The 231,813-nt window shown below is 39.9% G+C and overlaps 5 protein-coding genes and 2 long non-coding RNA genes across 8 annotated transcripts; 4 read left to right on the forward strand and 3 right to left on the reverse strand.

Annotated features, from left to right (window-relative positions):
- Positions 1–545: 545 nt before the first annotated feature.
- Positions 546–1,336, forward strand: LOC134535247 (ice-structuring protein 4-like). The gene is made up of 2 exons (XM_063374318.1): positions 546–574; positions 1,036–1,336. The coding sequence occupies exons 1-2, from the start codon at positions 546–548 to the stop codon at positions 1,334–1,336; spliced, it is 330 nt and encodes a 109-aa protein (XP_063230388.1).
- Positions 1,337–4,524: 3,188 nt separating this feature from the next.
- LOC134535491 (uncharacterized) lies at positions 4,525–76,782 on the forward strand. Its single transcript, XM_063374623.1, has 27 exons — positions 4,525–4,708; positions 8,303–8,449; positions 10,881–11,044; positions 14,786–14,874; positions 20,137–20,222; positions 23,855–24,094; positions 27,159–27,345; positions 29,173–29,331; positions 29,417–29,563; positions 32,266–32,390; positions 35,360–35,532; positions 41,773–42,000; positions 43,486–43,679; positions 47,017–47,190; positions 49,308–49,408; positions 49,950–50,044; positions 51,950–52,554; positions 57,058–57,161; positions 62,802–62,994; positions 64,184–64,359; positions 64,573–64,735; positions 67,825–68,018; positions 71,264–71,365; positions 73,367–73,529; positions 73,802–74,098; positions 74,283–74,405; positions 76,471–76,782. The coding sequence occupies exons 2-27, from the start codon at positions 8,330–8,332 to the stop codon at positions 76,527–76,529; spliced, it is 4,461 nt and encodes a 1,486-aa protein (XP_063230693.1). The 5' UTR covers positions 4,525–4,708; positions 8,303–8,329; the 3' UTR covers positions 76,530–76,782.
- Positions 46,006–104,936, reverse strand: LOC134535493 (protein phosphatase inhibitor 2-like). Of its 2 annotated transcripts, none has more exons than XM_063374625.1 (5): positions 104,778–104,923; positions 104,499–104,666; positions 102,150–102,238; positions 101,447–101,660; positions 46,006–46,298 (listed from the first exon to the last, which is right to left on the reverse strand). In XM_063374625.1, the coding sequence occupies exons 1-4, from the start codon at positions 104,861–104,863 to the stop codon at positions 101,482–101,484; spliced, it is 522 nt and encodes a 173-aa protein (XP_063230695.1). In that variant the 5' UTR covers positions 104,864–104,923; the 3' UTR covers positions 46,006–46,298; positions 101,447–101,481. The 2 variants fall into 2 exon arrangements, with proteins under 2 accessions (XP_063230695.1, XP_063230697.1); XM_063374627.1 differs by lacking the exon at positions 46,006–46,298 and adding an exon at positions 89,817–94,263 and having other exon boundaries at positions 104,778–104,936.
- A 1,540-nt stretch (positions 104,937–106,476) lies between these two features.
- LOC134535492 (deubiquitinating protein VCPIP1-like) lies at positions 106,477–150,185 on the forward strand. Its single transcript, XM_063374624.1, has 15 exons — positions 106,477–107,354; positions 111,585–111,700; positions 113,997–114,146; positions 116,184–116,331; positions 117,165–117,363; positions 120,610–120,741; positions 121,471–121,578; positions 124,242–124,373; positions 126,060–126,274; positions 133,271–133,356; positions 139,528–139,678; positions 141,984–142,116; positions 145,391–145,527; positions 147,230–147,407; positions 148,392–150,185. The coding sequence occupies exons 1-15, from the start codon at positions 107,124–107,126 to the stop codon at positions 148,673–148,675; spliced, it is 2,400 nt and encodes a 799-aa protein (XP_063230694.1). The 5' UTR covers positions 106,477–107,123; the 3' UTR covers positions 148,676–150,185.
- Positions 150,186–173,637: 23,452 nt separating this feature from the next.
- LOC134535272 (uncharacterized) lies at positions 173,638–176,366 on the reverse strand. Its single transcript, XM_063374343.1, has 4 exons — positions 176,243–176,366; positions 175,340–175,438; positions 174,515–174,666; positions 173,638–173,847 (listed from the first exon to the last, which is right to left on the reverse strand). Exons 1-4 carry the CDS (start codon positions 176,307–176,309, stop codon positions 173,749–173,751), a joined length of 417 nt encoding a protein of 138 aa, XP_063230413.1. The 5' UTR covers positions 176,310–176,366; the 3' UTR covers positions 173,638–173,748.
- Positions 176,367–211,124: 34,758 nt separating this feature from the next.
- On the forward strand, positions 211,125–217,606 carry LOC134535273 (uncharacterized). The gene is made up of 4 exons (XR_010075597.1): positions 211,125–211,252; positions 213,065–213,163; positions 214,404–214,555; positions 217,334–217,606. It is a non-coding gene; the product is annotated as an uncharacterized LOC134535273 (long non-coding RNA).
- Positions 217,607–220,994: 3,388 nt separating this feature from the next.
- On the reverse strand, positions 220,995–228,051 carry LOC134535494 (uncharacterized). The gene is made up of 3 exons (XR_010075627.1): positions 226,963–228,051; positions 221,133–226,846; positions 220,995–221,016 (listed from the first exon to the last, which is right to left on the reverse strand). It is a non-coding gene; the product is annotated as an uncharacterized LOC134535494 (long non-coding RNA).
- Between the last annotated feature and the right edge of the window lie 3,762 nt (positions 228,052–231,813).

Genomic DNA, 231,813 nt, shown 5'->3' on the forward strand with positions numbered 1-231,813 from the left:
TTTATTAGAGTTGTTCTCATTTACTCTCTGGAGACTAAGTTCCTCGGCCACGCGGCCTGAACCCCCTCTCTACCGAACCCTGAGTAGCCGGCAGTACAGCAGCATTGTCAGGAACTAGTCGACCAGACCACGACATGTGGCGCCCTAACTAGTGTGGCCTAGACAAAATACGTTTTCGAACTTTGTCTATGTTAAAAGACTACGCATGCGGAACATTTAACAGTGGCAAAAGTCGTAGTGCGCGGGACTTTGGACATAGTTTTTCGGACATTGTGTGCGTGGCGAGACGAGACGCGGAGACAGTCGTGAGACGTGGGAGCAGCTGCGCAGGAAACGGGCGCGACACAGCGGCGCGGGAGCGAGATAACGCGGGGCGTCTCACGCCGGCGTCGTATTTCGCGCGGCGGAGCAGCGCGGCTTATCGCTGGCCGCGCGGATCAGGTATCTCGCGACGGGAAGACATCGCCGACCTGGGGGAGATAAAGTCGCGGGAAGATACGAGATAATGCGGAGATTGAATACGCCGGGAATACGAGTAACGGATAATGGCAGATAACTACCAGCAGGGCGAGTGGTGTGGATGACGAGACAAGACGTGCACGAGTCGAGAGTGGAACGGGAACCTGCTGGCTCCTGAGCAAAGCGCCTCTAGACGTTACTGAGATTGAGCGATCGCGACTACGACACAGAGGCTACACGTCGTGACAATCATGAACGACTTCCAGGAAGCATATGAGTCGTGGGCCGACGCAGACTTTTCAGAGTCAGGCGATAGTTGCGAGCACTTTACCAATTATGAATGTGGATTTTGTTTCGAACACCGGATGTACGGCATGACGAAATGCGGTGCGCATTCATGCCCCGGCGGGTCTCCTGATGGTTGGTTCTGCGAGGAGTGCGGGAATCTGAGGCACGAGGAATGTTTACATACGATCGCTCGAGAAGAGGCGTGGATGTTTGGCTTTACATGTGAACCGTGCCGAATGAAGCTGTACTGTGCGGACGCTGACACATTGCCATTGCGTGAGACGACAGTTCACCAGACGCCCCCGCAAGAGACGCCGCCGAAACAGACGCCACCACACCAGACGCCGCCGCAACAGCCGCCACAACAGACGCCGCCGCCACCACACCAGACGACGCCGAAACAGATGCCACCACACCAGATGCCGCCGAAACAGACACAACCACACCAGACGCCGCCGCAACAGATGCCGCCGCCACCACACCAGACGCCGCCGCAGCAGACGCCACCACACCAGACACCGCCGCAAAAGCCGCCACAACAGATGCTGCCACTCCAGACGCCGCCTCCGACGTCGCCGCCCCCAGCTGACCAGTGGATTGCTGGTGCGATGCCGGGCAGCATCGTCAGCGAGACAATGCACTTCAAGACTGCTGATGCAACACCATTGCATGTCGCGGCCGAGATGCCGCCCCCGACGCCGTCCGAGATGCCGATGCCACCGCCTGCTGGTAAAGCTACCGGTGCGGTGCTGCGTCTCACCTGGACAACATCACCATGTTTTCCGGACAGCCAACAGGTAGCCGAAGCAGTCACATACCATGACTTGACCATCATGCCGCCGTCACCATGGCAACAGGAGCGGCCCATGAAGGCGCTGCGCCACCACCCACCACGGAGAGTGCGCCACTGCCGCATGCCACACACGCCGATGAAGGCGCAGACACACCACCGCCGCCTGCTACGCGCACCACCTTGGGCACGCCGCCGCCTGACGCAGAAGGCGCCGACACATCACCGCCACCTGCCACGCGCACCACCTGGGGCACGACGCTGCCTGCCACACGCACCACCTGGGGCATGCCGCCGCCTGATGCAAAAGGCGCCGACACACCACCGCCACCTTCCACGTGCACCACCTGGAGCACGACGCCGCCTGCCACGCGCACCACCTGGGGCATGCCGCCGCCTGATGCAGAAGGTGCGGACACACCACCGCCACCTGCCAAGCGCACCACCTGGGGCACGACGTCGCCTGTCGCAGAAGGCACCGCCACACAACTGTTGCCGCCGCCTTCCTCGGCTGCCCCCATCGCAGCAGGTATGGTCAGCACGGACACCACGACAACGCCGGACACACCAGGTCAGTGTTCCAGTACAGCGACCCAGTGCATCACGTCCATGCGGGTAAATGAGTGGCGCTGCCGGACATAACGGCCTCGTCGGAGGGGTGGCATTTGACGACGACCCAAGTGTCTCCCCGGCTCCTTCAGGCCGTTATGCCTCGCCAGCGCCATCTCTTGCGTGTGTGGTGCGACGCAAGTGACGGTGACGTGTGACCTTGTGTTTCTTTACAGGATATGACTTATTATTTTATTATAAATATATTTTTGCTTTACTTTTTTGTATATTTTTATTATAATTAATTTTGTATTGAAGGATTGTATTTTATAAGTTTTAATTGTTCACCGGGCGCCAAGGCCGCGGCTTCCGCCTGTGACCAATCAGCGTGTTCCGCGGGCTCGCGGAGAAGGGGGGCAGACGCGGGCGCTCAGGCGCGGCAGGGGAGTGGGAGGCAGTCGTCGCCAGGACTCGGCAGACAGCGGTCACGCGAGTGTCATCGCTCCGCCCTAGCGGGAGGGTGACGTGGACCCGGCACGAGAGGCGACGGACGTCTTGGTGATGCCGCTCCGGGACGGTGAGACAAGCGGGCGCGGTATTAGCACAGGTTCTGGACTTTTGCTGTGCGGAGACGTTTTCTCAACTTTGCAGTCGAGCTTGTTGATTTGCAGTTACGGTCGCGAGTTTTCTTTTTATTATTCGCACACGAGTGTTCTGCTTTCAATTCGGGCGAGTCGCGATTAATTTTTTCAAACTGGTCATTCGCAGTCATAGGTTCTGTGTTTTTTCATTTCTTTCTGGCCAGTGTGGTGTACAGTCAGACAGACATCCTATCACGCGCGGGTCATAAGAATTATATTCCTTACCGTGGGAGTGATAGTCATCACGGGCGGGACGTCCGGTAATTTTCTTAACCTGAACAGTGCGCGGAACCGGGTTTCGACCCACCTAGAAATAGTCACAGGCGGAAACGTGGCAGCCCCATGTAAAGTGTTCGGAGTCTTGAGCATAAAGGACCATCAAACTTTATTAGAGTTGTTCTCATTTAATCTCTGGAGACTAAGTTCCTCGGCCACGCGGCCTGAACCCCCTCTCTACCGAACCCTGAGTAGCCGGCAGCATAGGCGTGCGCACGGTAGGTGCCACAGGTGCCTTGGCACCACCATTAGTGTTAACGTTATTTTGTTTTTTACAAGCAGAAATAATACATACTTACAAAAATCCGTATTATTTCCAAAAAAAACTATGTTTTCCAATCGTGTCGAGTTACAGATATGTGCTCATAACACTATCAGTATATCAATTATCAATCGAACCAACTATACACACGGAAACAAGCCAGTTGCAATTACTTGTGTTGTGCATGCGGGCCGCGGCTACGAAACTTCTGAAATGAAATATGTACTTCTCTTAGTTCTCCTCGAATTACATAGAATGCGCGCTCGGTGTCCACTGTTCACTCCACTCGGCAGGCGCACGGAATAATAGCAGCCGTCCACCAGGGTTTAAAAAGAGAGAGAGTTTAGTTAGTTAAAAAGATAGGCTTACTCGATGACTTATATGCAGTCGCCGACAAAACATTTTTGTTGTATTCCAAAAATTAAAACTTTTGCCCACTCTTATTTGTGTATTTTTATTATTTTAATATTTTACATATTTAAGGTATGTTACAAAAACTCCCTTGATTTGTTGATTTTAAAACTTAACATTTGAGAATGTTTTTTTCTAGCATTTATTTGTCATCTTCAGAAAACATGTAAGTACGGGTTTTCAAAGCCACCAGCATGAATTCCGTGCAAACAATTTGTGCAATTTACTTTATGGCTCAACAAAGCTTAAAACTGTAAATAGTTTAGTAGTTTTTCTGGTGATTATAATGTTCAAAGCCATAATTTGTCATAAAAAAAAATTAAAATTTTTACATCTGTGTATTTAATGTTTTTGTACGAAACACCTTAAATAGCACCATTTTGCGCTTTCAAATCCAAATTTTTCCGGGGGAGGACCCCCCCCCCCCCCCCCCCGGCTTTATGCTCCGGGTCCGTGAATGACAGGGCTGTTGTGTAATCTGGCACCACCAATACTGAAGTCCTGCGCACGCCTATGGCCGGCAGTACAGCAGCATTGTCAGGAACTAGTCGACCAGATCATGCCATAAGATGCACATAAAGTTCTGCCATTCCCGATTACACTCGAACAATTCACCTTCGGCCAACTTTGGGTTTATTTATATATATTTATATTTCTCTGTTTATTTTAATGTAGCTATACTAACCTAACTAACTGACAATAGTGTTTTAAAGTGTTTTAATGTAGCTAACCTAGACGACCACTTCTAATATTTGAATTAATTTTTCTTGCGCAAAAATAAAACAAATCCCGAAGTTGGCCGAAGGTGAATTGTTCGGGTTTAATCGGGAATGGGAGAACGTTATGTGCATTTTAGGTTTCCATCATTGTCCGACTCCGACTGTACCTTCTTTTCCTCAAATAATTACACTCCGTCAATGTTTTGGTTGCACTGCTGGTAACCACATGTTTGTCACCTCCCTCCTTTTTCTTTGTTTGTATGTAACACAGCCGTCAGGTTTGAATGAAAGGGTACTGCAGGTGAAGTAGTAGGTATGTGCGGAAACGCTGTCCTCTTTGAATTATGAACAAATAATTTATTTTTTAAAATGTGAAGTTTGTCACGTTGTTGCATTTATTAAATATTTCTGAACGTATTGAAATTATAAACTGCGGTTAGGAGTTGTACTGTGTGATACACCACGTGTCGTATAAGCATGTTTATTGGCTTTGGAGTATGCTAGGAACTGGGAATGAGCAAGATACATTTGTGTGGCAACACAGGTGGATTATATTGACTATACCACCGCACGGATAATCGGGTGCATAGCATCATATGCTTATTGGGGCGTTATAAACGTTGGTAGTTTGCATTTTTGTAAGTGCAGATTTTGCCGTGTCATTAGCTGTGTCAGGATTAGATTATTTGATTAGTACCACTTTTTTTTTTCACATCTGGTGTATAAAACTAATGATGGGTCATTTTGTTATTTAAGATGTGTTTTTTAGGGGGAAAAAATCCTGAGTTGGTGATTTCAGTAGCTAATGTCTGTAGTTAATTATGAGGTAAAAACAAATTTTTAAATTCTGTCTTCATTTTAAATGCTGCATAACTGTGCTTTTAAACAAACAGAGCTCCTGTGAAGGGCACACCAGTCTACCTGCAGTGTAAAATGTCGAAGGTTGGGGAGTTATAAAAATATCTGAAGATACTACAGTGAAAAGTTTTTAATTCGGGCAGTTTCAGGTCTATGACCGTACCGGTCCATGACCCTGTCGGATTACAGATTTTCTTGTTCCATCGTACATAAGTGTAGGCTCCTTTTAATGGGAATAAGTATTGTGAAATGTAACCCACTAGAAAACAGGAACACTGAACTGAAATGGAAACTGACATGGATTAAGCTGAGTGAAGTAAAAATGCTGACAGCGCACAGATGCATCCCGCAGCCTGCGTCAACGTCCGGAATGCACCTGAAACCTTGAGCGGTTCGACTGCTGTTGGATTACAGAACGTGTTGAACCATAGAATGCTGGATCATCCTGCAGATGCCATTCCCCGCATGATGCAATCATGATCATTTCAACAGAAATGGCTGACTTTCTTTATGAAGCTCATTTAAAGAATCCTTTTAGGCTAAAGGGTCTCTTTAACCCGTCATTGGTTGTGCTATAAGCATTTCTCTCACACTTAAAAAATAACATGATTTCATTTTTGAAGACAAGTCGGAGCAGCCTTGTGCTCTCGTCTGAGTTTTCAACTTGCGTTGGCCAGCGCTCAAGTGGGACTCGGCGTTCCTGGAGTCAACATCAAGTGGACTTGATGTAGTTGAAAGTTATTATAAAATGCTCCAGTGCTTGTCTATTTCATAATTACATGGTCAAGTCTGACTGCTTTATCCACGTGCCTGTTATGGGGTCATAACACCCAAATTAACCTATGGTCAAAATATGTCATCATATCTTCATGATTGTTTTTATATGAGATAGTATTAGCTTAGCAGATTATAAATAAAAAGTTGGAATTTTTTAATCACCTTTGGTTTTTGAGTTATAAATGTTTGTAAAATTAAAAAAAACTTTTTGTAGGAATGTTTTGTTATTTAAAAACATGTAACTGTAAAAATGTTTGTCCTAGAAAACTAATTTGTATGATTCTCTTTAGAATGACAAGGGCTTTAATTTGACATAAAATTTGAGTGTATTACATCACACACTATTTTTCCCAAAAAAAAAAAAAAGTGTTTTTATAAAAAATTTTTTTTTTTAATTTGATGTAAAAATATGTATTTTATACCAAACCTCTGTAGTAAGTTGTTTACAAAGTTTCAAGATGGTATTTCAACGTTATCAATTTAAAATGAGTTTTTATGTTAATTACCGTCAGTTGGGGTAACATTGGCCCTTTGAGGGTAACTTTGGCCCAAGACAAAAAAAATGTTAAACCATGTTACAACTCTTCCAAATATTTATTAGATGTTATGACACATATGTAACATATGTATCATCACATCTAATAAATATTTTGAAAAGTTGTAACATGGTTTAACATTTTTTTTGTCTTGGGCCAAAGTTACCCTCAAAGGGCCAAAGTTACCCCAACTGACGGTAATGCTTATGGAAATTCTGTTATTTCGTTACTAGTTAGCTGAAATAAAAATTAATCTTTTAAAAAACATTTAATTTTATTTAAATTTAAATTTAATTTTACTACTTTATCTCAACAAAAAATTCAACTTACTTTCCACTCAAGGAACAGTTTTTTCCCCTTCTTTATCACTTCTAACTTACATGCTGCTTCGGCCATCTCTTCCGCTGGAACTTGGTAGGTTCCACCTGTGCTGTGGTTGGATGTAGTTTGCACAAAATACAGCTAATGGGCAGTGCCTAGGTATCTGCTCTCCCAGGATATGTGAATGATGGCGAAGGTCTTTTTGGGCGAAGAAAGGAAACACACACACTTCTTTTTCAACATCATCTTTTGAGTCAACATGCGTCAACCACCACTCCTTATCGTAAGCACACGCGAGAAAACCCACACTTTCTTCAAACGGAATGTCTTCATCACCAGAGCTGATCTGTACCTCACTTGTTTCTGAATCATCAGAAAATTAGGAAAATTTGGTTGTGACCCTATTTAGGCCTGGAGGGATGAAGGCATGGCATTTTTGGTTCCTATGGACTGCCACAGCTTTTTCAAACCTTGGTTTTAGAATCTTTTCTTCATTTATTTACTCTTCATTGGTTACATAAAAAAATGTAATGCATGGAAAATTTTTCATACCCCACTGAAAAAACTGAAAAGGTGTCATAATTTGGTTTTATAATGGAGTTTGGCAGCAAGCCTTTTTACCGTGTTCCAACTCCATCACAAACTCCCTTCCCATGTGATGTGGCATAAATTGCCACTCAGCCTCAAGTCCATCAAAGTCCTCTTTGTGAAAGCAAAGGTTCAGAAAATTCTTAAGATTTTTTGTACTGTGCAGCTGAGCCATCTGAAAAATAGTACAGGTTTTTTAAAATTTGGCAAATAATTGTTTAGTGAAGGTTAGAGAAAAGTTCAAGGTAACCTTGGCAGTTGCTCCGACCCACCAGACGACTCAAGCTGGGAAAGTGTTTTGTCATCCTGATTATTTTATTTTTGACAAAATTTATGTGCATTCAGTCATCTTTTAAATGTTTTTTTTTTTATTTTGCATTTATTAAATGGTTCACAATCAACTTTGAAATTTATACAACCCAAAAAAAGTTGCAAGTAAAGAGAGAGGCTATTAACGTGAAAGATGGAGGTAAAGTTTTTCATTACGTATTTTGTTTGTATGAGACGGACAGGTAACCAGACCTGTATTGCAGCAGTGAAAAGTGTTGTCTGAAATCAAAAATGTTTATATCAGAGCAGGGGCGCAACAACTTAATTTAATTAGTATTTCAAGGTGGAAAAGAGTGCTATTTAAGCAGTTTTACTATCTAAAAATTGATTACACAGCACTTTCTTTGCCCCCGTTTGCCCCCACTTCAAGGTTTCGGAAGGGGGGGGGGGAATACCTTTGCCCCCCCCTGTTGTTGCGCCACTGTATCAGAGGTGCTCTCACAGTGGAGGCCACTCAGGTGGTACTGTACCTGCATGGTACGCTGGACTGCTCCCAGAGGCCGCGAGAGGAGCCGGCCTCCGCCATGAAGGTCCTCCGCATCAGCGACGGCGACGAGGCGCTCTTCGGCAGCGAGTTCCTGCCGGACCACTTCAAGTTCTACCTGCAGCACGGCGACGCCTTCCAGTGCATGTGGAAGGAGCAGGTAACACTCTCCCCTGCCGGACCACTTCAAGTTCTACCTGCAGCACGGCGACGCCTTCCAGTGCATGTGGAAGGAGCAGGTAACACTCTCCCCTGCCGGACCACTTCAAGTTCTACCTGCAGCACGGCGACGCCTTCCAGTGCATGTGGAAGGAGCAGGTAACCCTCTCCCCTGCCGGACCACTTCAAGTTCTACATGCAGCACGGCGACGCCTTCCAGTGCATGTGGAAGGAGCAGGTAACACTCTCCCCTGCCGGACCACTTCAAGTTCTACCTGCAGCACGGCGACGCCTTCCAGTGCATGTGGAAGGAGCAGGTAACCCTCTCCCCTGCCGGACCACTTCAAGTTCTACATGCAGCACGGCGACGCCTTCCAGTGCATGTGGAAGGAGCAGGTAACACTCTCCCCTGCCGGACCACTTCAAGTTCTACCTGCAGCACGGCGACGCCTTCCAGTGCATGTGGAAGGAGCAGGTAACCCTCTTCCCTGCCGGACCACTTCAAGTTCTACCTGCAGCACGGCGACGCCTTCCAGTGCATGTGGAAGGAGCAGGTAACACTCTCCCCTGCCGGACCACTTCAAGTTCTACCTGCAGCACGGCGACGCCTTCCAGTGCATGTGGAAGGAGCAGGTAACCCTCTCCCCTGCCGGACCACTTCAAGTTCTACCTGCAGCACGGCGACGCCTTCCAGTGCATGTGGAAGGAGCAGGTAACCCTCTCCCCTGCCGGACCACTTCAAGTTCTACCTGCAGCACGGCGACGCCTTCCAGTGCATGTGGAAGGAGCAGGTAACACTCTCCCCTGCCGGACCACTTCAAGTTCTACCTGCAGCACGGCGACGCCTTCCAGTGCATGTGGAAGGAGCAGGTAACACTCTCCCCTGCCGGACCACTTCAAGTTCTACCTGCAGCACGGCGACGCCTTCCAGTGCATGTGGAAGGAGCAGGTAACACTCTCCCCTGCCGGACCACTTCAAGTTCTACCTGCAGCACGGGGACGCCTTCCAGTGCATGTGGAAGGAGCAGGTAACACTCTCCCCTGCCGGACCACTTCAAGTTCTACCTGCAGCACGGCGACGCCTTCCAGTGCATGTGGAAGGAGCAGGTACCACTCTCCCCTGCCTCCCCTTCGTGGCCTCCACACCGCCGCCCCTTGCCGAAACCTCTTTGCTCGTCGTCACCAGTTTCCGTGGATTGAGACTGAGCGGGCTGGCGATGCTGGCACCGGGGTGACATGCGCCGGACACGTGACCACGACTAGAGCTCATGGCATATTGCCGTCAGGAGGTAAACAGTTTTTGACATTTTTGAGGTTACTTTTTTTCACACTCGCAGTTATGATGATTTGTTGATTTGAAGAATAAAAAGTGTTCTAAGTTTTTTCAGTTTTATTATTCGCCAGCATCAAATTACATACCCAAAGATTTTTTTTTACAGATTCCACACAAATAATTGTTTTCTTTACTGGAAACATGATGAAATCCCACACTCAACAACTAACTGGGTACTGCCAGAGACAGAGTTTCTCCAGGGCAGGCACCATAGCCCTGGGCCTAATCAGACAGTGGGGTAAAACATTTATAGTTTATAACAACCAAAACACAAGAAAGGTTAGAAATTAAACCTGGCCCTGACCAGTAGCCATAAAATCAAGGGCATGTACAAAGGGGCGGGAGGGAAGGGAAATTCCCCTCTGAAATCCTAAAATATCATGCACACCAAAAAAAGGAAAGAATTTGAAAGCAATCAGCAGACAAGGATGTTATATTACCCCCCCCCCCCCCCCCCCCCCCCCCCCCCCCCCCACCAATCACCCCCATCCTTCAGAAAGGTAATTCTGTGTAGGCTCCTGCATGAAGATGTACCATTCTACCTTCACTTCACTTCCTTTAGCGAGCCCCTGCCAGCCCCGACCATCCAACTATGTCATTGTTACTCAAAAACTCTCTTTAAGTATTAAGCAAAAGTTATAAGATCCAAAGTCCAAAGCTTCAGTGATGCCTGATAAACACATGTCCAATTTCAAATTTTATGTACCGGTGGCTGTGTCGAAAGTCGCCCATTTGGAATAATGTGAATAAACTATGGACTCGTAAGCTTCTTGCCGGCTACACACATGGAAATTAATGGAATCGTTGAAAGTACAGCTTTTTTTTTTTGTTCACTTGTAAAGTTGGTTTTGTTGTGAGGTGTTGATATTGTGTGTTACATTTAACAGCGCTGCAGGCTAGCAGCTTTGGTATTGTTGCTGGGTTTTGCTGCAGTAAATGTTTTTGTGACATTGGTACACCTGGTCATCATGTCAGTTCCTTCTCCCAACATACCTTTCGCTTGTTCTACACCTGGCAAGTGGTCCCTTCTCGTGTCCTTCTTGCGTGCACTCCCACTTCTACAGTCCATTGTACTCTGTGTGTGGTTGTTACTTTCCAGGGTCCCGGGTTTTGGGTGAGGTTCGTCATCTCTCTTCGCAACTTCATGATGCTGCACAAGAAATTCGTCATAAATGTGAATGAAAACGAAATTCTTAAGAGTAAAATCATCAAAGGCTGTGAAGATGCATATTGTAAAATTATTGATGACTTTACAGCAAAATCGTAAGTATTACTTTTATTATTGATTTTAAAAATTACGAATGTTTTAATTTAGATAAAAAATTGTGGAATTAATTAATCCAAAAGTTGTAAATTATTGGACTATTGTATTTATGTAGCATGTTAAACGGGACTTACTTTATCAAAATCTTTATTGTTTATAATAAATATATTTGACTTTGTAAGACTCGAAAGTACTTAGACTCGTTCTAATGTATTTATAGGATAAGAACAAAAGAACGAATCATTTAGTTTAATTTGTGGGCGCCAACAACTTCTACGAAGTTGTAATACTGAGTAAACATTACAATTACTTAGATTTTTATACTTGATTATGAAAGACACAATATTTGTAACGTGATCTGAAAATAAACTTTATCAGTTTTCAGTGACCTTCCATAATTATAAAGAGTTATTCTTAATTTGTTTAATACTAATAAATTAATATCAAACTCTTTGAACCTGGTTTTATTGTAAGTCTTCAATCAACGAATGTTTACTACACACCATTAATTAAAATTTCTTTTTATTGTTGTCCTGACTATTCAGTAGGTAGAGCTGGGTATGTCGTGGAAAATTTGTAAAATCTTTAGATTAGCTTATATACAACGATTTTTGAACTTTAACTAAAGTTGTCCATAACTTCAACAATCTGGTATGGTGTAAAGATTATTGAATGGATTTCAAGTGATATTAACTATTCCCGAGTGTCATTTTTTGCAAGCTAGTAAATGTTGTACAATTCCTTTACCAATATCTGACCGACCTGTTAGTATAGTTCAGTAGTAACGAACTATGCGTTACGATGTCTGACTTCTTTAAACAGGACCTCAGCAATGAATATTCTGCGTCTTCATCCTTGGAACGCCCCTCCGCTGTTTTGGGTCTTCGTCCTGGGAACGCCTCGTAGTAATTCGTCGTCTTCGTCCTGGGAACGCCTCTCGATGTTTCCAAGCCTTCGTCCTGGAAACGCCTCTAGTTGACCGTCTTCGTCCTGGGAACGCCTATCGTTGATCATCTTCGTCCTGGGAACGCCTATCGTTGATCGTCTTCGTCCTGGGAACGCCTATAGTTGATCGTCTTCGTCCTGGGAACGCCTCTCGTCGTTTCCGTATGGTCTCGTACAGTTGACTATTCCAAATATTTCTTTCTTCGTACTGGGAACGCCTTAATATTATTTCAAATCTTCGTAGTTGATATTCGTAGTCTTCATCCTGGGAACGCCTCGATGTTTCTTAGAATCTTCTTACAAATAATAATTCTTCTTTAGTTCAATAAATCTCTTCAAATTATCAATATTATTAATGTTTACTATTATTTCTTATAATTCTTCAAAGTATTTCAATAGTTATAATTTCAATTTCTGCAGCCATAAAATGTCACGTCTTTCCTATCCGAAGGTTCCTATATCAATTCCCCTTTTCGTTTTTTCAATTCCTTCCAAAACAACTTTTATTTTCTAGCAATAGTTTTTGTTAAATCTTTTCGACCAATACCAGATTGTTTTACAAAATATTCGTCATATAATATTACATGTGAACTTTGAAAATACCATTTTTATTCGTTAAACAAAATATATCATTACTTGAGCAAAGAAGTTTTACATTCAAAGATATAAATACAAATTACTGACTTATGGTTCATAGATAAATAAAATGTGTCCTGAAGTGAAATTATAAAATATGATACATTAATTTAGTTCCTCCATCTTGTTATATGAAATTGACAAGTTCAACCTTTATAATGTTTTAGTTATTAGTTTGCCTGTTGTAACATTGTTTTGGTGTTTTTATGTAGACACTTGTTTATTATTGAGCTAAAGTACTGTATCAGCATCAGTATCAATATCAAAACAATTATTTATAGATTGAAATATTACTTAAAATTAGGGAAACTATAATTTTTGAGTTCAATAAGGAAAAAAAAAAAATTTCCTCACCTCAAAGAATTGTAATTTTTAAATGATTGGTTTTGATTCTTAACTATTAAATCTTATACATATTAACTCAGACAATTAGAACAACATTGTAGTATATAAAAAAAAAGTCTCTAATGTTGGATGCAACTCCCTTAAATATGTATAGGACACAGCAATATAGCATTACTTGAAATATAAATTTACTGTAGATCAAATACATATAGAATATAGATCAACTTAAATTTGAAAATATTGATTATAATATAACATTTAAAGTGAGTTGGCTACACAAGGTATACTAATACATAGGTACAGTAATACATAGGTACACTAATACAAAGGTACAGTAATACATATGTACAGTAATACATAAGTGGCCTCGACTGTAAGAGGACCTCTGATATAAACCTTTTTAATTATGACTTACAAAAAGTTAAGACCACCTAGCTTGCGTACATAACACACTTAAGAAATCTTTGCTAGACACTGCAGATGGTGGAGTCTGAATTCTAACTGAAGCTAATTATTATATTACGTACTTGACTTGAGAATGACTTCTGATTCAAATAAATTAAATCGGGAATAGCTTTTCCAGATATTTTTCTCTTTTACTATGACCAAAAATGACTGCAATTTAATGACGAGAAAACATTTACTTGATGAAAAAATTCTCAGAACGAATAATTTGACTGGCCTTAAATGTAAAACTAAGTTAATGGAATACGTATCTGATGTTACGACATTTGCATCTTCCTACTTCCAGACAAATGATTTGTTGACACTGTTCTTGGTAAGCCACCACTTAACACTTCCTTTCCTGTTGACTTCCAAGCTTAGACTAAACAACGACTAATTTTTATCCAATATACATTGCATATCATTTGGAATTTTACAAATGACTGAACTCTGTGCACCTTGAAACCTCACCTTTAAAACGTGGGCCTTATCTCAGGGTTTGTGGCATGTGACTGTGCGAGAGATTAAAAAGTCACCTACGACTCTGTAAAATTCCTAAAGCCTATAAACCATCCTTTGTTTAATTGATAAAAAAAACATCTCGCAAGCTAATTTATTGTGTAGGTATGCATTTTGTGTGTCATGCAAAAGTATGTGGAAGTGAAAGAATTAAAATGAAAGTTCATCTGTGCAGTTTGTCAACTTTATGGAAATCTGCATTCCTGTATCGGTCATTAAATAACGTACCATTTTGTTTACTTCGTATCAAGTACCTTGTTGTTCTACACCATGCATCCATCTTTAGCTCAACAGCTGCGTAATATTTTAACTACTGCACGTACGAGTCGCCACGAAGTAAGTAGATAGTCTTCCGTAAACTTTGATTGACTGTGAACAAACTGAAATCGTACATAATGTTCTGTAACATCTGGACTGTATTAGTCAGATTATTATTTATCTGGAACTAATGCTGTGAGTACACAATAATTATGATGTATATGACACCTATAAAATCATTTTCCAAAATTGGCAATTTTTAGGTGAATCGAGTGCATTACTGATTGTGGTGATGTCGGTCGGTTCCGATATGCGGTGTCGGTATCGACGCGGCCCTGGTCTGGAACATTGGTGTGAGTGAGAGTGGAAGGAGGGGAGGCTGATGAAGCAGCGGAGGAGGAGGAGAGGGGATGTCCACTCACGGGCGCATGCAGCGTCTCCACGTGTCCCGCTTGCCGGCAGCACTGGCTCGCTTCTTTTTCTGTCGTCGGGAATACCAGTCATTGAGGACCTAAAAAACTTGGCATTTGCAGATTGTAGTTGGAAATGTAAGGAAATTGGATTGAGTCGTTCTGTTTGTTTTGGTGTTCCAGATGTTCTGCCCTTAAGACGTTTCTTGCGAATGTAGCAACAGTAGCTGAAAATAAGCATAACTTGGTCAAAATTTCACATAAGTATCTGGGTAAGTATTCACATATACGTCAGATTAATGTTTGTACGTACATCTGTATAAAATATTGGCATAAATAATGGATACTTCTATGTTTGCCGACATTTTGTAGGTTTAAAAATTTAAACAATGAAATGAAAAATTTATAAAAACCAAAGCTCTGTAAGGGGAAAAATCCTGAAATTGTATCATAATTCACAAATCACTAAAATTGTGTTGATATATAGTTATTATTTAATCACAAGTTATAAAATTATTGTGATATTCTCAGTTTATACAGCAAAACTGTGTTTATTGGAAGTGCTCGGACTAAAATTTTTGGACTTTGAATTACATAATTTTATTATCCAAATAAAAAAAATACAGTTTCGAACCATCCAATAAAATAATATATCTCATATATTAATGATTTCTAGGGGTGTGCAAATATTCGTAAACACGAATAGTTGCGAATAGTAACTGACGAACTATTCGCATTCGTAAGTCGAATAGCAAAATTTAAAATTGCGAATACCGTATTGGCCCGAATAAGACGACCTGCAGTTTCTGGAGGCCAAACAAATGTAAAAATAATTTTGGTAGAAATTAATGTGAAAATTCATTAGACATACATTTTGTGTTGATAAATCCTTTTTGCATTTATGTATACAGCATTTAACTTTCTATTTCACTTAAGCTACCTATTACAATTTAGTAGTGTGTTAAACGTAACAAAGCAAACAAAGAAATGCAGCTTGCTGGAACAAAACACGTAGCTAGCTGCCATGGTGAAACATACGGCCATGAATAACTTAGGTGACGTGACCGTGAATATTTGTCTATATTACTCTCTGACAGATTGTCTCTGTCCTATGAATTTTAAAGAATAATCTATGATAATTATGTTGTTTGAAAGGTTTTTACATAAATAAAGAGTGGATTACAGTGAAATTATTAAAATAGCTTTTGAAGCAACGTACCAAATTCCTGTAAATATGGCGTCTTCGTGCGTGTTCGGCAATGTTCGTTTTACAACAAAGAAATATTGTGGAAAGACAGTTGGCAGCCGTGAATTTCCAAACATTACTTCCGAAATGTTCTTAACATTGTAACCATTGAAGCATGTTTACATGTTTGTTATTATTATTATTATTATTATTATTATTATTATTATTATTATTATTATTATTATTATTATCATGTTTTAGCTTTGTGTATATTTTGTTATATAATTAAGAATATGTATATATTTTGTCTTTAATGCATGGTAATACTGAGTGCGATGACCCAGAGATACGCCACAAGTAATTAGGTGTCAGCGATATTTATGTTATTCTTCTTTATCAAAATTAATTCATATATATTGTTCTGTCTATGACCGATTCAGCATATGGGCGCTATTAGTTATAGTCTTTAAGTTTTGCATTCTCGTCAGGTAAAGAAAGAGTTTGTTGATTTATTCCTCCTAGTTGGAATGTTTCGCTGGGGCGGACATTTTTTGTTGGTTTTTTGAGAGTGATAAAAAAAATAAGAGACTGGAAATTTGTATCGGCTAAGCGAGCGGAATTCCCCCGTGCTTTCTGCAGTTCCTGGATGCGGGATTGGTGCGCAGAGTACCAGAAGAGACGCTGCGATCGCATATTTAGCTAGTTTTTCTGTCAGTATTCAGTAAAGATAGTCCAACTTTACTCCAAACAGGCTATAGGGAATCGTAATCTGCATTTGTGTGCTTCAAGACGACCGATCTTCTGCATGCAGCGATTCCTGTCGACGCTGGTGAGATACAACCAATATACAGACTTTTCAGCCCATCCTGAAAGATGTCCAGAAGAGTGGTCTTCAGTAGTATTCTTCCTGGGTCGTAGTTAGTTTTTTTTTTGTTGTTGTTCTGCAGCAAGACGGTACGAGTATCCTGAAGAGGTCGAGGACGAGACCAGAAGTCTTGGGAGAACAATGTCTCCTTTGTCCCTCCCCTGAACTAAGCCGGAACATATTTCTTCAAAAATTAAAATTATTAATCATTTTAGAGTCTCACGTACTTACAAGTAAATGATGAATAATTCATCAGTATCAATGGGTCATCGAGATAGGTAAATTTGCATGTAATTTGATTTAAAATAATATTTCCTTTTTCTGTTTATTTGCTATAATATGTCTATTTAGTGGATTATTAATTAAAAGTAGTCATAAATTTACTCTAAGATTAATTGAGAATAAATATAATAAATACCATTACATTTATTATTTAATTAGACAATTTTCTTTTGAGATCTAATTATTATTAACGAACTAATGTTACATAGATCCCACATATTTACTTTTATTTAATATCAGTTCAATCACGCGATAGAATATTACAACATTTTCTGTTTGTAAACGTAACCAATCATTCTGAAAATAGCTGTGCTATTTTAAAACAAATAGTTCCGTTAAAAATATGAAATTAAATTAACGTAAATGTTAACACGCGATTGTACACACAGTACAAATATGAATTGTGTAATAAAAGGTTTTCATTTTGAGATGCTTCATTATTCACATTTTTACTCAAGAACAAATATTTTAATTTTCAACTTTAAACAATTTATTGTGAATTACTGCAATATTGGGTGAATTTATCATTTTCCCCGTGTGAGGTAACGAAGTTTTAGTTAATATAAAAAATCGTGAACATTTTGTTTAACAATGTCTCTTCTGTAGCTTTCAGCTTGGAAGAAATATGTTTGGGGTGCTGACGTCTTAGGTGCGAAAATAAGGCGACTTCCAATTTCTCATTTCTCGTTTATGTAAAAATGGTCGCCTTATATTCGGACCAATACAGTATTTACATGGCTGTGTTTTATTTCTCGTGGTGGTTCCAAGAGCTTCAGTTTTCACCAGCTTCTAATGTAATTTCCAAAGTATTTATACATTCTTACTAACATAACCGCAATGTATTTTTAAAAAGGTTCAATTCAAGAAAAAAAACCAAACAAAAATCATCCTACATTAAATCAACTTGTTTCAAAAGCCAGACGGTAAACGTAAACACGAAACACGACGCCATTTACAAACGAATATTGTTAGCAGGAATACCAACGACTACAGTATTTTTGATGAACGGTTGCAATCGTATACAAAACCGTTAAAATTAACTGTTTAAAATAATTTATTCAATGATAACCTTTTTATATACTCGGTTTGAGTATTGAAGTTTCTCACGGAGTTTTTCCGGTCATATATGTTTGAAGTACATTGAAATTAATTTCCCAAGCTAGGCATTTTTTTAATCCAAATTTTTCCATTGTGGTAACCGAAAGGAAAAACAATCGATAACAATTATAAAAATTTTATTATATATGAAATAAAAATTAATGTCCTCAATAACTCTTAAAAATACAAAGTGAACTTTTTTTTTGTGGTTTCATTCACAGAAAATATTTTGTATAAACTAAATATTTGAAAACTCGCTATTGTTCAGTGTGGTAACATATTATATATATATATTACAACTATTCAACTTTGAAACTATTCGCATTCTATTCGAAAATGTTACTATTTGATTCGAAAATATTCGACCATCAAAATCCACTATTCGCACACCCCTAATGATTTTAACTTAAGTTGTATTAATACACCTGCCCCTCAAGTAACACTCTGTGAACTGTGCGGGTTTGAGGTAACGATGCCAATTAATTATGGCATAATTTGAATTAGGGTGTCATAAATTATTAAACTCTCTTTTTCATCTACATGATTTCTTATTTCTGTGTGCACACAGTGACAATGGCACTTGTGTAACATTAAACGCAACACAACGAATTAATAATAGGACAAATCAACAAACTATAGTTTACCCTTTCCTTAATAGCTATTCGCTTCCTTCATTGCATGTTTACAGTCGTTTATATCATGCACCACAGTGTTCAACTAATATTTATGTTATGCCTTCCCGCAAGTCAGCAACAGCTCTGGTGAGAAAGCCAGAAGCTTTAAGTGATAATTTATCTCGCGCCAACCAGAATGTGTTAGTGGCCAGTTGTGGGGTTAGCAGTTCGTGGCAGACTTGCATTTAGTAATCAACAGACGTGGGGATTGCATTGACAGGTTAAATAATCTTTCTTGGTATTAGAAACTGTAGACCTTTAATCTTATCAGAATGGAAACATTATGTTCTATATTAAAAATATTATTATTTCTAAACTCAGAAATGTTGTTAGTTCCTGGTTGTAAAACTCCCGGTGAAGATTGTTCGAAGCATCATGGGGACTTGCGTTACCTTACCTTCGTTTCACACCTTAGAATGTAGTCAGTACCAGGTCTCATAGTTGCTCGCTGCGTGAAGGGAGTGCACCGGTCCACAGTCTTGTGCTTAGAGGTGACACCGGCGCCGCGCTTATCACTGATACAAGAACACCGTCTGTTAGGCAGATACCTTGAAAACCATGGAAACACAAGAAAGTAATAATGTTCGCAGGCTTTCACGGCCATCGTCTGAAGTAGCTTGGCTTCTGGGTTGTAGCCGCGTCCTTGGTGAATAATTCACCGAGATTTCGGTTGAAAAGCTACTTCAAAAGATGATAGTTCTCCAGAAAAAACTGAAATCCTCCCTAACTCAGTTCTTGTGTAGGCAACAGGACTAGGTAGGCTTATTGAAAGTGATTCTTTTTAACCAGGCTAAATTTAAGAGTGAGCTGAGTCCCGAAGTTTAATTGTCCTGCCGGAATGGAGGTGTTTTTTGGATGCTACCTTCTCCAGACTTGCTTGCAGTCGAGCTGTTGTACTGGTACACTCGTAGTGGCGCTCCTGGGGAGGGATGCGAGCTCGTAGCCTGCAGAGTTGGCACCCAAGTGGTTCGTAGCCGGCTATAATCCTGGAGGCCTCTCTTTAACTAAACCACATTAGCACAAAATCGCTTACCTCCATATGCGCTCTACTCCAGGTGGCTGAATAGAACTTGCTGTTTGAAAATAGCACCTTTAAAACCATTGGTCCATTTCACATATCATCTCAATAATTTAGTGTCCCCCACAAAGTCTACAATTTTTGATAGCAAAGATTTACTTATTCGGTTTGTAAAACCCACTTCTTACTTTGTAAAATTTTATTTTTAAGTAAAAGTTTTATGTATCAAAAAAATAATTGCTTTACATGTCTTATGTTTGATTTTTTTTTTAAATTTCCAGTTTGTAAATTTATTGCTGGGCTACTTTTGCATTTTTTTTTGTAATAATTTATGCAGCATTTAAGTGGCATGCCTTTAGTGCATAACAAAGTTGAATACACATCTGTATTTGTTATTTATTCTTGTTTCAGTTCACGATCCTTTCTACAGCAAGTTGTCTCGTGTAGCATTCAGGGAGTTATTCGGTGACCCAACATCAAAGGAAACTTTTATAACGGTATGTTTATCTCCTATTATTGTCCTAAATTAATTAGTTTATTGTTTTCTTGCCATGGATTTAGTTGTTGGTAGCAATTCTAATACCTAATTCTGTAGAGGGTTTGATAATATCCACAGTTGTTTACTCAAACTTTTTGCACTCTCAGCAACTATAATGACCCCATCTATAAACCATCTCAAACCACAGTAAAACAAATCATGAAATCTAAATGTTAATCACTACACTTACTTCTCTCACAAAGTGTATTTTGTTTTTATTTTAATTTTTTTAATTTTTATTATTTCTAAATATGTCAACATTAAATACTATCTAGTAGTGTTGTTATAGTTAATTAGTTTTTGTTTCTAATTTTTAGTTTTTGTAAGGTTCCGTGTTAGTACATTTTATTAGTTTCTATTAATATATATTGTTGATAGTTTCTCCCACACATGCTGATACCGTAAACCCTTGCGGCAGTGGGGCGGGGAGCCCGACCGTAGGGACTGCCACCAAGAGTTCTTCCTGTTATTATTGTTGATTATTAATGTCCTAGTTTATCTGCCTTTATATTCCATTGTAGATGTTTGTGTTTCTGTAGTACTAGTCACTGTCAGTAGTACTGGTCACTGTAAGTATCTGGTGTGCTCGACTGCGAATGTGCTTCCCTGCTGTAGCTCGCTCGCTTCGGTGCCGGCGAGAGGGAGTGTCCAGGTCGACCAGTTTTGTGTTGGAATGATTCTTGAACATTTTGCTAATCTGGCGAATGCAACATTTCTGTATTCATTACAGAACTAAACATATATTTGAGAAAATCCTTTATACATGTTTGTGTGTATATGATACACCTCAGCAAATTAACTGCAACCAGGTTATTTTGTATGATTTAACTACTACAATAAAAAATTATAATAGTGAACCATACTTAGCTGTATTTCATGTTCATATCTTCCACGATCAGTCAAACTGATATCAATATCCAAGTTAAGGTTTTTTTTTGCTAATCATGAAAATACTTAAATAATATACATTCTTGGAACAACACACACTCTCAAATACTTTCACAATTTACATATTCATGCTAATAGAGTTGACAAAAATAAAATAAATATGGCAGCATGAAAAGTTTTTTTCTCTCTCTATTCCAAGCACGGGATGTGCACTCATTAGAGTGATGCTTGAACAACATTTTGTTTGTGTGCACGGCCATAAGAGCACTAGTGTGCTCACTGCTCAATGTTTGTTTACGATTCGTTGCCAAGGCTCATTTGAAATGGCGGCAATTTTTCTTTCGTATTTTTGTTTAGGACTTAGGTTATTTGCGTGCTACTTGCTTATTGCTTCGTAGGTGGAAACTGGAAAATATCTGGAGTTTATTTATTCAATTATTTAGTGGTCATATTTTCATTGAGGTAAGATTGTTAAATTGAGTATAAAATTACGTATTAAGTAAATACAATGCCGCCACATGTACGAAAATGCTGTGTGCCTGGTTGCAATGATAAATTTGCTGTTAGACACCGCTTACCAGTTTACGAAGAAACGTTATACAATGAATGGATACAGAGAATAAACGTCGAGAAGCTGAAAACTCTCTACCCTCTTAATGCTGTAGATGTGATTGCAAACTTCAATAGTAATGCTAGCTTGTGACATAGGTGGTTTTTACATAAATAGCTACTTAGGTCATTCTTCCACCAATGTTTATACGGTTAGTACTGTGCACGGCCACAACAGCGCTGCAAATAGCATTCTAGCTGTTATTCAGAGAGTGGCCTTTCTATCCCTTCCTCTCTTTTCTATGATTCCAAGACCAAACCAAAACCCTTAGTTACATGCCTTTTGAATCATCTGCCATAGACAATGTATTTAGTGTCACACAATAGTTCACAAAGAGAAAACATGTTATTTCTGAAACACTTATACCAGACTGCATTTATGCAAAGACTGACAAAATAAAGACAGTTATTTCTGTAAGTACTGTTACTTTACAGAGCACAGCACATAGTTATTAATAGTGAAAGACTGCTTGCTACAAATAGTTTCTCTTGTGAATTATTAATTTGTGTTAAGCTTGAATTTTTTTTTTGTGGATGACTACAACTGAGAATACTTTCATTAAAATCTAACGTATAGTCCTAAAAAAATCTAAATAAAAGTTTTTAAAATTAAAATGCGAATGAAAGTTTATAATATATTAAAACTTATTACAATCAAAGATAGTATGTGGAATACAAATTTTAATATTAACAAGCCAAGCAGTATCTGTCTGGCAACAGTAGTTTCTGTTTGCTCTATACTGCAATGTAAGCATGAGATAGACTGTAGTTATTTTCCACCCAAAAAAAAAAAATTGGTTGTCTGTAAAGTCGGTTTACGGACGATAGTTAACGTGACGTCATAACAAAACATTGATGTAATGATTGCATACTTTTATGAATAAAATTGAATCATTTTTATTGAATTATCACTATTTTGTATGGATACAAAGAAGGAGTGAAAAAATCTACAATTTAATTGATAAATTTACTTTTTTTTGCACTCATTACTTCCAATATGCTTATTACTTTAACGAAGAGATAATTTTAACTATAACATTTATACATGTTTGCTTTCTAACTTCATCCAATCTGTGTTATTCTGTTAAGGATAGGACGATGATAGGAAAAGTGGGAAACGAATGGGAGTGTTTCAAGTTTAATGTGCCTCGAAAAAGTCAAATCGATGGTTGTCCAATCGAGTGGAAGAGAGATAGATGCGGTGCAAGCGTACAATGAGCGTAACGGGACAATGTGTGTTACGGGACACTTTTTCGTGCGTGCAGCCAGAGTTCATCGATTTATTAGACGTTGTCACGTCAAAAATAAGAATATTGAAGAGGGTTACATGTATTCAAATAGATAGAGCTTTGAGAGCCGGTTCAGGTGGAGCTGAGAATTATTATATTAAGAGCAACAAAAGTTGGTGTACTGTGAAAATAAATAAGGGTGGTACCCCATAAATAGTATCCAATAAATTACACTGTTCAAATTACTGGTTAGTTTGAAGTAGATTTTGAAACATGAGAGTATAACTGAACAAAAATGGTGTACTTTTTCTTTTGTATGGTATCAATTTGTTTGGTAGATGTCAAAAATTGCAAATAAATAGTAATTTTATTAAAAAAAATCTTGTAATTAATTTCCTTGACAGTAGTGTTGTAATAGATGAAATAAATTTCCAGGCACACATTACATGATGAGAGTTAATTACTACATTCAAAACCATTATTTTAAATAGGGAAATTTTGTTCAATGTATTGGGTGTACTTTTTTTAATGTAATACATTAAACCTAATATGAAGTTTTTTCACTGCATTTGTAAATATGTTGCTTAGAAAAATATAATTTAATAGCATTAAGAAATATTTTTTTTTGTGATTTCTGCAAACATTTCAAAGTGTGTTTCATATTCACTCCGCTTCATTATGGTTACATAAAACAACTAATAGTTATAGATATCAGCTGCATTCTTTTAATATTGTTTTGAATTTATTACTACAACCATGCTTGGGTATGATTGTGTTCTTGAGAAAAATGATTTTCTTCTGTAGAAATAGCTTTATAATTGTTGTTCCCGCGCTGGAGTGATGTGAGTGACTTTGTGTTTGTTAGATGTGCGACAAAATGATGGTGTATCTTCACGCGGCGGGCTCTGTGTGCGTGCTTCTGAAGCGTTGGACCGTGGCCAAGGAAGAAACGTCGCACGTAAAGAACATCTCCTGGAAGCCACCTGACAGCTGGAACAACATGACCATGCTCTGTGGTTTCGAAATGCATCTGCATCGCAAGTTTGGAGAAAAACTATTCGAATTAATTGGATTGAACAAACAGTATGACTGGGTGGCTAAAGTGGTGAGCTCTTTATTTGAAATTTTAAAATTAGCTATAGTTTTTGTGGTGTGGCAAGGTGTAGATTTGACAACAGCCAGATGATAGCTCATGTCTCGGTTTATAAGTTGCTGTTTTAATTTTTAAACCGGCCCTCAATAGGTTGTGCTATATTGTGTGTAAACCGACATAGAAGGTTTCTTCGCTGAGGCAAACAGTTCTCGCTAAACACACACATTGTTACAGTTAGGTTCAAATAGGGAGTGATTTTCTTTTAATCTTTAAAAAAATGAATTTTTCTGGCATTATAAATATTTCACTATGCACAATCTTATATATAGGTAGAGAGTGGGTTTTGCGTGTCTGTAAATCCTATGCCATGTCACGTAGTTATGCCCCATTCATTCAGTTTACAAAACCTTGTAATTATGTCACCCTCTGTAATGTACTCTGTACCTTACAACATGTGTAAATAATTATAATCATAAATCAAAACTAAACCATTAACCATGTTTGGATAATGAAAAAGAAATAACTACTTTTATTCCAAAATTCATTGCAATAAAATAGTTACTTTAAATTCAATATTATTATGTGTAAAGAGGCACAGTTATTGACAGTAATTTATAATACAATAAAATAAAACAATACCATTATGGTGAAGTTAAACATTATTACATTATTATTATAAAATATTATATTATAATTGGTCCAAATGATTAATTAAATTTTAATTTATTTATACAACACACTAAGATTAAAATTCATTAAATTTACTTATGTTGGGATGTAAAAATCTTTATTTTAATTAGTACTAAACTTCACTTGTGGCAGCAAAATATTTACTTGGTTATATTCCACGTTATGATGGAAGTTTTTTAGTTCTATAAAAATAATTCACATAGACACATTGTTATGCATGAAAACACACTATAAATATGGCATTTATAATATTGCTAAAAACTTAACATGCTTCGTTATTTTGAATAACTTAATGAATGTAGGTAGGTATTTAAAATTTGGTTGCAAAAAAAATTTTACTAAAGATTTGTGGATATCTAGAATCACAATTGAGATTAACATTAATTAATTAAGTGAATAGTTTACTTTTACTCTATATTTACTGTACCTGTTTAACATTGAAAGAAAACATTGACCTGAAGTTTGCTACTTTTGGGCATGACTGTATGGGTTTTTAATTTCCACATAACATCCTCAGGTGAGTACACCAAGATGTAGTATCTGAGAGGTAATCTCTGTGGTATCACAAAGAGATCTTTACTTAGGACTTCTAGACTTTTAAGTAAATCTCAAAAAGTTTGTTAGACTTCGCAAATAAATAGATTTCATGTTGCTACCACATTTACGAGTATCTGAAATTACAGTGGCATCACTTTGAAGATGTATTTAACTCTCTGTAGATCTTCCAATAAGGCCTATACTACACTGGCAAAAATTCAAGCACAGAATCAAACACTTTCATAACCAGTTATCTTATGTGTCTTTTGACACAGAAAGATCTAAAACATTAAACTTAACTCTTACGGCAGTAGCTATTAGGTATTTAAACCCACAAAGTACTGACAAAATACTTTAAATAGCCGATTTAATAAACATTACCAAATGATGCTATTATGCCATTTTTAAGTAAGGAGCCACCCTCATAATCTCTGTATTCAACAATTACAATATTCAAAAATTTTTAATTTCAAACATTTTAAACAGCTCAAATTACAAATACTGATGATGCCAAGGTAATCAGACAATAACTGCTAGAAACTAATCGAATGTCATTGGCTTGCAAAATTATAAAATCTTCTACCCTCAAAATTTAAAATAATTTCACTATGCAAATGTTTTCTGAATAAAATTTGACCCCAGACAGCCATTGTAAATGCCTCATTTTCGCCAAACAAAAGCAAAAACATGAATTGTTGAATGGTATTTATCAAATCGTCTGGACAAAGTTATTCATGTTCGAAGGCTGCTTATTAGAAAGTCAAAATTCTTCACAGAACAATGGAAGTTAAATTTGTAGATGGACATCTCAGGAATCATCTGATATCATATAAGAGTTAGTACGATCACTCTTGGTGTAAACAAAAGCATAAATGCCAAGTTGAGCGTGACCTGCTGTTACAAATTAAATGATTGCAAAATGGGCAAGATGTACATCTGATGCTGGTAAACCTGTATATTGTATGCTAGTCTAGTAACTGTAAAAGTAGTTTATACTTTATAATAATAGTTTTATTCCTTTAGTGTCATAAATTCTGTCTATTGTAAAATTAAAACCTGTGTGTTTTCATCTTCAATTAAACACAAGAGAAACAATCATCAATTGTGTGTTGATTTAATGGTTTAGGTAAGTATGATCAAATGTTGATAATCATTCACAAGCTCTCGATCAATAATCTACTGTTAAAAGGTTTTTATAAAATATAGTGGTTTCATATTACTGATAGGCAGGGGCATAACTATAAAGGGAGGGGGGCATCCAGGGGGGGGGGGGGGGGCAAACCAGCAGAGTAATTTTTACTTTAGATATTTACTTGAATATCATAGAGTTTGAGTTAGAACACAAAAAAATGTTGGATGGCAGATGAACTGAATTATTTGTGTTGACAGATGCATACATGTATATGATAAAATATTTAAAAACCTGTATTTTTTGAGTAGGGCCTACTATCTACGTAACTTGCCATGTATTAAAAATGAAATGACTGCAAATAAATCTTTTTATTTACCATTTAAGTTGAATAAAATATATTTTGAATAGTAAAATTAAAATGCGTTGGTGGCGATATGAGGTCTGGTAGGAAAAGGTTTTTGTTGTTTGGTTTTTCAAAAGAAAAGGGGAGGGGAGCAGAGATTAGTTCTTGCCCCGGGTGGAAACTAGTGTAGTTGCATCGCTGCAGAAAGGTGGTGTTGGCTGCACAAGTCTTGCTTGGCGTTAAAGCCATTATCAAGCACGCAGTGGTCTTACTTAATGCCGTGCGATGTATCAGACCTGCGAGGACTGACGGGGAGAACAGGGAGAATGGGGAAGACCGGTGGGAAGGGTGCAGGGGCCGGTCGTGTGTGGCAGGGAGCGACAGAGGCGGAGCTGAAGAAGCGGGTGGTGCGGCACATGGCCAGCGGCAGCAAGAAGCTGCTGCCGTGGAAGCCGCTGGACCGGGAGTGGACCCAGAAGAAGCTGGCCGGCCGCGACGTGCGCCTGCACCTGACCAAGCTCGTGTGGTCCGCCCACTGGCTCTCGCTCTCCGACTTCTCTCGTGAGTCAGTTGCCCTCCGCGCGATGGCTAATATAAGTGTACCAAATTAATACATGCAAAATCTAATTTGACTAAAAGAATAAATCACGAGTTTATCTGAAAAATTAAGTTAGTCGTGTTTCTTGAAATCTGGTGGTTTATGACATCTCCGAGGTGAGAAGGTGTTGAGAATTTTCCCAATGAATGTTTTAGGCGTTAACAATTTGGCAACTGCAGGTCTGCCTCGCTGTTGATAGGAACTACCTGTTTACCTATTTTAGTTAGTTATTAGAATTTTACATTGACCCCACATGTAGGTGCTACCATTATTGTGAAACAATTTTGGATAATACTAGGGGTGTGCGGGATCCCGACGCTTCGGGAAAAAATTCGGGAAAATAGCCTTCCCGAAATGCCGGGCAGGAATTTTATTAATCCCGAATTTTTCGGTAAATGGTTTAAAAATTTACAAATGTTTACTAATCATGTGAAAATGTTTTCTATCAATTCAAACTGTGTTTACAACAATATTTTTTTATGGATTCGTACATTTTTGAAGGGTTTCCGTACTATTTAAGTGCAAAAGATCTTTTAAATGTATGCCGATCGTAGCGACAGCTGTGGTGTGCAGTGAATTATGATAATTGTTTACACATATCTAATTGGAATATAAAAAATGTACACGGAGTACCTTAAATATTGTATGCGTTCATAAATATATTTCTTCAAGGGTACAAATTTGCAAGATAGGTGAATACTCAGTTATATAACGTTATTGCCGTCACCATCGAATACTTAACCTAAAACCACCGTGTGTCCTTAGACACAAACAAAACATGCGCATCTTTTAGCCAAAGATATAAGAAATACTAGACTTGCGTTACATAACGAAGCGTAACCGTTCTCATTACTTGATAGCAGTGGCGATGTAGAGAACTGTATTGGCACTTTGAAAAATATGAAATCACGTAGTTTTACACCACTGCTCACGAGTATCTAAACATCTATGATTTTGCTTTGGAAGAAAAAAAAATAGTTGTTTACTGTTTAGTTTGGCGGGCTTTGTCGGCTGACTTTACGTTATTAAGGCTTGTGCAAAGTATCTGTTCCTATTTTCGATGCCGTTGTATATTAAAACAAACTAGCAGCCTACAAATAATGGATGTTGCAACCGATTAGCTTGTTACTTGTAAACCTAAAAGTGTTTGGAAGTATTTTGAACGTCTGACAGACAGTAAATCCCTGGCAAAGTGTGTCTCGTGTGAAAATTTTTTTGAGATGCGAGCATGGTAGCACGTCTGGCTATAAAAAAAAATTTGAGGATGCTAAAAAATATGAAGTCGTCGCTGAAAAAAGGGCAAGTGAAGCAGACAAAAGAAATAGCAGCAAAAAAAACAACTAACTTTGCAAGAAACGTTTAAATGGCCATCTTCTCATATTACGTATTATTAAAAATTATTATTATTATTTTTTTTTAATTTTCCCGATCCCGTCCCGTTTCCCGCGGGAATAATATATTTTTCCCGAAAATTTCCCGCAGTACAAAAATCTATTCCCACACACCCCTAGATAATACCCATTAATGTATGTCTATTAAACTTGAAATGTTTTACTTAGATGTGCAAACATGAGTGTGTTAGTGCTGCAGGATTCTTCAAAACTGATGACGTATGCATTTTTCAGGGTTTTAGCAAGCTTTTTTTTTGTTGTGAAACTCATTTAATTAATTAATTTTTTCTTTGGTTTCTAAGTGTGAAGAATGAAAATGGATTTCACCTTTTGTGTTTCCAGCAGTTGTGTGTTTCTTCAACATGTTTGTTTTGACTTTAAAATGGTGCTTTGTTGCAGCGCTCTGGGTTGATACAGGAGAGAACGTGTTTCAAGAGAACAGTCGGGATCAGTGTTCTGTTCAGATCAGTGTGGCCATGTACAACCATGTGTTCGGTCCCAAATTTTTCACTTTACTTTTCAAGCAGTTCAATCAATTAAAAACTCAACTGGATGATGGTAGGTAATATTTTATTTTGTGTTTATTGAGTCTGCTGCATTATAGAATTCATCCAAAAATTTTAAAATTTGTTTTTGTTTTTAGGAACACTTAAGGAATTGGAACACTACCAATGGCTCGGAAAAAAATGTGGACTTTCTAAGACCAAATGGAATGAAATAATTCATAGCCACCAAGTACTGCAGAAAATCATACCAGTTTTTCGAACTAAAACTGAGGAAATGCTTAAATGTAAGATATAGTTGATTTTGTGATTTATGGCGTTTACTGTGCCATTTCTTGTTAATTTGACTTTTTGTAATTTTACCTGGTTTATTTCATTGTCTCAAAGTCATTGCTGATCTTCCTGTTAAGTTTTCTTTAACCATACTTCATCGCTGTCTCGCTGCCTGAAACTTAAGGTTTGTTCTCACTCGCCAAGTTGGTTATGTCATTGCTAGTAATAGTAATTAAGGAATTTTCCTGTCAATGGCGTCTTGTATTTGTTCTTGGGTCTCAAATATCTCACCAGGTAATTACTAAAAATTACTTTTGAGATTCGAAGAGTCACGCAAGTGTAACGTTTCATCTCTCCGGTAGAACCCTGTTATAATGTTTTTCAAGGGGTCAAAAGGGGGGGGGGGGGGGGGGGGAAAGATAGAAAGAAAAAAAAATTGTCTTAAGCAGGTAATATTAATTTAGCACTTGTTAGTGTTAATTCGACTGATGGGTACACTCGATGCTCTAATTCTAAAGCAAGCCAGCAAGCAATTTTCCTTCAACTTCAAGCTGCTTACAGCTAATATTTTCTTTGTCCTTACGGACGCACTGTAACATGTCCTTAAAATTGTCCCACAGTTCGCAACAGAGTGTAAATGCCTATGTCCAGTAGCTTCGCCAATTGAGCATGTGTTTTCCGTGGATTTCTATCTATGAATGAAATAAATTCTAATCTACATACAAGCAAAATAGAAAGCTTTGTCTTTTTTTTTGTGCCATCATGGAACGGTGTGTAAAATAAAATATTTTAGAACTACATATGTATATCTGAGAACTCATCAGAATGGCAAGGATTTTTTTTTTTTTTGTTTTCCAAGAGGAATTTACCAACAGACACGTAACTGCGAACATATGTGAAACCAGCTGCTGTACCTGACGTTGCCAGGCTGGACACAGGATGTAGGGGACTTTTAGGTCTACATGTAGACAGTGTCTTCTTAATTTGAACACCAAGTGTTCAAAATAATTAATATCATTGGCAGCAACCCGGCAGACGCTCTGCCAGTTTATATTTATTTTGAATAATTTTCGTGATTAAGTAATAATTTCTCGATCTGTTGTCGATTAATCTCTTTTTCCACATTTTCTTTAAAATAAATTTGCAAAAATTGCGGATCTTGTTCGGGTTATGGAAGAAGTGAACCTGATGATACTCTTGTCAGGTTTAGAATTTTGAATGTCAGCATTAAGTTGTCGTATCTTCCAATATTCGTAGCTCCAAGTGACATGTTTCAGCAGTTCTACTGGCTGACAGTTGCCGCGCATGTCTGGTTGATTTCCACTGTTTGAATTTGTGTGTCACATTTCAAATAATTTCCAGTATTTAATGTTTATTGTCAGATGAGACATCCAAAGATTTTTTATTTTTGTGTCACACAAATGTCATTTGCCTATAAACAAAAGAATAATGGATATTTATATCAGCGTCCAGTACTTCGTAAGGTGATGTTATTACATTTTAAACTCATTCACCAATTAAAAATCACAATCACTATTAGTTATTATTGAGGATGAACGATTATAAAAATCAAAAATAATTTTGTTTCGCAGTATATATGATTTTTGTTTTTATTCCAACGAAACCAATGTTATCATTGATGCTGCTGCTTCTCCAATTGGAAGAAGAGACATCCAAAACTAGTATAGTTGTGTGTGACACTAATGTCATTTGCATATAAACAAAAGAATAATCTTAATCGTATCGACGTCCAGCTTTTCGGATGGTAATGGTATTCCATTTTAAACTTGCTCACCAAATTACTAATCCAGTAAAAATCGCTCCAATTTAAAAATTGTACACGTGTGCAGTGTATTTGACAAAGTGATTTCAAAAATTTTTTCTGCAACGCTAGCTAGTGGCGAGTTAAAGCAAAATGGTTAGCACAAAAATAAATTACTATTATTTGATCAATGATTAAATTATTTATCTGTATCAATAAATAAAAAATTATCTTAATCCAAAAATATGCAAAGTCAATTGTTAAAGAAAGTGATAACTAACACAAATCTATAAAAAATTTTTTTTGAGTTCTTAGAAAACCCCAAGGCAAAACGTGACTGACATACCAAACGATAGCACATTATATGTAGACACATTTATATTACAAGGCAACGCCATCTATTGACAAAGTTCAGAACTGAACTGTCATTAGCGCTAGCCGCCGCGAGCTCCACTGGTGGATGGGTTTTACCAAGGAGAAGGATAAAGTTGCCAAACCTTACCATATGACTGTGTGGCGGACAGAGAGAAATGATACTCTCTCACTGTTTGTATGTCTGTGACCTTTGATTTTCTGTTATAAAAATGAATTTACCCTTTTTGATCGGTTGAACGGTATAGAAGTTGATGCGCTACAGTGCCATCTTCATGAAAAAAACACTTCAATGTGCCAACTGTCTCAGTGATCGGTCAAACGGTGTAGGATTTTGTTAATCTCAGATATATATACCAACATTCATTTATATTTATGTAGACACACACACATACAGGCCATGGTTTTATAGCAGTATTTAAATTATAAAAAATAGCAAGGTTGGTTTTTTGTTGTTGTGGTAATAGTTTCTTAAACACCACAGTTTTAGTATTTCTTAATTTTACAAATAGCTTAAAAGTGTATTCTAGAGCATGAATGTAGTTCCATGAATTTGTAATTTATGCCTACTTTTTGTTCCAGTTATGGAGATTAGCGAAAATTGCTCCCTCCCTGTTTTGGATGAAGACATGTACGCAACGCTGGCAGCGTGGAATCTTCCCTTGGCGAAGGACTATTTTGATAATGCACTCTGCTGGATAGCATGCGTGAGTGTTGCGTGGATTAGTCTTGGAGCACTTGCCTCGCAGTGTATGTGGAGATGTTGAAACAGTTTAACTAATTAGCAGAAGACTACTTGGGTAATGCTTAAGAAAGTTCCCCACAATAAAAAAATAAAATAAAAATTCTGAACACAGATTTTGTATAGGAGTGTCGTGCATGCCTGCAGTCAGACTCGCAGTAACCAGCTGGGCTTGTGAACAATCCACCGAGTTTCGAGAACCACTCGGCTCTTAATTTTTACAATGATCACTGTTGTTATTGCTTACTGTGGTTGTATGTCATATTATTTTTAGGTGAGAAACTAAATTGGGAGAAGACAGCCGCATGTTTGATGATGACGAATGACTCGGTGCAACTGGCCTTGGATTCAGCGGCTGCCAGGAGTGCTTCAGTTGTGGCACCGAATTCAAATGTCCGTATTTACAGTTCACACAAAATTACTTATTTACAATCGACTCTCCATCAACCTAAAATGTAGATTTTTGAGGAGTTCATTGACTAGGTAGAGGATACAGCTTGACCAACGGGTGTACAATCAATCATTGAGTGTCTTCAAAACACAGTGACCTTCTGGTAAAGTGGAGTTGGTTATTGCCCTTTACCAAAATCAATGAACAAATGGCAAGTTTATCTTGTGTGAGGACCTTTTGGGTCATTGCTGGAGATAGTCTTGATACCATCTTTTTAAAAATGGCTGATAGATTTGCTATATGAGCTGCCATTGGGTGGGTCAGTTTATCTGAATGTGTGATAATTCTGGCTCTGGTACTCAACACAATAAAAAGAATAGGTGTTATGACTAACAAATTGTTAGGGTCCCGGGACTGAGCTCGTAGTGATCTTGATCTGACAGTTGCCTCCACTTGGATCAAGAGGGTAGACAGTTCCTCGCAGGGGACTATCTGGGAACCCAGTCTCCAGAGGATACGACCACTGCCTCCACAGATCTCCAGCGTGGGGAGCTGTCAGTCAGTAATTAACTATGTGTCGTTGCAGCTCAGTTACGAAGCGATTGGCACCAACAAAGTTCATCCCGCAGTTGCTTCAGATATCCAAGCATCGACCCTGAAGTGACAGTAACTGGTGGAAGGCGGCTACAGATGCCTGTGTAGTGGTGGCAAAGCAGACAAACGGAGACGTGTACGTGTTTGTGTATGTGTACTTTTCACAAACGAGACATAGTCATCTTGAACGGTCAAGCACCAGTCTCGATGAAGGGCTTTCACAAGCAAACTCGATCTACTGGCAGGTTTCCCATTTGTGGATCCAGTGAAAGTGGGTGAACTTGAAAGCGTTGTCATTTACCGACAGATGATGCTGCAAGCTCTCGTAACCCAAAGTTCCTGTTGCAAGTTGGACTGGGACCACAATGTAACAGTGTGCACTATATTATCTTTGAATGATTTGTGCAGTGGGAGTGCATGACTTGATGTAAGATTTTGGACATACGCCATTGCTAAGCACATATATGTCTGAAGAAGAAAACTACAAAAGACACAAAAGGAAAAAAAAAAACACAAATTAAGCAAAAAATTGCTGTTGTCAACAGGATATAAACACCACATAATATTCCATAACACGAATATGGTCAACAAACAAAGAAAAACAAAGAAAAATAGACTAAGAAGAATGAAAAAACCCTCACAAATGATGACAGCACAAAAATATTGAACCCAACACAAAAAAAAACACAGCACAATAGTTGAAACGAGACAAAACCACGATAAAACGAAAAGACGAAACAAACACAATAGTTTTCCAAAACAGAAACAAGCGACGTTTCGGGAACTGCTATCTGCTCCCGTCCTCAGGCGTTGGGTTCAATATTTTTGTGCTGTCATTTGTGGGTTTTTTTTTCGTTCTCTTAGTCTATTTTTCTTTGTTTGTTGATCATATTCCTGTTATGGAATATTATGTGGTGTTTGCATCCTGTTGACAACAGCAATTTTTTGCTTAATTTGTGGTTTTGTCTTTTGGATTTTTTTGTAGTTTTCTTCAACAGACATACATGTGCTTAGCAATGGCGTGACACTGTACAAAAACTTCACTTGTATTAATGTAGACTTCAGCCTGCTGCAGACAAATACATGGTGTAGCCCATATTTGAGAGTGACCCTTAACTTAAAATGTTAGATTTTTATGTCCGTAATATAGATTCAACCCAATTGCAGGGGCGACTTTTCTGCGGGTGAATAAACTATAATTGTTAAGTGCTGAAACGGATATTCAGGTTTTTTTACAGGATTTAAATTATCTGAACATCTGTAGATCTCAATTAACACGGATAATTGAGAGTTTACTGTATTTGTCATGTGGTTCAGCTGCGGCATTTCCCAAGGAAATAACCCTCTTTGCAAGTTACAGTACCTTGTAGCCTTTCTTGACCCTGGGTGGGCGGATATCTTGGGAACTGAAACCTTTCTGTTTCTGAAAAAAAAAACTTACATTCATTCTACGAAAGAATAGCCATGTCACCAAGTTATTGGTTAATTATCGTTTACTTTCATGCTGGTCCACAACTCTTGTAAGCCATGATGTCTGGTGGGTTCAGGATTCTCTGCAGCCAACGCATAATACAGTAGTGTGTCCAAGTGTGCGTAGCGTTTTCGATGTAATTTGACAAACGCACCTAAGTTGATGGGTAATCGTGAGTCACTTTCGGTTGTTTCTTCACTCTGGAGTTGATTTTACTTTTTTTTTTTTCACCAAGGCCAGTAGACTGCGATAATCCGCAGCTGAGAACGCATTCATTTCATTTGTCATGTCAATAACAATCAGCTTGCGCCAGCGTGATATGTGTTGCCGGCGTGTTCACAATGCCGGCATGGTGTGTGTTCACGAGCCAGTGTGGTGTGTGTTCACGAGCCAGCGTGATTTGTGTTCACGAGCCAGGCGTGGTGCGTGTTCACGAGCCATGTGTGGTGCGTGTTCACGAGGCCGGCGGTGTGTGCAGCTGGAGGAGCTGGTGTCGCCGCTGGCCGTGTTCCCCGTGCTGCGCGAGCTGCAGCAGCCCCTGGAGCGTGCCCTGGCCGTGCTGCGGCAGGGCAAGTTCTGCGCGCAGGTGGGCGTCGTGTACGTGGACGAACTCGAGCACCTCTACGGGAAAGGGGACTCCACTTGGCTCAGGTAGTGCATTTCCCCGATATTTGGGTCCCGGTCTCTGTTCCTTCTGAAACAAACTTTTCAATCTTCGGTTTTCGTTCCGGGAATTTTTCGAATCATTCTGTTTCATTAATATGTCTTATATGCGGGAAAGGTAAAGTAACACATTCTTTCAATGTGACCAACATCTCACTATGTAATAATACCCAAAAAATGTATTTATCATCGAGTAAAGTCCACAATGTCATAGATAATAGTCTTAATGACATAGAGTATACTTACAGTGTCATAGAGTGTCGTTACAATTTCAAGGGAAACTTACAATGTCAAAGTATAACTACAAGGTCATAAGAGTATAGTTGCAATGCCATAGAGCAGGGTGTCTACAGGTCCCGAAAGTCCCGAAAGTCACGAAAAAGTCACGAAATTGAGGGATTGGTCACGAAAGTCACGAAAAAGTCCAGAAATTAATGTAAAAAGTGTAAAAAGTCACGAAATTTTAATAAAACAGATTTTTTTTAAAATTGTTTTTGTTTATGTTTCGTACGGACAGACAAATTTAATGTACAGGTCTACCAACTATACATTGTATTTGTAGTAGCATTTATGTGGGGTAATACCGTTGGGTAATACTTAGAAAGTGACTTTTTGCTGTTGGTTAACATGAACAATTTCAATTGGCTCTTCGACTTTCTTGGCTGTTTCACTTTGTGCGCTGGCCTATGCTGTTACAAGATGGCGTAGTACATGGCTGTTCATCCATGTGGGAAATTAAACGCATGATTGAACGTGTCCCTGTACTAGGAAGCTGTATTTTTAACTGTGATACTAAAATACTTTTAACGAGTGAAGTTAGGTTTTTCGTTTGTAAAGTAAGCCAGAACTAAGCGTGTACAACTATTCGAAACAGCATATGCAGAAACAAAGCAGTTTTCCGTTCGTTTTAATAAACTTCAGTGATGTGCCAGTGCGGTATTTGGCTTTATGACTAAACTTGAGACATATCATAAAAGCAATCTGTGTATTTTAGTGTTGTAGGTGTTACAAATCAAATCACGACAAATAATTTATTATGAGAGGATGTTATTATTAACACATTTGGCCTCTGCTTTAATATTATTATTGTTGGTGGCAGAAATTACAATCTGGCTAGGTAAGTTACGTTTGTTGACATTGTTAACGTTTATTTACTCTATATTATGGTAATTATTTATGCGAAAGTGGAAGCAAGCGTTTAAACTCGCGTGAGTTTTAAACTTGTAAACAAACATTTTATTTTTTTATTTTAACGAAACGTGACGTGACCATACATCAATCAATGACATAATTTTCTGAGATATAGCCCTTTTATTTCAGTTTTACACATTAAATTTCCCTTGTATTTCACAAACTAATATGTAGTGATATTTCAGTATTTATAATTATATATAGGCCTTTATGCATATGTGTGTTCTACGAAAATATATTTTCTCTCTTTCATCATACACGTTTAGGATACTTAAATCTATTTTATTAAGACATTTTCTATAGTATAAACACAAGTACATTCCTGCCAAATTAGCATTAAACAAGCATTTGTGTTGAGATGTCTTGCAGATTGTGTGTATGTCTCGTGGGTGTTACTGTGTGTAGTGGATAAATTGTGATTATAAAAATGCCTGGTAAATGTAGTTTTCGAGACAGCTGGTATGAACTACCATATGCAGGCACCTGGAAGTTGTGGCTGAGACGCGATGAAACTGATACGAATAGAGCATTTTGCTGCATCTGCAGAACAAACTTTGATATTGGTCATGGAGGTGTCAACTCGGTTAAACGTCATCTTCAGTTAGTGAATGACTTGAGTTCAGGCAAACAATCCCTAATAACTAGTAGGCTTAAGCTTAAGTCAAATGTTTGTAGTGATGTGACAGATGCTAGGCCTAAACCTTCATGTTGTGGGCTTGATGCATCTGATTCAAGTAATTCAAAAGTGCACAAACACGAAATCCAGCCTAGTGATTCTGTTTCAGCAAATAAGCCTCCACACGAAGCGAACCCAGTTGAAATTATAATTGCAGGCTCCTCTAGTAGTGATACAACAGGCCCCAAATTTGCTAGTAACATTCAAAGGTACATGCTAAGAGATGAAGTGACCACAGCAGAAATTGTAATGTAAACTAACTAATGTAAGCATGCAAGACTAATGTAAACATGCAAGACTTATGCAAACATGCAAGCTTAATGTAAAAAATGCTAGGTAATGAAAATTTGGGACTGATGTACATAACAAATTGCATGAAAAAGTGAACTAAGAAAAATGAAATCTTCTGTTATGAATAAGTAATGTTTTACTTTTCTTTATTTCTGCTAGCAGTATTTTGTAAGTTATTTTAGACCATTAGCCATTTTGTTTTCTTGTGTTGTGTAACATATATTTGCCAACATCCTCATGTGATGTAATTGAAAAAAAAAATTGCCGCGTACAGTTTTACGCAAAAAATTACGTTTAGTGGTCACTAAGGTCCTGAAAAAGTCCTGAAATTGGTTTGCCAGATATCTGTAGACACCCTGTAGAGTAAAGTTACAATGCCATAGAGTATAGTTGCAATGCTATAGAGTAAAGTTACAATGCCATAGAGTATAGTTACAAGTTATAGAGTTAGTTACAATGTCATAGAGTATAGTTATAATGTCAGTATAATTAAAATTCCATAGAGTATAGTTACAATGTCACAATATAGTTGCAATGTCACAGAGTACAGTTAAAATAGATTTGGGGAGCAAGAGAAACCAAAAGAGGCCATCTTATTTTCAACAATATTAGGCTATAAATTTATTTGGTTATATTTGGTCTACGTTAAAGTATAGTGTATTTAAATATAATGCCTGAAGTTCACAGTGACTGTGGATGTTTCGAAAGTTTTTGTGTGTTATCTCTGCTTTAATAAAAAATAAATTTTTAAAAAAAATTATGAAACCAGCTGTTACGGCACAAACACAGTTGAAACAATATGACATCCATTTCCTTTCATATACATTTATATTCAGTTCTGGTTTATAGTTGTTATAGCTCTAAAATAATTTGTAAATATATTCTTGATAATGCATGACTAGGAGTTCAATTCAGTAGTCAATTATTATTCTCTTTGTGTAGAGTCTATAATAATGATGTTATTTATAGAATAATCTTCAGTTTTAATAATCTTGATAATTATTTAGTTTGTTAATTCAGTTGTATTTAGTAAATCACTATCATACTAATTTTAAGTACCTAACAAAATTTCTTTAAAATTAATATGTAATAAACCACTCACTATGCATAATCTTTTATTATCCGTATATAATATACATATAATGTAAATTTTATGTTTGATGATTTTGTCTCCTTTATGTTACACTAGCGACCCGCCCCGGCTTTGCACAGGTGCAATCCTGATACTAAATATACTACAGAATATCTTTATATACAACGTTCACAGCTTTTTTGTCATTAGACAATACATATATGTTTTCTTTAGAGGTTACTCTTGAAAGAGCGACACATAATTGGCCATGTGAAAAACACTCAACGCTCAGATCTAAGCCTGCAACGTTGAAAGTTTGACCCTGCGATTTATTAATGGTCATTGCAAAAAATATCTTTACCGGAAATTGTAGGCGTTTAAATTGGAACGGTAAATCCGATGGTATCAGAGGAATTTGGGGAATCAATACATCTTCTCCGGTACCACATCCGGTGAGTATTGTCATATACCATCACTGACTTTTGTAGACCTTTTTAAGGTGTAGAATACTGTAGTGTGTAGTACATTATTTTGATCTATCTCGTAGGGTTCAGCCAGCGTTTGCAATGTAAGCGCAAAAAATGTGTTTATTTACATCACATTAGATACCTCTAAAATTATCAGTGTTTCTCTACTATATTGTGCATGTATTATACATATAAACCTTCCTCTTGAATCACTCTATCTATTAAAAAAAACCGCATCAAAATCCGTTGCTTAGTTTTAAAGATCTAAGCATACATAGGGACAGACAGACAGCGGAAGCGACATTGTTTTATACTATTTAGTGATATAAGTATTTATTGTAATTGTCTGCTCTTTGTTACCATATTAGTTATTTTAGTGTTTGTTTTGTCACTATGGTTCCTGCAGGTACGTTGTAATACCCCAAGTGTCTTAAAGAATAATTAAATAAGTAGTTAAAAAGATTTGGAAACTCTGAATACTGGAGCCCACAATTAAATAACTATAAAAGTCAACATCAGAGGCGACACTAGGAGTAAACAAAGAAAATTTAGAGACTCCCTACGAACACTAGGGAGAAAAAGGATCGTTATTATAGATTAACTAAATAAAAACAATAGTTACGTCTATAGACTTCCTTATTTTATTAATCATTGTTCTTTCTTTTTTTTATAGATGAAATTTTTGTTTGTAACATCTGTTTTTCATGGATAAGTGATCTTACTTAAATTCCTCAATTACACTTATTATATTATATTCTTTAACGTTATTTACGAGAGGTCCGGCCCTGAATGTATAACAAAAATTACAATATTTAAAAACATGAATGAAATTAACATCGGTAACTTTAAAGGTTGTACATATAGTCCTTGCAAAACATTATATAAATTTCCTCTTCTCGAACTGCTTTAACTGTCCGCTGTCTTAACTGGGTTACACTATTTTTGAGTTCGTGAATAAAATGATAGAATGTTGCGGGTATCACCCGGGGCTGTAGGTAGACGGTGATCGAGGTAGTAGGCCTAAAGATGGTGGATTCTGCTCAGGAACCGACTCCAGAGGTTCTGGCAGAGGATTTTGGTTGCCCCAAACTTGGAACCCTGTCTGAAACAGAAGTCCAAATTCCAAAGAATCAGACCTGTTTCCAGACAGTATACTTAAATGGCGCAAAAGGCCAATAGAGGGAAATTGAAGAAAACCCGAACCACGATTCGCGGTAGACACGGAAGTCTTCATGATAAAAGAAATATATAAATATAAAAATACTAAGTTTCTCTACTCATAACTAAACTACTGACTGGTTAATCTTAATTTTAGATAGGGACTTCATCCCTCTAGTCTGAGAAGATTACATAATTCGAGATGCGATGCCGATGATTCGCCGAAGATCGCAGATACAGAAGGTACCAGTCAGTCAGGAGGCGCGCACCGAAGTCCCTTCATTGCGGGATATCATCAGTATATAATAAGCGCGGGATCTCTAGAGAATGGGAGGGGGTTAGGCTCTGAGCCGAAAATTACCGAGCCCACCCGAAGGTGTCCGGCATAAAAAAAAATTAGATCTTACTGGAGTGACTGCACGACTGAGGCGCTATCTTTTGGTGGCGAGAAGAAGTACTTATAAATCGACTAGTGACTGACGAGAGTGTCAAGCTAGGGGGTAATGGAGTAACCAGAGGTGCCACCTAGCGGCCCGAGACATAAGGAGGAGAAAGGTTGTCGTTACCTCCGCGCGAGCGCTGTAGAGTCGGCGCTGCCGATGCCCACAAGTGGTGTTAGTGACCACAGCCGTCGCTAGATGTCATTAAAGACCAGAATCGTCTCTGCGGTTGTCAAGCCTGAGATGGCCTTGAATTCGGTTCCCGTCCCCGTGCGGTCATCGCTCCTGGCTTCACTTCTGAGAAGAAAGGGTGGGTGAGCAGGAGGGGATGGCTTCAAAAAAACGCATGGTCTGTGGGACGCAAGGCCCATGGAATCCTCCTGTCGTGTCTTGCTGCTAGTGAACCTTATACCGATTCGTGACAGAGTTAGCAGGGCTCAGCACTGCTCCACAAGCTGCTGTAGGCAAAAGTAGTCATGTGGAGAAATTAAGTTACCGGCCTCCGACGTGCCTATAGGCGGGAGAAATATTAGCCAGAATGCTAACCTAGCATTAGGCTGGGGGAAAAAATCAGCTCGCCTCTGAGAACAGAGGCTGAGGGTCTGGCCGTAAAGAAAATAAGATAAGAAAAAATATATATTTCCAAAAATATTTAAGATGACAAAATTTTAAATAAAACGCGCCTAAATCCCTAATACACGGCACATCGTGGTGAAGTCTGGCCAACTGTGGTGGAAGATTTTTTTAAGATTTGATTAATTTACAATATTTTACTGATTTTCTAGCATAAAAATATGGATTTTCAAGATGGTGGCTGTAATGAAAATTGCAATGGTGACGCCTTCACTTTCAAAATGGCGGCCATGACCTTGAAGATACCATCTTGTAAGTAAGGAGGACCTACATTGTAAAGTGTTATGACGTGTGTTTCAGCCTGGTGGAGCACCACGAGACTATTCAGGATGTGGTGCTGAGGCTGTGGCTGGGCGACTGGTTGCCGGAACTATTGGACTCCCTGCAGGAGCTGGTGGACGCTGCCTGGTCCAAGCACGAGCTCAAGGACGGCATCACCAGCAGCCCCAACAGGCAGCGCATCTTCCCCAAGTTCTCCAACCTCGACGCCTTTCCCAGCGTCGAGCTTTTATTTATCGACAACCCCCGGTGAGTGCATTGCTGCGATCCAATACTTAATTGAAATAAGGTTTTATTTTTTTTTCTTGGAGATAAATAACCACACATGGCGTTGCTCACTAAAATTTCAGTATAATCTTAACACTGTAATATTTAATGAAACTATATGATCTATTTTAAACATCCATTAATTATGCAATATATGCAATAACGTGGCAGTTCTACGTAAATTTTCACTCATAATAAAACCATTCAGGGTCGGAATTTTAATATGTGTATTTTTTTAACGTAGATGGTGTGTGCCTGTTTCAAAACTCGCACTTGTGTACTTTAGTAAAATAGTGTCCTTTTTTACTGCCATTAGGGATCATGTTTAGAAAATGGTAAAACACTTGCTTGTTTCTTTAAAATATAATCTATATTAATTTGGTTATTGTTGAGTGTGCAGTGTTCTGAGAGTTGTAAACGCTTGAAGAATGGCTGCTGTGTGCGATGATGTACTCCTTGCTCCCGTCCCACGAGCGGTAGTAAACTTATTGAGATATATTTTAAAACTAGTTTTTGGATATTAAAATGGTTATTGGTAATAATGCTTAGGTCTTATGAAACAAACCTCACAGAATTTTCACACTCCAATTTTTCTGCAAGTGATGGTATCACACACAAAAAAAAAGATGGTTGCATTTTGTTTTTAATGTAAAATAAATAAGTTTTATGTGAAAATTTACTCCTTCTATGTTTTTGGATTCTGTATATCCTCTTCCCTCACAAGATCAGCTTGAAATCATATCGGGTTGGGGGGGGGGGGGGGGGAATTAATTGTTTTTTAATGCTTTGTTTTTTTTATATAATGCTATTGTTTCGGTGTTATTATTTTTATTTTTATAAATACCATTTTGTAATTCTTAATCCCCCATAATAGTGTATTATTATGATGCATTATTACGATAAAATGGTTTCTAATAATTTTGTTTAAAACAGATATATTCAGAACAATAAAAATTAATTGTTGAGCATTTGTGGTTTATAAAATGATTCAATAAAAAATGCACAATAAAACAAATTAAATTATTTTTTTCTAATCCATGCACTTTGGTACAATTTTTGTCCAGAAATAATGATTCTTCCTTGAATCTCAAACATTAAAAGATACTTCCATTAAGATTTGAGTTAAGTTGGTTGAATGCGGCTTAATTCCTTTTATAACGTGCATCTGGATGCTATTATGGTGTATTAACTTTCATTTGGGTGTTATGCGGTAGTGACCTGCTTTTCCGTTTTATCGCAATTCGCCATATAAGTTTTTCCCTATGAATTATGTGTTCAATAACAGTAATGAATATTTTCAAAACCATAATCACGAAAAACAAGAAGCCTAAAATTAAAACTTAAAAATCTTGTTCCTATCTATAGTGTTTATATATGTTGTTATACCCTATGTATTGTTATGTTGGTCTGAATGAGCTTGGTGGAGCTTGGTGATATTCTTTAGTAATTTCTCCTTAATTTTTTCAGACATTTTGCATATTGGATACCGGCAGTACCTGAACTTGACAAACAGAATAATAACTTCACTAAAGTCCGAGCGGTGTGGAAGGAGTTCTGCAGCAAGGTAGAAAGAGGCAAGCACAGTGCTAGTTGGAACGTGAAGGTCAAGGAATGGAGTAGCTTCAATAAAGAACTAACGAGTGAAGAGAAAATAATGTTCGGTATGTAACACCAGTCGTCTTTCTGTTGAAATTAATATTTGTAAATTTTATTTTACTAGGAAAGAAATGATGTACTCCAAGCTAATGTGGTAATTTATATTAAACAAATTAACTTTTGTTAGGCACACAAATATTCGCTTATCTCAAAATGTTTATTAACTTTCATTGAGTTAGTTTCTTATCAAAATAAATTTTTTTTGTCCTAAACTTTGGATGAGTTTATTCAATAAAATATACTGCATTCACATTGTCACTACCTAACATACCTAACATCCAAATCGTATTAATCCTTTATAACAAATAAGTTTATTTATTTTGAGGTTACTGATTGACTGCAACTGAATAATTTATTAATCAGTGCTGCCATAATTAGACATCTGAATGCCTTTAAATTAGTGCTGTACTGGAATAGATTTTTCTTTCTGGGAAATTGTTGACGGGAAATAATTTTATTCCATGTGAATCTGGACGAGATCAGGAAAAAAATTTAGTTAAATATACAGTCAAAAATAATTCTACAGAATCAAGGTATTTCCTTAAACGCCCTTCAATACATTAAAAATATACATCTTAAAGGTTTTTGTAGTTAGGATCAAAATCTACATTTTAAAAAATTAATAGCTTTAAGTTTTAATTTTAATGTGAAAATTTAAGGATCAGTTTGCTAGTAAAACTCAAGCGGCAGATACAGGCTGGAATATGTGAAGCAAATAACTGCTGTTTCTTAAAGCTGGTATAACTTTTGGTGGGTGTGTTTAAATAGAACGTACACTGCAGTTTAAAATTATGTAAGTCTAAGAAGATATACTATTTTATTTGTTTGTTTATTTATGTAAAAAAAATTTTTATTTGTTTTATGAATACAATTTTTTTTAGTTTTAGTTAAAGTGTAAGAAAACAGGAGAAACCTAGCATGCTACTTTCTTCATCTGCCTAGTGTAAGTGTGCTAGAGTAGCAGGGCGTATGATTTAATGTGCTATGAGATGACGCTTTGTCAACATGGGAAAGATAATTGCCTGAGTTTTCAGAATAATCATGGTGAGCAACAGATGCTGCCCTATGGGGGTGGGGCGGACTGTTGTCTATTATCTTCCTGAAAAATATGTCATAGCATGTCAGAATAACCGAGGTCTAATTTATTAAATTTAGAGCCGAGTGTTTTCTACCAGATCCATACAATTTTCCCTTGGTACTTCTGTCAACCACCAGGTAGGCACAGCGCTGTGTGATGTGTTACAGATACTTGATAAGAACTTATCTGTTTGTTGACAGTTCTAATATTTTTTTAACTTTGTTCGCAGTAAAACACAGTTGACAGATAATCTCTGGATGTTGTTTGTTATGTCTATAAACAGCTATGTTAAATTGATCTTTTTATTTGTTAGTTTTCTCTAAATTTACATTGCTATATGCAGTGAGAATAAAAAATACCTCCACATGAATAATTCTAAAACAATCTCAAAAATTTCAGGAACTTATTTTTCCTCCCAGCAGGGAAAAAACCCTCAGTGGTCCGGAAATGTTTTCCTAATTTTGAGATCCTGCACAGCCCTGCTTTAATTGTTTGTCATTTACCTAGTAGGTCCTAATATTTATTTCTTATTTAATGAAGCTCTCATTCTGTGTAATAATTTTTATTATTATACATGACATACTCTGCAGTATTATATATAGATATGTATATATATTACATACAGTAAATACTTTATTTGAGCCATCCCTGAGTATCATTTATTTGTTCCCAGATGCAGCTATATTAATCAACACAGTTGTACTGGCAGTGTTTGTGCAAATTTTGTAGTAGTTCATCAGCTCATTTATGTAGGGGTTATATCTGCAGTTGAACGTACATAAAGAAGTAAAGTGCTTGGTCTGACTATGTTCTGCACTCACTTACACCTGGAGGAAACTGAGAGAAGCAGGTCCGTTGTCGCTTCACAACTACAGGTTTCACCACTTCAACTCAAATTCTGCAATTAAACGGGGAAGTCATTCGTTACCTTTACCAATAGTGAGATACCTTTATCGGTAGTGAGCTAACATTAGGGTAGTGAGCCAACTTTACCGGTAGTGAGCTACCTTGAAGTGTCTTAGGCACTTCAGTAGGTCTCCAGAGTTTTATGAATAACCCGTAAAATGTACAGAATATCCCATGTGGCAAATTTCAGTTTTGAAACTCTGGACTTCATTACACTTCCTGCATACCTACATGCCTACTATTTTTAGCTAAATTACATACATATTTTTCAGCTAACTGTAACCTATTGTAAAAAATATTCAGATGATGTTGTTGTTTGGCGTAGGTTAAAATTAAATTCTGTTTTTCGCTGAACTTCTGCACTGATTGTTTTGTAATTGCGCTTCTACATAAACCCGTAAATCGTGCCAGTCCAACCGAACCGTATTTTAAATATATATATTTTCAAGGTCATAATTACCAAACTGTAGTAATGTTTAATTCCCAGGAAATTCCATCAGAATTGGAAGAAGTTGCGACAAAAGTAGATTGGAAATGTTTCTGGCAGCTGAAAGCTCTTGCTGAGCCTCTGCAGCCTGTTCTCAGAGTTGTGTGCGTCAGATCCATCAGCGAGAACACACGTACTCTCGTACACATTCACCTGTAGGCAAGGATGAGCAACTCAGTATGACATTGTTCATCATGAGAGTTAGTGCTCTCCATAAGTACACTGAAAATACACTACACACGTGTTGGTCACGCACTGCTTGTTGTGTACACTTGGAAAACTCTTATTTGCTAAAGTATGGTATGATTTTATTCCATTGGTGTGTATCTATGGAGATAAATTTATATCTCAATAACATTTCTCGTAGCTCATGATTCGATAAGTCATCGAACATGAACTTTGCTCTGGCACATTTCACGGATTGCATGCAAAACCCCCATGCTTTTGCTGTCTTGGCAAAAATGAGATTTGGATGTGCTCTGCTCATTTGTGACAAAATTTATGCAAATGGTTTCAACAGAGATTCACTTGGTGCAATACCACGGGTGTAAAGTGTGTAACTTTCTCCGCCCATAACAATGCACCAAGCGAATATCTTGTGAAAATATCTGTGGCAGAACAGCAAGTGTGAGGGAGGTGTCGAGTTGAAATTTTAGAATTAGCCCTTAAATAAAAGTATTAAGAAGAAAGAAAAATCAACATGGCTGTTATACAGGGCTTTAATAATGTTTGCTGGATTAATATTAAGCTAAAAATTTTAGTTTTCAGAAATATAATAATTGTGTGGTAAATAAATTTATAATTTTTCTGAGCGACATACAGGTCAGCAACATTTGCTATCGTAACTAAGCAGAGAATGCTCCTGTTTCAGAGCGTATGAATTGGAAACCAGCAAGTATTCAAGAGTTTGTAGATGACGTGAAAGAAGCGCTTGGTATGATACGAGAAGATGGTCATCTTGCATATGATATATTTTCGAAAACTAATGAGTGGCTTAAATCTGTTGTTCTTTTGAACAAGTCAAACAAATCTAGTCCAGTTTTAGGTAAGTTTTTTTTGCTTTCTTTGTAGTATCTAATTCACCACCCTAGAATGGTTTTAGTAAGTTCCATGTAAATAATATGTATATTTCAAGAAGTTACAAAATATGCATTATGTTTAACACATCATATGTCGACATGTTTCTATTTTTAACTTATAATTTTAAATACATTTTGTTTCACTGCTCAGTAATACCTTATGGCAAGCAACATGCAATGTGTTTGCTCAGGTACGCACAACCAAGCCTCTGTTTTACGGGACTGGTTTCATTAAGACAACTCTGTTACAACAAAATATTTTCAGGGACAGTAAAACAGTAAACAATCGCATATCGCTCAAAACATTATTCACTATAGGATTGAGTGACGAGTAACTCAGATGGTTTGGCAGTTATTCGAAACATAGGAATTCCTTTGTTTCAAATAATAATACTAAATCCGATTTACATGTTGCTAACTCTGTTTTTTTAAACTTATTTATTGATGATGTAATTCAGCTATTAAATTATTCTGTTAGCCTTCTGTTTGCTGACGACCTAAAAATACATATATAGAAAAATTACTTAATTACAAGACTCTCATTTACTTCAAAGTGACATTTCTTCGGTTGCTGAGTTGTGTAATCTCAGTTATGTTGACCACTCTAAAGCTTTCTCAAGAAAATATAATCCCATACCTTTTGAATGTAAACCAGGTAATCAAGCTATTATAAAATATTGCGTCAGAGACTTAGGTATCTTGCTTGTTTCAAAACTCATTTTTCATAGTCATAATGAAACACTTAGATCAAACACTAATAGGTTGATAGCTCTGATTAAATATATTACTTTTAATGCATGAAGCTTAGATTCAATATTTAGTCTGTATGTAGCTTTGATGAGATATAAACGTGAATACGGCATTGTTATTCGGAACAACATTAAAAAAACATATAGTGACAAATTAGATAAATTACAAATCAAACTGATAAAAATTATAGACCCAAATAGTAATATTAATCATAATGTAGATTTACACTTAATACTTGGATCTTTATCATTAAGAAGAGAAATATTGGATGTATTATTGCATTATTGGTAAATAACTGCTCTGTAAATACAATAAACTGTAGTTATCTTCTTGATAATAAGGGGATTAGAGTACCTAGGTTGTCAGCAATCTTAATATGTTTACTAAGCAGAACAAACCACTTTTCATACAGAATCATTACAAATTTTAATAAGTACGGAAGTTAGTTTCCTTTATTAAGTAGCAAAATAATTATTAAAAAATCTTATCCCAAATTTAATTAACAAATTTGTTAAGAGTCAAACAAATAAATTATGATGTATTTTCTGTGTTTAATAATTATTTATTGTAATGTTTTTCATTTGTATGACTTTGTTTTCTGTAGTTTCTTGTATTTGTATGTGAGTATTGTGTGTGGAAGTGTGTGTATATATATTGTTGTATTCCCTTTTGCTATATTTTTTTTGTCCTAGTATTTATATATTGTTTGCTTTTTATCTGTATGTATTAGTGTTTTTATATTTGTGCCTACCATCCAAGGCTGTAAACCATAGGTAACAAATCTTAAATAAATAAATAAATAAATAAATAAATAAATAAATAAATAAACATTTTTAATTTAAATACTTTAACTGCAATGCAACTAGAAAATCATATTTTAATTTCCTTGAAATTCAAAAAAATAATTTGGAAGCATTAGTCCTATTTTTTTATTATTATGTACTATAGCTTTCAAATGTTATGTAAGAAAAATTCAAATAGCCAAATTAGATGGAACTATACATTTGTAAAATTCTTTTGTAAATCTAAATAGTGTAATAGGGACTGTAGTTTATTATGCAGTTAGCACTATGATAGTTATTCAAAAACCTTCAAAATATGCTATGTACATTGAGTGTATACTTGTGTGTCTCTTGTTAGTTGAGCTTAAAAGGATAATGCAAAAAAATTTTATGCTGAATACTTGACTCGAAAATACTTTATGTTTTGCGCTATTCGACTTGACTCAGCATTAAAATATGCTACTCATGCACCCCTAGTTATCAGTAACTTAGCGATCCGTAGCAGAATCTGCTTTCGTAATTTACTTATGGTCCCTTATGTTTTGTTTCAGAAAAAATGATGGAAGATCTAAATTTCTTTCATCAGCATGGGTGTTTGTACATGATGTGTAAGAGTGCTGTTACTGCCATTGAGAGAGTGAGTGTGAAACGGGTAAGTCACAGAAACAGTCGTTCTCTAGTGTAGCTAGCCTGTCAATGGCAGGACTTTTATTTTACTTGCTTTTACAAGTTTGTGAATTAAATGCCAACTTCTGTTGAAAGGATTTTATTTGCAGCATGGGACTTCTTAAAGGGCGTCACGGAGACCTGGAAAAGGGAAGGTTTTTTTTGAAAAGTGTATTATTTGTCACAAAATTTGCGAGGTTATTTTATTTTTATGTTTACTTTTTCTAATGGAATTAAAAAAATAATAATATAAATATTATAGAAAAATTTATGGATTTTTTTTGGTCTTAAATAAAATTTAGTACCTTCAGAAATATTTATTGTGTATCAGAGAAAGTTTCTTAACTAAAAATAAGTTCTCAGAGTAGAAATTTTTTTTTGTAATTAAAAAAAAAAGTACATATTTTTGAGTAGTTGGTTGTTGTTCCTAGAGCATAGATTGGGTGTTGAGTGAATGGTGATGGGTGACGAGGGCGGTTCAGCTGTGTGCGAGTGTTCGAGGCAGTGACGGCTGTGTTGTTCCGCAGGCCATGTTCGTGTCGCAGCTGTGCCAACAAGCCACCAGACAGATGGCGGTGTCGTCCAGCAAGGTCGTGTGTCTGGCTCAGGTCATAGTTGCAGAGTAAGTGCTGCCACCTTACACATTACATAACTGCATGAGTTACGGCATCCGTCACATGGCCTTGTTATGAAATTACTTAAGTGTTTCAAAATATTGAATTTGCGATAAATAGAGGTACCTATCAAAGTGGCAGTTCAAAACTGGACTTTTTTCAATCTGTAAATCTTAATGCATTTGCATTAAATAGTATTTACATAGAATATGTATTATTATTACTATGTATTCTTTAGTACTGAAAATTACCTGATATTTGAATGGGTTTTGGGCCATTTGATGAAAATGTAAGAAATGGATTTATACCTGTTGGGGTTGAAGATTTGAATAATTTTTTTGAATATGAAGATGAAGTATTTATAGTTATCACTTGATGAAATTGCATTTTTGTGGACCAGGAATAGAGGTAGTGGCCTCTCTGGCTGCGGCAAGACCCAGTAATGCTGGTCGTGTTCTTGTGAGAAGTTAGTTTGTCAGGGAATGTTGCCTGATCTCCCGGAGACAACCTTGCCGCAGTGTGTGGCTCGGCCGGACTCCGTGGCCGTGAGGTGGGCATCGCAGTGTTCCGGTGGACCTGCCCCAGCCTCTCATCCCATCTCGTCAGTCTTCACCTCTAGCGTCGCTAGTGAGACATGTTAACTCATACCTTCTAAACTAAAGTCATTCCATAGACACTACTGTAGGCTTTACCATTTGCTGTACCAAAGAATTTCCATAGAATCTACCATAGGCTATACCATTGTGATACCAAAGTAATTTCAGAGACTGTACCATAGGCTATAACAGTGGCTATTATTTGCTGTACCAAAGTAATTCCATAGTCTCTACCACAGGCTATATTATTGGCTATACCATAGTAATTACTATAGGCTATACCATTGGATATACCACTTGATGTGCCATAGATTGTACCATCAACTAAAACATTGACTGTACCATTGAATATAATATTGGTTGTACCATTGGCTATACATAAAAGTACTTACCATAGGCTTATACCATAGGCTAGGTGAATTGCTGTAGTAGTTTTAATAATTACTTAACTTGCTTTAGCGTTTCATGCATATAGTAGAACCGTGTTATAATGTCCCTGCCCGTAATGTTTTCTTCCGGCTTATAACATAATATTTTTAAAGTCTCAACATTTTCCCCATTAGAACAATGTATTTACATCCTGTGTATAACATTTCACAAATTATACATTACTTGCTTATAATGTTTGTTTTTCTTAATATTCAAGAAATTTAAATAAAAATATAAAAACCTCTGTACGTATATATCAAAGGTACATATGTTCACAGTTACATGTCTGTTGGCACCTTCATTTTGGAAAACAAAATTACTAATCCTTCTATTCCTTGTAATTTTTTGTGTTTCCTGAAGTATGTACGTAGTTATACAATATTTTAGTCTGCCAATGTTCCAAGATGGGATAAAAAAATAACAAAGATTGTTATATTGCTTACATATAGAGTTGAATTTATTTCATTCATAGATAGGAATCCACAAAAAACACATGTTCAAGTGCGAAGGAATTGATCATACATTTCCACTCTTAACACTATCATTGTGAATTGTGCGACAATTTCACAGACATGTGCCAGTGTGTCTGTAAAGAAGAAAAAAAACATGATGATAATAATAATAATAGAAGCTGGAAGTATCATGCCGTCGAGGGAAAATTGTTGGCTTGGTTTAAGTAAATTCTAGCAACTTGATGAGTCCATTGGTAAAACGTTTGATCAATAACAAGTGCTATACTGATATTTCCTGCTTATAACATTTTCCTGCTTGTAATGTTTTGTTTTGTTTTTTTTCCTTCTGCCGCCATGAAAAATGTTCTAAGAGGTCTCTACTGTACTTTATCCATTGTTGACTGCTTGTGTGATGCTATTTTTTTTGCTGTTACAGAAAAGAAAAATTGGTACCGTGCCCTTCAAAAAATTGGTTTGATAAAATCTCGTCATTTCTGTTGGACTTTGTGATGGAAACGTCTAGTGGTAACTTGAAGCAGGTAAATGCCAAACTGGACAAACTTAGCAAACAGTTTTGGGACAAAAAGGTGTTGCAACATTCTGATGAGGATGATAATGTAAATAATGATAATATCATCGATAATGATTCTGCAAATAAAATCTACCATCAAGATGATGGCTCGAAAAAGAAAATAAACTGTGAAAATGATGCTGAGTCGACAAAGCAAATAAACTCTCATAAGAATAATCACTCAACTGATATAATGAATTCTCAAGAAAATGGTAACACTACTAATACTCTGAAGTTTCAAGAAATGAATAGCTCAAAAACTAAAATTAAGGGCTCCGTATATAAAGATGATGAAACATTAACAAAATTAAAAATGTCACTAGATAACGATAAGATCAAAATTTCTCAAAGTAGTGTGAATGCAACAAATAAAAGTCTAATCTTTGTAGACAGTTCTGACTCGACAGGAATTAATAATAAAGATAATGACGCTCGTAGAGATAGAGCAACGCAAGTGGAATCAATTGCAGGTAAGGACCGTGTTAGGTTAAGTACTTCAGACTAAACGTAGCTACTTCCTGGCTGGCGTGCTTGATTGTGAGGGTGTGGGCGTACAGGTAGCCACAAATGGCATCTCTATCATCCAAGCATGGCTACTGGAGACTGCAGGTAGTTAACAAGCATAGGCAGCTAGGGTCTTATGTTAAAACCATTTTATCCATGCTCGATTGCATTATATTCATAGTGGAAATTAAATTTTACAAGGGACGTTCCAAAAGTAAGTTACGTAATTTTTTTTGAAAGAGCACATGGTACACCAGGTGAAACAAACGCCACGGGTTCACCGACGGAAGTAGCGTAGCGGAGGAGGAATGCAGACGAAGAGAGAGCAGTAGCAGACCAGCGTGCCCGAGGTTATTCGAGCACGATCGCGATGGCAGACAGACGTGTGCTGACAACGCTGTCGCCAATAGAAATGCGTGCTGAGTGTGGGACTAGTGTGTCTGTCATCCATGAACGCCCGCAGACAGTGTGTGGTGAAGAGTCACGTCTGGTCAAATGGTTGGTCGTTGGTGTTGCATGTTCAGTGAAGGAAGCCAGTGTGGAGGATGAAGGTTGAAGTGGGCATCCATCCACATGCAAGAGTACAGGATGCCGTGTTGGCGGACAAGCGCGTAACGGTATCAGACGTGGCATCCACACTGCTCAGGCCCATCACTTGCTCCATGATGTGTTGGGTTACCGGAAAGTGTCTGGAAGATGGGTGCCGAGAAACCTGACCCCAGATCACAAGAGTGCAAGAACGAGTAACAGTCTCAATCACGTGATGCGGAACGTGTGAGAGGGGAATGGGTTCCTGTTCAGCGTCATCACAGGCATGAGACAGATGTTCCCCCAGAAACCAAGGCCGCTCCCCAGTTTACCAGTGTCATCTCCGCGGGAAAGGTCATGGCCACGGTGTGAAAGGCCTGATTCTCCTTGATTTCCCCTATCAATGTGGCACGCTACTGCGACACCCTCGCCAAACTCTGGTCCGCCATTCGACGAAAGAGACCGGGGCGCTTGATTGAAGTTGTTGTGCTCTTGGACACAGCAAGGCTCACACACGATCAGATTCGTCGCTTCGGATAGGAGAGATTGGATCACTCAGCTTACGGCCCTGATCTTGCCCCATCGGACTTTCACCTGTTCCCTGCATTGAAAGCCGCACTCTCGGGACTTCAATTCCAAAACAGTGCTGTGGTGGAGCCAGGCTGTGCGACAATTCCTTGCATCGCAGGGCACCGAGTTTCACTGGAGTGGCTTCTTCAAACTGATTGCACGCTACGACAAATGTCTCAATGTCGGTGGTGACTATTTCGAAAAATAGTGCAAGGTGTACAGTTCATGATGCCATGGTGTATTTGTTTTTGGCAGAAAAGTTACAGTGTGAAAAAAAATTACATTACTTACTTTTGGAATGTTCCTCGTACATAGTGAACCATCGTAAAGTACCTCACTATGAAGGATTTCTCACTTTAAAGTTTATATTTTCAGGTCCAAAATAGATGTTTTACATTTAGTAAGGGTCCAGTTAATGTATTTTGATTATTAAATACCAAAAAGGTTCATTTTTTTCAGGTATGCAGTAATGAGATTTCGCTCTACTATCTGAAGTGGCCGGCTTTGCACGGGCTTTTAGCAGAGTGAAAGGAATTTGAATTTTTTTTTTAAATGGTTGTAGACAATAGTTTGGCTCTTATTTTAAACGTCACATGTTTGGGAAAGAGTTATGTCAGAATTTTAAAAAAATTCTCTGTGTACCGCATTTGTGGTTCTATTATCTGGTGCTAAAATCACCAGGCGTTGTTGGAGCTCACTCTAGGTCACTATGACCTTGGACCATATAATACGCTGATACTAATTCATGACTTAAAAACGTAATGTAATAAGAACACACTGCAAAAAGGTTGAAGGGGGGGGGGGGTGGTAACACTAAAAGAGTTATTGGCCTTCTTTTGGTCATTGAATGCACATAAAATCTAACTGAAATTTTTTTTCCCAGTATATTCTACTATCACACTTTCTTAAGTTTTTCATTTAGTTCAGAGCTATTTATTTGTGAATTTAAGATCCTGTTTTTATGGCACACACCCATTTGGTGTAAGACCAGATTTTGGTATTTCTGCGTCTTATAGTTAATTTGATATTTTATGACGATGCCACAATTGAGAGATGCTGTTCCTGGCGGGGTGTGGCGACAGACGCTACTCACTGGTAGTGACTGTAGTAGCGTCATAGGGTCATTTTTTGAGAATAGTTGGTTACGTTGGGATTGCTATGTTAAGAATACTGTGATATATGAATTTGAAACAGAAATATTTTACCCTCACCTATTTTTTATAGTAATTTTAATAAGCTAAACATTCAAACAGTTTGACAGTATTATTATGTAGCTAACCTAACCTAACCTAACATAACCTAACCTAACATAACCTAACCTAACCTAACCTAACTCTTTAAGAAAGGTGAACTACTGGTAAAATACTAATGTATCGCAATGCTGTCTTAGAAAACTATTTTAAAACTTTATAGAAAGTTTCATTTTTTTCTTGAAAAGACACACTCGTTTAGAATTACCGTTGAGGATAGTTGTAGGGTTAAATTAATTTAAAATGAGAAAAACATTGTTTAATTTATTTTAAATTATTTTTAACATAACCACACAACTTTACTTGGCTTTTAAGGCCTTCACATATACCAGTGGCGAGGCGTGAGGTTTACATGAGGGGAAGCAATAACTCCGTTCACACCAAAACATGATGAGGTTGGGGGGGGGGGGTCTGGGGGCCCTCCGCCGGGAAAATATGGATTTTAAGGTACAAAATGGTGCTATTTAAGTAGTTTTCTTAACTGAACATTGACTATTCCACAGGTAGAAAAATTGACATTTTTTTTAAATACATTATTTTTGAAAAATAATGATTGACTTACATTATTCTGATAGTAAAATAACTACTCTACATTACTTATATACTAAGTGGGAGTGTAGTATCATCGTACGCCCACAAATCCCCCACGCACTGCCAGCCAACAGCCCGTGGGAGAGATGCGCACGCCCCGAGAGACGACCGCCGACTGAAACGCGACATCGCCACCTGCCGTGCCGAACTGTACTGGACATAGCCGAAGCAGTCGGCGGAAAAATTCCACCGTCTGCTTCGGCCATGTTCGCTCCAGTTCGGCAAGAAAGCGTTATCTTCGTAGCTTCTACCGCGTATTTTTCCAGCCAATCCCCTCCCTGAACCTTTGTACCATGCCACCCCCCTTCCGAAAGGAAACTACTGCGGCAGCCTTCCTGCTGAAAGCGATCCTACCAGCGCTTCTAAACCTAGCAACGCTTCTAAAACAGCATGTTTTTGTGTCAACGAGTTCTTTTTTTATAGCGCACAGCGCACAGTATTGGGTCCCAAGAAGATAGTGTAAAAAATACATACACCTAACTGCACGAGCCAAAGTAAAATACTATTCTGAATAAAATATTTATTTAAAAAATACAATGTCTGGAAACTGCCTGGGCAAGCACTGCTTGCCTTGCTTGCCCTGACGAGACGCCACTGACATATACATACTGTACTTAGATTTCCAGAATCCAGTAAGACTAGAATGCCCAATTTCAAATTTTTTTAAATAGATGTGATTGATAGTTGTATTTTACTTATTCAATTTACACAAATGACTCTTGTTGAAGACACACATGAACTTTTATATAATGCTACTGGTGCATTAACATAAACATCAGGAACATAAAATTATTCTCTAAAATTTGTGAATTTACTCAAGCTTGGCTCTATTTTTAAGAACTCGACTCGACAAAAAAATGATGAAGTTGACTCGACAGAACTATTACTGACCTCAACTCGGCTTGACCCAAAATACGCATACTCGTCAATTTCTTGACTTTCAAGTGGAGTATAACGCTTCACGTTTCAGGGAGTGTGCTAGACGGTGGCACTTGGGTGCGGACGGCCTGGCCGCGTGTCGATGATGTCTGGGCGCGCTCTGGCAGGCAGTGGTACTATATGGTGGTTGTCACTCGCACAACATGCTCTGTGAGCATGAGGACATGTCCCTGTGCCCACCTCTCCAAGTAAGGGCATGTGTTAGCTGTCCTCAGACTCCACTCCGGGATGATATCGTGACGGCAGCTCCCTGCTCTGTGTTTGTGTCCATCTAATGACCTTGTAGACGAGATTTTTAGATTAAAGAAATAATACTTAGTCTAAATGAAACATGTCTTTTCAATCTCGTATGTCCCAAACAATCAAGTGACACTATTATTAGGTGGGAAATTTCTCAGGTTCAGCGTCCATGTCAAACTGAGAGCAAAATAATTAATTCGCTGTGTCACATCATAAAATATTAATCAGACATGGAAGAGAAGGAGAATTAGAGAATGCCCCATAATGTTAAGTTGTGAAATGTTCATTTAGGAAGGATATGTCCATGACATTTTTTTCCACATAGTTAGTTATGTTTGGTTTTGTTGACAGTGAGTTGGGATGATGCTCAGTACGAGTTATCCTGTAAGTGGCAGGAGCTCGTCAAGAAGGCAGTGAGCCACTGCTACCAACTGTCCGCAGCATATCGCCAGCAGGTGAGCATCACCGTAGCCGCCAGTATTGGAACATGTGTCGGCACTGGTCTGTTAAAATATTAATGTTTTGTCTCTTACAGGTTTTCAGTTTTCTTATTTAGTAATCATATCACTTACCTCCCACATCAGTAATTATGATTCAAATACTGGCTGAGTCATACTTTGAAGTTTCCATTCATAGTAGGAAAGGTGGCAGATTTGCAGTGGGACAGTGGGTTGTCTCAGCATTCAGTACATTCCGTCGCTGCTTTGTTTACGACGCTTCATCTCTCATTGTTGACAAGATGTCACAGTTGTCCATTTATTCACTCGTTATTGTAAACAATAAAAAAAAATTGTGCAAGGCCAGCATGGTATTCATTCAGATTTGCAGAGATGTGTCTCACCAGCAGTTCCCACACTGGCACACTCTCTTGTGGTTCATGCGTGAGGAGATCAGCTACTCTGGAGTGTGCATGGAGGTCGGTGGTGGAGGAGTGGCCACGAGTGTTGTTGCAGGGCAGAGATGTGTTCACCAGCAGTTCCCACACTGGCACACTCTCTTGTGGTTCATGCGTGAGGAGATCAGCTACTCCGGAGCGTGCATGGAGGTCGGTGGTGGAGGAGTGGCCACGAGTGTTGTTGCAGGGCAGAGATGTGTTCACCAGCAGTTCCCACACTGGCACACTCTCTTGTGGTTCATGCGTGAGGAGATCAGCTACTCTGGAGTGTGCATGGAGGTCGGTGGTGGAGGAGTGGCCACGTATATTGTTGCAGGGCAGAGATGTGTCTCACCAGCAGTTCCCACACTGGCACACTCTCTTGTGGTTCATGCGTGAGGAGATCAGCTACTCCGGAGCGTGCATGGAGGTCGGTGGTGGAGGAGTGGCCACGAGTGTTGTTGCAGGGCAGAGATGTGTTCACCAGCAGTTCCCACACTGGCACACTCTCTTGTGGTTCATGCGTGAGGAGATCAGCTACTCTGGAGTGTGCATGGAGGTCGGTGGTGGAGGAGTGGCCACGAGTGTTGTTGCAGGGCAGAGATGTGTTCACCAGCAGTTCCCACACTGGCACACTCTCTTGTGGTTCATGCGTGAGGAGATCAGCTACTCTGGAGTGTGCATGGAGGTCGGTGGTGGAGGAGTGGCCACGAGTGTTGTTGCAGGGCAGAGATGTGTTCACCAGCAGTTCCCACACTGGCACACTCTCTTGTGGTTCATGCGTGAGGAGATCAGCTACTCTGGAGTGTGCATGGAGGTCGGTGGTGGAGGAGTGGCCACGAGTGTTGTTGCAGGGCAGAGATGTGTTCACCAGCAGTTCCCACACTGGCACACTCTCTTGTGGTTCATGCGTGAGGAGATCAGCTACTCCGGAGCGTGCATGGAGGTCGGTGGTGGAGGAGTGGCCACGAGTGTTGTTGCAGGGCAGAGATGTGTTCACCAGCAGTTCCCACACTGGCACACTCTCTTGTGGTTCATGCGTGAGGAGATCAGCTACTCCGGAGCGTGCATGGAGGTCGGTGGTGGAGGAGTGGCCACGTATATTGTTGCAGGGCAGAGATGTGTCTCACCAGCAGTTCCCACACTGGCACACTCTCTTGTGGTTCATGCGTGAGGAGATCAGCTACTCCGGAGTGTGCATGGAGGTCGGTGGTGGAGGAGTGGCCACGTATATTGTTGCAGGGCAGAGATGTGTCTCACCAGCAGTTCCCACACTGGCACACTCTCTTGTGGTTCATGCGTGAGGAGATCAGCTACTCCGGAGCGTGCATGGAGGTCGGTGGTGGAGGAGTGGCCACGTATATTGTTGCAGGGCAGAGATGTGTCTCACCAGCAGTTCCCACACTGGCACACTCTCTTGTGGTTCATGCGTGAGGAGATCAGCTACTCCGGAGCGTGCATGGAGGTCGGTGGTGGAGGAGTGGCCACGTATATTGTTGCAGGGCAGAGATGTGTCTCACCAGCAGTTCCCACACTGGCACACTCTCTTGTGGTTCATGCGTGAGGAGATCAGCTACTCCGGAGCGTGCATGGAGGTCGGTGGTGGAGGAGTGGCCACGTATATTGTTGCAGGGCAGAGATGTGTCTCACCAGCAGTTCCCACACTGGCACACTCTCTTGTGGTTCATGCGTGAGGAGATCAGCTACTCTGGAGTGTGCATGGAGGTCGGTGGTGGAGGAGTGGCCACGAGTGTTGTTGCAGGGCAGAGATGTGTTCACCAGCAGTTCCCACACTGGCACACTCTCTTGTGGTTCATGCGTGAGGAGATCAGCTACTCCGGAGCGTGCATGGAGGTCGGTGGTGGAGGAGTGGCCACGTATATTGTTGCAGGGCAGAGATGTGTCTCACCAGCAGTTCCCACACTGGCACACTCTCTTGTGGTTCATGCGTGAGGAGATCAGCTACTCCGGAGTGTGCATGGAGGTCGGTGGTGGAGGAGTGGCCACGTATATTGTTGCAGGGCAGAGATGTGTCTCACCAGCAGTTCCCACACTGGCACACTCTCTTGTGGTTCATGCGTGAGGAGATCAGCTACTCCGGAGCGTGCGTGGAGGTCGGTGGTTGTTCACAAAACTGAATTGAAACTAATAGTTTAGCTGCATGACGCCCAGCAACACGGAGAAACGGTAAAAGACTGACGAAACTATTTACAGATGGCACTGCTGAACAAGATGGCCGCCACAGTGGCGCACTCACGATCGATGGCGCCAAATTCAAATATCAAAACCACCACACAATCTAGCACTATGCTCAAACATACCGCCCACCAAAAATAACATTTTTTATGTTTCACTACACTGGTTCTTAGTTGACTGGCAACCGACACAATTTTATCACTGGCCGCTTCACCACTCGATGCTGCTGTTTGATGGTAGCTACTCTGGACACACCATTCTGACCAGGATGTAGGGTTGCGATGCGGCCGAGATGCCACTGCAGGGGTGGACGGTGGTCTTCTTTGATGAGGACAAGGTCACCAACCTGCAGGTCACCTTCGCTTTTGGTCCACTTGCCACGTGGTTGTAGAGTGTGCAAATATTCCTTGTGCCACCGCTGCCAGAAGTGCTGTGATGCACTCTGTACCAGCTGCCATCTGTCTAATCTGTTGGTCTGAATTTCCGTGAGGTCTGCAGTTGGAGGAGATGTCAGAGAAGTGCCAACAAGGAAATGTGCTGGCGTAAGGGCCTCCACGTCATTTGGATCTGATGAAATGGCACAGAGTGGACGTGAATTGAGGACAGCTTCAATTTGAGTGAACAAAGTCGACAGCTCTTCAAACGTGAGTATCTGCTGGCCAACGACTCTCTTGAGATGGTACTTCGCAGACTTGATGCTTGCCTCCCACAGGCCTCCAAAATGTGGCGCAGATGGAGGATTGAGGTTCCACTGAATCCCACGAGTAGCCAGAGTGTCTGCTACACAATGCCAGTTAGAGGTGTTCCTCAGGTACCTTTGAAGGTCATTGAAGTAGCGACGTGCCCCTATGAAGTTGGTTCCACAATCTGAAAAAACAGCCTTACAGAGTCCACTCCTAGCCACGAATCTGAAAAAGGCATTTAAGTAGGCAGTGGTACTCAATAATGAAACAACTTCCAAGTGTACTGCCTTAGTTGCTAAGCATATGAATAAACACAGGTAGGCCTTGGATGAACGACTGTTTCGACCATTCGAAAGCCTGACTTGGAAAGGGCCCCCATAGTCAACACCCACATTCAGAAATGGTCTTGTTTGTTGCACTCGACTTGGTGGAAGATTTCCCATGGATGGCTGCACATTGGTGGCTCTGAATCTGTAACATTTTACACAGGCGTGTATCCTAGTCTTGACAGCTCTTCTACCTGCCACTATCCAGTACTCACACCGAATTGCAGCATGTGTGGCACTGGGGCCAGCATGAAGGTGTAAGACATCACAGTAGTCAATAATCATTTCTGTCACAAAACTCCTTTTGGGAAGCAGGACTTGATGTTTCATTTCATAGGCTACATGTGAATTCTGCAGGCGTCCACCTACACGGATGATCCCATCAGCGTCAATGAATGGCTGTAGTCTTTTAATTCCAGAAGAACATTCGTGAGCTGCAGCCAAACAATCAAACTCTAATTTGAAATTCTCTTGCTGAAGCTGCTTCAAACACACCTTCTTGGCAGCGTCAATTTCTGCTACAGTGAGAGGACCTGTGTGTCGCAACTCCCTTGAAACCTTTAAATTTAATGCAAATCTCAACACGTACGCAAGTACTCATTGCATTCGTGACCAGGACGAAAACCTACAAAGGATGTTAAGAATGTTCGGTATACACTGACCAACCAATGAGACTAGCGTGATTGCCTTCAACTCCTCTTTACCTTCCTCTGAACTGGTATATCCTTGACTGGGCCATAAATCCACCTCTGCTGTCAACCAACCTGGCCCAGTCCACCAAAGTGGGTGTGTTAGAAGCTCCTTGGGTGAGAGTCCTCTTGATGCACAGTCTGCAGCATTTTCAGCAGAGGAAACATGTCTCCAGTGGACCGAAACCTTGCTCTCCTGAATACGAGAAACTCTGTTCGCCACAAATGTTTTCAGCCGATGTGGCGGAATCTTAATCCAAGCAAGCACTACGGTCGAGTCACACCATGCATAAATGCAACTTATATGGATTCGCTCGGACAGTGTTGTGATCAGTGATTCAATCAATTTGATAAGCAAGAGTGCAGCCTGCAATTCAAGTCGCGGAAGTGTGACGGTCTTCAGAGGTGCAACACGTGACTTGGCGAGAAGCAAATGTGATTTTGTTTCACCGTGGCTAGAAGTCCGCAAATACACAACAGCTGCGTAACCTTCATTGGATGCATCACTAAAACCATGGAGCTGGTATTCAGACTCCACTAACGACTCGGTCTCTGTAGCTTGAATAGCAAGTTGCATGTGATTTTCTTCAAAGTCTGTCTTCAATTGGTGTAAATCGCTACACGTGGCCTTGAAAAGTCCCGCGCGACTCGGGTTGCGCTCGACTTCGTCGGCGAGCGTCAGAAGTCTTGTAATTCGGTACTTAACGAGGCGCAAACGCGTTTTGGCTTGATTTGACATTTTAAGTAACGGTCTTGCAGACGTTCAGACGCACCGGCAATACACGAACCAATGCAAGATAGGTAACTTAGGCCTAACCTAAAACCACACGTGTTGCCTATAATCGCTTGCACGCAATCAAAATTACGTAAAGTACATTTATGAGCTCAAATAATACAGTGTTTGCGTATACACTGATATTTTCTTGATAGCACAACACTATAGTCCCGGATAAAGTCACGCACGCGATTCATAACGGTATTGCACATGTCTATTTTTGAACAAAGAAGACCGATATCTGACTGGCTTTTACGTTGTTTATGCGATCCACCGAATAAACTGGCTCAAACATACAGATATCCGGCCCGGAGGACCAAAAAATGTTCACAAAACTGAATTGAAACTAATACTTTAGCTGCATGACGCCCAGCAACGCGGATAAATGGTAAAAGACTGACGAAACTATTTACAGATGGCACTGTTGAACAAGATGGCCGCCACAGTGGCGCACTCACGATCGATGGCACCAAATTCAAATATCCAAACCACCACACATTCTAGCACTATGCCCAAACAGTGGTGGAGGAGTGGCCACGTGTGTTGTTGCAGGGCAGAGATGTGTCTCACCAGCAGTTCCCACACTGGCACACTCTCTTGTGGTTCATGCGTGAGGAGATCAGCTACTCCGGAGCGTGCGTGGATTTCAAGGACGATGTTGGCGACACGGAGGAGTTGTTCAAGAAGGAGCTGATGGGTCGCCGCCTGGCGTGGATGGAGGCAGAGGTGGAGAAATGGTGTGCAGGTAGCGTCTCTCGGCGACCATTCTCTCTCCGCTCTCATCCAATGGCATTGCTGTCATGTGGTGGGATTTAAGCTAGCTTGGGAGAGCAGGTTCTAGCTACGTGGCTCTTAAACTTTGCATTGACACAGCCTTAGACACTGTAAGTGGCTGTCATACGCTATGCATTACTGTTAACAAGCTATGGGGTTTGATTGCCTCCTTGATGTACCTAAGATGGCCTTAATTTATCTTTAAATGAATAATGGTCCTTTAAGGACCTTCGATTTCATTATCTATTTAATATCCTTAATAAAGACTGACAGCGTACAAGATATGGATAAATTTGGATATTTTGATGTTCACTTGTTGTTGTGCATTTGGCAAATTTGAGGCCAAGTAATTGCATATTATTTATAAAATACCTTTTGGATTTATTTATAGTATTTTTTATTTCACCTTTAAACTAAAAAGACATGTTTTTTTGTCTTTCTTTGAACTTATGAAGTAAATTTAAATTAAAGTAAATTATAGGCTTAAAATTTCAGATGTACACTATGCTTGGTTTAGATAAGTGTTCCAGAGATAATTCTGGACAATAGGGGCTTATCTGTAAGAATTGAACTAACCAACTAAATTTATTTTAGTGGTTTAACTATTTAACATCATTATTTTCTGGAGATTTGTGATATTACAAATTGTTTTCTTCCTCTTGATACGTAGTGGTGAAAGCGATGAAATTAAGATGTGATTAAAAACTGATTAATTCTTGATTGCACAAAATGGTACGAAGAATGACTCATAAAGACTGGCTTCATCTGTCTATTCTGCAAGTCATTCTCAGAATACATAGTTCTTCCCCTGTTTCCACTGTCTCGTCTGTTTATATTCGTACCCGGCACAACAGCAGCGTAAGCATCGGCCAGTGTGCGAACTGTGCACGAGACTTGAAGAAGTTTCACGTTCCCAAATATTGCCAAGATTTACACCAAAGACTATGATACATTACTTGCCTGTTATAGGATATTAGCTGTCATTTCAACTAATTTTTATTGACTCTGGATATTTGACCTAAGTCGTAGGTTCTTAAGTACTGTGTTCCCTTGTACAGTGAAGAGTTGTAATGTTGTGTTGTGTGTTTGGTGTGTGTTGTGTATGTGTGTTGTGTTGTGTTGTGTGTGAGTGTGTGGTGGCACGTTTGCATTCCGCGTAGATTCGTCGCTGAGGAAGGGACTAGACCAGCTGTCTGCTGCCCCGGCAGACAGCGCCGGCGTGATGCAGCTTCACGCGTCCGCTCGCGTGCGCGTCCTGTTCTCAGACGTCATCATCAGGTCCTTCGTGGCGAGCAAGCTGGGGACACTAACCTTCGCCTTCGACACCATCAGACATGTGAGTGCTGTGTAGGGTGCCTGCAGAGGTGGTGAGTTGCAACAGCAGTGATCCAAACCAAATTAGTATGATCTAATCAATGTAATAAATTTAATATGTTTTGTAAATCTGTACTTGCAAATATAGTAAAAATATGAAAATCCCAAATGTTTGTATCAGGATAGTTTCATCAGGGGTTCATTCTTCACCGATGCGTTTTCCCTGTTATTGCAGGCCACCATTGACTTGGTGAACCACTGGAGTTTCTTCATGCTCAATCTTGTGACCAACGATCCTGAGTTCTGGAGAGACATGTCTGTGCTCATGACCAACTTCACTGCGTTCTTGGAAATATTTGCGGACTACACGGACACGTACCGGGACCACATGGTTGGCAGTAAGTGGCAACAGTCGACAGCGGATGTCTCACGGTGGAAGGTTGTCAGCAGTGTGCACAGAACACACACTTGGTGTCGAGATACTTGCTAACTTTGCGAAGTTGTGTCTGTAATTTATTATGCACGTAATGTGGGACATAGGCAACTTTACATATACAGTAGAACCCTGTTATAACGAATCTGTAGGGAGTAGTTTATATGTTCACTATAGAGGGGAAACTTTATATCTGGGAAAACTTTTATATTGGCAATACATACTCAAAACCAAATCTTAACTACACATAGGCCTAAGCAAAGAAAAGAACGAATGGAAATACTCAAAGCAACAGTTTTATGAGCAAATGCAGATATTATTTTTAATACACTACACATGTACAAACTTTCTATTGATGGTTCTTCGACATCGGCGTATTTTCCTTTTTTCAGGCGTTTAATACTCTGTGACGTATTCGCAGCTTGAGAAAGAAGATTGTTCAGCTTGTTTAAATATTGTACTTAATGTGGATGTTGCAATTCCCAGTTCCTTTATTAACACGTGCGGGACAGTGTGGTTGGAGTCTACCTTTTTAATAATGTCCAGTTTATCTCGCACAGATAATGCCTTACGTTTTTTAACCCCTTTTTATGTATGTATTTCTTATTGAAGCACATTTGCAGCTTAATAAGAAGAAATTCTTTTTACCGTCAAAAGTAAATAAACGAAAAATAACGAGTCTGGCGCATCAAAGATCACTACGTATCATTTAGTATCGCAGTTGCTAAAGCTGGAACGAAAATTTCTTACTTTCTATGGAAAAATTTAGTCCACAGAGTTCTATCTAGTGGTAGTCTTACGAACCTTACTCGATCAAAATGTCCGAAACGTGAACAATAAAAATGAGACGTAAAAATATTGAATTTGCTGCTATAATGTACAAACGTATTTGTGTGGCGGTAATTTATGTTTAATTTTGATAACATATTAAATGTACACGAGTTCGCCCATTCTTTAACTATGCAGGGGAAATTATTTATTTTCACCAAACTGAGCACCATTTCTGGCTACACGTAGCCTACGGAGGCCACTCAATTACGACTTGTTTATAATATGAACAGTGGACAATCGAGTAGCATTTTGCGGAGAAAAACGTTAATGTGATCCAGAATAGACGTTTTGTGATAATACTTGTAATTATATGAAAATATTTGAGATAAATGTGCATCATGTCGACAAAATTTGTTCGTGGTACACGGGAAAACGTATCAACATTGACAAAAGTTGTGCGCTATATCCAATAAATTAATACATAACCTCACATCATTTTGTCGGGACCGAGACGGGAATTCATTATAGGCGGGTTCACTATAAACGGGTTCTACTGTACTGCAAGGTTTCAATTGCCCAAGTAAGACTATTTTTTTTATAAAAAATGATGCATTTTGAGTGTCTTTTTTTTACCATATTTAAAGATAAAATGCAGGGATATTCTGTCTGAATGGAACCTCATGTAAGTTGAGGTGGGAAAACGTGGCATGACTTATGGTGTAGTATGAATGAACAAGAACCTTTTTGTTTGCCTGCCAATAGGATGTGGTAAAAAGACATCTCTTGCATGGACACTATCTCGACTCAGACTATGTGCAGAAGGGTGATCCATGTGAAATCAGCTCACATTCTACCTGACCCTCTTAGATTTCAAATATTTTTGGTTTATAGCTTACATACATGAAGTAAATAAATATTTTTTTTAGACTTTTTAAGTGTTTTTTTAATTAATCTATAAAATTTACAAAAATACACAATATTGCATGTTTTTGGTTTGCAAAAATATTTTGGGATCATTATGGGTTCATGAGATATGAGGCATTAATCTGTGGTATACGTTAACAGCAGGTATTTAACAGTATCAATTTTTGTTCCGTTACCGTGTTCACTCGAAAATACTGCGACTCTGAATATAATGCGACCCCAAACTTTTTGATTGTGAGTTTATGTAAAATACTTTATGGGGTAAAAATCACAGAAATTGAAAATTATTTAAATTAGTAAATTTATACCATGTTTACTAGCAGCTTTTCTGGTGCCACTTTTTCAGTAGAGTGGTTTGCTTGGCCTTTTTTGAAACAGTGAGTGGCAATTAGAAGAGAATAAAAAGGCAGCAATTATAAGGAAAAGAGTTTCATTTCAGGCCAAGTGACAAACTGTGATATGTAGAATGGCGTTAATGGTGGATTGGTTTGTTGTTTGTTACATCACATACATGGAAGGAATATAGAGTTCAAGTTTACCATTGTGGTACTCGCTTAGAGTTACGATTTCGCAAGCGCAAGTGTGCCCCTTCAGAGAGGGGCTTTTTGATTCTCTGGGGATCCACGCCCATGCTTGTGAACACTGTGAAGTCTTCAGTGAGTAGCAGAATGGAGTACGGCAGGGATCCTGCAGACGGGGGAAACTCGTGGAATTTACAAAGTGTCTTCAAACACATAAAACAAAAGGAAATTGACAGAAACTGGATTTGTAATTTTGAATAATATTATTTTCATTTAAGGCTTCAAAACGTGTCTGTATTTTAATCACAAATTAATGAGTAGGTAAAATTGCCTATTTTATTTAATCATTAATTGTCAGAGAAACAATCATTGAATCAACTGTGTTGATTTAATAATATATCTTCTTTCAAATGTTGATAGACAGTCACATGTTCACAATCAATAATGTTTTATTTCAAAGTTTCCTCCTCACTTCAGTGGTTTTGTATTAAAGACTGCTATTGGTTGCATAGCAACAAACTGTGTATTGTGCAAGAAGAAAATGTATGGTGTATTTGTAGTTGAAAAGTGTTTCTATAAGTGTAATGTATTTATGGTACAGTATCTTTCAAAATTGGTTGATGTAACAAGGGAAAGAAATGATTGGTTGGAGATGTGAAACAGGACAACTAAGGAAAACTGTCTATAGTAAAAGCGTGGTGAACCCTGATTTATAGTAAGTACTCTCTAAAATTTACAATAATTTACATAAAGCACTGTTTTTAATTTAATGAGAAGCAATTGATCTGTGGCAGATTCTATCAGTACTATATCAGTACATTGTGGTGTTGGTTTTCAGAGGAAGGAGTTAATTTTTACGAGACGTGGGATTTGAATAAGCCGTGGGTGCCTGACTCCGCTGATCACTACAGGGTTGCCATATTGGCACTCCTGCGCTTCAACCTCGTCAGTTTTTACATTTTTATTACGAGCGAGCTTCCTCTTCTAGTTAATCTCCATATCGATCTTTTTACTCAAGTGTTGGATGACATAGTAAGTGTATATTGCTACTTGTGTTGTGTGTTTGTTCTGCAGTGATTTGCCTTGATGCTGTTTCTGTCGTAACTACTTAGTGCACAGAAAAATTACATGAAGTCAGCTTTGCATTTTTCAGTAATTAAAATTGTAAAGTAAATTTGCAATTCCATTTAAGACCTGAGAAGCTTGAAAGTAGCACAACCTAGCTAATGCATAAAAAATAAAAATTGCATGTCATGATAAGTTAGGTGAGTGTGGAGTAGCTGTAAGAAAGACACATGTTTCATGTGGCTCACTCTCAGGTAAGAATCCATGACCAGACAGTCGTGATGGACGAGGAGGGGTACAGAGGGGTGAGGGGAGTGCCTGGCAGAGAGGTGAGGCAGTAGTAAGAGTGGCAGATACGGAACAACAGTACCTGGAGGCTCAGAGCGTGGATACGAGGGTAACTGGTCGACCAGCAGTAGTAAGAGTGGCAGATACGGAACAAGAGTACCTGGAGGCAGTGGGCGTGGATACGAGGGTAACTGGTCGAACAGCAGTAGTAAGAGCGGCAGATACGGAACAACAGTACCTGGAGGCAGTGGGCGTGGATACGAGGGTGACTGGTCGACCAGTAGTAGTAAGAGTGGCAGATACGGAACAACAGTACCTGGAGGCAGTGGGCGTGGATACGAGGGTAACTGGTCGACCAGCAGTAGTAAGAGTGGCAGATACGGAACAACAGTACCTGGAGGCTGTGGGCGTGGATACGAGGGTAACTGGTCGACCAGCAGTAGTAAGAGTGGCAGATACGGAACAACAGTACCTGGAGGCTGTGGGCGTGGATACGAGGGTAACTGGTCGACCAGAAGTAGTAAGAGCGGCAGATACGGAACAACAGTACCTGGAGGCTGTGGGCGTGGATACGAGGGTGACTGGTCGACCAGCAGTAGTAAGAGTGGCAGATACGGAACAACAGTACCTGGAGGCTGTGGGCGTGGATACGAGGGTGACTGGTCGACCAGCAGTAGTAAGAGTGGCAGATACGGAACAACAGTACCTGGAGGCTGTGGGCGTGGATACGAGGGTAACTGGTCGACCAGCAGTAGTAAGAGTGGCAGATACGGAACAACAGTACCTGGAGGCTGTGGGCGTGGATACGAGGGTGACTGGTCGACCAGCAGTAGTAAGAGTGGCAGATACGGAACAACAGTACCTGGAGGCTGTGGGCGTGGATACGAGGGTAACTGGTCGACCAGCAGTAGTAAGAGTGGCAGATACAGAACAACAGTACCTGGAGGCTGTGGGCGTGGATACGAGGGTAACTGGTCGACCAGAAGTAGTAAGAGCGGCAGATACGGAACAACAGTACCTGGAGGCTGTGGGCGTGGATACGAGGGTGACTGGTCGACCAGCAGTAGTAAGAGTGGCAGATACGGAACAACAGTACCTGGAGGCTGTGGGCGTGGATACGAGGGTGACTGGTCGACCAGCAGTAGTAAGAGTGGCAGATACGGAACAACAGTACCTGGAGGCTGTGGGCGTGGATACGAGGGTAACTGGTCGACCAGCAGTAGTAAGAGCGGCAGATACGGAACAACAGTACCTGGAGGCTGTGGGCGTGGATACGAGGGTAACTGGTCGACCAGATGTAGTAAGAGCGGCAGATACGGAACAACAGTACCTGGAGGCTGTGGGCGTGGATACGAGGGTGACTGGTCGACCAGCAGTAGTAAGAGCGGCAGATACGGAACAACAGTACCTGGAGGCAGTGGGCGTGGATACGAGGGTAACTGGTCGACCAGCAGTAGTAAGAGCGGCAGATACGGAACAACAGTACCTGGAGGCAGTGGGCGTGGATACGAGGGTAACTGGTCGACCAGCAGTAGTAAGAGCGGCAGATACGGAACAACAGTACCTGGAGGCAGTGGGCGTGGATATGAGGGTAACTGGTCGACCAGCAGTAGTAAGAGTGGCAGATACGGAACAACAGTACCTGGAGGCTGTGGGCGTGGATACGAGGGTAACTGGTCGACCAGCAGTAGTAAGAGTGGCAGATACGGAACAACAGTACTCGGTGTGGGCGGGTTGGCAGCAAAGTCTTAAATCGGTTCTTGCTGGGGCGATGACAGCCGGGTGACAGTCTGGCTGGACGAGTGCTCACAACTCTCCTTGGTGATTGGGACCAGACCGTTTTGGATCAACACAGTTTTCAGATTAAGCAAAGTCATTCTTAAAAATAAACTTAAATTACACACTAACGTGTGATTACGTACAAATACGTATTATTACATGCGATTACACAGTTTATTTTCTAAGGTCTGTTATGACATTACAAAATCTTAAAACAAAAATGGCTGCTGTAGTTCAGTAATGATTATGTCAGTACATTGTCTAACTTTGAATTTTCATGTAATTTTCAGAAATGTACTTTATATGTATTATTTAGTATCACTGGTTTTATTGTAACCTAATTCTTTTTGACACTGGGTTCCAGATTAGGTGGACTTTCGATTTACCAAAGTTTAGATTATCAGGATATCCATTACTTACTTTACCAAAACAGTATCATTTTTAACACTTTAATAATGTGTAATAAGAATGTCAAACTACTGGGAATAGTACAGATAAATCAGCAAGTACATATGCGTTGAAAAATGTGCCAAAATCATGATTAAAAATTAGTTTTTAATAACAATTGCATTATAAAAAAGCAATTTTTTTCCAGTCTATTTAGTACATACAATTGGGTACTAACTCCATATTAAGTAATTGTCATTAATTATTGAATTTAATATATTAAAAGATTCACTTTTGTGCGTTGAATTTTGATTCAAATTGTTGATTAATATGTGATATCATTATTGTTTGTCGATTTCAGTGCTTCATTGTGTATTAGCTTGAATTTTGGTGTTTATGGTGTATTGAGATGCTTTTCGATGTTATTTCGGCTTTATCACAATTCACCCTATAATCTTGTTCCTAGTCAGAACTCATTAGGTAATATGCATTGCAAACAGATGGTATGTAATTAAAAATTAAAACTTAATGTGTGTAGATTGTATGTATACTCATTAACAAAGAGTGTGTGGTGTTTTCGACTTAATGGAGTGTCTTGCATTATGATTTTTGTTTTGGCTTTGTTTGTTCTCACATTTGCCACTTCCTTGAACTGGTATTTCTGTGAAGTGGAAGGTTTTCTTTAACAGTTGTTTGTTTTATTTTTAGTGCAATGTAGTTTTGCATTCAGAATGAAGAGTTTCTTGGATTTTTTTCAGGCAAAGTTTTTCTTCTGTTTCGCAAGCAACAAGTTTTTGTACGAAGTGATGCCAGGGGGGATGGCAGAGGCTAAAACCCAGCTGGAGTCTCTGTGGCAGGAGGTGAGCCTTGTTCCCTAGCTCTCACTCACTCTCAAACACGTGAAGTACTGCTTGATCCAACAACTTCTGCACCACTGCGCCACACATGATCATGATTTAAAAATGACTTATTTCCGTACATCTCTCTTGCTAAATGGTCTCTTTTTCCTGTGGTGAGGATGCATTTAATTTCCAACACATCAACAGATCTAATCACATATGGAGAGCACAAGTAGTAACGACATCAATAAACAATTAACTAGACTAAAGGGCAATTTATCTGAAAAACTGTTTCCAACACTCACATTTTTAAAATATCCTGTATAATGGATCGTGAGCCTGTGATTGTTTTAAGCGTAGGTACAATAAAATGTTCAGCATTTTTTACCCGCCTACAGAAACTAAAATATCACTAAAACCTAAACTTGTAAAACGGACATAAAAATTATGATATATTTTCAGGATCTTCTCGTGAACTACATCATACAGTCAGTTATAGAAAATTACCTTAAAAAATGACAATAAAATGTACATAGACAGATTATCAAAAAAAAACTTAGAAAGCGCACAAACCAAGTTAATCCAATTACTAAATAATAAAAACCTTCCACCACCTAAACATATCCCTCTTGCTGAAGGTAGAGTCTACTTAGATTCTCTGTTTGTTGAAAATTGTTTTAACTCTAAAATTAACTGTACCTACTTCCTTGCAAATATGTACTAGGCTGAAAATACCTCGGTTTAATACCTGCCAACCACAAAAATACTGGCCTCTTCATAATTATAATGACTTTATTTACAGGTTAATCATGAATCACGGTAAGCACTCAGATTTCTGATGCTAAAAGTTTACCTCATCTGTAATTTATTCTATTTTATTTTATGTTTATTTTATGTTCTTATTTATGTCTATATTGTGTGATATGTTTTGTTTTGTACTAGGTGTGTATGTGATGTCATTATTCTTAGTCTGTGCACCAGTTTGTATCTGTTGTTGTCACTGTTGCTGTGTGGCACTCTGGGCCTTGTGTGTCGGCCATTGCGGACGCTTGCTGTCGCAGCAGCGATAATTGTGGTTTGTCTCCGAGTCGTGCCCACCCCAGTGACTGTCGAAACCAGCAAATAAAAAAAAAAAATGTTAGTACAAACAAACAATAGATGCTGACTTTTACCTCAAAAGTAGTTGAATTCAAATGAAACTATTAACATGGAAAGTTTGTAGAATATAAACACCTAAGAGCATAAAAGAAAACAACACTTTCACTTCACTACATGGATGGACAGATAAAAACCAAACAGTATTTGGAAGAATTAAGAATGCGAACATTTGTCAATATTTTTGTGATTCTAGTATCCCATTCATCACAAACACTGATGTCTGTTCATTCTTAAACATCATTTTCGCAATATTCTACTTTTTTTATGTAATGAATTCTCAGTAGTGTTTTCTTAAAAGTGAAAAATTCACATATTTAGTTTTAAAAAATTTCAATAAAATTTTTGTGTTATCACAAATTTGATAAATGCAGATATCTATCTATTTTGCCTCGGTAATGTTTAATTCAACATAATAGCAAATTAGTGAGGTCAATCCAAGGCTAGATTTTTTCCTTCAACTATACTTTCAAAAAATAAGTAAAAATTGTAGGTACTATCAAATATTTGTGTGAAATTTTTTTTAAAATGTAATGGGTATAAGCCAGTTACGTAAAGTCATCCTCTTACAATGACTTTTCTCTTGCAGCAATACGTTGGACAAGACTAAGTAGTTTTCCTTAAATATGTAGTGTTTTTGCTAATTAACATGACTTTTCGTAACATGATCAGAATGAATTTATCATCTTAGTTCTTTGATAGTTCTGTTAATATTTTTTGGGAGCACTATTTAAAATAATAATGCTAAAATCTTGTGACTTGATATTTATTTATTTATTTATTTATTTATTTTTTTGAACTTGCTTACTGTGCATCCATAATCCCAGTGTCAGGAAGTTCTTCATGGGTTCTGTTTTGTTGCCACAGACTAAAATCTTGCAACCTCCAAACAAGATCGACATGCAAATGCTGTCGCAGCTCCCAGAAGTCATACTGGGCGACAAGTCCTGGAGGTCGCTGATAGAGAGCTACCTGAACGGTCGCTTCGATGCCATCGCCACGAAGCTCTCGCTGTCTGGCACCAAGTCCGGTATGTCGATGTTGATGTTCATTGTTTTGGCTTGCTGTAGTGAGTGCTTGATGCGTAGTTTTGTTGGTCTAAACTTTTAGTGATGGTGCAGCTTTTCCCTTGTATCAGACTGTCCTATATTAACTTGAGTGCGTATTAGAAACTCCTGCTTGTGCAATTATTTGTGCTGATTGAGGAAATCCACTAAGTTAACGTGCATGCTACGCAGAGGCCTAGTCAAGTATTTAGATATTAACATTGTGTTATGATGACACTCCTACTGTTGATTGCAGCCGCTCCCAGCCAGGGCAACGCCGCAACGAAAGCTGCGAGCAAGAGCAAGAAGAAGCAGAGCGCAGCGAGACCGGAGAGCAGAGACGAGGTGAGCGTCTCGGTGGTGCAGTGGGACGAGGCGGCCAACAACCTGGTGATGAAGAGCATCACGGTGAGCCGCTGGAGCGGCGCGGATGCCCCGTGCGACGGCGCGAAGGCCAAGGGCCTTGCCAACGGCGCGCCGCCTCAGAGGGCCTCTTCCATCGCAAACAACACCGGCGGTCTGCCCCAGAGCACAGCTGCCGTTAAAGTGAAACGTAAGTAGTCGCACGTCGCGCTTTTTGTGATCTGCTGTTCATTCTGGACGAATTCACTTACCGCAACTTGTGAAAACATATTACTTACATGATGTTTAAGTTTTTTTCGGTATTGAGCTTCTTGTTATTGTCTAGTCGAGAAGCAGAGTAGTTGTGTTGCCGGCTCACGCTGTGCTGTTGGCAGCACTGCGTTGCTGTGCGTACTGCAAGACGGTGGAGCCCAGCCCGCGAGCGTACATGAAGTGTGCCCTGTGCAAGCAACACAACTTCCGGCCGCCCATGTTCTACTGCGGGCAGGAGTGTCACGGTGAGTAGCTCTAGGCTCGCTGCCGGTAAGAAACATGCAGCCTCGTTTCCCGAGGAACATTAGACAAAATAGTCAGACCCCAGATTTTGTAATGCCTGGTTAGTTATCAATCAATAACTCATTTAAAAGGGCATTTATTTTGACACCATTAAAGGTGATAAAAAAATTTTCTTACAAAATTTTCCTCAATCGTTTTTACATCAATAAAAACTTGATCACAAGCTTGCAGTGATCAATTTTTTTTTTTTTAACCAGAAGTGAACATGGAAACAAACTGCAATATTCTTTTAGAGCTGATAGTTTCTGTGAGCTTATCGAGTTTGACCATGCAGAACCCATACATCCATGTTCTGTGACACGATGGGAAACGTGTGAACCACACAGGCAGGGCTGCCAAGCACGTGACAAGCAAGTAGCCACGCCTGTGCTATCTGCGGTCGCGCAAGGCTCCGGTGAGTGGTTTGAGGGGACTGAACTGTGTTCCCAGGTGCCGCTCTGCCTGAAGCAGCTGGCTGCAGCGTCGTGGTCCCTGAAGCCTTGCTCCCTGTCCCTTCCGAGTGAGACTGCTTCTCTCTTCTCTCTTCTCTCACCTTCATAGCACTCTGCCAACACTCTTCTTTTTTTATTTTTGAATCAAATATTCAACTATTCACGAACAACAAATATTTTTCAATCTAATTCAAAAATTCCGCAAAAAAAATTTTTTCTTCTTTTCTCAAGAGTACAAGAAAAATTGATGACAAAAACAGTAAAATGAAAGAGATGGATACATACTGAAATAATCTTATATATTTAAATGGAACCGTAATATAGTGGTGTGAAATGCAAGAAAATTAAATAATTGGCAATGCATTTTCTCGACCAATATAATTTTAAGGTATAAACATGTTGTTAGTCAATACGGGTGATTACTTACATAAAATATGGTATTTTAGTCACTTTTAATCACTACCAGAGATTATTTTTTTATAAACAAAAATATTTAAACTTTGTTGGCTTAATGCATGATACATTTTTTAAATAAAATTTTTATATATGATGTGGATTAAAATAACAATGAAAATATATTCACCAAAACATGATCAACACTAAACACACACTATTAGTACAAATAATTACTCTCCTGTAAAACTGCTTGTTTTGTACTTCGTATGGCCGACAGACATTAGCGATCATGACGCCATGTATTATTGATCACGATACGACTTGACATAGAAAAATGTGAAAGATACAGTACTGTTAATTTTACTTTTATTACACGAAAGGCCAGGATTTATGATGCAGTGTTATGGACAGTTGTGACAGTTAAGAAAACTAAACTTCCATAGGCTATTGTAGTATCTATTGGTAACGAATACCTAATTGAAAAAAATTATTCGAGTCCTCACATGCCCCTACCAGTCACACCCATTACCTAGCTTTCTAGAGCTTCTGTGTGATGCTAGCTCTATCTCAACATTGAAGCAGTGCTTGGCTTGGTCGATCATTTAACGTACCCATGTGCTGCTTTTTAATAGAGTTTTGTTACGGGATTGCACAGCATTTGACAGCATTGTTTTGATAGCTGGATATTACATTTTTAATACAGACTGGGAAATGAGAGCCAAGTCGAGTGAATAGCTGAAGCTCGACTTGACTTTCAAATTCCGTTTTACTCGAAAGGATGAAGAGACTGTATTTTCTTAAAACTTGAAACATGTTCGACACGTGCAGCGATCCTAAACTCACGTGCCACTGTTTTGCAAACACACCATTGGAAATGTACGCATTGGCTATACAAAGGCAAAAGGACTGGTAGTCCCATATCTATATCGTCAAGTGAAGCCTGCACATGCTCAGTAGTCATTACTGCAGTCTGCTCCCGAATAGTGCTTGTAAGGGTATTCTGTTGAAAACAAACCAACTTCTGTATGTGTGAAGAATGTTGTGAGTCGTCACAACCAGACTGCTTGCCAGATGGTTGGTGAAAATGCGGGGTGAAATGTGTTAGATGTGTGGACAGTTGGCAACAAGAAGTCGCATACTACGTACACCGTGTTCACTTGGCGCTTTGCGGTTGTTTCAGCCAAGCACTGGACAGAAGGGCATGGTGCTCAGCACGCTGCCTTCACTGCTGCCAACTGAAGATGCCACATTCCTTGCCAGCCCAGTACTGTAATCTAGTATTAAATATTCTTGAGCCTGTTCGTTGGAACAGTTAATAGTGCAAGTTGAGTTGTGCATTTTATGTACTTGTGTTTTCCAAGCATTGAATTTATCAGTGCAGTTAACAGGACTGTTTTCTAAGTGTTACATTAGTGGCTCAAAAAATTCCAACAATATTTTTTATATCTTATATGTGTATTTTTTAATAATAAATTGTAAATAATTTTTGAAATTTGTTTTAATTACAGGTTATTTTAATTATCCTTGTTTTCTAACAATTCTTTATTACCAGACTTCTCGTGATAAGCTGTTCTTCTACCTACCTAGGCTAATAATAAAGCTATAGCAAGTCTTGCTTAGTGTTAAAGCAAAGCCATAATCAAGGACTCTGTAGTCATACTTAATAATGGTTGGGCTGATGGGAGACTGGCAATGTTATTATCTGTTAACCTAGTCTCAGATGCTGATGGGAAACTAGCAATGTTATCATCTGTTGCTTAGTCTCAGATACTAGCAACAAATTTAAACAATTGTACGAGCATTCATTATGGAAAAATTTCCCTTGTGTTACATGTGTTTTTTTACTCAGACAAATGTATTTGTTTTCTTTCTAGAGTTCCCAGTAGGGTTTTGACTAGGGATGGGATTTTGGAATCTTGGATTCGTCGAATATACCGAATCCTATGGATTCGAGGATTCGTAGGATCCGAGGTGGGATTCGAGGTGGGATTCGAGATGGGTTTTTAAGAGATTTAGGTAGTAATTGAAAATTGTAGTGCTGGGCGAAGTTTGAAAATTTCGAACCGAACCGAATCCTGGCGTTCGGTTCGAAACCTCTTAAAATATATTCGAAAAACCGAACGTTCGTTTAAAAAAAAATTACGTTTTTATAATTTTCTAACCCCCATTTGAGACCATTCACAAAACAGCACAACAAAATTCCATTACTTGTAATATTCCGACTTTTATCGCATAATCGTCGCCTCAACAGTTTCAAGCGCAGACAAAATAATAATAAAAAAAATTATTAATCGTCGCATAACTCTCATAGAATTTTTTCATATAGGCGCGCTTTGTTGAGTTTACTTTAGAGAATTTTGTATGCATTTCTCGTACTACGTAATATAAACTATTGTACAAATGCCAAAGGTATTGTATATTATACCTTTAACTATAGTGCGTGTACGAGAAGTGTTGTAAAATCACCAAAGATTGCGTACCCCATACGTTAAACTAAAGCGCATGTACGAGAACTCTCGTATTTTGGCAAAACTAACGTGATCAAGTTAACACAAGACAAATGCGGTAGATAATGATTACGTAAATTACGTATTTTAAATTACTGGAATGTATTTATTTTCTTTGGCCTTTTTGGTTGTAACAGTCAGGTACTGAAAATATTAATTTAATCTTGTGTATTAAAAGTACTGGTCCAGTAAATTTTACAGTACGGTACTAAGTTGACTAGCGTAGTCGTGGCAGCCATCATTATTTCTCGTGTTTTCTTTTTTCCGACGCAAATTTTTATAACCATACTGACTTACGTTACGTTTACAATATTATTATTCTTGAGGTGATTTGCGATGAGCAGGCTTACGTCGTTTAAGTTTTCCAAATAGAGAAAAGATAATGATGACCCAGATGACCCAGAACCACCCCAAAAAATGTTTAAAGTTTCTTCTGACGAGCAGCATTCTTCCAAGAAAACAGCAACTGCAGACAGCGGGTTTTGTAATGTAGATTGGTAACTTAATTCACATTCTACTTTTTTTAAATGTCCTATTAAAAAGTTTTACTTTTTAAAAATGTTAGGTTGCCGTCGTCCGGGGTCTCGGGCTCGAGTCCCGGTGCGGTTCCTAGTGGGAGTGGCTGCTGTGACTGTAATGAGTCCGGGTGGGCGCCAGACTAGCTCTGGTGCTAGTCGGTAGTTGGGTCGTGGGGTCGATTGCCCTGCGTGGCCCACTAGGACCGTCGGCGATGTTGCGTGGGTTTAAGGAATTCCCTACTCGGCGGTGGTTGGGAATCGTAGGGTTAAGTAATCATACGCTGAAATGAGGCAATAAATGACGTGCGTCATTTATTCAGGCGACTGTGGTCTGGGTGTAACGCCGTTGGTTACACGCCACGTCGTACAACAGGTGACGTCACAAAATACAAAAAGCTGCACAATTACACACAAATAAGTCTGAAAGTTACTTAATAAAACGTGGCACAAGTTTACAAAAGAAATGTTACACGAGGGTGCGTTGCACAAGTTTATGAATGTTACGTGGAGGTGCGTTGCACAAGTTTACAAACGAAAACGATCAGTTTCAAGGCGCCGTACAAAGTCACTAACTATTACTTATGAGCGTGGCACTAGGCGTTTCTGAGCCTGGTTACTCACACGAGGGGTGGGGGTGATTGGAGGCGGCCAATCCCGTAAGTCTACGTATCGAGGCGGTGTTCGCGTCCACGGTAGTGGAGCGCGGACCGCAGCTAAATTCGTTCAAAGTTCCCTTACGGGTGGTGTCAGTGCCGGAGCGACTGAGTTTAACTGAAGTTCTGTTCCTCGGGAGACGGCCCGTGCCGGATGCTGAACCTACCCCGCGGACCAGGTGTGTTGCAGGGGGGTTTTAGATTTATGCGGCCGGATTAGGTCCTGGACCGAAAATTGGACCGGGTACGCACGGAGAGATTAGTAAAAACGGAGGTTTTAAGAAGTGACTATATTTACCAGAAGTGAACTCGGTGTGGACAAAGGATGATGTCTCTCCGTGGGACGTGCGTCCGCCCCGGTCCACGAGTCGCGCTGTACTGGCGTGATGTCATGGCGCCCGGCCGAGGCTCGGTGGCCCTCGCGCCAGGGTTGACCTCATTACGTTAGTTTCTAATGTGACATGTTAATAAGAGAATTTAAGGGCGTTAAATTCTTACATTAATTATTAAAGCTGAATCCAGATCATTCGTCCCTTCTACAAATTGAAGTTACATATTAAGTTTAGAAATTATTTCGTTTAAATTTTACGTCACACCAGCGACCGTTCGTCTCTTGCCGGATTGCTCTGGTGGGGGTAATAACGTAACACGAGGAATGAATAATTATGTCATATGGTTTCATTGACTAATTCAGGCAGACGGCCGCCAGGGGAACACACACACACGTATCGACGTATTACACACGTGAGTGCCCGGGCACTCCTACGTCGCACTTTCGTCAACCAACTTTAAATTAATACGTAATACTGTTTAATAATCTGTGTTTGTTTTTATAACGTGGTTGGTTGAAATGACGGTCTGTTTATTTGGAGGGGGGGTTCTACCTTGGTTGCTGGTGGCTCGCCTGACTCGGGTGGGCCATGGCTAGGGGCGCGTTCCGTTAGCGGGGTTGAATACTGGCGGTTGCAGGTCGGGCTTTAGGGTGGCCTTCGGTCGGACGACGTCAAGGTGATGTCTACCACAAAAATATGTTATGTGGCCTTATGCTGAATGTTCGTCATCTTTATAATCTTATATATTTTTTTTAATGAAGGTTAGTGTACACTGAAAAAGGAAGATAGTCTTTTTGAAATTTAGATGGAACTTCTTCATGAATTAAAAGTATATATATACATATAAAGAAATTAAATGCGAAATGATTTTCTCTTAACTGTTTTCTTTCCTTCATTATTTATTGCATAAACTTTACTTATAAAATGTTTTGCAATGTTTTAATAAAGCTAAGCTATATAATGTTTTAATAAAGCTAAGCTATATAATGTCTTAATTTTACATTCTTTCTCACCATTCAGTTTGTTCGGACTTTGTGACTTATGTCCTTGTTGTGTGAAGTGTTACTTGCCCCTTTTGCGTGTCGTATAAACAGTTCGGCAAGATGGCGGGCCGCATACAGTCGTGTCGTTTGTTTTGTATTTGGCTATCGTTTCGTTGTCATATTTGTATTCACTAAATCAGACTTTTAATATATTTATGGTCCTCCGGAAGAAATTCGTTGAAATAAAGAACATTTGGTCCACACGGGCCGGATATTTACCAGTAATCGTGCGTGTATTTGTGTCGTGTCTCGTGACGCTCATCTATTGTGATAGCGTTTTTTTTTTGATCTCATGTTGTCGCAGTGTTGGTGAATACTTTATTTGTCAAACTTTCATTCCCTTTATTTCTGTTTTGTGCATCAAACGGCAAAATGAATGACAAGACAGAAGTGTTAAAGATTCGTCTCGAGCGTGGGGAAAACAGGTTATGTCGTGCCGATGCACTTGCCGATAAAGTGATGAGTGACGATACGCAACGTGAGTTGTTTATCGCAACGTGTCGTGATCTGTCACAATTGCGTACTTGTTTTGAAGACGATCACTTGTCTTTGGAGATGTTGCTCAAAGATGACCCGGATTTCAATAAAAAACAGCACAGTGATCGCCTAAATGCTTTCGACGACACGTATTATCGTGTTCAGGCAATATACATTGCCACATGCAACAAGAATAAATTGCATGACGGCACGAAAGCACCAACTTCGCACAACCCATCTCAAGTAACTCTTCCAGCTATAAAACTACCACATTTCTCAGGAAATCCAACAGAGTGGCTTAATTTTTCTAACCTCTTTACCACATTGGTGGTAAACAATGCTCACTTGAACGATATTGAAAGGTTATCATACCTTAAAACATCACTGTCACTAGAACCACTCTCTCTTATCCAATCCCTGCCATTGATCAATGAGAACTTCAAAGTAGCTTGGAATTTGATTGAACAGAGATACAAAAATCTCAGGCTTATTGTGTCACACCACATTGATGCAATTATGCAGGCATCTACAGTGTCTCTTGCTCATCCTGCTTCATTAAGTGTCTTGGTGTCAGTGTTAAATGAACATATGGCTGCATTGCGTACTATGAAACTAGCAGTAAATTCTTGGGACCCACTCTTGCTACATTTTTTGGAGAGGAAGCTAGATAACCATTTACGTCAACAATGGGAACTACATATTTCTGTGAGTGACACAGAAATGCCTACATTTGCTCAGTTTTTAGCCTTCCTTGAAAGTCATCGCCGGGCTTCGGAGGCAATGTCTGGAGCCTCCAGTAAGTCAGGGTATCGAGTAAGGCAGGCAAACTATAGCACTGTATCTCAGTCTCGCTCACAACACACTTCACTGTTTGTTGGAAACACATTTGATTCTGCTGTAAAGTGCAGTGTATGTGACAGTGACCACCCACTTTACAAATGTCCACAGTTTGTACAATGCAAGCCAGAAGACCGCTACCAGATTGTCAAGAGACTTAACCTTTGTTTAAACTGCCTGGGAGCATCTTATCAAATGAAACAGTGTTGGTCAAAAACCAGTTGTCACTCATGCAAGAGTAGACATCACTGGTTTTTTCACTTCACTGAAGCCAACACGCATACACTTTTGAAAGAAGAAGCAACTTCATTTCAGCATTCTCCACCTGAATCTGCAGCAACAAAACCTACACCAGCTGTTGCATTGGCTACAGCTCAGAGACCTGGTCAATCAGAACCCAGAAACGTGTTATTATCCACTGCCTTGGTGGATGTACAGGACAGTGTCGGTGGTTACCAGAATTTTCGAGCAGTCTTAGACTCAGCCAGTCAGTCCAGCTTCATAACTGAACATTGTGCCCAGCTTTTGGGGTTGACTCGTCAGAAGGCGTTCTTACCAATTTATGGACTATCACAAGCTCCCTTACACACAGCAAAGGGATTAGTTAAATGCTGCATTAAACCAGTTGGCAAAACAAACCCACAACTGCCACTTGCTGCATATGTTGTACCGAAAATAACTGCAGATTTGCCCACATTTCCTGTACATTCTGACATGTGGGATCATGTACTTCATTTGAATTTGGCTGACCCGACATTTGCTACTTCAAGTTCTATTGATATTTTGATTGGAGCAGATTTGTTTCCATATATACTCACGGGGCACAAGCTAGTAAAAAATGTGGATTCACCGGTCGCATTGGATACAGTTTTTGGTTGGATTCTTATGGGTAAAGTGCCCAGTCCCATTGAACCAACCAACCATAGTGTCACTCTCTTCGTATCGACTATGTGCCCTCCGCCATCTCTAGAAACTGTGGTTGAAAGGTTTTGGGAAATAGAGGACTTCCCCACTTGTGCACATCTATCGCCAGAAGATGAAGCCTGTGAGGCTTTCTTTAAAACCACTCACCATCGAGAACCTTCTGGACGTTACGTGGTTTCCCTTCCATTCCATTCACCTAAACCAATACTTGGAGACTCAAGAGCACACGCTGTTCGCTGTCTAGAGGCCTTGGAGCGCCGTCTGGTCAAGCAACCTGGACTGCGTACCGAGTACCAGGCCTTCATGGAGGACTACTTGCAGAGTGGTCACATGGATGTCATTGCCAACCCATTGCATGATGTTGAGTCAGCCTATTATCTTCCTCATCATGGAGTTATCAAGGCAGAAAGCACCACCACCAAGCTGCGCGTTGTCTTCAATGCTTCTGCTAAGACCCAGCGAGACGTGAGTCTAAATGACATGCTGATGACCGGACCCAAATTACAGACAGATGTTCGAGAAATTCTGCTTCGGGTTCGTGTACACAAAGTTGTATTCACTGCAGACATCAAACAAATGTATCGGCAAATAATGGTGGACAAGGAGCATCAAGACTACCAGCGAATTGTGTGGCGTTGTTCTCCAACCGATCCTATAGTGGACTATCGTTTGCAGACTGTTACTTACGGAGTTTCATCTGCCCCTTATCTAGCAATTCGCACCTTGCATCAGCTGGCCCAAGATGAGCAATGTAACTTCCCTCAAGCAGCTCATGTTTTGAAGTCTGATTTCTATGTGGATGATGTTGTCACAGGGGCCAATAGTGTTGAAGAAGCCATTGCTCTTCAAAAGGAACTTATTGCTTTGTTGGCAGCTGGTGGCTTCCATCTCAGGAAGTTTGCCAGCACTCATAGTGAAGTGCTTGAATGGCTGTCCTCAGACCAGCTACAATCCCCAGCATCTATGTCTTTTGACAAAGAACAGCCAGCTGTGGTGAAAGTTCTTGGTGTACAGTGGAACCCTAGCTCAGACTGTTTTTCTTATCAGATGACTCCATTAAACAGCTCAAGCACCAAGAGGGCAATTCTTTCAAATATCGCCAGGATCTTTGATCCCCTTGGATGGCTGACGCCCATCCTCTTGTATGCCAAGTCTCTTGTACAGCTGTTGTGGCTCACTGGAGCAGGATGGGATGAACAGCTTCCTCCAGAGGTCTTATGTAGGTGGTGTGATTTTAAGTCTGAACTGTCTTTGTTGTCACAACTTCGACTGCCTCGGTGTGTATCAGGCTCAGTAAACGCTGTTCATGAACTGCATGGGTTTTGCGACAGTTCAGAGGTTGGCTATGCGTGTGTCATCTATCTCAGATCAATGTTTTCAGATGGTGGAATCAAGGTCTCACTATTGATGGCAAAATCAAGAGTAGCACCAGTGAAAAGGATCTCTTTGCCTCGCCTTGAGTTGTGTGCAGCTGTGATGTTAGCCAAGCTAATCAGTTTTGTGACCAATGTATACAAGGGGGTGCTGGACATCATGCAAGTGTATGCATGGTCAGACTCAACAGTTGTTCTTCATTGGATTGCATCATCACCCCACCGATGGAAAACATTTGTGGCAAATCGTGTCAGCATCATACAGGACTTAACTGATAAGGAATTCTGGAGACATGTTCGCACTGAAAACAACCCAGCAGATTGTGCATCCCGTGGCTTGTTGCCCTCACAACTTATTGATCATCCTCTGTGGTGGTCTGGAGCCCCATGGCTTAGACAGCCTCACAGCCAGTGGCCAAACGATACCCTGGGTAGTGTGGTAATTGATGATGCCATTGCATGTGAAGAAAAACTTACAGCAATAAGTTGTGTGACAGAGGTATCCCTAGAATTTGTTGCCAGATTCTCTTCCTTCAGCAAGCTGCAGCGTGTTGTTGCTTATTGCCTTCGGTTTGCAGACAACTGTCGTCAACCTAAGGAAAGGCGTTCTCTGGGACCGTTGACAACTACGGAACTGCAAAGGGGCTTGGAAGTTTGCATCAGACATGCCCAACAATGCTTTGCAGCTGATAAGGTTAACTTGGACAAGGGGCAGTGCAGTTCTCATCAAATTCGGCGCTTGTGCCCCTTCGTGGATAATGTGGGTATCATCCGTGTAGGAGGGAGGTTAAGTCAGGCATCCCTTCCCTATTCTGTTCAACACCCTATATTGTTGCCCAAAGATCACCCATTCACGTTAATGGTAATCAATCATTTTCATTGTTTACATTTGCACCCTGGTCCTCGAACTTTGCAAGCCATCCTGAGCCAACGATACTGGATTCTTTGTGCACGCTCTGTCATCAAAAGGGTTTTACGTGGGTGTATTAAGTGCTTCCGCACTAAACCCTCTCCATTCACTCCAACCATGGGAGAACTTCCATCTCCTAGAGTCCAACAAGTGACTGCTTTTCACCATACTGGTGTGGACTATGGTGGGCCCTTTCAGGTTACCACGACTCGCACTCGTGGTTGCAAGTCCACAAAAGCATACTTATGCTTGTTTGTTTGTCTTGCCACCAAAGCCCTACATTTGGAATTGGTTTCTGATCTCTCAACCAGTTTGTTCTTGGCAGCATTTTCTCGCTTCATCTCTCGAAGGGGAAGGCCAGCCCACGTTTACAGTGATTGTGGAACTAATTTTGTTGGAGCTCATAGAGAACTCAAAGAACTCTACCAGTTGGTAAGACAGACAACCCATAACACTGAAGTGAGCAATAAGCTGAGTGAGGAAGGAATTGCATGGCATTTCAACCCCCCAGCAGCACCGCACTTTGGCGGGTTATGGGAGGCTGGCATGAAGTCTGTTAAAAGCCACTTAACTAAAGTCATTGGCTTACAGATCCTTTCTTATGAAGAGCTCTCGACCATCCTGATTCGCATCGAAGGGGTCTTAAACTCTCGTCCTCTTTGTGAGATCAGCTCAGACCCGTCAGAACTTGATGTCCTAACACCTGCTCATTTTTTGATTCTACAGCCCATAACATCATTACCCGAACCTGACATCACCCACCTCAACATTAACCGATTAAATCGCTGGCAGCTGGTCCAACGTATAATTCAAGATTTCTGGAAACGCTGGAGAAAGGAATATTTGTACTCACTCCAGCAGAGAAGCAAATGGACACAGCCAGGTGGTCAGCCCAAGATTGGAGATTTGGTCGTGATCAAAGATGAGCACACCCCTCCACTCAAATGGGGTCTCGCTCGAATTGAAGCTCTTCACCCAGGACCAGACCGAATTCCCCGGGTGGCTACTATCCGGACTGCTACAAGTGTCTTGCAACGTCCGGTGATTAAGCTGTGCCCTTTGCCAGTGGACAATGGTTATGATCTAGGACAGAATTCAACAAGATCATGTAATCTGTAACAAATTGCTTTCTTTTCCTTGCTGTATATACCTTTGTGTTTGTTACCTGGAGCTAACAACGGGGGCGGAATGTTCGGACTTTGTGACTTATGTCCTTGTTGTGTGAAGTGTTACTTGCCCCTTTTGCGTGTCGTATAAACAGTTCGGCAAGATGGCGGGCCGCATACAGTCGTGTCGTTTGTTTTGTATTTGGCTATCGTTTCGTTGTCATATTTGTATTCACTAAATCAGACTTTTAATATATTTATGGTCCTCCGGAAGAAATTCGTTGAAATAAAGAACACAGTTAAAGACCGAAATGTTGGTCGGTTCATTTTAATTCAAAACAATTATTTCTGTATGAGGTTCGGTTCAAAAATTTTTTGCTATGGTTCGATTCAGTTCGGTTCGAAACCAGAGAACTTAGGTTCGCCCAGTTCTAGAAAATTGTATACCTAAACTGTATTATAAAGGTAACGGAAATAGCACAAACATAAGATAAACTACGCTGCATTTTGTCAATTAGCATAACTACTCGATCATTTCCAACCTTCAATAATATAACATTGCAGAAAAAACGTAACTTTTTTTAAATGGTGTCTGTTATACATACGTATTTTATTGAAAACATAGGAAGGATTAATTTAACAGAGAATTAGACAGATGCAAACTTACGTGTGTGGTTTTTGAGGTTATTTGTCTCTATTTTATATCAGGTCTATACACTATGCACTTATTTTACAATTTCATAAATACACATGATTTTTTTTTAATACATAGGCCTATGTAATGTTTTAAAATAAATGTGTGATTTTTTTAATAACATGTGGTGAAGTTTAGTGTGGGACTGGGATTCGAGATTCGATGACAAACACTGAGGATTCGAACAAGGATTCGGATTCGACCAAAATGTGGATTCGTCCCATCCCTAGTTTTGACAAATATTTAAACTATGAAAGCATGAGGTAGATGCATAGACTGTGTTCAAACATGAAAGGAAACTAGTGGATCTGTAAGAATATCTGCTTTTTAGTTCAAATTAAATATGAATAGCAAATCATTCTTGAATTTGAAAAATAAGACATCATTGGAATCCTACAATTTTTTTTCCCCGCATATATCAAATAAATAAGTAGCTTGGCTTCTGGGTTGTAGACATGTCCAAGGTGAATATATCACCAACGTTTCGGTCGACGTTGCAGTCGCCAACAGGGTAGAGTTGAGAGTTACCTACTGAGGTTATTACAAGTTCTCCTGCCTTCTAATACCGTCACCTGAGAGGGGAGTGTTTTCCAATTGGCTGCAGCTGTGGGCCAATCACAGCCTTCCTTTCGTCTGGTTGGCCTGTTGGTTTGGCCATTCAGAGCTGGGCTTCTGTGGGTGCTGGAAAATCAGTGGCCTCTTCTCTTCTGATTGGCTGGGCTGTTTGGCCAACCCGAGGTGACCTGTCTTTTGTCAGATGCAGAGTTGGGTTTTGAGGTTTTCTGAAGAGTGGATCCAATATTCTGCTTAATTTGTAGCCATCTTCTGTATTTATGTCTGCTCAGCTCCGTGACATGGTGACAAAGGGATCGCAAATCACATCTCGGAACTTCAATAGTTGGTTTTCATTTAAGGCAATCAGGAGAAAATCTCTCTGTTGAAATGCTAGTTATAAATATTTTTATGTCTTTGTTGCAAAAATTTGGACATTTTCAAACATCGTGTGAGTTAGCTCCAGCAGATAAACAAACCCGTAATGAATTACTGTCGATGCTGATGGAAAAACAAAGGTATGACATAAATGAAGAAGCCGTGTGTCTACATCAAGAAACAGGTTTGGCATCTAATCAAGTTGTCAGCAGTATTTAAATTACCAGAGAGACAGAGAAATTATTACAGTTAGAAAATTGGTTGTCTGTAAAGTCGGTTTACGGACGAGCTTTTGTTTTCCACGGCTTTGTTACAGATGCAGATCACGTGCAAATTCGATCTATTTAACAGTTTGAATTTTTAAACAAACAGTGACACCAACCCAAAGTCATTAATACAACTCCTACATTCAAAACGTCAAAGAAATGAGTTATTTAGAATTAATGATTTTCAACAAGTAAACTATAGTGGATTTCGAAAATAATATCAGATTTCTTCATCAAAGTCAAATTATTGAGCATTAAATTATTTAGTTGAATACAGCTTCCTCACGCTGGCACAGTGTTCACACTAAGGCCAGCGTAGGCCCTGTCAGTGACAACCCCTGGACCACGCCACAGAGACGTAAGAGACAAGAAAGAAATGACGTCAAAGGGAGTGGGGAAGGAGAGATGAAGGCAAAATTAGAATGTTTTAGTTTGTTTCTTAGTTTCTAATAGCGCATTGTTGCATCTATAAGCAGACATTGTACATAATTTTATCCAATTTCTGTAACATTAAAACTAGCTATGGGCCAACCAAATCCTCAAATACGTACCAACAAATCCTTACTATTTAACAGATTCAATATTCAAGGAAAAAAGATTCAAAGAAAAATATTACAAGAAAATAAAGTAAATGTATAAATTCAACATTAATAACCACTGAAGTTTACTATGTTTTTTTCCTTCATACCTATTGTTACCTTTCCCCACGATATTGTACTTTTAACATGTACTTATATAAAACTACAATATGAATTGATTCTAGAAATTTATTTTGTGGAACAAACATTTAAAAAGGTTGTGTGTTTCAACACCATAAATAATATAAATACGCTCATCAGTGACTGTAATGCTGTATGAATTATATTTTCATGTGCTTACAGTGTAACATTTTCATTGGTATTTGCTAACTTGTTCCTCTTAGCATTGCTGTAGAGTCCGTGACGCAAAGATAATATGCATGGGAGCATAGCTTCATATTTTGATGAGGCCAATAGTTTCAACATTTTTCAGTGATCATGTTATATCTTCCAACAAGTGCCTTAAGGTGCCTTACAACATTACAACTAACTATTAGTTAATATTTTTCACACCTTGTAAATTATTTTATTTTTGACCCTCAAGACCTAGATTCGGATTTGAGGGGTAAATTCAAAATACTCTTTGGGATTTGACCCATCACCGAATGAAGATACTATTAGACCTAACAAAAATATTGACTGCACTACAAAAGTATCTTATTATCATGTAAAAACTTAATTGTTCACAAACCTTATAGCTTAAAACAAACTTACTGTGAAAATTCCCTGGTAAATGCTTTTAAAATGTAATAATGTTTTCTGGTAAATAACTTTATGTACCTAACACATGTTAAGTACCCAGTAGAAAATTATATTTATACACCACTGACAATGGATTTCATTTGCAATTAAATTACTCACAGTGTCTTGTCTACTTCATTCTTGTTTGAGTGATCAGCCAAGTAATAGTTATAACTAGACACTTTGCCACCACTTACACTAACTTAATATATTTACTTCCTTGTCACTCATGGACACTAATGTCTACTTCTGTCCAAAGCAGGACGTAAGGAAAGAAACAAGCCTGTCTCTTCGGTTGTGTCTGATCATGGCGCTAACAGCGTCTTGAATCAGAGCAGCCGCTTATAAAATCCTGTGTTTGCATTGTGTTCCTTCCACTGCGACATTTTTCAGACAATCTTGTATTTACTGCGCTGCCTCCCAATAACTCTGAATTATTCTAAGATACCGGACACAACGGAAGAACTGAGCATGTGCTACGTGTCTTGTTTAGCGCGGAACACTTAGTCTCACACATGCTATTAGTTTGTACATATGTGGACAGTGAACACTCAAGTACTCCTTTTAACTGTAAAGTCTGTACAACTAATCACAATTGCCAAATTCACATAATTCTTAAACATTATTCTAAATTTTCTTTATTTTATTTTTTTATTAAGTGAATACTGTTCTTTTGGATACAGCATGCTAGACCAAATCATATTTTCATTCATAATTTTGATTGGAAAGCATAATGTGACGAATCAAATTCACCATTGTAATGCTCTAATAAATTTTATTATTTGAAGTTGTAAAATCAGACTTCATTACAATGTCAACAACGTATATAAATAATACAATATTTATACATTATTATTACATTTCATCTATACACCAATCATATGCACAAAAAACTTGTTTCAAAATTTTAAAAGCTGACATTACAGGCAGTGAATTTTCTAAAGTGGTGTTTTACTGCAACTACACACAGCAATATTTTCATCAGAATTTTCCAAAGACTTTTATTTTGCATACATTATTTTTTCAACAAGCAGAAATCTTTATTGCTCCATGTGCAGATTCAAAAATACTTTCATGTCAAAATTTTAACACTTCTCTTGTGGTGACAGATAAAATAAAGCACTGGTACATCAGACAGGCTGGACACATGTGGCCACTATTTACACTTCAAAGGCTGAGGAAAAATTCTAGTTTACAAAAATCTTATAAACAAAATTTTCCAAACATAACTTGTCAGTGCATCATATCAGATACAAAAACAAGTGCAATGAAAACAAAAGAAATACACACATCTTCACACTATGATGAACCGTCGTAGCTTAAAGAAAATTTAACTTAAATTACAGCGAAACTCTTGACAATGTCTACCCTGCATTATGCTGCAACTAGAAATTCTGAAAATATCCATCTGGCTAACTGAATTTTTTTGTTTTTAACTGTAAATTTTTATGAAGATATATTTTGAAAATAAAATTAAAGAAATCACGCTAACAGCTGTGGAAAGTCAGAAAATGAGCTTTCAGTGAGTTGACACAACATACAATTGGTTAATAGTTCCAGTTAAGAATATGCCTGACCTTCGAAAAGGTCACTAAGCAACAGCATGTTTTACAGAACACAATTCTTGCACAGTCAAACTCTGTAGAACTTGTCCTGTAGGTATAAAAAAGAATGGCATGGAAACGTTACTTTATATTTTGCCCTCCTGAACCGGGCGAACGACGTGCAGTCAGCGAGAGGTGGTGGCTCGTGGGCGGGGGCAAGACCATCCTGCACAGCCGAGAGGCGGGAGAGACGACAGTGTCAGAGTTCAGCAGTTGGGATGTCCTGCACGCACCAGAGGGACGTCAAGTCAGAATACGGTGGTGGGTTGCGGACAGGAGTCCACTAGGAGCGAGTGCCTAGTGACATGACGGGTCAGCGAGTTGCTGTTGATATCGGCAATGCCATGGCCCAGCTCGGTCAGACATCAGCAGTTCCGGTGGAGGAGTGAGGGAACACTCACACAGCAGAGTGAGTGGTCGGGGTGAGAGAGCTGATGAGCACCTGTGGTGGAAGGAGCGAGCTGCCAACTACCAGGAGGGACACCTGGCTACTCGAGGGAGTAGTTGTCCCACGCGGCCTCCAGAGTGTAGCGAGGCGAGTGAAGTCTACAATACACTTGCCTACAATTCTCGCCAGGGAGCTCTTTGAGCACATGAACTTAAGACATGCAGTTTTCCGTGAATTGCTCACGAATACCTAGCTGTGAATCATTTTAAATGAACTGAAGTGTCCATGTAATTTTTTTAGCCTGTTGGACAATGAAAATGAACTTCAAGTCAGCTTCTCTCTTTTGATTGTAAATATTACAGAAGGAAGCCTTGGATTTTAAACCTACATATTTAATGCTGTGTGATTGCAATTGTGTATTCACTGATAATATCTGGTTATACGCCTTAATGGTCACTATCTTCATAGACGCCTCATTCCCTTCCAAGATGCAGTAAACACTAGCAGTATTGCTTAAGAAACGTACATACAATCAAAATTGCATTAATAATAATTACTATGTAGTTACATCCCGAAAACGTCCAGCAATGCCTGCAAGGGACAGTTAAGTGATTTTTTTTTGTTCTTTTGCAAATTCTATGGTTGGGACCCCCCCCTCCCGGCCCTGAATTTTTGCCAAATGTTGCTGAGTCCCTGAACCAAAATAAATAAACTGAATTACTAATGCTTAAGATATGGTGTTTTTTTTATAGTAAATTAAAAAATTAATGAATTAATTGAGAATCAATTTTTGGTGTATAGAGATAAGCCATGACCTGCTTCGAGCAAGGACGTGTTGGGACAGTCACTCTCGCCGACGCTGAAAGGAGGGGAACACATGCTCTGGGGCATGTGGTGCGTGTCAGGATGGCTTGCAACGAGCATCAACTGGCCAGAAGACACGGAGGGCCAGACATGTGATGTCAGCAGTGACATGATAACGATCGAGCCATCAAGCTCGGAAAAGTCAGCCAGCCATTTTTGTATCTGTGAATCTGCCACTTGATCATTTCCTAAGTCATGTTTGTTCAAAAATTTTATTTGAAGTTGAGTAAGTAACATATTTCGGTTAACTACATAATTAGTGACAGAGACTAAAACAGAGTTGCCACAAACTGTCATTGTAATGCTACGTTCTGGTACTCATAACATTTTACCAGTGAATTATTAGTCTCGCAATGATAATGAGCTTGCTAACACTCGTTACACCATTTGAATTTGTAGATAATAAATTTTATAGCAGTTAGCAACAGATTCGCATCACTCCCAGGAGTCTGCAATACACACAGCTTCCATCTGGACGTCTCCAAGGGTTCAAGCGAACATGTGACAGTCTGCACACCCAGGGACACACAGCCGGCCACTGTGTCGACACGTTGCGAGCGAACAACCACAGTTGCAGCTTGCGTCAACACCGTACTGACATTTACTTTCAATCAGGAAAACTCCTCTTGAGAGTGCAGTTACTAGAGTCTCAATCAGATGTAGTGAGGGCAGATATGCACTAACAGGGCAGCAATACAAACTCGAACCATACCTCTGGACTTGGTACTAGAAAGAAAAGTGTTATAACAATTTGTGAACTCAACATCTTACTATTTAATCCACTGGACCAATTAATTATAAAGCTGCATTAATATAATCTATATCTACTTTTACCTGCAGACAGCTAAAAATGTGTAAAAAATATAATATATTCCTAAACAAATTAATAAAAAATAAAGCACAAAGTAACACAGTCAGTACATAGCATTAAAAAAAGTTTCTCATTAGAAATTTGCATAACATGAACACACACAAAAAAAACCCTCTAAATAAGCAATGGGATGAAAGTGCAGCAACACAGACGACTGATGTGTCAGGTCAGTTCAAGCATCACGCGCATGCACACACGCATCCTACGCATGCGGGCGGTTATCTAGACTCCGTTGACTCCGTTACACTGCTCAGAGCAGCGAGACCACGAATATTTTTGTTAATATTTGTCTGGCCAAGTGTTTTGAATGGTCGCTGACCGAACAATGGTCCAAGGACAGGAAATAGCGTGTCCCAGCGGTGAGACAGGAGCAAGAGGCATCTCTGTCTGCAGGGATCAGCAACTCTCCGAGCACACCACACACTGTCCGCTCAGGCCATCCTGCTGCCGAATCCACTGATATGCATAGTGACCACGTCAATAACAACTTATGAAAAATAATCATCTGTTACTCCTCGAAAAATAAACTGCTAGACACAATAGCATCGAACAGTTTGCCACACTTCCTGAGCCCACAACCAACGAGAACAGCTCCGCCCAGCAGAACTGACGCACTGCTCGGGAGCTCCTCCGAGCTACAAACACCTGCTGTTCCTTGGCACACACATACACCTCCTACTGCTCCTAATATATAAGCTATTATCATTTTAATAAATAACTTATCACAGAGACAATAATTAAATGGATGTTAAAACTAAGCTTCGTGTCTGTATCACAAGGTGATTCTCAAAATGTTAAGATTGAGGAAGAAGTGAATGTTTAAACTCAACTTATCACAATCTCTTGTAGCCAACTATCGTCAAATCTTGTAACGAAACAACCACCAGAACAGCACAGTTCCACATGCCAAAATTACAACCAGTAATTAATTACACAACCACCACTCTCGTACAACATTCGTCACATACAAAGATTAAAACCTCTTCTTGTACACAATAGTAATTCTTTAGTCCACAGGACACATTCATAAATAAGATTTTGACTCTGCGTTTATTATAGCTAACCTAGGTATATAATATCCACATGCATATGATATACACTTTATTCCCCCTCATCGACAACTCGACACACAGTGGAATCACTGCATGTGACATGGCACAATTGCTTCACATTAAGTACACGATGCCGCTGTCGGGAGGCACTGCCGCGTGCCGCAGCACTGGTGCCAACACGACTAACACAGGCCGAACACAACTCAACGAGTCCCGTCTCGTCGCTCCTTGCAAAGTTTATGTTTCGGAAACGTACTCCCGGGAGCTTGCTAAAGAACCTCAGCTGACGCGGAGATGTTGTCATCCTGTCAACACATTAATTATTAGTTTATCATTTAACATTTTGTTTTAAATTTGGGAAGATGATGAAATGCTGCACAGAAAAATTTATTCCATTACAAATTAATTATTAATCATAAACATTTTGAAATCATTTCTGAAATTGCTGCATGAAGCTTCACACAAACTGTGATTAGGATTAGGCTGGATGCTGTTAACAAGGAGGTTTATTGTCTTTTTAACAGAATTCAGATATAACTTAACGGCATTACCTAATGTTGTATTACAGTTATGCAATGTCATATGCAACAAGTAAAAACAAATCGTACTTAATTTAAGCACTGAAAAGAAAACCTCTAGTTTGAATTTGTGTCTGCATAGCATTAATATTATTCTTAATTTTTTATACTGTCCTATCAAAATGAATGGTATAACTTCAATATAGTTTGTTTTAACTACTCCAGATGCATGATCTGATAAAGAAAGTAGGTTGAGCCTGTATATGCCTCATCAGGAATACTGCCAGCATTAGTACATGTTTAAACAATGCCAAGTCAGAGTGATAACACACAAATGTAAGCACTTAAGGCATACCAATATAATTTTAAAATATGCAACATAAAACAGTATTTTGCTAAAAAAATCAATTTAGCTGCACAAACACATACACATGCAATTCATGTTTCATGTGTTAGGAAAAACTAACATTACGTGTGACCGGGGTGTCAAAGTACCTGATGACGTTTTCTGAACCTTACGTTTTACAACACATTCATTACAAATATTAATCCTAATTACAAAATACAAACTAATTGCAGGAACATACCAATTTTATGTTAGAAAAACTAAAAACTTTTCAGAAATAATTTCCAGGTGATTTAAGTGGACAGTCTCCAAATATTTGCATTAAATGTACCATATAAACTGAAGTGAGGCATCGAAAAACAAAATGCAAGCCAGCAATATTTCTGGCACCATGATGGTTTATTCCTGGACATTTTGTTTCTTTGGGTGATGTGGATGAACATGCTGGTGACGTGGATGAACATGTAGGTGACGTGGGTGAACATGCTGGTGACGTGGATGAACATGTAGGTGACACGGATGAACATGTAGGTGACACGGATGAACATTCTGGTGACGCGGATGAACATGCTGGTGACGCGGATGAACATGCTGGTGACGTGGATGAACATGCTGGTGACGTGGATGAACATGCTGATGACACGGATGAACATGTAGGTGACACGGATGAACATTCTGGTGACGCGGATGAACATGCTGGTGACGTGGATGAACATGCTGGTGACGCGGATGAACATGCTGGTGACGCGGATGAACATGCTGGTGACGCGGATGAACATGCTGGTGACGCGGATGAACATGCTGGTGACGCGGATGAACATGCTGGTGACGTGGATGAACATGCTGGTGACGTGGATGAACATGCTGGTGACGCGGATGAACATTCTGGTGACGCGGATGAACATGCTGGTGACGTGGATGAACATGCTGGTGACGTGGATGAACATGCTGGTGACGCGGATGAACATTCTGGTGACGCGGATGAACATGCTGGTGACGTGGATGAACATGCTGGTGACAGGTGAACATGCTGGTGATGCGGATGAACATTCTGGTGACGCGGATGAACATGCTGGTGACGTGGATGAACATGCAGGTGACGCGGATGAACATTCTGGTGACGCGGATGAACATTCTGGTGACGCGGATGAACATGCTGGTGACGTGGGTGAACATGCTGGTGACGTGGGTGAACATGCTGGTGACGTGGATGAACATGCTGATGACGCGGATGAACATGCTGGTGACGTGGGTGAACATGCTGGTGACGCGGATGAACATGCTGGTGACGTGGATGAACATGCTGGTGACAGGTGAACATGCTGGTGACGCAGCTGAACATGCTGGTAGAACACAAAACTAAGCTCTTTCCCTTGCACTGGAGACAGAAAGCCAGCAAGGAAGCACTGTATCTGCACTACTGCACCTGAAGGAAGTGAAGTTGGCAGGGTGAATGTCAACATGCTACTGAAGAAAACAGAGTCAGCAACAAATCCCAAATATTTCATACATGCTACACAGCAAGTCGTGTTAGCAATGATCTGCAGTTAAAACGGATCTGCAAAATGTTGTGAAATCTTCATCTGCTTTTCGTTTTGGATTTGAAATTGAAGTTTGTGGACTATAAGTAGGTGTGGCTTTTGTCCCGCTGACAAGCATTCTGCTTCTCTGTAATGAACAACCCTCATAACCGAGGCCTGCTGCCTTTCACACGTCACAACAGCAAAATAAATAAATCTGAAATTATTTTATTGACTACACAAAAATTAGTTTTCAAATAGAAATTGAAACAGAATATGCTGAAATGCTAAAATTAAGTGGGTGTTTTATGTGATGTAAGTCTCTGCGAGTTACACACCCTCGTGCTAATATTTGAATTGAGACAAGTGAGCAACCAGGCCGAGGCTGCTAGAGCGTTGATACTATGGTGCATATGAGGCAAGGTTTTAATTTTTTTTTTAATTATAGAACTCAGAAGGGATTAGATCTTGTCAATGTACGAAACTTGTGATCCCAGTAGATCTGTAGCTAATTGTAATAATGAATATTTTGTAAGATCAATAGACTAGAGACGGGAGAAATGCCCCAAGCCTCTTCGGAGAGAAGTTGGAACTAAACGAGCACTGGAAACATAATTGTAGCGAGACCCTGAGAAGGCACGAGGTCTCGACAGAACGGTCCAGTATCACCAGCTCATCGCTGGAATTGACCACGGCTGGGTGACGCACAGACGGCAGCATCAGTGCTGAATGCCACAAACAACTGAGTCTTCTTCTCGAAACATCACAACTCTGAGAGCTTGCCGACAGAGTGAACGCTCTCTGGCCAAGTGCAACGCACAGGGTACTCTGACATACAGGAGCATATCAAGGGGGAGAGAAATGTGAACCAGAAGTGGCAGTGTAAGACAGAGCAAACAGGAAACTATTTAAGGGCTCCGCCCACCCGGGCACACACACTGTGTGCAGAGCTTCAGGAAAAACAACGATTTCAAAACTACTAGAGATATCCAAGTGGTGTCTGCATACGAAAAGCATTTAAGAGTTCGCTGAGGGCCGAAAAGTACTTTTGATTTCGGATTTAAGTTTCTAAACTGTATTTTTGGAAGAGTTAAAATGGCTAAAACCCTAAAACGCATGTTTTCAGAGTAATTTTTAGATGTAAAACAACTGGTACAGATTCTTGAAAGCACTTAAGAGACTTGCATTACACCTTTATCTTCATTTCTACGCAATAAAATGTTACGGTCACCGCTCAAATTTCACAGTTATCCTGTGACGACGAGAAGACTGCGCGCCAGTCCAGAGGAGACACCGCGCTAGAAGCACCAGCAAGCGTCGCGCTTATCATCCCACCTCACTAACACACATACACCCCTGATGAGGCGGGCCCCTTAAGAGGCTGCTGCATTCTTGGCAGCCTTGAAATGGTTTGTGTCCTTATACAGGAATCCCAGCAGAGGTTTCCTCTGACAAAGGCACAAGTCTGGTTGGAGCGCACAACTACCTGAAGGAAGTGTACCAAACTCTGTTCCAAGGAGACAACAGCCTTGAAATTGAAAACGAGTCTGTTCTGCATGGTATCAAGTGGCACTTCAGCCCTCCTGCCAGCGGCCATCAAGAGAACACAGCTACATTTGAGGAGAGTAGTAGGTGCCAGCATGCTCATTTCTAAGAGCTGGCAACACTGCTGGCACGTGTCAGCTGTGCTGAATTCTCGACCTTTGTGTGCTGAATCAGCTAACTCACAAGAACTTGAAGTGCTGACTCCAGCTCGTGTGGCATTAAGAGCATGAACTCACTCAGCTGCCTCTAAACCGAGTGTGGAGTACCTCCGCAGACAAGTGTATCGACACACAAGTGGAACAGCAGGTTCCTCTGGAAGACCCCAACTTGCCAGCTATGAAATGGAATACAGCAAGTGTCACAGCTGTTCATACACACCACGATGGATAGTTTAGGTTGTTTCGCTTAGAACTCTTTTTCTGAAGTTCAAATAATCATTGAAGAAGATATGCCCTTTAACAGTAGAAGTGTGTATAGAAATTGTGTGTAACTCAAGACTAAATACTAGGGTTGTGCGAATGTTCGGTATACCGATACCGAAATCGAAATTTTGCTACTTTCATTTTCGATTTCGGTAAGAAATTCATCTGTCGAAGTTCGTTTTTAGCGAAATATTTCGAGCCAAACGAAAGTTCAATAGCTTACCGAAGTTCGTTTGTTCTAGTTGAAAAAGAAATCGTAATTTAATAAAAATTTACAGTATAATACCGGTACAATAACGTTCCTTATTATAAAGTATATTTCACTTAACAAATTTTTTTTAAGTCCCCGCCAAAAATCGTATCTTCGCCATGCAAAACGGTTTCAGTTTAAAGTATCATTTTCACTATAACGTATAAATTCTACTAGTAGCGTGGCATTACTACACCAAAATTTACTTAAACTGGTAAATAAATTTCCAGCTAAATGATTAATGTAGTAGAACAAAGATACACAAATACCAACGCAACGTATTTTCTAACCTCTAAATTCTCAAAACAAAGTTAACAAACAGTTGCGCGCACAACCATAGATTATACCGTACGTAGTATGCGACGTGAGCAACACAACACCATTCGATACATCGAAAGACGGAGGTTTGAGAGAAGTATTAATTATTTAGACAAAAGTGTTACGCTACGCTAAAAATACTGTTTGATGTCTGTGCCGGGATTGTTTATTGTTATTGTTGAGTTTATTTTCAGGTTACGTTATTTAAACACCGCATTGTATTTGTGCTACAATATGAATGATCCTGGAGATAAAAAGAAACGAAAGCAATTCACGCTTAAGGAAAAAGTGGATATACTCAGAGAACTAGACAAGGGGAAAAAAGCAAGTCGCAGTTGCTAATACATATGGCATTGCGGCTCTCCTGTAGCTATTTTTTTATATATTTTTTTCTCTTTGTAAAGATATGTATGCATGTTTCAGTGCTAAGTACAAAAACTTGAGGTACCTGTAAGTACTTAGCACTGAGATTCTACTGTAATGTCTTTATATGATTTGCTTGTTATTACTAATAATGTAATAACATATGCAAATCATATAAAGACATTAATTAGAAAAAAGATTTCCATTAAGATTAATTTACGTGGTGATGAAAAAAACTCACGTTAATGAAAATACGGTAAAATCATAATTTGAACAAACATGGCAGATAAAGTAAACAAAATTCAACCGTGATTACAGTAGGCCTAGGTATCAAAACAAAATCATGCAATATTTGAAAAATTACCTGATTCATTTGCTTTCAAACAGTAGTGTAGGTACTATATTCGTAAAACATACATTCCAGAACTGTTAGTACACTATTTAGTATTTACCGTATACACATAAACAAAGAACGTACCTACTTTTATTCGCGCACAGCCAAACAACAACATTGTCGTCTGCTTTATTTAAATTTTACATACTCTGACTGGCATATAAAATCCTCATAATATACAGCCAATTAGACAAAAAGGTCAACACGTCACTGCATGTAATGACCACTTGGCAGCAACCATTTGTTATGTTTTGTTTTGACCATGTCCATTGCCTAGTTTACAGCTTCCTGAGCTAGCCGTGTGTGACAGTGGTGCAAGATGGCGGCCGTTCCGCAGTATTCACGTATTTTTTCATCAGTACCATGCACGTGATAAATATATTATCATAGACTGCGACATTACGACTGTAAAGGAAATAGTCTGTGCGCTGAAAGATCTGGATTGATTCTTGAAATTTACGAGTGACGGGGCTGTGTTGTGTGGTCTAGGGCGGATGTTGATTTTATTAAATAGTAATATTTATATATACATCAAAAGGTACCAAAATGATTTATGTAATAGAATTTATTACTGAAGAGCAAATTTTGGGGCACTTTTTTTCTTTGTTAATTAAAAAATTTCGCTTAACTTTCGTTAAGAATATATTTATCTCATAGAAAAATTCATTTTCGTTTCACTTTCGCGAAACTTGATAAATTTTTTTTCACTTTCATTTCGTGTGGATAAAGTCACTTTCGCACATCCCTACTAAATACTTATTTTTGGTGCGCGGAATGTTTAAGCCGACTCATTCACTGGTGTGCGATGGTTGTGGACTGGAACTGTTTGAATTTGGCACTTGGCCGCCATGTTGAATGTAGCGGAAGTTAGACTAATGGCCATCGGTAACTCGGTGTGCTGTTCAAGTGAACATGGTACATACATGTAAGGAAGATGAGAATATGAAAAATTACATGTGACCAATGAGGATGATAAAAGCTTTTCCATGCCAACTTAGTGCTTCTTTGATTTCAAACATAACAATATGTAAATACATTAGATCTTATTAAAAAAAAATTAAGATACTACTTTCATTTACAATTAGAGGAAGAACTTATTTCAAACACTGCATTAGAAAATTTTTTTTTGAACAATTCATGTTAATGGGAATCATTTTTCCTTACTTTTCCATACAGGATAAAAGCTCACAATCATACGAGCAGTTAACTCTCACATAAAGTAATCTGAGTAATGTACGATTAAAAATTCAATAAACTATTTATTCTAAAATAGTTTAGTGTTTAAATAATAATATAATGTCACACAAATTACTTCAAAGAAAAACCTAAAAGTTATGTATATTGCATTACACAGGATTTTAGAAGCCAAAATTGTAAAACTAGGAAATTGCAATTTTAAGAAACACCATTTTATAATCCCTTTAAGATAAAAGTAGGCAGTTCTATCTGGTGTATGTATTATCTGGTGTATGTATATTACCGAGAATAAAAATTAATGAATGAAAAAAAATTGAAAAACAAAACAATATAGGAAAACAATGCTCCAATAGAAAAGTCTGCAACAATTTGCGGGCTTGTCTGTTGCATGTAAGCCTGTACCATGGTCTCTATCTGCTAACTAAAAAAGCAAATAGTCTCAAAACAACTAAGTTTTAAAAAAAAATTGATTTCTTTTTATTCCAAGCCCATCCAGATACTCTATGCCATCTTTCAGTCGTTCAATGTGTGTCCTAAAAGAAACTATGGCAGAACTCACGAATGAAGTACACAAGGAAACAGTGTTCTGAGAGGCAGAGACGCGAGGACACTCACGCGGGCGGACCGACCGAGGGCAGGGGGAGCCGGAGCTACACCTCCGGGGGACTCCGGCTGGTGGACGGCTGCCTGGTGTCGCTGGCCGCGCCCTGCGGGGTCTCCTCCTCCTCCTCGTCATCCTCCTCCGTGCTCATGAGCTGCCGCGCCAGCTTCACCGCGTGGTACTCGTTGTAGTGCGCCTTGCGCTTCGACTCAAACACCTTCCGCTTCTCTGCAACAGGACCCTGGTGCGGTGGAGCTCGACACACCACCACCCCCGCACGCGCGAGAGACCTTGCTCCTGCTCTCGTAGGCACAGAACCCAGGCGAGTACAACTTGTACTGCATCACAACTTCCCGTCTCCAACTCCGAGGATGACTTTAGCTGCTGTCAAGTCTCTGGCCTACATCACACTGCCTTTTTTAAGTATGTAAAATAAAAAGCAACTCCGAAAACAGGTGTGCAGACTTCCATTCAATAGCTAGGATTAAGAACAAACATGGTTCATTATTCATTACGAAAAAATTAAAGCCTAAGTCAAGTTTAGATAAATATGTTATATTTTAATGATAATTTAGACAACTTTGTTTTAAAGATTTTTTTCAAAGGAAGAGCACATATGCAGTATTGTTGCTTAAGGCAAATATGTACAGTCACTACAGAGTCAAGGTTTCAACAGATTGGCGCACGGTTGAGACAGAGCGGCACTCAGGCACTCACCTCTCTCCTCGGGAGTCTCGTCGATGTCTTCCTCGCTGTCCGACTCCTCGGCCAGGCTCTTGGGCGGCTCCTCGGCTCCCAGCTTGATCCTGGGACACCCGGCCACTACTCACTGCCAGCCTTACAACAATACCTGCTGCACACTCACCCAGTCTGTTCTGGACCGGTTTCACTTCCTCGTGGTTAAACAACTCCCGCGTTTCCCAAAATTCCAACAGAATAAGGACAATCTCTTGTGGAAACCAGGGTAATGTTCTCACGTCGTGGCTTTTCTGCAGCAAAATGATAAAACTCTGAAAATACCTTCTTCTAACAACAAAGCCATTCCTAAAGCATTTATAAATTCCTACTGGTTTCTGAGGAATCACTTTAATACATGCACCGACATGGTCGCCTGTATGGACAAACCTGACATTCACGACAGTCCATTCCGAGGCCACATTTGTGCGTGTTTGGTGTAAATATTACAAATTTGTGAAGTCGTGAGAATGGTCAATTAGGTTAGGTTAACTACTTTAAAATTATTTTACAATATTGTGGACAGTTGATTAGGTTAGTATGACTTCATTAAAAAACTGTAAAATATTTTAAATAGTTGCATTGGAATTACCTCCTAGCGTAGCAACCAGCACACAACAGTCCATTCCGTGGCCTGAATAGTTCCGAAGTTCGACGTTCTCACGAGCAACTTCAATTGCTCTAATAGTGTGGATGGTTGATTAGGTTAGGTTAGCCATATTAAAAATACTGTGAAATTGAGTCAACGGTTGGTTAGGTCAGGATAGCTACATCTTAAATTGGTTCCTAAGCAACTATTATAAATATTTAACAGTATTTTTAACGTAGCTATACTAAACTAATGAACCATCCACAATGTTTTAATACAACTAACCTAAAATAATAGACAATTCTAATGATTTCACTAAAGTTCTCCAAATAGTATAACACAGACCCCAAACGGAAAGCAAAAAATTGCAGTGGCCGCATGAATGCACAAGTATTGTAAAGTAAGTTTCAAACTATTAGCTATTTCTCAGAACCCAGTACGGATTTACAAACTCTATTTTCAGGGTAAATACAGGAACGTCTCTGTGTTCAAAAAAATATTTTCAGAATTTTATTATTAATTTAGGTAATTGTTCTGTATCACGTATCCAAGTAAAGTTTATCCCTTGATCCTGATGGCATAATCCTGTACAATTGACCCTGTGGTACATGATGTTTGATGTTTTAATTTAGTATGTTGAAAGATTATAGACATAAAAGTTTTACAATACCAACAATGTTAGGAAGTAAAAAATTAATTTTTTTATTTTTATTTGATATGATAATATGATCATTATCCACTGTTACATCCAAACTTTTGCTGTATCAAGGATCTTTCGATGTACTAAATTAAAACAACAAACACAATATACCACAGGATCAATGTAGTCAGGATCATGCTATTAGGATCAAGGGATAGACTTGGATTTGCAATATGTAACTTTTACCTTAATTTACACAAAAGCCACGATGTAAGAATTTTACCAATATATACAATAATTTTATACCAAACGTACAACAATAAGCGTAATAAAAATGTTTACCAAACCTAACCATTAATTAAAACTATTATTTCAGCTGAACTATCATAAACTAAAATTACTTACTTATTACAATGCCATTCCACACATTCATTAGTAACCAGTGATTAGGAAGGTAAAGAACTAAAATAAAGGCATTTTTAAATTTTTGTTTGTGTTTATTTTGATGTGATCTGTGCTTAATATTTTCCTTTAATAATACATTGGTAACTGCTCCATATCGCATAACCATGTTTATCCCATGATCATGATTGAATGATCCTGTATAATTCATCCTGTGGTACATGATGCTTGCTATTTTAATTTAATACCTCGAAAGATCCTGGACTTAACAAAATATATCACTACACAAACAAATTAACTGAGGTCCTGTTGAATTTTATTTCTGTATTCAAATTATGATCATAATTCATTGTTATATCACAAGTTTTTGTTATGACAGGCCCTTACAACATATTGAATTAAAACAGCAATCATCATGTACCACAGAATCAATGTATACAGGACCATGCCATTGGGATTAAGGGATTAGCTTAAATAAGTAATACATAACTTTAACCAATATATTTAAGTTTCCGGATTTGGTCTTGCACACATGTTGCTAATTCTCACCAAAAAAAAAAGTAGAGTTTGTTGGGTTAAGTCAGATAAATTAATAAATCGAAAAGAAAAATGTTTTTGTTTGAACGGTAACTTTCAAAATTCATATAAAAAAAACAAAGGTTTCCATTATATTATTGAAACTTTATTTTTTTGCACTTACTTCTCTGCCAAAACGTCTGCGTCTAAGCTATCGGGCTGATCTCCGACCCCTTCAGCCCAATTGTAGGGCGTTTTTGGCTCTTCTATCTTCATGTGTCCATAATCCTTGTCAGGAGGGTGAAGTGTCGCTATGATATTCATTTCATCCCACTTCGTTTCTTTATGTTTCCTGTTTAAATCAAAAGAAATTAATTTATGTTCACGTTGAACACGCCTTCCACCGGAATGCCTACTTAGGAAAACATTAAAAAAACAAAGCACATATTATCTTATAACTTACTTTCTGATCGGTGCATCAGGTTTTTCAAAGCTAGATGATGATTTTAAAATGCCCTTTGACGGCCTTTTCGCCAAATTTTCAGTCATTTTTGGGCTTGTGACAACTCGACCAAGGATACACACTGATGAATCACCTGCTACTCGTTCTGCGTGCACGCACTTCGGTGAACCGCACAACCAGAAACAAAAAGCGTTCAGGGAAACTGCACCGAAATGCACTTCGCCACCTATCCATTGCGTGCATAGAGTATCAAAGGGCAAGCAATTTTTTTTTATATTTTATTTTATGTTATGTTGGTTAACGGCTTTCGCCCACAACCATAACTATACTCGCACGTGGTCAACACGGCTTATGGTCCCTCACAACCAGATGACTTCAATATCTCGCTGCAAAAAACCGCCTCTCCTAGAGATCAATACCGGCGTTATCCAACTGAAATATATACCGGGCGGAGCACACGTAGGCGGAGGGGCATGGTAGGATTACCTAGCAGGAACTATTCATTGCTAACTATCTTCTCGGTCGAGGCCCATCAACCAATGGAAAGAAGGCCATGGAATAAGGTCAAATGTTAATATAATACACCGGTCACCAAGGACAGGGGACCCAAGGGCATTACCATTAACTCATATGTGGATGCCATTCTCTAATAGGAAAAAGGGGCAAGCAAATATGTGACAGTTCTTTAAAAAAATAAATTGACAAATTGATTTAATATAATTTAGCTTCTGTAGACAAACTTTAATACTATCAATTTGTGATTGTTCTATGTGCAATAAATCGAAACATTTTATGCTGTGACGGTTTGGGGCAGATAGATTTTTGTAAATCTGACCCAGATCTTATTACAATAAAGTGTATTTTAATTTTGAATACTTAGATAGAAAGTAGTAATCCAATTTTTTTTTGACGAAAGTAATAACAGGTGATGAGTATGACCCAGAAACCAAACACGCATCAAACCAGTGGAAAACTCCCAACTCCCTCCAGCAAAAAAAAAAAAAATGGTTGTCTGTGAAGTCGGTTTACGAACGATAGTTTAACGTGTCATTTCTGTTGCGTCGCAGGGCACTCCCGGCCAATAGCCCGCAGGAGAGATGCGTGCGACCCGATAAACGACCCCCGACATGAATAACACTGATACTACCTGTTTGATTACTTTGTGGTTATGATTCTTTATCTGTATGCACATATTAAAAAATTCCTGGAAATGTATTTAAAGGCAGTATTCCAAGATGTTCGGGTAAGGTTAACCAAACTTTAAGGTCGCATTCCAGAATGTTTCCTATTAGAATCCCAGTAAGGTTGCCCTCCACGATAGTATACATTGGTTCCAACGCAATCTAGCAGATGTTTCGCATCCATTGTTTCAATTGTTATGCCAAAAATCCTAGAGATAGCATTACCATTGCACGAATTAAATGGTTTTATTATAATTTTCTCAAGTAGGTACTTTTTGAGTTGCTTTTTTTTATTGTATTGACTATTTAAGTGTGCAAAATATATAGAATATAGTTTCGCTATTATAAAGTTAAAATACACAACTTAAATATTATGGTTTCTCATACTAATGGCCTTTTTTTATCCTTCAAAATTTACGCCTTTGACAATGTTTAGGTGCCCGTTTCAATCGGTGAAAAGATGACTTCACTCTTCGACCAACTTCGATTTGATTGTTTGAAGGTTGCAAGATTTTGTTATAATCTTTCAGGCAATGGTATCTATCTAAGCTTGGTTGTGGTGTTTACATTTACAGCTGATTTCAGTGTACTCGTGTGTACGTATTAGGAATGTAAGAATTTAGTTAATTAGTTCTAATTACGCTAAAAAACACTGAACATTTATTTAAATGATAATAATATACTTCATAATACAGATATGTTTTAGTTGCCTTATGTATGTTTAATGGACGCTGAGCAGGCGATGGACTCTATTTTTTATTCGAAGTTGAAGTGAAATATTTATTTGACATTTTGAACGTTGGGTGGCTGGCAGACACTTAAAAAACGATTTCTGTTTTTATGTGCCGCCACAATTGTCTGTGGAAGCTGCAAGTGTTAAAAAAGTCCATTAGGTCACTTCGGCGAAGCCATACTTGATTATAAACAAGTTGCATTTAAACAAAGAGAACATAGGAGAAATAACAGTTGTTTCAATTAGCAGTATAAAATTTTTTTTATCATATGGTGCATTGAAATTTTGTTTAATAATACTTGTACTCATTTGATACGCTAGTTTAAATATGATTTTTAGAAATTTCCAACTAAAATATTCCGACAAGAAAGTGTGCTTGTTTGCCGAATCGAGCAGTTATTATTGACGAGTTTTGTACGTTGCCAGAAGAAAATGACTTCCACTACAAAAATGTTGTCTGGGATTTGCCCTGATAGAGAGTGCCAGTCCAAAATAGTTTTTCCTTCGTGTGAAATTAATATTGAGTGCAGCCGATGCGGTCAACAATTCAGAATCGGGGACTTGAGAGATGTAACAGAAGAGAAAGATCAAACTGTGACATTGCAAACAGTGCTACGGACTTTGTTGGCAGTAGAAAACCCAAACAAGAAAGGAATGGAAATGGTGAGTGATACTTGCTACGGTAATTCTGAACGAAAGTCATGATTATGTTAGGTTAGGTACATCATAAATAGTGTAAAATCGTGACAATGGTTTGTTAGGTTAGGTTAGCTACATTAGTAACAATTCTTACAGCGCGGCTTTTCCGTGAAGTAATTATAAAATTCTGAAAATACTTTTTTCAAATACTATAGATATTCCTGTATTTACCCTGAAAACAGCCTTTCTGAATTCCTACTGGTTTCTGAGAAATCACCTTCAATAACTTACCTTACAATGCGTGTGCATTGATCCGTCCGCTTCCATTTTTATGTGGGTCTGTGTGTGGAGAACTGAAGTTAAATCGTCAGAATGGTCGAGTACGTTAGGTTAGCTACATTAAAAAATACTTAAAAACATTGCAGATGGTTGGTTGGGTTGGTATAGCTAAATTAAAAATACTGTAATATATTTTTAATGGTTGCTTAAGAATTACAAATTTTATATGTAGCTATCCTGATCTATACAATTGTCACATGATTTCACAGTATTGTTTATGTAGCCAAACTAACCCAACCAACTGTCCACATTGTTTTGAAGTATTCTTAATGTAGCAAACCTAAATTAGTCTACCATTTTCACAAACTAACTAAAGTTCTCCAAATCATATACACACAGACCCACACAGAATTGGGAAAAAATGATTATGTCAGTGCAGTGTTGTAATGTAATCTATTCACATCAGAAACCAGTAGGGTGTATAGAAATGCTATTTTCAGGGTAAATATAGGAACATCTCATTAAGAATATTACCTTACATAGAAAATACTTAATAATAATAATGTAGACTATTGGGTTAGGTTAGTGAAAATTTGTGTGAATGGTTGGTTAGCCAGGTTACCTACATTAGCTATACTTTAATTTGTGTTAACTGTTGTTTAAATACATTAAAAATACAATAAAATAGTAAGGACAATTGGTTAGGTTAAGTTAGCTACATTTTACATTGGCATTTCATAACCAATTGTTCAAAAAGTTTTACTGTATATTTCATGTAGATAACCTCAAGTAACCAACCACTCACACTATTTTAAACTATTTTAGGTGTCACTAACCTAACATAACCAACTGTCCATACTCTTATAAAAAATATTTTTAATGGAGCTAACAAAACCGAACCAACTGTTCTCACAGTATTATGGTATTAGTAAAGTGTAAATTAACCTAACTAACTACTCGTTAAAATTGTAAACTATTTAAGCTATCACAATGCTCTCTTTGAGAATTATCTGTAAAACATGTCTGAAAGTTAAAAACATCATTTTGAAATTTTTTATAATTTTTTTCTGCTATATCCTTGCTATCCACCTAGCTTTCTACATACCTAATTCATTAACTTACCTTTTGGATTTTTGACGTGTAATTTTTTAAGAGAGCATTTTTCTTTGTAAAAAAATGTAAGTGATATTTTTGAATACTACTAATGTTGTTCATTGGCCTACAAAGGGGTGTTTTTGAATTCCCACTGAATTCTTAAGTACTTTTAGTAAGGGGAGTGATGTAATTTAATGAAACTGTTAGGTAAAATGCATTTAAACACAAAAATATTGAAGTGGAAATGATTAAAATTGCTGTAAGATGATAAAGATGCCTCCACAAAATCTAGTTTCGCAATGTTCACTTGAGCTACCTATGAGAAGTATGCGACATATTAAAAAAATGTGACGTACGAAGTGTGTTTTAGAAACCAAACTTTTGAAAAAGTGTGTCAACTGGAGGAGCGTGCTGCAGCTACTGAGCGCACATAGTGGCTGTTTGGACACAGACTACTATTTGCCACATTTCGCTATGACCGTTAGTGAGTTAGAGTCGCTGAAGTGAGCATGTTCACAAGTCGTTAGACGGATTAGTACCAAAGTAACAATGAAAGTGTTCAACAATGTGCATGTGTAAAGTTTTGCTTCAAACTTGGCAAAACTTTTACAGAGACATTTCAATTGCATCACCAGAGTTCAGGCGTGATCTCGAGTCATAAGCTGGTTTGACCATTGTTCGACCACATCATCTGTTGCTCCATTGTGTTGTGAGCGCTGAGCGAAGATCATTGGGAACTGCGATATGAACCGACGCAGATCTGTTCATACCAGCGATCTGGGATTGGCACTGCGCCAGCAAACATGGTCTGCATTTTCACAAACTTTATGCAGGTTAATTTAATCACACGTCAATTTTATACAAGTATCTAAAATATTGACTTATTCTAGTGCTACAACCTGTCCTCCTGCCAAATACACATATTTTAAATGTTTAAAATGCTTGTTATATTAGTTTAATTGTTTAGAATTTTGTATTAACTTTTAAATACCAGCATGTGTTTTCAGTTGTTATTAAAGTTCAAAACATGAGGCAGTGCTGTTATCTTGTGACAGTTATATTAAACATTAGCTCGCAGTGTCTCAATCAATTGTAGCGACTTCAGATTGTTCCAGCCCGCCAATAGAAATGCACCTAAGATCTTTATCACTGCTGCTGCCTGTTGTCGCATATCAGATATGTATGAAGTTTGGTTCACTCGAACAAAGATCGTGTAGTCCCAGTATGTGTTGACGCAACGTTCAGAGTAATGATCCATGGATCATTCTTGGACTGAGATCATTGGATTGCTGATGGAGGAGCAGAATGGTGCAACTGGCCATCAGCCGAGCATACGGGAAGGACTCTATGAGTCACACTCAGTGCTATGAGTGGTTTAAGCGTTTCAACACAAAGAATGTGCCTGGACAACCTTCCACATCAACATGATAACTATGTCGAGTGAGTTCGTGCTGCGATTCGTGGAAATCGTCGTTTATCTGTTTGAGAAGGTGTGGACGAAGTGGGAATCAGCGCAGGATAATGCCATCAAAATTTCAGTTACAAACTTGATGTGCATTGTGTCATCGCAAAATTTTGCCGCGTTTGTTGACCAACTATCAAAAACAGGTCCATGTTGAAAACAGCCAGGAACTGCTTGACACTGCCAATAAGTCAAGGCTATGTTATTTGTGTTTTTTGACTGCAAAGGCATTGTCCATCAGGAATTTGTACCGCGTGGTCAGATGGTAAACAAGGAAGTCTACCAGGGTATTCTAGCGCGTTTGAGGGATGCTGTGCACAGGAAGAGACCTGAATTGTGGGGAAACCAGACTTTGATGTTGCATCATGACAAGGCACTGACTCACGCGTCGATCCTTGTCCGTAGCTGTTTGGCAAAACATCTACCGTTGTGCCCCATCCACTGTATTCTCCTGACTTAGAACCAGCAGATGCTTTCCCAAACTTTAAAAACACATTGAAAGGATGCTATTTCCAAACCATAGAGAAGATTGAGGACAATGCAAAGTGTGTTACAAGAAGCTTTCCATAAAGAAACGTAGGGAATGGTGTATTTCAAGTGAAGGGGACTACTTTGAGGGGGACAGTGCTTAACATGTTGTATGATGAGTAATAAAGAGGTTATCGCGAAAGTTTGGTTTCTTTATGAACACACCTTGTACACTAGCATAAATAAAGATGTGAAAACAACCAATGGTATGCTCAATATGAACCTCAATGTACTTGCCCCACTACGGGAGGTTGACATATTCCTGCCAAGTGAACCTCTGCATGCCCTTTCCACTGCTTCAGGACACACACACATTATACCAGCATATTGCTCATGGCTTTTGGGATCAGTTAGCCGAATAAAGGCTGCTTAATTACCTGGTGATTACCTCAAAGTGTAATAAGTATTTTTTGCATAATTTCCTCTGAAACTTGCAATTCTTTGTAAGTTAAAATGTAATATATGAGGCACTGGAACAGGAGAGGAACTTTTTCATTTGTCATTTCCTATTAAGACAAGGTCAAATGTCAAATTTAATGTCATCAGAAGACATAAATGTTTTATCAATTAAGAAGGCATCATCATCGTCTGTTATTTATATGGCATTGTTTAATAAGTTGACGAAACAAGTAGCTTGAACACTGTACAATGAATTGTACTTTAAGTGTGAATAGTTTTTACTAATATGCACTAATACAGTTTAAAGACCTGATTGACTAGAACAAATTTCACCCTTATGAGCTGTGATAGGCCTTCTCTGGCTTCTGTATTCTCTATCTCAGTTTTCTTAAAGAATTACCTCTAGTAATACTGAGGGTAAGCTGTGAGCAGCCTAAAGTTGAGATGTTTTGAAACACGTGTGTTGGATTGCGAAGTGATGTTTGCTTCAGGTGAAGGTGTCGGGTCTGTCGAACTACCACTGCAAGCTGCTGTCTCCCCTGCTGACGCAACATGGGATGGACAAGAAGACGGGCAAGGCAAGGCCGCTGTCCGACATAACCACGCGGTGAGGCTGAGTGGCTCGTGCGTGCGACCAGCGAGGACTGTCCCTCGTTGGCCCAGCTGCTGGTCCTATGCCGACCATGGTTCAAATTGGTTGTTCCTGATTGTTTTAACTTGCGATCTTGTCCCATTGCACAGGTTAGGGTGTAGGTTACGCAGTGAGATGTAAGGCCTGATTGGTTGAGGGAATTAGAAATTTAGTTTGTTATAAAACACATGTTGCTTAGTGATTGGATATTAAATTACATTATTAATGATAGCCCACTGTGACACAGGCCACATAGCAATTCAAATTTTATTTTCCTTCTTTATATAACTTCATTATATCTGTAAACGTGTACTCAGCGTAAGCTTACAAGCTCTGGTTTTAGTTACAAATATTGCTATATCTTATGGAACCAAAATATTTTAAGAAATTAAATTTAAAAATAGCCTATGTCCATTTTCTTACCTCCATATAAAGATTAGTACAAATAAAAAAAAGTAAAGGAAATGAGTTTAATACACACTCAATTAATATTCGCACTTCTCTATAACTCTTTATTTATTCCTGATATGTATGTCTTCAAGATAAACATATTTCTATGGTGTATTTTTTCACTGTTAATTTTAAGGAAAATTTTTAAAAATAAAACATGGCATATGTGCTTCTGGATTAAAGTAGCTTTATAACAGTGAAAGAATTCCTGATTTTGGTGCAGTAGTTTTTGAGTGTACATATGTGACAAATAAAGAAATTCACAGTTTCCTTATAATATTGGTATATAGATATAATTCAAATTCAAGGGCGTATAGGTGGTAAACAATGAGCACAATATGTGGGTTGTATACCGGCAGTGTGACATGGACTGGTGTGTTCCTGTGGCGTCGCACCAAGATAATGTTTGTTTGCAATGCTCTGGAAGTACCATTATTTTGACAATGGTTTTGGGGTCTAGAGACCATGAAATGAAAAACTATGTAAAAAAATGTAATGACTGCAATAAGTAGTCTTTCTTCGAAATCACCTAATACTGCAAAATACATGTGTTTAAATTAAAATTCTTTTTACAGTACTTTCATATAGTATCAAGTAACAGTTAAAATTTATTTCTCCATAGAAATTGTTAACCTCACTGCTTTTGGCGTTGAATTTTGTAAAACATAAGTCTTTATTATTTGCTTACATTTTGTAATTTTACATTTTTTTTTGTTTTAGTTTTTAATTTCTAGAACAACTAATTCTTGAAGATGGATGTTGTGGGCATGTCACTGATAACTCGTGTTACACATCAACCATTTAGTTGAAAGATTATTGTGTGGTAAATATTTTTCATCCTAATTCCATGTTTCTTGGAATATGTTTGAGGTTGGGCGTTGATACGTGTGTAAATTAGTTCATCCACGCAGACACACAAACAGGGTGTTTGTATATTGCCGGGCATAAATTGAACGGGTGACAGGGAGTGCCGAAACAAGCAGTTTTTTTCCAAGGGATACATGCCCTAACGCGCAACCCTGCGAACAGTAGGACGCAAGTTGTAAATTAGTGCGCATAAGGTATACTTCATTGGTCGAGAGGAGCCCCGATCGCAGCGCAGGTACGCTGGAAGCAGTGTGGTGAGCCGGGCTCGGGGTGTTTGGAGCTAGCCGTGTACAGTGGGTGGTTGGTTCGAGCACGCCCACACGTCTGGCTTCAGGCGGTCAGCACAGCGTGGGCTGGCGTTGAGTGCGGTTCTGCGATCACAGCTCTGACCAACAGCAACAGCAGAGATTGCCAACATGCCTATGGTGCACGGGGAGGTGAGAGGAATTGCAGCACAAGAAGTGTGCATTCACAGCGGACGTGTACTGAGCTAGAAGAGCTTCACACGACTCGGTTAGCGACTGCCAGAAGCTGGCAGTTCCACACCACGAGGGTGGTGATAACCTGACGGCTGGTTGCTACTGCGAGTGCGTGGTTCGTTGCTTGCTTCCAGCAGAGCATTTCAGCATCACCGTCAGTGAATGGAGTAGTGCCCGTATGTGTGCTTTGTTCAAATTTGCGAACTACTTTGCAGGGTTGCGTTTCCAGAAATGAGTTCCTTAAAAAAAAAAAAAAAAAAAAAAAAAAACTTTTTTTTGGGAATTTCCTGCCACCCACTAAATTTATGCCTAGAAATTTCCAAACAACCTCTATATATACACACATGTACATGTTTGTGAGTTTATAAATATATTAGTATTTATTTATGTGTTTTTTTTTACGGTAAGACCTGCTGCTAAAACGTGCAGTGTGAGGACATTTTTTCGCACAGCCGAGTAAACGATCGTCCTTGCAGGGAGACGTTCGACTGCAGTGTCCTGGGGGACCGCGCGTTCCGCATCGACCCGCAACACATAGACGTGCCGGGGTACGGGCGGGACCTGTCCGGGAGCGCCATCTACCTGGCGGGGACGCTCGCGCGCATCCGTGCCACCAACGCAAACAGGTGGGCGCGAGCAGCGTCAGAGACTGCGATACTGGCAACCCAACAGGCGTTTAATGCAGTGCTGGTTGAATGCTAAACAGTTTGTGAAAATGAGAAGTGCATCTTTATAAGAGCACTGGCAACACTCCCAGCTTCGCTCGGGGAATAAGTATTTTTAACAGAGGAACAACTCGTCTATAGAATCATAAAAAAAAACTTATATTTAAGTTATTGCCTATTTCCAAATAATGCCTATTTCCAAATAAATGCAAATAAATTACAGAAAAGAGTAAGGATACGTACTCAAGATTTAAAAGATGAACTAAATAAATGATCTGTTTAATTTTACAGACACTGATTTATTTCAGTCTTTCTAGTATCCTACTTTTTTTTTGTAATATTTCTAAATGGATTCAATATATTCTGATTCTTCGCGCACTGTGGTATAGATAGACCAAAATATAGTCGTCCATGAGAAAATAATTATTTTCTCAGATCAAGACCAACATAATTGTATGTTTGACCCTGAGATTTTTTGATGGTGATGGCAAATGAAATTTTTACTGGAAATGGTAGTAAATTAAATTGTAAAGGTAAGTGGGTTGGGACCATGGGAAAGCGAGGACTGTCCCTCATTGGCCCAGCTGCTGGTCCTATTCTGAGGATGGTTCAAATTTGTTGTTCCTGAGTGTTATAACTTGCGATCTTGTCCCATTGCACAGGTTTGAAGGGTGTAGGTTACGCATCAAAATAATTGGAATGCCAACTTTAATTTTTAGGCAGTGTGATGGATGGCCTGATGGGATGAGGGAATTGAAAATTTTAGTTTGTTATAAAACACACGTTGCTTAGTGATTGGATATTAAATTCCATTATTAATTATAATGCACTGTGACACAGACCACATAGCAGTTAAATTTTTATTTTCCTACTTTATATAACTTCATTGTATCTGTAACTCTGTACTCAGCGTAAGCCTTCAGAGCTCTGGTTTTAGTTACAAATATTATGTATCTTATGGAACCAAAATTTTTTAATAAATTAAAATGAAATCAAAAAAATTGTGTACATAATTTATGTAAAACCCTTTTCTTTGTTGCTCATTTCATAACTTTTTTCAGAAGTTACGTCTAAAATTGTGTTAGGCCACTGTTGGAAACTCGGTCATGTTACCTCAGCGGAAGCACTCTCATCCATAGCACTTTGAGTAATGGGAACAGATAATTACCAGAGGAATTAATTTTTTTATACAAAAAAGCCACTAAAAGATGTAAGAGGTGATTGTTTGTAAGATGTGATTGATTGTATAAGGTGATTGTTTGTAAGAGGTGATTGTTTGAAAAAAGGCGATTGTTTGAAAAAAGGCGATTGTTTGAAAGAGGTAATTTTTTTTTGAAAAATGGTGATTGTTTGAAATAGGTGATTGTTTGAAAAAAGGTGATTGTTTGAAAAAAGGTGATTGTTTGGAAGAAGTGATTTTTTTAAAAAAGGTGATTGTTTGAAAGAGGTGATTGTTCGAAAAAAGGTGATAGTTTGAAAAAAAGTGATTGTTGGAAAGAGGTTTTTGTTTGTAAGAGGTGATTGTTTGTAAGAGGTGATTGTTTGAAAAAAGGTGATTGTTTGGAAGAAGTAATTGTTTGAAAAAAAAGTGATTGTTTGAAAGAGGTGATTTTGTTGACAAATGGTGATTGTTTGAAATAGGCGATTGTTTGAAAAAAGGTGATTGTTGGAAGAGGTGATTTTTAAAAAAAAATGTGAATGTTTGATAAAAGGTGATTGTTTGAAAAAAGGTGATTGTTTGAAAAAAGGTGATTGTTTGAAAAAGGTGATTGTTGGAAGAGGTGATTTTTTTTAAAAAAAGGTGATTGTTTGAAAGAGGTGATTGTTTGAAAAAAAGGTGATTGTTTGAGAAGAGGTGATTGTTGGAAAGAGGTGATTGTTTGAAAGAGGTGATAGTTTTTAAGCGGTGATTATTTGAAAGAGGTGATTGTTTGAAAGAAGTGATTGTAAGCTGTGATTGTTTGAAAAAAGTGATTGTACGAGGTGATTGCGTTGCAGGGAGCTGCTGGTCCCCATACACGCGGATGGGGATGGCCACTGCTTGGTGCACGCTGTGTCGCGCGCGCTCGTGGGGCGAGAGCTGTTCTGGCACCCCCTGCGCACCAACCTCAAGGACCACATCATCCACAACATCGACAAGTACAAGGTGCGCTGCCCTCTTCCCCTCTCCGTTATTCACTCGTATCTTCCTCAACAATCACTAGCACTAGCAATGTTGATGTGATTATTGCCAGTCGAGGAACATTAATACTGTTCAAATTTTTGATTTAGACATGTCAGTCACTAGAATATTCCAGGCTCATTTGAACTTAGAATGAATGAAATACTTTTTTATGTCTATAAATATTATTAATATTATACATAATTATAATTTTGTTGCAATGGTATTATTTAAAGTTTTCTGTCACACAGAACTACGTACTACACACTTGTTACTTTCTTTAAACTTATTAAGAACCTCAGTTATCAGTATTGTACCAGTATCCACCAATTTTTGAAAAAAATTGTAAAACATTTCATTTTTTACCATCCTTAAGAATTAGAAAAAAACCTCTGTTTACAAACATTATTTAAACTTATTTCATTGCTATTCAATTGTGTATTATTTGGTTTTGTGGTAATCTATACAGTATGTACTTTTATAAAAACTAACTGTCTGTAGTATTGGGCATAGTCTGTATGTTCTACACTATTTTATATGTGAATGTAGAACAATGATAACCTCTGCCTAGTGACCTAACACTGTCAAAGATAAGGTGAAATGTTTTTGATAGGTACTTGAGTAAACATTCAGACTTTAACAGTTCAGTATTGTAACATCATAAAAAAATATATACCTGCAGCATCAGACTAGATCGTTGTGTATTAATATTAATTTTTTTTGATTTACTAAGCTCATTCGATCATCAAGTTCCGAATGTTTGCTGAAGCACTTGTGAATGGCTGGCGGTTGGCATCACTGTGAGGAGCATGTTGCAGAAACTGTTCCAAGACTTCTTCAATGCAGCCGAGTGGATGGACATCATCCAGGAGTGTGACCCCGAGTACGAGCCCCAGGACGAGAGCGAGATCCTCGGCCTGAGGAACATTCACGTGTTTGGGTTGGCCAACGTGCTGAGGCGACCCATCATTCTCCTCGACTCGGTGGCCGGCATGAAGAGCTCTGGGGACTACTCCGGTGAGGAGGAACCTCATATGTGTGTTTCAATCCTCAGTCTTCTCTTGATAGTATTTTGCTTGTTAAAGAGCGTATGAGTTTGTGACTCACCTGTAAAATTGAACATAACCAGAACTTTGGCTGGTAAATATACAACGGGTACATATGTATTTTCAGCGTGTCCTGCTAAAGAAATGTTAGATTGCCTTGAAATGTGGAATGACAAAATGTTAGGTAGTTACTTTTTACTAACTTGATATGGTTAAATCATTCTTCGATGCCACGATCGTGTTGAAGCCCACTGGGATTAGAGTTGTCAATCCTTTTCACAAGATTTGGGGGTGGGGTTATTTTTTTCTTCGCGAAGGCCCATCAGGTGTATGGTTTTTTTTTTTTTTTTTTTTTTTTCCACACAGTGAAAACCCACAACATAAATAAAATCCTCTGAAAATTAATAGGGTGCTACTTCCATGAATGATAATTCATTTAAAAATTTAACACATTTGTAAATTAATGCAATTCACAAACATTTTAGGCTAGTACGCAAAAGCAATCAGCTATACATATTTTCTCAGTATCAGTATGCTAACCAGAGATAGTCTTTTGTCTGATAATTTATTTAATAAATACGTAAATAACGTAACTTTTCTGTTCACTCGTAAATGTAATTTTTATTCATCTCGAATGTTCGTGAATGACGATTGCACCATATTGATATGAAAAATTAAAAGCAGACTGGCTCACCATATTTTTATTTTCAGTTTTTTAAATTTTGGTATACGTATTTAACTATTCATAGAATATTTTTGATCCTTTAAAAATAATAGGTCATTTAGAAGCATTTAATTTACGTGTGTTAAAAGTCATTAAATGGTGCAGTGTTGAGGTATCAAACCCGGACCATCCCACTACAAATGCACAGGCCTAGTTAAAACACAGTCATATTTGGGTTTTGGGAATAAATATTATAATCTGAATCAAAACTGAAACCTAAGAAAATTTTAATATTAAAATAAAATAAAAAATATAGTGGATCCAACTCCATACAGCATTAAATAATTTCTCTTTTAAGACTCAAAAAATTTTGTTTTGGTTTTTTTATACTGGTTTCCGGACCTATGATCATGTACCACTTAACAAATTATTTTGATGTAACAAAGCTATGGCCATGAGGTTGACATGTGTCTGCTGTATACATAATGTACACTTGTACAAAATCTGTATCTTAGTAATATAAATGTTTGGGATGTGTTAGACTTATGATTGTGAAGTTATTTTGTAAACAACGTTTGTTAGGTAAGCTTTGCAATGACAGGTATTCTACTTTGTAACTTGTGAAAATTTAATTTTTACATTATTGAGTTTTAGTCCACTGGTCCCAGAACTGTTGGTAATACAGTTAAGATAAAACAGATGTAGCTAATTAAGTCAGCAAACCAGCAGGCTTTTGCCACTATTTTAAATTGGCTTGGAATGTGTCTCATGTGTCAACAGAAACTTGTGGCGTTATTTCTTCAAACTTGACGTGGCTTGAACCCATGAGCCAGGCCAGGCTAATCCTGCACATTTTAACAAGGTATCTGTAGGTCAAAAAAGTCACTCAAAAGTAATGAAACTGGTGGACATGTCAGAGGTCACGAACAGTCCCAAAATAAATTGTAACGTACTGGAAGTCATGCAACTTTGATTTACAACAGCCTTTTGCTATCATTATTTGGCTAAATGTATCACTCCAGTTTATTGTTGTTCATTGAATATGAATAGTTATAGCGTTATAGGCTGTCCACCTAAATCATGTGAAAATTTTTTTTGAAAAGGTTTTAGCTTGATAACTTTACAACTGGCATGCACTTGTGAATATTAATCTACTATGTTTTGCATTTGTTTTTTGTTTTTTTAATTTGGTTATACATTTTAAAACACCCTGAAATATAAAAAGTTTGTTAGAAAATGTTTATAATAGGTTATGAAAAATTGTGAAAATAGTTCACAAGTCATAATCTTGCCCGGCTGAGATGACAATTGCTCCTTGCAAATTAAAAAAACCCTCAAAAATATTCTATTTGATGTTGCAGGTAGTTGTGTGTAAAGATCTGTCAGTGACTGTAGATTCACTCGAAACTATTTATGATTATTTTCCAAATAAAAGATTTTGAAATTATGTTGAAATTTATCCTCCTCCCTCCATCACACATTTACATAATGTACTAGCAAAAAAAGTCACTCAATTTTGCTGATCGCTTCTCACAATCTTGTGCCTTAACGAAATAATGTCCCTAGAGACCTCGTCGTCTAGGTTTGAAAAAAGGAAATTAGGTCTCGGTGAACACTGTGCTTGCGTCCACACCTGGGGCCTAGTTTATAAATCAAATGTTTGAAAAAATGAAGGGGTAAAAAGGTTAAATTTTACTGCGGCACGGCCCGGACAGACGTGATGTGTCTGCCTCAAAATGCCAGTGTGACTTGTGTGAGCCGCCCATCTGCACGTCCTTTGGGAACAGTACTTGAACAACGACTGATGAGGCTATGCATCTGCATAGCACCAGCAGGGATGTGTTTGCTTTTTGACCTCTCAGACCAATCACAACACAGCTCTTACATCTTACCTTACCCTTGCATCGAGGCATTTCTGCAAAAAAACAAACACAAAAATTACAAAGTTTTTTCTGATAGCATAAAAACCTGATAATTTTATGGTGTCTGTGGGAGATAACACCTGCCAATTTTCCCATAGTGCATTGCTTGACAGGATACAGAGGGTCTGAATATGAATAGCAAGGTAAGTAGCAAGGTTAGTGAGAAAGGAACTGTGATTGTTGCTGTGTATGTTGAGTAAAAATACATGCGGAAAGCACCAGAACATCTTGGTAAATAAATAAATGTCTAGAAAATTGGCGCCGCTGTGTCGTGCATGTGTCTCCCGTCCTTTCTTTTCCCAAAACAATGCACAATGTTCCAGAAACATAATGAAAACTTGCAAATAAACACAAACAAGCATAAAAACAATAATGAAAGTAAAAAAAATACTGAAAAATATACTTAAACTTACACTTAACAAGTGAAAACCAGTAAAAACATAAAAAAAAGGCTTTTCTAAATAAAACAACTAATTATCAGACACTTATCATAATATTCAGTTCAATGAAATACAAATACACAATTGAAGTAACTAATCAGCATCGTGTCACGAGTGGTGGGAGGCAGGGGGGCTGTGCACTCGGCAGCAGAGCCGGCAGTGACGGGGGACGGGGGGCGGCTGTGTTGCAGCGGTGTTCCTGCCCGCGCTGGAGGCGCCCGAGCGCTGCCGCAGCAAGAGCGAGGCTCTCAACAAGCCCCTGTGTCTGGCGTGGAGCAGCTCCGCACACAACCACTACATCCCGCTCGTGGGCATCAAGGGCGGTGAGTCGTGCCCCTCTCCCACCCTCTGTACACCACGAGGACCAACTGAACCATCCTCAAACTTATTTCTCTCAGGGTTGCCTATCAGTTATTCTCTCGGACGACAAGAAAACCTTACTCTTAATGAGGTAACATATCTTTTTTTTTTTTTTGGTGGTCATCTCGTGAATTAAACTATAAGCAACTATGTGCATGCAGATGAGGTAATTAAGTAATTCAAAATTAGTGTTGAACCGTTCTGAGATTTGTCTTAACGAGGCTGTTTACTTACAGCTTACAAGAAAATTAATTATTCTTAAGTAATGAAGCATCCTGTTTGAACAGTGTGAGTTCCACTAGTTAAAAAGAAAAATCTGAGAAAGCTGTCATGATTACCTTGGAAATGAATGAAACTTTTACTGTCATTTAGAAAAATTTTTTTGCTTCTCACTGGAAAGTGTGCTGGTTACAAGAAAACATGTTGCACACATACAGGTCCTATTTTACCGGGGATGTTAAATAATAAACTTCAACACAGCTGGGTGGGATCCCGGTTTTTCAGGAAAAACTGGGAAGGGGCTAAATTATTACCTTTTTTCCCATTTCACAGCATGAGTCATGTTCAACACACGGTTCTATCTTCATTTATGTAGAAGTTATAGCCTTGAGAAACGCTATGTGTTCCTTGAAGCAGTGATAGTGGCAGCACTGGAAAGGAGGAGTCAGGTGCATGTTGTGTGCTTGTTGCAGCGGACTTGCCCCGCTTGTCTCGCAGCCTGCTGCCCAAAGTCTGGGCCGTGCCACAGGCACTGCTGGACAAGTACATAGAGTTTGACGAGTACGACCGTCTCATCATCGGTGAGTACGGCTCAACGACGTGTCACTGTGAGCCAGGGCACTTCTAGATCTGTTTCCAGTCCGGTGCTCATGCCACAGGGCCCAAGGTTATAGGAAAATCATTTGCTCAGGATATATGGTCTTAAATGAGATTATAAAAACTCATGAAGTACATTGTTACCTATGTAGGGTTTGCACATTTTTGCTAATTTTTAGTTTAGAAAAATGTGTGGAGTAACACTAATGTGAGTTTTTCACTTTGGGTTAAAAAAAAATAAGACAATTTTAATATGTATTGCAGTCTTATTGGTTGAGTATGTTCATAAAGAACTCTCCTGTGTTGGTTTTTTAATAAATATAACTGCACAGGTAACATCAACAGGTAATTAAAATATCACAGTAGTGCTTGACAAGTGCCATAAGTTGCACCGTTGTGCTATGTCTGCCCAGCAAGTGACATGTCTTGCTGGAGTTTGTGTGTGTGCATTCCGTGAGTATTTGTACGTCACAAGTACCGTGTTTTCTTGCATAATCGTTGCACATTTTATTCTAAAATCAAGTTTGAAAAGTAGGGGTGCGACATTTATGTGGAAAAAAAAAATGTTGTTAGGTAAAGTTATTCATAAAGACAAAACCCGTTCATAGATAGTACGTTTATTTAAAAAAAAGGTGGAGTATACAAGAGCACGCCAAACAATTTATATTAATAATTCATTAAACAAAAACCTTTCTTCATCTTTAAATCGAAAAACCAAACTGTAACGCGAACGCAAGCCACTTGAATCTGTGACGTGAACCAACATGTAACTATTGTGCCGTTCAAAATCGTGGTCCCGATACCTTCTAGAGTTTATCACTGGGTTTTACAAACTCGTTACGGGTGTCTTTGGTAACATTATCCGTTGTTGTGTTATTTGTATGTGACGTAAAAAGTGAAAAAGTATTTATAATTTTATATATTCAGTCAACATAAATAAAATCACATGTGCTAGAATTGGTTTTGAGTCATTTTTATATAATTATAGTGAGATGGCGAGTAGGGAGAAAAAAAGTGAATTGTGGAAACATTTTTCTATAAACTCAAGTGAACAAAATAAAGCAACATGTTTACATTGTTAAACGGTAATTTCTCGATGTAACCTTATGTGATAGTCAATAATAATGCTATTCTCTGTTCACTCTTAACTGTGTTCTGAAATAAACAAACACCGCCGTATCACTGCACCGCGTCAGCAAGTGATAGGCTGAATTCATCTTGCGCGCCAAGCACTAGTTGCAACACACACACTTCAGTACAGTCGATGCTAATAAAATAACGGAGACGTAATACAACAGGAAGCACCGTAGCACTTTGTTCAGCGTAGGTGGTTCATTTGCGAAGAAAAAACTATGCACTTTACGCCTAATAGCCGTCTTCACAAAATCATCACAAGTTTTTATAACAGGACTCTCACGTTTCCTTTTCTTCCCGGAAGATGTTAATGTCCCGGTGTCTTGTAATTCTTTCCTTGCACGAAGCACACTGCTCTTCGAAACACCCGTAAATTCCGCAGTTAAACTCGGGATATCGTTCACACGACAATCCGGATATTTGACTGAAAATGTTTTAAAAACATTCAACACAATAGTTTTCTGTGCACTTTTCAAAGGCTTTCCCGTGCTGTGTTTTACAAAACTCGGTCCGACATCAGCCATACAAACCGTGCGCGCGCGAATCCGAAATGCAACTGTTGCGCCGGGCATCAACTGTACACTGTACACGTACACACGGCGTCTGCTAACATAATTGTAAGTAAATACTTGCTGACACATTAAACTGTATTGGAAATTAATGGTGAAACGCTATAATGCTATATATCAACAATTTTTATAAAAAAGGCAGTGTAAAAATACTTAAAAAATGGTACGTAACCAAGAGACTATTTCTTGCGCACAAATAATGTGCGCGGCGGCCGGCAGCCAATGAGAATGTTTGTTTACAAGATGCTTTGTTTATTCCAAAACTCAGGTAAGAGTGAACGGAGAATAGTTTTCCGCAACAAAAACTTACCCATTGTAAATTACAATTATTAGACTGTAGTTCAAGTTGTTTACAATAACAAACATAAATAGAAGTTAATTTAATTTACACTTTGGAATGACTTTATAGCGTATTTTATATATTTTTATACTGTTGTTATAACTGTATTCTCAATTTTACCTAATCTTGTTATTAAATTCACATGGGGAAAAATTTTTTGTGTGCATTATTAAACTTAAAAAAATTTGTTCATTATAATCGGTAACTGAATCGGTATCTGCCGATTATTGCTCTCATAATCGGTAATCGAATCGGTAATCGGTAAAGTCATATCGGTGCACCACTAGAAATAACGTTTAAAATCGTCTTCAAAAGAAAATTTACACGTCAGACAACTTCGTATTTCCGTTAATTAATTAAGTAAGTGGTAATGTCCTAATAAATATTAGATTTCTGCTTTAAAATACATTGTGTTATATATGGAAAAGATACCTACACAAAGCGCTCGGTATCTAATAGCGGGACGAAAAACATCATTCGACGTTTATGCGAGAAGTTTTTTTTATCCCAATTTTGATGGCCTAAAATATAGGTGCGACGATTATGCGATAAAAGAGGGTAGGTACTGTTGACTGCTACTGAGCGTGGTGATGGTCACTTGCAGGCGGAGACAAGCCCCTGCAGGACAGCTACATGAAGAAGCTGACTGCTGCCATGGATGAGCTGTACCTGCAGAAGTACGGGGTGCATCCGTCCTTGGTGGTGGACGTCCACCAGTACTGCTACCACAAGACAGGTGCCTCCCCTCACTTCCACTCCTGCACTGCTTGTCTGCACTCCATCATTGCTTTCATCGTGATGAAGTCCCTTCTGAAATATTGCTTAGTGTTTCAAGCTAAATATATCTTGATGCAAAATGATACCTCTGTTGTCAAAAAGTAAATATAAATGACATGAAATCACAAATTTTGGTAAAATGCACACCTAACCTGCTTTTTTGTAGGCCTGGTAGTAAAAAGTGTTCGAAACCCCTGATGCTTCACGAGAACAAATGGAGCTAAAACTTTATTGTTATAAAAAATGTTTATGCAGCAAATTATAATTTTTTAGCAAAATTAACACTGAATGTATATTACTGAGGACTTCTCATGGGTAAATTAAATGATTTTTTCAATTCAAATAATTATTCAGTTTTGGAAGGTAAAGGTATTCCAAAAAATAATTCAGTAAACTGTTGATTATCCTTGTTGATTGGGATCTACCGATGCCTAGATTGTTAAAAGGCTGTAAAACACCAGGAGAATTATTTTCGTGGTCAGAGTTGCTATTGAACTTTGGGGTAGTACCATATATTTGTTTACAGTAGAATTGAATGAGAATAAGTTCAGTCGTTGTGTTCTGTGTCTCAGCGTATTGCAATGTAAACAATAGTAAACAACATAAACAACATGGCACTGTGTCGCCATGTTGTCCTACGCGTCTGCTTTCAGTCATCATACCATATGTCATTACTACTGGAGGGGGAGGGGGGGAGGCAGCAGTCGCATACTCCCCTTCCTCTTTCATTGTATTTGATTGATTTTTCAGTTTCTTGTCCTTAATTAAACTAACATGCATATTACATTCAGCGAGGCTGGAGGAATATACAAGTCGCACTTCAACCTTCACCACACCAGTTCTTTGAGGCATGCTTTTCACAGACCTGGCACAGGAGAATTTCCAGAAATCAAAGCTTATTGCTGCAATACATGCGCATCTGGCACAGCAGTGTCTGCAGTGTTTCTTGATGAAATGTTGCAGTCAAAAGCGTGGGAAGTAAATAACATGAGGAAACATTATCGGGGAACAGTGGCATTATTTGATAGACATGTGATTGCCTTCACATACGTTGCTAGTTGACAGGCCAAAAAGGTAAAGATAACTCGCCACTGCTCGAGATATGGTCGCAAACAATATAAAAAAGTGCACACACAAATTCTAGGTGGTTTATTTTAATATTCCCAGTGTGTCTTCCTCCAGTCGTGTACCAGCCAGTTGCATCACTCGGGCACGGTCCGGGCGGGTAGTAGACGGGCGGTAGGCGTAGCACGACGGCGTGTGGTACAAACCAGATGGAGACTGGAGAGCGAGGCAGCAGTCAGATGTGACATACAAGGATGTTTGAGTGCTTAACTTTCACTAAACTTTGCATACTTATTGTGTATTTATATGCAAAATTAACATTTTAAGCGCCTCAAAAATTCTACAAGTTCAACAGTGTTTAACATTATTACAATATAACAACATCCTGAAATGAACATTCAATTTTTAATTTCAATGGGAGTAAAAATACAGTGATCGCAGAAGCAGTACTTGCGTAGGGATGCACGCAGTAATTTGGGCGTTTTGTCTTCGTGTGAGCTACCGTGAGACACAGCTCGGAGTCCAGGGGTCCGGCTGGTACCTGTGGACCATCTCCCGAGAGCGTCCGGCGTGTGCGCAGGCCTGCTGACGCTGAAGCCGGGCCAGCTGACCACCGTGACGCTGAACGCGGTGAGCGAGCGCCGCCTGTACCGCTGCCTGGCGTGCGACGCCTGCCACGTGCTGCCCTTCTCCCAGGAGTGGCTGTGCCCGGGCGGCAAGGGCGTGCTCTACAACTTCGCCCTGAGGAAGTACGGCCCGCTGCGCGAGGACAAGATATACTCCTTCTACAACTACGTGAGTGCACTCCCTGTGCCACAGTGCGTGTCGCCAGTTCACAGTTTACATTTATTATCTGTGCCTAGCAATGTGTGCATTTTTTAAAAAAATATTATAGATTATTATTATAACAGTAGTGTTTAATTAATTTAACTGGAAGTCTGCCAGGCCAAAAAATTCACTTAAATCCTGAAAAAATTGTGATTATTACTAGAAAAAGGTAACGTAAATTTCTAAAAGCAAGGGTATACAGTAGAATCTTGTTATAAAGTACATCAATAAAGCCTCAACTTTTATACTTAGTAATGAAAGTACTTTATTCTGAAAGTTACCTTTAAAACGTAGTATTTTTGAATTTTTTAAAAATAAAGTAGTAGGGGATCAAATGTTTCATTAGCTTGAAAGCAAATATTTGTAAAACAACAAGAATTTAAAAAAAATTACTGAACTTAATACAGTAGCCTAAATTCTAGGCCTACATATACAAAATTTATATCTGTCAAACACAAACTGACGAATGGGTTAAACTATTTTGCAGATACAGTGAAACCCCGTATTTACGTTAACGGTATTTACGTTTTCCCGTTATTTACCTCCTTTGTTTTTGGCCCAATTTATTTTCCATAAGGCGGTATATGTCGTTTTCACGCTTGTTACGTCGGAAAAGTTTCTTCATTCCCGTTATTAACGTCTCTTTCAGTGTTTACAAACATCGAAACATGGCCGCCATAGAAGAAAGATACATCAAAAGCTGCGTATGTGAATTAGTTCGCGTCGTGAACAGTGCAAGTAATCTTGCACTATTCACAATACTTCTATTTCCACAGCTTTCCGCTACGAGCGCTGATAGTATCATTGGCTTTAACGGTAAATGTATTTGACACATCTTTAACTCTTTGTCGTTATTAATATCTGTGAGAAAATGGAGAAAGTGAAGCAACGAAAAACTATAACCGTTGCCGATAAAATTAAAATAATTGCCAAATTCGATGAATATGTTGGATCACGTGTGGACCTTGCGAAAGAACTTTCAATCCCTGTGAGTACTCTTAACACCATCATCAAAAGCCGAGAAACCATCACTGCAAATGCCGCGCAATGTGGGCCAAGTGCTAAAAAACGTAAATATGTGAAGGACTCGAAATTCAAACAGCTGGAAGATATTCTTCTTGAGTGGTTTTCTGGTGCACGTGCCGCAAATTTACCAATAAATGGTACAATACTGAGAGAAAAAGCACGTGTTATTGCCTCTAGGCTGGGAATTCAAGATTTCTCAGCTTCCAATGGATGGATTGATCGGTTTAAGCAGCGTCACAATATTGTTTACAAGGTGGTTTGTGGCGAAAGCAAAAGTGTGGATGTGGAGACTGTGGAACATTGGAAGGAAAAGCTACAGTAAAAAATTGCTGGGTTCGACCCGAAAAATGTTTTCCATGCTGACGAAACAGGGTTGTTTTTCAATGTTCTACCAGACAAAACCTGTAGTTTTAAAGGGGAACCGTGTCACGGAGGTAAGCTCAGCAAGCAACGGATTACTGTGTTATTGCTTACCAATGCAGATGGAAGTGAAAAATTCCCCCTTTATGTCATTGGCAAAGTGAGGAAACCTCGGTGTTTTAAAAACATCAAGTCACTCCCAACAAAGTACGAAGCAAACACCAAAGCCTGGATGACCAATGCTTTGTTTCAGAGCCAGTTGCATGCATTTGATTCAAAAATGGCTTTGCAAAATAGGAAAGTTATTCTTTTCGTAGATCAGTGCTCTGCTCCCAAAGCAACCATCCAGCTTCGCAACACTGATATTGTCTTCTTCCCAGCAAACTGCACGAGTGAGCTACAGCCCCTTGACTTGGGTATCATTCAGGCATTCAAGTTTTTGTACCGCAGATACCTAGTTTCAAGGGCAGTAACAATGCTTGATGTTGGAAAAGACCCTTCTTTGATGAAGATAAATCTGCTGACTGCATTGCATTTTAGTGCAAGAGCCTGGAAAGAAGTGAAAACATCAACAATTCAAAACTGCTTTGCAAAAGCTGGATTTGTGTTCCCAGAAAAGGCTTACACTCTCAGTGAAGATGATTACAGTGACATTGAAGATGTTGAAGGACATGAGAGGGTGTTGCAGGAGAAATTATTTCAAGATTACGTGGATGTGGACAGTCAGGTGATCACTTCGGAAGTGCAATGTATAGAAGATATTGTAGAAAGCCATGTCAGTACTTCTCAACAGGATACTGATGAAGATGATGATGATGATGAAGAAGTGACAACACCCACGAGTAAAGATGCTCTTGCTGCTCTTCAAACTCTGCGAGACTACATTGGAGTATCTGCTGGTGAAAACTGTGATGGTGTTTTTGATAATTTTTATACTTTAGAGAAGCAGATCATGTGCATGAACACTTAAAGATGCAAGCAAACCAAGATTTCTGATTATTTTACAAAGAAATAGACCTAAGTTAGGCTTGAAAGTTTTTGCACATAAGCCTACAAAACATTTTTATGGTAACATTTTATCATGGCACACATTGCTTCAATGTTGTATTCACACAATTTTATAAGTTATATGTTGTAAATTTATTTTTTGTTTACTTAGGCTTAATGAAGGATTTTTTTTAAAGATATTTCATTCACTGTGTCTTTTTTTGATGTCTCTGACTACTGAAGTAAAAGGAGTGCATTAAACCAGGTATGTTACATTTTAAAAATATGTTTCCCTCAATTTACACTTTCCTGGTATTTACACTTTTTGTCTCTGTTCCCCTGAAAAGTGTAAATAAGGGGTTTCACTGTATGTACATTTATTGGGATAGAATTCCCTCGTCATCTCCTAGGCGAAGTCTCTTGCGACCAGCAGATAAAGATGACTGTTCATACAGTTTAATAATTTTTTCGCGATCTTTTATTATTGTTGACAGTGCAGTGGGCACCAAACCACACGACCGTGTCACATCTGCATTTTTCCTGCCTTTGTCAACTTCTTTCAAAATGTCGACGTTTTCCTTCAAAGTAAACTGCTTGCGTTTCTTTTTATCTTTTTGGCCATCCATCCTGATTAAAATATTCAATCAACAATATTGTTTGCCTCGCGCCACGTCAAACGTAAACAAACCTCGCATCCATAGATAACCATAGCGCCGCACTAGTAGTGCGCGTTGCGAGCATGGCTGTGCCAGGCGACATTCCAAATCTTCTTGGCAACACAATTATTAAAGCGTGTCGGCCATGTTGTGACACAAAACAGTTCAAAACTTAACATGCATAAACTAACATTGGTTTTTCTATTACGTATATAAGTTGAAATGTAATTTTTATTTAACGTTTGTATCTGTGTTAATAAAAACTTTTAAAACGTGCTCTACAAATAACCAAAAGCTGGCGCAGCTAAAAACAAGTCTTGAAGAGTGGCGAGACAGCAATTGATTGTTTACATCGTCTCGTGCACTAAAGTGTGTGATCCATGGAGGAGGACGAATGGCGCGTTATACTGTACTATGAATCGTTGATACAATGTTTGTTTACGTTTTATACTTGTTAACGATTCTTGAAAGTGATAAAAATTAATCGTAATGTACATTTATATTAAAGAACCCCTATGCAAAATCAGTAACTATTATGTAAAATTTTCCTGATAACTGGAAAAGAATGGTCGTTGTATTGAAAGGTAGGATACGTTTTTAACGTTAAAGTGAAATATTTGTACATTGTTTACATTGGTGTTTTGAGCGGGAATTTAAAATCATACGTTGAACTGAAAGATACGTTATTCTGAAGTACGTTGTAATGGAATTTCACTGTATTTGGCTTCTATGAGAACACGTAAGAAGCAAGGTTTTTTTTTCTTTTCACAATGGCTTATAGACTGTAACGCGCTAATTCGGGAATCGGATAATCCGGGACGATTTAAAAGAGCAGAGAAAAAAAAGAGAAGTAAAAATTGTCAGCGCTTAAAATTAACGTCACGCGGGCCGGCGCATGGGCCGCCAAACTCTGCAACGCTGTTTGTACCGAACCTTTGTGTCGTCCCCCTTTCAGCTGTCACATTTGTCACTCTTTAAACTTGAGGGGGATGTCCTGACTACTGCTTCCCGTCTCCCTTTGTTTGTTTCCACCCGCCAACGCACGGCAGGCGCCTGGCGAGTGACATGTCTGGCTGGCATTCGGCTGGACAAAGTGGGATGGGGGGGGGGCAAGTTCAGCACGATCTTATCTTTCTCTCTTCGGCTGTTGTAAATGACCGTGAACTAATGGCTAGGCAGTGCCGTATTTTTTAAGCCGAGACTAATTCGAAGACGGTCCTTACCGTGAACGGATTATCCGGGTTTATTACTTTTTTTTTTACAGGATTTTAATTATCCGGGCATCGGCAGGTCCCAATTAACACGAATAATGGAGAGTTTACTATTTTTTATCCATCTGCTGCCAAATAAAGCATCGGACAGGGGACCCGATAAAGCCCACCGTCCAGCGACATTATCCAGCGTGACTCGGCTGGGGATTGATTTTGGATAGGTTTGGTTGACGGCAAGCGCTGGGAGGGGAGAGGCGAGCCGAGAATATTCGACCAAGACACCTGGGTAGACGGGAGGAGTGGAATATAAGCGCCAGTGATGAGAAGGGGGGAAGTCTGGTGACCTTGAGTAGTTCACTCATTTCCGTCTGCACACTTCTCGTGGTCACGTGTGTTGACAAGCGGAGACATAAATGTTTTGTTACAACTTGAACCTACAGACGTAATATTATTCGTTGTATTATACACGTTCATCTTTTTACTTTGGTATAATGTTTTAACATTAAATAGTAAAGTAAATCAGCTAGCGTATTTTTAATCTTTGCCGAGGAATTCCCAGTGGTCCAATACTTACGTGAACCATACTGTACCACTTTTGCCGTGAGGTAGTAAACAAGCCCCGGAAATGTTTGTGTGTAGCGGCCTCCCGACCTTTAACCAGAGGCTGGGGAATATAACACTTGCCGATCCGAGCCACACACACTCAGCAACTCGACACAGCGTTTGATGGAATAAGTAAAGACAACGTTTAACAGACTTTTTAATACGGCGCCACTGATTGCGCTAAATTTATTTTGGCGCAATTTTTGTATCCCACATGTGACCATTTATAATTTATTGTAAGCATGGATAACAAAGTTTAACCACTTTACACGATAGACGATTCTTTATTTTATATTGTACGAATGCTAGAATCGTTTTTCACGTATCTGCTGCATACTTCTGCAAAAGACACGCTATCTGTTAGTACGTAAATCTAGAATTTTTATTTTGTGAATCAAACTCGGTACTTTGCGATTCATATTCGGTTTGAAGTATTACTATGGCCTTTCTATTTAGAAGACTTTGACCACAGAATCGTGTGTAACCGCACACACTGCTCTTACTTTTTTACGGACACTGACGAAGCAGATACTGTGGCTGACACCACGAGACTGGCAGCAGTTTGTGTGTCGCACGTGTGTATGGCGGCGTGTGGCGCGCTCGTAGGCCGTGCGACAAACTGTGCGCGGCATGCGGAAAAATAAAAAATAAAATTCAACATTTAATATTTATCTTTAAAATTTATTATTTTTATTTTTTCACCCGCGTTTAGTGAAAACTGCGGATGCAAAGTCCGCACAACGGCGGGCCGTCTATACTGTGCGTGCTTGCCGACCTATTAGACCACAGACGGTGTTTTATGCCTTTTGACCTTGGTCACATCGAAACATCGCGGTTATGCAACAACGCGGGTAAAAGTTATGTCCCCCGACAACCGCGTTAAATAGGGAGTGTACTGTACATTTGAGATTCTGTAATCATTCTATGGTTTTACTAATTGTTTTTATCTTAATATTTTTTTCTGCAAGTAAATATAAGCTTTTCAGGAGTAAAATGTTACCCTGTTTTATCGCATAATCGTTGCACGCTCTTAATCATTGCACCAATAATTTAGGGCATCTTAATTTGGATTAAAAAAAACTCTTGCGTAAACTTTGCACAATGTTTTTGGTCCTGATCTTAGATTCCAAGCACTTTGTGTAGGTATTTTTTCCATATAAAACAATGTATTTTAAAGTGGAAATCTAATATTTATTCAGACATTACCACTTACCTTTTTAATTAATGGAAATATGAAGTTGTGTGATATGTAAATTTTCTTTAAAAGACGTTTTCAAACGTTATAACCTTTATCTGTTTGTCTGTGTCACTGCGGTGTACCACTTATAAAAATGTAGCCAGCGCTAGTTGACATAATTCCTGTTTGGTTATGTTGCTTCCTGTATAGAGCGCGCACACGTAGCCGAATATCGATATTGATTATCTCGCCAATTGCATTCAACGTGCGCTCTTTGTTGGGTGCCGAGTTAACTACATTTGATGGCCCACACTGTTTTGTGGTAAGTGTGTACTACGACGATAGTTATGCGTTAGTTCAGGCTCGCATTTGGGTCACAGATTTTGTTTTTCTATTCAAAGTTGAAGAAAGGTTTTTGTTGCATGACTTATTGATTTAAATTGTTTGGTGTGCTCTTTTATACTTCACTTTTTAAATAAACGTACATTTCATGAATGGGTTTTGTTTTCATAAATAACTTTATCCAATAAAAAAAATTTTTTCGCATAAAAGTCATACCCATACTTTTCAAACTTGATTTTACTATAAAATGTGAAACGATTATGCAATAAAACACAGTAAACTATACATACGTAGTTTATGTGTTTGAAAGTATAGGATTTCTAGACATTCCAGATTTACTCTGTAGTTAATATTGTAATATTGACATGATTCATATACATGTAGAATATCTTGGTATTTTTGGTAATACATATTTAATTTTTAATAGGTGACAATTGAATACTTGCAGACTCTTGTTCTGTCTGTCCAATGCTGAAATTGTGGAACTGATCTTCTCATGAATAAATTTTAATTTGGCATGAAATATGAACGTTACAGAATTCACTCTAACATGGCCTGTATTGTTGAAACGGGACGAGAGTAATGTACCGGGAGCTTGCAGGGCTTGGAGTGCAGCTACGACGCAGCTAGCGACAGGCTGGTGATAGACAACCAGGACGTGAACAGATGCCCGTGGTGCAGGGAATCGTGAGTACCAGCTCTGGCTTCTGTCCGCCTCAACACTGTGCGTGTGTTCAACGTCGGTCTTCCGAACATTGCATGGTGTGAATAATATTTTATTGGGCAGTGGTTAGACCATTTGGCTCCCGGTGAGGTCAAACCAGGAGTTTTCGCAAGTGGGAAACCTGGCAGGCATTTCCGTGATCTGATGGGTTTCCTCACGTTATTCCCATTTCCTCCACCTATTTATTGAGTAAACACTTTCTCATCTCAGACCCTCATGTGTCTATTTACCCTGATTTAGAAAATAAATGTTGAGCTAATTAATTATTGTAGCAATTAATTAATTGCTTGATTCAACATGCTGTTAATTCATGTTCAAAATTTTTGGTAATAGTTAATTGATCTTAAATATTTAATTTATAAGTAATTAGAAATGTTTGTTTGCAATATTAGAAATTTTTAAGAATCTTTGACGTTCATTGTGATCCCCATCACGATGCTCTAAGTGAAAACGAAGTATGCATTGCACAGACTAGCTATCCGTCTCATTTGAGCAGCATTATATGCCTCATTCAGACATTTCTCAATATCTAAAAGTGCAGGACCGCCACAGCGTTACCCCGGGAGTAGAAGTCGAGAGGACTCGGATGCCTCATCAGTCATCACTTGTCCTGTGTCTTTGTGTACACGTGGTGTAACAGTTATGCATGGGTGGACTTACCTACACAAGAGTTACTAACATTCATTATGACCTCAAAGTTGTTCCTCAAAAATCAGTTAAAATATATTTATTTATTTGCCACAGTTTTCGGCGACCCTAATCTGTACCGGTGTTGAGCACCAGAAACCGTATTTTAATTAAAGTGCACTACTTAAATAGGCAGTAACAATATCTAATGATTTGGGGGATGGTTGGTTTTTTAAAACGTAAAAAAAAAAAAAAAAAAAAAAAAAGCCAATGACTTGAAACTTAGGACACTTTTTTTTTTGTTTGCTTTTTCCATTTAGAGACAACATGTTGGCTATCAACTGTTCTCTGCTTGATGTTGAGTTGTGGGAGACCTTACACAATTTATTATCCAATATAGTACATATTTAAAATTTATGAGTTTTTTATTTAACTTAAAAAAATAAGTATATATGCTGATTTTATAATGTGGGACTTTTTTTGACCAGTCCTTCAGCAAACATTTAGACTTTGACTTGCTCATTATTGTTACCAGATGTACTGATAATGTGTAAATGTTTATTTTGTGTTTTATATGACTGTACCATGTACCAATGTCTAAACATCAATTGAACGCTTGCCAAAAATGTCTCACCTCATCTTGAACTGAGTGTATGTACATAGTTAAAGCATTTGTTTTCTCCCATGCCTGTGTGTTTGTGTGAAAGGCACCAATGGGTGGTAAGTTGAATCTTTTTTTGTCAGCAAGGCAAAAGAAATAATTGCATGAGATGTCAAAAGATAAAAAGGACCTTGGCAGTCATCGGACTAAACATGTGCTGACAGTTCCAATCCATTTTTAAAGGCTTGAGTAGTTCTCTCTCCGTAAAAACCTTAGTTAGCAGTCTGCGCGGATGTTATTTATGGCCCCAAACACTGGCGTTGAATCCAGCTTTAAATGCAATCTGTTTTAAGAATAAATCATGAGAATCTTCTAATTTTTTACCTAATTTTTTCCTGAGGACAAAGTCAAATACAATTTTCCTTTGATTCAACTTCTACTTTTTGAAGCTTTGCACACCCCTATTGTACTCAATTTACCTATGTATTTGTTATGAGATGGGAAATACTTTGTTATAGACTTTTTTTTAACTAAAGGCGGATATTTTTGTATATCATACATGCTTCAATAAATGTGCAGTTAGTTTACAAAGGCCTATAAGACATGAGGTTAACACTACTGCGTGCCGTGATGGCCGCATGTCTTGCTTGAGGTGGGAAGCAGTTCCTCGTGCATTGGTAACTTATGAGCCTCGGAGGTTTTTGTAGGCATTGATAATATCATAGATAGTCATATAGCAAGCAAATACGCTGGTAACTGTTCCACATGCATCAGGATTGACGGCGGTTAGTACAGCTACTTACATAATTATTTATTAGGCCTGTGCGAATATTCGAATTTTCGAATATCAAAACGAATAGTTTATTATTCGTATTCGATTCGATTTCGAATACTAACACTTCGGAAAAAGAATATTCAGTCATTTACGAAAAAGGCTGAGCTGGGTCACTACATCTGGCCACGTAAAGCCCGTTTGAACACAGTAATTCGGAGCGATAACTAACATATTTTATGTAGAAGAATGTCGTCAGGTCGTTTAAAATAGATTTGAACATCAGCATACTGATAAAGATAAATACGTGTCTGTAAAATCCATACAACCGGGACGTTATAGGTGACAGTTTTCAGATTAGAGGGTGAAACATGGTTTGTGGGCACTGTAATTTCGTTCCGAACGTGACGGCGAAGAGAAAGAAAATTGTACAGACCATGTGGAAAACATCTGGCCGCATACACACAGAAAAGACTCCAAAAGCCTAACATGCTACGTCAATGTTTTTCAATAGGATAATACACAGCAAACGACCGGATGCAGGCGGCAAACACCCCCCCCCCCCCCCCTCACTTTATACCCTTATCACCCTTCCCAAATTCCTCGCGTAGTGACAGCTCAGACAATTATCCTGTCCCGCGCGTCAAAAAAAAAAAAAACTCTTGCCAAGAACTTACTTAAAAGCTTGCGATCACGTTACATGGTGTACCAAGATTGTGAAGTAAATGTGTTTTCTATACTTTTGTTATTCTTTTGTACATAGATTACTGTATTTATGTATTGCTGTGGGTTTATGTGTAAGCGCTGATCTTAGATATGTTATTTTTTAATGTATATAAAACTGACATGTTCCATATCCCAGAACTCCAGCAGTTTGTAAGGGGTCTACGGAATGAAATGAATAAATAAATAAATAAAAATAAATAAATGGGTTGGCCATCATGGAATTCTCAGATAATACATATTTTAACGTTGGTAGTCTACACAAACCAAACTTGGTCCTAAAAAAATTCATAAATAGAATGTGTATCAGAATATTTAAAATTGAATTGCGATTAAAATAATAATTGTATAATGTATTAATTTTTGTCATTCATTATTTCATTGTTATTACTACATGTGCGACCGTAACTTGTGATGAAAGTCGGCATTACTGTTGTATTACTAAGTAACAGATTTCTCTGTAAAGTTATTTTAAAAAAACAAGATTCATATTTAGTCTAGATCCCAAAAATGCTTTATTTTATTTTTTAGCATATTCTGAGAATAAATATGTGATTTATGCCTTATTTAATGCCAATGTAGCGACAATGCATCCATATTCATGAATATAAAGTAAGTTTCCCAAATCAGTACATGCTTCATAATTTTTTTTATATAATAACGAATTAAAAGTACAATACAGTAGAACCTCGTTAATCCGTGATGCGCTAATTCGGGAATCGGATAATCCGGGACGATTTAAAAGAGAAAAAAAAAAGAAGTAAAAATTGTCAGCGCTTAAAATTAACGTCACACGGGCCGGCGGCCGGCAAACACTACAAGCCATCGCGTGGGTCGCCAAACTCTGCAAAGCTGTTTGTACCGACCCTTTGTGTCTCCCCCCTTTTCAGCTGTCACATTTGTCACTCATTAAACTTGAGGGGGATGTCCTGACTTCTGCTTCCCTTCTCCCTTTGTTTGTTTCCGCCCGCCAACGCACGGCAGGCGCCTGGCGAGTGACGTGTCTACTGTCTGGCTGGCATTCGGCTGTACGAGGGGGGAGGGTGCAAGGTCAGCACGATCTTATCTTTCTCTCTTCGTCTGTTGTAAATGACTGTGAACTAATGGCTAGGCAGTGCTGTATTACGCCATCCAATATTATTGGATCACATATACTATATGTGTGCATGTGAGAGGAGTATACGAGAGGAATGGAATATAATTACTCTCAAGGAGAGGGAAGAGGCGGAATGAACAAACAGGATAATTAATCTACTGTTCTCCTTTTAAAAGTTATGTAAACATACTCCTAATATTTCTCCGACCACAAATAGGAGTGACGGCATACACCTACAAAATAATTAGACTTAAACAAACATCACATAAACACACCTGTATCAACACAGATGCACAAATAACACGTGAACAAACAGTAACCACCTATATAAGAAATAAGAAGCAGAATCAACCGTCAGTATGTCTACGTATTGTCGACTGCACAAACCGTGCGATCACTTACCAGCTTTGGTAGTGTGTGACGTGGTTGAAGATGTAGAAGCATGGCGTCTTTTTTTTGTCTTTGCTTTTGGTTCTGAAGTTGTCCCATTCTGGTTCGTCTTTTCTGGAGATGACGAACGTGTATGCATCTGTGCAGTTTGCTTTGGTTGGATCGTGTGGTAGTACATAGATGTCATTTGTGTCATCCATGGTGGTGTGTCGTTCGGTAGAAGTAGTGTCGTTGGTATTTTCGATAGTGGTAGAAGTATTATTTCTTTCAGGTGTGAAATGGATTGTATTGCTATTCTCATGAATGTTTCGTTTTGGTTTAGCATTTGTATCCATAATTCCTGAGGTTTGTATGGAGCCAGTTGGTCTATTGCTTCGTGAATCAACGTGATTCGTTCTTGTCTCGCTGACATGTTTGTCAGGTACATGTAAATTGTGTTTCTTTCTAGGCTGTTTCTCAATATTTGAAATAATGATGTCAACGTCTTCAATGGTTCGTTTTGAAAGTGTTTGTGTAGGTCTGGTACTGTTTCCTGGAGTTGTTGTGCTATGTTCGGTTCTGGTTGGTGAGGTCTTTTTGTCAATTTTATCACATATCGACGAGGTGGACATGTGAATGTTTTCCCTGTCGAGTTTGTTAGTACGGGAAGTAGCTCTTTTGTTGTCTGATCGTTCCACAACCACATTATGGAATGGTAATGTATCTTTTAATGTGGTTTGTTTCTTACCTTTTTCTGGTAGTTGGTAGGTGTCTGGAACGAAGTTGAATTTTCCTCCGTCCCACGAGTCTTCGTCTGATGATAGTTCAATTTTATACTGTAAATCACACGGTTCTTTATAACACTCTTTACACTAATTCGAAGACGGCCGGCCCTTACCGTGAACGGCCTTAACCCAGCTGCACGCCGGTGTCTGAGAAGCTTGACAAGAACTTCCGGGCTTTTAATCGCTAGTCCGTGAAATTCGGTAATCCGTGATTATCTCGGTCCTGACCATCACGTATTAACGAGGTTCTACTGTACCTCAATAGGATGTGTTCCAAGGAAAACGTAAACAGGCCAAGTAAATTGCCCATCCCTAGATATAACATGTTTTATGGGATTTCAATTCTCATTCCAATTATTCGAACTCAATATTCGTATTCGAGAATAATTTGGTATTTGTATTCGAATTAGATTCGAACTAAAAAACTGATATTCGCACAGGCTTATTATTTATAGTACAAAATTGGATATATAATTAGTGCTTAGTCAGAAATCTTTTTCAGCAGTACTTGTTTCAAAATTTTGAATTCATATTGCATACAAGGAAGGCTTATTAATAAGCACTACTACACGAAGTTGTACTTATTTGCCAAATAGGTCACCAATTATGAATCCCACCCTAAGAACACCACCCAAAAAGAATCTTGAAAATGTTGACTTATGAGGCTCTATTGTACTTCAACAGGCCTAAAAAAAACAAGTAGGGAAATGAATGTTAAATTTGTTAAATGAAAAGCACGGACTGTAAAAAGATGGTAAAGAATATATCAATGGCTTAGAATGAAAACCTTGTATCTCATAAAATGCAAATTTTACAGCAGAGACACAAAACCATTTATTTCGCCCCCCTCAATTAATGGTTGTACAATTCTTTTATGTGATTTCCCGATAGAAAGCAGTAGGATGCACATTTTATTTCTTTCAGCCAAACATTTTGTGAGATACAATGTTTTCCAGCCAAAAACATAAAAAAGTATTTTCGTCCAAAAATTGAGATACGAGGTTTTCATTCTAAGCCATCGATATATAACATTACTGTGTAACATTAGGATGAGTTCATGTTCATAACTTGCGAACCATGTAGTAACTTACTGTTGATTATTCAACTGGAAGCGAGAGCACTTGTCCCTGCATGCATCGTGATTTGTTTGAGCGTGCGCAGGTCGAAGATGCGACTCCTGCGTGCGGACGGCTCCGTCGCGTACGAGAACGGGGACGCCACCAGGAACCGCTCCCAGTCCCAGGGCGGGCCCTGCAAGTGTGGCTACAAGCACTGGTGGGACGGCGTGGAGTATGACAACATGCCCGAAATAGTAAGTCATTACTTTTTTGGGTAGTTTTGAAGATAGTTACTTTAAGAGTCCCGAAGTACCTCAGTAAGACTATACAATTATTTCAATGAAATGATTTTACGACAGAGACAAGTTTTGGCGTGGCTGTAGAACGTTGTTCAATTAAACATTATCAATGCGCTCGGTGTTCTATCTTAAAAGATTTATTATTTACAATAAAATGGTTGTTCAGCTACAATTTTAAAGACATATACCAGCCTTTGAGAAGGACTTTATACCATAAGTTTTCATCTTACTTTGTCTTGATAAAACTGCAGCCAAAAATTGTCCGTCAAGTTTAGACGACTCGTCCTGTATAGTAGCTACGGTATCTGCTGTACCTGTGTGTGGGAGTGCTGTTTGAGTGTTGTTGACCTTGTGGTAGTGCACCAGCGCTTCTGCCCTTGTGAGCCGAGCCAGATTTTCGGATTAGCCATATATTTGGATTAGCAGGCTTCAAATTGCCGATGACTGTGGTAAACAAAAATTCTAAATGAAATTTTCAAAACAATTGGTGCAGCCCGGACCACAGTTAAATTTGTCTCTAACTCGCATTAAAAAAGTTAAAATCGTGAGCCACAGTCCAGCACAACCTCACATGACCAGCCAGACAAAGCACAGCACAAAAAACACACTGAAGTCTTGAACACCGCAGAGCTTCCTATTGGCTACAAAGACACTTACAATCACGACTATATTTGATTCCCCAGTCAGAGAGATTTCTTATGATTCGGGCAAACGTCTCTGTCTCTATAACACAGGACGCGTTAAATATCGGGAAATCTTTTCGGCACTACGACTTTGCGCATCAGCCTTTATTTCCTTAGCTGAAAACACTGACCCATTTTCCAGAAACAATGCTTAGTGATATTAAAAGAAAAATCTCCATAGTAACGCACTATTTATACAATATAATCAGATGAAAACCACTTAATTATAAACTATAAATTAATCCCTTGATTTAATTGAAACGTTTAAAAATGGACCTAAAAAACTTTCTAGATAATATACCCAACTATACAGTAGAATCTTGTTATAAAGTACTTCAATAAAGCCCCAACTTTTATACTTATTAATGAAAGTACTTTATTCTGAAAGTCTATATATTTACCTTTAATACAGTAGCCTAAATTCTAGCCCTACATGTACAAAATTTATATCTGTCAAACACAAAATGACAAATGGGTTAAACTATTTTGTAGATATGTACTGTTATTGGGACAGAATTCCCTTGTTATCTCCTAGGCGAAGTCTCTTGGGACCAGCAGATAAAGATGACTGTTCATACATTTTAATAACTTTTTAGCGATCTTTTATTATTGTTGATAGTGTAGTGAGCACCAAACCAAATGGCTGTGCCACATCTGCATTTCTTCTTCAATGTGAACTGATTGAATTTCTTTTATCTTTTTGGCCATCCATCCTGATTAAAATATTCAATCAACAATATTGTTTGCCTCGCGCCACGTCAAACGTAAACAAACCTCGCATCCATAGATAACCATAGCGCCGCACTAGTAGCGCGCGTTGCGAGCATGGCTGTGCCAGGCAACATTCCTATCTTCATGGCAACACAAGTAAAGCGGGTCGGCCATGTTGTGACACAAAACAGTTCAAAACTTAACCTGCATAAATTAACATTGGATTTTCTATTATGTATATAAGTTAAAATGTAATTTTTATTTAACGTTTGTATCTGCATTAATAAAATCTTTTAAAACGTGCTCTACAAATAACCAGAAGCTGGTGCAGCCAAAAACAAGTCTTGAAGAGGGGCGAGACAGCAATCGATTGTTTAGATCGTCACGTGCACTAAAGTGTGTGATCCATGGAGGAGGAAGAATGGCACGTCACACTGTACTATGATTTTATGAATCGTGAGACATTGGTTGTTTACGTTTTATAGTTGTTAACGATTCTTGAAAACGATAAAAATTAATCATAATGTACATTTATATTAAAGAACTCCTGCGCAAAAAAAGAATTATGTAAAATTTTCCTGATAACTGGAAAAGAATGGTTGTATTGAAAGGTAGGATACGTTTTTAATATTAAAGTTAAATATTTTTACATTGTTTACATTGGTGTTTTGAGCGGGAATTTAAAATCATACGTTAAACTGAAAGATACGTTATTCTGAAGTACGTTGTAATGGAATTTCACTGTATTACTAACAATGAAATACAGCATTAACTTATAAAATGAGCAACCTGGGGACTGTGCCAAGCACTGGGGGAGTGGCCGCGGGAGGCAGGGCCGGCGGTAGCGCGGGGGTGCCCGGTGCCAGGTGCCGGTGCTGCTGGCGTGGGGCGACGCGGTGGTGGCGGAGGAGGTGCGCTGGTTCCAGCACGAGCCAGACCCCAGCCTCAACAGCAACGCCTACGCCGCCGCCGCGGGCCTGGTCCGCAGGCACTTCCCAGGTCGGTCGTCACTCCCTTCGCTCGCTCACTCACTGGCTCGCTCACTCACTCAGTCACCCACCCAAATCACTCAGTCACCCACCCAAATCACTCAGTCACCCACCCACATCACTCAGTCACCCACCCACATCACTCAGTCACCCACCCACATCACTCAGTCACCCACCCAAATCACTCAGTCACCCACCCAAATCACTCAGTCACCCACCCACATCACTCAGTCACCCACCCACATCACTCAGTCACCCACCCACATCACTCAGTCACCCACCCACATCACTCAGTCACCCACCCACCTCACTCAGTCACCCACCCAAATCACTCAGTCACCCACCCAAATCACTCAGTCACCCACCCACATCACTCAGTCACCCACCCACCTCACTCAGTCACCCACCCACCTCACTCAGTCACCCACCCAAATCACTCAGTCACCCACCCAAATCACTCAGTCACCCACCCAAATCACTCAGTCACCCACCCACATCACTCAGTCACCCACCCACATCACTCAGTCACCCACATCACTCACCTCACTCAGTCACCCACCCACCTCACCCACCCAAATCACTCAGTCACCCACCCACCCATATCACTCAGTCACCCACCCACCCATATCACTCAGTCACTCACAGGTGCATCACGCACCACGTGCACAGCATGTGAACCTACATATCGGTCACGAACATTTGCTGATTTTTAGTTTTAAAAAAAAATTTAGTGCTGCTAGCATACATAACGTCACACAAAGCTGCTTCACTCTGTTGCATAAATTGGTGAGATACCTAAATTGAAGTAAAATAAAGAAATACACAATATTATCTTAAACATTGAAGCATACATATTTATATGGACCAAATAATTATGACCCTTTAAAGTCTATAAACATAGGTTTCATGAATGCAGTTCATGAAAACAAAATATGTTATTTACTTATGGCACAAACGTTTTACTTTGAAAATTAATGCACATGTTACTGATGTAAAATTGGTTCTTTGGTACTTTGCTGAAGATATTATCTTATGAAAATGGCCGAGGTAAGTCCAGCACTCGTGGGTTGTGTACTACTTTGCGTAAGCACACAATGTAAGTACGTAATCATAGTGTCTAAGTGCCTTAAGTCTCACATGTTAACGTCACTCGCTGCAAATGTCAAAATGTTTCTTGTAAAAAATTTAAAAGCTTCCTCAAAGCGAAACGTGTAAGAAGTTGTTACTGTGTGGCCGCGAATCAAATTGTTGAATGCAAATAAGGCTTCTCAAAGGTGTCTAAAAATTAGCTCACAATTGAAAATGTAGGTATGTTTGCTCAAGGGATGGTTTCAAGGTTTAAACACATAGATGAGCATGTTGTGGATTAGTGCTAAAATAAAATACAGTTTAATCTCGTTATAGCGAGCACGGTAATAGCGAGAACACTGCTATAACGAGGTATTTTTGAGGAATTTACGGCGTGATCGCTTGAAGCGCGCTTTTGTTATTTGTCTGCTTTATCTCCACCCCTCTCGCTCGCCACTAGACATCTTGCCGTTGACGCCTGTCACATTCTTCAGCCGTGCAGTCGCCACCTAAGTGCGTGGCTTAAAAATAGAATCCCATCCTCTCTTTCTTTTATCAAACTTCCGTTAGTTATCTGTGCCGTGTGTAGACAAAGTTTGAGATTGGAACAGAAACAACGTAAGAAAGTATTTTTTTACAAATAAGAAATATGTATGTTTTTGTTTTTATAATCGCGTATTTTCACGGTTTTTTTGGTTATCTTAAAAGAGAGAATATTAAAAAGCCGCTCTAATGAGATTTAATTGTTTCTTGGTTAAGAAAAACTATTAATCATCAAATATTGTTAATTGTTTATATTCTATTCATTATTAATTACGCGACGTCATACTGTACGCGTACGCAATACGACTGGATTCGTTGCTGCAACATAACATAGCATGATATGCGGTATCAGAAGTAAAGAGTAACGTAACGATAGTAACGAGTACTAATTGTTATAGTAACGAATACATACGGGTACACATTTTTTTCGTTACTTTTACACCTCTAGTAGGCACTACCGTATTTATTTCCGAATCGCTAGGGCAGTTCTCTTGTAACTTTTGTTTCGGTCAGTTCTTTGGGTATCTGTCCGGGAAAGGGGTGGTGATGGTTTGAGTTTAATCCCAAATTTATTTTCTAAAAAAGTTGACAGGTTTCTTTAAATGAAAAAAGTATAGTTTTTCAGCGACTATTTCGTTTGAGGCGTACGTGCGTTGCCGCAGCCGCAATCCTGCTTTTTTGTAAGGAATTAAATCGTCGCGCTACACTAGCACCACCTGTTAGCTACATCCCAAACAAACATGGCCGCCAGCAGACAGCCCGCGTCGATGATAGATAGCAGGACAATGCTGCGTCGGCCGCAGGCTGAGATGCTATGCTTACGTGGCTTGGTTAGGGTATTCTGGTTATTTTGACGCAATCAGTGATCGCATCCGTACTTATGGGGTATCGTTTTAAAGAGAATTCACACATCTGCTCACAGAAATTAAGATTTCGTTAATATAACCTGTTATTTTCCAATTATACTGGTTTAAACACAATTTTAAACTATTTTAGGTTAATTTTTATTTTGTGGGGGCCAAAATTTGTTTAATTCGGTTATAGCGAGGACACGGTTATAGCGAGGATCAAACCCGGAACCGTGACACCTCGCAATAACGGGACTCTAGTGTACCATGTAATTTATTCATATATTTTGTTTTCTGAACAATGCAGAATTTACCCGCCTATAAGTATTAAAAAAAACTTCATAATAGTGCAAATATCCTTTATAGCATCTGTGCTGACTAGGGCCCGGGTGACTTGCTTGTGGTAGGATTATGGTAAAGTGGGGCACTTATAAGTCATATTAAACAAATAAACACACCACTGATATTACTGGAAATTGTGCGGAGGTCAACATAAAACAAGAGAACAAAAAACAGATTAAGAACCAGAATCGAACGGAGCACCTGGGAGACTGTAAAACCATCACATCAATACTAATTAGATTACAAACTAGAACAATGGCATTAATTAAATTTTGTATATGTATTAATTGATAAATATTTTTTTTTGTGTTTTTAATAAATTGTTATTTATATTCTGTATTATTTCATGAATTAACCTGCATTTTGGCATTACTTGGTTTACTGACTCACATTTCAGTTTTATTACAAGTCACCATATAATATTGTACCTAGCAGTAGTCACTACATCTCCACGAGGAACGTAGCCGGCACGCTGTGTTGCAGGTGAGTTTGGCAGCGAGCTGTTGATCCAGAAGGTGGTGGACCAGATCCTGCAGCTGACGAAGAAGCCAGAGCCCGCGGAGGTCCCGGCCGCCGTCACCTGCTTCAAGCCCTCGCCTCTGCACCCCAAAGAGCCAAAGGTAGCATTCTTTTTTTGTTGCAAACGATAGAAATGTTTCAGTGACACTTACACATCTCGGTCTTACTACTAAAATTTACTGTCGCAAACTCCTTCAAACAAGGTTGGTCAAGTCAAGTGCCGTGGTTACGATGTCATCGTAAACGTCGCTAGTACAGTCTTGTTAGTTTTAACTAGTTTTAAACATTCAATAAAATTACACTCTCACACTAACTAGCGCACGCCTAACACGCACGTGACTCTTGGTGCATCCTGGTGCCCACAAGTCACCACGACGGCCGTCTTCTGAACACAGAACTTTATATGACAAAATACAAGAGAAACTCATTGAAAACTATTTCACTGGCTCAAACCACTTGGTTCATGGCTCGGAAAAAATAATGATGGAAAAGTTTAGTTACTCCTTCTGACGATATAAACCCTGCGGTTGTTTGAACTAAGGTTACAAATGGCAGAGAGGTTATTGTTCTCTAGGCGTGGCTCCAAATTTTTAAAAGGCTGCACCTTGGCCTACACTGCCATCTGTGGTTAAAATCTTCTAATTAACAAAGTCCAAAACGAGTATTTGTCATCATGACCCGGACCACAGGTGTGAAATTCTCCTCAATTCACATCAAATAATACATTTGTGAGCCACCTCCCAAAATGTGACCAATTCCTTCAACTACAGAGCGATGACTGATCAATGGTGGCGACGAAGGAGTTGTGGAGTCATAGGTTTATCACAGAGTACCTTACAATCTTAACAATTAAAACTACACTTTTCAGGAGTGAATTTTGATGATTATCCCTTTCAGCCTTTATCTTTATTTTTCCACGCATGTTTATGTGTCTCTCTCTGTCTCACTCTATTCTGATTTAATTTCCAGAAACAATGCATCAACTTGCTTTCAAAGAACCATAGCAAATAAAAAAAAATATTATGTAAACATTAAAAACAATAACAAAAGAGGTAAAATATAATAAGAATGATATATATTTATGTTAAAAATATCATGAATGCTTCTTAAACAATAATAATATAGCTAAAGTAAGTAATCAGACAATTAGTAGGTGATTGCATGATTAGTGGGTGATCACACAATTAGTTAGTGTGAAATGTACAGTGTAAAACGTCACAGCTTGTATAAGCTTCCCTCTTGCGCTAAAGGATGGAGATACACGGCAGGACGTGATTTGCAATACGACTCCCTTCTATTAGAGATACGTAAAAGCTGCAAATTAAAAAAAGCAACAAACAGAATTCACAGGACCAGATTATTTTAATGATGAGAGAACACCACAGTACTGATATACGCTAGTTGAAAGTCAAGCTGAACCATATTCACAAAGGAAACAATAGGTCTGTGAGCACTATCAAAATTCTGTCATCCCTAATCAGTGAATAATACAGGGTGTCTACCAACCATTAAAAACCAAGAAAATTGTCAAAATGGCGGATATTTGACGTGACTTGGAACTACAGGGAAAAAAGCTGTGTATTTCTAGATAAAACCGGGAATATTCTGTTGTGTTGGTAATGGTTTCATATTTAAGATGGTCGAGACTTTAGCCTTTTAAATTTTTTTTTCGGTTCCACGTCACCATGCCGACAGTGAAGTCTTTGTGAGCGAATGCACGTCGCTGGATTCACAATGTCGTGGCGGCGTGACATGTAGTATCCGCCGGCGATGCTGAGGCCCTGTGTGCGGGACTGCCGGCAGGGGGCGGGCTACGGGGCGGACCAGGAGTTGTTGCCGTGCGGCTCGGACCTGCTGGAGAGCCGTGTGCGCCCGGAGAGGCCGGACAGGCCCGTGCCCGTGCCGTCCCGGAACAAGGACCACAGCAAGAAGATGGCCGCCATGCGCCGCACCAACGCCAGCAAGTCGGAGGCTCTCGCAGGTCGGTCACCTCATCTTCCTCGACTGATGCTGTATGGCAGGCGACAAGGAGGCCGAAGTTTACTCAATGAGAGTGAAGGCCTGTTGATAAGCTGGAAAACTGGATGTAGATGCATTTGCAGGCCACTTAACTGGTTACATAAAGTAGCGAGACCAAGAGTGTTGAATGTTATGTTCAGCTATAGATTTTAAGAATATATACAGATACTGTACCTCTGATGTGTGTGAGGTTCATACGATTGTTCAGTGGGTTTTGGTCATGGGATCGGGTGGTCGAGGCAAATGTATCAAAATACCAGTGTATTTGGAATCAAAGCTGGTTGATTCTTTCCGTAGAGGAAAACCTCAAGATTGTTAGTATCCTAAATTTTAAATTAGACCGGCTAAGCTCATTAATTGATACCTTCAACTATTTTCAGCTAATTTTAAGGTATTTTCTTATAAATTGGGAATTTTATGTTAATCTGAAGTTTCATATTAACTGTGAGCTATCCAATTATTGGAACTGTCGCATATAAATCAGGGTATCAGGTCTGTTGAATAAGGGTGTTATTTGATGGATTGTTTTTATTATTAAGAAGTAATCTGTTCAATAAAAAAAAACTTGTTATCATTTGAAACATTGGTAGTGATTGAAAGGTCTTAACTCCTAAATTAAAAAAACCAGGGATGGTCCAGTTGAAACCTCAAAACTTCGAATACCGTAAAAATATCTAGTATTCGAAAGATCGGTGATTCAAATTGAAAAGATTAGAAAGAAAAATGTTTGGAGGAAACATAGTAAAATTTAAAAAAAAAATAAAAAATAGTTCAGCACTCGCTGACAACGGAAATTTACCTGTCCCGCAGTTTTCTCGAAATCGTGATTGAGAGGCCACGTACACTTCCCACTTCCCTGAGTGACGGCACAGTCTCTACTGGGTTGTGCGTGGATGTGATGAATCGTCGGGAACTTGTCGTGACTGCCGGGGAGTGTTGGCCGCAGGCGCCGGTGCGGAGGCTGAGGAGGAGAGGAGCCGCCTGCAGCGCACGCAGCGCGAGCTGGAGAGCCAGCAGCGCGACTACATGCAGCGCAGGGAGCGCGACTACCGGCCGCGCAAGGGGGCGCTGGGGCTGCCGTCCACCTCGCAGGCGCTGCCGTCCACCTCGCGGGGCGGGCCCCCCAGCCCGTCGCCCGGCTCGGACAGCAGCAGCGCCGACGAGGCGGTGACCGTGGCCTTGGTGCACGGCTCCCCGCCCGCCAACAAACGGAAACTGGACGCCGATTAGACACCGTTTCAAACAAAAAGTAGCGTGCGTTACGATCGTCTTTCTTTTCTCATCACGGAAATTATATTTACACAGATGCATGAGAATTATTTATTATTACAAAGTTTTTTTTTTTACTTTACGTGGTGGACATTGTAAGTTTTGTCCACATTCCTAATTCACCCTAGTGCAAGTACATTGGTTTCATTACGTTTTGTGCATTTTTCCATTTGGTTCATGCTGTCGTATGTTACTTTGTAACTGTTTCTGAAATATAAAAAAAAATGCCATCGTTTGTATTGTATTAACTTTTCCAAGGAATTGTAAAAATAAAAACTACGTGACTGAGCTTTGTTTGGTTATGAGCCAAGTCCATTATCAATCAAAATGGCATTAATACATTTTTTTGTTTTAAGTTCCGAGTTAAGATTTGTCGTCACAGTACTGGCTGTATGCTGCAGGGATATAGTCATGGGTGTGAGGTCACATTGAAGTTCAAAAAGTGCCTGCTCAAATCATCTTTTTGTGTTTGCCATAGTTTTATTTTTGTTCTTAAAAAGTTACGTTATAAGTATAGGTTCATCTAGCTCAGATCACTTATATTTCTCATAGTATTTTCTACAATTGAAAAACTTTTTTTTCTCCAGAAAATGCTTTAGTTTATTTTTAAAATGATTGTTAAGATATTATTAATAAGACTTTGTTATTTAATACAGTGAGCATTCCGGGTTCAGAAAGGAACATTTTACCATCTGAAAACAAATAGTATGGCTGTAAATTGTCTAAATTAAGCCAAAATATTACGTATTTTCATTTTCAAGAAAATGCTTTAAACAGACATGGTTATCAAATTATATTTTTTTAATTTTATTTATTCTACACTTAATGCACTGTTTGCAAGAAGAATTTTATGTTGCAATCAATATGAAACTAATTTTTAAAAATATTATACCATATTTTCATTTTTATTGCAGGTGTATTCTTAAATTTCATACTTTCAGTTGAACTGTAAAGAATGTACTTGTTTCTAATACTTATCTCATGTGATGTTGTTTAGAACACTTTTATGTTCATACACGTGGCTTTAGAATAAAGAAAATACATTTTTGCTCTTTGTCTTACTCTTTTATTAATAATTTGTTCTTAATTAATGTTAATTAGTTGACAATGATATTAAACATGTGTTATGTCCATTAAATTACAAAGTAATTTTACTTACATTTTCCTGGAAATATTGTGTTTTACTGCAATTGTTTGTTTCCCCAGAAGTATTTGATAGAATCTTTATCAACTTTATATGCTCATGTCTCAGGTAGAGTTTTTGTATTTGAAGGTAATTATGGTTCACCTGTGTTATGCACGTTGGTATTTCTCTGCTTTAGTTTAGAGAGTTGCACAAATATACTTGTCTAAGTTATTATATGTTTCAAAAGACTTAATGCAGGTAAAAAATTACTATGCAGAATATTATTTATATGACTTCAATATAAGAAGAATCATTATTGTTTGAGAATAAAGACTTTCTTATTAATCTGTTTGGTCTTTGTTGCTTGATTTTTTTTTTTAAATAATGTACAACATAACCTATCCTTAAATTATTGGTAATTAATTGTAATTAGCTTTATTTGGTTTGCTGGCTAGCTAGTGGTGTTTATAAAGTTATTTTTGAAGCATGTATTTTCAGTGTGTATTGACCAGTAATGTCACTCATATTCACAGTTGGTGGTTGATTTAAAAGAAAGTTTGCAGTCTGTTGGACAGGTAAGATTTGACATAGGTAGTACAAACGTCAGAAACTGTGTGAGGTTTCAATTAAAACAATACTGATGTGTAATGACTGTAATGTTGTATCCTTGGTTCAGGGGAGAATGGTGAAAAAAAGCTTAGATGATATAGGTATATTCATCCAAAATAATGGTATGATTCTTTGATGGTAATTTCAGAAACTTTGGTACAGTTCGCTGTCAGAAATCCTTTTAAGAGTACCACAGTATGTAAACCTTGCTTAACCATCTCCACAGGGCCACAGGGGATAGTTTGAAGGCAGTAACGTAAAGGAAACCAACTACTATATCTAAGATGGTTAGTTTTGTTTTAATGCAACAGTTCATAAACTCCACACAGATTCAACATTAACAAGTTATTCACCAAATGACTGAAGTGTTGCCACAAGATACTTTTTAAATCAAAATCACAAGTCTGGATTGAGGGCTCCTTCTCAAAACTCTTTAAACAGTAGTCACTATGGCAGGGTTCAACGCTTCAACCAAAGGTCAGGCTGACGAGACGTGTCGCTCTGCACACATCACACTTCCTATTGTTACAATGAGCTCAGTACAAACACACTTACCCTTACTAAGGATCTGACTGCAGTTATAGGCTTAAATATTATTTCTGCACTTTCACTCCAGTTTTACATTCTTTTACAACTACTACGTACTAACATTACCTCTTAAATTAAGTTCTCTCGTGCACAATTTCTGTACATCTCTTAACTGTTGGAGCTCTCCAAATAATAAATTTATCAGTTAATCAGATACTTACAACAGAAAATCTCTGCTCCCTCTACTTACCCCATTTATTATTATATTTTTTTTTACAATTTATAACACCTCTTAAAAAAAATTAGCTCATTTGTAAAATAAGTCTTTGCAAACATTTACTTATATCACTGTGCTATACCTCACTGTATCAGCAATAGGTAGTCCTGTGCGAATATTCGAATAAACTATTTAGATTTGACCTCAAATCTAACACTGAAATAACAAATATTCGTTTCCTTATGAATTTTGGACATAGCATTCCTCGTGAGTTTGTCTAATACCAACGTTCACTGTTCGTGTTGAGGGTAAGTCATTTCTGCAATATTAATACAATTTTTTTGATGTTTTAATGGGACTTTGTAATCAAAAACGTGAACAATAACGGACGTTTTAAACATGCAAAAAGCATTCAAAGTTTTTTTTTTTTTTTTCACTACTGTCTTACTAAAAAGTAACGGAATAATTGCATCGACGATTCAAAACACAGCACAATTGTCATTTAAACTTAAAAACAAAATATTATTTGTATTCACTTGGTCACACGCACCAGAAGTGGGAAAAATGTAGCCGTGCAGTCGGCTGGCCCCAGCAATGAAATTGTAAGCACTTGAGGATTCACGGCTCTCTGAGCCCGTTCGAGTCATAGTTCAAAAACTTACGAGCATGGCAGACTCCATGCAAATCCCCAACAAGACAGCTGTTAGATGTAACGCAAGCACGTAACACAGCAATCGGAAACTTTTGTCGGAGTGAATGTGTAACTTGTAACGCAGCAATCAGAAACTTTTGTCAGGGTAAAGTATAATGTATAACAGATAGTGTAATTAACACCGCAAATCATAGCATGCCAATAAATGCTACAACAAACTGACAGTTATTTCCAGTGCCCCCTTACCTAAGTTAGGCATCAGCCACCCGTGCTGCCTGAGGAGTGTAATCCGACTTCTCTAGTTAGTAATTCAACCACCGCCACGATCCTAGTGAACCACGCTGGGGCCAACGACCCACCCAACAGCTACAGTTAGCTGCATAAGCTAGCCTGGCACCTCCCGGAAGGAAAAGCAAATTTTAAAGCTGTAAATATATAAAGCTGATTTTGAATTTTTCATGAAAAACAAATGAGACATTCTATAGATACAAAGACAAATATCGTTATCCTGAAACATGTATACACTAATCAAAATTCCCGCATGGTTTTTTAAAAAGAAAAAGTCCTGAAGTCTCAACCATGTGTTCAACTTTGGAAAGCCAAAGTTGACGGCCACCAGCAGGCGAAAACAAGATGGCAGACGTGATATACTACTAGTAGCTGGTGATATTTATACCTTGGAATTAGTGGTGTTAGGCTGGCTGGCGGCCTGGTGGGAAACGACAAAATGTCGCCCCAAAAACAACCAGTGCCAACCAAACCAATTGCGGACCAAACGTCCAAGCTCCCACCCATTTGCTTAGTAGCCTTTCTACTCTGTCCAACTCTTCTTCCAGAACCATTCTGTTCCTGTTTCCTGTAATCAACCTGCTTGTAATTATGCATGAAATTCTTTCATCCCGCATGTCAGTGCCCAGGGTTTTCCGTGTCTATGCAGGTTTTACCTGGGCCCAACTTATCTAGTTTTTAATCTAGAATAGTCAGTGAGGGGAGTTAGTCATGGCTAAAACGTTGCCATGGCTGGCCAATCCCCCTCCTAGCACATGATGCATGCTTGCTTATCCTCTTCTGCATGGTTCATAACCTGAATGCTTAGAGTGGACAGGCTTCGGCCTTGAGACGCACTTAGTCTCTTTCCTACCCAGACCCCTCCCAAATACACTTAGTTATTTGTTAGATTAGGAAAGAAAAAACGCATTTGTGGTGAGAGCTCAGTCTGACTATGGCTTCCGTGTAGGAAGGATGTGTCACTATTTTGATTTCTTTCCTCGCCGGGTTCGAACCGTGAACAAAATGTGTGTTTTTGACGTGACAACGTCTAATAAATCGATGAACGCCGGCTGCACTCACGAAAAAGTGTCCCGTTACGCACATTGTACGCTTGCGCCGCATCTATCTCTCTTCCACTCGATTGGAACAACCATCGATTTGACTTTTTCGAGGCACATTAAACTTGAAACACTCCCATTCGTTTCCTACTTTTCCTATCATCTTCCTATCCTTAACAGAATAACACAGATTGGAAGAAGTTAAAATTGCAAACATGTATAAAAGTTATAGTTAAAATAATATCTTCGTTAAAGTAATAAACATATTTGAATTAATGAGTGCAAATAAAAGTAAATTCATCAATTAAATTGTAGATTTCATTTCACTCCTTTGTATCCATACAAAATAGTGATAATTCAATAAAAATGATTCATTTTTATTTATAAAAGTATGCAATCATTTCATCAATGTTTTGTTATGACGTCACGTTAAACTATCGTCCGTAAACCGACTTTACAGACAACCAATTTTTTAAATTAAAATTTGAATTTTATTTATTTAATTTTTTATAAATTTAATATGTTTTCTGTTTTTTAGCGAAGAAATTATGGATTTTCAAGATGGTGACTGTGACATCATAATCCAAAATGGAAGGTTTTTACTAAAAAAAATTATTTTTTAAATTTTTATTAATTTTAAAATTTTCTCCTGTTTTCTAGCAATACCTACAAATATAAATTTGCAAGATGGCGACCATAATGAAAAATACAATGTTGATGCCATTATATCCTAATGGTCGAGGTCATTTCGTTGGCTTAGTGCACTTTGCCTATGGAGATTTTAAGCTGGTTTGGGGAATTTTCAAGCAGTTGAAATTTTTGAGTACTAAAACAGGGGGCGACAGAATACTGCCATAATGGAAAACTACCTTAATAGAAGAATTCCGCCTGGCCTCTTTGAAAAAGGCGGAAAAGTACCATAACATAAAACTGCCATAACGAGACGGAATTCTGCCATATTTATTTATACACTCCATGAAATGACTGCAACTGCTTTGCTCTCGAAGTTGTGTATAGAAAACGTCAGTAGGTAGCGCTGTAAACCCCCTAGGTTAACTTAAAAAGCTAGATAGCACTTCTGGCGGTGATTTTCTGTAGTTCGTCATAAATCAACTCAACAGATCGCGCATAAGTAGAAAATTTTTTTTTCAAAAATGGGTTATAGGAATCAGTACATACTGTATAATTATAAACATGATCTTTAAATAAATATGGTAGTTTTCCATTATGGTACTATTCCTCCTGTTTTGCCCGGGGGGTGGGGAAGGGGGGGGGGGGGGGGCGACGGAAGACTGCCATACTGGAAAAATACCATAATGAATTCCACCTGGGGGCCACGGAAAAGTGCAATAATGAAAAACTACCATAAGTTAAAAAAACCATAGTCCTAATACTCCAATGACATGAGTAAATTATATCTGTTATCTTAGAAAAACTTTGTAGAAATAAGCAGCATACAAAGTCTTGTGATTCTAATTAATGTGTTATCTCCAGCCTCCAGGTCACTAGTTGTAATGAAATACAATCTAGTGACCGAAAATCATGATTCCCTGACAACCGACGGTTAAGTAAGTAAAATATTGCATGATTTATATCATCTTATGTTTAAAATTCCATGACAGATTGTCACCATCAGGTGTATAGCCATCTGTAGTACTGAGGTGGCAATTCAAAATTGATTTAATTTTACGTCACGTCCATAAAAAAACGCTAAAATAAACTTAAACATTAATGATCTCACAGGAAAAAATATGTTTACGTTAGTACATCTTTAATAATACCCACATTATATTTCTGATGGGCTATTGGGGTTCACTTTTTGTGGGCTGACATCCTTATTTCTTAATGATGGTGGTGTTGTTTATGTCATGTTGGGGATGTTACAGGGTATCGTGATTCCAGTATTATGTTTTTAGCATGTGCTGTGAAAAACATTAGAAGAGTATTTTAACATATAGATGTACATAAAAAAAACTATTGCCATTAAGAATAGTTAAAAAAAAAACTCAGCATTTCCAACCTGTGTACTGTGAATAAGGATAACTTATTTGTTATACTTTACTTGAGAACGATTCACGTTTGCTGTTTAAGTATTACTGATTAAGTAGTTGTGAAATTAGACCTATATTTTAACTGCATCAATGACTAAGAAATCATTTAGAAATACTGTACCTAATGAACTGGTTAAGTGAAAACATTTCAGAATATTAATTTATGAAAGCCTTGAAATCCTTTTTATGTATGTTTACCAGGGGAATAGCCTATTTCCGATATTATTTTTCTTTTTATTCTGAAATGCTTGCTTGTCCGTGAACAGATTAATAGCGAGGTCAATTCAGACGGCCAAACACAACGCCACAGTAGAGCGACAATGTGAAAGGAATAAGCCGTGACCTATAGTACGGAACCATCCTACCAATTTCCTAGAAAAAATCGGTGGGGCTGTATCAGACTCACGGCCGTTGGTTTCACGTGAAACTTCTGTCAGCGAGTCGCTTTCAGTGTAATGGTTTTAAATAAAAACAATAAAAACGAGAAATTGACTACGTACCTACTAAAAAATTTAATTCAAAACAGACACTAAATGGTAGCTTACTATTAATTTCAATTTATATTCGTCGAACATTCTGTTTAACATTGGCCTGTGATATGATAAATGAGATACCGAACGCATAATATCAAAATTAATGTTTTTTGGTGAACGTACAATCTGCATTACCCAGTGCTGTCAGTTCGCTATACACAATCACACGAATCACCGCGCTATCACATCTGAGTCGTGACTTTGAATATTTATATACTGTATATATATTCAAAGGTCGTGAGCTACCTACACTCAACATAAATTTTTTCCGAACCTAAATTAAAACTAAGTGTATTTGGGAGGTCTAGGTAAGGTAGACTTAAGTGCGTCTCAGGCCGAAGCCTATATAGTTAGAAAAATGTTAAAGCAAGATGATACACACCTTTTCGTCTGACTTTTTCTGGTACCCATATGTTTCGCTGTGATTTTTTAGACGTTTCACGTCAAAATGATATGACAATTACCAGTCGGGATTTGAACCTATGTTCTCTGGAATACGAATATAGTGTCTTACGACTCGGTCCATAAACTTCGATAGTGTATCTTTTCTCATCTTCAGATTGCCTTGTATTGATGCCCCATGCTACAGGCGTGAGAGTACGATTATTGCATAACAGTAGATACAAATACATAGTTTCAGACTATAGTACTCCATGTAGGCTATCATTACATAAATTTAAAAATTATTAACATCTAATATTATAAGTACAACTATCAAATATTACGGTCTCCTAAATTTTAATTCACGTCTTTTGAGTATATCGTGTACTAGTGCGTGTAACTACATGTGATTTTGTTTACACATTTACCATGGGTGTAGACAGTATTTGTGGAAGGGGAGGGCAGAAGCCAGAGTCTCCTCCGGAAACTCTTTTACAAAGATAATGCTTGAAAATACATTTTTAGGTTAGTTGACGATCCCTTAAGTACTTTTTGAATTCCTGCCACTGTAATTTTTGTAAAATAAAATTCTTTGTCTAAATAAATCTGGCAACCCTACTTTCCCCCCCCTTTTTTACTACGTTCTTGACACTTATTTTTACAGAAACAGGTTTCTATTTTGAATATGTTTCTCTGCACTAATACTACCTGTGCCTTGTTAACAGATGTGTAAACAAATGCACACATAAAACAAACAAACCACAAATCTGTTTAAAGAAAGTCAGTATCTACGTGAATATTAACAAATTCAGTATTGTTCATTAAATAAAATTTCCACTGACAAAAATATTTTAAATATTAGGTAAATTAATACAAGATGTAGATTCGGACAAACGCCATTACTAATTAAACTGTATGTCATGACAAACAGTCTGTTTGTGCCTTAAGATTTCTTTCCCGAAACGTCACAACTGTTCTCTTAGGAATCATATACTGTGTTAGTCTGCGCTATCATCGTTGTGGTTTTCAAATTATCCGTTTTGACGTGACAACGTCTAATAAATCGATGAACGCCGGCTGCACGCACGAAAAAGTGTCCCGTAACGCACATTGTCCCGTTACGCTGTGTCCCGTTACTCTCATTGTACGCTTGCACCGCATCTATCTCTCTTCCACTCGATTGGAACAACCATCGATTTAACTTTTTCGAGGCACATTAAACTGCCTCGCATATTTTAACTAAACACACTCTTTTAATATCTAACATTTATTTAAAAATAACATTACCATCGACAGTGCAAGCTCTTACATATGTTTTTACTAGTCCATATTTCTATATAATTATTGTACAGCGGGATTGTAGTAACTAAAAAATTGCCAGACTATTATATATATTATATATATATTATATTATATTTCACTGTTATGAAATTACATAATTCATGCTGAACGAAGAACATAAGAACACATAAATTTGTTCGTTACCGAGGTTAGATGTTACTGCACGTACTGCAAGTGTTAATGACAGACGAAACTACAGTAAACTCGTGGAATAACATCATGTCAGTGTTAAGAAAACTGCAAGTATCCGCTCTACCACTCTGGTTCTGGGGTAGAGCGCCTGCCTTGTGACTTGTAGGATCCGGGTGGCATTTTCTCTGGTAGGAATACAATCCCTTGTAACAAGTCAGGCTACCAAAGAAACGGTGTGTGGAACAGAAAAAAACCTTCCAGGTGGCTTCCAAATGGGGAGCCCGTTTCTTTTCTTGGGCTCCCCATACGGTGGCCATTCCGGGGGTTTCTCCGGGGGAACAGAGTTTTGCAAAAATTTTTTGTAGCTTTGTAGCGTTTTAGTTTTTTTTAGTAACTGTAGCATTATCATTCCAACATGTTAAAAATAAAGCTGAAACAAGCATTTAAAACATTTTAAAAAAATGCTTTTGTACAAAAATATTTTAATTAAGTGTGCATCAGTCAGTGAGTGGTTGGTGTTCAACCATTTGTCGGTATATATATTCTTGAAGTATTATTGACGGTTAAATTCTAGTCAGAAACCTTTGTTTTGTAGTATTTTAGCAGATTTTGACGAAAAAATATTTATAGGCACATGAATTTTATTCCTAAAAATATTATTTCTGTAAAACCACATAGTTTTCAATCAGGAATATCGTTTTAACACACGCCCGTTGGGCTTTGTGCGAGACAGACGATGCTGTGGTGAATTACGTGTTTACGACGCCGGGCAGCGCTCAAGAGGACTGTACGATGTCGAATGCTGACCCCCGCCCCTTTTTACTTCCGTTGGTGGCGCCCTCACCTCTTTTCTTCCGTTCGTGCCATGCCATAGCACTGCGCAGCGTGACATCGCAGTGTCGCAGTGTGTTTTGATATCACTGGTTGTTCTGTCGTACAAGCAAACTCGTGGTGTCATTTCTTTCGCTGTGGTTCTGAAAAGGGCGACGTTTTAGTGGAGCTCAATGAAGTACACGTTTAGTGAGTACACGGACATGCTGCTTGTATACGGGGAAGCTAGACAAAATGGACTAGCCACCCGTCGTCTGTACGAAGAACGATATCCGGGTCGTAGGATTCCAGCTCACACCATGTTTGCAAGACTTACTCAGCGAATGCGTGATACTGGTACATGTGCCGTCACATGACCAAATGCTGGTCCTCCACGCAGGGTTCGTACTCCCAGTTTAGAAGAAGATGTACTTCAGATATTTGAGGAGAGTCCGGATACAAGCACAAGGGCAGAAGGTTCTGATATGGACGCTGACAAAATGGCTGTTTGGCGAGTTCTTCACGAGCAACTCTTGTACCCGTACCACCTTCAAAAAGTGCAACACATGGGTCCGGCGGACTATCCTCTTCGCATGACCTTTTCTCGTTGGTACATTCGAAGAGTATTGAGGAACCCCGAGTTAGCGGTTTTATTCAGCGATGAAGCCAAGTTCACTCAAGACGCTATTCTCAATTCGCACAACAGTCATGTTTGGAATGATGTCAATCCGCATGCAACGTGTGTTACAGCTCGCCAGGAACGTTTTTCAGTTAATGTGTGGGCCGGTATTGTTGACGGCGTATTCGTCGGGCCTTTTTTTCTTCCGCCACGACTTACCGGCGCCGGATACCTCCACTTCCTTCAGAACGATCTACCAGGTCTTCTTGAAGAGGTTCCATTGCATGTCCGACGTGTGATGTGGTACCAACATGACGGGGCACAACCTCATTTTTCCCTGCAAGTGCGAGAGTATTTAAACCAAACATTTACAAACCGATGGATTGGACGAGAGGGCCCTGTCGCATGGCCGCCAAGGTCACTGGACCTAACCCCGTTAGATTTCATTCTGTGGGGTTACGTAAAAGGGCTTATCTACGCTACGCCAGTAGAAACGGTAGAAGAGCTTGCGAATCATTGAAGCGTTCGAAATCATATGGTCGACTCCACACATGCTCCAGCGTATCCGTGAAAACATCATTCGCCGTTGCCACCTCTATGTCGCTCAAGGTGGGCGTGTTTTTGAGCCGTTGCTTTAGGCTGTCACGTTGTTAAAACGTATGCAACAATTTCAATGTTGTGAAACAAAGCCGAAGCTGTGATTGATTTCAGAGTGAAATTAAAATCTGTGCCACGATTAAAAAGGTTATTTATCTACTCGCACGCCCGCACATCCACAACATAACACTCTACAACGGGTTGCCTACGCTGACTCCTTCTGGGGCTACAGGGGCTTAACTACGCGTTTCCGGCAACATGTTTATTGGCAAAAATGGTTGCAAATAATAAGAGCTTTCTACCCTCAAGCGTTGTAACATGAATTTTGATACATTTTGTGTATATATATATGTATGTGTGTGTACCAGTATAAATCCAGTTGTAAATTAAATATTCTATTTATCTCAACATGAGCAAAGCCTTTGATACTTTACAAAATAATCTTATGATTAAAAATTGTCAATTTTAGGCCTTGTCAAGCAATGCGTGGTATTTATGTTTTAATTATCTTACCAATAGACGCTTTGTAGTCAAATTTGCAAATGAAATTTCATGGTATTAGGTGTTTCGTAAAGTAGTAGTTTATCTAAACTCTAAACTATTCTTTAATATTTAATAAATGATATTACAACTGTAATCAGAATTGATCAAGAAAAGATGCTGTTGAAAAAAAAATGTAATTGGGAAATATGTTTGTAAAACTATTCAGCAAGATATTTCAGCTGTCCGGAACTGATTTTCAAGTTAACAAACGTCTCTGAATTACGATAGCATTTATTGTATAACCTTTAGTCAAAAAAACAAATTTAATTAATCAGAATTATCATATAGTAAGTAATTACATTAAACGTGCTGTCCTCTTTTAAGACCTTCGATTTATATTGGATGCCAAGCTTTTTTTCCACCAACATGTTGATAATATCTACTATTAGCAACACATTAAGATCTTTAGGTTTTATTAAATTTAAAACTTTCTCTGCATCATAAGTTTTTAATTAGAAAATAATTGAAAGTATGCAGAAAAAGTTCTTAAATTAATATTAAAAAAATTATCAATGTATATCTTGTTTAATGTGTTTTTGTTGTTATTTTATAGGTGCTGTAAGGCACAAAAACTGAATTTCAATTAGATCTGACAGTTTTAATGAAGCAGGATAATATACTACACATAGGAATATTTTTTATTTTATAATATAAAAAAATACTTAAATTTCAGCAGAGTTTATTTTTGAAAGACTGCAAGCCTGTGCAAAGCCCATCAACATTCGAAATGTACGAGCCTATGTCTCCCCTAGAGCGCCTGTGCTGCTTGCCCTCTGCCAACAAACTACACTACACACAAAATAATTCCCTCGCATTTCAGCATCTTAAAAACACATTTTGTAGACTTTAAATAATTTAATATGGATATTTAAAACCTTAATATCTGAGTATTTTGAGTTCTATCACCCTAATAATGAAAAAATTACATAAGAAAACCCTTGAATATTTGCATTGGATTTGCATTAATTAAATAATTATCTACAATTACTTCAATTATTTCAGTGTGAAAAAATGTAAATTCTATGAAGCTAGTTACGTTATGATTTTACGAGCAAGGCAGAATTCCCCTTTGTAATTTTTAAGTTATGGCAGTTTTCCATTATGGTACTTTTCCGTCACCTCCGTCAAAACAGGAGGAAAAGTGCCATAATGGAAAACTATTTTTTTTTTACAGTTTGTCGTAATAAGAATACATTTATGGAAACATTTGTTTATACTAGTGCGCGATCTATGCGGTGATTTGTGATTGCAACTATGACAGTCAGAAGCAACTAAGCCACGGCTCGCTACTTTATCACTGATAAAAGGTGAAACTATCGGCCTCGTCAAAATATGACGCTATGCATGTTATCTTTGCGCCACGGACTCGGCAGCAATGCTAGGAGGAACAGGTTAGCGAAGAGCAATGTAAATGTTTCACTGTAAGCGCACGAAGCAGGGCCGAAACCAAGAAGAGGGGGGGGGGGAGGCAAGCGGGGCATACGCCCCGGGCGCAAAGCTGTGGGGGCGCCGAAATCGCTTGCATTGTAATTCCTACTACAACTGGTAACTGGTAAAAAGTTTTTTAACTTGCATGCCAGGAATGTCTAATCTGATTTACAATACAACGTCTCAACATATTTATTTTAAAATACTCTGAGAAAAATGTTAAGTTCATCATTAACATAAAAAATTGTAAAGGGAGAAGTTAGAAAGTTTTAATGCGTCCTCTATACGAATACAGTACAATGTTGTCAGATAGGGTGGTACCACTGGCTGTGAGGAAGCAGTGGCGATGGAATAGTGAATGCCTTAAAATCCCGGTTTCAGGCTCTTCAAGCAATTAATGACAAGTTTAGCTTTTTAAATGGGAATAACATCTACAAAATGGAAGTTAAAGATTGGAAGACTGCAGCCAATTGGTTCTCTGAAACATACAAAGATGACATCAATGGAGAAGAAATAGTTCAAGAAATGGAAAGTTTTAAACATCACGCCTTGGCAGTTGATGACACTATGTAAACAGTATCTGCAGCGACCCTCTTGAAGCTCATTCACGAACACAGAATTGAAGAAGGATATCCAAACCTGACTACAGCCCTTAAGATATTTCTTACTCTTCCTGTAACAGTTTCTTCAGGCGAAATAAGTTTCAGCAAATTATAAAAAATTATTTAAGAAACAGTATGAGGCAAGACAGACTGTCGAATTTGAGCATTATTTCCATAGAACACAAGAGAGCATCCTCTATTTGCTATGATGAAATCATCAAAATATTTGCTGCAAAAAGGTCTCGCAAGTTGAATTTGAATCTTTAAAATACATTTATGACGACAATTTATTGAACAAGTCTAGTGATTATACGGACTACTTTATGGACATAGTGGGTTCATGCATGGAAGTTACAGTAGCACAGAAACTGTTATATGTAGGTATGGAAAATGCTTAAATAGCACCATTTTTCCGTGGGAGGGCCCCTGGACCCCCTGCTTTATTGGTGTGGTATGTGCAAAAAAGAGGGGGGGGGGGGGGGGGCGCATGAATCCATTCATGCCCCGGGTGCCAGAGACTCTAGTTGCGGCCCTGGCACGAAGACAGATGTCATGCAGCTTTACAGAGTCAGTCAGTGATGAGCGTATTTAATATATTTAATGCTTTCCATAGATGTAAAATCGTGGATAGCTAAAGTTTCATTAAGGCCCGGGCACACACACGGTGCGCAGAGCTTCAGGAAGAATAACACGATTTGGAAATTACTCAAGATATCCGAGCGAAACCTGTTTATGAAAAGCATTTAAGAATTCGCTGAGGGCCGAATAATACTTTTGATTTTAAATTAAGTTTTTAAACTGTGTTTTTAGAAGAATGAAAATGGTTAAAAGGCGTGTTTTCGGAGTAATATTTTGGTGTAATAGCAACCGGTACAGATTCTTGAAAGCACTTAAAGGACTTGCATTACACCTTTATCTTCATTTCTCCGCCATCTAATGTTAAGGTCAGCGCTCAAATATCACAGTTTTCCTTTGACGACGAGAACACTGCGCGCCTAGAGGCGACACCGCGCTATAAATACCAGAGAGCGCAGAACATATCATTCCGCCTCACTGACACACATACATCCAGACCAGACCTCTGACAGCGTGTTTCATACACAAGGCAACTCGAGAGCTGTGAGAAGAATATGACATTTTTGGCAGTCAAATATGACCTTTTTCTGAAACAGGATTTTTTTCTATTCAAGATTATTAATCACGGATTACTACTTCTTAGTACTTAATTTATTTTTCCATTTTGAAGCTCCTTTGATATATATGTACTAAGAAAAATTAAACATTACACATTTTCTTTATAGCTTGAACACTATCATCGATGAAAGAAAGAATGAAGTAAAAAAGGACACGGAAAATATATCAGCTTTTCAAGTAACAATATCCCGTGAAGTACGTGTATTATCTCTGTCCATTGTGTAACAGTCTATATAAGCATAAGTAATTGTGCCGTTACATAAGACCAGCTCATATTACGATGTGTTCCGTGCAGCTGCGTGTGCTGCTGCTTGCCTGCAGCTTTATGGTCTCTGTACACGGCCTTGCCTCTGATACCAGATGCCATGCTGTGAGTAGTTACTCGACCGTATCTGAAACACCTTTGTTAAAATAAACTTTTTCCTTTCAGCGAAATATGAGGAAGAAAATAATGTCAAAGGAATATCTAATCTTTGTCTTTTATAACGGATGATTCAAAACAACACCCATAACGTTTATTTTGCCGTGCCAGTCGATACGTTATTAACTTTCTCCATAAAAGCTTAGTTTAGGCTCTATGGAACGTCGAATCGTGAAAACTGTTTGGATATTGTGATAATAAACAATGCATTTAATCCAAAAAACCAAGAGCTTTATACCGTGTCATGAAACATTTAACACAAAAAAGCTATGAATCGATTTAGCGTTTGTTGCTAAATCTTTATAAAACCAAAACCTTATATTTTTTTCATCTCATGTACTAAACCAAATAGAATACCCGATGAAGTTCCGGCGAGCAGGCAGACTGCGCTGGATGGAGCCCCTTCTACGGCCAGACACAGCAGCCCCGAGTCTGCCCAGTAGTTCGGAGGTCAGACACATCCAGCCCAGGCCAGCACTGCCGTGAGACGCTGATACATTAAAAAATTTTATGACTTATTTTTTATGTAATTTTTAGTTATGAGTTTGTATTGTTATCCTTTTTATTGAAAGTTGTTTTTCAGAGGGAGTGCATAATTTAAATGTAAAATTCTTTAAAATACCTCTTGTCTTAGATGGAATGTAGATATTAAATGTAACGATGTGATTGGACATATAATTTATTTATCAGTCACTGGGTTACACAATAGGAGCACCGTCCTTTCTCCACAGTAGTGCTGGTTTCCGGAAAATAGTACCACCTGCGATGTCTCGTACTGAGAGACGTAGTAACCACCGCCGTGTCTGTAGGCACCCCCTCCTGTCCCCTCCTGGCACCTCCTGGGACCCCCTGCCCCCTCCTGTCCCCTCCTGCACCTCCTGTCCCCTCCTGACCCCGCCCATCCAGCGACGGTTTGCAATCATCACAGTTCTTTGAAGTTGCCACGGCGTCACTGGTGCACGATGGACAAATATTTGGTTCGAAATAAATTTAATGTGTTTTTCAAGTAAACAAAAGTTGTATCAGATTCAGATATATTGTTTTCTTTTAGTAGATAGTTAACGTACTCAAGTGAAGAATGTTTATTTCACACTTGATAATAATTTATTCTTACTTCACTTATGAAAATGTTCCTACATTATTTACGCTACCAAATAAAAAGAATGACGGAGAAACACTTCCAAACTTCAATTATTATATAATGCATCCAATGCAACAGTCTACAAGCACTTAAAATATGTAAGAAACTAATTTTGTTTGGAAAATTATTTTTAAACAGTTTACATGAAGATGAAAACCAAAAGGTATAGTCTGATTTATTAATAAATTCAGAAAAAAAATCTTAAAAAACACTTATGATTTATTTTTATTTATTTAAAAGTAAACCATTCATAAAATAGGAAAACCTCCCTTCAAATCATATATTAAGACAAATGAATCACTCCTGCTGAAAGGGCATCTGTCTAATTTGGGAAAAAATTATCAAGGGCGTATGTTTATATAAAACTTGTTAATCAAATGTAGCTGTTATACCTTTGTGACATTTTGACCATTCAAAATCTTATAAAGAGAAAATATTTGAATACATTTTTAAGACCGAGATCAATAATGCCAATAATTTAATTATTAATTTATCCACATTTTTTTTTAATTTAAGAGAATATAATACCTTTATTGAATCGTTATCTTTTTTAAATATCACATAATTTTTGTATGTGACTAATTTTTGACTTTACTACAAAGTGGACTGACACTCGATACAGCCTTTAGCATATCTCTGAAGTTTTGGAGCCTTCAGTGAGATGGAAAAGCTAACGATATCTGTGTATCTGTGCGGATAAGAAAGAATTTGAATAATACTTTTTTTTTTATTGCCAAGGTTAAATAAGTATAGAAAATTTTTTCACTAAAATACACCCAAGAACACGCTTACATATTATTGTGTGTATATATATATATATATTATATATATATATTATATATATATATATATTATATATATATATAGCTATAACATTTACAATTCCGATATATAAAAATATACATTGAAACTATATGCTCAGTTATTTTCGTTTTTCTTTAATTGTTATTATTTTTAACGGCATTTTTTAATCTTGTTTAGTGAAGTTTATCATTGCTCATAAATTATTTTGTGGCATTTTGTTGCAGGTTGTGCTTTAGGCGGCGATCCAGGAAGTGGTTATGCTTCAATAAAATTGTGGTTTTACGACGTGAGTAGTAAACGATGCCAAACATTCGTTTACCTTGGGAATGGAGGAAACTGCAACAGATACAGAACCCGCACTGAATGTGAGACAGACTGTGCTCCGACGTAGAAGAATTTGAAGTTTAAAACGTATCACCGGTCAAAGATAATTGTATACTTTATCTTTTGTAAAGCGTCAACAATAAAACCTTGTATGATAATAATAAAAAAATTAGGGAGTTAGTTGACCCAATTGAGGCCATGCTCTTAATAAGGTCACCTTTTGATGTCTTAAAACGGAGATGGAAACACCAGAAATGGAAAGCGCTAACGTGATGTGCAACAGAGCAGTACCTGGTGACTGTATTTTGAACTTCTTGATATTGCTCCTATTAGACCATCTTGAAAGCGAATATTATTAGGTGTGTCTGTTATAATATTTAGTATCAACGTCTGTGTGAAAATTAGCGATACGAAGAATTTGAATATACTAATTTGTATATATTCTTACATTATCATTAAAGCTCTACAAGAATACGGGACAAGTGGTATGTATTGGCCGGTCCTACGCTGGTTCCTGGTTATGGAGCGTAGAGCGGGTCAATGCCCTACCTCCCTGACGTCACGGCGGCCATCTTTCATGACCATGAACTTGAACTTCAAAATTATCCAAAAATGACTCAAAATCCTCAAACTTTGGACAAAATTCGCCAAAATCCACCAAAATTTCTAGTGTTTAGGAAAACGATTTTGCAAAAAAAAAAAAAAAAAAAAAAAAAAAATCCCTATCTCGAAGGGAAAATACCCGTTTTAAGCGAATATTTCCTGTTTTAGGGGGGCGCGGAAGACTGTAATACTTGTAAAACTACCATACTGTCAAAATTTCGCCTGGCCTCTTCGAAAAAGGCGGAAAAGTACCATAACGGAAAACTGCTATAACGAGACGGAATTCTGCCATATTTTCTTATATACTCCATGGAATGAGTACAGCAGCATTGCTCTCGAAGTAGAGTATAGAACCCGCGAACCCTATATCTTACCTACCACAATACCTTGGTTCATGGCCTGGAGATAGAATCGGCATGCAATGCATCCAAGAACACCAATATCAAGACAATAATATTGGTATTAACACCATACTCCCAGGGAAATATTAATGCAAGTCTATCTGTGCCTGTTGACGGAATGTCGCAACCGTTTCTTTCATAGTAAACCTACTGTGTTCGCAGGTGTTGTCATAATTGTGTTGTCCATATCATATGTTTACCTGTTCGTTGTGTTCGTTTATTTGCTGCGTTATACAGGGTTTGTTGTCCATCTGCAGTAACTGTTATTGTTGAAACTGTCTAGTCGTTGTTAGCCCAATGTATTCGTATGTGCTGTTACTATTTTGTTTTCATGAGCAAGTACCTTCCACGGAATTCTTGTGCTGTCAGATATTTAAGTTTGAATGTGTTCGTCTTGATGTCGTGTTATGTTATCCATAATACCTGTTTAGGTTCATCGTTGAGTAGATCTGTTTGACATCAGCTGATTTAGGCTTTTTTATTTAGAGGTTTATCATTTTTATTTCTTATTTTGCAACATATTAATTTTCCCATGACAATCAGTGCAAAACTGCAAATAATGGCGTATGCTCAAGGAATTATATTAGAACGAGCAAGGGCGCAACAACAGCGGGGAGCAATTGTATTTCCCCCCCCCCCCCTTCTGAAACCTTGAAGTGGGGGCAAACGGGGGCAAAGAAAGTGCTGTGTAATCAATTTTTAGACAATAAAACTGCTTAAATAGCACCATTTTCCACCTTGAAATACAAATTTTCCCGGGGGAGGACCCCGGACCCCCCGCTTCAATAGGGGGATCGATGATTCTTTATAAAATAAGGTATATTGCCCCCCCCCCCCCCTTTTGGAAATTGAGTTGTTGCGCCCCTGAAAACGAGACGGTGCTCAAATGGCAGGAGACATGCTGCAGATTGGTGCACTTCACGACCCAGCAAGGAAGAAGCAGATACACGTCCTGCAGTTCCCTCCCTCCCTCCCTCCTGCAGCATAGCCACGCCCTGCACTCCCAGCTACGCCCTTGTGAGCGCCGGCATCCCGGGATGTTCCCGAGTGAAGTAGCGAGTAATGATCAGCTCGACAAGGAAGATGGTTGCTATTAGGACATGACTTGCCGGTTGTGTTGCTGGAACACCGATTATGCACCGGACCGTGAATCAGGGACGTCGGAACGTTTTCATGAGTGGGGGCGAAAAGATGTATCACACTTACCTCAGTCCTAGAGCCCTCCCCCGGAAAAATTTGGAATTTTAGATGCAAAATTGTGCTATTTAATGATTTTCCGAACCAAAATATTAAATATACCATTCCAAGAATTTGATGACGTAGTATGTATTAAATACTACTCTGACAGTAGGTGTAGTACAATTTAAATAAAATACCATCTAGGAATTTGCAATAATTTTACAGTATATTGACAATCATAAATTAGATTTTCTAACCAATGTGATCACCAATGCAACGTTTGTAACTACTGGTTGAGAAAAATACTATTAGGACCAAACATTTACTCTGGGAAAAGGAGGGGGGCGAAATGTTACTGTCGCCCCCCCCCCCCCCTCCCATGCATAACAGCACGGGGGCGACACGCCCCTGCTGCCCACCCTGTTCCGACGTCCCTGCCGTGAATATGCTTCTACAACACTGCCAGAGCGCACAGAACGGGGGAGCTACGACCCGGAGGAGGTCGTTAGCTACAAACGCCCACGTCTCGCAGCACCCTGAGCGCACCACGGAGACTGGCGGGACTCGTGTGCTGTCTGCCCGCAGCTCCCGGCCGCGGGTGCCTCGCGCGGGGGTCGAGCCACGCACCACAGACTCCGGGACCGATCCCGCACTCACGCCTGGAAGAGAGGGAACACCACCGACCCACAGCCACTCCACTCCGGGGTTCTCCGCGCTGCGGGTCAACTGTGTGCGGCCACAGGAGGTCGACAAAGGCAAACCAAAGAGGACGCAGTCGTTAAAGGCGCCTCCAAATGCGCGTGGGGCAGGCAGGCACGCCGCGGCTGTACTGGCGCCCGCGCGCGCCCGCGGTGCGACAGCCGCGTGTTCTCTCGGGGGCTCCAAGCCGGTAGTTCAGGACGAGACAGGAGCAGCTGGGGTCACACGACTCTGGCATTGACCGCAACGAGTGCAGGGGGAGGTGGGACAGTGGTGCCGGCTCTCTCTCGTATCAGGAACCCGACCGCGTAGCTGTGCGCGAAAGCAGCGAGCCCGAGCACTGGCTGTGCAAACACATGGCTAGCAGTCTCCTGGAGCGGGCGGAGGCTCGAGTGACGGCCTCTTGCGGGGAGAGCTCCCAGGGGCCGTATTACTGCGCAGTGTGTCATCTCACTCATGTCCACAAGAAATCGCCCACATCGGTTGCAGATAGCCCAAGGAAAAGAAGTGACTTCTATCGTTATTCATCACAATGCCCACAGCAGCATATGTGTTCGAGTCCCTACCGCGATCCCGCTAGAGAAACAAATTTTAACACCACCTTATAAGTAACCCAGTATCATCCTTTCGACAGACATCCACACATAAACTCTATTTCACAACAAGAGGTAGTGGGCGGCACTCCGCAGCCTGGAACTCTTCGCGGGCCCTTGGTTCGATGCTGGGTTCTGGCATCCGAACCACGAGGCCCGCAGAAGCTATGATGACAATACAGTTTGCGGCACACTGTGTCGCGGTGTTGTCTGATTAAGCAAACAGTCTGAGCAGGTCCTGAGTGAACTGTGTCAGAGTAAACTGCTGCATGTCAGTAAACGCCAGACTAACCCGGAAATTCGTCTTGCAATAAAGTAAAAATAAAATCTTTACTACATTTAATTTTGTCTAATTTAATTTCTGCCATTGTTTAAAAAGGAGGAGATGTAACAATAAATGTAACACTTCGTTCAAATAAAAACATTTATTGTGGGTAAACACATTCCTTTTTGTCTCAGTGCATGATAAGATGTTAGTTTACAAGGCTTATATTTCTCAATCCCGCAATTTTTTCCAGGGGAGGCACGTAGTGCGGCATCTGGCCGAGGAGGTGAACTTGTTACAGTTCCCTCCAATTCCATAGAAGGGGAACACTTTGCATCTGTCCATTTTCGCGTCGTAGAACCACAGCTGATACTCCATGTTGCCAACCCCCGAGTCCGTGGGCAAACCACAGCCTGCAAATAGTTACAAGATACCAACAGTGCAAACATGTCAATATTTAGGGCCTACTCTTTAAAACCAACAACAGAACATTACACTAGGACACATAATCTAATCATTTATTATACTTATAACCCTTAAAGTGTTTCACATTTTCTGATACAGCACGAAGCAATTTTCACCATTAAATATTATTTCTTTTAATCTAATTCACACCCATCTTAATTTTTTTTTTCAAAATAATTTTTAACGGCTTTTTAACAAAAGTATCAATGCATACTAGTCAACTATGTCATGCAGTTAAATTTACAACAAAAATATTTCAACGATGCTTATTCAAACGGATTTTATATTATTAAAATTTAAAGCATAGAAGAATTCCCTTCATTTTATTATTGTTAATAAATACGAACTTGTAATAGAATTAAAAGAGATTTACAGAAAATATTTTTTGTTTAATTTAAAAAATCACATTCAATTTTATTCTACTGAACTTTAGTTAAAATAGTGGTACTTATTAGCATAACATACTATAAAGTAAGTTCAGTATACTAAAACAAAATACATCCAAGCTTATTAGTCAAACACCATTTGTTTTCGTTTTGTTTGGATTATTAAAAAAATAATATTAGCAGCTAATTTTCAAATACCTACCTAAGTTTATCACATTAAATGTCAAACTTTATTAATTATGTCATGCTCAAGCCTTATGTTATCTTTTCAGTGCATAATTTTATAAAATTAAAAAAAAAATATATATATATTTTTTTAAATTTTATTTGGTGACCTTCGTTAAAATAAAGTGGTGTTATAACCATTAGCGTATTACTGTAGAGTGAGCTACTCACAGTTTATGTCTTGCATTCCACTTCGGTAAAAACTGTAATAATCAGCACAGCTTCCGACTATCACCACAAAGCTGCAGGCAAGAAACAGTATACACTGCTTGGCAGAATACATCTAAATAGTTGCCTGTCTTCGATACCAACTGCTCCAATAGGATACTGATGCTCCTATGGTATGCTATACAATACTCAGTTAATACATTTAGTCGCACACTCAGATTGCTTGTACATAATGCTTTTATACTGTCTGTCCCCTTCTGTTATATTATTCTTCCTCACAAATCAATTCACACGCTGAAGCTTACGAATATCGTTGTACGAGCATTAGTAGCCGTATCGTATTAGCAGTGATAAAGATAACTATTCAGCACGCCATAATCATTTACATCACAGATGCGGTCATGCGGAACTGGCAGTAGAGAGACACAGGAGGAGTGATATAATGTTGCAGGAGTTTAATCTAAAAGTCAGACATAAACGGTGATATCACTAATACTCAATTTGTAACAAGTTCCTCTGGCTGCAATGATATCTTAGGTAGCGAAAACAATATTATAAAAATATAATTTAAGCATATTTAAGTTTGTCATTTTAACAAAAAATATAACAACGTTAATATTTTGTTATTGCAAACCTCATTGTAGCTGTTAGTTCATTAGTAGTAAATATTTTACTTTATGTGTTCATGTGTGCTGGAAAATATTAAATATCTTGATTATCCAGAACTCTTTTCCCAGTTCATTGTATAGGTACCACCTCTTATTCCACAAAGTCTTATTTTTTTCTTGCTAGGTAAACTTTAACAACTGATTTAGTATTAGATCGTATATGCCGAAGGGATTTATAAAAAAATAAATCCCGTTATGTAATAATTTTGACGCGTTCTTAATTTCTTGGATTTTATAATATACATTAAAAATTAAATTATAAATAGCAGCAAAACAACCAAATGGCGTATAAAATATAATACAAGTTTATAAAATAAGTCTTTTTTTTTTTACCAAATTGTGCTTTTTAAAAACATGTTTTCAACTTAATGTAATTACATCCACCATTAATTTTTTAATGTAAAATTAGATTGTTTGGTATATATGATTCTATCATTTGTCTTGAGACCCTGTGATTCATTTTTAAAGTTTGCAGTTCCGCTGTGCAACAGTGTTATCTTATTTCAGTGTTTATTGTAACTGTCATACATAAATCAAATCAACTCTGATTTCCTGAAACAGTTGCAGTAAAGAGAGCGCTGTTGGAACAGACCCCAGAGATATCATGATGTCCCCGTGAGTACTCTCTCTCCTGCCGGGCATCACTACTCTATGCCCCACAGACTCACTTTTAAATACTCTATATTAATGCACATTGTTTCCCTTCTCTTTGCCAATGTTTGTTGCAGTTGCACAGAGCCGCACGTACGAGCACGGCTATTTGCTTAAAGGCGTTTACAGTAAACATTTTTTGCTCTCAAGATGTTTGCTCTAAGGTTTTTGCACTAAAACTTGTCTGCCCTTAAGGTTTTATTTCTTTAACGTCGTTTTGCCATAAATGTGTCTGCCCTTAGTAGTATATATTGGTATGTCCTGCAGCAGGGTCAGGGTGCGGATTGTGATTGTCGGCAGCCATCTTGGATCGTGACGTCACGGCGGCCATTTTAGTATCAAATTTCCTCAAAAATAACTCACAGTTCCCTTTTTTTTAGGGAATGATTCCCGTTTTGAGGGTAAATTATCGTTTTATTCCTTAAAAATTCCAGAGGCTTGGAAAGTCCTCAAAGCGGCTCAAAGTCCTCGTCTACAAGCCGCCATAAGCCGCCAAAGTCATAACCTCGACCAATAAAAATGTAATGGCCACCATTGTAAACTGAGACATCATCGTTGCAATTTTCCTTAGGCCGCCATATTGAAAATCCGTAATATTTATGCTGGAAATTTGAGAAAATTTTAAAATTAATAAAATTTTAGTAAAACTTTTTGCACTTTTGACAATCGTCCGCCATCTTAAAAATCCCTATTTTATATGATAGAATACCAGGAAAAATTTAAAATTAATAAATAATTTTTATAATAAAATTTTAATAAAAATGTTTTGCCTATTTGTAATTACGACTTCATGTCCACCATATTGAAAATCCGTAATTGTTTACTAAAAAATTCAGAAAAATTTAAATTTATAAAAAAAATTTACTTAATAAATTTTAATAAAAAAACCCACCAACATTATACTTTTATCATTACCATATATTAATATGGATGATGCCTCTGGTGATTCACCGCAATGGTTTGTGAAATCTCTGACTTGTCTTTTTATTCTATTCTACAGTGATAAAGAAGGGAAAACTTTGGAATATTAAATAAAGACTTTATATAGCTGGTTGTTACATGGGTGGCAGGCGAAACTTGAAGAGAAACATTTGCATTAAGTTTACATTACAGACATAAATTTCAGTTATATGTTCCTAAATTATACCAAAACATTTTGCTCGTTTAGTAAACATAAATTTCCGATGCTCAAGTGAACGTGTTAGGAAGTTTGCAGAGTAAAACAAAAAAAAATGTAACTTGCTTGCAACAAAGTAACATATTTATTTAAAACTTGTACAAGGTATAACACTAAATGCTAAGTTGTAACTCCACGGATGTTCAGGAACAGCGGTGTGCTGGTGGTCAGGTTCACTTCTTGGCCTTCACCTCGCACGTGATGCGGTAGCAGGTCACCATCTGGTCCAGCTCGTTGTGCAGCGAGAACACGAGGTCCAGCGCGCCCACCAGCTGCAACAATGTTACATGCTCCAACCATTCCTTCATTGGCAACAGACAACAACATACACTTTCATAATGCTCGCAGGCTTTCACGGCCATTGTCTGTAGTAGCTCGGCTTATGGGTTGTAGCAGTGTCCTTCGCAAATAATATACCAACGTTTCGGTCAACACTGCAGTCGCCATCATCAGGGAGCAGTTACCTACTGAAGGTAACTAACTGCTCCCTGATGATGGCGACTGCAATTTCGACCGAAACGTTGGTGTACTATTTGCCAAGGACGCGGCTAAAACCCAGAAGCCAAGCTACTTCAACATATACTTTAATTTAAAAGTTAAATCATAATTAACTAACTGGTTTAAGCTAAGAATTCCATTTTAATTATAAAAATAAAGTTCAAGTTCATCCGAATGTCTTTATACATCCATAACAAACTTTTTAAATACATAAATAAAGAACAAATTCATTTTTTTTAAACTTTAACACAAAAATGATAATCATGGTATAAATAGTAGATCCACCAAATATTTTAAAATAAGCTTCACGCAACTTTGCTGTTTACACTAATCTTTCATTTGGCAGCTCAGCAATAAAAAGTTGAGAATAAAAGAAAGGCTAGTGTAAGGTTACATGTTCATATCCTGGTCTCACGACCCTGTCAGTCATGGCGGGAGTACCTTCTCAGTGATGGCGACCGGGTACTCGTACAGGTACTCCTTGTCGGCCACGAGAGGGCAGGAGCCCTGCTTCAGAGAGCTGCAGGCCTTGGCGTCAGAGAAGGCATTCACGGTGCCCATCAGAGTGGCGGTCAGCGACTTGCTGGCCTGTCCTGGAACCAGTCACACCTCGCTTGCTAGTGCACCGTGACATTCGGGACTCTTCAACCTCGCGATTGTGTAGCACGCGTTAAGGAAGCATCTTACTGTTTCCAGGCTCAATTATTATTGGCGTCAGTTTTATGCGACGTGATGTAGACGAAAACAAGTGACATTATTAAAATCATGTGCTCTTGGTTATTCCTTAACGATACCTACTCTGCAATGCGGTTGGTATGAGTTTAAAACCAGATTGGATAGGAGGTTTTACATCTCAATAGCCTTAAAGAAATTTTTTTTTGACGTGATAGCGTCTTATAAATCGATGAACGCCGGCTGCACGCACGAAAAATTGTCACGTTCCGCCTGAGCCGAGAGTGCAAGAACCGGCCAACCACCGTGCGAGAAAATCTTCTATAATATCAAACAGGTTAAGGCGGGCTTTTTAACTAATTGTTCGTGATTATATTTAAACAAATTATTTAAATTAAATTTGCAAAAACTGTAAATAATATTTTAAAATTAAAAAGTACGCATTTTTTCATCAATGTTTACTTATGACGTTGTCACGTAAAATTATCGTCCGAAAACCAACTTTACAGCCTTTTTTTTTCCAATAAATTGTTTAAGTTGTAATTAGTTGTTTGCACATTCTGTGTTTAAGTAGCTGTAACTGTTGACACTTACTGGCTTTGAAGGTAACGTTGACTGAAGCTGTATCGCCGACAGTGTACACACATTCCTGATTGGACAGATCCACTTTCTCAGGAGCGGGCGCCATATGACCTGAAACAACAGGGTGGTTCACAACAATCTCAATATACCACACATTTCTGGTATTTAGTAATCAGTTATAATTAATTTTTATTTTTCGTAATAAAAATACAAACAAGGTAAATTTATTTTCAAATTCTTGTTCTACACATATAGAGTTGTAAGCTTTGACAGTATGTGTGCCCGCATGAATGTCACCCCGTCAGACTAGCATGGAACCGCTGAGTGACAGACCACCTGTCACCGGTCCAAACCACCTGTCATGTCAGACAGACTGTGGAACAAGAATACTGGCATGGTGCATGGAAACGATCTCGTATTTAATTTTACACATGCAGTACAAAACAGTATTTATTTAAAATAGTTTTTCTGTATATATTCATAACTACTTAGTGGTTTGTGTGAGGGAGAATTGAACATCAATTCACAGCTCAAAACGTAACACAATACGTATCATTCTCTTTCTCAGGACGCTCCTCCCAAACTGAGCCAAGTTCCTGGTAACTGATTGGTTACAATGTCATATTCTTTAAATAATCCCAAACATTGTTGTAAAATGGGAAAAAATAACGTATTAAAAATAAATTATGTAAGAATAAACTATATAAAAAATATATATATATTTATTTATTTGACTAAAACTATTTATTTAATTTATATTTTGTGTGGTTTATAATAATTCATATTATGCTAATACAAATTCTATGTTTTTACTTTAAAGTAAATGTGATTACTGAAAAGTGCGGTAATGTGCTTATAAACCGATTATTTCGAATTATAATTGAACATTGAACTCTGACGGAGCTGATCACTTACACTTCTCGAACTTGGCTGCAGAAGCGGCCGCAGCCAGCAGCAAGACGAATGCAACTTGCTTCAGCATCTTCACTTACAAGCAGACTGAGTCACTTGCGAGTAGGTATGGCAGCAGCAGATGTCTTGCATCCATCGCTAATGCGCTTTTATAGTGGCTTTTGCGTGAACTTTGGTTCTCTTAACTACATCACAAACAAAGCAATACTTCTTTATCTTTAAGTATATTAACTGAAAGTGATATATCATATTAAAAATATCAATAACAGAAATACACTTATATTCTTCTATTTTAGCAGAGTAGGTTGATTTGGAAATATCTGAATTTTTAAGTTCTATTTTACAGACAAATGTTTCCGAAGAAATTATTTTTTAAGGGCACAGAGTCAATTTATTTAGGACATTGAACAGTCTTAACAAACTGGGTAAATATATACTGGGCTCAAACAAAAGTTTTCAGGAAAAATAATTTTAGAGTTACCTATCAAGCGCCCGATTAAAAAACAATTATTTTTTTATTATTTTGTATGAAGTTATTCAGAAAATTAATTTTCATTTAAATCTCTTAAAATAATTTTAAGAATGAAGATAATATTAAGGTAGGTACACAAAATTATTATTTAAAAAAATATATTACCTGTGATTATAATACTAATACAACATTTTAAATTAAATTAAATAAATAAATAATAGACAAATTAAGTTGAATTAATCAAATGTCGAGTTTCTCTCATTCTCCCTCGCTCATTTTAAATATGTATTTAACCATTACACGATTTACTCTCTAGACTTCAGAAATTCTCCACTGCAGGTAAAAAAGTATAATACATGGATGTAAATTGATGGACTTTAGTTCAGCATCTCTCTTCAGGAGCTCCTGGACCTGTCTCATCCTCACACCAGAACCTGTCTCTCCTCACACCTGGACCTTTATCTCCTCAGGACTGGACCTCTCTCTCCTCATTACTGGTCCTGTATCACCTCACACCTGGACATGTCACTCCTCACACCAGGACCTCACATCAGTACCCTCATAAGAGTTCAATTAGTATTTAAATACTTTTTATCACTTTAAATCACAAACCTAAACTATTGTTTTTTTGTCTCTCTGTGTTAAATTTGTTTTTTATTGCCCTTTTTTTCAAGTATATATATTTTACAGACTTCAAAAATCACAGTAATGTTCCTTATGATATGCAGGATGACATTTTCCGAAAATTAGAGATCATGGGTGGTTAAAACCAAGCAACAATGGGTACTTTGTCTGCATGAGAACAGGAACTGTATCTCCTCACTCCTGGACCTGTATCTCTTCACGCAAAGACCTGTCTCTCTTACACCTGGACCTTTATCTCCTCATACCAGGACCTGTCTCTCCTCACACATGGAGCTGTATCTCCTCACAAATGGACCTGTATCTCCTCACGCAACGACCTGTATATCCTCACGCAAGGACCTGTTTCTGTTCACACCTGGACATTTATCTCCTCATTCCTGGATCTGTCACTCCTCACACCAGGACCTCACATCAGTACCATCATAAGAGTTCAATAAGTATTTAAATACTTTTTATCACTTTAAATCACAAACCTAAACTATTGTTAATTTGGTCTCTCTGTGTTAAATTTGTTTTTTATTGCCCTTTTTTTCAAGTATATATATTTTACAGACTTCAAAATTCACAGTAATGTTCCTTATGATATGCAGGATGACATTTTCCGAAAATTAGAGATCATGGGTGGTTAAAACCAAGCAACAATGGGTACTTTGTCTGCATGAGAACAGGAACTGTATCTCCTCACTCCTGGACCTGTATCTCTTCACGCAAAGACCTGTCTCTCTTACACCTGGACCTTTATCTCCTCATACCAGGACCTGTCTCTCCTCACACATGGAGCTGTATCTCCTCACAAATGGACCTGTATCTCCTCACGCAACGACCTGTATATCCTCACGCAAGGACCTGTTTCTGTTCACACCTGGACATTTATCTCCTCATTCCTGGATCTGTCACTCCTCACACCAGGACCTCACATCAGTACCATCATAAGAGTTCAATAAGTATTTAAATACTTTTTATCACTTTAAATCACAAACCTAAACTATTGTTAATTTTGTCTCTCTGTGTTAAATTTGTTTTTTATTGCCCTTTTTTTCAAGTATATATATTTTACAGACTTCAAATTCACAGTAATGTTCCTTATGTTACGCAGGATGACATTTTCCGAAAATTAGATCTCATGGGTGGTTAAAACCAAGCAACAATGGGTACTTTGTCTGCATGAGAACAGGAACTGTATCTCCTCACTCCTGGACCTGTATCTCCTCACGCAAAGCCCTATCTAACTTTACACCTGGACCTTTATCTCCTCATACCAGGACCTCACTCTCCTCACACCTGAACCTGAATCTCCTCACTAATGGACCTGTATCTCCTCATGCAAGGACCTGTTTCTGTTTACACCTGGACATTTATCTCCTCATTCCTGGACCTATAACTCCTAACACCTGGACCTATATCTCCTCACTCCTGGACCTGTCTCTCCTCAACAAGGACATGTCTCTCATCACACCTGGAGCTTTATCTCCTCATACCTGGACCTGTCTCTCCTCACACTTGGACCTGTATATCCTCACGCAAGGACCTGTCTCTCCTCACACCAGAACCTGTCTCTCCTCACACCTGTACCTGTATCTCCTCACTCATGGACCTATATCTACTCATGTAAGAACCTGTCTCTCTTCACACCTGTACCTGTATCTCATCACTCCTGGACCTGTCTCTCCTCACACCTGGACTAGTCTCTCCTCACTCCTGGACCTGTCTCTCATCACTCCTGGACCTGTCTCTCCTCACACCAGAACCTGTCTCTCCTCACCCCTAGACCTGAATCTCCTCACTCCTGGACCTGTATATCTTCACGCAAAGACCTGTCTCTCTTCTAACCTGGACTTTTATTTCCTCATACCTGGACCTGACTCTCCTCACTCCTGGAACTGTATATATTCACGCAAAGACCTGTCTCTCTTCTAACCTGGACCTTTATTTCCTCATACCTGAACATGACTCTCCTCACACCTGGACTTGTCTCTCCTCACACCTGTACCTGTATCTCCTCACTCCTGGACCTGTATCTCCTCACGCAACGACCTAAATATCATCACTCAAGGACCTGTCTATATTCACACCTGGACCTTTATCTCCTCATACCTGGACCTGTCTCTCCTCACACCAGAACCTGTATCTCCTCACCCCTAGACCTGAATCTCCTCACTCCTGGACCTGTATCTCCTCACGCAAATACCTGTCTCTCTTCACACCTGTACCTATATCTCATCACTCCTGGACCTGTCTCTCAACACACCTGGACCTGTATCTCCTCACTCCTGGACCTGTATCACCTCATGCAAGGACCTGTCTCTCCTCACACCTGGACCTGTATCTCCTCACACCTGGACCTGTATCTCCTCACTCCTGGACTTGTATCTCCTCACTCCTGGAGCTGTATCTCCTCACTCCTGGACCTGTATCTCCTCACGCAAAGACCTGTCTCTCTTCACACCTGTACCTGTATCTCATCACTCCTGGACCTGTCTCTCAACACACCTGGACATGTATCTCCGCACTCCTGGACCTGTATCACCTCATGCAAGGACCTGTCTCTCCTCACACCTGGACTTGTATCTCCTCACTCCTGGACATGTATCTCCTCACTCCTGGGCCTGTCTGTCCTCACACTTAGACCTCTATCTCCTCACTCCTAGACCTATCTCACCTCACACCTGGTCCTGTATCTCCTCATCCTGGACCTATCTCTCCTCACATCTAGACCTGTATCTCCTCACTCCTGGACCTGTAACTCCTCACATAAGAACCTGTCTCTCCTCACACCTGGACATGTAACTTCTCACTCCTGAACCTGTCTCTCCTTACACCTGGACCTCTATCTCCTCACAACTGGACATGTCTCTCCTCACACCTGGACCTGTATCTCCTCACTCCTGGACCTGTATATCCTCAATCCTGGACCTGTATCTCTTCACACAAGGACTTTTACCTACTCAATGAAGGATTTGTCTATCCTCACGCATGGACCTGTATCTACTCACTCCTGGACCTGTATCTCCTTACAACTGGACCTCCAACTCCTCACTCCTGGACCTGTCTCTCCTCACACCTGGACTTGTATCTCCTCACTCCTGGAGCTGTATCTCCTCACTCCTGGGCCTGTAAATCCTCACATAAGAACCTGTCTCTCCTCACGCATGGACCTGTCTCTCCTCACACCTGGACCTGTATCTCCTCACTCATGGACCTATATCTACTCATGTAAGAACCTGTCTCTCTTCACACCTGTACCTGTATCTCATCACTCCTGGACCTGTCTCTCAACACACCTGGACTACTATATCCTCACTCATGGACCTGTCTCTCATCACACCTGGACCTGTATCTCCTCACTCCTGGACCTGTATCTCCTCATGCAAGGACATATCACTCCACACACCTGGACCTGTATCTCCTGAATCCTGGCCCTGTATATCCTTACGCAAGGACCTGTCTCTCCTCACACCTGGACTAGTCTCTCCTCACACCTGGACTGTATCTCCTCACTCGTGGACCTGTATCTCCTCACTCCTGGACCTGTATCTCCTCACACCTAGACCTGACTCTACTCACACCTGGACCTGACTCTACTCACACCTGGACTTGTCTCATCCTCACTCCTTGACCTGTATCTCCTCACGCAAGGACCTGTCTCTCCTCATGCTAGGACCTGTATCTCCTCACGCAAGGACCTTGTCTCTCCTCACGCAAGGATCTGTCTCTTCTCACACCTGGACCTGTATCTCCTCACTCCAAGACCTGTATCTCCTCACGCAAGGACCTGTCTCTCCTCACACAAGGACCTGTATCTCCTCACTCCTGGATCTTTATCTCCTCACAAATGGACTTGTCTCTCCTCACACCTTGACCTGTATCTCCTCACTCCTGGACCTGTCTCTTCTCACACCTGGACCTCTATCTCTTCACTCCTGGACCTGTATCTCCTCACGCAAGGAACTGTCTCTCCTCACGCAAGGACCTTGTCTCTCCTCACGCAAGTACCTGTATCTCCTCACTCAAATACCTGTCTCTCCTCATGCCAGTACCTGTCTCTCCTCACACCTGGACCTGTATCTCCTCACACCTGGACCTGTATCTCCTCACTCTTGGACCTTTATCTCCTCACTCCTGGACCTGTATCTCCTCACGCAAGGACCTGTCTCTCCTCACGCAAACATCTGTCTCTCTTCACACCTGGACCTTTATCTCCTCATACCTGGACCTCTATCTCCTCACTCCTGGACCTGTATCTCCTCACGCAAGGACCTGTCTCTCCTCACTCCTGGACCTGTATCTCCTCACGCAAGGACCTGTCTCTCCTCACGCAAACACCTGTCTCTCTTCACACCTGGACCTTTATCTCCTCATACCTGGACCTGTATCTCCTCACACCTGGACCTGTATCTTCTCACTCCTGGACCTGTATCTCCTCACGCAAGGACCTGTCTCTCCTCACTCCTGGACCTGTATCTCCTCACGCAAGGACCTGTCTCTCCTCACGCAAACACCTGTCTCTCTTCACACCTGGACCTTTATCTCCTCATACCTGGACCTCTATCTCCTCACTCCTGGACCTGTATCTCCTCACGCAAGGACCTGTCTCTCCTCACTCCTGGACCTGTCTCTCCTCACGCAGGGACCTGTATCTCCTCACGCCTGGACCTGTATCACTTCACGCCATAACCTGTCTCTCCTAATTCCTGGAACTGTCTCTCTTCACGCAAGGACCTGTCTCTCCTCATCAAGGACCTTTCTGTCGTCATGCCTGAATCTTGTCTCGAACTTTCACCAACACACTGCGTTTCATTTTTTTTAATGCCATTAAGTGATGTGATTAAAAATTTAGTTGACCATGTTTGTAACTGAATACTAAAATTTTACTAATCAATGTTATATGAAATAATAGTGTTAATATGTATTAGTCAAAATATCACCTAAAGAAAATGATATAATAAAGTATACTATGTTTAACAACATAAGCTTACTTTGCCTTAATTAATAGCATTAATTATGGAACATTAGTCTAAGACACAAAAAGTAATAAACGTTTACAGGATATAGGTTGGAATAGAATGAGAAAGGAGACAATTTTTGTTAGTTTGGATATAATTAATCTGTCTTCAGTCGTTTCTTAATCCAAAAAATCTCGTAAATAATAATAGGCATGAGTGCTGCTAGTTTGGCTTATATTTAGTATGTGAAACGTAAACAATATTTTATCGTTTAACTGAAATATGCTGTTATAAATATTGGAACATATGTAAAGAAATAAAAAATATCTATACCTCAAATAAAATGATTTCAAAGGAACTAAGTAATGTGCTATCCAATACGTATGAGTCAGTCTATATATAAGAGCTACAATTGCTCAGTAATGACTAGGGACACCTGTATTTCGCGATTTCATTTCATGTCATGGTATTTCACAAAACACTGTAGCTTTTTCTAAGAGTCATGGTATATTGTGAGGGTGCAGCAGTAGGGTGACCACATTCTCATTGGCCCCGTCAAGAGCGGGACGACACCTCTCACCGACCTCAGCCAATAACCACAGGAGAAAAGCTACAGTATTTTGTGAAATACCTTGACACGTAATGTATTCGCGAAATACAGGTGTCCCTAGTAATGACACATGGTTGCAAAGCCTACGCTACCACTGAGACGCTAACAGCTAGTACCACGGCACTGGAATCCTGGTCCCAGTATGGCTGCTTCGGCTCCAGTAGTAGCGCGTTGCACTTTTTTGCTATGGCCGCCATCTTTAAATCTATATTTTTAGAGGTAGAAAATCAATAGAATATTTAAAATTTATAAAAAAAAAACGAATGTTATTTTAAAGTTTATTCTGCCATTTTGAAAAAAAAATTGCCAATTTGAAAATACAAAATTTTTATGCTATAAATTCGGAAAATTTTTTGCAAATTCATTAAAAATTACATCAAATTTAGATATTAAAATTTCCAAAAAAGGTACTCAGCCAGTACGATTACATGGTGGCCAACTTGTTTTCGTATGCTGGATAAAACCATCTTGGATCCGACATACAGTTTTCTTGCTTCCGAATTATTGTTTCGTTTTAAGGGCACTGCCGCCATATTAGTTTAATTTTTACCTGTTACATGGCATTAGTATTTATTACCATGGCGCCTGCCATCTTGTAGTCCGTCTTAGCATCATCTGGAATATCTGTAATAATTAAGCTAGATATACGGAAAAATTTCCAAAATCTTAAAAAAAAAATCACCTATTAATTAAATGAATCAATCACATACAGTACTTGGTTCGATCCTTGACTCATGCAAAAAAAACTAAAACACATAGTTAATAAAAAATTGTGAAAAATCCAAAAAGATGCTTAAATTCCTAATTTTCCAGCCATATTGGATATTCGTATCAACTTAGAAATTAGAAAAAAAAATTTAATTTATCAAAAAATCAGCAAAAAATTTACTAATTGATTCGAAATATTCCTGACAACGGGCAGAGACAAGGCAGTACGAAGTTAATTAAATTGCTTAATGATGTATTAAACCGACTAAGATGGAGTGAACAATAACTAAAAAGCATTAATATAATATCAAAACAGAAGAACAGAGTCAACACACACCAAGTGCCAGTCACTCATGTGGTAAGGACCATGTGCTCGATATCCACCCTCCAAATTTGTATTTTTTTTTCTGTTGCATTGTGTAGTTAATAACTTCCGATACATGTGGAGTTAAAAGTATTCACACATGACTAATGAGCCATGCTAACCACAAAGTAGTAGAACATGTCCACGAGGCTGGACCTCATGCGCGGGGAGAGACTTGCAGGCGTGCAGAAGTGTAGGAGCGCAGGCGTGCAGATGTGTAGGAGTGCAGGCGTGCAGAAGTGTAGGAGCGCAGGCGTGCAGAGGAGCGCAGGCGTGCAGAAGTGTAGGAGCGCAGGCGTGCAGAAGTGTAGGAGTGCAGGCGTGCAGAAGTGTAGGAGTGCAGGCGTGCAGATGTGTAGGAGTGCAGGCGTGCAGAAGTGTAGGAGCGCAGGCGTGCAGAAGTGTAGGAGTGCAGGCGTGCATAAGTGTAGGAGCGCAGGCGTGCAGAAGTGTAGGAGCGCAGGCGTGCAGAAGTGTAGGAGCGCAGGCGTGCAGAAGTGTAGGAGCGCAGGCGTGCAGAAGTGTAGGAGTGCAGGCGTGCAGATGTGTAGGAGTGCAGGCGTGCAGAAGTGTAGGAGTGAAGGTGTGCAGAAGTGTAGGAGTGCAGGCGTGCAGAAGTGTAGGAGTGCAGGCGTGCAGAAGTGTAGGAGTGCAGGCGTGCAGAAGTGTAGGAGCGCAGGCGTGCAGAAGTGTAGGAGCGCAGGCGTGCAGAAGTGTAGGAGCGCAGGCGTGCAGAAGTGTAGGAGTGCAGGCGTGCAGATGTGTAGGAGTGCAGGCGTGCAGAAGTGTAGGAGTGCAGGCGTGCAGAAGTGTATGAGTGCAGGCGTGCAGAAGTGTAGGAGTGCAGGCGTGCAGAAGTGTAGGAGCGCAGGCGTGCATAAGTGTAGGAGCGCAGGCGTGCATAAGTGTAGGAGCGCAGGCGTGCAGAAGTGTAGGAGTGCAGGCGTGCAGAAGTGTAGGAGTTCAGGCGTGCAGAAGTGTAGGAGTGCAGGCGTGCAGAAGTGTAGGAGTGCAGGCGTGCAGAAGTGTAGGAGTGCAGGCGTGCAGAAGTGTAGAAGTGCAAGCGTGCAGAAGTGTAGGAGCGCAGGCGTGCAGAAGTGTAGGAGCGCAGGCGTGCAAAAGTGTAGGAGTACAGGCGTGCAGAAGTGTAGGAGCGCAGGCGTGCAGAAGTGTAGGAGCGCAGGCGTGCAGAAGTGTAGGAGTACAGGCGTGCAGAAGTGTAGGAGTGCAGGCTTGCAGAAGTGTAGGAGCGCAGGCGTGCAGAAGTGTAGGAGTACAGGCGTGCAGAAGTGTAGGAGTGAAGGTGTGCAGAAGTGTAGGAGTGAAGGTGTGCAGAAGTGTAGGAGTGCAGGCGTGCAGAAGTGTAGGAGTGCAGGCGTGCAGAAGTGTAGAAGTGCAGGCGTTCAGAAGTGTAGGAGTGCAGGCGTGCAGAAGTGTAGGAGTGCAGGCGTGCAGAAGTGTAGGAGTGCAGGTGTGCAGAAATGTAAGAGCGCAGGCGTGCAGAAGTGTAGGAGCGCAGGCGTGCAGAAGTGTAGGAGCGCAGGCGTGCAGAAGTGTAGGAGCGCAGGCGTGCAGAAGTGTAGGAGTACAGGCGTGCAGAAGTGTAGGAGTGCAGGCGTGCAGAAGTGTAGGAGTGCAGGCGTGCAGAAGTGTAGGAGTGCAGGCGTGCAGAAGTGTAGGAGTGCAGGCGTGCAGAAGTGTAGGAGTGAAGGCGTGCAGAAGTGTAGGAGCGCAGGCGTGCAGATGTGTAGGAGTGCATGCGTGCAGAAGTGTAGGAGTGCATGCGTGCAGAAGTGTAGACTCGAGGCACGAGACACCAATACGCCTCCACGCCAATACGTGACAACATGGCACCGCACGTGACAAGTACTTGCTGGAATGGCTTCAGAGTACGTTAAAAACATTTAAAAAATTAAAAAATATAAACGAATATTAAAATTATAAACAAAAATATTAAAAACAATTTTGGCTTGTGCTATAACTCTATACTTGCAGAATAAAGGAGAATTCGAAATGCAGGCATAAGCTGTTTTTGTAATATATTTGTTCTATATTTTGTTTTTTAATTTTTTTTTGTGATTCACTGTTATTGATTTCATAAAATGTGCGATAGTTTTCTCTGTGTACTACCGATTGTTTTTGCCAATATTATTTTGGCTTTCACGGGGTGCTCCTGATTATTCCTGAGAAAATAATCCCACGCATGTAATTTTTTTTTGTAACGAGACAAGCAATTTTATTAAGATATTCGCTTACTTAGTGAATTTATGTTACTAAATCAGCACTTACAATATATATTATTATTTTGTAAATTCAAACAAGAGAGATTAGTTACTGAGCCAAATACTATATCTTGAGATGGGTGAGAAACACTAACATGCAAGTACAACTTCCTCCTCTTTAATATCTAGCGAAGCCCTCTTGCGATCGTGAGAGATCATCCCGAATCCAACTATATATATATATATATATATATATATATATATATATATATATATATATATGTGTGTGTGTGTATATATATATACACCCACACCTACACACACACACATACTGCTACGCAAAACGTGGCGTCATCTGTTGTTGAAAAGTAGAACTACTTGGCCACGAGTCTTTCTTCAAAGTGTCAAATTAACATTTTTTAACATATATTGTAAGTTATTTCTTCTTTGATCGAGCTGCAAGCATCGTAATCGGGTAATATTTTCAGACAGTTTGTTTACTTTCACCATATAACACAATAACAATTGTTGGCCTAATGAGATGATGAAAATGTGACAATGACAGATATGATTAATAATATTAATAGTTGTAACGAAAATATTCTTCAAACCAACTGTTCGCCACCTGCTGAATTTTACAGCAGAAACTAGTTTCAAAGCATTCTTTATTTTACCGTCATGTTTTGGTCACCGGTGCATATAGGTATTTACTGTAATTTCACTATTGGTCGTTTTATTAAGCAATTTTAAAGACAGCAGCTGCGCAAGATTAAAGCTGCCATTTTTTATAATTCATTAAAACTTCTGTGATAAACATTTACGTCTTTTATCAACTTTAAAATTATAGAAATAAATCGAAGATAAAAAAAAGCACTTGACAACAATGTATCGTGTCGAAAGCTTTCTCTTAAAAGTGAGTGGTCGGCAACGCTCAGTACAAGGTGCAGACCAAGCTTGCAAGTGTTTACTTTGTCTATTTGTTCTTATCTTATTCGCTTGTCCCACAATGTCATCTTCGTCGCACTGTGATAATAAACATAATGCTGCAATGCTGTACACGGCAGCAAGGCGTGGATCGCCACCAGCACGAGCTGCCTACAGCCACACACTTCATAGCAACTGATTGAGGAGAACCTACCGCGAGAGGCTGAGGGACTCAATCCCAGCATCACTACCACCCACCCCCACCCCCCTGGGCCATTAGGACAACCTGTCGACTCAAAGGAACCTCCATCCCACGAGTATCACGATGCGCGTGACCAAGTCTGTCACATCTCTGGGACTCCTCAGACAACCCGGCCTCTCCCAGCTGTCCAGGCTTGTGCCGGAGCTGTTTAGTCGCTCACCGCGCCCGCCCATCGACAGAGGTGGGTCTCTCCAAGCGAGCAGAGCCACTGCTAGGCCTGGGAGCGGCAGAGAGACTCTCAGCACCAGCAGGAGTAACCCCGCTCTGCTACCTTGATGCGGGCTTGCGCGGTCTGACCAGCCTTCCCCGTCACCTACAGGTTCTTCGAGCCGAGGCCTTTGGGACGGCCGGAGGACCCCGCAGTGCAGACCCCCGGGTCAAGTTTCCGAACCATTACAGTTGCATGCAGAGGGGCTTTTCCACCTCACCAGTCACCTCTTTAACCCACCTGAGGACTTAGAGGGACAGGAATCCAGGCATATATCACTTTGGTAGACACCCCTGGAACCACAAGAAGGTGGTGAGCTGCCTTGGCACTTCCGTGATCATGTCGTGTTCTCCTCGGCTGCTCATGCTGCTCAGTCCAGGGGCATGATCTCCTGCAGGAGTCAGGACCACGTGTGTCATGTGCTTACTGGGCTTTACTGGCTAGTTATGGCTGGCGCCCCTTATTGCCTAGCCTAACAGCAAACTAATGTGACCCTGGTAAAACCTGCATACACAGGGAAAACCCTGGGCCGGGTCATGCGGAGATCGCGCATTAACACTTTGAAGGCTACCGACGTAATATTACATCATTGTGTGTTTTGGTAAAAATGCGATCAACGTAATATTACTGCACAACATTTGCCGTGTATTTTTACCGTGCGTAAAGTATATTTTTGGTGTCTGGTTGTTCTAGCGGCATCATATGTCTATGTAGTTCACTTTATCTATGTCAGGTAGCAGCATATGCTTACTATTGAATCGCGGCTTCAAGTTTAGTTCGTAAGTGCGGCGCCTGATAGCGCAGCTTGCGCTATTACTTACTGTGCTGGGCACCACACGGAATGACATTTGCGGAGTATTTCTTGGTGCCTTAGAAATATAGTATATGCTAATGGAATACTTAAATGTTTCGTAAAATGAATACTCAAGACAGTGAAGACAATTATTGGTCATCTGATGGACTCGGAGATAATTCCGATTGTGATCCTGACTTTTTATTATCTACAAATGAAGGTAAATATTTCATGCTTTTATTTAGCAGCAATAATTTATTTATGAATAAGGTAATTTTCTGCTACAAACTGGTAAGAAAAAACCTCTCATTTCCATATATTTATTATCACAGTATTTCCCTTCCATGATTATTTTACTGTTATGACAGCTTCCAGGTAGCATTCAAAAACATGCTAGCACAATTATCAATGTGGCAGACGTATTAGATTTTTTACAAAAAAATGAATTTTTTTGGTAAAACTACAAAGAATGCAATTATTTATGTGAAGTTATTTTTATTTTTACACTCCTGGAGTGATTCACATACTGCTTTATCAAGTTTTCAATGTGGTAATGTTTATTTATTACGATAAAGAAAAAAAAATTGACTATAAAATCATGGAATTATTTATTCCAACAATAGAAAATTTTATTTTTATACTAGGTACTGGGGTCCCTCATTCACACACTATTCATATTCAATCCAATTTCTCAATGTGATAGGTACCCTATATGTTTTTTCTACGAAATAATAAATCAATTTTGTTAAAATTACAAATTATTTATTTACTATCCATTGTAATATTTATTTACACATTATTTTAGTACCTTATTTACATACTATTCTGTACAATATTTAGCATATACCTACTGTATTCATAAATAAAATGAAACTAGCTGTTATGTATTTTTTTATAATTATATCTGTGTACCATACTTGAATTTCTTTTTCATTTATAGATGAATCTGATTCAGAAGAATCAGAAGAAGACATTTCTGAAGAGGTATTGCCAGGACCCAGTCATCAACATGAACCAAGTCCAGCCCGGAAGAGAGTCAGGACAAACAGTGCCAATACTGTTCAACAATGGACAACTGATGATCTCATTGACGTCCCATATATTGAAGTTTTTGGAGGCATAGGAAGACCTAATCCAGGTATTCTTTTAGATGATACTTGCGAAGAAATAGATTTCTTCAAGTACTTTTTTTAACGACCGTGTAATAAAAAATATGAAAGAACAAACTAATTCATTTGCACATATAAGATTGGCCAAACTTAGAGCGGAAAACAGACTGTCTCCAAAATCACGTTTTCAAAACTGGACAACTGTCACACTGTTGGAAATAAAAAATTTTCTTGCCATTCTTTTGCACATGTCGGTGAGTTTAATGCGAAGCTTGAGAAATCATTGGACCACAAATTTGGTAATGCAATGCTCATTTTGCCCCAAAATAATGCAGAGAGATCGATTTCTGCTCATCTTGTCAATGTTTCACATAAACGATAATGCTACAGCAAAAGGAAAGGATGATCCTGAGTTTGACCCCCTTCACAAAGTTAGGCCTTTTTTAGATGCACTCCTTGAAAAATATCAAAGCAGTTTCACTCCTGGAGAAGCAATCACAGTTGACGAAGGGATATGGCCTTTCAGAGGCAGAGTAGGATTTAGGGTGTACATGCCTCAAAAACCGAACAAGTATGGCATCAAAATTTTCATGGTGGTTGATAGTAAATCAGGTTACATTTTTAATTTTGAAGTGTACACTGGTAGAATTGAAGGGAAAGACAACAGCGCTTCAGGGATTGTCAAACGCCTACTCAAAGAGCTTACTGGTGTTGGGCATACAGTTTACCTGGATCGGTTCTTTACAAGTATACAGCTTGCCAACGACTTAGCTGAAGCTAAGACTGGCTTAGTAGGAACAATCATGAAGTCAAGAAAACAAATTCCGGCTGTGATGAAAGAAAAGCTGTTGTGGAAGAGGGAGACTATTCACAGTCGCATAGGAAATACACTTGTTCAAAGATGGCATGATAAGTGAGATGTTTGGATGATAAGCACGAGAGACAAGCCTACCATGGTGCCACTGACAAACAAACGAGGACAGTGTGTACAAAAACCCTCAGTAGTGATAGACTACAATCATCATAAAGCTGGAGTTGATTTAGTAGACCAACGTATGTCATATGGTTCATTTGACCATCGATCAGTCAAGTGGTGGTGAAAGTTGACCATACATTTTATTATGATGGTTGTGGTAAACAGTTGTGTCCTGTTACGGAAAAAAAAAAGGAAAAAAATATCACAACCACTGACTTCATATTGAAAGTTTGCAACCATCTTGTACAAAGTGAAGAAGTAAGCACTTCAGCAGTTGGAGGAGGCAAACTTGCAAGACTAAGACAGAGGCATTTTCCAGAACTGGTACACTGCAAGGAAGGTCAGAAGAAAGCACAACGGAGGTGTCATGTGTGTTCAAGCAAAGGAAAAACACACAGGGGCACATCAACAAGAAGAGACACACAGTACCAATGTTCAGACTGTGATGTTGGTTTGTGCATCACACCTTGCTTCAAAATTTACCACACTAAAGTTCGATATGACTTGTAAATAACGTTTTACACACATAATTAGTAAGAGAATTCACTGTCTTCAGATTTAGAATTGAATTTTGCATTTTCATGGATAACTCTACATCAGTGTTTTTGTGATTTATTGCATTCAAAATGTTTTTTGACAAATATTTTTGGATTTTTTTAAAATTACATAAAAAATAAAAAAAATATTGATTTTATTTTTTTTTTAGTATGAAGAGGAAGTTTAGCTCTAGAAATTGTTATTACAGTAGAGTATCAAGAGGACAGGACATGCAGTTCCTAACCAATGGTCAGAGTATGATGTTGACTTGTGCTTTGGATCTAGTATGTGGGCATACGATCATTGTGGTCATGATAGATACAGTAGATGGAACTTAAACACGTTGACTGGGACGGTAACCACACGTGACATCGGCCAGAAAGGGGCGGACGAAGACGTACGAGAAGGGACACCAGTGCAGAAGACCAGACAAGGCACACCGCACTCCACCAGAACCTGCACTATGACACATCTTGTCAAGATTCATTACTTTTAATCGCGTTACTTGTTTCTTGTGAATTCTGGTCGATTATCATTTATAATTTTAACTTCTTTAAATTCTGCAAGTTGTTACAGAATCCAGATTGTTTAATGTTTCGCCATCATAACGCTAATTACAATATCTAACAAATCTAGTTGATTCAGTACGACATAAGAACGGTCAATATCTTGAAAAGGTGAAACATTTCGTAATAGGTATAGTGCTGTGAACCATCCAGGTATTGAAACTATGTAAATACAATTTTTAGCTCAAGCAGTTAATTACGTGACAGCAGGGCTCCACAAGAACCCGATATATTTAGATTTTTTAAATGACATAAAATTTAAAAAAAAAATTTAAAGTTACATTTAAAGATACAGTATACTTGGACATGCTAATATAGTAAGATTGACATGTCTATATATTCATTTAAATAATTTCTAATGTTTTACCCGTAGTAAATTTAATTTTGGATTCACATTAGTTGCATGAATTAGTACTTACAATTTTTGCATTTTTTATATTTATAAATTTTTGAAGATAAATTTTTTTTAACTCAAGTCTTATTATTGATTTTTTTTCATAATTGTTATTTATTTAAAAAAAAATTTAAGATCATATCTGAAAAATCTGTGTAACCTGTTATGTAGGCCTATGTCGTCGAGATAGTCAGAGAAATCCAGAATGTTTACGAAGGAAAATCCTATCAATCCTCCTGAGAAATTCTGCTCCCGATGTCCAAAAACATCTATCTAACAAGAGGTGACGTGTATTGTACTTTCATTCACAAAATAATCTTGTTCACTAACAACTCGGTGATAGCATGTGGGAGCCAGACGGCACCCTTAAATATAATACACTAACAAAACCCGTCGGAATTTGTCCTGCCAGTGTTTATTTATTTACCTGTATAGATTGTTTGTATGCAATTTGCATGTGAGTTTATCACAGTCACAATCACTATTTGTTGTTATTGAGGATTGAGGACAGTAAAAATCACAATAAACAAATTTTCATGGCGTTCGTTTGAACGAAATAGAAGTTGAGGCACTGGAACCCCATCTGGTGGAAAAATGGATAGCATAAAATCCTTCTCCACGAAAAAACAGTCAGAGGTGTCAACTTTCTTGGTGATCGGACAAACCGTGTCGGAATTTATCAACTTCATGTGTACCAACGTCCGTTTACATGTGTATATATATATATATATATATATATATATATATATATATATATATGTGTGTGTGTGTGTGTGTATAAATCAATTTATATATATAAATCCATTTATATATAATGAATCAACGTTAACAAAAGATCAACCTATGAAAATATTCTTTCTTATATATTTAATCAACCCAACTTCGTAAAAGTACTATTTATTTGTATACATGTCCTAGATGACCTTGATATAGGTAGCGCATAGTATTTTTAAAAGTGCAGCTCATCTTAGAGGGTTTAGTGATTAATTTATGAAGTGTTTACGCGAAAACTTACCAGATAACTGTCAGAATACAAAGTGGATGATATAGTGGGGAAATCAAATGAGATAAGAACAAATAGACAAATAGACAATGTAAACACTTGCATACTTGGTCTGCACATTGCACTTGTGAACACTGGTGATAAATTGATATTAATAAAAAGATGTTGACACGATGTTGCCAAGTGCTATTTTTATGTTCTTTATATGGCTGCAATTCTCTATTATATATAAATCTATTTGTGTATGTATGTTTCCTAAAGACTACAAAACGGCTGGACCGATTTTGATGAAATTCTCAGGCAATCTTCAGATTAGCCCAGCGGGTGATCTTGTGAAGTTTGATAGCAATCAATGCAACGAAATTTTCACAGGATTTTCACACGTGATTATAGAGTTATTACTCTATGGACACGCCGCTAGCTCCATCGCCGTCGTTGCCATAGCAACCATGATTTGTTTTGTTTACATTATTTTAACTTTTTTTTTAAGTGTATATTCGGCAACGAACTGAACTAAATAATTATTAGAATGATTTAAAATCATTTTTTATGTTAGAAATAATTTCTGGGCAATTTCAGTTAAATTTAAACATTTATTTTGATCATGTTCCGGGATCAGTGGATACTACGCGACTGTTGATTGGTTCCGGGTAACAAGGCTTTGTTGCCCGGGCCTTTGAATTAGGTTGGCGTGGTTTTCTTGAACTTTAAGGACTGATTTGGAGAGAAAGGGTCGCCAACTTCGGCGGCGTGAAAAGTGCTTTTACAGGGCGTTTGTGCGAGGTAGCGCACTTGCAAATTGAGGCTACAGCACAGCCGTGCAAGCTGTGGAAATAGGTTTTCCTCGTTGTTTTGCGGCCCCGCACGAGAGATGTGCAAGAAGCTGCGACGGTCGCTACTCAGCATAGAGGCGGGACAATAAGTTCCTGGTGTCCGGCACGAGGGAGGTGACGCCCTGCCTATAGTGTCCCGCACTAGCCCTGAATCCCCTGGCAAACTATATCAAACAGTGATTAACTTTGAAATCAGCATTTTAAAACTGTTTTTGCGACATTTTCCCTGGTGAATTTGGTGGCAAACTACTAACTGTAGTGGACTACCCAGTGGTCCATGAAGTCAAGATTCCGTCTTTCCGGCGTGTTGCGAACCGAGAAAAATTAATTTTATTTCCCTGAGATTACGAACGTTTGTTGGGTGTGCCCAACCTAGAAGCAACAGTTATGATTTTCCTATTTTCTAATTTCAGTTTAGTCTTTTAAACTGGATTGGTTTTCTTTCTTGTTTTCTTTCCTTTTAAGTTAAATTAAATATTAATATATTGTGTTAATGAGTTTCTAATGTCTATGGATTTGGGCCAGCTATGTGTTTATTTACTACTAGCTGCAGTACCCGGCTTTGCCCGGGCTGAACACCGGGTGAAATATTGTCCGCGAGTTACAGCAAAATGGATAGCGATATGTCCAGTGTGTTGGACATTAAGAAATGACACATAATTACTGTTTGTGTATCTGTGACCTATGATTTTCTGTTTACCCAGGGCGATCGGATGAAAGGTTTAGAAGTTGATGTGCTACAGCGCCATACAGCGGCGAGTTACAAAAAAAAATGGATGGTAAAAACACTTCGATGTGCCAACTTTCATGGCGATCGGTCAAACGGTGTAAGAGTTTATCGACGGCATACATACCAAAATCCAATTATATATATTCTTATATTTCGAAATTTTGTGGCTTTCACTTTTGCGAAAAGTGGATGTTCAGGACCTCGAATGGTTTGGAACACTCCATCTCGAAAGAAATTATATTTGAAATTCCTGAAATTGTCGAAATTTTGGGGCTTTGTCCCCAGAGGGGGAGGGGTGATTTTGAGGACCCTGAATGGCTGGGAAACAATAAAAATCGAAAGAATGATATTTGAAATTTTTTAAATTTTGTGGTTTTGACCTCTGAGGGGGGGGGGGGGGGGGTGATGTTGAGGACCCCGAATGGCTCGTAAACACTCCAAATCGAAAAAGAATAGGTTTTTGGAAATTTTGGGAATTTTTTTAATTATTGGGTTTTGACTCCTTGTGGGGGGAGGGTAGTTTGAGGACCCCGAATGGCTCGGAAACACTCCAAATAGTAAAAAAAGTATTCTTAAATTTAAGAAATTTTTCGAAATTTTGGGGTTTTGCATTCCCCCAATCGCCTTACCACAAATTTGTTGGAGAACACGTCTTTGGGTAAACGTTCCGCCATCCCCCGGACACTTTAGTTAGTAATGACTTAATTTTAATACAATTTCCTCCAATTTTTCGAAATTTTGTGGCTTTCACTTTTGAGAAAAGGGAGGGGGGGGGGGGGGGTGGAGGTTCAGGACCTCGAATGGTTCGGAACACTCCATCTCGAAAGAAATGATATTTGAAAATCCTGAAATTTTCGAGATTTTGGGGTTTTGTCCCCAGAGGGGGAAGGGTTATTTTGAGGACCCTGAATGGCAGGGAAACACTAAAAATCGAAACAGAATGATTTTTGTAATTTTCTAAATGTTGGGGCTTTGACCCCTGAGAAGGTAGGGAGGGGGGGGGGGGGTGATGTTGAAGACCCCGAATGGCTCGTAAACACTCCAAACCGAAAGAGAATAGGTTTTCGAAAGTTTGGGAATTTTTTTTATCATTGGGTCTTTGACTCCTTGTGGGGGGAGGGTAGTTTGAGGATCCCGAATGGCTCGGAAACACTCCAAATAGTAAAAAAGTATACTTAAATTTAAGAATTTTTTGAAATTTGTCGTAATTTTGGAGTTTTGCACTCCCCTTCCCCCTCTCCCACAAAATTGGGTGCGAAGTAGACTTTGGGTAAAAGTTCCACCATGCCCCGGACACTTTAGTTCGTAATGACTTAATTTTAAAACAATTTTCTCCAATTTTTCGAAATTTTGTGGCTATCATTTTTGAGAAAAGGGAGGGGGGTGGAGGTTCAGGACCTCGAATGTTTCGGAACACTCCATCTCGAAAGAATAGATATTTGAAATTCCTAAAATTATCGAAATTTTGGGGCTTTTTCCCTGAATGGCTCGAAAACGCTTAAAATCGAAAGAGAAAATTTTTTAAAAATTTTAAACTTTCGAAATTTTTTTTCTTTAACCACCGGGGGGGGGGGGGGGGGGGGGAGGTGATGTTGAGGACCCCGAATGGCTCGGAAACACTCCAAATCGAAAGAGATATAAAGGAAAACTTATTACCTACCTATGAATAATTTTCTAAATAAATTAATAAATAACTATATGTTTAAGAATTTACGTACATGCATAATATTAAACTTCAAACTATACACACCAAAAAAAACTAAGGATGTTTGTGAAACTATTTTTTATTTGTCATAATGTTTAAAACATTTGTAGGATTGGTTGATATGTAAAACTGTGGTGGCCATATTCCGCTTATCCAAAGCAGTATAGAAATTAATAGAGATATCACTCCCTGAACACACCACAAATCTTTGAATTAAGTAAAAAAAAAAAACATAGTCCAAAATGAAACAAAAAGTATAAATAACAACTAATTTGTCAAAAAAATTTATTCAACTGGAATGACAATGTTAACATCCACCTGAAAAATAATAGACGTAGGTAGGTAAGAATATATTTATATATATATATATATATATATATATATATATATATATATATATATATATATAAGAAAATAAATGAAATTAAAACATACATAAATAAAATTATCTCACACTCAACCAAACATAATGTTTAATATGAAATAAAGGAAGATGGCAATTACACGTAACTATTATAATTAATTAAAAAAATCGACCTACCTGAAATAGTAAAATTCAAATTTTTCAACAATATACTACATAATTGATAAATATTTCTGGTCTTCGGTCTCAGTAGCCCTAAGACTCTTGACGCTCAGCAGATAAATTATAAACACTAAACCAAACTCCTTGCAAATAAGTTATAAGTAGGTACTGTAAAAAAAAAATTTAAATTGTAATATACAAAAACGGTATTGAAAACTGAAACAAATATGGCGACACTACAAACTGTCAAGATATTTATTTTTTTCTTACTCTTGTCATGTCCACCATTTTGGCCTCGGCTGGTATAATAGCACAAGCCCCAGGTGCGCCACCCCTCCTACACACTCTATGGGCAGGACATTTAGTTCGCCACCCGCCCCTAGATGGCAGACAAAGGGGAATGTAAAGTAAGGGGACTTTGTCTACCTGCCCCGTCTAACTCAGGGCAAATATGTAAAATATGGTGTTGTGACAAGAAACTGTTAATGATACAAGTGAATGTAAAGAGTTTTGTAAGTCGAATATGTATGCACAGGAAGGGTGCAGATGTGCCCTCCCTACTGAATATGTACATATTTTGCATATTTACCCTGGCTGAGCTAGTATAGGCTTCGGCCTGAGACACACTTAGGTCCTCCCCTAACCTGGACCCTCCCCTACACACTTAGAATTAACTTAGGCTAGGAAAAAAAAAATAGCCAGGCAGAAAGCTCTTCCCAGTATTTCTGGGCCAATAAAAGTGACTGAATACTTGAGCAGTATTGTTTAAGGCAGCGACCTCTCTGGAGGACCACTCCTCCACCTTCCTTCCTCTGGTAGGCAGCGACCTCTCTGCAGGACCGCTCCTCCTCCTTCCCTCCTCCTCTGATAGGCAGCGACCTCTCTGGGGGACCGCTCCTACCACTCCCTGCTCTTGGGCAGCGACCCCTGCTCGGGGACCGCTCCCGCCCCTCCCTGTGCCCCTCTCAGAAGCCCGGGACAAGTCAATTTGGCGCCCAACGTGGGGCCAGTCAGCTTGGATAACCTGAGGACCACACCCTGCCTTTACGAGAGCTATCAGCACAGCCGGAGCCACATCCACTTCCAGGAGTGCAGAAAACACCTGGTGGCGCCCAACCCAACTGAAGGATGTCTTCTGTATCCTGTGCCGCACCTCGCTGCAGTGCACCGGATGGACCCAGCATTCCCTGTGTATGTTGCAATGCCCAGTTTCACCTACAATGCCTTGGTATCGTGGAACAAGTCATTGAACAGGCGTATTCCACATATGCCAGCCCTGCAGACAACTTCTGGTAGAGAAGAAGCCAACAGTTCCAGCTCCCCGGCGCTGCTTTGCGCCGAACTGCCCTGGGACAGCCCTAGTCCTTGTCACCTGCCAGGCCTGTCAGCGCGACTACCATCTCGCCTGTCTAGGCTGGGAAGATACCCCACTGGACCTTGCTGGGATGTCGTTTACCTGCGCCCAGTGTAGAGTGAATCCCACTTTACCTTCAAGTACAAGATCTGCAAGTGTACCTCGGCCCTTTAGAGGTCAGGATCATGAGGACCCTGTGCAAGCTGTACACCAATGGGAGCAAGCCCTACGGGCACATGCAATCCACCGCACCGAATGGGTGGACCAGATAGTTCCATTACTACTTGGGGAAGCCTCTAGATGGTGGAATAACCATGAAGGGCTGTATGACACCTGGGAAGAGTTCACAGGGGGCTTCCTGAACCATTTTGGAAGCCAATCAAGACTGGCAAAGCTTACTGCCCAATTATATGGTACCAAACAAAAGGAAGGAGAGGATGTCGAAAGTTTCTTACTACAGAAAAGGAAACTTTATAAGAGGCTACACCCAGGGAGAGACCCAAATGAATTTCTTCCTACCTTGTTGGAGCTGGTGCGGCCCAACCTACGGCCATTTCTACGGCATCCGCCTCCCGAGAATTTATCCGAACTTATGGTTCGAGCCACTGCCGTGCAGCGAGACTGTCTCGAAACTAGGGGCACTGTAACAAGTAAACCTTGTTCACCACCAACCCTGGTACAAGAATATTCTACCCCCAACAAAAGGTTGCCGAAGTGTTGGCACTGCCCTGAACAACACTTTCACAAAGACTGCCCACTGCTCCGCTGCCAACAGTCTGAAAGGAACAGCCTCAACACAGTAGACCCCTGGAGGGAAAGAGTGGTGCCAACGAGCCCTACCCCTACACCGAAGGTAGAAGACCTCAACTCCCAAGCTCGGCTCGAAGGTAGACCGACCCCGAGCCTTATGTGCATACAGCACCACCCACAACAAGAACTGCCAAGAGTCAAGGTGCAACTAGACTCACAGCCCATTCAGGCTCTTATCGACTCAGCCGCCACCACTAATTATGTGCGCGAGAGTGTGGTGCAGATAATAGGGACCCCTATTAATTCCCAACCCCAAATGGCACAGCTTGCCACCCAGGGATCCACCATGACCTTACTGGGCAATGCTGTGGTACAATGCTGCATAGCCGATATGGAGATGGAGATCCCATGTTTAGTCGCAAAGGACCTTCGAGAAGAACTTGTGCTGGGCCGAGATTGGCTCACGCAGCAGCAGGCGATATTGGACTTTGAAGATCAAACTGTACACTTCGGACGAACGTCCCGCCGGACTCTTGACTGGGGAACCAAAGGAATGGGTGACCTGAATGCCCCTAATCAAAGTGGTGGTAACCCTAATCCTGGAATATGCACTGAACAACACAGAGACCAACTTATGGTTGTGTTGACGCAAGGGGACCAGAGACCTCAAGAAACTCCTTCCCTTCGCTCTGCCACAACCAAGCTAAGCCTAAATAACTCGGGCAGTGGTTTTCAGTGGTGCCAGAAAGGAGGAACCCCAAAGGGGAAATCGACCATGCAGTCATGGAGACAGCCGCTGAGCGACGCCCTCTCAAAGGCAAGATGCCACTGGAAGAAAGAGCCTTTTCCAGACCGAGGAATATGGTTTCCCCAGAACAGGATTCACCTGCAGCCATGGAGACGGAAAACAGATCTGTCCAAAAACCCCGAACCCCAGGAACCTACTAGCCCCTCTGCACCAGGAGAACTACCTCCAGTACCCTACGACCATGGGAACGGCTGGGCAGACCAGCCCGCTACCGTCTATCCTCCACATAGTGTAGTGGCCAGTGTAGAGGAGCCAGCCCTGGGACTGAAGCCCAGCGTGCTGACTCCTGGCATGTGCAACGATCCCAGTCAAGGCCACAGAGGGAGGGGGGCGAATTGTCATGTCCACCATTTTGGCCTCGGCTGGTATAATAGCACAAGCCCCAGGTGCGCCACCCCTCCTACACACTCTATGGGCAGGACATTTAGTTCGCCACCCGCCCCTAGATGGCAGACAAAGGGGAATGTAAAGTAAGGGGACTTTGTCTACCTGCCCCGTCTAACTCAGGGCAAATATGTAAATATATGGTGTTGTGACAAGAAACTGTTAATGATACAAGTGAATGTAAAGAGTTTTGTAAGTCGAATATGTATGCACAGGAAGGGTGCAGATGTGCCCTCCCTACTGAATATGTACATATTTTGCATATTTACCCTGGCTGAGCTAGTATAGGCTTCGGCCTGAGACACACTTAGGTCCTCCCCTAACCTGGACCCTCCCCTACACACTTAGAATTAACTTAGGCTAGGAAAAAAAAAATAGCCAGGCAGAAAGCTCTTCCCAGTATTTCTGGGCCAATAAAAGTGACTGAATACTTGAGCAGTATTGTTTAAGGCAGCGACCTCTCTGGAGGACCACTCCTCCACCTTCCTTCCTCTGGTAGGCAGCGACCTCTCTGCAGGACCGCTCCTCCTCCTTCCCTCCTCCTCTGATAGGCAGCGACCTCTCTGGGGGACCGCTCCTACCACTCCCTGCTCTTGGGCAGCGACCCCTGCTCGGGGACCGCTCCCGCCCCTCCCTGTGCCCCTCTCAGAAGCCCGGGACAAGTCAATTTGGCGCCCAACGTGGGGCCAGTCAGCTTGGATAACCTGAGGACCACACCCTGCCTTTACGAGAGCTATCAGCACAGCCGGAGCCACATCCACTTCCAGGAGTGCAGAAAACACCTGGTGGCGCCCAACCCAACTGAAGGATGTCTTCTGTATCCTGTGCCGCACCTCGCTGCAGTGCACCGGATGGACCCAGCATTCCCTGTGTATGTTGCAATGCCCAGTTTCACCTACAATGCCTTGGTATCGTGGAACAAGTCATTGAACAGGCGTATTCCACATATGCCAGCCCTGCAGACAACTTCTGGTAGAGAAGAAGCCAACAGTTCCAGCTCCCCGGCGCTGCTTTGCGCCGAACTGCCCTGGGACAGCCCTAGTCCTTGTCACCTGCCAGGCCTGTCAGCGCGACTACCATCTCGCCTGTCTAGGCTGGGAAGATACCCCACTGGACCTTGCTGGGATGTCGTTTACCTGCGCCCAGTGTAGAGTGAATCCCACTTTACCTTCAAGTACAAGATCTGCAAGTGTACCTCGGCCCTTTAGAGGTCAGGATCATGAGGACCCTGTGCAAGCTGTACACCAATGGGAGCAAGCCCTACGGGCACATGCAATCCACCGCACCGAATGGGTGGACCAGATAGTTCCATTACTACTTGGGGAAGCCTCTAGATGGTGGAATAACCATGAAGGGCTGTATGACACCTGGGAAGAGTTCACAGGGGGCTTCCTGAACCATTTTGGAAGCCAATCAAGACTGGCAAAGCTTACTGCCCAATTATATGGTACCAAACAAAAGGAAGGAGAGGATGTCGAAAGTTTCTTACTACAGAAAAGGAAACTTTATAAGAGGCTACACCCAGGGAGAGACCCAAATGAATTTCTTCCTACCTTGTTGGAGCTGGTGCGGCCCAACCTACGGCCATTTCTACGGCATCCGCCTCCCGAGAATTTATCCGAACTTATGGTTCGAGCCACTGCCGTGCAGCGAGACTGTCTCGAAACTAGGGGCACTGTAACAAGTAAACCTTGTTCACCACCAACCCTGGTACAAGAATATTCTACCCCCAACAAAAGGTTGCCGAAGTGTTGGCACTGCCCTGAACAACACTTTCACAAAGACTGCCCACTGCTCCGCTGCCAACAGTCTGAAAGGAACAGCCTCAACACAGTAGACCCCTGGAGGGAAAGAGTGGTGCCAACGAGCCCTACCCCTACACCGAAGGTAGAAGACCTCAACTCCCAAGCTCGGCTCGAAGGTAGACCGACCCCGAGCCTTATGTGCATACAGCACCACCCACAACAAGAACTGCCAAGAGTCAAGGTGCAACTAGACTCACAGCCCATTCAGGCTCTTATCGACTCAGCCGCCACCACTAATTATGTGCGCGAGAGTGTGGTGCAGATAATAGGGACCCCTATTAATTCCCAACCCCAAATGGCACAGCTTGCCACCCAGGGATCCACCATGACCTTACTGGGCAATGCTGTGGTACAATGCTGCATAGCCGATATGGAGATGGAGATCCCATGTTTAGTCGCAAAGGACCTTCGAGAAGAACTTGTGCTGGGCCGAGATTGGCTCACGCAGCAGCAGGCGATATTGGACTTTGAAGATCAAACTGTACACTTCGGACGAACGTCCCGCCGGACTCTTGACTGGGGAACCAAAGGAATGGGTGACCTGAATGCCCCTAATCAAAGTGGTGGTAACCCTAATCCTGGAATATGCACTGAACAACACAGAGACCAACTTATGGTTGTGTTGACGCAAGGGGACCAGAGACCTCAAGAAACTCCTTCCCTTCGCTCTGCCACAACCAAGCTAAGCCTAAATAACTCGGGCAGTGGTTTTCAGTGGTGCCAGAAAGGAGGAACCCCAAAGGGGAAATCGACCATGCAGTCATGGAGACAGCCGCTGAGCGACGCCCTCTCAAAGGCAAGATGCCACTGGAAGAAAGAGCCTTTTCCAGACCGAGGAATATGGTTTCCCCAGAACAGGATTCACCTGCAGCCATGGAGACGGAAAACAGATCTGTCCAAAAACCCCGAACCCCAGGAACCTACTAGCCCCTCTGCACCAGGAGAACTACCTCCAGTACCCTACGACCATGGGAACGGCTGGGCAGACCAGCCCGCTACCGTCTATCCTCCACATAGTGTAGTGGCCAGTGTAGAGGAGCCAGCCCTGGGACTGAAGCCCAGCGTGCTGACTCCTGGCATGTGCAACGATCCCAGTCAAGGCCACAGAGGGAGGGGGGCGAATTGTCATGTCCACCATTTTGGCCTCGGCTGGTATAATAGCACAAGCCCCAGGTGCGCCACCCCTCCTACACACTCTATGGGCAGGACATTTAGTTCGCCACCCGCCCCTAGATGGCAGACAAAGGGGAATGTAAAGTAAGGGGACTTTGTCTACCTGCCCCGTCTAACTCAGGGCAAATATGTAAATATATGGTGTTGTGACAAGAAACTGTTAATGATACAAGTGAATGTAAAGAGTTTTGTAAGTCGAATATGTATGCACAGGAAGGGTGCAGATGTGCCCTCCCTACTGAATATGTACATATTTTGCATATTTACCCTGGCTGAGCTAGTATAGGCTTCGGCCTGAGACACACTTAGGTCCTCCCCTAACCTGGACCCTCCCCTACACACTTAGAATTAACTTAGGCTAGGAAAAAAAAAATAGCCAGGCAGAAAGCTCTTCCCAGTATTTCTGGGCCAATAAAAGTGACTGAATACTTGAGCAGTATTGTTTAAGGCAGCGACCTCTCTGGAGGACCACTCCTCCACCTTCCTTCCTCTGGTAGGCAGCGACCTCTCTGCAGGACCGCTCCTCCTCCTTCCCTCCTCCTCTGATAGGCAGCGACCTCTCTGGGGGACCGCTCCTACCACTCCCTGCTCTTGGGCAGCGACCCCTGCTCGGGGACCGCTCCCGCCCCTCCCTGTGCCCCTCTCAGAAGCCCGGGACAAGTCAATTTGGCGCCCAACGTGGGGCCAGTCAGCTTGGATAACCTGAGGACCACACCCTGCCTTTACGAGAGCTATCAGCACAGCCGGAGCCACATCCACTTCCAGGAGTGCAGAAAACACCTGGTGGCGCCCAACCCAACTGAAGGATGTCTTCTGTATCCTGTGCCGCACCTCGCTGCAGTGCACCGGATGGACCCAGCATTCCCTGTGTATGTTGCAATGCCCAGTTTCACCTACAATGCCTTGGTATCGTGGAACAAGTCATTGAACAGGCGTATTCCACATATGCCAGCCCTGCAGACAACTTCTGGTAGAGAAGAAGCCAACAGTTCCAGCTCCCCGGCGCTGCTTTGCGCCGAACTGCCCTGGGACAGCCCTAGTCCTTGTCACCTGCCAGGCCTGTCAGCGCGACTACCATCTCGCCTGTCTAGGCTGGGAAGATACCCCACTGGACCTTGCTGGGATGTCGTTTACCTGCGCCCAGTGTAGAGTGAATCCCACTTTACCTTCAAGTACAAGATCTGCAAGTGTACCTCGGCCCTTTAGAGGTCAGGATCATGAGGACCCTGTGCAAGCTGTACACCAATGGGAGCAAGCCCTACGGGCACATGCAATCCACCGCACCGAATGGGTGGACCAGATAGTTCCATTACTACTTGGGGAAGCCTCTAGATGGTGGAATAACCATGAAGGGCTGTATGACACCTGGGAAGAGTTCACAGGGGGCTTCCTGAACCATTTTGGAAGCCAATCAAGACTGGCAAAGCTTACTGCCCAATTATATGGTACCAAACAAAAGGAAGGAGAGGATGTCGAAAGTTTCTTACTACAGAAAAGGAAACTTTATAAGAGGCTACACCCAGGGAGAGACCCAAATGAATTTCTTCCTACCTTGTTGGAGCTGGTGCGGCCCAACCTACGGCCATTTCTACGGCATCCGCCTCCCGAGAATTTATCCGAACTTATGGTTCGAGCCACTGCCGTGCAGCGAGACTGTCTCGAAACTAGGGGCACTGTAACAAGTAAACCTTGTTCACCACCAACCCTGGTACAAGAATATTCTACCCCCAACAAAAGGTTGCCGAAGTGTTGGCACTGCCCTGAACAACACTTTCACAAAGACTGCCCACTGCTCCGCTGCCAACAGTCTGAAAGGAACAGCCTCAACACAGTAGACCCCTGGAGGGAAAGAGTGGTGCCAACGAGCCCTACCCCTACACCGAAGGTAGAAGACCTCAACTCCCAAGCTCGGCTCGAAGGTAGACCGACCCCGAGCCTTATGTGCATACAGCACCACCCACAACAAGAACTGCCAAGAGTCAAGGTGCAACTAGACTCACAGCCCATTCAGGCTCTTATCGACTCAGCCGCCACCACTAATTATGTGCGCGAGAGTGTGGTGCAGATAATAGGGACCCCTATTAATTCCCAACCCCAAATGGCACAGCTTGCCACCCAGGGATCCACCATGACCTTACTGGGCAATGCTGTGGTACAATGCTGCATAGCCGATATGGAGATGGAGATCCCATGTTTAGTCGCAAAGGACCTTCGAGAAGAACTTGTGCTGGGCCGAGATTGGCTCACGCAGCAGCAGGCGATATTGGACTTTGAAGATCAAACTGTACACTTCGGACGAACGTCCCGCCGGACTCTTGACTGGGGAACCAAAGGAATGGGTGACCTGAATGCCCCTAATCAAAGTGGTGGTAACCCTAATCCTGGAATATGCACTGAACAACACAGAGACCAACTTATGGTTGTGTTGACGCAAGGGGACCAGAGACCTCAAGAAACTCCTTCCCTTCGCTCTGCCACAACCAAGCTAAGCCTAAATAACTCGGGCAGTGGTTTTCAGTGGTGCCAGAAAGGAGGAACCCCAAAGGGGAAATCGACCATGCAGTCATGGAGACAGCCGCTGAGCGACGCCCTCTCAAAGGCAAGATGCCACTGGAAGAAAGAGCCTTTTCCAGACCGAGGAATATGGTTTCCCCAGAACAGGATTCACCTGCAGCCATGGAGACGGAAAACAGATCTGTCCAAAAACCCCGAACCCCAGGAACCTACTAGCCCCTCTGCACCAGGAGAACTACCTCCAGTACCCTACGACCATGGGAACGGCTGGGCAGACCAGCCCGCTACCGTCTATCCTCCACATAGTGTAGTGGCCAGTGTAGAGGAGCCAGCCCTGGGACTGAAGCCCAGCGTGCTGACTCCTGGCATGTGCAACGATCCCAGTCAAGGCCACAGAGGGAGGGGGGCGAATTGTCATGTCCACCATTTTGGCCTCGGCTGGTATAATAGCACAAGCCCCAGGTGCGCCACCCCTCCTACACACTCTATGGGCAGGACATTTAGTTCGCCACCCGCCCCTAGATGGCAGACAAAGGGGAATGTAAAGTAAGGGGACTTTGTCTACCTGCCCCGTCTAACTCAGGGCAAATATGTAAATATATGGTGTTGTGACAAGAAACTGTTAATGATACAAGTGAATGTAAAGAGTTTTGTAAGTCGAATATGTATGCACAGGAAGGGTGCAGATGTGCCCTCCCTACTGAATATGTACATATTTTGCATATTTACCCTGGCTGAGCTAGTATAGGCTTCGGCCTGAGACACACTTAGGTCCTCCCCTAACCTGGACCCTCCCCTACACACTTAGAATTAACTTAGGCTAGGAAAAAAAAAATAGCCAGGCAGAAAGCTCTTCCCAGTATTTCTGGGCCAATAAAAGTGACTGAATACTTGAGCAGTATTGTTTAAGGCAGCGACCTCTCTGGAGGACCACTCCTCCACCTTCCTTCCTCTGGTAGGCAGCGACCTCTCTGCAGGACCGCTCCTCCTCCTTCCCTCCTCCTCTGATAGGCAGCGACCTCTCTGGGGGACCGCTCCTACCACTCCCTGCTCTTGGGCAGCGACCCCTGCTCGGGGACCGCTCCCGCCCCTCCCTGTGCCCCTCTCAGAAGCCCGGGACAAGTCAATTTGGCGCCCAACGTGGGGCCAGTCAGCTTGGATAACCTGAGGACCACACCCTGCCTTTACGAGAGCTATCAGCACAGCCGGAGCCACATCCACTTCCAGGAGTGCAGAAAACACCTGGTGGCGCCCAACCCAACTGAAGGATGTCTTCTGTATCCTGTGCCGCACCTCGCTGCAGTGCACCGGATGGACCCAGCATTCCCTGTGTATGTTGCAATGCCCAGTTTCACCTACAATGCCTTGGTATCGTGGAACAAGTCATTGAACAGGCGTATTCCACATATGCCAGCCCTGCAGACAACTTCTGGTAGAGAAGAAGCCAACAGTTCCAGCTCCCCGGCGCTGCTTTGCGCCGAACTGCCCTGGGACAGCCCTAGTCCTTGTCACCTGCCAGGCCTGTCAGCGCGACTACCATCTCGCCTGTCTAGGCTGGGAAGATACCCCACTGGACCTTGCTGGGATGTCGTTTACCTGCGCCCAGTGTAGAGTGAATCCCACTTTACCTTCAAGTACAAGATCTGCAAGTGTACCTCGGCCCTTTAGAGGTCAGGATCATGAGGACCCTGTGCAAGCTGTACACCAATGGGAGCAAGCCCTACGGGCACATGCAATCCACCGCACCGAATGGGTGGACCAGATAGTTCCATTACTACTTGGGGAAGCCTCTAGATGGTGGAATAACCATGAAGGGCTGTATGACACCTGGGAAGAGTTCACAGGGGGCTTCCTGAACCATTTTGGAAGCCAATCAAGACTGGCAAAGCTTACTGCCCAATTATATGGTACCAAACAAAAGGAAGGAGAGGATGTCGAAAGTTTCTTACTACAGAAAAGGAAACTTTATAAGAGGCTACACCCAGGGAGAGACCCAAATGAATTTCTTCCTACCTTGTTGGAGCTGGTGCGGCCCAACCTACGGCCATTTCTACGGCATCCGCCTCCCGAGAATTTATCCGAACTTATGGTTCGAGCCACTGCCGTGCAGCGAGACTGTCTCGAAACTAGGGGCACTGTAACAAGTAAACCTTGTTCACCACCAACCCTGGTACAAGAATATTCTACCCCCAACAAAAGGTTGCCGAAGTGTTGGCACTGCCCTGAACAACACTTTCACAAAGACTGCCCACTGCTCCGCTGCCAACAGTCTGAAAGGAACAGCCTCAACACAGTAGACCCCTGGAGGGAAAGAGTGGTGCCAACGAGCCCTACCCCTACACCGAAGGTAGAAGACCTCAACTCCCAAGCTCGGCTCGAAGGTAGACCGACCCCGAGCCTTATGTGCATACAGCACCACCCACAACAAGAACTGCCAAGAGTCAAGGTGCAACTAGACTCACAGCCCATTCAGGCTCTTATCGACTCAGCCGCCACCACTAATTATGTGCGCGAGAGTGTGGTGCAGATAATAGGGACCCCTATTAATTCCCAACCCCAAATGGCACAGCTTGCCACCCAGGGATCCACCATGACCTTACTGGGCAATGCTGTGGTACAATGCTGCATAGCCGATATGGAGATGGAGATCCCATGTTTAGTCGCAAAGGACCTTCGAGAAGAACTTGTGCTGGGCCGAGATTGGCTCACGCAGCAGCAGGCGATATTGGACTTTGAAGATCAAACTGTACACTTCGGACGAACGTCCCGCCGGACTCTTGACTGGGGAACCAAAGGAATGGGTGACCTGAATGCCCCTAATCAAAGTGGTGGTAACCCTAATCCTGGAATATGCACTGAACAACACAGAGACCAACTTATGGTTGTGTTGACGCAAGGGGACCAGAGACCTCAAGAAACTCCTTCCCTTCGCTCTGCCACAACCAAGCTAAGCCTAAATAACTCGGGCAGTGGTTTTCAGTGGTGCCAGAAAGGAGGAACCCCAAAGGGGAAATCGACCATGCAGTCATGGAGACAGCCGCTGAGCGACGCCCTCTCAAAGGCAAGATGCCACTGGAAGAAAGAGCCTTTTCCAGACCGAGGAATATGGTTTCCCCAGAACAGGATTCACCTGCAGCCATGGAGACGGAAAACAGATCTGTCCAAAAACCCCGAACCCCAGGAACCTACTAGCCCCTCTGCACCAGGAGAACTACCTCCAGTACCCTACGACCATGGGAACGGCTGGGCAGACCAGCCCGCTACCGTCTATCCTCCACATAGTGTAGTGGCCAGTGTAGAGGAGCCAGCCCTGGGACTGAAGCCCAGCGTGCTGACTCCTGGCATGTGCAACGATCCCAGTCAAGGCCACAGAGGGAGGGGGGCGAATTGTCATGTCCACCATTTTGGCCTCGGCTGGTATAATAGCACAAGCCCCAGGTGCGCCACCCCTCCTACACACTCTATGGGCAGGACATTTAGTTCGCCACCCGCCCCTAGATGGCAGACAAAGGGGAATGTAAAGTAAGGGGACTTTGTCTACCTGCCCCGTCTAACTCAGGGCAAATATGTAAATATATGGTGTTGTGACAAGAAACTGTTAATGATACAAGTGAATGTAAAGAGTTTTGTAAGTCGAATATGTATGCACAGGAAGGGTGCAGATGTGCCCTCCCTACTGAATATGTACATATTTTGCATATTTACCCTGGCTGAGCTAAGCCAGGCAGAAAGCTCTTCCCAGTATTTCTGGGCCAATAAAAGTGACTGAATACTTGAGCAGTATTGTTTTAGGCAGCGACCTCTCTGGAGGACCGCTCCTCCCCCTTCCTTCTCTGGTAGGCAGCGACCTCTCTGCAGGACCGCTCCTCCTCCTTCCTTCCTTCCTTCTCTGGTAGGCAGCGACCTCTCTGCAGGACCGCTCCTCCTCCTTCCTTCCTTCCTTCTCTGGTAGGCAGCGACCTCTCTGCAGGACCGCTCCTCCTCCTTCCCTCCTCCTCTGGTAGGCAGCGACCTCTCTGGGGGACCGCTCCTACCACTCCCTGCTCTTGGGCAGCGACCCCTGCTCGGGGACCGCTCCCGCTCCTCCCTGTGCCCCTCTCAGAAGCCCGGGACAAGTCACTCTCTACTTAGGGCGCGGTTACACGGGAGTCTGAACTACTTCAGGTGAACATGTTCAGCTGTTGAGTGCGGTTACACACAGTCTGAACATGTTTCGTTCGAGGCCATTTCTCATTTAACTTAAACAGGTTGGCTAAGTAGTTCAGATCGACATATCTTCTACATTAGCCTCTGATTGGCTGGTTAGAATATAAACAGTCTTTTGCAGAAATTCTAGATGGAAAGTGTTTCTGGCACAAGTTCGAGTAATATTTTACCGAATGCAACAAAAAAAAATCCAACAGATAATTACATATATTTTTTTAATTTATCCTGACCTTAATTTTCTTAAAACTGAGATAGGTACTCTCGCTCAAAAAATAATAAAAAATAAGTTTAAAAATTTTACTGTGCATGTCTGAATTCCCGATTTGTAAAAAAATATTGAGCAATATGTAAACACATTTCATTTCTGCTGATACTGCTGTATAAACAAGTGAGAAAATCCCGCGTTTTCTGGATGCAATTAAAAAATAGAGATCAACAACACAGTCATTCGTTGACAGTAGACAATCGGTTTTAGAGCTAAACACACTTTTCAGCAACTACCGTGTAACCGCACACTTTCGCGTTTGTAAACGTGTTTACTTAAACATGTTCACCTGAAGTAGTTCAGGGTCCCGTGTAACCGCGCCCTTAGTTCCTTACAATAGCAAAACGTAACGTAATGACTTGAAAGCTATTGCTCGGCAGACATAGAGGAATGACACTTAACAGTTTGTATATCTATGACAAACGTTACATAAACTTATGATATATTTTTTTAACCCTTTAAAATTTATTTTTTTTAGACAAAAGATAGCCTATGTCCATCCCCAGGATATAATCTATCTCCTTGCCAAATTTCATTACGATCCGTTCAGCCGTTCAGCCGGGGAAAGGTAACAAACAGACAGACAGACAGAGTTACTTTCGCATTTATAATATTAGTAAGCATAGTAAGGATAGTAAGGAAGTAAGGATAAGGATATAAAATTCTAGTACTGGTAGCAGTATACTAGTATCACGGATTACAGTCACAGTAAAATTGCAATATTAATTTAAAGAGTACCTAGGCCTACAATATAAAGTATATATGTAAATCCTTTTTTTTACTACTGTTTTAAAGAGTGGTGCCCAAATAAATAAATATATATATATATACTACATACATATTTATTTAAACTACATTAAAATAAATATTATATATGTTGGTTTTAAATTGTAACTTTAGTGATAGGTGTTGAGTGCTGAAGTAAACAAGCTGCAAAAGATAATTTTTTTTGCGCTTTCAGAAGAATAAACGCATAAGATATTATTTTAAAGGTCAAGCGAATATAAATTAAGATAAGCACATCTGAGGTGTTTTTACTTAAGTTTTAAAGCCAAAGTTCAATCTAAATACAATATATAACTGAGCAACTGTTTAGATCCACACAAGTTACTGCTGTTCACATTTTACCCTAAGCATACATTCATCTATCCTACAAAATGTGGAGGCAAATTGTATTTGCTGTTCTTCTGGCTTCACCCGCTTTCACTTTGGATTTTAAAAAGTGTAAGTGAAATTCAATTAAAGATAACTTTTTTGCATCACAATGCTCTCATATTAAAGAGTTTATTTGGTAATTCGCTCCTGTTTTTTCTTCAAACATCTTATGTTTAGCAGTTATAAGATAAATACAAGCAAACAATTTAAAGCAGTTAATAAAAAACTAACTATTTCATATTCTAATTTTTTTTCACTATAAACAAATAAAAACAAATGCACAAATATATAAAATTTTTATTTAAATTACTAAAAGGTCAATCGTATTATTATTGGGAAACAGGTTTGAAATTAGTAGTCGAATTAATTAAAGTTACTCGTATATTTATTAACTATTATTTACACTATCAATTAAATTACAACACTTAAAATGTCGGTCAACAAATGAATCACTCTTTGCTATAGAGCACAGTTCACTCTCCCCGCTGCAGCTCGGCTCGACAGTGGCTCTCCCTGCTGCTCGCAACTCTGAGCCTGACACTACTCACTCGCCCGTCGCACACAGCACAGTCCCACATGCGCACGAGCCCCATCGCTCGTCGCCCGCTATCGCTCACCAAACTGTCACTCCGTCCTCTTCACTTCACAGCCCCGGAGGCACACCCTTCAGCCCCCTTCTGCAATGATCTCACACCCCTTCCAAGTGTCGCGTCGCCTGGGTCCAACTGACACTCGAACCTCCAGAAACAACGGCGTCCTAGTCATGCCTCTTGACTCGGGCGGATCTCTGGGTACGTGCTGAACTCTCCAGAGTCGCAGGTTTCCACGAGGAAGCCCGATGGAAGGTAAGCGGTGCGCTGCTGCTAATCAGATCAGGTGTGTCCCACTAATAGACCGCCTCCCTCCCCCCCCCCCCCCCCACCACCCGCCAGCGCTCGAGCGCGCGAGCTGGCCTGCCTCGTTGCCTCGCCTTAACTACCCTTGTAACAGTATTTACTGAGGTGTTTCATTATATTTTGTGACCCTAAACGTTTACAAGTTGACATCATAAGGTACAAATCATATTTTCTTTCCGCATTCAGAATGATCATAATAGAAAGGCTCTGAACATGCTTATCGCAAAGAAAATTTTTAAAATGCTGCATTTGTGATACAATATACACAGCCTTGATACTATTGTACAAAATACTAATCCTAAATTTTAATAATTATTTATTATTTATGACTTAAATTTTTTTAAAGTAATAATAATTGTTTAGTATTTTAGTTTTTAAAAATACTTTATTTTTGTGCAGAATAAAGTTATTTATTTTAATGTAAGTTTTTGTAAAACGTTTGTACCTCACCTACAAAGTCATTTTACATACTCGGTCACTACTGGTCTCACCCCTACTGGTATCAAAGTCCGCCGGGCGAGAGCGGCGACACGACGGCGGAGCGGCCGGAGCGGTCCGGGCAGGGGCTTCGTGCACCCCGCAGGGACGGCGGTCTTCTGGAGACTTCTTTGCAACGCTCGCCACGTGAGTCACTTCCGGGCGACGTGGCGGTCGAATGACCTGGAATGTTCTCCGCTGCCCGCGCACCGGCCTGGCTGGTCCTCTAGCTCTCAGGCGCTCGGAGCGTCTCGCTGCAGCCCCACGGAGGTTCACTCACACGACACAGCAGCACGCGACTCGTAACATTTCTGTGGGAATATCTTTCTTCGCGTGATTGTTAAAGGCGACCAGCTCCGTTTCAAACCAAGCAAACAACGTACATAATACATACACCAATTTCTACCGAAATCATCTCACAAATAACTGTACATATTTGTATCTGAATAACCGGTGTTGCTTTTTGTTCCATTTTAACTTGTAACTCTTGATTTGTATTTATTTTCAGGCTACATGTCTCCTGCTCCTGAGACAGTGGATATTGGGAGAGATGCGTGTGTTTTCGTTATCGGCCAAGTAGCTCACAGCACAGTTACATTCAAAGCCCGTGAGTACCAATCTTCTGTGACTTCTTCTACTGCGTCGCTTAGACCACTCCAGAATTTACCTTTGATCTTAAGTGGTTATGCCTTGGACTCCATAAAAACCATATTATTGTGGCTTTTTAAGGAACTAAATGACTGAACACTTAATTATTTCACCATTCATAAGAATTAGCAAATATATTAGAGCAATGGAAAACAACAGTAAAATGAAAAAAGTACTCAAGTAACTTCCCTAACCCTTCTTGTGAGCTGTCAGTGAGCTTATATACATAGATCATGTTAGATCATAGAGCTGTTAAGTAACTTCAAATAATGTATCGTTTTGGTTGATTGCACACAGACTTTCTTTAAATTAGACTTTCTTTTCTTCACAAAAATCTGAGCATTTTTTTTATCAAAGAAACATTTATTTTCTATAATGAAATATATTTTGAATCATTGCCTAACTATTGTGGGTTATATTAAAAAAAATTGTGCATTGAAGCAATACGTGTGTTTTTTTCAAAATTGAAAGATTTTTCTAAAATTGTAACAAAAAATAAACACCTCAGACACGGAAATGTTTTACATTTTTATTTGTCATGCAAAATCAAAACTTTGCTGTTGCTAGTGCTCAAAATCGACGCAGCTCAGGTGAAATGTTTTGTAAAATGAGGTACTGATGATAGCAACGAAAATCATACGTTGGTGTAGCACCCAGTGAAATAAAAATATCAATCTTATACTTTATTTCCTTTAATAACTAATTTACGAAATTCAATAATTATCTTAAATGAAAGAAGTCGTTAGATATTTTTTTCGCTAGAGCATTTTGTAACAATAGGCAGCGCAGAGGGAGACGATTTGTATTTACATGTAATACATCTCCGTCACACTTTCTGAATACTGTCTCACGATAATTGTGTAAAAATATACAAAAAAAACTCTATAATATTACACCGGTCTCAATGTTATAAGAATTTTTCAGATTAAAAGACCTGATGAACTGAATAATATGAAGAATAATTATTTTTTTTTCTACTAGACAAGACATTCGATGAAAAAAAAGAACTTCCCATAAGCATTCGCCATAAATTTGCAACGCTTATTGATTTAGCATATAAATTTTTATGTGCAGTGCTAATTTATACATGTTGTCAATAATTCCGGAGAACAAACTTTCCAAACACTCGTGATATAATGGTTTGTCAAAAGAATTTCGTACAAGAAAATTTTAACCATAGATTTCTTTTTTTATTACAGCTGCTGCCAGCAAGACTTTGAAAGCAACAGCTTTGGGTACTTTTGATGTGTTTGATGACGATAAAGCTTGCAGCTCTCTTACAAAAGGTTCCTGCCCTATTGTAGCTGGACAAGAATACATCTACAAATTCAATGTCACCGCTACAGAAAAGGTATTATAACTTAAGTTTTCTGCTATGCCGGAATAATCTTGCTCCTAAATATTTCTCTATGTTCTCTATGTTTCTCTTATGTTTTATTTAGGGCCATACTATGTTAATAATCTTTACTTAGTTATGAAAACTGTTTTTATTTACCTTTATGTGTAAGTAATATTGATATTTATATTTTTAATATTGTCTTCTATTACAGTTATTTTATAACTTTACCAATTTCTGGAATGAGTGAAGGGAAAGGAGGCAATTTTGATATGAATTTACTTCTATACGTCGGTTGATTTACAAAACAGGTTATGAAACTCATTAAAAACTTATTCTTACACGACGAATTAACATCAAATATATAATATCCTTAAAAGCTTTTAAGATATCTTGTTGCTTTATTGAAGTCATTTTACAGTTGCAATAATAAATTTACAATTTATGAATTGGCTTTAATTTTATCAACTATTTTGGATGTGTAAATGAAAAGTTTTTTTCATAAGTTTTAAGTATTCAAATTCAATACAAATATGTTATAAAATGACTACAACCTTTTGACTTTTTATTGTAGGATTTATGTGGTTTTATGAAACGAGAATAGAGAGTTATGTGGCTTATGGAATAAAATTTACCAGCTCAACTTGAATAATTTCCTAACTCAGTAATAATAATTATTATTTTTAATTTAAGTATACAAATAATACAAACCAAAAAAATTTAAATAAAAGTTTTTACTTCACGCATATAAATGATAACTTAATCTTGGAAATTGACAAACTCAATCAATATGTATTTGGTCTTGACATGGAAGGTCAGGCATTGTGAAACAGAGTGGAACAGGTAGCATTGTTAACTCCAAACAATTATTAGAAGCGCCTATAATGCAAGTCGTAGTCGATTAAACTGGTTCAGTTCTGGGCAGCCCGAATACAGGGAAACCCTACGGGCAAAATGTAGCCAGATATGTCAGTAGTCCTGGAGAGACTTCTGATTAGCCACCACAGCATTACTAAGGTTGGTGAGCTTGTGCCAATCAGGGTGACCAACCTTGATACATAAATGCTGTTTTTGAAGCAGGACGAATCAACTGCTGACTGCGAACCAGTCCTTTGGGTAGAACAGTGTGAAGCTACTCCACCTTAAGAGTTCACTCTACCACCACTGAATTAGTAGTGTAGTACTACTGAAGTAGTAGAATTAGTAAACTCTACCACATCCTGAACTTAGCACTTATCAAAGCAATCTGTGGAAAATAATGCCTCTGAATGAGTAAATGAAGTTATTGATTTTCCACGAAAAAAAAAAAAAATACAGGATGAGTTTTCACTGGATTGTACTGACTTTGGAATAACGAGCAAAGTCGGCCATAACTTTTACACAGGCCATGATAAACCAATACAAGAGGCCTTTCGGTGGCTGTCTTAATGAAAGCACAAAGAGGCGGAGAAGATGAGTTCAGATATGATGAAGGGTAAGGTAATAAATCCACCAGTGAGTCTCTAAGCTTCCCCAGTCTTTCTGGTGGCAAAGAAGAATGGCAGACTGAGGTTCTGTGTGGACTACCAGAAGCTAAATGACATCACCAAAAAGGACAACTGCCCTCTCCAAGTATTGCTGACACTCTGGAGACACTTGCTGGTTCTCGACAAGGGGCTTGAAGAGTGGCTACTGGCAAGTGAAACTTCACACAGAGCGCAAGGAAAAAAAACCTGTTTTCTCAACAGTACTTGCATTTGGATTATGTAATGCTCATGAAACTCTTGGATGGCCTGACATGGCAAGCATGCCTGGTATATCTGGTATTTGTGTTGGGAAATGCTGTGAAAGAGCATTTACCATCCGTGCATGTTGAGGCCTTTCTCTCAACGATGGATCAGTTTTAAAATGGCAGCCTCATAGAACTCCATCTATTGCGAGAAGCCACATTCACTCGGGCCCGGTTTGAGTTCGTCGTCAGAATCAAACTCAAACTTCTTACCGCAGAGGAACTTCTTCCCGGGCCCAAACAGAAGGAAATCGGAGGGTGCCAGGTCCTATCTGTAGGGTGGGTGGCTGCTCCAAAACTTCTCAACAGTATCCCTGCAATTATTCACGAACATATTCCCACATTGGTACGGTCAATACTGTCTTTTCCATAAACTTCCACCGTCTCTGAATGGATCTCTCCAACATTATTTCATTTCGCAAAAAGAAGTGTTATCACAAGTAGTTGTTCCTCCACAGTGGACGATGCAATCACTAACGCCATTTGATCGGTGACAGACGAACACTATCGGCACATGGAATCACTATAACTTGCATTGTTCCCAGTCAGTAGCACTACATACCTTGCATTGTTCCCAGTCAGTAGCACTATCTAGTTCTCTTTCCATTCAATAATTCCACTTTTACTAATTATGTTTCTACTTAAAAATTGACACGTGCATTACTTATTGAAACGCCCTAGTACAATTTTTAATGTAATTAATTGTTGTCACTTCATCATAGGCAAAACACGACTAAATATACGCCCCCAAACTATTTTTTTTCTTCAGATTTTTTCTGTGTATTTATGTAATTTTAATTCTCAATTGACATAATTTTCTTCTATTTATTGGGCTGAGTGTTAACTTCCAAAAAAATTCTGTATACATTATTATCAAACTAAATTTCGTCGCATCTTACGAGGTATTGAAATTTTTGTAAAATAATATTGTTTATGGTTTGTATCTCTGTAAGAGAACCATATGAAAGTTTTCTGATTTCTTAGTAGGTATATTAGTTTAATAAAAATGTTTGTGCTTGTTTCAGCTGAAGGGTGGACTGGACTTTATCTTCACTCTGCACGGTGACGAAGGCCAACTTATCACATGTTACCGAGTGGAGTGCGAAGTCAAAGAGAATAAGTTTCTAACAAGCTCATGAGAAACTCGCTACGAAATTTAATTTTAAGTACATGATGTTACCTGGATAATGCTCTAAGGTGTTTGTACAAATAGGTTCTGAAAGAGCTTTTAGTTAAACCTATTACAAAAATTTTAGTGTACTCAAATGATTGGATGAAAATAAATTAAGGGAAAAAATTGTTTGTTGGATTACTTTGACGTCGTACCTCCGGTAGCCGTAGAGCCCGGTTTATCTCCCCCCCCCCCCCCCCCCCCTTTTGTCAAAGAGAGGAAGTGCGACATGAAACACGTGTGCTGAACCTCCCGGGCACCGTGATTGGCGGGCGCCATTGGTTCTCTTCAGGCCCTGGGGCCTAGATCAATGCATGCTCTTAATACATAGCATTAAGTAATTGTGAAGATCAACCAACAGTCTCCATCATATTTTTACAAAACATGGCGAAGATCCACTACACAATCTAATTACTCTTCTTAATATGAGTGACACACTAACCGAACTTTTTTTTTTGGCACGACTGGTGAAACACGGAGTGGCTTCCAAAAATTTCAGCAACATTCTGCGTCCCTACTCTCCTCTCAACGCCTAACATAGCATTCGTGCCATATACTCATACAAGCAACAACACATGTAGAAAATTCCTCGCATTTCATTGGTCGTCATTAAAGCATTTGCAGATAGCACACTATTATTTATAACTAGCTGCCCGACCCGGCTTCGCACGGCTATACTAATGGAAAAAAATTAAGCCACATCTCCCATTTACAGTAATGGTAAATAAATAAAAATTCGGTGAAAAATTTATTACAATGCTGTATAATGTACCGGAGAGAAAATGAATAGCACCGATGGTTTCCCGTCTCGTGCACGCAACGTACAACTGATGTACCCGTACTTTGCTACGGCAGTCTACAGGAAGATCACTCTTGCGCCGCTCATTATACATGCCCCTCCTTGTGGGTACGCCACTGCCGCGCGATGCCCGTTGCCATGGAGACGCAGAAGACATGAAAAATGCAAAATCTTGTTCTCATGCAGACAAAGTACCAACTGTTGCCTGGTTTTAACCACCCATGGGATCTAATTTTCGGAAAATGTCATCCTGCGTAACATAAGGAACATTACTGTGAAGTTTAAAGTCTGTAAAATACTTGAAAAAAGGGCAATTTTTGATATTTAAAGTACCCGTAAAATTTCAACGGTAATGAGGACTGCACTAACAATGAAATAGTCGTTAACTTCTAGCGCCTGCGGCATCGTCAACACACACTTCGTACGTGTACTGCATGTTGTATCTAATCCCCTCCAACGCATTTGATTCTAAATTGGACTGTTAGTAAGGATCCCTAATGTTATTGATAATATAATATAGCCTATAGCCTTCCTCGATAAATGTACTATCCAACACTGAAAGAATTTTTCAAATCGGACCAGTGGTTCCTGAGATTAGCGCGTTCAAACAAACAAACTCTTCAGCTTTATAATATTAGTATAGATGTTGCCCTAGGCTATTATGATAGACATTCCTCAAATTTATGGATTGGAGGCATTAATATGAATATCCAAAGGCATAATTTATGGAGTTCTGGGGTAATATTAGAATAAAAAGTAGCTAATACTTTTGTTCGTACAGCATGAAAAATCACCAGAAAATATTTGAAGTAAGTATATATTTCCTGTATTTTATACAAACATTTCAAACAATTAAATTTTTTTAGTATGTAAAAATACGAAAAATATTAATTATTTTTTCTGAAAATTTATTTGCTTTGAAGAAACACTCCACACTTAACGCACACGCCCAAAGAGTCCTTCAAGCCCAGAAAAACCTTAGCAGTGGTTTCCTGGAGGCAAGATACCGTGAGTAGGGGAGCAGGGGGGGGCACTGTCCAAAAAAAAGGATATATGCGAATTAGGTAATTATCCACTGGAGACCCTCCCCTACCCCTCACAACACCAATCATTTGTCTATTGTTCTCTCTGCCCCTAACCTATCTCCAAGCCCCTCCCACTGGGAGGGTAAGTCCATTTTCATTATTTTATTGAATTTTTCATTTATGATTTTGATTGTTATATTATCTAAACGGTGTAAACTACCCTCCTTCCCCTTAACCCCTCCCTTACCCTTCTCTTTACACTATAAAGTTTACAGAATACACTCGGTACCATTAAAGGCCGATACTTTTTTTCCAAATGGCCCGACCTTCTTCCCCAGAGGGGCAGCTCCCAGACAGCTTGACCAGCCCCCCACAGGCGTGTCTTACCACCCCTCTCCCGCCACCCCTCCCTCGGGATCTCCCGTGGACCACCTCAGAGACGAGGGTCCTATACGCGCAGGGGCCATCATTTACCGTTTGCACAGACGAGAGAACATGTTTTAGAAATACTGTGGCTCACAAAGCCACACTCCATCACCGGCCCTTCAAGTGTGTGACGAAGAAGCTAGGGGGATGGACCAAGACGTGCTGTCCAATCACAAGCGAGCCTTACCTGTAGGCACGCCCACTGAGTCTGCTCGAAACCACAGAGCATAACACTGACATTGCTTTCGGGAAAAAAACATGTTTTTATATCAAAAATGGGAACACTCTTTAACTAATAATACCGATGCCATATACAGCTTCCAATTACCGACATACCCATCACTGTAGTGATGAAATTCCCACATAGCACTCACGTATCAATAAATATAGTTTAAAAAACTAAAGAAACATGCTTTTAAAGATTATCAAACTAAAAAGTAAAAAATAATTTTAAAATTAAATTTATGACAATAGTATATAAGCAATACTAGTATAAATGAGAAAAAAGCTTGAGGCGCTTTGTGCCATATTTTTTGAATATTAAGCGCCCCATGCTTTTTTCTCATTTATACTAGTATTGCTTATATTGTAACCGTGGTGCTGTGCTCAAAACAAAACCATAATTATTGATAATAAATGTCCGGTGGAAGCGTCAGGCTAATTATCTAAAAGAACTTGCCAGAGGGGCACAGCCCACTTACAAACACAATTTAAAATTAACCTCCCTGACAGTAGGAAAGGTTACGTGGATTGTGGTTTCAAGTAGCAGCAAATGAAAACACTCGTATGGTTTGGTTTCATTAGAGGCTTTTACTGTTGATTAGTAGTTTAGTATCTTGTCATTGATAGGTTTCTTACATTAGAAAATATCTTACGGCATTACAGCCATTACAAACAAAACTGCTAACAATGTCAGATTCTTATTTTTGATACATTACATTGAGTAACTAACGAATAAAAGAAAGAAGAAAGAGGGGCCGGGGGGGGGGAACACCATTTCATACTATGCTATGTTCAACTGTTTAGGAACATTGAGCTCGCAGGCTCATCAAACAAATATATGTGTTTAAAATACAATATTTTATAATAATATGGAAAACGTCCTAAAACTGGCGGAGTTATAAACTGTTCTTCACTTCTTTTTGAGGGGTGCCGAAAGATGGAGGGAGACTCCGTTATAGAGGCTCACGAGTTACAGGTTGAGGTGCAAAATGTGGCGCCGGAACTGGGCCGCCATCTTGAACTGGTCTGGGGTCCTTGAAGTACTCTGGGATTCTGGAACCCTGCCTGTAACCAATAATCCACCTGGATTAGCTTGGTTAGCAGGCAGTTTATGACGGGCGAAGTTAAGCCCAAAAAAAAAGGCAACCTAACAGGTTTGTGTGGGGCGAAGTGCAGCTTACCTTAGCTGGCAGGGTGAAGTAGATAGTGGCTGTCCCTGGGGGTGATCCGGGGATGCGCGGCACGGGAGCTCGCGGTAGCCATAGAAGAAATAGTTATGGCGAAAACCAAAGAAAACTAAAGTTAAACTTGACTATTTGGGCAGCTACTAAGAAAAACTAAAAAAAAATCTAGGCGACATGGCCTGGCTCAGAAGCAACTACATTATTGCCGAAAGCGGATCACGATAGCTGCTGGTCGTTACTGCGACTTGTTGCAAAGATGCGCGCTGGACGAGAGCTGCCCTCAAAATCCCTGAAAATGGCGCCGGGACGCTAACTTAAACTTTAGTCCCGTCGTCTGTTCCTCTGGAGGAGGGGATCGGGAACCCCGAAGTGCTCCGAAGGGCTCCGAAAGAAAAAAAAAAAGGGCTCCAGCGACCTATCGACTGAGTGTGAGGTCGACTGTTTCTCCTGGAGGGGATAGGGTGGTCAGTAGTGTGCTCTCGCTCTCAGCTGGTTCGTCCTTTCGTCGATAGATGGTGTAGGCATGCAGGTCGGAGTCTCGCAGAGACCATCGCGGCACTTGATGGCCGCCATTTTGCAAGTGGGGGGGGGGGGATTTTGGCCTTGAGAGGGGACATTGCCGCGGCTGGCCGATGACCGCTGTGGACCAGGATGGGGTGGGGGGTATGTCCGGTGAATGACCTGCCCTGGGAGAATTCGCCGGCCAGACGTCGGGACGTGCGGCGGAACTTGAAAAAAGGACACCAAAACGTGTTAGAGACCGCAAACTTCAGCACACCTCCGAGAAGGGGTGGGGGTGACCATGGGAAGCTTAGGGCGGCTACTTTCGTCACGCGTAGCGCTAAACTCGTGACGAAACGCGACGGCCAGTGGATACCGTTGCTGATGATAGTCCTGTAGTCGGCTAGACCCAGCAAATTTGGTGGGAAACGGTGGTGAGAGCACTATGCTGCTCAACAAGGTAACCTGCCGGTACACTTGACCGAACAAGTTTGGATGGGGCGAAAGCGTAAAATTAAAGTTATAAAAAAATTTAAAATTTTGTAAAACCAAAAAAATAAAAAAATCGTGCCTAAAGTAGCACTGATTCGGCACATACTCCCCCGCTTGAATGCGGAGCATATAGGGAAAAAAATAAACTTACACTTCTTAGTAAAACTAGTACCAGGTTCGCCTGTATCTTACTACTTATAAAAAAAATATTTTGATAAAATGGAAGGTGTATATAATTATTTAAATTACCCTTAACGGTGAATGATGTCATGAGGAAAGTTGATCTCAGATGTTGGGAATGGTGTCACGTGACAAAAACTCTAAATATGGGCTCTGTGAGGCGGGCCTAAAACACTGGGCCGGAACCGGAACTTGGTCAGTCGGGTGCCAGTTATGAAGGTGGGGATTTGTGTACCCCTGAAAATAATGAAAGTGGGCATGTAAACCCCTGTACAATAGTCTTTCCATAAGAAGCCGAAGGCATTGGGACTTAGCCCTGCACAGTCAGGCGATGGAGAAGACAGTCAAATTTGCTGCTTGCCCGAAGGCGAAACAGAGCCTCAGTCCCGGAGTGACACAGGACCTAAGGGTGGAATTCCCTTGGTGGAATTTTAAATGATTGGGGATGAAAACCCCAACAGATCAACAATCCGTAGGAGAGAATGAATTTAAAAATATTAAATATTCGATAAATTAAGAAATTTCAGCGCATACCACTCTGATGTTTATTATTATTAACTAATATTTATTATTTAAATGTATTCTGCAAACAAAACGATAAATTAACGACTCTTCGCACTCAAATTTAAATTATTTAAAGAAATGTAAAATGCAATAAACCAACAATTATAAATCAAAAAGGGATAAATTATAATGGAGCGGTTAGATCTTCCATGACTGCTGATTGGCTTCGCACTGCCTGAGAGGGGGTTTGAACATAGGCCGTCCAAAAATGAGTGGTGGGAATGTAACCCAAAGAACACTCGAAAATGGTCATGAGATTTTTCACTCAGAGGACCTTGGTCATGGCTCGTTGGCTCAGAGGACCCTAACTTTTGCGCCGCTCGTTGGCTAGCTTGACCTAGCTCCTATTTTAGAAAAACACATAAAAGAAACCAGTTTGCCGTCTGGAAGTCACGTCGCTCTTACTTAAATAAACAATCTCATCGATAACGATGTAAAAGAAATCCAACTTTGGGGTAGAATGCAAAAGAAAAAAGAAAAATGGCTAGATGTGACAGCTTCAGTGCTCAGACTCTATGTACGTCACTGTACATCACATTTACGTGCAAGGGAAAATAAAGAAATAAACATGTACAAGTATTAACGCAAAATCAGTACAAAAAAACACTACAAACATATTCTTGCTTACTTTACGAATTATGGTTATTAAAAAAAAGGAACGTAATCAGAAATTAAATATATGAAATCGTGGAACAAGATTCATGAAGATTCAAAAAATATCAGAGAGGTATTTCTGAGTAAAAAAAATTAAAACTATTTACGTCAAGTAGCTTGTTAAAGACTGAACTTACGTATGTAAAAATTAAAATATCTTAAATTACCTAGCTTGTGCTAGTCTAGAAACGGGATGCTCAAACATACCCAAATTAATTAAGTGGACCTCTCGTTGGGGGTTGAAAGTATTTCACTACTCTCGGTGATTACCTTAAATATTAAAATGAGACTAGTCACCTCGTAGCTGCTTAATTTCTGGGGAATACGTATTTTAATATGATTGATTTTATTATTATTAATGAGCTAAAAGAAAAGATAAAAAAAAATATGTCTGTTGCCCTACTACTTGTAATAAAGCAGAATTAATTCCATGACCTTTGACTGTAACACTTTAGTCCAAGACAAGATTAATAATTAAATAGAGTCCATTTAAACTTGGTTTGAATTATTTAAAATAAATCCTTAAAATCATTTAATAAATAAAAAAAATTAAATTTAAAGCTTAACCTTAAAGTACCTGTAAGCTTACAACTATTTATGCCGTTGTTATATTAATGAAATGAAATTCATCCTGTTGATCTCAGATATTGGATATCGTGTAGGAACACCAAAATGGGCGCTGTGAGGGAGGCCGAAAAGCACTGAGGCCGAAACAAGGGAAATGCGTCCTTGAGCACTCAGTGACTAATGGGGATTGTAACCCCTGTAAATGGGTATGGTAACCCGTAACTTACAAACTAGATTGGGAATATAACCCCTGTACATAATTGTTTCGCTGTCCATAAGAAGTCGAAGGCATTGAGACATAGCTCTGCACAATCTGACGATGGATCAGACGAAATAGATGAATTTAATACTTGCTTAAAAAGCGAAGTACACCTCGGTCCCGGATACCTACATTTATTAACTCACATAGGCTCAATATGTTCAAGCTCTGACGGTTGATCAGACCATCAGGCTGAAGCAGAGAGACCTACGAGGGAATTTCACCCCTGAGTTATTTCGGGTTCGAAACCCGAAAGATCAACAAATTTGGATGAAAAATGGATAATGAAAAAAATTTAGATGTTTAAAATTACCTAGCTGTACACCACCTTGTAAAGGAAATGAACACCGATCCAAAAAAATATAAAAGTTAATAAATTGTTTACTCAAAATTCATAATTACAAAAATATTATTTATCCTTTACTTAGTATTCTTAGATTAATTGGTAAATTGTTTATAGAAAACTCGACGTTAAAAAAGTTTAGTACTCTATCTTACAATAAATTCCTCACCTCATGGCTAGCGTAAAAGTATTGGGGATTCAACCCGTGTATATAAACAATTTAATTCAGTAACCTTTCCTTAAAGGCATGAGTGATTGCACCTCTCGTTGGGTGATCACGAAATAAATCTAAACAAAAGCTAGGCACATGGGTGTGTATGGTGACACAATGAAATGGTACGTCGAAGTATATTCACTTTGCTTGTGAACGATGCAATAGGATTAGAGTACTTGTTAAAATTACTTATGAGCATATTCTTATTTTATGTTACTTAATGAATGGACCCTTTTTTAGATTTATTTTATGTATTATTAAAATACTTAATCGTTAATTTTAAGATACTTAGAAATAGTAAACAATGGAAGTTTCTTAACATTAGCTAAAACAAAAGGTTTATATTATATTATTTGTATTTTTTATATTATTATAAGTTATATAAATATGTTATGTTATATTTTACGTTTCCTTAGATTAAGAAAATACTTTGCTGCTAAAATTAATGCAGTATAGATTATTTATAGTGCTTGTTTTGTGACATAAAAATAATATTATTAGGACATACAAAGCATGGGTAGTTTGTTTACAAAATAAGTGTTACGTGGGTGGAGTAGAGAAGAGTTCCGCGCGGTTGGCGGCCCTGTCATGTGGAGCAAGGCGCCGAGAGACAAAACAAAAAATACCACGATGTCCGAAAGGACTTCTATTATCTGTTTTTCACAAAGATTGCCTGGTTTGCAGGCGGATGTGTTATAAAAAAAAAGACAGATAAAAGGAGGAATTTAGACAAACTCAGGGCACTGTCGGCCGTGAGGAACAAACTAGATTGTAACGCATTATTTACGCTGCCGGACACGGGGTCAACGGCATGACCTCACCTCCTCCAGCCGGTGAGGCGTGAGGGGGAGGGGTGAAGAGAATGACAGGGAGAATGACACGCGCGCTGATAAGGCACGATGCCTGAGGGCCGTCGCACCGACGGGGCCGCGCGGTGTCTCACCGCGCGCAAACACAGTCAGAGCGGGACGTAAAATACGAGAGAATTTTAATTTAACTCACTTTGGGTGAATCAGATTGGGTGCCAGTTTTAGGACTTACAATAATACTATATATAGAAAATCTTAGTGACAAACAAAAAAAAATATTTATACCAAATAAATTTAAAGCATTCTCATAAATCAAACCAAAATACAGTTAACAATTTAAGAGTAACCATATCACACAAACTGCTACCACATTGTAACCGTAACCATGCTCTGCTACCAATTTGTAACCGTGGTGCTGTGCTCAAAACAAAACCATAATTATTGATAATAAATGTCCGGTGGAAGCGTCAGGCTAATTATCTAAAAGAACTTGCCAGAGGGGCACAGCCCACTTACAAACACAATTTAAAATTAACCTCCCTGACAGTAGGAAAGGTTACGTGGATTGTGGTTTCAAGTAGCAGCAAATGAAAACACTCGTATGGTTTGGTTTCATTAGAGGCTTTTACTGTTGATTAGTAGTTTAGTATCTTGTCATTGATAGGTTTCTTACATTAGAAAATATCTTACGGCATTACAGCCATTACAAACAAAACTGCTAACAATGTCAGATTCTTATTTTTGATACATTACATTGAGTAACTAACGAATAAAAGAAAGAAGAAAGAGGGGCCGGGGGGGGGGGGGGGGGGAACACCATTTCATACTATGCTATGTTCAACTGTTTAGGAACATTGAGCTCGCAGGCTCATCAAACAAATATATGTGTTTAAAATACAATATTTTATAATAATATGGAAAACGTCCTAAAACTGGCGGAGTTATAAAATGTTCTTCACTTCTTTTTGAGGGGTGCCGAAAGATGGAGGGAGACTCCGTTATAGAGGCTCACGAGTTACAGGTTGAGGTGCAAAATGTGGCGCCGGAACTGGGCCGCCATCTTGAACTGGTCTGGGGTCCTTGAAGTACTCTGGGATTCTGGAACCCTCTGGGATTCTGGAACCCTGCCTGTAACCAATAATCCACCTGGATTAGCTTGGTTAGCAGGCAGTTTATGACGGGCGAAGTTAAGCCCAAAAAAAAAGGCAACCTAACAGGTTTGTGTGGGGCGAAGTGCAGCTTACCTTAGCTGGCAGGGTGAAGTAGATAGTGGCTGTCCCTGGGGGTGATCCGGGGATGCGCGGCACGGGAGCTCGCGGTAGCCATAGAAGAAATAGTTATGGCGAAAACCAAAGAAAACTAAAGTTAAACTTGACTATTTGGGCAGCTACTAAGAAAAACTAAAAAAAAATCTAGGCGACATGGCCTGGCTCAGAAGCAACTACATTATTGCCGAAAGCGGATCACGATAGCTGCTGGTCGTTACTGCGACTTGTTGCAAAGATGCGCGCTGGACGAGAGCTGCCCTCAAAATCCCTGAAAATGGCGCCGGGACGCTAACTTAAACTTTAGTCCCGTCGTCTGTTCCTCTGGAGGAGGGGATCGGGAACCCCGAAGTGCTCCGAAGGGCTCCGAAAGAAAAAAAAAAAGGGCTCCAGCGACCTATCGACTGAGTGTGAGGTCGACTGTTTCTCCTGGAGGGGATAGGGTGGTCAGTAGTGTGCTCTCGCTCTCAGCTGGTTCGTCCTTTCGTCGATAGATGGTGTAGGCATGCAGGTCGGAGTCTCGCAGAGACCATCGCGGCACTTGATGGCCGCCATTTTGCAAGTGGGGGGGGGGGGATTTTGGCCTTGAGAGGGGACATTGCCGCGGCTGGCCGATGACCGCTGTGGACCAGGATGGGGTGGGGGGTATGTCCGGTGAATGACCTGCCCTGGGAGAATTCGCCGGCCAGACGTCGGGACGTGCGGCGGAACTTGAAAAAAGGACACCAAAACGTGTTAGAGACCGCAAACTTCAGCACACCTCCGAGAAGGGGTGGGGGTGACCATGGGAAGCTTAGGGCGGCTACTTTCGTCACGCGTAGCGCTAAACTCGTGACGAAACGCGACGGCCAGTGGATACCGTTGCTGATGATAGTCCTGTAGTCGGCTAGACCCAGCAAATTTGGTGGGAAACGGTGGTGAGAGCACTATGCTGCTCAACAAGGTAACCTGCCGGTACACTTGACCGAACAAGTTTGGATGGGGCGAAAGCGTAAAATTAAAGTTATAAAAAAATTTAAAATTTTGTAAAACCAAAAAAATAAAAAAATCGTGCCTAAAGTAGCACTGATTCGGCACAATATACTATTGTCATAAATTTAATTTTAAAATTATTTTTTACTTTTTAGTTTGATAATCTTTAAAAGCATGTTTCTTTAGTTTTTTAAACTATATTTATTTTTAACTTTTTAGTTTGATATTCTTTAAAAGCATGTTTTTTAGTTTTTTAAACTATATTTATTTTTAACTTTTTAGTTTGATATTCTTTAAAAGCATGTTTTTTTAGTTTTTTAAACTATATTTATGTATAATTATCATAGGGAAATGAGTTACCGACACTACCTATTACCATCTGAGATAACTATTTGGAGTTGCAACGTCACAAAGAAATGGTAAAGTCTCTACGAATCATTTGCAGTTAGATGTATGGATATAATATTAGAATTTACCGGGAAGAAAAAAGAAAAACATTTTTTTTCGGCGTGGCCGGGAGTAGAACCCACGATCGCTGAATTAGAAAGCTGACGTTACATAAGTCGCGCGCCTTAGACCGCTCGGCTAACGAACGTAATGAAATGGGTGGGACATTTTACAGTGATGAGTCACTCACTCTTAGTCGAAAGAGTTACAGACGGACAGACAGAGTTACAGACGGACAGACAAACATACAGGTGAAGCTAATATAAAGCATGTAAAATACGACTCTAATGTAGGCGAAATACCAGTCTCAAACCTGCAGGAAACACAAAAATATTACAACTTGTATTTATAGCGATCAAAACAACATAACGTCTGTCCTTCAGTTAGCCTGCAAGGCTAGACAAGTAAGTTACTTATTCCGGAAGCTGAATTAGAGCAAAAGCTATAAAAACATGTGAGCGAATATTTTAGTACTCGCCAGTGATGTGTATACACCAAAACTCGGCAACAAGCAAATTCGTGTGATCCATGTTACAAATAAGCTTATGATACTAAACTCGGACACCAAATTTAACGTAGAATTCTTTAAAACAATGCCTAGCGTGATAAATATAAGAACATTATTCATTTAAGTGAAAAACCGGTTAGAATTTTTTCCTTTATTTTTTTTAAAAAAACCTAACTATACTTCTGTTTAACAAGATGGTACTGTCGATTTATCAGGGCTAGCCTAACTACAGGAGAATCGAACGCGAATCATGTAAATGTCTCTACGCTGAACATGTGACATTTCCTCCTAGACCCAAATTATCATTGCCTGCGGTTTTGAGATTAGACTTCTTTAGGCCCGTTGAGGGTGAAATTGCAATACAATAAGTGCGCATAACACAACGCAAGTGCATGCATGCAGAAACTGCTATAGCCCCGAGCCGAAGTCTCAAGTGCGGCAACATGCAGCCGTGTCCAGCCTGGGACTCTAGGACAGGCACAGACAGGCATGTACAGGCAGCAACAGGCACATACAGGCACGGACAGGCACAGACAGGCACGGACAGGCACGGACAGGCACAGACAGGCATGTACAGGCAGCAACAGGCACATACAGGCACGGACAGGCACAGACAGGCATGCGGACAGGCACGGACAGGCATGTACAGGCAGCAACAGGCACATACAGGCACAGACAGGCACAGACAGGCATGCGGACAGGCACGGACAGGCACAGACAGGCACGGACAGGCACGGACAGGCACAGACAGGCATGTACAGGCAGCAACAGGCACATACAGGCACGGACAGGCACAGACAGGCATGCGGACAGGCACGGACAGGCACGGACAGGCACAGACAGGCATGTACAGGCAGCAACAGGCACATACAGGCACAGACAGGCACAGACAGGCATGCGGACAGGCACGGACAGGCACAGACAGGCATGTACAGGCAGCGACAGGCACATACAGGCAGCGACAGGCACATACAGGCACAGACAGGCACAGACAGGCATGCGGACAGGCACGGACAGGCACGGACAGGCACAGACAGGCATGTACAGGCAGCAACAGGCACATACAGGCACAGACAGGCACAGACAGGCATGCGGACAGGCACGGACAGGCACAGACAGGCACGGACAGGCACGGACAGGCACAGACAGGCATGTACAGGCAGCAACAGGCACATACAGGCACGGACAGGCACAGACAGGCATGCGGACAGGCACGGACATGCACGGACAGGCACGGACAGGCATGTACAGGCAGCAACAGGCACAGACAGGCACGGACAGGCACAGACAGGCATGCGGACAGGCACGGACAGGCACGGACAGGCACATACAGGCATGTACAGGCAGCAACAGGCACATACAGGCACAGACAGGCACAGACAGGCATGCGGACAGGCACGGACAGGCACAGAGAGGCATGTACAGGCAGCAACAGGCACATACAGGCACAGACAGGCATGTACAGGCAGCAACAGGCACATACAGGCACAGACAGGCACAGACAGGCATGCGGACAGGCACGGACAGGCACATACAGGCATGTACAGGCAGCAACAGGCACATACAGGCACAGACAGGCACAGACAGGCATGCGGACAGGCACAGACAGGCATGCGGACAGGCACAGACAGGCACAGACAGGCATGCGGACAGGCACGGACAGGCACGGACAGGCACGGACAGGCACGGACAGGCACGGACAGGCACAGACAGGCATGCGGACAGGCACGGACAGGCACGGACAGGCACGGACAGGCACGGACAGGCACGGACAGGCACATACAGGCACGGGCAGGCACGGACAGGCACGGACAGGCACGGACAGGCACGGACAGGCACGGACAGGCACGGACAGGCACGGACAGGCACGGACAGGCACGGACAGGCACGGACAGGCACGGACAGGCACGGACAGGCACGGACAGGCACGGACAGGCACGGACAGGCACGGACAGGCACGGACAGGCACGGACAGGCACGGACAGGCACGGACAGGCACGGACAGGCACGGACAGGCACGGGCAGGCACGGACAGGCACGGACAGGCATGGACAGGCACAGACAGGCACGGACAGGCACGGACAGGCACGGACAGGCACGGACAGGCACGGACAGGCACAGACAGGCACGGACAGGCACGGACAGGCACAGACAGGCTGACAGTGCTGGTCGCCGACAGAGCTGACCTCAGCGGCCACTGGTCTGGTCTGAGCCGCGGGTACCTGCAGCTCTGCTTCTCACCGGCGTGGACGCCTAGAGCTCGCGACAAACACGGTGGCTTCGCTGCCGGGAGCTCAGGCAACACCTCGGTGGTGTTGGCTCAGGCCTTCTGGCGAGCGGCCTCGCGGTTCACCCCAGCCTTACTGGTCACATTCCTTCCTTGCTTAGGTTGGGAAGCCTTCTTTACACAGACGAGAGATCCCAAAACCGAAGTTCATGCCTTTTTCCCCGTTATCTTTTATGTAGTTATCCTAACCAAACAAACCGTCCACAATGTTTTAAAGTATTCATAATGTCGCTAACCTAACCTAATTAACCATTAGTATATTTTTATCAACACCGCCATATTTATTTACAATGAACAAAAAAAAACAGAAGTTGCACGATCGGTCGTTTGGCTCTCTCGTCTGTGAAAAGAAGGATTCCCGCTTAGGTTGCCGTCAAACAGTGGGTTTCCTTGGTACATTTGTTATTCCTGTTTCCCCCGTCAATGCATTCCGCCGTTGCTTCACCTCGCCTGGTACCTCCAGACGAGTCTAGAGACTGCAAACAGAGATACGCTATAAAAAAAATTGGTTGTCTGCAAAGTCGGTTTACGGACGATAGTTTAACGTGACAACGTCATAACAAAACATTAATGAAATGATTGCATACTTTTATGAATAAAATTGAATCATTTTTAT

This window comes from Bacillus rossius, chromosome 8 (assembly GCF_032445375.1).
Source record: "Bacillus rossius redtenbacheri isolate Brsri chromosome 8, Brsri_v3, whole genome shotgun sequence".
NCBI lineage: Eukaryota > Metazoa > Arthropoda > Insecta > Phasmatodea > Bacillidae > Bacillus > Bacillus rossius.

What these genes read in the sequence shown, in the direction of transcription:
- LOC134535247 (XM_063374318.1), top strand. Translation starts at nt 546, where the DNA reads ATGGCAGATAACTACCAGCAGGGCGAGTG. An exon ending in AACTACCAGCAGGGCGAGTG is followed by an intron (nt 575 to 1,035) that starts GTGTGGATGACG and finishes GTGAGACGACAG; the next exon opens with TTCACCAGACGCCCCCGCAA.
- LOC134535491 (XM_063374623.1), top strand. Translation starts at nt 8,330, where the DNA reads ATGAAGGTCCTCCGCATCAGCGACGGCGACGAGGCGCTCTTCGGCAGC. An exon ending in CAAAGGAAACTTTTATAACG is followed by an intron (nt 20,223 to 23,854) that starts GTATGTTTATCT and finishes TGTGTTTGTTAG; the next exon opens with ATGTGCGACAAAATGATGGT. An exon ending in CACTCTGCTGGATAGCATGC is followed by an intron (nt 32,391 to 35,359) that starts GTGAGTGTTGCG and finishes CGGTGTGTGCAG; the next exon opens with CTGGAGGAGCTGGTGTCGCC.
- LOC134535493 (XM_063374625.1), bottom strand. Translation starts at nt 104,863, where the DNA reads ATGACTGAAAATTTGGCGAAAAGGCCGTCAAAGGGCATTTTAAAATCA. An exon ending in CCTGATGCACCGATCAGAAA is followed by an intron (nt 104,667 to 104,777) that starts GTAAGTTATAAG and finishes TGATTTAAACAG; the next exon opens with GAAACATAAAGAAACGAAGT. An exon ending in CGAGACTCCCGAGGAGAGAG is followed by an intron (nt 101,661 to 102,149) that starts GTGAGTGCCTGA and finishes GTCCTGTTGCAG; the next exon opens with AGAAGCGGAAGGTGTTTGAG.
- LOC134535492 (XM_063374624.1), top strand. Translation starts at nt 107,124, where the DNA reads ATGACTTCCACTACAAAAATGTTGTCTGGGATTTGCCCTGATAGAGAG. An exon ending in ACAAGAAAGGAATGGAAATG is followed by an intron (nt 107,355 to 111,584) that starts GTGAGTGATACT and finishes TGTTTGCTTCAG; the next exon opens with GTGAAGGTGTCGGGTCTGTC. An exon ending in ACAACATCGACAAGTACAAG is followed by an intron (nt 116,332 to 117,164) that starts GTGCGCTGCCCT and finishes AGCATGTTGCAG; the next exon opens with AAACTGTTCCAAGACTTCTT.
- LOC134535272 (XM_063374343.1), bottom strand. Translation starts at nt 176,309, where the DNA reads ATGCTGAAGCAAGTTGCATTCGTCTTGCTGCTGGCTGCGGCCGCTTCT. An exon ending in TGCAGCCAAGTTCGAGAAGT is followed by an intron (nt 175,439 to 176,242) that starts GTAAGTGATCAG and finishes CTGTTGTTTCAG; the next exon opens with GTCATATGGCGCCCGCTCCT. An exon ending in CGGTCGCCATCACTGAGAAG is followed by an intron (nt 173,848 to 174,514) that starts GTACTCCCGCCA and finishes ACATTGTTGCAG; the next exon opens with CTGGTGGGCGCGCTGGACCT.